At 44.5% G+C, this 288,358-nt stretch overlaps 1 long non-coding RNA gene across 1 annotated transcript; it reads right to left on the minus strand.

Annotated features, from left to right (window-relative positions):
* Positions 1-42,360: 42,360 nt before the first annotated feature.
* Positions 42,361-241,624, minus strand: LOC144731146 (uncharacterized). Its single transcript, XR_013587917.1, has 3 exons — positions 241,404-241,624; positions 145,560-145,660; positions 42,361-42,613 (listed from the first exon to the last, which is right to left on the minus strand). It is a non-coding gene; the product is annotated as an uncharacterized LOC144731146 (long non-coding RNA).
* Positions 241,625-288,358: the final 46,734 nt, after the last annotated feature.

The following is a 288,358-nucleotide window of genomic DNA, read 5'->3' on the forward strand; positions in this document are numbered from 1 at the left end:
AACCAGCAAGGCTAGTGTGCTGACATAATCACCCACAGCCCCAATTTCTGTCGGTACCTCTCCCGTGCTACTCATTGGCTACAAGGGGTTATTGCATATTGGGCCAAAACCTGTTGAAGTCATGAATTTGGCGCAAAGATTTGAGCAGAATCTCCACAGACGCATGACTCTAAATTGCACACAAATTGTATCCCAACGCATCGCAATCATATCATATGTATACACACAGGGAGGTCAAAATTGGTTAAATGTGTTTTCTATATTTTACAATTCTAACTCATATCCAAACCCCTTTGATCACATGCTCCATAACATACTACATGATAGTTTAATAATTTCACATGACCCAAAACAAAAAAATATTTTCTTATTTTGTCTCAAATGCACTCTTAAAGTGGTGCATTGTTTGTTATTCCCCGCTCAAGGAAGTGGACAAATCTCTGTTTGTGGGGAAACTTCCACATTCCCATGGGAGGACAACCACTTTTGATTTCCCACGAAAAAGTATTTTGTGCCATAACCTAAAATAAACACAAAATATGAAAGAAAACACATTTTGTCTACGAAAATTGAACACATTTTAATCTATCTTGGTTTTATTTGATGTTGCGCATAATTAGTCTGCATTATCGCCATTATCGTCCTTAATATTAATTCTATTATTTGAAATTCTGGGAGAGCAAAAAAGTCATTATTTTAAATGCTTTCATCAAAGGAATGTTTATGCGCTAGGTATAGTGTGCTGAATTAGTGTGATATTTTATCACTAAGAGTGCTTATTATTCAAGCAGTGATCTTCTCCAGATAGATTTCGTAAACCGTTAAAATCAATTCCTGCAGCGAATGTTCTTCCCTCGTCGTATTAGTAAGAAAAGGTTCCTGTGGAGTTTCTTAGATATCAGAAAACCACATCAAAGAATTGCTGATATGCAACAATGCATATGCGTTCATTTTTTCTTGCTGTTGTTGCAAGAGCTTGCAAAAAAAGTGTGAAGATCAAACCACAAGCCTTCCCCTTTATGGTCTTTAAGTTTTTGTCACACATTTGATGTTTTGTGTATTTAAAACAAAAATTCATGCTTACTGCTGCCTTGGACTTCGATTGATTTGCCGTCTCAGTATTACCACAACATTCAATGCCATCACACAAAGTCTCTACTAAGGAAAATGAGTATATCTATAACAAGCAACGCAAAACAATGTGGACGATATAGACCGGTTTTGACCCGGAAAGTCAAAACCAGTCCAGAGTTTGCTTGCTGTAAACAAACGCTGAAATAAAATATAGGGCTGGAAAGCCAACGAGCCAATGGATAAAACATTTATCATTGTATATACAGTATATATGTGGAGATGAAGAATGGCGTTCTGCTTATACTGTATATATATGTAGATATCATGGCCCATGATCAACCCATAATGAGTTTGCATACAAAGAGTATGTATGGAAACTCATTACGAATTTGTATAAACATCAAAATCGCATTTTGGTGTTGTTATATGGAGTGATCTTGCCAATAACATCAAGTAATCCAGTATAAAAAAACTGTAATTGAACCGGGAGTGTGTGTGTGTCGTACTATAAAACATGACTCTAAAAATGTCGTACAGTTTTAACAATATGTCACGTGTACTTATACACTTTTTTTTTACTATTCTGCAATCTTATACCAATAGTTCCAACTTATACCTATAATCAAATGTGCGCACCGTCGTTCGTTTCCCAGCGTTCTCATTGGCTGGAAGCTACGCACGCTCCGCCCACCGCGCATTTTCATTGGCTCCCTCCTCCTCGCTTTACGTCTGATGGGGTGCAGTGGGGGGGGGGGTGATTGTTGCTAAGCAACTGGTACCTCAGGTTGCTATTGACCCAAACAGCCTCAGAGCTACGCACTTGAAAGTTATTGGAAGGGTTACTGACGTTTACATTTAAAGCCGTGAGTTAGCCTTCTTGTAAAACACGGCGAGAGCACACCTTTGTAACAAAAATGACTCACGTGACATCAATATTGGGTAATGTCATCGGACAATTTATCACGTTGGCATGGAAAAAACAATGGGGTCGTACTTAGGGACCTTTAAAGTCAACTGCTTTGACATGGAACGTTCAGTTTAAAAGCTCCCTTTCTTAGATGTCTCTTAAGGGCGGAATGCTTAGCAACGCACACAGCACTTATGGCGAAACAATTACAAGAGGCTAGTTTTTTTTACTTTGGGGCCGTCCATAAATGACGTCACGCGATTTTAGACGATTTTTGCCCCCCCCCCCTTCGTCACACGGCATCACAAAAAGTCAGACCCCCCTCAAATATGACGTCACAAAGCTCCCCCCCACCCAAAAAAAAAACATGCTTCAAATCGCTTTAAACTATTGTCATTGTAGTGGGTATTTAATGTGGCGAGGATGTACATCTTACAAAGGGTCCCCTTGTCTAGTTTAAACCGTCTATGTGCAACCTTTACGTGAATTTTAAACGTGAAGTTGACAACACGCTTGTTATGCATTCGTTACATTATCTGAAACAGACTTAAATTGTTACGTTAGGAAAAAAAGGTAGGAGATTATTTCATTTGATGGTCATAGAGCACAGAGTCCATTTACTGTAAAATCAAAGTCTACTGATACTATGTAGATACTCGCATGCATTACAATTAATGATTATGTTCACAATACACACAACCAAATGATGGTCGTAATAATTGATTACATGTACATCATTGGACCTCCTTTGCCAGTACCAAAATAAGATGTTAAAACACCAAACTGCATAACAAGCGTGTTTCAGTTTGGTGTTTTAACATCTTAACACCTGCTTTGTTGCCAGAAAAAAAGGGGAAAACCTATTCTCATGATTACATGTATTTACAAGTTAATTCTTACGTGCACTTCAAGGAAAACAATACAACTAAAATCATGCATCCGCATGGATTTCATAGCGCTTCCCCACAATGTGTTTATCTTCAGAAGTATTAAATTTGTGACAATATTGTTGGTTTCAAGTAGCACGAGATTAATTCAGTGGGAGTATCGGGGGAGCAGCGTGTGTATGGCGTTTGATGCCATTGCCTTGGCCGAAAAGACATTCATTTATAAAGGGTCTTATTAGGCTTCTTGGTTCTTTTGGTAAAGTCACGTAGAATGGAAATAATAAAATTATAAATATAAAATTTAATAAAATAATTCTCACGACGTTTCGGCCACAACGCAAGCAGCCGTCCTCAGGTGAAGAACAGGTCTGTCGGGAAGACAGCGTCTGAATGAAACACCAGAGGCTTGGAGCGTATATTTAAGCTGGGTTGGAGGGGGAAGAGCGCCTTGACACAATAATTTGCATATCAAGAGGAATTTATCATATTTATGGGAAATGCAGATATGGGATTAGTCACTAATTGTGAAATGCGTAGGAGGTGGGCGTGGGGTTTCAAAGTCATATTATGCCCGTGCATTGTGCAGGATTAGCAGCATCAAAGGGAGGGGATAGGGGTAGCATTAATAAAGGGAAGGAATGTTAATAGTCTGTAGCTGCAGTAACTAAAGTATAAACAACATAGTATCATCCGTATACTAAATATACTCTTGTGACTTTACCGAAAGAACCAAGAAGATGAATCCCTGCAGTCACGAAAGCTTTAAATCGAAAATTGTCTCATTCGTGCAAGGCCGTAGCCATGGAGTCAACATTGAATGCGGAAAAACTGTTGTTTCTTAACTACAACATTCGTTTGTTTGGATTTAATTTCTAAGTAAGTAACACCTAAAGATTTGATATTTAGCGACTCTTATTGCAGGCTCTGAATGATTAGTTCTAGATTTATTTTTTATTAAAGTAGCATTGCATCATGACGTATTTCATAAATCTTGTGTTCGGTAACTTCGGTTATATACCTTTCTGTTTCGGTCTCGGTCGAAAGTGTAGTTAAACTTTCGGTTTCGGCTTCGGTTTTGGCCGAAAGTAAATTTTTAACTTTCGGTTTCGGCAAAACCAGAAATTCAGTTTTGATCGGCCTTTAGCCGGCTTACTAACAATGACCCAAGCTCTGCAATCGTCTATATATGAAGATGCTTCCAGCCAATTTTGTTGTTGTTTATACATGTGGGAAGAAACCGGAGAACATGGACAAAAATCCACACGTACAAGGGGGCACCACTTTATCCCATACGGAAAGAACCGAAGATATTAGCCTGCACTCTGCTGTATCATACGCCTTCTACTGGCGAACCAGTGTATGGAAACTTGATGCTCACAGGAAGTGAGTTTCACATCATTGGTGTGGTGATCCGCCAAACCTCATTGTTTTCAAAGTGCTGGATTACAAGCCACGTGCGTAGCCACCACTGCCGGGCTAAAGAGACATCATGATGACTTTTTTTTCGATTTAAAGCTTTCGTGACTGCAGGGATTCATCTTCTTGGTTCTTTCGGTAAGGTCACGTAGAATGGAAATAATAAAATAATAAAAATAACACATAATAAAATAATTATCGTGATGACTGTTAAGCCGAGTAATGTATGTATGTATGCATGTTGAACTTCTTTTGCACCGTACGTAGCCAACCATGCTAATCGGGCTTGGAAAGAACGTCCAAAGACAAGGAATGATGGTCGATTGATCAGTCAGGTGATGGAATGGCAGCCAAAAGAGGAAAATCACTTTCCGAGAGGATGATCGCCATGGAGACGGAGCAATGAAATTGGCTTGTGTACGGGCGCATGGATGGTTACATGGGAAGGTCCTTCATTCAATAGTGGTTAGATCACAGTTGATAATGATGGTATCAACACCGTTTAAAGTACATCTATTAAATTATGCACGTCAAAAACTACGTAAAATGCATCCGTAAATCATTTTTAGCGAGATTGATATTTGGATGTGCAGTAAACGCATGTAATATATGAAGCGACAAATGCGCTATTTCACAAATCACGGAGTGTTTTCGTGTGATTTGCGAGTATTACTGCTTCTAAGCTGATGGCTTCCTGTTAAAATGAGCACATTTACGCATATTGAACACACACATATCTGTGAGCCGCATGACTCTTCAAAAGCCGTTATACCTGGAAGAGCAAGAGAAGACCCATTGCACGTGTGATAAAGTAACTCTCTCTTACCCGATCATTTCTGAATTATTATCGCTGGAAGCCATACATTTCCCAGAACACCTGCGAAATTGCGCATAATTTGCAGCTACGTGGAATGTGACCGAGTAAGTCATCATAAACAGATGGGCAAATGTAATGAATGCAAAGAAAAAAAACCATTTTGACTTCATTCCACATAAATGGCTTGTAGATCAACACGCATTAGAACGGATGTACAAAAAAAACACACTCACACAAAGATATTTGGTAAGCACAGACGTAGGTCACGGTACTGTGAGAATGTGGCCTATGCTCATTACTCCAGGGTTCCCTTCAGAACGTATTGTCTTTCAGTAATTGTCCACAATGCTTTCAGAGAATTTCAATTACTTATTTTTCTGGCAGGTCGTGCTGCGGTTAGAGCTCACCTCCTACCAATTAAGTATTATATTTAATATTATTACCACAATTGTTTGCCCAGAAAAGCCTCACTGTATCTGGAGATTTCGATTTAAAGCTTTCGTGACTGCAGGGATTCATCTTATTGGTTCTTTCGGTAAAGTCACGTAGAATGGAATTTTTATTTAATTTTTAATTAATATTTTTATTCTTTTATTATTTCCATTCTACGTGACTTTACCGAAAGAACCAAGAAGATGTATCTGGAGACTCTTTTTTCAGGAGGGTCCTGCCCAGTTTTTGCAGTCAGGGGCGATGTTCCTCTGCCTTATCCAAATTGAGTAATTTCCAGGTATTATACTCAATATTGGGATGTTCTGCCATACCAGTTACATTGCTTTAGAACTTCTTGTTGTGTTTAGTTTGTTGTCCTTCCCGCACACCTCTAATGCCCATGAAATGACGGCCGGCAATTTGCGCTGACAACCTTCTGATTCTGAGTTGTCTACTCTAAACTGCAAATTGATCAGACCAGATGTGCATTTCATTCGTGTTCAAAAGCACATTACCTGGCGTCGAGACAACGGACGAGAGCGAATGCGTTTGCAAAATGATCCTCATGGAAATTTGCTCCATTATGGCAACGCTTCTGCATCTCCGCCCGTTTAGTTTCTAGCCACGCGTGTTATTTTAGTCAGAGGGGTTAGAGTGAGGCACATTTGACTTTGTAGAATCAAAAACCTCAGCGTTGCTCTCAAGCAAGAGGCAGGAAGATATTATTGACATCGGTGCCCTTTGCCAAAATCGCAATGCAGATCAATGGCCTGGAAAATGTCAGTGAATTCTCACAAACCAGGACTTTGTACTTAAACTGGGCCCTGGCATTATCTGGCAATCGATAGATGCAGCTGAGAAGATGCCTCTCATGGAAACAAGTTGAAAAGTAAAAATCTCAAAGAGTCACCTTAATTTACTTTTTTTTGGTTGACAATAAAACGAATATTATTCGTACAAATTCACGTGATTTCATATCAGTTAATTTCACCGATGGAAATATATTTTTTTAAACGAGGTTAAATGCAATTGAGGGTAGTAAAATGCACTCTGTATTTTACTGCGCAGGACAAAATTGATTCCGAGGCTGTACCTTTCAAACGATTGAATCCAGTAATTGAAAACATCTTTTCCAAATTCGCCAAATTCGCTTATGTGGTTTTCCAGGATAAAATGGGATTTATAATTATTATAATGCAATCATGCACATTTGTCTTGACATACAGTTGAAAAATGTAGTTATATCCAGCTGGGTATTCTGTGCTTTGGTGCTTGATTCACGATTGGAAGGGCATTAGTTTGAATTCCTGCCGGGGTTTAAACAAGGCTATCATCCTTTTGATGACATCAGGACCACCTCATAGGTATTTATGGATGCTGCCCTGGTGTAATAAGGTCCCAAGTTCTCAGACATTTCCTGGTGTGACATTTGAAACAACGGGCGAGTTTTTTTTGGCTTAATCCCTTACTCACCTCTTTTCATCTAGCAGTAGAAATGGCCACAACCAGTCATTCGACCTGCAGGTCACGTGTGGTGGACTAAAGTGTGGGTACTCTCATCTCGATGTCTGGCTAGCTGGAAAGAGGAGGCCCAACCCCACTCTATTGGAGGGGCTCTCTAAAGCTCCCTCTTGTGGAGGCCCCTCCCGACAACCGTGTGCGTGAGCAAGCAATCAACAGAGCTGCCTCTTTGCCTTTGTCCCATGGGTAATCAACAGCGGCGCTACGGAGTAAATGGGCCACTGTCATGGGAATGCGGGATGTCCAACACAAATGGAGACGGGGAGATCTGCCCCCCCCCCCGCCCCCCCCCCCCCCCCACTGCTTACTTGAGCAGGTAGACAATTCAACTGTAGTTAGTGACAGCTGGAGTCGCCACAGCGTATAATTGCGGCGACTTGGATACTCCCGAAGGCAAAGGACACGGGGCCTAAGCCCGGACCGCCCGTTGGACTCTGGGACGCCACCGGGCACGGGGTCGAGCAGCCAAGGGGCAAGGCCCACTATGCCCACCGTGATGAGGATCCCTGGAGCGAGAGTTGAGACGCAAGGGAGACGTCTCGTTAACAGGAGCTGCCCCGGTCCGCTGCACGGGGCTTGTGACGTGGCCGAGAGGCAGCACAGGTCTTCAGAGGTTCACGGTCCAGGAACAGCGGCTGTCCCCTTGAACCACCGTCGGGTTAAAATATAAAAGCTACTTGAAAATGTACTCTTTGTTTTTTGCTCACTATTATGTTTCAATAGGAGCCCGGTACAGCGTAGAAACCGCGATTCAGGGAGTGGGTTACAGAAACTCCGCAAATTCATTGGGTGGGAAAAATCACCTCCTACTTGTGATACCAATGCAGACTACACACGCCTGCGAAACAGAGCGTTTGTGTGGTAGTAGCCTCGTGCTATACGACTGGCACGAATAGGAAATGTACTCAATTGTTATCCATTAATATTATTAGACGATCAACAGAGTAGGGGATTTTACTGAAGGTAAAATTAATAAAAAAAATCCTACAGAATGTCGATTCAGTTTCCAAACTATCGCACTACTTTGGGTCATATGTGATCTGGAAATAACCGGGGGAAGCTCGAGGAATTATTTTAAAGCTTGGTTAGAACAGTGTAGATGTTTTGCTTATTGTAACAAAAAAAAATGCAATCCAAATTATATTCTAACTGTGTCTTTAGTGTCATCTGCATGCAACGAATACGCTTTTTCTTTTGGAAAGGAAAACTGATAAAATGTAATGTCACGTCAGATTAAACGATGCCACGCAACTGCCTGTGAACTGCTATCAACAAGCCTGTTATTCACTCTTGAAATGTGCACACTTATACACTCCTCCATGGGTGTTCGTCACGTGACAATAAAATGTGGCTCACTTCCGTGACTGCTTTCCCACTTGCACTGTGATTCTCTCTGCACCTTCGGAGTCATTCTCTCATTTGAGAGCAAGCGAATGCTGTATGGTGGCGCGTGATAAGTTCAAATTATTATCAGGATCACCACGTGGTATTCCCCTACACCCAAAAGGGGAGGTGTATTTTAAAATCACTTGAAAATGTTCTTTCTCTATTAAAACAAAAACATCCTCATCAGTTTGCACCTCTTGTCTCCCATGCGCTGGAGACTCCTTTCTGCGTGGGCTGTGACCTGATTATGGAGTCCAGCATGTGCGTGAACTCTATTTGCGAGTTTGTAAATTCAAAGAAACGGTGCCTCCTCGAAGAGCGCTAACAAATTGTCCACGGGAAGGCGACAGAGTGATTCGTTTGGATGTCACTCCTTGCAAAGGGAGGCACGGTGTGCAACAGCGTGTACCGCGAGTGTGTGAGCAGCCAATTTGCCAGCGGTTAATTATCACCCAAGAGCTCGCAGGCGTGCATGTGGGGAGTTGCTTTGAGAGATGCCCTTGAGGCTAATTGCACGTTGACGCACGATGCCACGATAGGGCAACTCTAGCACGCGTACAGTGCAAATACAGGAAATTACACATTTGAAAAAAAGCAGGCACGATAAATAATTGAATAAATAAACGGTGAAAAAAAATTTGCTTGTAAATTTTTCATCTTTTCATCACCATGAAACAAAAAACAAACGCGTTGTCTATGGTGGCGATAGCCACGTAGCATCGGTGGGGGCTCGAGGGGACCGACCCTGCCCCCCCCCCTCGGCGAAGGCTGCATTTTTAATTCGTATGAAAGGTAATTAATTGCTTCCTGCAATTGCTTACTCATGCCACTCCTCGCCCATGCGCCTCTACCGTCTCGAGCGAACTCGAGGGGGCAACTTTGGGCGACGTTTACACGTTGACCAGACTTGCTGGCAAGAGCTGGGCGTGCCCACGCTTGATCCCTCCACGTCACGTGACCTGCCTATCGGCGAACTCTGCTGCCCGCAGGTGCTGCCCGCAGGTGCTGCCCGCAGGTGCTGCCCGATGTCACAGTGGAGGTTTAAGATCTCGTGACCTTATTCGAAGAGTGGCCCATTGGTGTGCCGGCTCCGTGGGACAAATATGAAACAACTGCCTGCAAATTACACAACTGTAATTGTACGTAGCAGTTATCTCTGCCAACTGACGGAGATAATGTCCACTTGCAGGCCGTTGCCGAGTCACCTTGTGCCGCACAGTGGCACTTGCCACTGGTAGGTCCCCTTCGAATGTTTGAGATGGGATGGAATGTACGATGCTTAGAGAATTCAAGGCACCTAAACGCCCCTATAAATGATTATGATTCTTACCATACCTGCCGTGCCGGTGCCAGGCAAAGCCCGGTTCGGTGGCGAAAACGTCTTCCGCAAACATCGCGGGTCACGGTGGGAACGGTGATCGCCGCTAGTAAAACAATTCCCCAGTGTTAGTCAAGACATTGACACGACGGCGGACAACGTGAAATTACATCATTGGGATCTACTGCGTGATAGCGACGTGACGGGCACGCTCACTTGACCCAGCGCATTATCGCATGGGTTCAGCCTCTCTCTCTTTTAAACCGTCGGCTGTTACCCATCACTCGGCATAATCACGCCTCCCCCTCGTACAGAACGCCCCAGTCGTTGAAACAATGACTGCTTCCGCTGATGCGATTGAAGCGTACACTGCGCTTGATGTACAATGGGTCCCACGTGTGGCTCTGCTAAGAGTGCCTCCACCCCAGTGTCTACGAGGCAAGGTGCTCCACGTGTGTTCACGCGAAAGTAAGGCTGGGCCTGCACACGCTGCCCAAGGGCCTCTGCACTGATCTCGGTGCCGTCTCACTCGCCAATCGCCAGGGAACCACTCTGCATGTGGAGTTGACAAGGTTTGACTTTACAAATGGCAGGTGGCTAGAAGGAGGTTGCAATCATCAAACACTTGGGACGTGTCCAGAAATGGCTCCTCATTTTGCGACGTGCAATAATGGGGATTTCATTCAATTTGTTGGTATGTTTTGCATTTAACTTTTACAAATATCCGTTGTCTTTTCTCCCAGTGCTATTGTGAAAACAATGTGCTGTCTGTCGGTGGTTCAGTGTCCAGACAGAGCTTTGATTCAGACCTCTGGCAAAGCAGTGCAACGCTTTGTGCCAGTGCCGGCCCGAGCCTCTTGGGGGCCCTAAGCAGAATTTGATTTGGGGGCCCCCCTCCCACCATCATTTATTCATTCATTCATTAATTCATTTATATCACTTGTTTAAGTTATTTAATTGTAAAAAAAAAAAACGATTCGGGGGCCCCCTGGTGGCCAGGGGGCCCCAAGCAGCCGCTTAGTTCGCTTATGCCTCGGGCCGGCCCTGCTTTGTGCTCGCGAACAACGAGGGGAAGTATATTTCACAGAACTCTTTGCGAGATCTCCTTTAGTGATTTTTATGTGTGTGTGTCCACACTCGAGGTCAAGGAGACTGTCCTGCCACAAATATTCATCACATTACGGACGAAACGGTGTATCTATTAATCGATCTAGTTATTTATTCGGCTGAATTTCCCCTAGCTGGAATTAAGCTCGTGCGACACGACCCGTATTCGAACCCAAGACCTCCACAGTGCCGGCTCAGTTCGAGTTCTTCAGAGCCACAGAGCCACCTCTGCTGTATATTTACCTTGCAATGTGCTTCGTGCCTGCTCTTGGCACACGCAGAATCTGTCTGTAATGAAGTTTGGCAGCAGCTGATACAAGAGGATGTGGATTTAGGCTGAACGTCCTGTAATGTATTGTTGGTAATCTCCATCTAGAGACAAATTGTACAGCCAGAAACAGTTTTTTTGCCTTCGTCAGGTCAGGGCATGGACACGAATGAATGACTTTCCTTTGGACTCGCAGCAGGGATATCGTTGAAATGCACAAAGCTATAGAGTATGTGGCTAATGCTCCTTCCTGCATGGTGACTGAGCAAAATACTACAACATTTGACACACTCTGAAACAGAAGATCACCTTGGGTAAATTACAGGTTGTTATCTTGTCTGGATATGAGACGTGAGAGACGTGCAAAGCCTCGGGTGTATTGTGCAATCTATTTAAACGGTAAATGTGTACATCGGTGCATTTGTATTATTTGTCAAGCAATAATATAAATACTGCTAATATCTGACAATATCAGGCGCATTTAGGTTTATTTGGTAATAGGCAAAAAAGTAATTGGTACCATTCAAAGTGGCAATCTTCCAGTGGATAAAGTACCTGTTCCTGTAAAGAGCATAAGTGATGCAATTCGTGTTTGTCAACTGTTTAAAATGCCCCACGTTCAAAATGCATACACTCAGAAGTGAGTTTTAATACATGTATTTATACATTTTTATTTCGCCGCTCGTTTACCCAGGAACGCCTCAGTGAGTCTTAAGGCTCTTTTTTCACGAGGTTACTGCCACGCTTTCGCAAGAGGGGCTAATGTTCCTACGTGTAAGCCCAATTGAGTAATTTGCAGATAATGTTTCAGCATCGGGATAATTATACACTTTGGTAATGTGAGGATACTGGGAAACCTGGAGGAAACCCATACCGAACAGCGGGAGAACATACACACTCCACACGAAAGCTGCCCGAGTTGGGAATTGAACCCAGGACTTTTTGCTGTTAGGTACAAGTGTTACTACTTTGCCACGCTGCCATAAAAAAAAAATAACAATAATTCAAAATCACAACGAAGTTTAGTCGAATTTAGATTTAAAGCTTTCGTGACTGCAGTGATTCATCTTCTTGGTTCTTTCGGACGCTGTCTTCCCGACAGACCTGTTCTTCACCTGAGGACGGCTGCTTGCGTTGTGGCCGAAACGTCGTGAGAATTAATTAATTATGTTTTATTTTTATTATTTTATTATTTCCCTTCCACGTGACTTTACCGAAAGAACCAAGAAGATGAAGTTTAGTTGCTTTAGATCATACTGATCGATGAAATATACGGCCCGGACTCATGGAACTGCGTATGCATCTACGTCAGTTCAGAAATGTGCATTCTAAACAATCGATGTTCAGCCGTGGCTCAGAAGTCGGGGAGGGCATGCTGACACCACGGGCATACGAGGAGTGACATGGCTTCGATCTGCTGCCTCGCGGCTTAGCGGCGTGCGAGATGGCAGAACGATCCCCCCCCCCTCTCAAAGTAATTACAGCCAGAGACAGATTATGGGGTCTTGCCCAGACAGAATTCTATTACTCTCATACCACTTGCGAGCATGCCAGGATGACATGTGATGCATGCTGGTTACAGCATCGTCTGGTCACAGGTGTGCACAGAAGAAACCAGCGGAATCTATTTACGCACATTTTACACAAATGGACTGCCGCCGAAAAGCAAAATCGCCTGAAACACCGGGCATCGTAATGCGGAGCATACGGCGACACCTTCATGGGGAAGCCAACGGAATGAAGAGACTGGTCCTCGCTTTAGGAATGTGGAACTTCCTCCACTAAAATCAGGGCCACCAACGGAGGCGAGTCATTCCCTCGACGCACTGCAATTATATTCACTGTTGCAATGCTCAGCATCACGCTTAACAACCCCCATCTTGATAATTGTTTTTTTACCCTTCTATCTGGCAACAAAACTGACACCTTTTTTACAAGGAGTCATGTTTGCATAGACCGCAATACCTGCAGTCATAAATACAAACAAAAGACATAACTCTGATAATGTGCACTGTCCATGAAGTTGATTGGTCCACACCCGAGACAGCTTTCCTTAGAGCCTAGTCTCACATGGGTTGGACCAGATGACGCCAAAAGGCGCACAACTCAAAGACAAATGAGGTTCCCATAGTGTAGATGCTTGCCCCGAGCTCTCATACTCTGATGGTGCATTGTCTTTGAGTTGTGCGCCTTTTGGCGTCATCTGGTCCAACCCATGTGAGACTAGGCTCTAAGGAAAGCTGTCTCGGGTGTGGACCAATCAACTTCATGGACAGTGCACATTATCAGAGTTATGTCTTTTGTTTGTATTTATGACTGCAGGTATTGCGGTCTATGCAAACATGACTCCTTGTAAAAAAGGTGTCAGTTTTGTTGCCAGATAGAAGGGTAAAAAACCAATTATCATATTTTTACTGGCAAATGAGGTTCCCATAGTGTAGATGCTTACCCCGCGCTCTCATACTCTGATGGTGCATTGTCTTTGAGTTGTGCGCCTTTTGGCGTCATCTGGTCCAACCCATGTGAGACTAGGCTCTAAGGAAAGCTGTCTCGGGTGTGGACCAATCAACTTCATGGACAGTGCACATTATCAGAGTTATGTCTTTTGTTTGTATTTATGACTGCAGGTATTGCGGTCTATGCAAACATGACTCCTTGTAAAAAAGGTGTCAGTTTTGTTGCCAGATAGAAGGGTAAAAAACCAATTATCATATTTTTACTGGCAAATGAGGTTCCCATAGTGTAAACCCCCATCTTTTCGATTTAAAGCTTTCGTGACTGCAGGGATTCATCTTCTTGGTTCTTTCGGTAAAGTCACGTAGAAGGGAAATAATAAAGTAATAAAAATAAAACATAATAAAATAATTATCACGACGTTTCGGCTACAACGCAAGCAGCCGTCCTCAGGTGAAGAACAGGTCTGTCGGAAAGACAGTGTCGGAAAGACGCTTGCAACTGTGTATGCATCTACGTCAGTCTTTCCGACATACCTGTTCTTCACCTGAGGACGGCTGCTTGCGTTGTGGCCGAAACGTCGTGAGAATTATTTTATCATGCTTTATTTTTATTATTGTATTATTTTCCTTCTACGTGACTTTACCGAAAGAACCAAGAAGATGAACCCCCATCTTGTCTTGAAGTGCCACGCATCAAGGACTAAGAGTGTTGCCACGAGATGTGCACATAATGAACAATTGTCCAGCATATTAACACACATGCTCCCCACGAGAATTCTAAGAGTATTTTTTATTAGCCTTCAACGAGTTTTCAGTTCATAAAGTATGAATTTATATTTTTACCATAGCACAATGATTTAGAACATTACGTTTATAATTCACTGGGGCTGTTGTAAAAAAAAAATATTCGGATGTCATTCTATACTATGTACTTATTTATGGATGAATCAACCAAGAGAAAGGCCCAGGCCACATTTAGATACATTTACAACCAATTTTTGTCGACCGGGAATTCAATCCGGATGGCTAATGTCACAGCAGACATGTCATATACACGTACACAAAACTTGAAATTTCCATTGAGCCTCAATGCCTTATGGTGGACAGTGCTTTAAGTGGGTAAATTATTCAGCTGGCATGGTGCATAGTATCGAGGTTGCGTGACCAGCACCAGCGCTGGACAACATGGGCCGAGGTTGTTTTCAATCATATCGAAGTTGCTCTGCTTGAACTCGATGATGAAACGACTCCAACTTGGACCGCCCACTCAGCCGTTTTCTGAGGTTATCGGCATCGTGGATGACTAACAGCTGAGTCCAAGCATCATCATGGTGAACCCTGCGCCTTGCGTAGTGTGCCTACTGGGTCGACTGCCCCCGTTCTGGCTAAAGGTATGTGCAACAAAGACCACTATCCCCTGTATAGCTTTATAACAGACTGTTGGGACACGTGCTGTTAGCGAGCACCTATGAAAGGTCGCCACGGCACACGAGCGGGTGGGTGAGCTAACACTACATCTGGCTGCCTTCGTGTCATTTCGTGGCGATGTTTACACACCGCACCAGGTACTCGTTTGAGGCTGAGTCGACCTAGGGGAGGCCCAGGACCGGTTCAAATATCCGCCACTGTTATTAATCGTGAGCGGGAATCGAACTTGGGTCAACGGGTTTTGCAGGGCAGCACGTGGAAGAAAAAAATAACACAAAGGCCCTACCCGTATCGCCTGTTGCAGCCTGTTGGAGCAAGTACCGTTAGCGAGCACCTGTGAAGACTGGCACAGCACATGAGGTGGCCATCACCATGCCTGGCCACTTTTGACTCCCCAATGCGATTTTGTAGTCAGCGCACACCAGGCGCTCGGGTGGTGTGTTTAGTTTGTTGTCCTTCATAACCAACGTTTTTGGGTTTAGATCGCGTTATTTATAAATGTGTCGTAACCCTCCACCACCCGACACGGCCAATCAGTAAAAAAGTGTCACGTTGACAAAAGACAAATAGTTCACTGCTTTAGCCCACCGGTGTGTTGAAGCGTGAAACCACAACATTTACAATTTGAGTACGACGTTTCCCTGGTACACACCGGTGGGCTAAAGCAGTGAACTATTTGTCTTTTGTCAACGTGACACTTTTTTTACTGATTGGCCGTGTCGGGTGGTGGAGGGTTACGACACATTTATAAATAACGCGATCTAAACCCAAAAACGTTGATTATGAATAATATTGGTCGCGAAAGCCTACGTGTTAAATTGTTGTCCTTTCCCCGCACCTCCGATTAGCACGGTTGAGTACATACGTCGCAATGGAAGTTCAACATACTTACATACATACTCATTTAAGGCTGACAAGTGAGTCGATCTCGGCATTTGTTGAACGTGAGTGGCACCGCGTGCACACTCGATGGCTGGTGCCACTGGACCGAGTGAAAGGCAGGTAGGGCTCTGACAGCACTTGCCACTGCTATTAACTGTGCGCACACTGCTACACCCAAGACTGAGACACACACATACATACAAAGAGCATTGACATTTAACCAAGTATTATAAAACACGTGGACACACGTCACGCATATATACACACATAGAAAATGTGAGATTTGTATAAGTCAAAAACATCCGTGGAACAATTGAGCCACAGGTGAACAGTAGCAAAAGCCCAGATGGAATCGTATATGTTTTAAAAACGTGGATGGAATGTTTGATTTTTTTGCCCTCAAATCATTGCCTCACCGGAGATTTACAGAGAATTCTGGATAATCTGCTTCGAGCCCGATGCATGTTTTTTTCTTCATTCCTTGCAATCACTCAATTCTTTGTCTCTCTTATCCAGCCTAGCAGGGAAAAAATGTTTGTGCTCTCTCTGTCATCACTAATCCTCCCCTTTGTTTGGGACAGTTTCAGTCGCAATCCGCTCTTTACCAGCATATTGATTGTTTTCATGAGCTCAAAAGCTTTCCATTTCAAAATGGAGATTAGAAAGATCGCTCCGCGCTAAGTTCTCTAATACCACAGCAAACTTTCATTGTAAGGCCATGACATTCATACAATATCAAGATGAGACTCAGGACGCGGGGATACGTTACATTGGTTTGGATTCCCAGAACCCCAAGCAAATAAAATGTACCCCCCCCCCAACACAAACACAACAAAAACATTGTCCCCAAACCAAACCTTGTCAAAACTGCATTAAAAGTAACAAATGCAAAGTTAATCGTCCTCTCCTGTATTTCATGTTGATGGATTATATTTGCCATTTTGGTGTACCAGCCACAGTGGGCCATATCAGCCACGGGAATCCAACCACCCCTCTCCCCCCCCCCACATACACTTACAAACTGTCTCAAGTTTATTTGCCTAACCAGGTGAGAACTCGACGGAGCATGATGGGTCTCTTCTGCACGCGTGACCTGGGCCACTAAAATGACAAAATCAATAAAGTACAGCAAAGAGAAAATCGTAGCAAAAATACAACCTCGTGACACAGTGCTCCCCCCCACCCACCCAAATAAGATCGCCCCCTTTGCCTCAGTACACGAGAGGCAAAGCTGTTAGCGGTCCCGAGTTACAATCTGAGAAAACCTGGTTTCAATTCCGAGCCTACCGTCAGCGCTCGTACAACGCTGCCGCTATTTTCTCTCAAACCGTGCGGTGACCTGCGCTCGCATGCACCTGCTGGTGTGTGTGTAGGCTGGCTACAGGCCTGGTCATTCAAGAGATCAGCGGATCATTTTCGGCGAAGCGAAAGTGAAAATTGTTATGGAGAAAATTGGCAATTGTTTATTAACCCCTGAAAGAATAACCTTAATGTCACCATCGCAGGTTATCTCCATATATATAAAATGCAAATTTGTGATGTGTCTGTTAAAAATGCTTAGCGTACTTCCCGACATGCAACAGACTTGAAATTTGCCATGTGGGTACTTTCCAGAATGTACACCATGGACAATTTATAGAAATAAACTTTTTTCTTTTTTTTGGGGGGGGGGGGGGGGCTCAATAATGCAAGTGAGCTGTGACGTCAAATCTGTCATGTGACCCGCGCATGTGGAAGCGTAACGCATTGTAGTGTAGTGGTTAGCGCGCTGCGCTACGAACCCGGCCACCCGAGTTCGATTCCTGCTCACGGCCATCAACGGTGACGATTATTTTAACCGGTCCTGGGCCTCCCCTAGGTCGACTCAGCCTCAAACGAGTCACTGGTGTGGTGTGTGAACATCGCCACTGGGGAGACAAAGGCGGCCGGGCGTGGTGAATCCAAGTCCCGGGCGAAGATGGGTAGTAAAGCTAGTTATAATAGATAGATCGTTTATTGTCATTGTCACCAGTACAACGAAATTTAAAATGCTCACCAGTCAGGGCATCATTCATAAATTTAAATTAAATAAAACAAGAAAATAGTTGTATATAATCATATACAACTAACGTTTACTTGTTTCCTTTTAGGAGGGTTTCCTTTTTCATTATCATCTGTTATAAACTACTGTTTTCTTTTCAAATAATATTCGTTTACCTACGGGCAGATTGCAGAGAAGAAAAACGAGAAACACTATGCCGATCTTCTTGTTTTTTTCGGTAAAGTCACGTAGAAGGGAAATAATAAAATAATAAAAATAAAACATAATAAAATACACTTGAGATTCAGACGCTGTCTTTCCGACAGCCCTGTTCTTCACCTGAGGACGGCTGCTTGCGTCGTGGCTGAAACGTCGTGAGAAGTGTATTTTATTATGTTAGATTTTAATTATTTTATTATTTCCCTTCTACGTGACTTTACCGAATGAACCAAGAAGATGAATCCCTGCAGTCACGAAAGCTTTAAATCGAAACTATGCCGATCATTAGTTTGTGTTATGTGTTAGAGTTTTGCGTCGAGCTCGGACCAATTTCTTGTGGAGAGGGCCCTTGCCTCTAAACATCGGATAGTTCACCAGCATCGGTTCAAAACAACGTTGACTCTGCTTGTGATGAAACACTGTGGAGAAGACGCGCTCCCAGAATGCCATGCGGCTGATGAGTGTGTTTCACGTGGAGAGACAAATGTGGGAAGGCGTTATTTATTTCATCGTGATATAATACTGAGAGTGAAATGGGTTGACTGGATGAACAGGGGAGGTGCCATTATTATTTGTTCAATAATTATCTGCATGTTGTATGTATGTACGTTGAACTTCTTTTGCCCCGTACGTAGCCAACCTTGCTAATCAGAGGTGCGGGGAAAGGACTACAACCTAAACACACAAAGCAGTTATAAAGAAATTAGTTTTGAAACCCAGATTTAAAAGTGCATAGCTCCAGTGGCTTCCTAATATCGGAAGGAAGAGCGTTCCAGACGGCCGCAGAAGCGCATCTGAAAGCGCACGATGCAGGGACCGTCTGTGTTTGATGGCTAGTCACAAGCTGCTGCTGCTGCTGCGAGAATGACCGGAGCTTGCGTGATGGTGTATGCTCCTTGACAATGTTGGCATCGGATGAAGGAAGTGAATTGAATAATGAGATCAACAGAAGCCCTCACGTCACTAGCAGACCTCGACATTTAGCCACTGAACCATATTGCCATCGTACAGAAGAATGCAGACAGTGATAATATGACAAAAATCTGCTACGCTAATATTAACACGTAGGTTTCGCAGCGAATATGATGCTTAGTATATATTTTTGGATAAAGCCACACGTAACATTCTGGATAAAATAATGTCACAAGACGCTCCACCTCCCACGATAACCAAACAAATGTAATTGCCACGTGTGCCAACGTACTGCTATGAACATAATTACTGTAATTTACTGTCTACTCGAACTGTGGGGTATGCATGTTTGTTTTGAATTAGCGGGTGTAATCTCTCGATAACATTCACAATACCGCTGGGGACATACGAAATCACTGTTATGTCTCCCACAAGGCACTGCACCTTAATGGACTCCATCACCTTCCAATATGTTCACAAACAAAACGTAATTTTTACTTTGCTTATTCCATACCTATGATGATGATGATTTGGATTTTTGTAAACGAAGTTTTATTCACCCAATTTCATCTCTAACAACAAAGATAACAAATACAAACATCCCCCACATAGCCTTAACAGACTGTTGGGGCAAGTGCTGTTAGCAAGTAGCAACTATGAAGGCCGGCACGGCACACGAGGGGATGGGTGGCCAACACCACGCCCGGCCACATTTGTCTTCCCAGTGGCGATGTTTACACACGGCACAATGTACTCATTTGAGGCTGAGTCGACCCACGGCAGGCCCAGGACCAGTTCAAATATCCGCCACTATTATTAGTCGTGAGCGAGAATCGAACTCGGGTCGCCGGGTTTCGTGGAAGAAAAAACAAAGGACCTACCCGTATAGCCTGTTACAGCCTGGTTTGTCGTGCACTGCGATACGAATCTCACGCACACACACACACACGCACATATAGACAACATAAACAAACACATTATCTCACTTCATAGACTTCCCAGGCAAGTGGTGTTTGCGAACAACTATTAGTGCCGGCACAGCGCACAATGGGCTCTGTCGGGACATTACAAATTCAAAAGCCACTCTCCACTGATTTAAACCATGTCTGGGAATCCAACTCAGGTAGTGTCCGATCCACTTTGCCACCACTCCCTCGACACACAAACACATACACTCCATACCCACACACACACGCGCGCGCACACAATGTATGCAAGTTAGGTTATTAGGGGCAAACAGAACTAGCGTCCATTATTAATCCTGTCAAAAATTAATGAGGCTTAGACGATCGATATTTGTGTACGTGGTCTCGCGTTGGTGTGGCTGTGCATTTAATGCCCCGGGCAGGGAATCAACAAACTTCAAGGGCACAATCCTGCCTCTCCAGCCCCCTCCGCTTTGAAGGTCTGCAGCCGGCCCTGTGTTGAGCCCGACGTCCAAAATAAAGTCACTTTTGTAATAAATATTGGAGCCCTTGCCACGTCCCTTGAATCAACCCTCTGCTGCAGTATTTACACGAGCTTGTCAAGGCGAAGGGATGACAGGTCAGAGAGGGGTGGAGAGCGAGGGAGTGAGAGAGAGAGATGTGGTGAGATGTTAACTACCTCGCCTGGTATACAGGAGGTCGTGGGTTCGATCGACCCTGATGCCTGCATGTTTGGAGTTTTCAAGTTCTCCCATTGGTCGTTTTGATTTTTCTCCGGGTTCTCTGGTTTATGCCTTTACATGTATGTCTAGAATCAACATGCGTTTAGAGTATTTTTTGCTGCTATAGATTTCCACATGATAAGCCACTTCGTTAAGCTATCATTTGTGGCCAGGTCGCTTCTGAAAAGGAGCTACATCGCTCAGTTGTTCTTACATGGTAATTTTTTTTTTACTCTTTGGATCTTTCGGTAAAGTCACGTAGGTATAAAATAAAAAATCAATTAAATCACGACGTTTTGGAAGCAACACAAGCGTCCGTCATCAGGTGGGAAAGCCACAGCAAGAGATACATTGCTGTAGTGGGCAAAAGAGCTGCCCACGTACGTGGGCAGAACTAAAGAGTATGGATCATTGCAGTCACGAAAACTTCAGATCGAGATTTAAAAAAATAGTTTAGTATAATTTTAGTTTAGGTGGATAGTTAGCTTAGATTAGAGTGACCATCCACGTGTCAGCGACCAAGGGAAATACCGAAAGCAAGCAGGTGGCACGCCATGTGGGGCTAGCATGAGACAGAGTAGGGGAGGTGATATAGACAACATTGCATGTGATAACCTCTTAACCTTGACATAGGTAGGGGGGTGGATGGATAGACAGACATCCAGGCAGGCAGGTGGTACAATAAATAGATATTTCCATACTGTACTTCAACTCAAATTTATATTGCGTATTAGTGTTTGGAATTATCACTTGGCGTTATTAAGGTTTACTCTACGGCATATGGATTAACATTTGATTCAACATTTTAAGCAAAAATGTGACATTTTATTGCCGGCCCAGCGCTGTCCAAGGATGTCACTGCTCAACTAAAGAAAGGAGTGAAAATTCCACATTTGCATGACAGGGGCCAGCCTCTTAACATATGCCCACTGGTCCAGCCATTGAGGAACTGACTGTACCATGAGAATGGTACAGTGAAGTGTAGGACAAGTGGCAGGCCGCCCTCGGTGGGGTGAAGTGGAGGTACTCTCACTTGCTCCAAAATGTCTAGCCAGCATGTAAAAGTAGTCCTAAAATGCACGCTGGAGCAGGTACTTCTGTAAACAGTGGCATGAGCAAGTACTTTCATGGGTGCGCTTCAATGTTTCATCTTACAACTGTGTAAGATTTCAACCAATGTTTCAAACCAATAGAGATGATGTTAAGCACATTTCATGGTAAAAAAAGGATTTCACGGAAGATGCAATCCCCCCCCCCCCCCAAAAAGCAAGGCCTTAATGTAGAGACGTACCAAGGCTGTTAAATGCCCGCAGCTCTCCGACACGACGATTACGCTTTGCTCGTGAAGAAACTTGACTGTTAAAACACATTCCTGAGGAGGGAGCTGGTAGGAAAGTTGGGTTGCTCGGTCAATGGCCAGGGTCAATGCCGGCGTGGTGTATTCCGCAAATATGGCCGACTGTGAGGGCGGGCACAAGCCGGCGTGAGTAGGTTAAACGTTGCGTTTTATAAGGGCACCACGGGGTGACCAGCCCCTCCCCACCCAGCCCCACCCCTCCCACCCACCACCCAGCCCCACCATCCCCACCCAGCCCCTCCCCACCAGCCCCTCCCCACCCTCCCCACCCAGCCCCCCTCCCCTCTCCACCCAGCCCCACCCCTCCCATTTTTGGATGCACGACGGACGGACGGACACAATAATCCCCTGTGGGCTGGTGTAACCAGGAGGTATAACGGTCTGGCAGGCCACTACAGCATTCCTGTACTGTATCATCACCATGCCATTACCCCCATACCGTTATACTACATTGTCAAGGCAATGGCATCATTATACTGCAGATAACCTGTTTATTAGTTTCTCATTAACGAAACCTCACCATTATTTTGGACAAGCCAGAACACGGGGTCTCGGAACATATTTAGAACTTACAAGAGATGCGTTTTTTTCAGCATTTGTTCATCGGGGCTGACTCTGCCGGAGAGGCATTGACAGATGAAACCAGTCTGCGTATTGACACCTGGCAAAGGGTTAAGAAGAAGCAGCAGCCAAATATCCTCTAATCCCGTCGAGGGTCTCTCTCGAGCTCCCGGGAGTGGAGATCCTTCGACCAGCAGTTGACTCGAGTAATTGCAGGGCTGCACCTTTAACTTTTGATGAAAGTTAATCTGGTGGAAAACATTGACTCTGAAATCCTATAAATAAAATATTGTCAATTCCATGCACAGACTGGAGACTCAGTTCTTTTTTATATTTTGGGGGGGGGGGGGGGCAGGTTGAATCTTTCTCTATGGAGGCCAGGCAGGCTCAAGCCAGCAGCTGCAAAAATCTTCATTTCTATCAGGTCGCACTCATCACACACAACGTGCTCGCCACAAATGAACCACAATGCCTTGCTGATCTTGTCGATGAGCATAAACCATCACGCGAACTCCGGTCATCCTCGCCTCGGGAGCGGCTTTTGGCTGTCCATCCAACAGAAATGGTCACGTGCTGCATCGCGGGCGTTCAGATGCGCTTCTGCGGCCGTCTGGAGCGCTCTTCATTCCGGCATTAGGAATCCACTGTGGAGTTATGCCACTTTTAAATCATCGAGATTGAAAACTAATTATTTACAACTGATTTGTTGTGTTCAGTTTTGCTGTCCTTCCACCGCACCTCTGAATAACACGGTTGGCTACGTACGGGGCAAAATAAGTTCAACGTACAAACATGCACAAACGAGGAGTGGGTTCAACACGCAGGCTTTGATTAGCTTTAATTGTACTCAATTATAAATGTTGTGGATTTGCTCTCCAACTCACCGGTGTGCTGTACTAGTAACGCATTATCATATTCTATTTTACGTGACAAACCTTACTAATTGGCCGTGTCGGGTGGTGGCGGGTTTAACGACACATTTATATATTTACGCGATCTAACCTAGAAAAAAAACATTATTAAGAAGTAGTGTGGTGGTTTGAGGGTTTGGTGGTCTTGTGGGAGTCGGGGTGAGGAGAGAGCGAGCGAGAGAGCGAGCGAGCGAGCAAGAGAGAGAGAGAGCATTGCGTTGCGTGATATCCCAGCAGACGCGTTGGACTCACCACAGCACCAACCCACCCCACCCCCTTTGGCCGCAGTGGCTGACACGCGAACGCTCTGGCGCCAAGCGTTGAAACGCAACACCCAATCCGACGCACATACATCCCCCTGCTCGATAGAACGGTGACCGAAAAGCCGAGGGGGCTGAGCGAGGCCAACCTTGGCTCCAGACATCATTAATACGAGGTGTCTGCGAAGGAGCAAAGGTACAGCGACACGAATGGCGGAGGAGGTTCGCAGAGAGACGGGCAAATTCCTAGATGTCCAGGTGGCTGTAGGAGGTGGTGCAGCACATGGAGGTAGCTGGCCTATCAGTGGGAATGTTTGCTGGTTATCTTGTCAGGTGGGGCATATGTGTGTGTGTGTGTTTTTCTAACAGGCCACTGCAGCTTTAATTCCAGGTGTCAGGTGGATCGCTACATCGCAGAATGACGATGGCTCGGGTCGAAATTCATCCAGCGGTGGACTCATAATGACGACTCATGTTTTCTCCCACGCACAAAGATGCAATACGTGTTAAGGGAACGAGAAATATCACAGGCAGAATCCCTCGAAAATGAGCGGTGTTGCGAATATATATATCTGTAACCCTGCGCCAGTGGTGAAAAATCCACATTTCTATGGCAGACGCCAAAGAAAAACCACCATTAACTGCCGAACACGTGATATGGCACGCTCCTGACCCTAGACAGGTGATGGGCTGTCAACCCCCAAACAGGATTTGATCAAAAACATTCAAATTTTAGAGGCAAGCACCCTATAACAACACGATAAACCATCACCTGATGTAAATCAAGGCATTATTATCATCATCATCATCACCGTTATGTTTTCAGTCACGGTATCTGCGCTGCGGGCCGCCAAATGTGAACGACTCTGCTTATATTTATCAGAAAGTATTTACCCGCGCGACACAAAGGAGGCCATTATTGGCTTAATGTCGTGTTTGTTACTCGCCACGTCTCGGCGCTAAACTGCAAAGAGAAGGCGGCCCCGTTGGCGGAAACCGATCGTTAGTGGCGATCGATGGCCGCCTGAGCCTTTGTGCACAATCGGAGGTAGAGATCACCTCCCCCTCTGCCGTTAACACTTCTACCACTGGCGTCTCCTCCTCCCCCACCTCCCTCCTCCTCCTCTCTCCTTCCATCTGGCACCGTCGGAGGGGCAACTCCCCCCAACCCCCTCCATCAAACTCAACAGGCAAGAGGCAGAAAAATGTGGCTTTTTGGTTCAGGAAAGCAATGATACAGAAAGGTAATTATAACTCTGCGTCAGTTCCAACTTTTGCTTGAAAATTGAATGCTTTCCAACAAAGGCCGTTTGCGATGGGATGGAAGGGGAGCACTAACAGACCTCCAAACGATTGTACAATCTGAAGCATCACTCTAGATTTGAAGTTTTCGTGACTGCAAGGATCCATACTCTTTGGTTCTTTCGGTAAAGTCACCTATCAGGGACTTAGACTGAAAACTCATTTATCATTTCCAGTGCGTTGTCCTTCCCCGCCCCCCCGCACCTCCGATTAGCACGGTTGGCTACGTACGGCGCGAAAGAAGTTCAACAAGATACATACCCTCTTGAAAAGTGGGCAATTCAGTCAAAGGGTTGTTATCATCATTTCGTGTGCACGCAGATATTGCTGCGTATGCGTGCGTGTTCCCACGTGTGTACAAGTGCGCGCACGCACACCCGCACACGCTCGCGTGCGCCCTTGCGTGTTTCACGAATATTTAACACAGGAACTGCTGCAAAGTCGATGTGAGCCGTCCACATTTTGACTGCTCCGCTCATAATTGATTCATCGGAAGCATTTATATTTAATAATCTTTCAGACTCACCTTGTCCAAAGAGACATCGCTCAGTGTTGTTGAAAAATCATGCCACCGATATAACACTCAATTTACTAGCAATCATTTTATATACCGTTTTCTAAGTCGCTCAAACATGATCGTAACACTTTGTTCCATTGCCCAGCATGGTATATTTCAATCTTAAAAAGTTAACATTCCTCACTAAAATTTTTAACAGTCAACCTATTTAAATGTCAAAGAACGCCCACCCAGCATACACAAAATACATCTATCATACAGTTGCCACACAGCAATCACTTTAAAGAGACAGTTAAGGATTATTTTAAGTGTGCACCACTGCAATATATATTTTATAATGTATATCTATTCTAAGCCACTCTTCACATGTGAAATTGTGCTCGTAAATTCACCGCATTTTCAAATATTAAACGACCTGCCACATCTTGCACAGTTGACGAGGAGTGATGGATTGCACCGTTAAGTGACAGAATGAAACAATCCGATGTGAACATCTGCATGAAAGGGTTTTATTTCTAAAATCAACAAAACGTTAATGTATTGCTCAATCGAATGCCCTCCCAACGTTGCACGAAACTACGCTGGTCACTTGCATTCTCAGATGGCTTGGAGCCTTAGACAATACTTTTGAACTTGACCCAACACATTTTCTATCTGGACAATTCACAAGCGTCATTTGCACAAATTTCATCGAGGTTGTTGGTATTCTTTTGCTACGTAGAATCGCCGAAGGGCACAGCTGTGCTGTCTCAAGATGAACAGAATAAGGTGGAATCTATTCACGACTTCCCCTGCTTGACAACCATCGTCATCTGTTCACGACTTCTCCTGCCCGACAACCACCGTCATCTGTTCAGGGCTTTCCCTGCCTGTCACCACCGTCATCTGTTCACGACTTCCCCTGCCTGACACCACGTGGGGCTCCCCAACGTTCTCCTCCTTTGCCTAGCAACATGATGCTGGGTAATTCACTATGTAACACGATTTTTGTTCCTGGGTAGTAAGTGTTTTTTTCTAATTGCTTATGCCTCGAAAGTACAGAAAATGACTATTGTTCCCCACAAGCGTTGCTTTCGTGACCATGACTTTACGTGAAGGAATGACACAAACGCACACCACGTTTTCTCATTGAAAATAGGTACATTGCTAAATATCACTGTCCTGGTCACAAAGGAAAGTTTGTGGGGAATAATAGCAATATTCTGTACTTTTGAGGCATAAGCAATTAGGAAATAACACCTACTAGCCAGGAACAAAAAAAAAGTGTTACACACTTATCCTTGTCCAAGAATGCACCAAGCTAGTTGTTGCAGTCAACAAGGGGGAACAGCAACTAGGGCATCCTTACAATCCCGCAGAACTCTCCCAGAGGTCCAAGCGGTTACAACGATGTCATCATACAAGGCAGCCCTGCACAGAACCGTCACCCCATGCCTGAGACATTTGATTGGGTGATACTCCCTGCTCACGGCTTTACAACGGCCTCAGGCTCTGGATAGTTCTCTACACCTCATCCTCAGACGGCACATCACTCCGTCACTCACAGGGCATTGTGGCTACATCCTCAAGCCATCACAGGGTCAGGCCCCCCTTGTGTATCTGGGAGTCAGAGTCATTCGATGTTTTGTTTTGGGTGTAACAGGCATGTCCTTTGACTGACCAGTTAGAGAAACACTTCATACAAGCACAGTACACGTGGATATACATCTGAAACGGATTTAATGTGAGGCTGATCGATGCCCAGGTTAGGTTAAGGAATGGATCCCTACTGGTTAACCACGCTACGTAAGAAGATGGCATAGTATTTGCTGTTCACTCTGAGAAGGACTTGGAGATCGCTGCTGTACATCAGTAACATCATCATCATCATACACATCACTGTCAATATTATTTTATTCCTCATCACCACACGGATCAGCATTACCACTCGCTTCATTATAATAACCTTTTATTGTTTTTATTCGCTCTTCCTGCAATTTCTGCTAAAAATAGAGCAACAAAGAAAACTGTGTGACATTCTTTTTTTTCCAGCCAATTTGTATTTTTTTTTTTGCAAATGGGAGGTGAGAAGCACGCACGCGATAATTAGGACGGAATGCGCCACCCCTCCCTCTCAACGCTCTCAATACAAGCCACGCCTCCCAAGCGAGTCCACGTTTCAGCAGTGGGGTGGACACTTTTGTGATATCATTGGCTCCACCACGCCCTCCCAAGCGAGTCCACGTTTCTGCAGTGGGGTGGACACTTTTGTGCCATCATTGGCTCCACCACGCCCTCCTAAGCGAGTCCACGTTTCAGCAGTGGGGTGGACACTTTTGTGCCATCATTGGCTCCACCACGCCCTGCCAAGCGAGTCCACGTTTCAGCAGTGGGGTGGACACTTTTGTGCCATCATTGGCTCCACCACGCCCTGCCAAGCGAGTCCACGTTTCAGCAGTGGGGTGGACACTTTTGTGCCATCATTGGCTCCACCACGCCCTGCCAAGCGAGTCCACGTTTCTGCAGTGGGGTGGACACTTTTGTGCCATCATTGGCTCCACCACGCCCTCCTAAGCGAGTCCACGTTTCAGCAGTGGGGTGGACACTTTTGTGCCATCATTGGCTCCACCACGCCCTGCCAAGCGAGTCCACGTTTCAGCAGTGGGGTGGACACTTTTGTGCCATCATTGGCTCCACCACGCCCTGCCAAGCGAGTCCACGTTTCTGCAGTGGGGTGGACACTTTTGTGCCATCATTGGCTCCACCACGCCCTCCTAAGCGAGTCCACGTTTCAGCAGTGGGGTGGACACTTTTGTGCCATCATTGGCTCCACCACGCCCTGCCAAGCGAGTCCACGTTTCAGCAGTGGGGTGGACACTTTTGTGCCATCATTGGCTCCACCACGCCCTGCCAAGCGAGTCCACGTTTCTGCAGTGGGGTGGACACTTTTGTGCCATCATTGGCTCCACCACGCCCTCCTAAGCGAGTCCACGTTTCAGCAGTGGGGTGGACACTTTTGTGCCATCATTGGCTCCACCACGCCCTGCCAAGCGAGTCCACGTTTCTGCAGTGGGGTGGACACTTTTGTGCCATCATTGGCTCCACCACGCCCTCCCAAGCGAGTCCACGTTTCTGCAGTGGGGTGGACACTTTTGTGCCATCATTGGCTCCACCACGCCCTTCCAAGCGAGTCTACGTTTCTGCAGTGGGGTGGACACTTTTGTGCCATCATTGGCTCCACCACGCCCTTCCAAGCGAGTCCACGTTTCTGCAGTGGGGTGGACACTTTCGTGCTATCATTGGCTCCACCGCGCCCTTCCAAGCGAGTCCACGTTTCAGCAGTGGGGTGGACACTTTGTGCCATCATTGGCTCCACCACGCCCTTCCAAGCGAGTCCACGTTTCAGCAGTGGGGTGGACACTTTGTGCCATCATTGGCTCCACCACGCCTCCCAAGCGAGTCCACGTTTCTGCAGTGGGGTGGACACTTTTGTGCTTTCATTGGCTCCGCCATAAGCCAACTCTAACCGTGCACTACCGTGACCATTCTGCCTGCACGGAATGAATAGTGGAACGGTTTTCGTGCGAAATCGGCCGTTGCAAGAATCATAATCAACGATTTTTGGGTTTAGATCGCGTTATTTATAAATGTGTCGTAACCCTCCACCACCCGACACGGCCAATCAGTAAAAAAGTGTCACGTTGACAAAAGACAAATAGTTCACTGCTTTAGCCCACCGGTGTGTTGAAGCGTGAAACCACAACATTTACAGTTTGAGTACGACGTTTCGCTGGTAATTGCATCCAGCATCATCGGGCAATTCGCCAGAATGGTGAGGCTCTGCTGTGTCTCCCGTTCTTATATAAAGCAGCAGCAGGGTGACGTCATCATTAACTCATTAACTCATCAGGTGCAAAGATTTGAGGGGGGGGGGGGGGTTATTGTAATTATATACTTGATTAGTAATAAGGCTATTTATAAATAACGCGATCTAAACCCAAAAATCGTTGATTATGAACAATATTGGTCGCGAAAGCCTACGTTGTTAAACCGTTGCAGGAATGTCGGCATTGGGATGATTTTATAGCAAAACGTGGCCGAAGAATGACTAAGAAGAGGGACATGAATCCGGAACGTAATTTTCACGGAGTGTGGAATGGTCGCGCGTGGAAGTTGTAGGAGAAGGGGAAAAGAGAACACACGCAATTCAACAACAGAGCGCTTGCCTTCCATTAGGAATGAGAGAGAGACATGAAGGTGCATGACAGCTGCTGACACAAAATGACAGGGTAATGTCTGAGTCTGACGTTTCAATTTACGTTCCTGGGGCACAGTGAACATTTCTGTAAAGTGCTATGTTCTCGAGTTAAAGCACCGTGATGGCCCATGCCTCACCGTGTTTACAGTCAGGCCAATCATTTACTCTTGAAGCAAAGCCAAACAACCTAAACTTCGGTACGTTCTGAAGAACGGGCACGTGTGTGTGTGTGTATTTACGCTGTATGTAGTCATCGTTATTTCTGGCGCTACGATGCGAACGCCGTGTCATTCGGCACTTTCTCCGATATTCAGATCCATGTGCCGGGAGCTTCTTAAAAAAAAAACTGCCGCAAGTTTATCCGGCTTCAGGAACAAATTATATATTTTTTTAATCCTTGAAAGTATCAGTTCTGCACGGAAACTTTGGTTTCCTCCCACACGCAATAGAAGCCCGTGAATTTGTTTTGTCCAGAAGGCCCATTTGCCTGATGGACTTAACTGGTGAGGTTATTTTGTATGTGGTGGTGCAACGTCCGCTCTTGCGTATCTATTATTGCATTACCCACAATGCCTATGGGAAAAAAGTATGTTTGTTAGGAGTAAGTCGAAGAGATAGGTTACTAAATGAAGAAATAAGGAAAATACAGGGGGTCATTGCTTATGCTGTTGTTAAAGCAAAAGAGGTCAAGTGAAAATCGGCAGGACACGGCATGAAAACAAGTGATTAGCACCTGTGGTCTCCGTGGATTTTTATCCGGGTCCTCCGGTTTTTCCCTCCACATTTAAAATCGACGTGCATTTAGAGTATTTGGCTACAATACATTTCCCCACGATAAGCCACTTCATTAAGCTGTCATTTGTGGCCAGGTCAGGAAATGACCGCGCCAAAGTGATCGCAAAATCACCCATCCAGCAAGAGCTCGTGAAAAGACCGCAAACATTCGACTCGTGTTCCCTAAGCTGTTCTGCCAAAAGGCTGACGGCCCAGTGTCATCGGCTCAGGGTATTGAACGCTAAAGATAATTGCAGATACCTCTGGGATAACAACAGCAAGGTCCAGAATACGCGTCCGATGCCATAGTCCACCGCTGAACCACGTGGTGCCAACGTTCGCTGAAAACAACGGAGCGCGCGACTCAAACGACTCCGCACGGCCACGTGACGACAGATCCGGGGGGGCAGCACGTTCACAAGGGGAAAGCAAAAGGCAGCTCGGAATTGCACTGCGGGGAGAGACCCCGATCAAAACGTGGATCGCATTGTGAATCACTGCCAACATCGTGGACTCAGCAGCAGCAGCAGTAACAAATCACTGATGCTCACCTGAAGTCATCGCGTGGCTTTCAAACTTGAATGCGGAGCTTTATGGTGCCATTCAGTCAGCAATTCGCAGGGAGTGTCCGACCCACACATCGTTTTTTTTTTTTTACAAAAATATTGTTTCAAGCAGACCTATATCACGAAAGGATACGTGAATAAACTTTTCTGAACAAGTCAGTTATCATTTCATTACTGTATTTTGTATCGAAGCTAGGAGTTAACAGCAGATACAACCACGTGGTATGTTTATGTGCGTGCAAGCTTTTGAATGTTACAAGAAATGAAAAGCAAAAAAAAAATTAAATCGATAATTGGCATATTTTACCTCGCAAAACAACGGAATTGTTTCAGTCTTTAAACAACAACGAAACCCCTCACGAGTTAAGCACGTTTTTCAAAGCTATTTAGCCATTCTGTAGATTTTGATCTTTTCCTTTTAATGAAAGCGTAGCACTTTGAGTGCAAATAGCGAAAGTCAGATTGTGGGTCCGAGATAAAACATTAACCCTCTTTTAGTTGAAAAACAGAGAAGATTGAGGTTTAAACTTAACCCTGACCAAGCCAGGCACCGTATCACGTGGACGTAGCCAGACCAGTCGCACAATGTCAGAATCTAAAAATAAAATGAAAACACCATCAGGAAATCAGGTTACGATGTTTTCTGTGTGTGGGTGAATGTCAGGAAATCCACAGAATCCCTCCCTCTGTGTTCGATATGGTAAAAACAGAAGATTTCCCCTGTGACTTGGAGCCTTAGAAAACACTGCCCCCCTCTCCAAACGATTCCAATTTGCCGCACACTCGCGGGTCTTTGTGCATGTGTGCGTATCTGTGCAATTGCTTTTTCACAATAGTCAAATGTTGCGCCCGTGACAAGTTAAGCTGTGAACTCGAGACAATAATGTCGTTTTAACAATAGCGGTCTTTTTTTCTAGCCCATCATCACCACACGTAATTATAACTAAAAATGCCAATCCTTAACCTAAATGTACGCGTGCTGTTTGCCCATGTGTACCGGATAATTGTTCTGGGGATGTCGCCGTAGTGTGATGGGTATCACGCGGGACTTGGCAATCCAGAGGTCACCGGTTCGATCTCAAATAGCACGGCAGTTGAAATAACGGTGGAAGTTTCTTAAATCCCTCCGCCTCAGTCCACTCAGCAATATACAAGGGTAGAGCACAATTAGTCGATCGGCAGACCGCATGTCATGGGTTAAGGTGTGGGTACTCTCAACTCCTCCAAGATGTTTGGCCAGCATCGGAAGAGTAGGCCAAATACCCCTCTCGAAGAACTCCTTCGAGTTATGCGCAGTGAAGGACCTTCCGCCAGCAGTGACGTAAGCGAGGCATTTCATGACTTCACCTTTATCTTCAACAGTTAATAATAATAATAACAATAAAAATGCCAAGCCTGAAACCGATATATGGCTATGTTATATGACCATACATACTGCACGATTAACGGGGCCCTGTGTGAATTCACTCATGGATGAAGGCCTCCCTCGTATTCCTCAGTTGTGGGGGGTTGTTTGAGCATACTTCTCCATGCTCGTACGTGCGGGTGTGGACAATGGCGATGCACATTCATCACTCGGCTACTGGTGTTAGCTGCAGCCGAAAATATGACTATCACGTCGCCAGGTTCGTAGCGCACTGCGCTAACCATGACGCCTTAGCTACCCACCCACCCCCACACCGCCCGCTGTATATATATAATGAATATTCAATTGAAAAAGAACACTGCCATTCGTGAGATGATTACGTTTGGCAAGGTTATAGCGAACGGGGCTATATATCCGACGGGAGATGAAGGTTGTATAACAGCAACCACTCGGCACTCATCCCACCTATATTGTCATTGTTCTAACCGCGGTAATCTCACACTTTTCCGCTGCGTAGGAAATTAAAGCAGCCCCAGTGCATTACACGCAATTTTTTTTTTCCAAGCGTGCACGCTGAATTATTGTACCTCCTCGATGCATCACAAATTGTCGTCAGCCACGACCTCTCCGCTGCTGGATGAAGGCCTCCCCAAGCCTTGGCCACGTGGCACGGTCCGGCTAGTCCACACGTGTGGATGCCACCACTCCGTGAGAAAATGTAAACGTTGTGGAAAATATTGTTGCGTAAACGAATTCTTTTGTCAAGGCACTCTTCCCCCTCCAACCCAGCTTAAATATACGCTCCAAGCCTGGTGGTGTTTCATTCAGACGCTGTCTTTCCGACAGACCTGTTCTTCACCTGAGGACGGCTGCTTGCGTTGTGGCCGAAACGTCGTGAGAATTATTTTATGATGTTTTATTTTTATTATTTTATTATTTCCCTTCTACGTGACTTTACCGAAAGAACCAAGAAGATGAGTTCGGTTTAGTTGCAGACAAGCTAAGAAGCAATCTATTAAGGGAGCCTTTGTTTTCCGAGGGGATTTGACTGCACAAAGAAATGTTGCGCACAGAACATCAAGCAAACAACAACAACCGCCATTCGCCACTAAGTGGCGGTGACGTCACCACGACGCTTGTGCCAGGCCATGTGCACCTTGAGGCCACGTTAAGTGTCGAACGCCCGCTGGCAGGAGGTCACGGGGCAGACCCAGGTGCCACGGGTCGACTGACTGAGATGACCGAGATGACTGGATGATGCACCACCTGTGCCCCCTACTGTGCCAACTTGCTGTGCTTCAGCCACCCGGCGCTCCGCTCGTTGTTGTGAGCGTCGCTCCTCCGCCCTCAGTTGTTGCTGGAGGGCGACTGCCTCCAACTGCCCAGTAGCGTCCTTCACGAACCTCCTCCACAGAGGCCGATCTTGACACCGCTGGTACCAGTCATCGGAAAGCAGTGGCGGCTCCTGCAAAATCTCTCAGGGGGGGGAAATGTCTGGATGATTGATAAGGATAAGGTCCACCCATGCAATGGATAAATTAACAGCTTAAGCATGTAAAGGCAACTTCACTTCTTTAATATTAATGAAAAATAAGGTGACTCTTACAATACATCTTGTTTGTTTCTATACTCACTATTAATACAATCCACTCAAGTTTCTTTTATTAAAGATTCCACTAGGTGGCGACAAATTATATTGTTGGATGAAACGTGCTTACGTATGATGACGTAAGCACGTTAGTGCGAGCCCTCCCGGAAGCCATAGAGAATGCATTGCAGCGCCCGCCCTTCGAAAAAAAACATCTTTGAATGTAAGTCTATGGGACCACTCTGTGCGATTCTCAGCCGGAGTGAAATCGCCCAAAAAGAGGCGGTACTCCACAGAACGTGACATGACGCTGATTGGACGATATCCAGAGGCACAGTGACGGCTAGCGTGACTCTGTGGTTGAATGACATTGGTGGTGCGTCCCCCAATCGCCCTAATGAAGAAACCGCCCCTGTCGGAAAGTCCACTCAGCTCCACGTCCTCCTGTACCACATCACTTCATCTCTTCTCTAGCCCGAGATGGAGTGATGTGGTACAGGAGGACAAGCAAACGCTCACACACACACATTGACGCACATGTTAGGTACATATGCTGACACCGATCCAAATGCTGGAAATTAGTTTCTTCTATTTAAATCTTTCGTGACTGCAGGGATTCATCTTCTTGGTTCTTTCGGTAAAGTCACGTAGAAGGGAAGTAATAAAATAATAAAAATAAAACATAATAAAATAATTCTCACGACGTGTCGGCCACAACGCAAGCAGTTTTATTTGTATTATTGTATTACGTCCCTTCTACGTGACTTTACCGAAAGAACCAAGAAGATAGTTTCTTCTAATTTTTGTTCTCAATGCCGTTCCCCAATATTCCCCGAAACTCTACAGATTTGGCCATTGGTGTTGGCGAGCAATGTGGCAAGATTCGTAGCGATTGTTTTAGGGTGTCGGTACATTTTTGTGAAGGTAAGTGAAGTTGACTTAGACATAGGGACGGACGGCAGGACACTAATGTTTTACAGACACAGCAATAAGTAGTTTAGCATCTCCCTTCAAATAAATAATCCCGTTGGGTGACTTCAAACGCAAGATCAAGAGGTCATGATGATGACCATTGTGATTGATGCTACCACTCCTCGCAATCACTCCCCACTGCCATAGATTAACTCCTGTGTTTTGAAGCAAGGGCGTTATGTTTATTAGCCAGATGTATTGATCGTCAATATTTATGGGAAAAATTATAATTGATATTTATTTTCACGCAGCAGGAAACCAAACAAACCCCCAAGAATACGAAGGATTATCTCGTATAAATCTACACATGCTGATCAGAAATATACTTGATGTACTGCCATCTACTGGCTATTATATAGCCCAGAGGATATGGTGTCACATTATCTCTGGAGTTGCCACAATGCGGTGATAATTATATTTGTCATACAATATTCGTTTTAAGGTAACATCGTCCGTGATATTGCGATGATTGTTTCTCATTTATTTCTTGAAGATGTTTCACTTCGTGACGAAATATTTACAATAGAACAGAGATGAGAATTAAAGTTCCCAAAAAATGTATTTTGGCCATTTGAATGAGTGCTTTTCAAATGGGGGCCTTGAATGCAAGTACTGTACGGGTTCTAAAGTTGCATCGGTTGAAATGTTTATGGCAGACATACGCCGAGGCAAATTGAACTTTCAAGTAATCCTTTCTGTAAGTACAGCAAGCACATGGACAACCGACAACGATTAACACAATTAGAACGTTGTTGGAAACGGACATCACAATAAACACCACATGGTGAACATTTGCATCGTGTCGCGTAGAATGGTATCGTGGTAACCGTTATGATCTCGTTGCTATAACACCAACCCTGCCTCCACATGCTTGGATTGCAGACATTGATCCTACAAGGCGTCTGCCACCACCACACCTTGAGGTTGATGACGGTCACTTGCTCACCGGCGGTCAGTCGTCTTCTGTTCACTCTTCTATCGCTACTACCATGGTGTCGTTAACCCGCCGCCACCAGCCGACACAGCCAACCGGTAATGTTTGTCACGTAAACTAAACGGACCAATCAGTTACTACTTCAGCCCACCGATGTGTTGGAGAGTAAATCCACAACATTTACTATTTGAGTACTGCGACGTTTCGCTGCTAAATTTCGATTTAAAGCTTTCGTGACTGCAGGGATTCATCTTCTTGGCATTTTCGATAAAGTCACGTAGAAGGGAAATAATAAAATAATAAAAATAAAACATAATAAAATACAATTCTCACGACGTTTCGGCCACAACGCAAGCAGCGCAAGCAGCGTTGTGGCCGAAACGTCGTGAGAATTGTATTTTATTACGTTTTATTTTATTATTTTATTATTTCCCTTCTACGTGGCTTTACCGAAAGAACCAAGAAGAGGTTTCGCTGGTAATTGCACGAACCAGCGTCATTGGGCGATTTCGCCAGAATTATATTGGTCGCGAAAGCCTACGTGTTGACCCAGCACGGTTCCTGTTCGCGTGAACCTCGCTCATTGATTTCCTCCACCCGTGTTGAGAACTCGGTCGACCCAGACTTGACTGGTTCGTCTCATCCGCACCGCGTGCAACCACCATGGCACCGCAGGTCACAGCCACTCCTCTCTCTGCTGCTTCTCTCACCGACTGTTACCACTTTGGAATTCACTCCCCGTTGTCCGTTTCCCCGAGTTCTCACAACACATTTGCTCAATTCAAGAAACCAATTTGCTCTTCGTCTATGACAACTTTACACGTGCTGCTCGTTGCCGGCCGCTTGGCATTATGGGCATTGGAGGGGGGGGGCGTGATAATACAAACCATCTACGTGCATATTCTTTGGTTCTTTCGGTAAAGTCACGGAGATAGAAAATAATAAAACGGCAATTTCACAAACAGAAATTCGTACGCACGATGCTTTTAGTTTTTTTTCTTTCTGAAAACGCCTCACTGTGCAGGTTTGCGAAGCGTATCGTCATTTAGATGCCACTACAATGCAGTGCCTCGCATAAAGTTGATCGCTGCAAATTGTAGCGAACGCAGAAACGATCCCGCTCAATCGAGGCAACGTTCCTGGGAGGAGAGCCAAACTGAAGGCACATAATCTTCTTGCCTGTGGTCGAGTGCGACATGTTAATTAGGGCTTTGCGGTCTCTTGAGGTTAACCGGGGATAAATGTGGTTCAATCTGTAAAAACCCCTGGAAGTCAGATTATTGTCCCGAGGATGGAATTAATATGGGATTACAAGAAGACCCTTCTGCTCTCCCGTTTCCAAAGCACCCAGCTGAGAAGAGACAAGATGCCCCGCTACTGTGATGGATATTTGAAGTCTTAATCCACGCTAAGTGATTATCGTGCCAACGGAGATTGCATGGCTGTTTGAGCCCGGACGAAGTTGAGAACACAGGCCACGCTAAGCCAGCGGGTGGCATTACAGCATCACGGATAGCACGCCTTTTGACTTTTGTTTGCAGGGGTTGGTTGGAGAGTGCTCAGTAGAGAATGCATTTTCATCAAACGAAATTTGAAGTGATTTACTGCTGAAATTTGGAAATAAGTCGGTCCTCATCTCGTGCTTACAGACCTGCGCCAGAGGCAGGAGTCCCATATTCCAATTCCTAAGGCGGGGTCGCGTCCATGCACAGGACAACGATTGCTGATTGCCCCACAAAATAGTACTCGTTTTATCGGCCGTGGACGTACTGATGGGCTAGACCCCCCCCCCCCCCAACCAGGATTTGAACTGCGAGCAGCCGCTCAGTCTCCTGATCTTACTGATGGAGACAATTATTGCATCCATTTCCAATGCTTTATCAAGGCCGTGAACGTTTTTTTTTACGCAGACACCAACTCTGGTTTGGTGCAGGTGACAGATACCACTTTAATAAACTATTGCGCGGAGGAAAATTTCTTCACTTTGTTAACATTTTCACTCGAAACGCAAAAAAGCAGCACTTTCGCAGACTGTGCAGTGCTAAACAACAATAATAATTTCAATGTATGAAGCGCCCTTAAACAATAATTCTCAGGGTGCAAATCAAAGAGCAAAGCAATTGCGGAGGGAACACCACAGTGTAGGTCATGTTTGCTTCGACTATGATAATGATAATAATAAAACAATAATTGTTATTCGAGCACTGTGAGATTCCAGAGTTAATTGTCGCGCAATATTTCACTCTGCATCTTTTCTTCGCTGCCAAAAGATTGCCTGATGTGTATCGCAATGTCGCGATTATCATGCCAACTTCACTTCGCTGATAGTATTCATGATTAAACTACAAACCCAGCCGTTTAACACATTCCTGCGGAGGGAGCTGGTAGGAACGTTGGGTTGCTCGGTCAATAGCCAGGGTCAACGTCGGAGTGGTGTATTCCGCAAATATGTCCGACTGTGAGGGCGGGCACAAGCCGGCGTTAGTAGGTTAAACGTTGAGTTTTATAAGGGCACCACGGGGTGACCAGCCCGTCCCCACCCAGACCCACCGCTCCAACCCCCCACCCAGCCCCACCCTCCCCACCAGCCCCTCCCCACCCTCCCCTCCCAGCCCCTCCCCACCCTCCCCACCCAGCCCCTCTCCACCCTCCCTTCTCCACCCAGCCCCTCCCCACCCTCCCCACCCAGCCCCACCCTCTCCACCCAGCCCCACCCTCTCCACCCTCCCCACCCAGCCCCTCCTCACCCTCCCCTCTCCACCCAGCCCCACCCTCCCCACCCAGCCCCTCCCCACCCAGCCCCTCCCCACCCTCCCCTCTCCACCCAGCCCCTCCCATTTTCGGATGCACGACGGACGGACGGACACAATAATCCCCTCCTCCTCTCTCTCGTCCTCTCGTCTCACCTGCCTCTTCTCTCCCCAGTTATTTCTCCATCGTTTTTCTCCTTTACAAGCATGACCCTTTCGGACATATCAAATAACGGCGCCTTTATAATATAATTATCACTTCTTTATATCTAATGGCACAGTTATGATGCTAGCATTATTACGTGTTTTTGTTACCCAGGCCAGCCTCACTGAGTCTCAATACTCTTGATCAAGAAAGGTCCTGCCAAGCTTTTGCAGGAGGGGGGCAATGGTTGCTATGCTTATACCAAGAGAGTAATTTTGTGAGTGGGAGATGAGATTAATTAGGAGAGAATCCATGGATTCCAAGAGTAACTAGAAGGTGATTGAAAAGGAACATTATGGATGTTGATAGATTACATTTATCTTGATAATCACTGCGACAAGGGATGGCCAGACAGATCACACGTATTTAAAAATGTAGAATTGTGTATCACACTGTGGTTGGAGTGCTTGACTCACGTTTCAAAGATTTCAAGTCTAAATCCAATTAGAGATTGAATCGGGTAGTTAACTAATCTGTCTGCGATTGATAAAATAAGTCCCACTTTGTGGGAAGCAATAAAATCAGCTGGAGTGCAGGTTGCGAGGTTGTATCTACCTCGCCTGGTATACACGAGGTCGTGGGTTCAATCCCGACCCTGACGCCTGCTGCTGTATATTTGGAGTTTTTGTGTCTCTCTCTCTCATCATCACGGTGGCTAGGAGATGTTAACTACCTCGCCTGGTATGCAGGCGGTCGTGGGTTCAATCCCGACCCTGACGCCTGCTGCTGTATATTTGGAGTTTTTGTGTCTCTCTCTCTCATCATCACGGTGGCTAGGAGATGTTAACTACCTCGCCTGGTATACAGGAGGTCGTGGGTTCAATCCCGACCCTGACGCCTGCTGCTGTATATTTGGAGTTTTCGTGTCTCTCTCTCTCATCATCACGGTGGCTAGGAGATGTTAACTACCTCGCCTGGTATGCAGGAGGTCGTGGGTTCAATCCCAACCCTGACGCCTGCTGCTGTATATTTGGAGTTTGCGTGTCTCTCTCTCTCATCATCATCACGGTGGCTAGGAGATGTTAACTACCTCGCCTGGTATACAGGAGGTCGTAGGTTCAAATCCCGACCCTGACGCCTGCTGCTGTATATTTGGAGTTTTTGTGTCTCTCTCTCATCATCACGGTGGCTAGGAGATGTTAACTACCTCGCCTGGTATACAGGAGGTCGTGGGTTCAATCCCGACCCTGACGCCTGCTGCTGTATATTTGGAGTTTTTGTGTCTCTCTCTCATCATCACGGTGGCTAGGAGATGTTAACTACCTCGCCTGGTATACAGGAGGTCGTGGGTTCAATCCCGACCCTGACGCCTGCTGCTGTATATTTGGAGTTTTCGTGTCTCTCTCTCTCATCATCACGGTGGCTAGGAGATGTTAACTACCTCGCCTGGTATGCAGGAGGTCGTGGGTTCAATCCCAACCCTGACGCCTGCTGCTGTATATTTGGAGTTTGCGTGTCTCTCTCTCTCATCATCATCACGGTGGCTAGGAGATGTTAACTACCTCGCCTGGTATACAGGAGGTCGTAGGTTCAAATCCCGACCCTGACGCCTGCTGCTGTATATTTGGAGTTTTTGTGTCTCTCTCTCATCATCACGGTGGCTAGGAGATGTTAACTACCTCGCCTGGTATACAGGAGGTCGTGGGTTCAATCCCGACCCTGACGCCTGCTGCTGTATATTTGGAGTTTTTGTGTCTCTCTCTCATCATCACGGTGGCTAGGAGATGTTAACTACCTCGCCTGGTATACAGGAGGTCGTGGGTTCAATCCCAACCCTGACGCCTGCTGCTGTATATTTGGAGTTTGCGTGTCTCTCTCTCTCATCATCATCACGGTGGCTAGGAGATGTTAACTACCTCGCCTGGTATACAGGAGGTCGTGGGTTCAATCCCGACCCTGACGCCTGCTGCTGTATATTTGGAGTTTTCGTGTCTCTCTCTCTTTCATCATCACGGTGGCTAGGAGATGTTAACTACCTCGCCTGGTATACAGGAGGTCGTGGGTTCAATCCCGACCCTGACGCCTGCTGCTGTATATTTGGAGTTTGCGTGTCTCTCTCTCTCATCATCACGGTGGCTAGGAGATGTTAACTACCTCGCCTGGTATACAGGAGGTCGTAGGTTCAAATCCCGACCCTGACGCCTGCTGCTGTATATTTTGAGTTTTCGTGTCTCTCTCTCTCATCATCACGGTGGCTAGGAGATGTTAACTACCTCGCCTGGTATGCAGGAGGTCGTGGGTTTAATCCCGACCCTGACGCCTGCTGCTGTATATTTGGAGTTTGCGTGTCTCTCTCTCTCATCATCACGGTGGCTAGGAGATGTTAACTACCTCGCCTGGTATACAGGAGGTCGTAGGTTCAAATCCCGACCCTGACGCCTGCTGCTGTATATTTTGAGTTTTCGTGTCTCTCTCTCTCATCATCACGGTGGCTAGGAGATGTTAACTACCTCGCCTGGTATACAGGAGGTCGTGGGTTCAATCCCGACCCTGACGCCTGCTGCTGTATATTTGGAGTTTGCGTGTCTCTCTCTCTCATCATCACGGTGGCTAGGAGATGTTAACTACCTCGCCTGGTATGCAGGAGGTCGTGGGTTCAATCCAGACCCTGACTCCTGCTGCTGTATATTTGGAGTTTTCGTGTCTCTCTCTCTCATCATCACCACGGTGGCTAGGAGATGTTAACTACCTCGCCTGGTATGTAGGAGGTCGTGGGTTCAATCCCGACCCTGACGCCTGCTGCTGTATATTTGCAGGTTGCACGTTCTCTCCCCGTGGTCGCGTGGATTTTTCTCCGGGTCCTCCTGTTTTTCCCTCCACATTTAGAATGGACAAGCGTTCAGAGTATTTGGCTGCTATACATTTCCATATTACACGCTGCTTTCGTTGAGCTATCATTTGTGGCCAGCTCGATTTTTAAAAAGAATGACTAAGCTCAGTGGGCCTTACCTGGAAAAAAACACAAGAGTTTATAGTTTTTATCGATGGATAGTATGTATGTTGAACATCTTTCACACCGTACGTAGCCAACGGTGTATCAGAGATGGCGATGAGCTGGGGAGGCCTTCATCCAGCAGTAAAGAGAGCATGGCTTTTGCAACCAATTTTAGCCGTAATAAAGTTTTTTTTTTAAGATCATGGCTGTTGATGATGGTCAGGGTCGCCAATGTAGTTGAGTTCTACACTTTTTTTTACTTTGTTGACCTTTAATTAACGATGTCATATTCATGTCTCATGCCTAAATCATGTCGTATACTCCTAACTGAAAGCACACAAAGTCAACGCAGATTCGTCGCTCGCTTTCGCATGCAAAATAAATATTTTTTTTTATCGTGCATTGGAGACCGCACCACCTTATAAAAGAGAAGGTATTGTAAAAAAAAACAACAACCTGAAAATCGCAATGAGAAAGGAAAAGAAATCACGTGAAATATTTTGTAATGTTTATGCATGCATGCAAATTTCTAATGAAAAAATTGTTAATGTGATCACCGAAGCACTGGATCGTGTCTTCACAGTAATTCTTTGTGCCGTTTGTTTTATTCATGGCGTTGAATCCCATGAAAGTGCAAGCAGCTGCCACGTTTTTCCCTTGTTTGCCTCCAGCACCTGTTCCTGTTCAACACAAACTCACGCCATTAGCGAATTAATGAATATTGATATGCGTCTAAACCCTTATACTGGGCCCCGTGCAGATGACTGGGCAGATTTTTTGACATTTATTAATGCGCAATAAATCTGGCATTGCCCACTAAAAATTATGTATCGCATTAAATCCTTCATAACGTGCCCCACCGAGATGTTGTGTGCCCTTTGTAAAGAAGAAGGGCAGCAACAACAACAACAACAACGATGATTACGATTTGGAATAACAATAGCACATTTCATTGCTGGCACATTATTTTTAACGTGATTCCAAACCATATGAACTTTGAAAAAAAACTGATGATATAATTTAACATAGATAATTGTTTTTTTACCCTTTTATCTGGCAACAAAACTGACACCTTTTCTACAAGGAGTCATGTTTGCATTGACCACAATACCTGCAGTCGGAATGCAAACAAAAACACAACTCTGATAATGTATGCACTGTCCTTGAAATTGATTGATCTACACCCGAGACAGCTTTCTTTAGAGCCTAGTCTCACATGGTGTTGCACCAGATGACGCCAAAAGACGCACGATTTTTAACATCGTCCATTTGAACTATTACCATGTAAACTAGATTGTAGTCATCATAATCAATTAGCCATGATCAATCCACTGCTAGATATCGGCCTCCCCAAAGCCACATCACCTCACGGTGGGACTCTTGTGGCTGTTTAACTCGGACGGAATGCCGACGGCTTGAAAAATCAAGTTACTCTGGAAGGGAAAAATTGGTTTGCAAAACTTTTGGCAACGTTGGAGAATATGAGCATCGCACCAAGGGCATAAAGTACACCGTGCTACAATTTGCACTCGGAAATAATCAAGTTTGTCACTTCAAAAATAATGATATCGTACACGTCAATTGAATGGAGCCCCGTGTACTTTTATGAAGGATGTTATGCAAACTATAAAGAAAGTAGAGGAATGTGTGTGTTTGTTTGATTTATAGCTCTTTTTCAGAAATGACCTGGCCACAAATGATGGCCAAACGAAGTGGCTTATCACGTGGAAATTTATAGCAGCCAAATACTCTAAACGCATCTTTCTAAATGTAGAGAGAGAAACCAGACGACCTGGAGAATCATCCACGCGGCCACGGGGAGAACATGAAAACTCCAACTATGCAAACGTCAGGGTCCGGTCGAACTCACGGTCTCCTGTATACCAAGCAAGGTAGTTAATTTTTCGCCGGGTAAAAGCTGCATCCCTGCAATTGTGTTTTGGGCTTGCACTCAGCAACAGTGATAAATAGATCCTGAGCTGGCCAAAAACATTCACTGTCAGGTACAAAAAGCTAAGCAGGTTTGGACCAGATGAGCACTTGTCAGATACATTCAATGATTAGATTTTGTAACAATAGTGTAAGTTGGTATTCATCTTCTTGGTTATTTCGGTAAAGTGACGTAGAAAGGAAATAATAAAATAATAAAAATAAAACATAATAAAATACAATTCTCACGACGTTTCGGCCACAACGCAAGCAGCCGTCCTCAGGTGAAGAACAGGTCTGTCGGAAAGACAGCGTCTGAAGACAGACCTGTTCTTCATCTGAGGACAGCTGCTTGCGAATTGGCCGAATCGTCGTGAGAATTGTATTTTATTATGTTTTATTTTTTTATTAATTTATTATATCCCATCTACGTGACTTTACCGAAAGAACCAGGAAGATGAATCCCTGCAGTCACGAAAGCTTTAAATCGAAATGTAAGTTGGTATCTTTATCAGGTTCCTATTTGGTATAGGTCTCATAAGTACACGGGTGGTCGATACTGACTCTGGCCTATAGGTGGCTGGCAGGGCTCGTGAGTAACCTTTGAACCACACTGGCCACTTGGCAATATGCTCGGTTTGATGTAAATATCGTTGCGTTTTACAGCTATACAGAAGAAATGTTGTCAAAGTTCAAAGTTAATTTATTAGGTATAGCCCAGTGAGTCATTCGGCTCTTGAATCGGGTGCAACCGCAACAAACAAAAAAACATGAACAAGAAAACATCTTAAAGTGACGTCGATCTCGAGCCCCTCATCTTTACATTTCAAACGCGCATTGCTAATTTAGAAAGTAAACTTTGCTTTGGAGTGCATTGCACAAATACTCTCTTCCGATGGGGACGCATACAGCTATTGCCCTAGAACAGCACGTTTGGGTAGCAGGCCGTGCAGCCTGGGATGTTTTTCTTTGCAAACGGGATGTCCAATTAAAGGTCTGTTTACTTCTGAATATTAAACGAGAAGCAATTCCCTAAAACGTGCCACACAAAATCCCTTTTGAGGTTATAAAAAATGTATCAGTTCAAAATTATCGGCCTCCTCGTTAAAGGTAACAAAAAAAGAAAATTAACTGCTAGTTAATGCGGCAACTAAGCAGACACATACGAAAGGTTTGAATGTATTTCAGGAGGTTTTATTTTCTCCCACCCTCCCACCCCATCGTACATTTTTTCATAATAAAAAAAAGTGTATTGTTGAGTCTTGCCCAGGTGATATTATAATACATCGTGTGCTTGCCCTGGGCATGAATGCTGAGACCTTGAGACTGCCAGCACAAGCACATTTTATCGCAGCTAAACAATACCCGCAATGGACACACGCATTCGAGCGAGGTTAATTCTCTCAGAAACAAAAATATCCTTCTCCGAGTATGACCACAGCCACATTTTTGCATTCACTTATTTGCATACACAAGTGGTTCTCAATCTTGTTTTTGTTGTTGTGGCGGCCTCCACATCAACAACCCTGGTCCGTTGTATGGCCACCCCTCCCTTTCTCCAGCCCCCCAAAACACGACTAAGGTTTCCAAGGCCTCAAATACAGGGAGAGAGATAGATCACACGTTCCATGCCTCTAGGCAACACGGTGTTCGTAAGACATTTGTTTCACGTTGTGCATCAGAACGTGTTGTCACCACACCGTGCCACGCTGATGTTTCCCGCGTACGCGAGACATTTCTCCTGCACGGCATCCATGCCGCAGGCTCTGGATGCCTCCCCACCCTCCAAAAAACTTTCTTCCCCCCCCCTTCACCCCCAATGATGTTTGCGCCACTCGGGGTGAGAAAGGCTAACGTATACAGTACAGAGTACGGATGAGATTCTGCTTTTGGTCTAATCCCTCCCCCCCCCCACAAAAAAATCTGAATATTGGGCCTAGATACGAAGTTTAGAATGACCCGACAAAAAACAGTGTTTCGAACTTATTGGATATTTTGACGTCGCATGGCGTGAGGTGAAGTGTTGTCAGCACGAAGATACGTCACTTTTGATACATCGTGATAATGATCTGAAAATCCATAAGAAAAACATATGCCATCATCCTTTTAAAGTCCCACATTTTAGAATGCTTATTGGGCTGCTCTACGTTTCCACTTGATAAGCCACTTCGTTGCGCTATCGTTTGCGGTGAGGTCACGTCTGAAAAATAACCCTTACCTGGTAAAATAAAAATTGTTTAGTTTCAAGTTATTGAATTATTAATTTGACTGATTTGTTTACCTTTCCTATAATTTGTATTGTTTGTCGTTGTAACTTTCTCACCCACCCCTACTGGAGATCTGTGAAAAAGAGCTTCATAGCTCATCGGATTTCTCCAGTGTAAATAAAGATTCTGGTTCTGATCCGTGGTATGAAGCCCACGAGCGACAGTCGCAAGGAATATATCCCCGATAATTTCCATCGAGGAAATCAATTGATGATCAATTTGAATTAAAAAAAATTGCGTCGCTGGTTCGAAATGATAAGACGAGCCGCTCGGAGATTGTTGGCAATGAGATTTATTTGGAATATACATGCCTAAGCCACACTGAGCAGGCCTCCGTGATCCATGTGGCTAATGTGGAAACAAGGTTACTTACTCAAGAGCCGACACCAGCCGAACGTCCTGGCCAGAATCAATATTGACCGTCCGTGTACGTACTGTAGTGACACGTGCAGTAGCAAATAGGGGGGTATCATCATAAACAAACCCGACTCCATTGCTACTAACAGTAAACATTTGGAGGGTATCCATTTATATTGTGCCACTGCACATACATATTCTCAGGTTTTTTTCGGTAAAGTCACGTAGGTAAAACATTAAAAGTAATGAAAGTAAAATAAAACAAAACAAAAATAAAATTCACGACGTTTCGGAGGCAACACAAGTCTCCGTCATCAGGTGGGACCGTCACAGCCAGATTGGCTGCATCAAGTCCCACCTGATGACGGAGACTTGTGTTGCCTCCGAAACGTCGTGAATTTTATTTTTGTTTTGTTTTATTTTACTTTCATTACTTTTAATGTTTTACCTACGTGACTTTACCGAAAAAACCTGAGAATATGAATCATTGCAGTCACGAAAGCTTCAAATCTAGAATTACTGCACATACATTTATAATTTTCTGCCAAAACTTGTGTTTAGGAGAGAATATTTGCAAGTACCCTTCCAGAAATAGAGCTAACACTGTAAATTATTTTTCTTTGTTCTTTCGGTAAAGTGACGTAGAAAGAAAAAATAAATACAATTCTCACGACGTTTCGATTGCAACACAATCAACCGTCATCAGGTTCAAGCTCGGAGAGAGACATACAGAGAGAGAGACAAACACAGACACGGAGAGAGACACATACAGTGTTTCTCTCTCTCCCTCTCTCTGTTTCTCTCTCTGTAATTGTGTTTCTCTCCGAGCTTGCACCTGATGACGGTTGCTTGTGTTGCAATCGGAACGTCGTGATAATTTTTTAACGTGACTTTACCGAAAGAACCAAAGAGTAATTCCTGCAGTCACGAAAGCTTCAAATCAAGACTGTAAATTCTATTTTACCAATGCTGTTCCTACAGGTAATTAAACGTTATTTTAGGTTGGTTCTATCTTTAAGTGCACACTGCTTTTAGACGCTCTCCTCTCATCGAGGATCAGGGACCAATTATTTCTGCACAAACTTTTTGGCAGGTAAATGGATTACTTTAAGAAGCAACAAAAACAGACGATTTACATCTGCACCTACGTACCACATAGGTAAACAATAAACGTGCTCATGGCAAAATTAACAAGCGTTTTGCATTTTCCGTATTTTCGTTTAATCTGGGCCACCCTTTGTCCATATTAGCCTGCATTATTGAGAGTTGCCTATTTATCAGGGCATGAGTCTCGATTGTCATTTTTTCAGAGGGTCTCTCGCTTGGGTTTGTTGAGCACTTTCGTCTTGAACATTTATACACGCTGAACAAACCCCAGAGTGCAGAGAAAAAGGGATGCCACTTAATTTACGACGACGACGTTGGCAATTGCACTTGTTTTCCACACTGCACAACCGTGCCGCGGGGGCGATGCTGAACCAACCCAGCATTCGTCGAGAGGAACCAGGCAGTGCCGGATTATCCCAATAGCACATATGCTACGGGCCCCGCACTTTCAAGGGCCCCGTGCTAGTTCCAAGTTCCAAGTTTATTTTTTAGGTATAGCCCTGTGAGCCATTCGGCTCTTGAATCGGGTGCAACCGCAACAAACAAAAAACAAAAACATGAACAAGAAAACATCTTAAAGTGACTATGTGACTATGTGCAAACTGAACATCCTAAATGCTTTCAAGCTATAAATTCCGGTTCTGTGATTCTGCACTTGCTCTATTACTATTGCACTATACTGCCTTCAACTTTTATGAACAACCGCGTGTTTAAGGTCAGCGATTTGTCGTATTATCTGTCTGTATCGCAAATGAAAAAAACAATTACTTTACTATGCAAGTTAAAAAAAGTGTGTTTTAATATTTTTTTTTTATTTCAGGGCCCCTTTATAACACATGTTACAGGCCCCGCACTAGCTCAATCCGACACTGGAGGCCAGGCTGGTTATTTTTTTCTACCGCAGAAGCCGAGGCGTGCCGCTGACGTCACAAGCACAAAAAAAGTGAATCGAGACACGTGCTCGTCACGTGCTGACGAAGGCGTCCTCGCGGTGCAGCCGCGTCACGAGCTACGAAGGCGTTGATTGGTCCAGCCCCTGGGCACGCTTGCTGACGTGCCAGATTCAGCGCTGAGCACCACCATGCATGCTTGGCAAGTCCACTGGTTATGTTCAGGGCGCGCTGGGAACACTCCGATGTGCTTTTTGGCAGGCCACGATAACATAAGGCTCATAAGGATATTACTACACGTTGGTTCTTTGTCTGGTTCGTGATTAACCATGTTGCACATGCTGTATTAGCAAGACAAATCGTGCTATATTTAAACACCTAAACGAAATGTTTTCATGACTGCGTACTCTAACACAGTTAAGTGATAAGTGATACTTAACTGCGACATTTAATTTAATATCTTCACGCTGAATCTTAATGTGTGATATACTACTTCTGAAATAATACGAGAATATTCTTGTGTTGCATCATTAGAAACCAAATTATGCTAGATTGAAATATATATGTTGAACTTCTTTCGCACCGTACGTAGCCAACCATGCTAATTGGAAGTGTGAATTCATATAAATGCAGTGACAAGTTTATGAAAATGTAAAATTCTAATTTGTAATGCTAAAAGCAGCACAGGCTGGCTTCCTAGTTTTGAGATCACAAACTAAAAACCAAGCTGCAAATGGCTCAGACTCATGCTACCCTTTCATCATTACCACCATCACCGCCATCATCATCATCACCACCCAATTGCTTTGAGAATTGGTCAATTACTGATACGCCCACCCACCCACTGCATTCAAATCTATATTTGGGGCAATGCAAATTTACACGGTCCATGGTTTAGAGTTTCTCGCCATAGTTCCACAGGGTGAGCTTTTCGTTTTCCACGTGGGCGTTTGGCAAACGCATTGAAGAGAGCCACTTAGGCATGGGCAGGTGGTGGGAATTCAACACTCGCTGCCACCATGGCTTAGGACCATGGATAGAGATATGCAACCACCCAATGATCATTGGAGCTTCGAGGCTTCTTGACTTTTGGTAATAAGAACAGAGCCAACCAATGAATAGATACGTCATATATCAATGTCCATTATTGATATATCGATATTTATTATCGATCAATATCCATTATTAACATATTTCGCACACTCCGATTAGCGCGGGTGGCTATGTACGTTGCGACAGACGTTCAACATGCACGCATACATTAGCATGTGCGATGTTACCGGTGTGAACATACGCAATCTGTGATGAACATGATACTAATAAGCTCTATTTTATAAAGCGCCTTTCATATTGGCGTATTTCAAAGCGGTGTAGGAAAAATAAACAACACTCACACAATTATAGATACAATCTGAGCAATATAGACAGCTGATACAGTAATCACAAGATCAATGAGTACACTCTAAATTCCAATACAATGAAGAACAAACGATGATAAATGGGAATAATAAAGTTAATTACGGAGTGATCCAATCCGAAAACAAAATTGTGATGATAGTAATTTCGCACACTTGGAGGGGGCTGAGAACACATCTTTAAAGATGACTTTTGTCCGAATCCGAATCTTAGTTGATCCTGCAGGAATCCGATGAGAGCAATGAAAGTTTTTTTTTTCTCGCATGCATTCACCGAAAAAAAAAAAATGCACCCTGAAAATGATTGCCCTAAGCGGTGTGCTTTAGGTTCGTGCCTAAAGTGTCGATGGGCACGATGCCCGAAGTTTCACTTCACGCACTGGGGACCTTCTTTGTGAACTGAATCTGCGCTCAGAGTTCTGTTCCCGAAGGATCTCCCGACGCGGGGAGCGAAGACGTCAGGCATTGTGCCGAACAACACGTGGCACAACCCCAAAAAATATGCATTGGAAAGATGCACCTCCGATGAGCACGGGTTGGCTCCGGGAAGTGCGAAAGAGGTTCAACGTACGTACATAGAGCACAACCGCGGAAATCCACGCAGTCGTGTTACTTTGCAAATTAATGTATTCCAATGAGGTGCATCAGCTAAAAATTAATACGGGTCATCGAATATTCAATAGTCCGTCTGTGCTTATTGAAGTCAATGTGAGATGTTTGTTTAGCCTTGGTCGGCAAACAATTTCCAGTTATACCATAATAGAGGCTTTTTGGGTTAGATCGCGTAAATATAAATGTGTCGTTAAACCCTCCACCACCCGACACAGCCTCACCAGGTGACAGCCAGTTGGAATTACCGGTGAAAAGTCGCAGTACTCGCATTGCAAATGTTGTGAGTTTAATCTCCAACGCACCGGTGTGCTGTACAAGTAACTAATTGGCATGTTTTGTTTCCGTGACAAACCTCACTAATTGGCTGTGTCGGGTGGCTGGCGGGATTAACGACACATTTATATTCACGCGATCGAAGCCTTAAAAAATTAGCCCGTAAAAACAAAGTTTTTCACTATAAATCCTTTATATGCGTGGCGGCTAGAGTCATCTCGTCCTCTGGCTTGAGATGGCTGCCACCTATGGGTCAGATGATTGCCTGCCACCATTAAGCAATTGGTAATTAAATATAATATTTTTTTCCTAAAAAGTGTAAAATTTTGGAAAAAATTTTTCACGAAAATACATTGTCACGCACAACGAGTCTGTGTGCAAAATGTCAGCTCGATTGGATCACGGGAAGTGGGTTAAAAAACGACCAAAATATCTGCATGGTCGTAAGCGCGCAAGCAAGCAAGCAAGTGAACTTAATATAAAGGATTTAAAAAAAAACCCTCCATTATGGATAATATTGGTCGCGAAAGCCTACGTGTTTCCAATATAAATATCAGGTCAGGCTCCGATTTGCGTGCCATTCATCAGTGAGCGTGCCGAGGCCAATGAAACTCGCTCCACGTGAGAAGACAGCTTGGCACGGAGGGCAGCGTCCATTTGAACTCAGCATCTCAGAGGGGTTCTGGCTCACTGCTCTGACGTGAACCTTTATAAGTCGGTCAAACTCATATAGACACCTCCATACTGTCGTGTTGTAGATGACAAGGTGTTAAAAAAAATCTACTCCCGACACCAAATGGGCAAAAAAAAAATGTGTTTGAGTACATTATGCTTAATATTGCTCCGTTCAACAGAGCTTGCTTTAATAAAAAAAATGTTCTTCTTCTTCCAGAGCTGTGGGAAGTGGAGGCTAAATTTAGACAGTCATCTCAGAGGCTGAAGACATAAACTCGAGACAGGTCACGACGTGAGCCTCCTATTTCCTTACAGCTGGAAGTTATACATCCACACAGTGTATCAATTCCAGTGGGCCAGAAATGTTGAAATATAATAATAAATGTGAACATCACAATGCCACCGAAAGTACCTTAAAGCCATCCATGGAGCGTAATTGCCACAAAGTCGAAGAAATGCAATCATTTGAAGAAAGTTGACAATTTCAAACGTCTATTTCCCACGTAATTTTCGGGCAAATAGGCAATTTCCGCAAAGCAGCAATCGCCACTTTTTCAAGTGAGTTTCCACTTTCTCACATCCTACCGAATCGAGCTGCAGCGCTGCAAGTCAGGCAATCACATTCATCACGAGGCCACAGTGTCCACCCAACACAATCCACGAACCTCCCGCAAAGCCAGCAGCATTTCAGCCAACGCGAGCGCTCGCATGGCTGGCTTGAAGGCTGAAATATTCATAATCACCATCACCATCAATGATCAATCCACTGCTGGATGGACGCCTTTCCACGCTGCCACATTTCTTAAACTATTCCACGGGGTGATTACACTGGTCAACAAAAAAAACATTTTTTTCTGGCCTGGACTTTTGCAGCCGTTTTAGACTAATTTCAGGGTGCTGATTTCAAATCTGATCTCAGATTTGCTCTATCACATCTCATTTAATGCTACCGGTATACCCCATTTTCATTGATTTTACCCGAAATTAACTATGTCAATTATGATTGCAAGTTGTTGCGAGTCAGTGACTGCTTTAGTGTTAAAATACGGTGCTGTATTTTTAGGATAGTGTGTTTATAATATCATTTTATGTAGATATTCACATTTATTTAAAAAAAATATTCTGCAGTTTTATTGAAAATGCAATATTTGATATCTCAAAAACCTGATGTGATAGACAAAAACTGATGCCAGATTTGGAATCAGCACCCCAAAATTACCTTAAAACCGTTGGAATACCTTATGCCAGAAAAAAGTGTGCTGACCAGTGTAATCTGTCGACCACCTGGAAATTCGTGGATTTAATTTGCGCCATCGACGAGAGTCTAGATGGATACCCTCTGAAAACGTATTCCATTCCTTGGCTGCCACACTTGTTATTTTTGCGTCCCTCTAACAGATAAACTCAAATCGTTTAGGAAACATGTAACCAGAGTCTCACCAATATTTCTAAATATCATAAAGATATTTAGAAAAATTGTGTAGTTCACTTCGATAGGATATTATATTGTCTATGTTTTGGGAAAATCTGCAACGGATCATGGTTTATTAATTTCTTTCATGACGTTCAAAGTTATAACATCTCGTCCAGGAGCTTTCCCCATTTTCATACTGTTTAGGGTAAAGTGTCACATCTGGATTTTTCTCAGCTTCATCTGAGAGATGGTCTATACGCACGATTTGCTATAGAGATGCCTGTAAATTTCCCCTCTGCTAATGTTAAGATTATATCTCTATTGTGAGTTGTGGTTCCACCTTTCTCCTAGATAATGATTACACGATGTAACACGATTTTTGTTCCTGGGTAGTAAGTGTTGTTTTTTAATTGCTTATGCCAAAAAATTTAGAAAATGTCTATTATTCCCCACAAACTTTGCTTTTGTGACCAGGACTTTATGTGAAGGAATGACACAAATGCACACGTTTTCTCATTGAAAATAGGTACATTTCTAAATATGACTGTCCTGTGGCAAAATATAGTGATAGATTTTTACCCTTTTAACTGGTACAAAAACTGACACCTTTATACAAGGCATCATGTTTGCAATAACCACACTACAAGCAGTCAAAATGCAAACAAAAAGAAACAACTCTGATCATGATAATGATATGCACTGTCCTTGAAGTTGATTGGTCCACACCCGAGACAGCTTTTCTTTACTGGTAAAGGAGGTCTCATAGTGTAAATGCTTACCCCGAGCTCTCAATACTCTGATAGTGCGCTGTTTTTGAGTTGTACGCCTTTTGGCGTCATCTGGTCCAACACTAAGAAAAGCTTTTTCGGGTGTGGACCAATCAACTTCAAGGACAGTGCATATCATTATCATAGTCGTTTCTTTTTGTTTGCATTTTGACTGCTTGTGTTGTGGTTATTGCAAACATGATGCCTTGTATAAAAGTGTCAATTTTTGTACCAGTTCAAAGGGTAAAAACCTATCACTATGACTGTCCTGGTCACGTAAGAAAATGTGTGGGGAATAATAGCCATTTTCTGTACTTTTGAAGCATAACCAATTAGGAAATAACACTTACTACCCAGGAACACATTTTTTGTTTGTTACACAGTGTTATCGGAATTATATTTCTAAAGCACCTTTCATCAAGAATCCCAGCGCGTTGTAGGACAGACGCTTAGCACGACATTCACCCTTGGAAGTAAAAGGCAAGACACCACAAAATTATAAAATCTTAACCAAAAGCCAATTAAATACTAATAAGGTAAATATGGTGAACTGTCAATAATCAACCTATGTGCTGTTTCCATGCATCCGATGCTTACTCAACAAGAAGTGTGTTTGTTTTCAGTGATTTCTGCTCTCATTCATTTATAATTATGTTAGGGAATTCTACGTATTCATTCTTGAGATTCGCATTCAAGTTTTCTTGCTGTTGGAACAATTCGCTATCTGCTTTCTAACTTTGTCAGCCACTTTACATGCATCACCCATGACATTTCAAGTTACATTTAAAGTGGTGGTTTTAGCATCCACGCCGTGAGCATAATATTCACGAAAAACAATATTATTTGATTTCGATTTAAAGCTTTCCGACAGACCTGTTCTTCACCTGAGGACGGCTGCTTGCGTTGTGGCCGAAACGTCGTGAGAATTATTTTATTATGTTCTATTTTTATTTTTTTATTATTTCCCTTCTACGTGACTTTACCGAAAGAACCAAGAAGATGAATATTATTTGAGTCACTATCGTCCTGCCCGTGTTAAAGACATTTATTCCGTACGCTTTTGTGGTATAATTCAGTGCACATGGGGGGGGGGGGGGGTTAAGTGACAATGGTGAGGGGCTCGGTGCTCAAGGTCAATGGAAAAATTCAGCACACACGCAGCCCTCATTTCTGCTTCACGCCGCACGCTATCACAAGCCGCATGTGTGTACAATTTACGGCGCCACGGGCATCGCCAAGTGAAAAGAAAGGGCACGTATTAGATTAGCTCGACAAAGCACCTCACTGGGGTCAGTTGAAGATTCATTTCAGAGTCCATAGGCAAATTTTGACAGTATTTTTGGTCCCTTTTCCCTCAAATTGCTCTCTCTGCCTTCTTGCAAAAGGTAAAAAAAGTGTGTAATAGATGTAGGTTGTGGTTGATGAGGAAGTTGGTGTCAGTTTTGTTGCCAGATAGAAGGGTAAAGAACCAATTATCATATTTTTACTGGCAAATGAGGTTCCCATAGTGAGGAAGTTGTGCTTTATAGACACAGTGGTGTGTTAGTGCTTGCCAAAAGCCCGAAGAAAATTGATGTTGAATGTCTGCACACTACATAAAGAGTGTCATGGCTTCTCGTTAACATCTAGATTCTTGAAAAACCAAAGTTCTTGTTGTTATTGGTCATGAATGTTGCATGCATTATTTGTATTGCACATTTAAAGATTCAACTTTTTTCATGAGCAACTTATGAATCATAATTGTTTTTTTATTTTTATATCTGGCAACAAAAATGACACCTTTTTTTACAAGGAGTCATGTTTGCATTGACCACAATACCTGCAAACAAAAAAACACAACTCTGATAATGTATGCTCTGTCCTTGAAATTGATTGGTCCACACCTGAGACAGCTTTTTTTAGAGCCTAGTCTCACATGGTGTTGCACCAGATGACGCCAAAAGGCGCACAACTCAAAGACAATGCACCATCAGAGTATGAGAGCTCGGGGTTAAGAATTTACACCATTGGAACCTCATTTGCAAGTAGCAAAATATTATTATTGTTTTTTTACCCTTTTATCTGGCAACAAAACTGACACCTTTTTTACAAGGAGTCATGTTTGCATTGACCACAATACCAGTGGTCAGAATGCAAACATGACTCATTGTAAAAAAGGTGTCAGTTTTGTTGCCAGATAAAAGGGTAAAACAACAATTATCATATTTTGCTGCTGGCAAAGGAGGTTCCAATGGTGAACTTATCAATCGTTATGATTTTTGTACTTTACATTATTTACACCACAAGTAGACACTAACATTCCAGGTGATGTATTAATTATCATTGATTTATTTTGTATTTGTCATATTTTCTGTTTGTCATGTGACACACTTATTTTTCCATTGATTTATATTTATTTCGTATGTATTTACGTTGAACTTATAAAGAATTCAAGTTTCAATTTATATTGAAAAATTGCAAAGCTCCAGTGGCTTCCCAACATCGGAAGGAAGCGTGTTCCTTCCGATGCTTTCATTTCCGTCGCTGATTTGCTTTGATTTGTGTCACTTTTGAAAAAATAAAAATTAGACTCCTATCCTGGTCTCTCTGAGGCCTCGCCCTGGTTGAACAAATTAACCCTTTGAATTTTTAATTTGCAACCTTTCCTCACCCGTCAGCTCCACCTGGTCAAACGGCGGGGGGCATTTTCACACGCACAGTCCCTTTGCCAACCCACCACCGGATGGGGAACCTTCCCCGCATGGCGTGCAAGTTTGAGGGGGTCACTTGACTATACTTCACCATGTCGCTGGCATAGGGCCTCGTTGGAGGTTTGGGGGAGCGTCGAAGCAAACACAGTAGAACCCCCCTCCACTTAACCACGGCAAGTGTTTCCGCTTAACCTCTCGTTAAGTGATTTGGTCGTCAAGCGAGTATAGGAAATGCCCGTTGAAGGCTTAATTCGTTTAGATAGCATCGAAAGTAACCCCGTTTTCACCCAATAAACGTACTTGATCATATTTAAACCATGGGTATTAATACAGAAAGATATTAACATTATCAACACGAAATATTAAAATAAACACGGTTAATAAATTATATGATTAATATTTACTGCACCTATAACAGCCCATCGTTAACAGGGGAGTGGTCGGTAAGCGAACACATTGGGCTCTATAGAGGCACTACACTGCTATACACTACACTACTATACACTACTAAACACTATACTACTAAACATTACACTACTAAACACTACACTACTATACACTACACTACTCTACACTACTAAACACTACACTACTATACACTACACTGCTATACATTAAACTATCATACCTGTAAACCCCTTATCAGTGCCCACCTTATCACAGACCAATTCAGACCGTATTGGTGATCCCGTGCCATTATAAATCTCAACGTTCATCCTACAAAGTCACATGGCAAGGGAGAAACACAAACAAAAAGACAAAAACTACGATTTTTTTCCCCCGTATTGAAACGGCTGTACACCGTATGGACCTGAAAACTCAATTTCCCTGTACAAGAATACGGGTTAAACGTATGGGTCGACAGCTATGCATCTACACTACACTATACACTACATATTGGGCTCGATGGAGGTCCGTAGTTTAGCGATCAAGTCGTTAACAGGGGTGTTCGTTAAGAGGGGTTCTAATGTCTAACCCAACGGATATATCTTCACAGACTGTAGCCCCTGCAGCAGCCAATTGGCAACACTCCCGCAGCTCTGCGCGTCTGGGTCACCCAATATATATTCACATATTCACTTTAAGATGTTTTTTTGTTCATGTTTTTTTGTTGTTGCGGTTGCACCCGATTCAAGAGCCGAATGGCTCACAGGGCTATATCTAATAAATGAACTTGCACCTTGAACTTGAATTCAACGCTCTCGCCAGGCACACACCTGCCCACCGCCCGAAATTTGGCGACATCGGGACACATCCCAGGTGAGTTCGCGACAATATTAATTATGGATAACATTGGTCTCGAAAGCCTGATAGGTGTTAAACTCATGCAACATCTGTGAGTATTACCTCGGCGTACTTTTGAACCTGTGAGTCATGCTGCTTGTAAGCGGTGATGCCGAGTACCAGGATGGTTAAAGGATGCAACAATTGCACTCCACACGTGGTTTGGTCTAAATTATATACGGGAACACCTGGCCAACGTAAGCCCTCGGCCTCAAATGAGGCTTCCTAACTCAATAACTCATTGCTACCTCCTCGATTGCATTCCATTTCACGCAGATTGCGTTTTAATGGACAATGTTGAATGTCTTCAGAAACTTCCTGTCACGGTAACGACAGTCATCGCCAGCCGTCCCACCGAATGTGTTTTGGTTAAGTGAGTTACATTAGTGTGGGTGGTGGCTCTTAATGCATTGAGCTAAAGGAAGCTTTGGGAGGATGTCTTCGTTCAGCTGTGGTTTGATACTCGCTGCTCCTGGCAATGAATAGCTCGTCGAGTGTATACCATCAGTATTCTTGTTAATAGTATGTAGCTGCAGTTACTAAACCACCACGTAAAAAACTAAAGTATAAACTACATAGTATCATCAGTATACTAAATATACTCTCCAATAAGCTGAGCTACTAACAGTAAGTAAAACATAATAAGATAATATAAATAATAATAAACGCAACTAACTTTTTCGGCGCTTACCTATCTAGTGTGTCTTCAGCCCACTGCAGGGAAGGAATACAGATTGCAAAACCATCCAGTGATAATATGAATAATAGTGGCCAAAATGTGTAATATTGTACTATGTACATTTCCCAATGTTTTTCTCCAAAGTTTAAGAATGTGTTTGTATAACTATATATAAAGGACAACAGATCTCATGAGAGAGGGAGAGGTAAGAAATAAAAAAAACACGTCTAATTAAATTCGAACATGCAATTGGTTCAGGGTCCAAATGCAAAAGAGAAAGTCGTTCCGTTTCCAGATGCATTTTGCAAAGTGGGCTGTAATTAAATAATTCTCATTAGATTCATCTGCGAATGCCCCCGGCAGTCATTCGCACTTTGCGCGCCGCTACGTTGGATGCGCCAGCTTGCTTCAGTGAGCACAGCGAGACGCCGATTATGTTTTCATGAGCCGATGTTCCTTCGGCGGTAATGTGTAAACATGCTGTGCTACGGGGAGTCGAATCGCAACCACGGAAGGCACAATACTTTGCAATGTCTGGCGGATCCCTGCACGCCAAAACACGTCCATGGAAGAATTATTGTCCGAGAGATCTAATTAAATATCACAACGTATGCTGGGTTTTAACTCGTATCTATTTTCATTTCAGACAGTGCTCCGCTTACAAATACACGACACACGATTGAATTGTGAACTCAAATCCGGAGTTGTGGATTGACTGCCTATAATTTCCTCAGCGGTGAATAAAACGAGGAACATTGTGTGTACAGCCACTTTATTGGGAGTCTGTTACTCGTCATAGGAACGTGGAATTTTCACCGCAGCTGAGAACAGGGATGAATGTGCACGGAGGTATTTCGACCTGACGATTTCAACTTCTGTTCCAAGTGTGAGTCACAATCTTCTGCCTCCCATCTCTCCACTTTGAAGAAGGTGCTCCGCTGAAATGTTATCTTCGCGTACATTTTGTCAGCTGTAAAGCGGCGTTTTTTCCATGATTAATGTGAGGTCGTAACGTACGTGCAGCCTCTCCTACCACACCACTGCCAGCTGCTGGCAGAGTCCCTGACACTTTAAGTCGCCGGTTAAATTATAAAAGGCAAAGGTGCAGCAGTATGTGTGTATGTATGTTGAACTTCTTTCGCACCGTACGTAGCCAACCGTACCAAATCTGAGGTGCGGAGGAAATGACAACAAAACTGAGCACAAAAATCAGTTTTAAAGAAATGCGGGGACTCCGAATGAAGTTCAACGTATATACCAACCCTCGCGTAACCACACGACTCGCGACCATACAATGGGCGAACTGTGCTCCACCTATTCGTACCGATGGGTGGACAGCAGCGGTGAGCGAGGATTTAAGAAACTCGCAGCATCATCGCGACTGCCACGCGAACAGATGTAACCGAACCGGCGACCTCGGTATTGTAAATCCAAGCGATGTGCTTCGTGCTAACTAGGCCACCGTGGATGTATCCTTAAAAGCTATTCTGGTCATGAAAGTATATTGCCGGAAAAGAATAGCCGTCATAATGTTACACCGTGGGTAAATGATTTGCAAAGAAACGTACGTTTGAACTGGAGCAGAGTTTTCACAAATTGCATAGCTTTGTATGATGATCCATTTCCTATTCCGGAAAAGTGTCACATATCACGTTTAGCTTACAAGAGGTTTACACGATTTTTTTTTTATAACGCCGACAGAGAAATGAAACTGGTTATCTCTCCATGACATACTTGCAAAACTGCCACCTAATTTTCTTGTCAAACGAAAAGTCCTAAAGGAGCATTTGCAGCTTAGTAATGTAACTTATTTTGTCAAGGTCTTGGTTTTAGTGTCTTCTTCTGTGAACATTAATTGCTTTGCTGTGCCGTCCATACCTTGGCTGCAGAACTCAATTTTTGATCCACCCAACGTACATAATCAGAATATATACTTGTACGGGAGGAATCCGATGAGCTATAAAACTCATTTTTTTACATTTAACTGCCCGACCCAGTACATTAATTAGCCATGGATGACAACGTCTGAAAGTGGCTGATGATATCATCCAGCAACTGAGACAGACACTCATCGGATTTTTTAAAAATTTGACAATCAACACGGTGCTTGTCGGAAAAAAACCGAAACTTGCCCATGGACATATTTGTAATTAAAACTGTGGCCACGTTCACATATTTTTGAGGCTCATGGCACATCTGCGAAATCAGCCAACAGCTAAAATCTGTCTCTCATTCGAGGCTAAGACTGCACAACTAATTTAAAAGTTACTTTCGTGAGGTTGGCAAATTAATAAATCAGCCCCAAGTTAGGTCCTCTGACACAAACAAATCTTGTGTTTTCCTGAAACCTAATCGATGAGGCGAGCAGACCTTACATTGCATCACATCTTTAAAGATGCCTTGCGGTTTATTTTTGAGACTATGATGGAGAAATGTAAGAGGTTATTCTCATAAACCAACACTCCTTAAATCAATGCACGTACATGTGCTGCTATTATTTAAGAAAAAATGTAATCACAACTGCCTGTAAGGCTTGACTTGTGGGATTTCCACTATATATGCTTCATGTAGTGACTTCTACGTATTTTGAGAAAGTGTTGACTGCTGCTAGGCTGACACACCGTTTGTGGCATTGTATGTGATTCGACCATCTGTGCATTACCATACAGCTTTAGACCCATATTAGGGTTCATAAAACATATGAAAATTTGATGGTCCGTGACAAATGTAAACCAAGACCTTGACGAAAATAATAATAATAATGATAATACTGGTTCTGGATAAAAAAAACTATGTAATGACGAATGATCTATTAATATTATTCAAATGTTATTTCACTCTAAAAATAAATGTTAGCTTTACATTTTGAAGATATTTTAGGCCACTGGAATTTTTTTCCCCAAAACTAGATTATTTTTCAGAATTGCTTCATTTTAGTGCAGCTCTGCAAGCACACTCCACGGTCTCCTTTGATCTGCCTCTCTCTTGGTATCAAAAACAGCCTCCAAGAGCTTGGTCAGAGGCTTCATAGCACGCTCTCTCTCTGTTGTCTCCTTCTACACTCTTATCATATCGGCCTCAAGTCATGTGCCATGTCATGGGACATGATGTCATGGGACAAAGTATCAATTCAGACCTCGCAGTGCAGTGCAACCTTTCATGTTCGAGAATGGCCCTGCAAAAGTGGAGAACGCAGAGCTTCCTCTGAATTCACTTCAGGTGACCTCGGGACCACACAGCAGGAAGCAGCACTTTCACACCTGCTCCTGCCACGGGGAGTAATGTTTGTTGCATGACACTCAACCTTACATCCATTAAATTTCGATTTAAAGCTTTCGTCACTGCAGGGATTCATCTTCTTGGTTCTTTCGGTAAAGTCACGTAAACATAATAAAAGATGTTTTATTGTTATTATTTTATTATTTCCCTTCTACGTGACTTTACCTTATATCCATTGTGAAATAAGTGGGGGAACCTCATTACATATGGGCAAATTTACGCATAAGCAACGTTTTTAATCTGAATATTTATTGCAAGAGATACCGCCATCGTGTTAATGGTGACTACACTGCTTAGAGCTAGACTCCAGAGGTTGTCGGTTCAATACGATCTCCCACTCGTGATAGCCCAAGTTATCAGAGTCACGTATCTATAAATGTACGTATTTACTTACTTCACATATGCTCAGAGATAAGAGCACCAAGCTGCCACTGCCGATATCTTAGGTTAAAATCCAAAGCAAGCCACCCTGCAATCGAACCAAGCCCTCAAGTGCGGAAAGTTGATGGTCTCAGCCCAGTCACAACATTGATTGCAGAAAGCAATCCCGAACGATTTTGGTTCTGAACTTAATTTGGCTTGATTTAAAAGTCTGAGAATTAAAAACATCAGTTTGGCTTAGCGTGCACGTGGCTTGTCAAAACATCATTCGCACCTCCGATTGGCACGATTGGCATGAATGGCTACGCACGGTGCGAAAGAAGTTCAACGCACGTGCGCACGTGCGCAGGGCATTGTGGGAAAGTGACACCTCTTCATGTGGCGACGAGAGGTCACTTGAAGGGATCTCAGTGTAAGCTCTGCGAATAGAGAGATCCAAATGGATACTGAACTTCGTCTCATATGACGTGATGTCTAATAGCATAATCGGGCTAAAATTGTTTGGGGGGAAATGGGGAAAAATTAGAGAGAGAAAGGGCATTGGGACAGAACATTCATATCCATTGAATCCTAAGCATATCATAATTATGTCGCCTCAGATGTAGACACATGACCAATTCTATCCTGCAGAGCGGGGTGAAAGTGACCTTTGTGGGTTTTTTTCTCGTACAAAGTGATGACATTAAATTGATAGACGTGGCACATAAACAGCAAGTTTTCTGGATTATGAGCAACTGCAAGGTGGGCGAGATACATTCTGTGAAAGCAATATGAGTGTTGGCAAAGTCAACTTGACCAGAACGCTGAGGCAGTGTATCAAGACAAAAACGTCGGTGAAATGTATCCGTGACCACATGCGATTCCGAGTTACTCAGTTTGATCAAAGTCACAACTGTGGTGATATGAAGACATGATGTTGCCTTATGCCACGCATGCCATGGGATATCTGAAGCACTTTAATTTAAATATTTTTCTCTCGCTCGCACGCTCGCTGTCTCACACGCAGCAAATCTCACACTTAGCCTTGCACACTAGAGAGTGGAAAATGATGTTAGAGTGCATGCACAAAGACAAAGATCCCCCGTATAGCCTTAACGAACGTTCGGGCCAAGTGCTGTTAGCGAACACCAATGAAGGCATGCACGGCACACGAAGTGGTGGATGGCGAGCCCCACACCCGACCGCCTTTGTCTCTCCAGTGGTGATGTTTACACACCACACCAGGTACTCGTTTGAGGCCGAGTCGACCTAAGGGAGGCCCAGGACCAGTTCACATGATCGCCATTGGCGCGCGAATTGTTATACTACTGCTCTCCATAGAGCACACGTACACACACACGTACACACACGCGTACACACGCACGTATACACACACACACGTACACACACACACACGTACACACACGTATACACACACACACGTACACACACACGTACACACACGTATACACACACGTACACACACACACGTACACACACACGCGTACACACGCACGTATACACACACACACGTACACACACACACACGCGCACGTACACACACACGTACACACACACACGTACACACACAGGTACACACACACACGTACACACACACACGTACACACACGTACACACACACGTACACACACAGGTACACACTCACACACGTACACACACACACACGTACACACACGCGTACACACGCACGCGCGCACGAACATACGTTTCCCCCATTTGGCTATGCATTTACACCCTGCTGAAGTCGTTAGCGACCATGCATGAAAGGAGGGTCGACACACAAAGAGATAGTGTGGTCAGGGCCACGCATGGCCACCTTTGTCACCGGTGATCATATTTACACACTGTGTTCCGTGCATATATTTTGTGACCTCAGTCTACCTCGGTGATGCTGGGGACCACATTAAGATACTACGAAGTACTGATATCGCTCTCTCTCTCTCTCTCTCGTGTGTCTTCGGGCTGTGCCACCGCGTGTTGTTCGGCGCAATGTCCGGAGATTCGCTCCGCGTGCTCGGGAAGAGACTCCCGGAACGTGGAGCGGAATGTCGTTCATCACGCCGGACAATGCGCGGAGGCGAAATTCGACAGCGCATCGGAGAGATAAGCAGCGCAAACCGCGAAAAACGAACGCGGTCGTACTTAGCTAAACTGATTTTATTTTACAAGGTAAGGGCCAATGAGCTGCATGGCTTTTTTGAAGAAGCGACCTGTCCGCATATGATAGCTCGGCGAAGTGACTTATCGCGTGGAAAGTTACAGCAGCCAAATACTCCAAATGCACGTTGATTCTCAATGTGGAAGGGAAAGGCGGCGGAGCCAGAGGAAAATCCACATGACCATGGGAAGAACATGAAAACTCCAAATTTACAGGTGTCAGGGTCAGAATCATACCCGCGACCTCCTGCACACAGGCGAGAAAGTTGACATCTCACCTTCGCGGCAAATTATCAGGAATATAAGCTAGGCCACTGGGATTGCAACGCATTGCGCAAGCATACTATGCTACACACGCACACACAAGACGAACGTTAAAATGCACACGTGGACACACACACAAGCTGTTTTCCGACCCAGACTAAGCATTCAACAGCACCTTAAAATAATAACCCAAGCTAATGCATTGCTACATGGCACGTACAGTGAACCTGAACACACATAAATCCGTTTGTTGAATTAGTCTCTAGCCATAAAGTACCACATGCTGCTGCAAATGGGCCAATGGGTGTTATTCAATATGGGAATATTCGTTGTTTTTAAAATAACGTCTGCCTAGAAGACCGGGCCATGAACACAGAACAATAATGCTCTTACCTCCGCCCACGATAGAGTTGTCATGAGCCAGTGATCGTGTTTTACTGCAGTGTTATGAACACATATGAGCTGTAATGGTATTAGGGTTTGTGTTGTTTTATTGCTGAGCGAATGCATTTTCACGTCTCCACTCGACAACAAATCTCGTCCATGCCACGCATCGCGCAGAGCACCACACGTAACGTAGAGCGGGGAAAATGAGTTTCAGAATACCGCTCGCATGTAAGTTGATGGGATGATTGCGCGATGCTTTGGGGACTAACCTACTGACCACCTGAAGCTAGCATCGTGTACGTATCCACAGCAGAGTTGCAGAGATACTGTCGATACAGCGACATGTTGTACAAGTTTAGATTTAAAGCTTTCGTGACTGCAGGGATTCATATTCTTAGGTGTTTTCGGTAAAGTCACGTAGGTAAAAAATTAAAATTAATAAAAGTAAAATAAAAAATAAAATAAAAATCACGACGTTTTGGAGGCAACACAAGCTTCCGTCTTCAGGTGGAACCGTCACAGCACGATAGCTGTATCAAGTTATTTATTTATTTATTTTAATTTGACTTTTATTAATTTAAATGTTTTACCTACGTGACTTTACCAAAAAAACCTAAAAATATTCATATTCTTGGTTCTTTCGGTGAAGTCACGTAGAAGGGAAATGATAAAATAATAAAAATAAAACAATACAATTCTCACGACGTTTCGATTGCAACACAAGCGATCGTCATTAGGTGTGAAACCCACAGCAAGAAAATTTGATAAAGTGACGGTTTTTTTCTTCTTAGGTTTTTTCGGTAAAGTCACGTAGAAAGTAAAATAAAATAAAAACAAAAATCACGACGTTTCGGAGGCAACACAAGTCTCCGTCATCAGGTGGGACCGTCACAGCCGTCACAGCCAGATTAGCTGTATCAAGTGAGTCTGGCTGTGACGGTCCCACCTGATGACGGAGACTTGTGTTGCCTCCGAAACGTCGTGATTTTTGTTTTTATTTTATTTTACTTTCTACGTGACTTTACCGAAAAAACCTAAGAAGATGATTCCTTGCAGTCACGAAAGCTTCAAATCTAGAATTGACGGTTTTTTCTTAACGTCAGCACCACGGACAGCAACTGGCGGTTGTTCAGACGGACGAGTCCATCTATGCTCGGAACGGAGGAGGGGGGAGAGAAAGAGAATGGAATGCGGTCTGAAAGTCACCGTAAGCGTGAACACAATCAATTAAGACCCGAAATTGTTTATCAAATCCTTCCAATGATTGCTAAGCCAGAATCCATCTTCTCGGTTGAAATTGTCTCTGTGTTTGTATATGTGGATAGCCTTATACATTTTTGGATTCGGTCCCGTAACGATCGAGTCAAATGTATGCCTTATTTATCTCTTAAGATATAATGACATTAATACAGGTAGGAACCTCCTGGTTACACCAGCCCACAGGGGATTATTGTGTCCGTCGTGCAGGGAGGGGCTGGGTGGGGAGGGAGGGGCTGGATGGGGAGGGGCTGGGTGGGGAGGGTGGGGCTTGGTGGGGAGGGTGGGGAGGGGCTGGGTGGGGAGGGTGGGGAGGGGCTGGGTGGGGAGGGTGGGGAGGGGCTGGGTGGGGAGGGTGGGGAGGGGCTGGGTGGGGAGGGTGGGGAGGGGCTGGGTGGGGAGGGTGGGGCCGGGTGGGGGGTGGGAGGGGTGGAGCTGGGTGGGAAGGGGCTGGTCACCCCGTGGTGCCCTTATAAAACTCAACGTTTAACCTACTCACGCCGGCTTGTGCCCGCCCTCACAGTCGGGCATATTTGCGGAATACACCACGCCACCGTTGACCCTGGCCATTGACCGAGCAACCCAAAGTTCCTTCCAGCTCCCTCCGCAGGAATGTGTTTATGACTTCCTGGATTCCGCCTGAATGATGCCTGGCTCAGTTTCTATCTGGAGCTAATTGATACATTTTGGTTGTGAGAAAGGTTTGTCAACTCGCCGCTGAGTGAGCCGAAACAAAAATTATTGGCGCGTTATTAAACGAGCGACCATCGATTTCGTTCGGCTGTATTGGATGGTGGAGGGGTCTTTTCATGGAAATGTATCCAGATTATTACACGGGGACTAACCCAAGCATCTGCGATGAATCACATCACTTCATATTATAAGTAAATGTTGCGTTACTCATTACATTCATTCTTTGCAAAAGTTTTGTCATAGTGATTCATACTTTGAAGTTGAATGTGTTTCGTTTCTGTGTAACTGACATCAAATGTACATTATTGAATGATATCGATTGGACACTTTTTCCAGTATCAAGATATTGAACGACAACAGATCCTTTCTCATATAAATGCAGGTGTTCAGATGTTCCAACACCAACGAAAAACCTATCACAAGGCATCAAGTCTGCATTAGCTACACATATTAGTGGTATAAAACGGATGCACTGTCCATGAGACAATGCAAACTCCAAAACATGAATATAACTCAGGTTAAGCAGTTATATTCACATGTTGGTTTTTTCTGACTTTATGGGAACGAAAAGACACAAATTCGCCCGTTTCTCATTGAAAATAGGTACATTTCAAAATATCACTGTTCTGGTCACAAAAGCAAAGTTTGTGGGAATAATAGCCATTTCTGTTCTTTTGAGGCATAAGCAATTAAGAAATAACACTTGCTACCCAGGAACAAAAATAAAATAAGACATCAAGTCTGGATTAACCACACATACTTGTGTGTTATGGACTGTAATGGGGGGATGTAAATGATCATGGCCGCCGCATGTAGCATGCACTTCACTCAAACTGCACTCTTAAGTGATCTTTAGTCGTGCTGCAAGTACACCGAAGCACACACACAATGCAATACAAATGCAAATGACGATTGTTACGAGAAACAAATATCGCGATGGTCATCGGATCGAGAAAATGTATGTTGCGGTGTATCCTGAAAATGTACATTGTGGCAACCCTAATCCATGGGCATTCAGCACATGGCGCTGTAAATCCAGTTGTGTAGGCTTTGTAGACTGAGACAAATACTACTAATGGAATGAGCCAAGAATGTGTGTGTGTCCCGCGCGTGACGTCACTCCACGAGGCCCCACCTACCTCATTAATAATTATGAGCGGGTGACGTGACTCCACATGCCGCACCCCTCCCCAATTACCATGAGGGGGTGACGTCACTATGCCGCACCCCTCCCCAATAATCATTAGCGGGTGACGTCACTCCACATGGGGCAACCTCCCCCCCCGCTCATTAATAATCATTAGCTGAACATTTTTTCTATTTAATATTTCAGATTTACTGCAATCTACACCCGTCCTTGGACAGGCAAACAAGCTAGTCTTGAAATAAAAAGAGTATTTCTTTATTTTATCCAGCAAAGCCCCAGGGCCTACAGGAGGGGCCCATGCTTTTGACATGTTCCACTCGAGTATTTCTGGAGGAATGGGAGAGAATTGCAACGCCTGCAGAAAAAGCAGATGAATTTCGATTTAAAGCTTTCGTGACTGCAGGGATTCATCTTCTTGGTTCTTTCGGTAAAGTCACGTAGAAGGGAAATAATAAAATAATAAAAATAAAACATAATAAAATACAATTCTCACGACGTTTCGGCCACAACGCAAGCAGCCGTCCTCAGGTGAAGAACAGCGCTGTCGGAAAGACGCTGTCTGAAAGACACGCATTTGGTGGCAAATTCTACGAACGAAGACGATCAGGACAACGACGGCAAATGATGGTGACACCGACAATGATGAGGGTTGAGTTAAGCCCTGACTGAGATTTGAACTCGAAACCCCATAATTGGGAGCCCTGTCGCTCTATAAACTGATCTGTGTCCCAGCCCACATTAAAGCCTTCACCTCCCCTCTTATTGCTCATGGTTTGCTGACGTGGTATATTGGTGAGCACGCTGGACTTGCAAGCCAGAGGTCAACCGGTGCCATCTTCCAGTGTGGCAGTTGCAACAATGGATACCTAAATCCTTTGTCCGCTCAAGGACGTAATTAGTTACACCGCGGCAAGTCTTCTTGACCACTTATTCCAACAACAAAAAAGCATTTGTTGAGATAAAGACTGAACATGTATGGACCAACTCTGCCAAGGAGCGTAATGCCTCTTCTCTTTGAACACAAACTTCCTGTATAATGCGTCTCTTCTCCGAGCTAACTCGTGTTATCAATTGTATTGCTGTTTCCTCTTTGGTTCTTTCGGTAAAGTCACGTAGCTATAAAATAAAATAAATTAAATTGTTTCAATTGTTTTCTTCAATTATTTCTTGCTGTGGTTGTCCCACCTGATGACGGACGCTTGTGTTGCGCCCGAAACGTCGTGATGTAATTTATTTTATTTTATACCTACGTGACTTTACCGAAAGAACCAAAGAGTATGGATGCCTGCAGTCACGAAAACTTCAAATCTAGATTGTATTGATGTTGCCACTATCACCTGTGGCGCACACTATAATTCCCCAAGGTTCTTCTTGGAAGACGTTTGGCCAGCGTCGAAGAGAGTATGCCACCACATTTTCCAAGAAGCTGCTCTGGAGACTTTCCTCTAGCGGAGGCCCTTCCATCGGCAGCGGTGTGAGCAGGCAATTGCAGGGCTGCACCTTTACCTGTTTTTCCTTTTCCACCAACGTGCCAGAAAAGCTTGAAACACAGACCGGCTTGGGCAGTGGTGCCAGAGGCAATAACAAAGCCACTACTCGAATGAGGCTCAAGCCGTGGCCTAAATAACGAATCCTCCAATGTGCCGTACTGGGAAGACCGGCTGCATCATCAGAAGAATCAGGGTATGAAACGTGCACATCTATATTAGAGGCTTCTTTTTGAAGGCATGCAGCTAAACGCAGTCACGATCCTGAAATCCACTGGATGTGCCACTGGGTCACGCACGTGGCGCTGTGTATTGACCACGTAATGCAGGACTGTCTATGTAATAACCGTGGGAAATGACAGTATGCACCACAGGTGGTCGTGGAAACAGCAATACAATTGACAACACACACGGTGAACGAGTCAGCTCGGAGTGGAGAAGCATTATACAGGAAGTTTGTGTTTAAAGGGGAGAGGCGTTACGCGCTCCTTTGCAGAGTTGGACCATGAACGTTCAGTCTTTGTATTCAACAAATGCTTTTTTCCACAAGTCGTGGAAAACACTCTCATTGAGGTGCGAGTAGAGTAAAGTGTGCACAACGCTAAAGACGCACGTGCATCACTCAAATGTGGCGGGGAAGGATTTATTTTTATTTGGTAAAGTCACGTAGAATAAAAAAATAAGAAATATTAAAAAATATTAATAAAATAACCACGACGTTTCGATCGCGTGTGTTGCGATCGAAACGTCGTGTCAATTTTTTTTTCATATTTTTTATTCTACGTAACTTGACCTAAAGAACCAACGAATATTAATTCCTGCAGTCACGAAAGTTTTAAGTCAATGATTCATTCTTCGTAAATGGCAACAACAACAACAAGGATAAAGATCCCTCATTTCGCTGCGGTTAGACAATTCGTAGCAGCTGCTTCTATGCTTCTGACAACCCTGTCCAAGCCGTCTACAATATATATACAAGTAATTATCAGTTCAAACGCAATTCACTTGACATTTTTCAATTTGCTTGGTCGAGCGAATACATTTGTTGCGCGGACATCAACTCTTCGATTTGGTTTGTGTCTCAGGCTCGTGGGTATGCATACGCGTGATTGTACCGCAGAGGGAAGGCAACTGCATCGTTGATTGACTAAAATCGATTCTTGCGCTCCCGTTAGACGCGTCGAAACCGCGCGCGTACGCAAACGTCACTTTGGATGTTGTACAGCGTGTTCTTTCTTGATTTGAAGCTTTCGTGACTGCAGAAATCCATACTCTTTGGCTCTTTCAGCAGTTTTCTATTGCTGTGGCTGTCCCACCTGATAACGATTGTTTGTGTTGCGATCGAAACGTCGTCATCTATTATTTTTCTACCTACGTGACTTTACAGAAAGAACCAGCTTGTTAAATTTCTATTGAAAGCTTTCGTGACTGCATGGATTCATCTTCTTGGTTCTTTCGGTAAAGTCACGTAGAAAGGAAATAATAAAATAATAAAAAGAAAAGATAATAAAGTAATTCTCACGACGTTTCGGCCATAGTAGTGTCGTGTATAATGTAGTGTAGTGTATAGTAGTGTAGTGTATAATGTAGTGTAGTGTATAGTAGTGTAGTGTATAATGCAGTGTAGTGTATAGTAGTGTAGTGTATAACGCAGTGTAGTGTATAGTAGTGTAGTGCCTCCATAGAGCCGAATGTGTTCGCTTACCAACATTTCCCCCTGTTAACGAGGGGCTCTTGTAAGTACAGTAATTATGAATTGATTCACCATGTTTCTATTAATAGTATGCGTTTATAATGTTGTTAGTATCTTTATTCATTAATATCCATTGTTTAAATATCATAAAGTAATTTTTCTTGGGTGACAAACGCTAACTTTCGTTGCTATCGGAACGAATTCAGCCTTTAACGTGTATTTCCGATACTCGCCTAACGACCAAATCACTTAACGACCGGTTCCATGGAACCAATTTCCGTCGTTAAGAGGGGTTTCTACTTTAATCACCCGTCTTACGAACAGGCATCTCATTGATTTCACCATCGCTGCCTAAAACCAAGCATCCCCCCGAAAGCACGGCCACTGAGCAGATGGAGCCGTGACATCGGTGCGCATTGCAGGTGCCAGGTGGATTGTTGACTTTGCACAATCCACTGCCTTTGTGCGGCAGGGGATTGACCTCGGCTGCGCTTGACTTAGATTATGCGTTGTATATGCTGCTGCTGTTGTTGTATTAAAGCTTGCGAGCAAGTCACCTGCAGCATTTCACCCGCTTAGCGATTAAGCCGGGTGTTCAATGCGCACAAAAAAAGTTGTCATTGGGCTGTATGGTGGGCAACAGAGGGCAGTGCAGGATAAAGCATTGTTGTACTGTGCGTCTATGGCCCCACGTCCATGTCCATCGCTTTCAACGAACCCACCCTCACCAGCTAGTGAAGTATGGTCAAAATACTCTGTACATGTCCATACGTTGTACAACACATTCCTGCGGAGGGAGCTGGTAGGAACGTTGGGTTGCTCGGTCAATGGCCAGGGTCAACGGCGGCGTGGTGTATTCCGCAAATATGGCCGACTGTGAGGGCGGGCACAAGCCGGCGTGAGTAGGTTAAACGTTGAGTTTTATAAGGGCACCACGGGGTGACCAGCCCCTCCCCACCCAGTCCCCCCACCCCCCACCCAGCCCCACGCTCCCTACCCAGCCCCTCCCCACCCTGCCTACCTAGCCCCTCCCCACCCTCCCCACCCAGCCCCTCCCTGCACGACGGACGCAATACTCCTCTGTGGGCTGGTGTAACCTGGCAATTACTACCAGTATAATTCCTTCAGTTACCCCAGTAGCTATAAGCGGTGGAACCAAAAATTGGATCCCGATGGGAGTAATTAGTCGCTGCAGGTCACGTGTCAAATTGGTGTAAGCCCATGGTTGCGAGCGCATGATTTGCCACTATCCTTGTGTTTTAACACCAGGAAGCTATCTCTGATGAAACGTTCAGCGTCAGCTCTAAACATGTGTTTCCCATGGAATGTCTCAAGATCCCAATCACGGATCAACTCAGGCTGTCCACCACTCAGGCGTCAATACAAATCAGCATCACTTGGCAGGAAGTTGACAGTAGTCATTAAATTAATACGCTGGCCATTCTCAGGGAATGTGTCATTTTCCGACTACTGGCTCAGTACCGAAAAAATTAACCCGTAAAAACAAAGTTTTTCACTATCAATCCTTTATATGCGTGTTCAATGGGCCACAACCCAGCCCACATTGGTCTTTGAAACGGGCGGCTAGAGTCCTCTCGTCCTCTGGCTTGAGATGGCTGCCACCTATGGGTCAGATGATTGCATGGCACCATTAAGCAATTGGTAATTAAATATAATATTTTTGTCCTAAAAAGTGTAAAATTTTGGAAAAGATTTTCACGAACATTAATTGTCACGCACAACGAGTCTGTGTGGAAAATGTCAGCTCGATTGGATCACGGGAAGTGGGTTAAAAAACGACCGAAAGATTTGCACGGTCGTAAGCAAGCAAGCAAGCGCGCAAGTGAACTTACTATAAAGGATTAAAAAAATGGGGCAGAAGTGCTGCCCCCATTGTTTGCTTGGGCAGGAAGACTTGATTAAAATAAACACCAGCCTCACTCTTTGCAGACTGGTGTGCTGCATGGGGACAGCTGTGGGCTCCTTAGCTGAACTGGAGCACGGCGTTGGAATGATTGAGATGAGACGGAATGTACTTTGAGTTGCTTGGGATAATCAAAGCCAACTCCCTGCAAATGCAAAATCGTTATCCTGAGGTCTTAATATCTCATTATTTCTGGAACGCCGCGCATCGCCACGGTGGCGAGATGTTAACTACCTCGCCTGGTAAGCAGGAGGTCGTGGGTTCGATCCCGACCCTAATTATTGCTGTATATTTGGAGTTTGCGTGTCTCTCTCCCTGTGGTCGCGTGGGGTTTTCTCCAGGTCCTCCGGTTTTTCCCACCACATGTAGAATCAACACGCGTTTACAGTATTATGATGCGATACATTTCTACACGATGAGCTGCTTCGGTGACCTATCGTTTGTGGCCAGGTCGCTCGCTTCTGAAAAAAAGATATAGAGCTCAGTGCGCCTGACCTCGTTAAATTAAATTTATCTTTCTTTCTACATGACTTTACCGAAAGAACCAAAGAGTAATTCCAGCAGTCACGAAAGCTACAAATCAAGTTTGATTAATAGAATAGTTTAAAATGTTTTTATTTGGCTTAGGGTATGGATTATTGGCATCGGCGCTACCACTGGAGCACAAGGTGCACCTATCCATAATAACCATGGATTATTATTGCACTTTATAACACTATAACCCTATAAGAAGGTTTGTAAAGCATGATTTGTGGTACAACGTTCGGGACTGTTTTGGTTGAATTTACGCAACTGTACATCCTTATCCTTAACTGAGGTTTACATGAAGCCACAATGCATTCATGGAAGTGGTGAAATAAATAATGATATTTATGGAGAGTTATGCTACTTCATGCTGTGCATGACAAAACGTTACCTACTTTGTGTTGAATCACAAAGAGTAATTTCCCCTGTCTTTGTTAATCGTCACAAATCCCATTACATCTCAAAGAATAAATCTCACAGATTCTTGTACCGGAATAACATTCTTGGATTAGATTTAATCATAATTTGCATGTAATGAGATTCAGCCACATAACACACAACAACAACAACAACAAAGTTAATGTGCACATATTAATTTACAGAAATTATTGAAGCGAGATAATTAATCCTATTTACACCAGGGCATGAAACACATGGCAGTTTGGTTGTTCTTCACATTACCAAATGGCACTCAGTGTAATTATAGCAAACGAGTGGTGGAGTCTGGTGGGCAATGCGTATCCCAGTGGTATAGTTGCAACGCACGCAGACGATTTGGCCTCTGGCCGCATCTGCAGCACGAAAGCCATGCACTGCCTGCTGCACGCTTGCGATTCTACGCTTTTGTTTACCTTACACAAATCGGGCGGTTCCAACCTCTCTAGGCCGCGCCTCATTCCTCTGTACACCTCACCCACCCCCATTCCTCCATAGGCCGAAGCAATTTTTGATTTTGCTCCCATCTCTTCTCACTCTTCTTTAGGTTTCCACGCCTTTCCTTTTGAGGACCCACCCATGGACAACAACTTTATTAATTTACGTTCAGTAGTTAAAAATAATAAAAATAAAACATGATAAAATAATTCTCACGACGTCGACAGACCTGTTCTTCACCTGAGGACGGCTGCTTGCGTTGTGGCCGAAACGTCGTGATAATTATTTTATTATGTTTTATTTTTATTATTGTATTATTTCCCTTCTACGTGACTTTACCGAAAGAACCAAGAAGATGAATCCCTGCAGTCACGAAAGCTTTAAATCGAAAAAAAAAATCAATGTATTAAGCATATGCACCCGCGATTCCCAATGTGAGGTGACAAAGCGAACCCCTCCCCCCCCCAAATATAGAAGTCAAACTCCGCCTATGGACCCGCCCCTTCTTCCTGGACATCTGTGAAAAAGAGCTTGAAAGCTCATCGGATTCCTCTCCATGGATAAATACAGCTTCTGATTCCTCTTCTCGAGGTCCTCTGCCTAACAACCGTGACAACCACTGCCTCCCGCTTTTGATCGTTCAGAAATTCTTATTTTTAAATCCTTTATATTAAGTTCGCTTGTTTGCTTGCTTGCTTGCGTGCTTGCGTGCTTGCGTGCTTGCTTGCTTGCTTACGACCGTGCAAATCTTTCGGTCGTTTTTTAACCCACTTCTCGTGATCCAGTCGAGCTGACATTTTCCACACAGACTCGTTGTGCGTGACAATTACTTTTCGTGAAAAATTTTTTCCAAAATTTTACACTGTTTAGGGAATTTTTTAAAAATATTTAATTACCAATTGCTTAATGCTGGCAGACAATCATCTGACCCATAGGTGGCAGCCATCTCAAGCCAGAGGACGAGAGGACTCTAGCCGCCACGCATATAAAGGATTTAGAGTGAAAAACTTAGTTTTTACGGGTTAATTTTTTAGATGTCCACTCAGGCTACTCCCGAAGTTTTCCACCGGTTCAGATCACAGCCTCGACACGAAAGCGTAAACATTTGCCGATAGACTCCACCACCGAAAACAAAGGAGCAGACCGCATTATATCCTACAGCGTCAATATCTCACATAAGCCCACAGTGCATGTTAATAAGCCTTGGTGATGAAGGCGGCGGCGTGAAACCAGTCGACTTATTCAAGTAGAAGACTGGCACGTGTCCAACATCAAGTGTTTTGAGGCCACGGCAATTTGAAACACCGTATGCATTTTTTTTGACCGTACAAACGCACGTCCTTGTAATCCTCGGTCAAGTTGAAAAAGGGCTTTTGTAAAAGTGCAGTTAGTGAGAACCCTTTATAGTCAACACAGCACATGACAGAATGGTCTTGTCAGCATATTTGTTTCTCTAGTGCTGGAGCTGACTGCAGAGTGCACGTGTTGAGTCCCTGGATGAGGGCATCCCCACGCTGTGGATTTTGGGGGTTGTTTCGCTGGTCAATGCAGGTAGAAGGCGGGCAGCATAGAAGTACAGTACAACAATGCCTTTTGCTGCACTGCCCTATGCTGCCCACCACGTAGCCCCATGTACAAATAGCCCCGCACAATGCCTAGTACTCCTGTTACGTTGAGGCCAACCGATGGTCCCACCTATTCCAAGATGTCCCGCCAGCGTGGAAAAGTAGGCAACATTACTATTCAGAGGGGTTTTCTAGAGCTCCCTCCAGTGGAGGACCTTCCAACAAGCAGTGATGTGAGCAAGCAATGGCAGGGCTGCAACTTTATCTTTTACCTACCATTTGGAGACTAACAACAGGTTCAGATACCTCGTTTCCTTTGGGCCTATTCATCGTGCTAAGGAATTAACACTCAAGTTTTTTTGTTGTTGTTGTTGTAACGATAGCACGTGACGATAACTGTGCCTCCCACGCATTCACAAACACATCTTCTATGCAGAAATGTGGAATTTCCTACAGCAACAGATGCAAAGGTGCACAGGCTGACGGATATAAACAGTCCAGGGCACCATTCCAAAACACACACCTCGACTCAAGTGCCAGGTTTTCCGATCCAATTCCAACACAAAATTAACCGACTCCGCTTTCAGTAATAAACATTATGCTTCGACGGGCACGCATTAGGAGCGTTTTCCCTCCAAGCAAATTAAACACATCTAAAAAAATCGCATTACTGCACCATGATTTAGTGTCAATCTGGACCATCGCCAGCAGTGCAAGATTAACCCCCCCCCCCTTTGCCCATCCGCTGTAGAGAGAAGACGATAAACCCCCACACCTATCCCCACCCCTCCACCCACCCACCCACCCTCCCACCACCCCTCCACCCACCCTGCCAACTGTGAGGGGGTGGGGGGAAACTGCTGCCCATCGGAGTGCAAAACAAGGGCTTAATGGTTGCCTGTTGTTTTCTATGCTAAACGAGGCGTGCACCAAGCCACAGATGGGCACTAAATCGGGCATTCACTTCAGCGATTTCCCCGTGAAACGGTGAGCGCCGTAATGACGGTCCTAAACATCCTGAAACTTTTTGACGCGCAGCGCTGCCGTAGTTTTTTTTTTAAACAAATGCATCAACGCTCGTGAACGAATTACATTAATAATAATTTGAACATTTCGGTGATTCGCGCCATTCTTACAACACAACGGCGATTCGCAAAGGGGGCAACGTTTCACCGAGGGATGTAGATCGCCAGCAAGGGTTGATGTTGCTATGTGCGATTACCCAATTGCCTAACTTAACGTCATAATTTTTCAAACTTGGAACATTTGGAACGCGCCGTCGCACATGGTCTCTTGTTTCGTTGTTTTCATACCCGTGGTCCACTGTGAGACGGACAAAGTGTAAACACGGTTCATACACCTGTGCAATATTAACCAGGGTGGCCACTGGGCCCCAACCACGAACCTCTGCCATAAGCGCCAAAGACGCGCTCCCGCTCAGTCACACGTTCGCCGATGTGCGCATGCTTACAATGCGGAGACTTTGAACATTTGCAAAGGGACCAAAAAAGGTTACGGCTTTAATATCCTTTGCGTGGTTATAGATGGTGCTCGTACAGTTCACCAAGGTTATGGATTCATTGTAGCGGGGTGTAAATCATCAGTACCAGCCAGGTGGCTCAGTGGTAGCGCGAGCTGCAGTCTAACACATTCCTGCGGAGGGAGCTCGTAGGAACGTTGGGTTGCTCGGTCAATGGCCAGGGTCAACGGCGGCGTAGTGTATTCTGCAAATATGGCCGACTGTGAGGGTGGGCACAAGCCGGCATGAGTAGGTTAAACGTTGAGTTTTATAAGGGCACCACGGGGTGACCAGCCCCTCCCCACCCAGCCCCACCCCTCCCACCCCCCACCCAGCCCCACCTTCCCCACCCAGCCCCTCCCCACTCTCCCTACCCAGCCCCTCTCCACCTTCCCCTCTCCACCCAGCCCCTCCCCACCCCACCCCTCTCCAATAAGATTGGATAACGGATAATAAAATGTCCCCTCCCCTCCTACACCATCACGGATAGGAGGAGTGCTGCTGTATATTTTCACGGCGCTAAATTTTGTGCTAAGGGGTGCATCGCATCGTATCGTATCGGATGACAGCTCCAAAATATGATGTCACAGACACCGCTTCTGAAATCCCTCGCCCGAACTGAGCGATCAGAGAACGTGGCGAGATGGAAGGGGCCTTCATCCCGCGGTGGTTTGAACATTGCTGATGCCAGTGATGGATTTATCGGAAAAGCGACAGTTCTATGCCTCCCACCTCGCAGCAATGCTCGAAAATAATTGCACATTCCGCGCGGTGAAAATCTCTAAGAAACTTCAGAGAGCCTTTATTAGACGTTGTAGATGGATTATCCTTTTTTTTTTAAGATTGTTAACTCAGGAAAGTCTTACCGAGACTCAAGGCTTCAGTAGGGTCCTGCCAATTTTTCTCAGGCGGGGCAATGTTGCTGCTGTGTACTTCCGATGTAATAATTATTTGCGTGTCATTCTTCAGCATTGGGATATTTTTGGGCCAACACCAGTCACATTAATTTTATGGGTATTTTTGTTGTTCTAGATTTGAAGCTTTCGTGATTGCAAGGATTCAGTAAAGTCACGTACAGTTTACTGATAGACAGCCAGTTTTGTTTAATCATATTTAGCTTCTTTTTTCACACACTGGTTTCCTGCTTTAAGTTTTACCCACCCAGCAACACAGCAAAGGGCTGTTTCATCTACATAACAAAGGCTCAGTCCCATTTACAGCAGCCGCACCTTAACAACTCTGGCACCTCCCAGTTCAACCAGTCTACACAACAAAGGCTCATTCCTAACAGCAGCCTCAGCCGCACCAACCTCACAATAATAATAATACAAAACTCCGATCCAGGTGCCTACCTTGGCTTCTCACCCCCTCAACCAGTATATATACAAAGACGGGTCTCTTAGAATTTCTTTTACTTGATACCGCAATCGTGCTGTGACGGTTCCACCTGAAGACGGAAGCTTGTGTTGCCTCTGAAACGTCGTGATTTTATTTTACTTTTATTAATTTTATTTTTTTACCTACGTGACTTTACCGAAAAAACTTAAGAGTATTTGTTTTTGCTTGCTATTGGAGGAAGCCAGGGGACCCGGAGGAATCCCATGCAGAAAGGCACCCAAGTTGGGAATCAAACCCAGGCCCCTTCTTACTGCGAGACACGAGTGTTGACGCTGCACCACCCTACCAGCCGAGATCACAAGCCAACAATTGCATTCACTCTGCATAATACTTACGTTGACGATGAAACACACACTTGACTGTTTTAATGGAAATCGAGCCACTTTGGAGAAAAAATATGTACTTTTTTTATTGCTGTATTCTGCTCCACTGAGGCATGGCAAATATGTTGCAGATTTGCTGTAAGCTATTAAACAACCATTTTTGTTTTACTTAGCAAGCCCAATAAGATAAAACAAATTCCAAAAGAGACAAGTAAAACTGCCTTTTAAATAGATACAAATGCTCCTAATTGTTGAACATGTCTTCGATGCTACTTAAGTAAGTAAAAGTGTGCAACACAATACTGCGCATGAAAATTGGGGAATATAGCGATAGGGAAGGCAAAATATGACAAGTGTGTATTCCGATGTACTTAAAAAGAAGATACTGTGCAAGTGTGGCTCCTGCAATTGCACGCTCTCACACCACTGCCGCCTTCCACTCGAGCGAACTTTAGGCTGTATTTTAGCCTAACTCTTGCCACTTTGATCACACGTGTGCTGGAAGAAGGTGGGGGCGCGCCTACGCCTCGGCCCAACCTCCTCCTCCTCCTTGCACGCGACCTGCCGATCGACTGTGGCGTTCCCATTTACACTGCTGGGCGAACAGCGGTGGGATTTAACAAAGTTGCACCCCATCTTTTCAACTTCCATGCCGGAAGGTCGAATGATAGATCTGGTGTGTTAAGGTGGCGCTCATCACACACCAAGTGCTCGCCACAAATGAACGCAATACCTCGCTGATCTCGTCAAGGAGCATAAACCACCATCACGCAAACTCCGGTCATCCTCGCACTAGCCGCGTTTGGCTAACCGTCGAACAAATGCGGTGTCCGTATCGCGCGCTTTTAGATGCGCTCCTGCGGAAGTCTGGAACACTTCTTCTTCCGATGTTAGGTAGCCAATTGGACTATGCACTTTTACATCTAGATTTAACATTTATTTTTTTAGAACTGGTTTTTGTGTTTAGCTTGTTGTCTTTCCCCAGCACCTACAATTAGCACGGTTGGCTACGTACGGTGCAAAGGAAGTTCAACATACAATGTGCTAACCATTTTCCCACGGCAGCTTCTCAATGCGCACTACGAATGTGCAATGTTGGTTTCATATATCGCTTGTAAAGTATGCATAACGCTTCTTTAGTGATTGCACGACCTTGTATATCAAACCAATTGCAATTACATTCATCGTCCAGGTTAACAGTGCTGCCGGAATGCACAGCATTGTGGGCACGTTGTTTGTATATTTACCGACTTGATCTATTTACAGAATTACATAAAAAAAGACGAATGTACGAATGACCTCAACAGGCAGAGCAGACGTTCGAATACAAAGTGAAGAGTTAAAACACGAGTGTGTGTTTTGTAATGGTGATGTGTTTATGTATATAAATACACACATAAAAGATATTCCACTTCAGGGTGTCTCATTGCTTTAACTCATTTCACCAATCAGACAAAACCCTCTCCCGTTGGTGTAATTCCGAGGCAACATTAAAGAGAAGCTATTTTCAACAACCATTTCCATGAAGAAGTTTAACTCGCTTCTACAAAGTAGCACGACGTTGAAATTGCCTTGAGAAACGAATATGTTTACAGTGCATGGCTTTTATTTATAATTAAACCCATAAAACGCACACGCACCTGCTAGTTAAAGAAAAAAAATAACAAGATAGAGGTTAATTTCCTTCAGTTGCGATGGAATATGACAACAGTAAGAATTTTTTTTTTCCTGTCAATTTTAATATTATGATCATTCAGTGAATGATTAAAACATACTCTAAGATTGTCTGGAACCAACAGCAAGAGCCAGAAGAGGGAGATTGCGTGAATAATAATCCAGTGTGATCATTATATACGCTGGCGATACGAACATAGCTTGCCATTTTTAATCCAACGTGCAAAAGCTTTGCCCGTCTTAGAAGATCCTTCGTGGTGTCACCTTCACACCTTTGATCCATCACTGACGCCCTTTGCTGACCTCCCGTGACATCCTTGCACTAGGAGGTGCCTCGCATTTGTCACGTGGCTCCCAAAGTTTCGTTGTTATCCAGTCCATCTCTTGACGTCTTTATTTTGTGATGACGAACTCCAGTTGATTTAATGGCCACAGCTAGTTGGCGAACTTCACGTTTAGAATCTGGCACGCCGCCCTGGTAAATACTGCAGGTGCGTTGACCTAAAAATATGCGCCTTCAGCTTCGCGGTTGGCATTCATTTGATTACGGAAAGCCCGTTGTGTACGTATGGCTGTATGTTGAAATTATTACGTGCTAATCAGAGGTGCTGGCGTCATGATTAAAATTTGGTCAATTTGAAAAATTATTCTGAAATTACGTAGTTGCACGCGGTGAGGTAAAGTGTGTGCACCCCCGCCTCCCCCCCCAAAGACGTCAGGCGAGCGTGGAAGAGTAGGCCAACATTACCCTTCAAATTAACCTCTATAGTGCGCTGCTCGTGGAGGCTCTTCTGCCAGCAGAAGCAGATTTACGTGGCTTGACCTTTATCTTTACTCATAATCATCATCTGGTGTTTATTTTGAAGGGAGGGATTGTCATTGTAGAGTTCACAGGTGTCAGATGCTCTAACGTTTTGCAGCAGGGTTTAGAAGCCTTTGCCAGTGGTTTAAGTTTTTGAATGGCACACGGGCACGTCAAAATAAATGTATGGGTCACATCTAACTCTATCAACAGTGAATGGGAAGATACCAATGAAAAAAACAATAAGCCATAACATAAATTGTTAAGAATCTAATAGAGCTGAAGAAGCAATATTAAGACTTGGATGGATGAGGGTAAGTGTATGGGGAACCAATTAAAGCTTGCCACGAGATGGAACCTGGGAGGAGGCAGATTAGTGGCTAGGAGATGTTAACTACCTCGCCTGGTATACAGGCGGCGTTGGGTTCGATCCCGACACATGGCGACACCTGCTGCTGTATATTTGGAGTCTGCGTCTCTCTCATCGTCATCACGGTGGCTAGGAGATGTTAACTACCTCGCCTGGTATACAGGCGGCATTGGGTTCGATCCCGACACATGGCGACACCTGCTGCTGTATATTTGGAGTTTGCGTCTCTATCCCATCACCATCACGGTGGCTAGGAGATGTTAACTACCACGTCTGGTATACAGGAGGTCGTGGGTTCTCTCCCGACCCTGACACCTGTGTATTTTGAGTTTACGTGTTCTCCCCATGGTAATTTGGATTTTTCTCCGAGTCCTCCGGTTTTTCCCTCCACATTCATAATCAACGTGCGTTTAGAGTATATTGGCTGCGATACATTTCCACGTGATAAGCCACTTCGTTGGGCTATTATTTGTGACGAAATCGCTTCTGAAAATCAGCTAAATAGCTCAGTGGGCCTTACCTGGTCAAGTTAAAAATAGTTTAGTTTAGTGTCAGAGCACTGAGTTGGCACCAATGAGATTCTGGGGTTAAGTCCAGACTTCAGCCACCCACAACTAAAACATGTTCTCAAAAGTAGCAAGCTTATCGCCTCAGCACAGACACCAGACATATGCAAAAACATCGTTTGATTGCCATGACACAAACACTTTTCGAACGGCAAATAAAATACATATCATCTGTGGCCAGGTCGCTTCTGAAATAGAGCTCTGCAAGTGCAGTGGGTCTTACATGATAAAAAAAAGTTTAGTTTTATCTTCTTGGTTCTTTCGGTAAAGTTACGTAGAAGGGAAATAATAAAATAATAAAAATAAAACATAATGAAATAAAATTCTCACGACGTTTCGGCCACAACGCAAGCAGCCGTCCTCAGGTGAAGAACAGGTCTGTCGGAAAGACAGCGTCTTTCAGTGTCTTTCTGACAGACCTGATCTTCACCTGAGGACGGCTGCTTGCGTTGTGGCCGAAACGTCGTAAGAATTATTTTATCATGTTTTATTATTTTTATTATTTCCCTTCTACGTGACTTTACCGAAAGAACCAGGAAGATGAATCCCTGCAGTCACGAAAGCTTTAAATCGAAGTTGAGTTTTAGTTTAGGAGAGTGCATACTTCACGGGAATCACAATGACCTGCCCCTACTAAACAGCTGTTGAAAAGAGCTTCATAGCTGATCGGATTCCTCCAGTTAAAAAAAAAATATTCTCACTATGACATCATGGGGGGGGGGGGGGCTGTGGGGTGGGGGTTGCTCTTAATTGTGTTCCAGTTAGTCTATAAGTCTACAAATAGCCATCTGCCAGCCAGTATGTTCATGCGCATTCACGTGAATCGAGAGCCACTTTAGTAAGACCGTGGAAACTTCACACTACCAGTGCTGCTGCCCTCTTGCCAGTTAAAAAAAATACATGGTACGACTTGGCAGAATTGGATCGCGGTGGCGAAAATGAATGTCATCTCCCCTCTATCCACAAAGCTATTTCGCAAGAGTTAAATGGAGCGTCGCGTTAGCGTTCCCGAAATCGTATTACGGGGCCGCACAGAGCATGTCGGTTTTTTTTTTGTTTGGTTGTGAATCATTCATCGTGAAAAAAGGTATACGTTTAATAATAGATATAATTTAACATGCATATTTTATATTCAAGAGTGTGCAGTAGCATGCAAATGGCATATTAAGTACATATATAAAACACACACGCCGTCTAAATATTTGATAAAAATATTTAAATTGCATGTGCCTGCCGCCATTCAGCAATTTCGAGGCAGGATTGGTGGATCGTACGAAGATGATCGTGATCCCCAGGATGTAGAACCCCTCCTAGGCAGTTGGGTGGCCAGGAGATGGCATTAAGCAAGATGATGTCCTGACGAATCCGTGCAGTTTTAGGTTGTATCGCTTCACACCAGAGGTCGCAACCGGGTACCCGATACCCGTACCCCGTTTGCGACCCTGGTGCGGCCGGGTACAGGTACGGGTAGCCCGTGAGTCACTAGTGAGTAACTGTTTGTCACTCATTTCCCAAAGTCTTGTCTCTTCTCACAATTCAAGTTCCTAGAATCAACCCACCCGCGCCTGCAACATGGTTTCATCCCAGAGGTCGCAATCAGGTACCCGATACCCGTACCCTACCCGCCGTACCCGGCCGGGTACGGGTAGGGTACGGCCGGGTACGGGTACCCGTTTGCGACCCTGGTGCGGCCGGGTACAGGAATCAAAACCCGTTTGCGACCTCTGATCGCTTCACACCCATGGGCTTTCTCTGCCTACTCTGGCTTCCTATCGAATGCAAAATAGAAGCATTCTGATTACGGGACAAAAAACGTTCTCGGGTTTTGCTCGTCGAATAAAACGCGTCTTTTTCTTTTTTTCTCACGTATAAATAAATTGTCCTCTATTGGATATCTGGAAGTGTTCTTTGAAATTGTCGTAAAAATACAGAGATGATTAAGGACCGACGCTCGCAGTAAGAGTATGTAGTATTGCAAATACATATTCAACACGTATTTTATATTAAATATATGTATTGCTTGTATATTACTGCCTGCCATAACCTCCGATTATCATAAACGCCCCTGCAGTCCAAAGAATGAAGGCATATGCTTTTAGAGAACACACTTTCTACAATATTTCTCAGCGGAGTATGCAGGAATAACATTACACTTCTAACAGTCCACGCAGGATGATTCCTGCATAAACATCAATTCTCCCAACGTTATGATCTCCATACATTTTAAATCGGGTTCGAACAGAGAAATAGGGCATGCAAGGTTTGTGCAACGAAATGGAATTCTATTGCGATCATAATGTGAGCTGAGCTTGATTCAGCTATGGCTATGCTTCGCATAGCAAAACCTCACAAATTCCAGATGGCCATAGTAGCAATTACAGCGAATTCAAAGCTGCCCGAATCAATATTGAAATGCATTTTCAATTGCTATCGTGCGGAATTGCCCTGATTCCATCCCGATCATGGTATGGTATGGCATTCAGGCAAACAACGTTGGCCCTGTGTGGCCTGGTGTTATCTCCCTCGCTCGGTATGCAAGAGGTCGTGAGTTCAATCCCAGTCACAACCCCTCTATGCCTGTATGTTTGGAGTTTGGATGTTCTCCCCGTGGATTTTTTTTCCCGGCTCCTCCACATTTAGAATCAAAGTGCGTTTCGAGTAGTTGGCCGCTATAAATGTCCACATGATAAGCCACTTCATTGAGCTATCATTTGTGACTAGGTTGCTTCCGAAATAGAGCTATATGATTAATTGGGTATTTACCTGGTATATAAAAAAAAGTTTAGTTAAAAATGTCCTGGTCGAAGGCAGGCCTGGGTATGCCCCTCGCTCGTGTACACTCGTGGGTGAGAATTCTGCTGGTTTATTCTAAAGCGAACGTTCACATGGTTTTCCGATGATTAAGAACAGTGGCATTTTTCCCCACCATGTGAGGCAAACCCTTCTTAAACGAAGGCCTCGAGATTCAATGTAAATTTTATGGACACAAATCATGCATGGACGCCTATTATTGATTATGTTGTAGTGCTGTCAGATCCCTTCATTAAAATGTAATTTCTGTAAAAAAAAGGAGAGACGTCGTTTGGAAATTGCTCTGTTGGAATTAGCAGCACAATTAGAATACATTTAATCTGCTGGTAATTGCGAAGCGTAATGCCGTACGCTGCTCTGCGGAGAATGTAAGGCGAAAAAAGTATAGGATCTTGCCGAGGTGCTCCATACCACTGTAAGGAGTCCTTTTCATTCCAAAATAAGTCAATGTACTCATTGTGTACGCCACCACACACCGCACGCGCCCCACGTGTGAAAAACTGAGAAAAGACAAGCGGAGTGTAATTCATTTGACACTTTGGAAATTGCTTTCGTAATAAGCGTTTTGTAAGATGGAAAGATTCTGATAATACCATTCCCCTTTTAATGGGGAGCAGATTTTTATCCGAGATGATTTTAAGGCATGGATATCAGAAGATGTGCACACTCGCACTCCACGTTGCCTCTAACAAGACAAAGGTCTCCTGTACAGCCTTAACAGACTGTTAGGGCAAGTGCTGTTAGTAAGTACTTTCGTCAGCCAGCACAGCACACGAGGGGGTAGGTGGCCACCACCAAACCCTCTGTCTCCCCAGTGGTCGATGTTTACATGCCAGACCAGGCACTTATTTGAGGCTGAGTCGACCAGGACCGGTTCAGATAGTTGTCACTGGCGTTGGCCATGAGCGGGAATTGAACTCAAGAACATGCACACTCGCTCAAGTACACTATACAAGATTGTGCGGTAGTTCAAAGTCACAGTTTTGGCAATGTATTACATGAATAATGCAATGCGAGTGACGATTTTTATTTTTACAATGTTGACAACGCCACGGCAATATTGAGGAGTGAGCTCTCACGTGATTTTCCACTGCAAAAGACACAATGATGGATTACCCCAACATCCAAAACAGGGCCACTTTCTGAGACTCTTTTTTGTGGTAAAGGACAATATATAATACAAACACTTTTGATATGATGGAATATATTTGGAATTTACATTGAGGGACAAAATGCACATATGCATGTTAATGACTATATTTCAACCCGGTAATAAGGCAGGTTTAAATGTGTGTGTTTTTTTAAATTTAAAGGTGCAAAGCTCCTGACAACATTGCTGTTGGGATTAATATAAGTGGCTGTACCCACACCCCGCCACACGCGGCCTACCGATCACCAGAGGTCGCAAATGGGTTTTGATTCCTTACCCGTACCCGGCTGCACCAGGGTACCCGTACCTGTACCCTACCCGAAATTAGTGACAAACGGTTACTCACCAGTGACTCACGGCCTACCCGTACCTGTACCCGGCCGCACCAGGGTCGCAAATGGGTACCCGTACCCGGCCAGGTACGGGTAGCCGGGTATCGGGTAGGGTACGGGTACCCGGTTGCGACCTCTGCCGATCACTGAACTGTGGCGGACTTATCCACGCTGGGTGGACAGAGCCAGTCTGGGGGGGGGGGGGGGGGAGTTTCAGAAACTTCCATCGTTGTTTTCAGTGCCGCACCAGGGGATAGAATTGGCGAACTCTGCATTTGCGTTTCTAGTGGTCTAACACTACGGCAGTCTCTCATAGAACGATTCAACTGAAAACGAAATCTTGACTGAAAGCTTTCGTGCTGCAGGAATTCATATTTTTCTGTGAACCTATCTACGTGACTTTACCGAAAGACCCAAAAACCTGAAAACTAAACTTTTTATTTTATTTTATCAGTTCCACTGGAGCTATGCATTTGCTTTCAGAAGCGACCTGGCCACAAATGAAAGCTCAACAAAGTGGCTTATCACGTGGAAATTGATAGCAACCAAATACTCTATGCACGTTTCTAAATGTGGAGGGAAAAATCAGAGGACCTGGAGAAAAATTAATGCGACCACGGGTAAACATGCAAACTTCAAATATACAGGCATCAAGGTCGGAATCTAACCCACGACCCCCTGTAACCCAGGCGAAATAGTTAACATCTCGTCACCGTGGCGTCCCATTATCACTCGTCATACAAATTGTTGAAGTAAGTAAATTACCATCATAAAACGAGATAACGACACTTGGCATAAAATTTGCAGTTATTAAGCCCACTTCATGGGATGCATTTATGCACATCAGCACACAGCGGGAGCTTAATAAAAAGACCATGTCCAATGGCCCATATTAGGCCAGAGAATAATCATGTAATTATCCATCCAGAGAGAAAATGCACGGACTGCATTTGTGAACACACGTTCTCAGACCACAGCGGTCCGTGCCCATGCTGTGGAACTTGCTGTGTGTGATTGTTGGCGATTAAAATCAGCAAACATCCCATGGAGGGCATATGAAGGAACGGTAATGTGTGTTCTACGTCCGGATGACATTTAACCAACTGTTAGCAGGACCTAATTTTAACTAAACTTTTTTTTTGTCATAGAGTCAAACATAATCGTTTTTTTTTTAATCACTAAAATGTATTTTCTTGACCTACGAAGGAGACTGAAAGCGCAACACTTGACGGCAGTATAGATGTATTACTTTACACATTTGAACATATTGGCCGTACAATGGTGCATGGTAACACATTCCTGCGGAGGGAGCTGGTAGGAACGTCGGGTTGCTCGGTCAATGGCCAGGGTCAACGGCGGCGTGGTGTATTCCGCAAATATGGCCGACTATGAGGGCGGGCACAGGCCGACGTGAGTAGGTTAAACGTTGAGTTTTATAAGGGCACCACGGAGTGACCAGCCCCTCCCTACCCAGCCCCACCCCTCCCACCCCCCACCCAGCCCCACCCTCCCCGCCCAGCCCCTCCCCACCCTCCCCTCCCCTCCCCACCCAGCCCCTCCCCACCCTCCCTACCCAGCCCCTCCCCACCCTCCCCTCTCCACCCAGCCCCACCCCTCCCATTTTTGGATGCACGACGGACGGACACAATAATCCCGTGGGCTGGTGGAACCAGGTGGCTCCTACTAGTATAAATAAACTCGTTAAAAAAGGTGTTTTTAAAACAACGGTTTTATATTAAAGTGCACTAAAAAGTAAAGAACTCGATTGGACAACGGGCAGTGGAAGACATCGTGACCACAAGAGACACGTGGCACCTGCCTCTTGGGCGAGGCGATTCCAGAGTTTAGGGACCGCGGCGTTTTTGACCTCCCCACATAAATATATAATTAATAAGCCGTACATACAGAATGTCAATTGCTTTAAAAAAGCCAATTAATTGATGAATTGATGCCGATTTTGATACAGGCATGCATTGTCACCGAATCTGAGTACGTGTGCACAATTTGGAATTTATTGGGCAACAGAACAGTAGGCTCTTTTGTTCTGTCGGTAAAGTCACGTAGGTATACAATAAAATGAATCACGACGTTTCGATCGCAACACAAGCGGTCGTCCTCAGGCATAAAAAAACATAATCCAGCCGTGGAATTTCTGAACCAGCGAGAGAGCTGTTACAACACGATGTTATATATGTGGCGATGGGCAAGCAAGCGGGGTCTGAGCGGTAAAAGAAGTAGACTAAATTTCGATAACAAGATTTAACCACGACAAACATAGGAGTCTGGTTAAGTAAAACCGTTGAAAAATTTGCAAAATTTTCTTCATTATTGTTTCATTTTCCCGAGATTCGCAACCCCGGGCGGAAAATCTTGTGGTGGTGCTGCGACAAAATCAGATCTCGCGATGTCGAAGCAGTCGGAAAGTGAATGTTACGAGCAGCTGAACATGAAGAAGCTTCACGGTCTGTTGCCGTAGAGCAGCACCCCCAGCCTGATGATGATTGGCTGGTTTCGTGTTCCAGAGGCAAGATTTGACCCCTCGTGACCGAGACTTGTTCGGACGGTTCCTCGATTCAACGGACCCAAGTCAACGGCCAATATTGACCTTTTAAAAAAAAATCAAGTCTCAGAAGACTAAATAAACATTCGAATCGCATCAAACTTGTCGATGACAGGGTCATTAAAAAATGTAACCCCCAACAAATAAAAAAAATAACAAAAAATATTCCTGATTCAGCAGTCCGCCTGTTGTGTTTTTTCACCTGAAGACGATTGCTTGTGTTGCGATTGAAACGTGATTTTTTTTTATCATTATTTGTATTCTTCTACCTACGTGACTTTACCGAAAGACCCAAAGAGTATGAATTCCTGCAGTCACGAAAGCTTTAAGCCACATTTTATTTTATTTTGGGCTGTTGTATGCGGACCGGTGTGTTATGCTCAACCGGCGGACCGCCAATACGTCCATATATACCAGATGTCATGGCAAGCCAGTGGTGTGATGATACACAGCAAGAGATTTACATTTCGAGTATGCACACTCATTTTCAAGCGTAGCATGAATTACAGACTGTACTTCTCCCCCCCCCGCCCCGCCCCCCAGTGGAAGAGGTTGCGTCAATTTGTAACAAAGAAATGCATTCGCCATGGGAGACTTGAACCTGCGTTTATTGCCGCTGAGTGACCGTGCCAGAGCGTGAATCACGGAATTATCTCGCGGGTCCCCGTTACATTGCGGCTGCATAACAACGGGGTTATGAAATACTACATTTTGTTCCCGTGACACCTCGCGCATACATCAGACGCACTAAACCGTTCGACCCTGAATTATTCATATCATTTCGTAGACACATTTATGCCAGTTAAAATCGAATGCAATGCTCGTGTGTAATGTTTTAGGACTGCCTGGCCCACCCGCCCACTGCACTGAGTAAGCCTTTAATTGTAGAAGTAAAGAGAAGTCACACGGGGAACGCATTCTGGCCATGAGGTTGGCTTGGGCCGGTGTTGCAAACAACTTAAAAGCAGAAAGTCACCAAACAAACCACAACAGAAATTCGCCCGATGCCATTAGGTAGTAGACCTTCTGAAGTCATTAAAATAAATTCACACGGACACTTTCGCCCAAGCGGTTGACGCACAGATTCCTCGAATCGCTCCGAAGCGTGCATCATTTCGTCTTACAGTGAGAGTCTCGAGATTGTGTCGTCAATCGCCTTGACAGCATTTTTGCCACGAGGGTGACCCACCCCCCCAAAAAAAACAGTTGGTGGAATGCCCTCCCGCCCAAGGTGAGCGCTCGAGAGCTCTTGCAGAGGGCATCGTGGCCAACTCTTCCATGCCGGCGAGGTGTATTCCAAGAAGGGGTACTCACACTTTACCCCACCACACGTGACCTTCAGATCGGGTGAACTGTTGGTAGTGCACTGGACAAAGGCGGGCACCCAACGCCCTCGTGTGCTGTGCTGGCAGTCATAGGTGCTCGCTAACGTCACTTGCCCTAACAATTCTAAATTTGAAGTTTTCGTAACTGCAATGATTCATATTCTTAGGTTTTTTCGGTAAAGTCACGTAGGTAAAAAAATTCTAATTAATAATAGTTAAATAAAAATAAAATAAAAATCACGACGTTTCGGAGGCAACACAAGCTTCCGTCTTCAGGTGGAACCGTCACAGCACGATAGCTGTATCAAGTGATTACTTGATACAAGTGATTACTTGATACAGCTATTATTAATTTTAATTTGTTTACCTATGTGACTTTACCGAAACAACCTAAGAATATGCCCTAACAATATTTGAAGGCTCTATAGGCGATCTTTGTCTTTGTCCTGTGTGCAAGTGTTGCACAACTGCCATGCCAGGATATGGAACCAGCGATATCTGGATTGCAATGAGAGTGTGCTAACGATTACGCAATAGCAGCCTGCAATCACATTCCCATGACAATAGCATAATCTCCATTGACTTTCCATAAAGTGTAATCACTTGATTTACCCCAGAAAGGTTGATGGCCTTAGTCGTTCTTTAACGCGAACTTTAACTTCTAAACTGCCCAATGTAAGCTGAACCATACAGCATAAATATAATAATGAACTATTTCCAACATATTTACACACATATTCTTGGTTCTTTCGGTAAATTCACGTAGAAGGGAAATAATAAAATAATACAAATATAAAACAATAAAAATTCTCACGACGTTTCGACTGCAACACAAGCAATCGTCATCAGGTGTGATGATGATTGCTTGTGTTGCAGTGTTTTTTTATTATTTCCCTTCTACGTGACTTTACCTAAAGAACCAAGAACATGAATCCCTGCAGTCACGAAAACTTTAAATCAAACTATTTACACACGTTTACGAATGCCTACATGCAACACGTAACAGCAACAACAACAAATCCATGGGGTGATATTGATAAAATATATATTATATATTAAATTTCGATTTAAAGCTTTCGTGACTGCAGGGATTCATCTTCTTGGTTCTTTCGGTAAAGTCACGTAAGAACCAAGAAGAAAATATATATTAATTAAGTGCTTGCGCATACAAATTGCCGAAACATCACATCGAAATACAACAAGCGCACGTTTCTTTTAAAGTCTGTGCCCGTGAGCGCACGTGACAAATGTTCACCGATTGTTTTTCTTATGCCAAAAAAGAAAGTGGTGTCTCGGGTGTTTTAAGCAAAGGCAGCCTCCCCTTGCTTTGATCTCCTGAATTCAAGGTCGCCGAACCTGGATGTTCACAACTCTTTCAATCGAATCCAATTGAGCGCAGTGAAAGTTAACGGATAAGCGTTTTTTTTCATTTTTCCCGCATACAGCCCGCCCCCCCCTCCATATGTGGTAGGAAACTCACTGAGTCCCGCGGCCAAGGTTCTTGATGTCCCACACGATATGTTTTGGGAATGCTGCGAGGCTGGGTTTGGGAGCAGAGACTATCTGCGTAAGGCACTAACTACCGTTTAGAGGACAAGGTACGCCTTACCCATAATCAGTGCCTGTTTCCGAAATAATCCTGCTATATAATTGTGCCCTATATTTCGGAAATAATCCTCCTGTATAATTGTGCCCTCTATTTCTTAAATAATCCTGCTGTATAAATGTGCCCTCTATTTCTGAAATTATCCTCCTGCATAATAGTGCCCTATATTTCATAAATAATCCTGCTGTATAATTGTGCCCTATATTTCTGAAATCGTGCGCTAAAAGCGAACGTGTTATTTCAACAGCAGCAGATTACATCAGACACTAAAGTAATCAACAATTATGAACACAAAGCACACAAGTAGCGGTAAACACTGCCCTGCATGTTTAACTAAGTTCAATCCCAATCCCATGATGTTATATTCATGTTATTTCTGAATGTGAGGTTTTATTTTTTGTCTTTTTAGCAAAAAAGTCAAGTTACCGTGACTCGGACTCAAATGAGCATCATCAGAGTTATTTGGGTCTTGCGGTAAAGTCACGTAGATAGGTTGAAAGAAAATAACAAAAAATAATAACAAAAAACTACGACGTTTCGATCACAACACAAGCGATCGAATCCCTGCAGTCACGAAAGCTTTAAGTTCATATCATCAGAGTGTTGGCGCATCTTTGCGGGTAATCCTGAAAAGTCGCGAAAACGTCACGTTCAAAACACCTTGACAATTTCGATGACGATGCTTCGTGACGATGAGAATTTGGTACTCCGTATTGCCAACGCCGGAGGGTGGTAGTCATGGAGTTATTTCTGGTGCCAATTTCATGATGCACGTTGAATCACGCATCTAAACATTGCCAGGTATTTAGAAACGCGTGTGCAAACAGAACTGCAGCGTACTGGGATTCGGCAAGTAGGGGGAATTGTTTGCCTAGATTCTCGCGAAGAGAGAGAGAGAGAGGCATGTAATTACTGCTCATTTTCTGGTTCATTTGGGGATGTTATTGCCACAGATGGCACAGCTGCGAAAACGGGCTGTGTCTCCCACTGCGCGGAAAACGGGAATTTAAAGCAGGAGTGCCGCGTGTGTTTTCTCTTTGTAGTTTGGCGGTTCTGCGGCGAGCTAAGCAAGGGGCGCGTGTGTCACAAGCGGCACGTCAGCCATTTAGTGCAAGAGCAAAACAAAAAGTAAATATGTTTTATTTAACAAACTTAAAAAAAAAAATTTAATCATCAATAGAACAAAAGTGGATCAAAACCCGCATCTAAAAATGTATTCAGTTTTTGAACTGAGCAGTAACAATATATCTCATCTTCGAAATGTAAAAGACGCTGATAATTAATTCATGCACAGTACCCCAATGTATTACTGTATACTGTGTATTGGCACGATGGCTAACAGAGACTGGGAGAAGCCATCTAAAACTGGGAAAAAGTCGGTGAATAAAATTGTATGAGAATCGGTGATACAGCAATATCTTTTAATCATTTAGGTTTTGTATTACTTAAAACAACATCTTTAAATAAGCTTTAGAAGTCAAGTAAAAAAAAAATGGCAGCCCTTTTTAAATCCTTTATATTAAGTTCACTTGCTTGCTTGCTTGCGCGCTTACGACCGTGCAAATCTTTCGGTCGTTTTTTAACCCACTTCCCGTGATCCAATCGAGCTGACATTTTGCACACAGACTCGTTGTGCGTGACAATGTATTTTCGTGAAATTTTTTGTTCCAAAATTTTACACTTTTTAGGAAAAATATATATATATTTAATTACCAATTGCTTAATGGTGGCAGGCAATCATCTGACCCATAGGTGGCAGCCATCTCAAGCCAGATGACGAGAGGACTCTAGCCGCCACGCATATACAGGATTTATAGTGAAAAACTTTGTTTTTACGGGTTAATTTTTTTCAATCCCGTGCAAGATGAAAGCCTCTTGCCGCCCCACGTCGGTTATGGGGGTGGAGTGACCATACTTCACCACAATGGTCACTGTGTGGTTAGTCTTCATAAAATCTGCACGATGATGTTTCGTGAATCTGTTTTTGCTATGTGTGGTGCACATGGAATGGGAGGCTTCTCCCATTCCATCTCCCCAAGGCCTCTCCCGCAAGAGAGAAGTGTTATACTGAACGCGTTCTCATCTCATCTTAAATGAAAGCATTTCAAGGCTGTATTGATCGACACGGGACAGGAATGTACCCGTTTGCCCGTTGAGGTTCATTGTTAAGTGATAAAAAATGTATACATTATTCCACGTTTATATTTTTTGTACTCCCAATTATAGAACCTGTCGTGTAATGTTCTACAATTTTCCGTTCATTTTCACTAACAATAATATTTTATTTCAACGCATTACTGTATGTAAAACAAATGTTTCATATTACATAATCGGTGTCCAATTGGCCGTCTGAAATTTTTTGAGGATTTTACGTGGAACTATCATTTGAATATTGTCTGGTGCCTTTGGAAATGAGATGCGACTCCTAGTGAAATAAATTATATTACAAGTTAAAGGTGCAGCCCTGCAATTGCTTGTTCAATGCCACTGCTGGTGAAAGGACCTCCTCTGGAGGGAGCTCTATAGAGAGATCCTCTCGAGGGAATTTTGGCCTACTCTTCCACGCCGACTAGACATCTCAGAAGAGGTGGTCAGTACCCACATTTTACCCCACCACACGCTACCCACCAATCGACTAACTGTGGTACACCAGTTTAAATGTCCGAGTGTACAGAGGGTTTGTTTCAACTGCCAGGCCAGGAGTTTGCACCAGTGACCTCTGGACTAAGTCTACTGTGCTGACAATTACTCGACTAAAACATCTCACGTTATTTTTATTAAAACACGATAGCAGCATATTTCAAATTACGTCAAAGTCAAAGTGTCATTGGCGGCAGGCAGTTTCCCCAGACGACATCTCCTGGTCACTTCACACAAAGCGGTACTTATTTTACTGAACACAGGAGGGTTAATGGCTTGCGATGGCCATAGACAGGGAGTCAAACTCACGATGTTCTGACTTGTGAGTGGAGTCCCGTGACCACAGCGCCAGCCTGCCAAACGACCGTACACTTACGGCTCTTTTGTCAATCCACTGCTGGATGAGGGCCTCCTAACGCCGTGCAGAGACATTGGGGGTTATGTGACAACACTTCACTATGCTGGGATGTGAGTGGGTCGGTGAAAGCGGGGAGCATAGACCTGGGATCATAGAAGAATAGCACAACATTGGGCTTTTCTGCCGTGCGCCTCTGCTGCTGCCCACAACATAGCTCCACAGCCTGTTATGCCCGCTTACGCAAGGTCGTCTCCCCCAATGCAAGCCCGATCCAGATGCGCTTCTGCGGCCGTCTGGAATGCCCTTCCTTTCAGTGTTAGGAATCCACTGGAGCTATGCACTTTTCAATCTCGAGTGAAACCGCACTTCTCTGGAACCGCTTTTTGCGTTTAGTTTTTTTTGTCCTTCCCCCGCAACCTCCGATGCGCACGTTTGGCTACGTACGGTGCGAAAGAAATTCAACATACAAACATGCCCGTGAGCGTTCCCCCCCAAAAAGACCAGTCGTAATATTGCACAGAGGTAAAACCGGGATGGCGTGTTCTCCTGTGTGGGTTTACAAGATACGAAAAAATAATGATTCCCCGAGCTACTGTTATTGAGACTGAGGGAGAGACACCGCAGAGAGCATTGGCACTCTCGGGCAAGCTTTGTTGAAATTGATTATGAGGATGCTATCGGGGAAAGTGGCTATAAAAGTGAATCCATCAGCAAAAAAAAAAACCCAGCTACTATCAGGACTCAATTTGAACGCAGAGCTTGGCCTCAGCAGCGTTTGTGAAGGCTGCAGTGACGCTCTTGGACGAATCCGACAAGGATGTGACGGTTGTGAGCGCGGTGCAGTGTTCGCGTGATGAAAGTCTGCAATTGCAGTATTTGATGAAGGAGGAAATTATAATTAGTATGAAGGTAAAAGTAACGTTGATTATGAGTATCAAATGGTAGTAAGGATGAAGTATATGCAGTGACAGTGAGAATCATGCTGATGATAATGTTGGTGATGGAGATAGTTACAATTATTGTTACAAGAATTTAAATTATAATGACGAGACCAATAGTGCCGTTGACAATGATGAGATGCTGTGGTACATGATAACGATGTAATACACATGATTCAATGATGACAATCGTGTCAAATTAAGAGAATCACCCATCCAGATGGCTGTATAATAATACTCTTTTTTTAATTAACGATTTTAACTTGCAATGCACCGCACAGAATTCGCTCACTCTCGACCAGAGAGAACAACTCAGAGGGGCGTGGAACCACAGACGATGGACAGGTGCCAACAATCGCCCAAGCTCTGAAATCCTCTATGTATTAAGGTCTTATCGGCCAATGTACGTGCTTACATGTGGGAAGAAACTGGAGCACCCGGAGACAACTCACGCATGCGAGGAGGCAACACTTGATCCCAAACAGACGGGACAGATCAATATTGGTCCACTTTTTTTCCGTACACGCCAGGGTATGGCACCACCTCGACTCAACATTGGCATGAGCCACAAACCCTCCTTGCCTTCACGAAGCGTAGCCACCACTGCCCGAGTCTCAAGCCTTGTTCACGAGGTCCTGCATTGGGATGTTTGGCCAATCTCATAAATGTGCGTTTGGCTTCAGGTGGGAGAAAACACAGAGTAGCTGGAGTAAACCCACTGATACGAGGGGATAAACACTCAATGCTTTACACTGTTAAATTCAATCTGCTGCTGTAATGACACCTTCTGGTCTGATATTCCCAGGCGGACTCCAATCCACACATGACCAAGGCTCAACACAGCTTAACCTTTCAACATCTGACAAGATTGAATGCATTCTGGGAGTTTGGTTGGAGGCAAAGTGTTATATGACCTTTTTTTTAATATAAATATCACAATTATTTACATGCTTTGCCCGATGAATGCCTCCCAACTCCATTTGGGTTTCTTGATCATACTTCACCACGCTGGTCATTGCGTAGATCTGTACACCACGGGGAAGCATTGCCATCACGGTGCAACTGTGTGTTACTAACTAGACTTTCCTGCGAGACCCAATTAAACCGGCCGTGTATCACTCATCACGCTAAAACTCTTGGCTGAAACGAGCGATCTAAACGCAAGCCCTTCTGGCTCTAGAGTCACCCCTTGCAGTGAGTGGCTTAAGAGTGCTGCTTGCGAATGCCAAATAACTTCGGATCAAAGTCAACTTGCGCACTTTAACGTCCGTGCAGAGGGAGAACAAATCAGAACCTGCCTGCCCGCTTAATGGTGATGGTACGGCACAGATCGTCAATCCTTTTGTATTTAATATACCGCAGTCATCAAGAAAGATTGCCACTTGTTTCTCATCGTAACGAAAAAAACAGACCGTCCCATCGTGACCGGGCGAGTGGTGAATTGATCACGTGAAGGAAGAGGCAGGGGAAGATCTAGCAACTTCTCGAGTTGGGGGGGGGGGGAAGAGTCCCAACATCTCTAGTTTTTTTTTTTACAAATCTCTACGTTATAATAATAATAATGAAGAAACAACATCATTCACCGTATTTTCTCTGGTAAATATCAATTAAACAAAAATGTCCAGGGTCTCTAGGAGTGTGGGAAGGGATGGGGCAATTTCTTCCTCCATGTGAATAAAAAAAACTACATTTCATAAGGCGCCTTTCAAATTGGTAATCTTCATCACCACTACCCCGCCCCCACTCCCATCATCCGCCGCTACAGGGAAAACGTCGGATGGAGAGGAATGGCGACGAAGGAAGCCATGAAATCAGAAGATGTATGTTTAACTTATTTCGCACCCTATGTAGCCAACCGTGATAATTGGGTGTGGGGGAAGGACAACAATCTAAACCCCAACATCAGTTCTAAAGAGATGAGTTTTCAATCTAGATTTTAAAGGGTATAGCTCCAGTGGCTTCCTAATATCGGAAAAAAAAGCATTCCAGACGGCCACAGAAGCGCACTCATAGACCAGATTTTGTTCAAAGTTATAAATTGGTTTACATGTGGCCGGAACGCATATATGATTCCCATCATCAGTGAACCAAATAGCGTGCTTCCCATGACATTTGACGGTAATGGTGTGAGAAAGCATGTAATGCCCTCTTCAAGTTACGAGTATTCAAATACAGCATGCAGAATGACTTGATTAAAACTATGACTAAACTATTTTAATTGTACCAGGTAAGACCCGCTGAGCTCTACAGCTCTTTTTTTAGAAGCGACCTGGCCACAAATGTTGGCACAACCAAGCGGCTTATCGCGTGGAAATGTTTTGCAGCCAAATACTCTGAACGCGTGACGTTGATTACACTGGTCAACAAAAAAAAAACATTTTTTTCTGGCCTGGACTTTTGCAGCTGTTTTAGACTAATTTCAGGGTGCTGATTCCAAATCTGATCTCAGATTTGCTCTATCACATCTCATTTTATGCTATCGGCATACCCCATTTTCATTGATTTTACCCGAAATTAACTCCGTCACTTATGATTTCAAGTTGTTGCGAGTCAGTGACTGCTTTAGTGTTAAAATATGGTGCTGTATTTTTAGGAGAGTGTGTTTATAATATCATGTTATGTAGATATCCATATTTATTTAATATTTTTCTTCTGCAGTTTTTATTGAAAATGCAATATTTGATATCTCAAAAACCTGATGTGATAGACAAAAACTGATGCCAGATTTGGAATCAGCACCCCAAAATTACCTTAAAACCGTTGGAATACCTTATGCCAGAAAAAGTGTGTTGACCTGTGTTATAAATGTGAAGGGGAAAACCGGAGGACCCGGAGAAAAATCCACGCGACCACAGGGAGAACACGCAAACTCAAAATAAACAGCCGTCATGATCGGGATTGAACCCACTAACCATCCTGTATACCAGGCAAGGTAGTTAACATCTTGCCACAGTGGTGCCCCTATTATAGTGAGATTGTTTGGCTGGATTGCACTGTGATTAACAAGTATGCAGTGATTAACGCCCTTTAATCCCAGCGGAGTCAATTAAATGGGCACAGCACTGAGGGATTTCAACGGTGGCTGTTCTATTGAATGCCAGACATGGGGGTTCCCTGCCATAAGAATGTGGATCTTCCAATATTGGGTCAATGCCAATAGGGGAAGATCAGTACCGTGCCTGATCTTCACTTGCGCATGGGAGAGGCCTTCAAAGATCCGTGGCTTGATTTAGATATATATATATTTTTAAAAATAACAAATAATGCTGTTCAAGTGTCCTCGAGACTAATTTTGCTCCATTTCACGCGGTAGATTTACCGCGGCTCAAAGGCGTTTTCTGGCTCACGGATTTAGCGAGAATATTTTTTGCGCATCGTCACTTTTCCTGGAAATGTTGTGTCCGGGGGAAAAGGGGAAGAAGAAAAAAAATGTGTGTGCATATAAATAAATTAATGGTTCATTTATTTCACGGCAAACACATTGTCATCTCGACGGGCGCGCTGTAATGACCACTACTGCAAGATGTCACTTCCCACCGTGGCACTCAATGCCAGGACGACGGTGGACGGAAGATTAATGTCGCGCATTCAACAACCAGCAATCACCAGAGCACTCCGCACACAGCAATTTGGCGGAGATTTTCATCCGAGCAAAATATATCTTTTGAGAAAATGCATTTTACCAAATGGCCATACTACATTTCCCTTAATAATGCAGAACAAAATAACTACGTGTCCGATAGTAATTTGTTTTGCGCAATGAAAATGCTTTGTGCTGTTACAATGATAACTGACGATGGTGAATGTTGTGACGGAGGATAAATATCGTGAAAATGATGATGATGATGATGATCATAATGACTAATTATGATGATGCAAATACGTTTCATAATCGTGTAAATGGATGACAATTACGCAATTGATCATTGTAATAGTGGCGATTGAATTAATATTTCACGCGTAGGCTTTACCGACCAATATCATCCATAATAGAGGATTGTTGGGTTAGATCGCGTAAATATATAAATGTGTCGTTAAAACCCGCCACCACCCGACACAGCCAATTAGTAAGGTTTGTCCCTTTAACAGAACGTGCCAATTCGTCACTAGTACAGCACACCGGTGTGTTGGAGAGTCAAGCCACAACATTTGCAATCTGAGTACGACGTTTCGCCAGTAGCTTGGCTCTCCAACACACAAATAAAATGACAACGATAAAAAATGACAATTTTATAAAATGCAAAACACGAGTATTAATACACTACCCTAAGGAAAGTTAGCCGATCGATAAGTTGCGTGCTGTGGGTTAAAAGTGTGGGTATGTCCACCTCTTCCAACATGTCTCGTCAATGCGGAAGCATAGACACAAGCATACACTTAATGATCACTCTCGTGATGGCGCTTCCGCCAGCAGTGGTGTTCACAAGCAATTTCAGGGCTGCTCCTTTATCCAATAATCGAGCATCCTGGATACACCACGCAGATTTCCAATGCATCATTCCGATGGTTTCCTCATTGACGTGCTTTCTACTCACACCAACCTCATCGGCACACGCTGCAGTTTCAAGGCAAGAACAGACTTTCATTAATTTCATACTGTTTACATGCTACACAGCCCGTGAGTTTAATGAAGGCTCCCGCTGTGAAGGAGTCAATTTAGCGCTAATCAGAGGACCGCGCCTCCATCCCGTGCACGGGGATGAATTGCCAGATGGCGCCCGTATTTCACACAACTCGAAAGTCGAGTGTGGTACATAATTCAATAGCTTCCTGCCACCGCACCCTTCGATAAGGGAAACGTTCCTTTGGGGGGGGGCGGGGGGGGTGAAGGTATTAATTTATATTCTGGGAGAACTTCACAAGTTTGCGGGGGCTATACTTGACAGCTGTGAAATTTGTCACGCATTCGAAGCACGCAGGAGCTCGCCACTGCTCGTCAGTAAACCGGCGCTTAATGCGCGCAGATTTTTGTTGTTGTTGATCACCAATTATTTTCAAATTCAAGGATGCGAGTGTTGATCGGCAGGTCCTGTGCAGTGGGTTAAAGCGTGGGTACACCCACTTCCTTTAATATGCCTGGTCAACGTGGAAGAGTTAGGCCACGTGTATTCTAGAAGGGATCTCTGGGGGCTCAATATAGCGGGAGGCCGCCTTTACACCAGCAGTGTGCTCACGGCTGGCTGACTCTTGCTTGGCAGTGTATATAAACGCCGAATTCGACAAGTGTTTTGGCATCATTTATTTACATAGTTTTAACAAGCTTGGGGTGACCGAGAGGAGATATTGGGCAGATGTGGCTGTACCGCCTTGCCTCTGATGGATAGAGGCAAGGCAAGGGGGGGGGGGTTAAGAAAGTTGCACAAATGAGAAAGTTAAGAAATTTTGATTTAAAGCTTTCGTGACTGCAGGGATTCATATTATTGGTTCTTTCGGTAAAGTCACGTAGAAGGGAAATAATAAAATAATAGAAATATAAAACAACTATTGTTTTGTTTTATATTTGTATTTTTTACCGAAAGAACCAAGAATATAAAGTTAAGAAAGTTGCACCATTGTTTCAACTTCCGTGTTGGGAGATCAAACCGGCAACCTCTGCATTGCAAATCGCTCCGAAGTGGAACAAAATCAGTTGCGTGCAATTACGTTACGCGATTTTCCAGCGAGCACCTATTAAGACTGCCGTGCCAATGGAAGGGGGGATTTGGCCAGAAGTTTCCAACGGCCGCGTTCTTCTATCGAGTGTTGACGCTCCACACTGCACTCGGTGCTCAACAACTGACGGGGTTGGTCGAACTGAAGACCAGAGTCACAGGCATCGCTCTCAACGCAGGTTGTGCATGGCCAGGAATCGAACCCAGGTTTCTAGGGGTCATGGCGTGGTGAGCTAACCACTCCGCCATCACTCTCCACGAAAAAAACAAGACAAAAAATCCCCTGTATGACCGAAACAGACGTTTGGATCAATTGCTGTGTGCGAGCAACCTATGACGCAGGTTGGCTACGTACGGAGCGAAAGAAGTTCAACACACACGCAAGGCCAGCACAGTTGCACGAGGGGGTGGATGGTCAGCACCACGCCATACCTATTATACACACACACACACATGCTCAATGGATATAGATAATGACTGCTTGAATAAAAATATTCGATATACGACGACCAGATGTATTGCTGCCGCCAATGCCGCTGCTGTTTGTTTAGCACATCAAAGTGCGATTAGGGCTTCCCATGATGCCGTGTCAGTGCCTGGGGGGGCTGCTGGCACGGTGCTGAGAAGCAGCGAGGGGACTCGATGGCTTGGAACACATGTCAGCATTTAACCCTCGATCCCGTGTGCTCACTCACGCGTGCTCAACGAGCATCACTCATCACGCGATGGCATTGCTTATCTGCTTTAGCACCATCGTTTCGTGCAAGTGCCTCAATTGTTTTCATTCAATATCCTCTGGCTCAAGTGGTGCTCTTTGCAGAGAGGTCGACTGGCACTTGGACATTTGCACCTTAAAAATCACAGTTGTTGGGCTCAACTTGGCTCATTATCCCTACAGCATTATTAGAGTCGTCAATATTGGAAATTCACTTTTTTGTATTGACCTCCTCGCCATGGAAAACGGAGAATGACCACACCGCTGGCTTGGAGCCATCGATGAAGATGACCAATGCCCAATTGCTCGGTAGAACACGGGGAGAGTCTTAACCAAAAGATGTGCGATGGATTTCAGCCGGATAAATCCACGATCAATCAGCAACAACGTCGGAAATCTTGATTCAGACAATCAAGACTACGCTGAAAATGACGCTGTGTGGGACCCATGAGATATAGAAATGGCTGTGAGGCATTTATCCAGCAGTGGATTTATTTTACCTGATGATGCATACTACTGAATACCTTAATTTATAGTGTGATTTTAACTCTAAAACCCATCATCTCTCTGGGATTGCCAACTCAACGGTGGCTATCCCATGGAGTAACTTCCTTCCACAATGGAATTGGTTGAGGGTGGGAGGAGCCAAGGTAGGCCCCCTTTATATTATTATGGTAAGGTTGGTGCGGCTGAAACTATGACTAGTCTACTTTTAGTAATTTTAATTTTTTTACCTACGTGACTTTACCGAAAAAACACAAGAATATGAATACCCTTCTGTGTCCTCTTAAACGAAAATGAACACACACACAGACACACACCGCAATCCTTAGAAATCCATCTGCCTGCATTCGACCAAAATTTTGGGTGCAAATTAAAGTGACAACATTCCGTTGGAATCGCTTTTTTACGCAACCATTAATATGCAATGCGCAGCGATGAACTTCCGACATTAGTGCACAGTGTGACCCATTCTTTGGCAATAAACTTACCGAAATAAAATCAAGGCAGCTGCGCTAGTCGGTTTGGGACGTTTCTCTTGCTACTCTTGGGAGTTTCAACGAGTCGCTGTGGCTTGGCTAGTCAACCCTTACTAGTTGGCTGTGTCGGGTGGTGGCGGATTTTAACGACACATTTACATATTTACGCGATCTAACCCAAAACAACCTCTATTATGGAGTCGCTTGAGTTTAAGCGGACGGCAGCATGGCACGGCGGTGACACTTGTGCCTCGCAGAAATACGAGCCTGGATCTATATCCCGACGTTTTGTGTGGCACCTTTTTTCGTGTTCAATTTGTTTGTACTCTCCCTCGTCTGCATGGGTTTTCTCCGGGATTTTACAGCTCCTCCAACAGCTGAAACTACTCCCCCTCCCCCATGAAATTTCACCGTTGGCCAAAAACATCGCAAGCTGGACGCTTCTGGCGAAAAAAACACACGTTTTGCACACTTTTTGTATACTCGAGAAAATTTGAGTAGCAGGAGAAAACACACACAAGAGAGGGGGGGGGGGGTGCACAGGCAAACTCCAATGAACAACATCACGGGCCTACTCGCTGTACTCAGAGCTTCCCAGAGGCTCCCAAGAGGCCCGTAGCGGAATGTCGCGAGTGATCTCCGTTCATTCATTAGCGGGGAGTAGAAGAAGAGAGTGAGTGTGAGAGAAAAACACAAAAAAAGACGGGCCCAACGCGAGGCCCTCTTTGCGCGAGGCCCCGGGCATAATGCCCTCCCCCCTCCCCCCTCCTCTGCTCTTCCTGCTGGGTGAGCACTGACTGCCGAGAGCACGCGTGGAAAAATCTCGCGATCCCATCACGGCTCCGTGCGTGCGCTATGCACGAAGCCGGCCCCGTTAAGTGGCCGGCTCACGCGAGCGTTGCAACGCCAACCGAGTCCCCGCGTTAATGCGCACCAATGCGCAGCCGCCTCGATAAAGATCTGCGGAATGCGCTGCGAGAGAAAAGCGCAAAGGACAAAAAAAAAACCCCGCCGCCTAAGTGCTTCACGTCCGTAAGGGGGCATTCAGATGTAATTAAATTGATCCCCTCAGTGAGGCTGGCTCGATGCCATCCATTTTCTCAAAGTGCTCGGCTTCCCATTTAAAAGCTCCGCACGCGATTCCCCGTGCCACGGAGAGGATTTTTCACTTAACGGTTTTAATATTGCAATCACGCGCACATTTATTGAGACGATGGCTTTTAATCAGCCGCACAGAAAGAGAAAAGTGCATTCGCCGCCATCGCGACGATTCCAACTGCAAGAAGGTAATGCGCATCGCTCTGGAAACCATGTGTAACCGCACATTTTAATGGACTTTAATCAAACCTCCACTCCCTACGGCGCTGTCTAATTTATGACGGGTGGGAGGGGGAGGGTTGAATGTCCAGAGGGAGTGTGGATGGTTAGGACCGCGGGGCATTGCTGCATTAAGCGGGGGATGAGGCACGTGGCACCTGATCTCTGAATAGTCGTGGCCCTAACAGCTCATGCCCAAAGGCCTCTCGTGACGTGAATAAACCCGCTAGCCGCCTAACCAAGGATAATAGCTATGCAACGATAATGATAATAATAATAATAACAACATAATTGAATAATAACAAACGTACAATGAAGACTGTAAACAGACAGACACAAAAATACACGCGCAATAAAGTAAGTATTTACGGAAAGGAAATGAGAGACTGAAAACATCTCCGGTTGGCACGGGTGGCTAGGTACGGTGCAAAACGATTTTACCTTTCCTGCCCATTAAACACGTGCTTAAGGCTGTAAAGAAAGCTGTCTCTGGTGTGGACCAACCAGTTTCAAAGACGATGCATATATTACCAGAGCATGTGTTGTTTGCATGTTCATCACAAGCAGTGTGTGTGGTTAATGCAGACTTGATTCCTTGCAAAAGTTTCCTGTTTGGTGTTTGAACATCTTAACACCTGTTTTATTTTGATTTAAAGCTTGCGTGACTGCAGGGATTCATATTCTTTGTTCTTTCGGTAAAGTCACGTAGAAGGGAAACAATAAAATAGAAAAATACAAAATAAAAACAATTAAATTGTATTGTTTTATGTATTTATTATTTAAAAAAAAATTATTGTTTCATATTTTTATCATTTTATTGTTTCCCTACTACGTGACTTTACCGAAAGAACCAAAAATATAGCTGTTTTATTGCCAGAATGGGGTAACACCTATCCTTATACATACATGACAACCGACACCGGCAGACGTCTTGATGTGCACAAGGCCGTGTCTTGGTCACCATTAACACGCCAAGCACGCGTCGCCGTGGCGAGGTCTAGCGGAGCCAAAAGGTTCGCACCCTCATTTGAGCCTAAAGGCTTCCCGACAAACCGGATAGCTTCAGCAAGATGACAGCTGCAAAGGAGGTGCTGCATTAGATGGCTGCCTGCGAACCACGGCAGTGGCGTCAAGCAGAGTTTGGTTTCTCCTGCATCGAGACAGAGGCTCACTTACGTGGTCGCAGGCCATTCACAAAGCAAATATACAAAGTGCTCTGCTATTATCATCATCATCATCATCACCATCATCTTTATTACCACCGTCACCAATAGACAGCATGTAGCAAGCGTGCACTCTTCGACGAGTCCCTCCTGGCACTTTACCCCAAATGAAGTTTGCATCTCAATCGTAGACGTCAAGGGCAGCTGTCCATTCAATGCAGAAAGGAGTGTCTGCCACGCGTGCCCTAGGCCTCCGACACCCACCAGATGTCCGAGCGGAGAGAAGCTGGCAGCCCAGGGTCAACCACGAGCGAACACGCATGCCCTAAACACCGGAGCGTTTTAGCCACCTGACACTCTGTTCGTTGCTGCAATGCTTCTCTGTCACGTGATTTGGTGGAGGGTGGCTATTGCCAGCTGCCCCATAGCATCGTTCACAAAGTTGTTTTTTTCCACATCCGCTGATCCCGCAGTAATTGGACACTTTTGGCCAGTGCCAACTGTCTTCAAATCCACTTTGCTCCATGTCTCCTTGTGCCGAATGCACAATGCTCTTGTCCCGACAATGGCAGTTTTCCAGTCGTGCATCACGAGTGATTAAACTCAAAGCCCAACTTAGAAACTCGCGTATCAAAAGCCATTACTCGTCACATCTCATTCAAGTCAACCATCTCATCATCGGCCGCGATCAATCCACTGCCGATTGAAAGCATTCCCCAAGCGGTCACCATCACTCGTAATCCTGCGATGTAGCGATCCACCAATCACCTGCATATGAGCCAATTTCATCGCTCCATCTCTGAAGAGGACGTACTCTCAATCGCGTTTCTTCCGTCAAACACCGGCCATTACCCCTTCTTCACGATGCTGCTCCCTGCACAACCACACTATTTTATTTACTGCTGAGATGAGTCTATGACCAGCGCATGCTATCCAATTCCAACGTCCCTCTTTCTGTCTCAATGTATTCCACGCACGCACCTATTGTATGCACGTCCGTTAAACGTATCACGTAGCCAACCGTGCCACATAGGAGGTGCGGGGGGAAGGACAACAAACTAGACACAAACAAACAGTTCTAAAGAAATGAGTTTTCGATCAAGATTTAAAAGTGCATAGCTCCAATAGCTTCCTAATATCGGAGGGAAGAGAGCATGCCAGACGGCCGCAGAAGGGACACTTTAAATCGTGCGATCCAGTGGCCAGCTTTATTCGCTTGCTCGTGTATGCTCTTTGACGAGATCAACAAGGTATTGTGTGGTTCATTCGGGGCAAGCACTCTGTGTGTGTGCAATGAGAGTGACCTTACAACGTTCCTCGCCGTGTCAATGCAACACATCGTTGCTCTTCCTCGACTTTGTTTGTCCTCAATGCGCTCCTCCGAGATTCGTTCCACTCTAGACCACGTGTCCAAACCAACCCCGTTGGTTTGGACACGTGGTCTGGAATGTGGTCTAGAATGTGTCTCTTCGATCTTCTCGATCAGTGTCTCAATGTCACCTCTTGTCCCCCCCCTACCCCCGGCCATTCTCTTATTGCTCAACTTCTTCACTTCCTGTAGCCCGGAAAATCTCTGCTCGAATTTGTCTCGAGTCTAGACACTCTTGCGATTCTATTCAGCCAGCTAATTTCTGCAGTTGCTATTTATTGTTTTTTCTCTCAGGATTTTTCTCGAGTTCCAGCATTTGGAGTCATGCATCAGTATCGGCACAAGACCAAACACAGTTCCCCTTGGGCTTAATCTTCCACCAAGCTCACGGTCCAACCTAAAGCGCATCAGCACAAACCAGGACAGATGCGGATACCTGATGCACAAATGGGAAATTAAAAACTCTCCCGTGTGCGACTGTGGTAATGCAGAACAGACTGCACAACAGAAAGAGGCGATGCCCTATACACAAATACAAAGGAGACGTCACAGCGATACGCTCCGCTAGATTTGAAGCTTTCGTGACTGCAAGGATTCATATTCTTAGGTTTTTTCGGTAAAGTCACGTAGGTAAAACATTAAAATTAATAAAAGTAAAACAAAATAAAAATCACGACGTTTCGGAGGCAACACAAGCTTCCGTCTTCAGGTGGAACCGTCACAGCCACGACAGCTGTATCAAGTAAATGACTTGATACAGCTGTCGTATGACGACGTTTCGGAGGCAACACAAGCTTCCGTCTTCAGGTGGAACCGTCACAACCACGACAGCTGTATCAAGTAAATGACTTGATACAGCTGTCGTATGACGACGTTTCGGAGGCAACACAAGCTTCCGTCTTCAGGTGGAACCGTCACAGCCACGACAGCTGTATCAAAACGTCGTGATTTTTATTTTATTTTACTTTTATTATTAATGTTTTACCTACGTGACTTTACCGAAAAAACCTAAGAATATACGCTCCGCTGTTCCTGATGCAGTTATCTGGCTTGATCGCCTGAAATGTGAAATTGTAGTCGTTGCTCTGAATCTACATCAGCCGTGCGAAACAAGAAAATGCCACAACTGAAGTTTCATACGGCTTGATTCGAGTTTAGTCGTAAATACCTCGAGTTGACCATATCTATTTGAGATACCTCGGCAGAAGCACACAACACAGCAGGTAATACACAATGATTGAACGCTCTCCTCTTTAAGCACATTGATCCTCAATCTGCCTTCAATAACTCTCCAGGATATGCATATTGGGAAACAATGAAAACCCATGTACAGAAAAGATCATCCATTCTCAGACTGCGTGATTACATTTCCAACGTAAATATGAAAAGGGCCGTCGCATTATTGACAGCGATGTTGAAAGATTTGTTTTCTCTCTAAACAATTGATTTCATCATCAAGTGCGTTAATATATTTGCAGGGGGAAATCATCCATCGCAGAATTGCTAATGGCACAGCGATCATAACATCCAATGGGGACATTCTGTTACGAATGTGCGATAAAGGGCCGTTGCCCAAAACGTCACCTCTTACATGTGTTTTTAAGCCACAGTGTTATTATGTGTATGCATGTTTAACTTCTTTCGCACCGCACCGTAGCCAACCGTGATAAGTGGAATGTGTGCGTACGCGTCGAGTTCTCTTGCGGATCAGACTATTGTGGTCTATTGGCTTCTCAACCTGGTTAAAACCACAAAAAACAACTCCAGGGAAAAGATTGGAGAAAGGCAAATAAAAAAATTAACCCGTAAAAACAAAGTTTTTCACTATAAATCTTTTATATGCGTGGCATCGGTTTTATTTTATTATTCATTTCTGTTTTTCTTGAGCAAGAGTTTCATTTTTATCACATTGGTATTTTAAATTAAATATGAAAAATTTTTTTCCTAAAAAGTGGAAAATTTTGGTAAAATGTTTTCACGAAAATAAATTGTCACGCACAACGAGTCTGTGTGCAAAATGTCAGCTCGATTGGATCACGGGAAGTGGGTTAAAAAACGACCGAAAGATTTGCACGGTCGTAAGCGCGCAAGCAAGCAAGCAAGTGAACTTAATATAAAGGATTTAAAAAGACGGCAAAAGTTATAGGCCGAGGATCAATGCGAGAAAAACAAAATGCCGTGTACAGAAAATCCTCTCGCGCTAAACAATTGAAGACCTCTGCCATAGGGGACGCAACGAACCCCACTCATCAGTGCAGAGTCTCACACTGGACAAGTTAACAAATGTCCACGTGCGCATGTACGTTGAACTTCTTTCGCACCGCACGTAGCAGACCGTGCTAATCGGAGGCGAGAAGAAGAAAAAAAATCGAGCGACAAATTAAATAAATGTATCGTCTTTCGGTGGCACTGTAGTAGTAGCAGTGATCAATGGCAAAGGAGACCGATACTTATACGTGTGGAGTCAATGATTCAAAGGTAGGAAGCAGCAGAATATTAAAATATAAATCAAGGTGACATGAAAGGCAAGAAGATGCACTTCAAAGTCGCGCCAATGTTACGTACACACATTACAACGAACAGGTTCCATCTCTCTGTGTACGCCTATTCAAGTTTCACACACACACACACACAGCTGCTTAATTGCCTGGGTTACATGCGATATTCAGGATGAATTATTCATCCTGCGCAAATAATTGGTAAGAAGTACAGTATAACTAATTCATGTGCAATATGAGTCATTTAAATTTGCCAAATTATTCAAGTTTTAGACATTAAGTGTCTTCTTCCTCAAGCGAGCAATGCGCTGGAACTCTCATTCATCATGCCAGCAGTGGAAATGACACATTATCATGGCAGGAGCCAGTATGATGATCATAATCACATTATCACTTCCGACATTCTGCTACTTATGTTATTGTGCCTCAACAGGGATGATGTGCTTAAATCAACTCCCCTGGCGAAATTCGTTTTAATTGGCTGCTGAACAACTGCAAACTACAAACTACGGCACTGCTGCTGCTGCTGCTGTGTTTTTTGAAAAGCTAACGTTGCCCAACGTCAGGAAGAAAAAAAAACAGAGTTGCGTCTGTTTCTTCCCGTTTATTTGTTACCGCCTCTTCTCCTTCGTCTCCGGGGATGTATTGAGCGGCAACTTTTTGATGAGAAAAAAAAAAGCAAAGCCCAACTGTTTTGTAGGCTGTGGATTTAGTTGATATTAACCGCCGGGTCTTCTGATTGACAAGATGCCCCTCACACCGATGACTTTTGTCAATATACAAATCTGGTCACACACACAATCACACCTATCGAATTGGAAGATGTTGCACGCCTCCACCCCCCCCCCCCTAGCCCGCTTCCTCAATTTCTCTTGAGGGAGGGAAAAGTGTTACGTTGTAATCCAGTAGAGAATACGGTTCCGTGTACTGAGAGGCGAGTGTTGAACTCATGCAAAAAAATGTTTTAACCCTGGGTTAAAGTTTACATTTATTTTATCTTTATACGTGACCGAAAGAACCAAAGAATAATTCCTGCAGTCACGAAAGCTCCAAAATTGATATTGAAACAAAGACCTGTCAAGGTGGAACCCTCCGAAGAAACACAACAACAAAAACAACAATGGAAAAAAACCCAAATCAATTGGCGAGTTTGCCCGCGTGACAACTTGATTTTCTCGGGTGGTGGAGAGTTATTTAGCTCGAATTGGCATTATTATACCGACATTATGTATCCCGCAATATATCGATTGTGAATTAGGATGAGACCACATCTGTTCAAGATTTAATCAGGATGGTAACCTGCTGCAGAATTACGCAAACCCATGTCACTACTCCTCTTGCAGCAGCAACAGAAACGTACATGGAAAAAAAAAAAAAAATTATCATCAAAAGTTAACTTTCAACTGCCAAGGTAATAACTTTTCATTTATCTACGAGGATGTGCACAGCAAATGCATCTCCTAGCAGCAGCAGTAGTTTTTTTTTTCTCTTTTTTTATTATTTCGAATTGTTTTGATATTCATTATATTTGAAAAATTCTGCTCAAAATCGAGCCTGTTGCGCAATCAATAAAAATGCCTTGTTCTCTGCATCACAAGTCCAATGGTGCGAATTTCCCAAGAGGATGTCAGATCAATCCTGCACGTTAACCCGCGCTGCGGGTCACGCTCCCACTGTTCTACAAGCATTATCAGATGTGCTGCAATTTTTTTAGAGTGCACGTCACCACTTTCATATACACAGACACGACAAACCGCAGAGAAACTCTTTATCCATCACGATATGGGGGGGGCCAATATCGCAGATCCTATTATCTGTGGGGGGTTTTCGCGAATGTACTCCACTTATCCCCGTGGGGAAAAATAATCACGGTTGATTGGACGCCGTTCCCCATTGACTTTTGGGTAATGCAGAAAATAACGCTGGATAATTGAAACTAATAATACATTGGGGCCACGGCTAATGGGAGTTTTCGTGGACCCTACAGCTCCCCAGGATAATTGGAATTGTGGGTAATAGGGTCGCCAATAATATGAGTTATCCTATATTAAGCACACATCAGCAGAAACTAAATTCTGTCTCGACAAATAAATAATCATGGGTTTCAGTCCATCATCAGCCCATTGGCTTTCCAGAGAAATGTTATCGCGCAAGCATTCGCTTTGGTCAGAAAACTCTGAGCCGGTTTTAATCTCCTGTGTCTCATCATGCTCATTATCGCATGCTGAGCGGGGTATTACAAGTAGATCGTCAATGGTAAGCATTTGAAAAATGAAAACCCTTTTAGAGGCAAGCAGGCAATTGAGAGGTGTCATGTTTCTTTTATCAACCTACATATATTGATCATCATCATCATAAGCCATGGTTAATTCACTGCTGGAGGAAGGCTTTCTTCCCCCAGCCGCTGTTATCTCCCACAATCCCGGAAGGTAACTATTCCATCAGCACCTGCGCACGGGCTTATTTCCATCACGCCATCTGCTCAGTGGCTGTTCCTGGCAGATGCCACTCTATCACGAATCTTCACCGTAGGCCATTATCTCTTTCAGCCACGTGGTCCTGCCCCAAGTTGACTTTCTTCACACATCGTTTGGTGATGCCGCGTTTGCAAGCGGTGGTGCACAAGCACAAATAACAAAAGCCTCAAGCACATCCATCCATAAGCCTACCTGAAAAGGGCACATATATAGCACTGTATTTGGCGATGGTTCATGGCCCTTTATCTTTATAGCACGGAAATATTTACGTCACTTTAAAAAAAATATATTTTCTATAAAGCAGTGTCATTGAGTTTGTTTTATTATTATTTCAATTCTGAGTAAAAAAAAATATGTATTTAACATGTGCACACTCGAAATATTGAAACGTTAAACTCAATCGTCATATGAAATGGCTCGTCTTGACGAGAGACCTATTGTGACCACGTGATACCAATAGACGAACAGACGGAGCTAAAGCGTGAACGCTGCCACCCTCGGTTGGAGAAAAAAACGAAAACAAAATTGTTACGTCAGCATTTTATCGGGCAGATGTTTCATTCTCTTGGCTTACAGTATATAGCCTGAAGATACGTTTAATAATGTTGAAAAAGTTTAAAAGAACCAATTCCCCCCAGACGATAATGTATCCCGCGCAGCACGTCACAGCGATGAAACACACAATGCCAGCCTTCAATTTAGAGCCACTCCGAGTATCTCAGGGGTCAATAAGGAGATATGTCCTATCAAAAGCTGTATGTACTCTCACACGGCAAGGAATGATTGTCAGTGTGCAAGGCAATTCCACGCTCTTTCCTGCTATTCAAAGTGATCGTTGCATGAACGCCGCTGGAATGCGTGCACTTTCAAATGCAGCGTGCGTGCGATTGCTTCATTTGATACTGCCCACTCTGAGTGCACGCTCAGTAATAATAATTGTAACTACATATTCGTTTTCGCGATCATTGGCCGGAAGATCTGGAGAAATTGTATTAGCCCAAGACTTTGCTCAAAATGCGCCTCTTCGAAATTCCATCAAATCCGTATAATGTAGCCGGCTCCTCTCGAATCCAGATTTATTTATATTTGTGTCGATCCTCTTTGCACCCGAACTTTTAAACGTCCTCACACAGCCGGCCACAAGGTTGTGTCAGCGTGTGTGCGTGCTTTTCTTTCCTTTCCCCACGATGTTTGTCATCTGCAATGATTTCCATTAAAAGCACCACGCGTTCCTCATTGCTTCTCAGCGTTGCCTGCAGGACATCGCGATTGCCAGCGGCGTTTAAGGTGACAAATTGACCCGGCCTCTTCCCCTAAATCATTGCCCAAATGTATAATGGGTAAAGGTGCGGCCCTGCAATGGCTTGCTTACGCCACTGCCGGCAGAAGGGCCTCCACTAGAGGGAGCTTTGGAGACACTCGCTCTCTCGAGGCGACTTTTGGCCTACTCTTCCACGCTGGTCATGCGTCTTGGGAGTGGTAGGAGTACCCACACTTTACCCCACCACGCGAACCGACGTGTGCCCGTTCACGATGCTGGCTCAACAGGGGGGGGGGGGGAGAATTGAAGAAACTCTCTCGATTGTCGCACTGCGGTGGCTAGGAGATGTTAACTACCTCGCTAGGTATACAGGAGGTCGTTGGTTTCGATCGCTAACCCTGATGCCTCTATATTTGGAGTTTGCCAGTTCTCCCCATGGTCGTGTGGATTATTCTCCGGTCTTTCCGTCCAACATTTAGAGTCAACATCACCGCGTTCAGAGTATTTGGCTGCTATAAATGTCCACACGATCAGCCACTTCGTTGAGCTGTCACTTGTGATGGTCAGGTCGCTTCTGAAAAAAGAGCTACATAGCTCAGTGGGAATCATTTGGAAAAAAAAATTGTAATAAAAAACTGTAAAGTGCCACGATGGAAGATTTAACTTATTATAAACTGTATACAGTATATATAGATTGTAGAGCATAGCCTTGTAGCGTGACTTTGTTTAAATAGAGAGGGGGGTGGGCACAACACAGGCAGCATGAACAAACTGTGAAAGATACGTGTCGCCAATATAAAACAATAATTTTATATTTTTATTATTTTATTGTTTCCCTTCTACGTGACTTTACCGAAAGAATATGATTCCCTGCAGTCACGAAAGCTCTAAATCAAAATGTTAACAGTTTAAATTTCGATTTAAAGCTTTCGTGACTGCAGGGATTCATCTTCTTGGTTCTTTCGGTAAAGTCACGTAGAATGGAAATAATTAAAGAATAAAAATAAAACATTATAAAATAATTATCACGACGTTTCGGCCACAACACAAGCAGCCGTCCTCAGGTGAAGACAGACCTGTTCCACAACGCAAGCAGCCGTGCTCAGGTGATAACAGATCTGTTCTTCACCTGAGGACGGCTGCTTGCGTTGTGGCCGAAACGTCGTGAGAATTATTTAATTATGTTTTATGTTTTCTATTTCCATTCTACGTAACTTTACCGAAAGAACCAAGAAGATGTTAACAGTTCATCAATTTTGTTACAATATTTCCCCTCCCCCCCTGATATTTTTATGAACCCCCCCGCGGGGGGCGCGGGGGGCGCGGGGGGGGGGGGGTCAGCATCCTGCAGTCCCACGTGCATCACCGCACCGAGGATATTCCTGTCGTACATGCACATTGCAGCGCAGGCGAGTTTCAACTTCGTTCCTTTTTTTCGTCTTCCCCATATCGAGTGCCCTTATTGAGCCGCAGTGGCAAGGCGTCGCAAAGCAATCTCGCACACTTTAGCCCGCCTCTGCAGATAGCGGCTTTTATTTGAACGGCGGAGGGTAAGTTTAGCCTTGCAATTTCCCAGCCTATATGTGCGCATTTGACAAAAGCACGACAAATGCGCCCCCTATTTAGCCTTAGAGATTTTAGCGTTTCAAAGGTTTCAGGATCACAAGACGCACTCGTTTCTATTTGAATGGAAACGTTTGGCTTGTCACTTTATCTTCCAGAGCGTCTTATAATTCAGAGCGTGTTGAATTAGCCTCACGTCACGTGACGGGTCGTTTGGCCAGCCGCCTTTGTCTCTCCAGTGTCAATGTTCGCACAGTGCACCGGGCGATTATTTAAGGCTGAGCCAACCTACGTGAGGCTGATTTCGTCCGACACGGTTGATGGTCCATAATAGAGGTTGTTTTGGGTTAGATCGCGGAAATATATAAATGTGTCGTTAAAACCCGCCACCACCCGACACAGCCAACTGGTAAGGGTTTGTCACATACAGAACGTGGCCAATTCGGTTGATGTTATCTCGTAGGGCGGCTGTGGCTGCTTTCTATTGACTCTATCCTGACCCTCAACAGGTAGTACATAACACGGAGACACACAGACAGACACACACGCAGATAGAGACAGCACAGAGAAACGGTCTCACAATGGGAATTCCTGATTGACACAATTGACCGCATTGAGAGACAATATCATTACAATTTTTTTTTTTTCCGGATAAAAAAATCCACTCATGACTGTATTCGTATCGTGCTGAAATAATTCGTGCGAAATAACTTCTTTATAATGTAACTCCAAGATCGTTGTCCCCAGCACCAGAATAGAAGGCAACTCCACGTATATTTTTATTGTATAAATGCACCCCGGCTTAGCAACTCAGTGGGGAACCACAGTGGCATTCACCACTTTAAATGTGCCAATTAATGCAAAGCTCAAATGTAAATATGCATAACAAAGACCCACTGGGGAACTTCTAACCTTCATAATATTCTTCTATGTCTTTGAATGAGTAAAAGTCAGCAGGATTTTTGTTTTTTTTAAACCATTTACACAAATTTAAGTTTCGTGCATCTTTGTTGCTCAAAAGACTCAGTTGCCAATCCTGGACCTGGAAGCACAACGCAGAGTAATGTTGACTTAAAGCTTTCGTGACTGCAGGAATTAATATTCTTTGAGTCTTTCGGTAAAGTCACGCGGAAGTATTTTTTTTACAAAAAATCTACGACGTTTCAATCGCAACACAAGCAATGAATGACCCAAAGAAGACGAGTAATTTTTTTTCAAATTTTCTTGCTGTCGATTTCACACCTGATGACGATTGCTTTTGTTGCAGTCGAAACGTCGTGATAATTTGTATTGTTTTATATTTTTATTCTTTTATTTTTATTTGAAATTTTCTTTCTGTGGATTTCACACCTGATGATGATTGCTTGTGTTGCAGTCGAAACGTCGTGATAATTTTTATTGTTTAATATTTTTATTATTTGATTATTTCCCTTCTACGTGACTTTACCGAAAGAACCAAGAATACGATGAGTAATGTTATATAAAACCGTAAAATTTCGATTCATATAAATGGCATATAAATACGAATACATCTACTTTCATCAACCCAGAATGACTGATGGAATGAGTCAACTCCCAAGCAGGAGTTGAACTCACGCCCTTGTGATTGTGGGCCACTCATGCTCCCACTGGAGCCACCGCTGCATAAATAAATAATGAAAAATATAAATGCATGCTAAACATTAGTATTCATATACATCATTCATGTATGTATGTATGTGCACATACACATGATCGACATTATATATATAATTTTAAATATGTATTGTATAAAAAGATCCCCCGTATAGCCTTAACAGACTGTAGGGGCAAGTGCTGTTAGCGAGCACCTATGAAGGCCAGAAGGGTACACGAGGGGGTGGGTGGCCAGCACCACGCCCGACCGCCTTTGTCTCCCCAGTGGCAATGTTTTACACACCGCACCAGGTACTCATTTCAGGCTGAGTCGACCTAGGGGAGGCTCAGGACCGGTTCAGATAATCGTCACTGGTGTTGGCCGTGTGCGGGAATCGAACCCGGGTCTCCAGGTTCATAGCGCAGCGCGCTAACCGCTACACTACAATATGTATACAATAGATATTGTATTGTATAATACACATGCATACGCACATATACACACGGTACGAAAGCATAATGGGAGAAAGACCGACAACGATAACGCAATAAGTGGCGACTGGCTCCGTGGTGTCGGAGGGTATGGTTAAAAGAGGGGAAAGATAAGGGCATTGAAATAATTCATCAGGACAACAGGTCCATCTGCGGACAATTTTCCACACGGGAGAAAGCTACAGCAGGTGGCTGTGAGCCTGACACGGCAGGGGGCAGGCAGACACTGCAGTACAAGGGAAACATGCCAAACCAGGTGTCCGAACACATTAACCGCACACTGCCCACACCACACTATACATAGATTTAAATTAGCTCATTTTTCAGCGATGTTTGGTAGAGTGACGCTCAAACTCGGAACTATTCATGGCAGTTACACACTCTCTGTCTCTCTCTCTCTCACAGCCATTCTGTCGCTTCCGTGTCACCCTGTTACTGCTACCACCACGGTCTTTATTTGCGCAATTAATTTGTGTTTTGATATGGCTGTTGCTTTGCCCCTGTTGCTAACCGTACGGATAAACTTCTTTTGCACCGTTACGTAGCCGTCCGCGCTAACCGGAGGTGCGGCTTAATAATGTATGAACAAAAATAACAAACGTCAATGCATCAACATTCATACGCAATGATACATTTTTTTTTTATATCAGTGCTATTATATAATCACCTTTCAATTCAATTTAAGATATGATAATTGTGCACGTTACAGCCTCTTGCTAGTCCACTGCTGGATGAAGGGCCTTCTCACACCCACTGGGCCATGGGGGCTTATTTTACCATCCTGCACCACGTTTCGAGATGCAGGTTGATGAGTGTGGGGGTCATAGAGGTACAGTTCAAGGAATATTTCTGCACCGTCCTCAAGGTATCGCTGCAGACCACAATGCCTCTATTATCAGAGCATGTTTGATTGCATGTTCACCACAAGTACGTGTGGTTATGATAATTAGTTTTTTACCTTTCTATCTGGCAACAAAACTGATACCTTTTTTACAAGGAGTCATGTTGCATTGAACTTCAAGGACAGTGCATATATTATCAGAGTTATGTTTTTTGTTTGCATTATGGCTGCAGGTATTATGGTCTATGCAAACATGACTCCTTGTCAGTTTTGTTGCCAGATAGAAGGGTAAAAAACCAATTATCATATTTTTTACTGGCAAATGAGGTACCAATGGTACGTGTGGTTAATGCAGATTTGATTCCTCGCAATAGGTTTCTGTTTGGTGTTTGAACATCTTAACTCCTATTGTATTGCCAGAAAGGGTAAAACCTATTCTTATTTTTCATACCTTGATACCGGCAAACAGGTCCCATGATACACAATGCCTTGTTATGTATGGTGGAAGGCCATCCAAGCACTCTCCAGGCTCGCTACCTGCTTAGCTTCCGAGATCTTGGCGAGATCATACCCATTCCGGACGATTTGGTCATAGGTCGACGCATGTGGGAAAAAGAAAGCAACATTTAATCAAAATTCAGCTCGTGTGCTCTCAGTGTGTGTGTGTATATCTATCTCAGAACATCTTGTCATAAATTCTGTGCTGAGAGATAAGTTAATGCAGCCCATTTTGTCCAAGGCCATTATCAGCAAAACATCCCCCCTTATCTCCATCCAAAATTCACGAGCCCCAATTGCGCGAAGGTTCAAGGGGATGTGTGTTGAGACACTTTTCAATTTCTGCACGACCCTCGTGTAGGTTTGACCTCGACACGGTAAATATTTCAAGTAAATTCTCATTTTGGTAATTAATACTTCATGAAAACGCAGCTATGGATCGCTCCCCTAAAGATAGCGATGATCGTGAACACAGTTTGGAATTTCACACCCCCCACTGCCACTGAGCCAGTGGTGGAAATTCAACACTTTTTTGGTGGTGGACATTCAGTGTGAATGTCTACCACCAACCGGGTTTGGCTTTCCACAATGCTAAAAAAATTGAGGATCTAAATTCATGGGGTGATTTAATCAATCAGCAACTCAAAGAGAGCTTGACATCACATCTCGTCTGAACTATGCCAATGCCCAGGTGCAGCTGTCCCTGTGCAAGACAAGGTTGATGCAGCACTGGCCTGCAAGTGGGTATTGGTCTGCCAGTAGGCGAGGCAATGTTGCTATGTGACTTTTCCCAAGTGAGTAATTTACAAGTGAACTTATCAAATTTGGCGAATTTGTACCATGACGCTGGCACACGCGGCCTACCTATTATTTTGCGAATAACATCGCGGGATCTGTATCGTCCAGTGAAAAAGCAAACCGAATTGTATTCATGGTTAATACACGTTTAGTATCAACGAGAGTGGCCACTAGGCCCTCCAGCACCATCCAACAAGACTGGAGGACCTATGCAACGCCACCCCACAATGTGGTACGCCTATTTTACCGACCCAGGAGAGACATAGTTGAGTTGAAGTGTACCGCTCAACTAGAATTTGAACTCTCAACTTTGCAATTGCAAGCCACAACAACAACTGCCGCCATTCACCACTAAGTGGCATGACTTCACCATGGCGTCTGTGCCAAGCCATATGTACATTAAGGCCACGTGAAGTGTCGAACACCCGCTAGCAGGAGGTCACGGAACAGACCCGTGTGCTATGGGTCGACTGACTGAGATGACTGGCCGAAGCACCACCTGTGTCCCCTCCTGTGCCTACATGCTGTGTTTTAGCCACCCGGCGCCCTGCTCGTTGTTGTGAGCGTCGCTCCTCTGCCCGTTGTTGTTGCTTGAGGGCGACTGCCTCCAACCGCCCAGTAGGATCCTTCACGAGACTCCGCCTTCATTCGTCAACTGTGTTTGTATCATCGACACGGCCTCAATGCTTTGCGGAAAGGGGATTTGACCTTTGGTTAAAGGAAGGTCATATTTGCCAACACTCCCATGGCGAGAGGTTACGTACTGGTTGGTTATTGCGAGAGAATCTTTGTGACCATTGTGAGGGACCCGGTCACCCAATTTGGCCACCCAATTTTACCTCTTGACAGCAATTGGCTATTAAACACAAATACATTTTCCTGGCCTGCCTCTGACCACTGATTGATTGCCATCTGGTCTGTAGGTTGTTCGTTGAGCTGATTCCCAGATAATGACTCAGGGCTGCGAGCGTTGAGTGTAATAATGTTGTGAGTGTTTTTTTTCTTTTTGATATCCGTGCTTGCCCACTTGAACTGGCAGGTTGTGTCTTGGCAGTTTGTCGGCAGGTTTAATATATATTTGGCGGTCATATGCTAAATTTTTATTTCTGCACTGAAACGGTTAGAATTTTAATTGCGATTCTATTTTTTCCAGCTCATGTTTTATATCGATATTTTGTTAAGATCCTTTAACCTGTATCACCTTTGATTGTTTTTTTTGGAGACGCGACGCGTCGTGAGATGGCGGTCTGCATGTAGACGCTATGCAACTTGACAGTGCACTGTATTTGTACCGTAATTTTCAACAGATGGAAAATAATGTATTTGTTGAATTTTTTATACCAAATGTTTATTTAAATAGCATGTGCAAAAATCAGTTTCCTCGAGAAATGCAACCCGTGCTAGCACTAATGTGTCTTCTATAAGCAAGCCCTCAAAACCACAACTCAATAATAATTACTTTAAAAAAGTAAGATGTATTGGATTTTATTTGATTGCGGTAGCCATTTAACATTATGGTGCGATAGCATTGGCTTTTAACATTATCTCTATATGTATTTACACAGATATGTTGAATCATTTATTTACCTAATTAGCTCCTTCATTTACTCGCCTGTTTATTATATATATATTTTTTACACATAATGGGAAATTTAACGAGAGCTAAAAACAGAATTTGTCTCCACGTCGTTAAGCACTGCCCAAAATGAGAATAGATTTTCGTGTCAAAACGAAAAAAAAAGCAAATAAATACTTAAATATACACACGTGCGCACGTGCTTTGCGCACAATGCACAAAGACTCCTCCATGTCGCAATTAATTGTACAGACAGGTGGGGCGAGTGCTGTTAGCGAGCACCATTGAAGGCAGACACTCTCGCACGCGGTGGGGGGGGGGGCAACACCAAGCCAGAGCCCCCTTTGTCTCCCCCGTGATTATGTTTACACACCTACAGGAGGCGTGGTTCCGTTAACATATTCGCCACTGTTATTGGTTGTGAGCGAGAATCGAACTCGGGCCACCGGGTTCACACCCATTTTATTGACCCACAAGTATGATGGGTTAAGGTCATCCCCAATTGGGATTTTGACTCACACGTTCAACCAAAACTATGAAAACAAATATTTTTAACCAGGTAAGGTTCACTGAGGCCATATAGCTCTTTTTAGAAGCGACCCGGCCAAAAATGACAGCCCAACGAAGTGGCTTAGCATCATATGGACATTTATAGTAGCCAAATACTCGAAATGCGTGTCGATTCTAAATATGGAGGGGAAACTCGGAGGACGCAGAGAAAAAAATCCACGCGATCACGGGGATAATATGCAAACTCCAAATATACAGGCGTCAAGGTCGGGATTAAAACCACGACCTCCTGTATACCAGGCGAGGTGGTTAACATCTCGCCACTCTGACACCACATGCTCCTCTCCATAACCACAGTAGAAACTAGAAATATATATTTTATTATTTAAAATGGTTCGGTGACAAAATTGTGAGACTCAGATGATGAAATTAATAAAAAAAAATCCTCTTTAATTGTGAAATAAACCAAATGTGGGAAATATTTAAAATATTCACAAATATTATAATTGGATGAGTAAATGTTCCATTTTAGTTCATAAGTATGCTGGCTATTAATACTGCTGTCATTTATAAATCATTCACTCCAACTAAATCCTATAATTAACCTTGCACATTTTTGCTTTTTTCCCCCAAAGGGGAGCATGTTACACGTTTCACACAAATCCACGGGAGTTTTTCCACTCAAAAGAACATCGGGCAGTACTCACACAGCCCGATTCTAAATTCCGCATTCATGTGGCAGGGGCAAGTGAGTTCATCGGTCGTTCACTCGACTTCACACACACACTTGTACTCATGTTATATTGTGTAATGCGCAATGCCAGTTGCATTTGAAGCACAAGGGTTGGTATTGAAAGTGTTGCTGTAAATATCTCGTGTGCATCTTCACCCCAAAATAAGTGTCTGAATCACCATTGGAACCTCATTTGCCAGTAAAAAATATGATAATTGTTTTTTTACCCTTTTATCTGGCAACAAAACTGGCACTTTTTTTTTACAAGGAGTCATATTTGCATAGACCACAATACCTGCAGTCATAAAGCCTTTTGGCGTCATCTGGTCCAACACCATGTGAGACTAGGCTCTAAGGAAAGCTGTCTCTCGGGTGTGGACCAATCAACTTCAAGGACTGTGCATACATTATCAGAGTTATGTTTTTGTTTGCATTATGACTGCAGGTATTGTGGTCTATGCAAACATGACTCCTTGTAAAAAAAGGTGTCAGTTTTGTTGCCAGATAAAAGGGTAAAAAAACAATTATCAAGTGTCTGAATGTCAGAGTGTCGAGCTTGCCGTGTCGCTACAATGCAAAGGCGATAATGAAAAAGGTAAAGGTGTGGCCCTGAAATGTCTCGCTCATGCCACTGCTGGCAGAAGGGGCTTTCACGACAGCGAACTATAGACGCCCTCCCACAAGTGGTGAGACAAGCGAGCTCACTAGCCCAGTTGAGGTATTCTCTAAAGACGCACACACCTGTTACATCTTAAGTCCTACACTCCCCACGTATGACCAGTGAACTCTGAACTTTTTTAAACGTTGTATTTATATCCCTTAACTTCGTGCATGGCGCATTGATATCCCTGGATGAATTGCACCGTATTAATGTACATTATTAGTATTACTCTTACACGTTGACCAGCCGTGCTGGAAGAGGGGGCCGTACCCACGATTTACCCCACCACACACACGCGTGACCTGCACATCAACAAACTGCGGTGTACAATATATTGTTGGTTCTTTCGATAAAGTCACGTAGAAGGGAAATAATTGAATAATAAAAATAAACAATACAATTATCACGACGTTTCGATTGCAACACAAGCAATCATCATCAGGTGTGAAAACCACGGCAATATTTTTTTTTTGCGGTATACAACTTTATATCGCAGGGCGGACAGAGTTTGGGGGATTTGAGAAACTTGGACCATTGCTTCGACTTCCGCGCAAGGAGATTGAACCAGCGACCATCTGATTTGCAAGTCCCAGTGTGCTACGCGTTACATCACATCGTCCCCAAACGCTGGTACGTGTCTACCAGTGGTTCTTAAACCTGAGTCGCACGCACCCCCTGGGGCTGCGAGATGCTCTTCATGGGGGTAGGAGACATGGCCAGATTTGTTTATTAGGTAAATCACGGGCAAACCCCTCTATGCATTTATTGACATGCATTTTTTTCAACAACTGAGACCCAAAGGAATGCAAGTCTGCAGTAAATGTTAAAAACCACCAGTGTATACTGTACAGTATATATATTTTAAAAATAACGTGCGTCTGGATGCAGTGACCAGCAGCTCACACTAGAGAGCACCAAACAACCATTCAACTAACTATCATCGACAGGGATACAAACGCAAAGCTGCCAACGACCGACACGCAGTGTCCGCTTGGGCAGCTTCAGCACGTTTCATCAACGGATGAAGCTTTTACGGCAGTGAGAAGCTGGCAGTTAAATTCGTTATGAATATGGCTGCGTGTATGTACTCCGGCGACAGACTTTGTCAATCATTTTAACACGTAGGCTTTCGCGTCCAATGTTATCTATATATATAAAAGGGAAATGTGTGAATGTGTCTGTTCAAAACGTTTAGCATACTTCCCAACTTACGACAAACTTGAAATTTGGCATGTGGGTAGCTTACAAACTGCACACAGTCTGTAAGCTAAGTAGTCTAACACCATTTGAGACTAGGCTCCAAAGAAAGCTGTCTCTGGTGTGGACCAATCAGTTTCAAAGACAAAGCATATACTGTCAGAGTATGTTTTTTGTTCGTATTTTCACCACAAGTATTGTGGTTAATGCAGACATGATTCCTTGCAAAAGGTTTCAGTTTGGTGTTTTAACATCTTAACACCTGTTTGTTGCCAGAAACAAGGGGAAAACGTATTCTAATATTCCCACAACTTGTTCAGTGCCACCTACAGAAATGAGCTGGACCCCATTGGGCCAGCACCCATTTCACACGCTTTCGTGTATTTTGTATCCGATCTCATCAAAATCTCGTAAGCTAAGCCGACGTGAGCCTGGATATTTATTTTTCCATATGGAAGACCGCCATGCGTAACAGGTCGTTATAGTCTGTGGGGCTACGTAATGGGCAGCAGAGAGGCAGTGTAGCAAAACACATTGTTGTTCTGTACTTCTATGCTTCCTACATTCACCAACCTGCACAGACCAGCGTGGTGGAGTACGGTCCAACGATCTGCATGACCTGCACGACGTAGGAAGGTCACAGTCCGTCAGTAGATTGACAACGTGTCGTGCGTATACGTGTCGTTATTTCCGTTATCCGTGCGTGCATCGCCGTGGCGCGTTGTACTTTTAATTAAAATAACAGGGCAATGAGGTACAGCCAAGGGCTCAAAGATGCGATGTCAATAATGCAGTTGAGTAAATTCCCGCTGATGGCTTCAAGAGGGCCTGGAGACAGAGAGAGAGAGAGCCTGGGACAAGCTCTGTAGAGAGGGACGATATGGAGGTGACGGCTCTGGGTGCGACAGGAGGATGTTGAATAGGAGAGATGCGACTTAAAAAATTACATTCCACGCAACAGGCCGCGCCATATGAAACATGCGTGTGCTGATACAGGACGAAATATGTGCGTCCATTTCCAGTAAAAAAATAGTTTTACAGAATAGGTAAAGCGACATTCAAGTTGTTGATTCTCGCTGCAACCGGATGGGTGGGTGCTGCGGTTCAAGTGCCTGACGCATAATTGGGGAACTGGGAGTTCAAATCCTAGCCTATTGCGTCGAGATGTTAACTACCGTACTTGGTATACATGAGGTCGTGGGTTCGATCCCGACGCCTGTATATTTGGAGGTTGTATGCTCTCCCCGTGGTCACGTGGATTTTTCTCCGGGTCCTCTGGTTTTCCCCGCCACATTTAGAATCGCCGTAAGTTGAGAGCAGTTGGCTGCTCTACATGTCCACGTGGTAAGCCACTTCGTCGAGCTATCATTTGTGACCAGAATGCTTCTGAAAAAGGGCTACACAGCTCAGTGGGCTTCACCTGGTAAAATTAAATTCAGTTTTAAATAGTTGAGTTGATGTAACTTCTTTCATACAGTACGTAGCCAACTGTGCTAATCGGAGGCCAGACATTCCATTCTTGCATAGGATCAGACGCTCGTATTTTGTCCCCTCCGTACGCTGCTACTCTGCGCCTCTTCTCTAATCACATTTACCGCCCCCGTATCCCGTTCCATCGCATCCTCCTCCAAACATCGCCCTCGGTCTCCCACCACTCCTTCAGTCCAGCACCAGGTGGTATCTTCCCAGCCCCTCTAATTGCATCTTCCTTTATCTCTGCGAGGTCAAATAAAGGGACACATCTTTGCAGCAAGCGAAAACAGCTGTCATTCTGTGGACACTGTGGTCTCTGGCGTGGGGAATATGGAATTTCCACAGCCGGTCAGGGGCTTCCAGCTCCATTGTTTCAGACAGGTGATCGCTTTTTGTTTGTGCATTCGGATATTTCGTTTGACATTTACGTGCAGCGTTCCTGACATAGAAAGCGAGTGCGTGGTGCGTCTAGCAGCATTCAACAAGGCAGGTGTACCCCGGAAGAATTGCCACCTGTGCACCGAAGTCAATCTTGTGGAACCGTCAAATAGAGCCCCGTTGCCGAATGTCAGAGCCTTCCCCAATGCTTCTTTTGTGCCGGTAAAAAAAAATCATTTTATCGCTTGACTGTGGAATTTTCCGAGCCATTACCGTCCAAAGCTGTTTCCGCATAGTCCCACCTGGCACGTGTTAAATATATATATATAAATAAAGATAAATAAGAAAGTAAAGTGGGAAAAAATGAAATGACGAAATGTGCAGTTGTACACCTCCAGGCTATCTGCCCATGGATCATGATGATGATGATGAAAATGGAAAATGCCAAAATAAGGTACGAGGTAAATAACTAGGGGTCACGCAACCTGACGATGCATCATAGAGCGCTGTCCACTCGCTGTTACGCGGTGCTCACTCCGAGCAAATAAAATATAAATACTTTGCATTCTTAAATCGCATGGCGATTAAATGTTTGCTGATTCTGTCACCCATTTACCTCGGGCGCATTAAATATTCAGGGGCGGTGATACAGGCTGACAAACTACAAGAAAGAGACAAGGGCTCGATAAATAATTCAGTGGCATTCACATGGTTTCACGAGGCACACTTTCACCAGTTAATATTTACACAATGAGGCATATGCAAATACACGCGGTTGACATAATGCACAAACCCACAGGGATACGGGTCTAGCAATGTATTAAATGTGCAACGCGGCTTGAGACTTCAAGGGGTGTGTTTTCTCAGCAGAAAGTAGAGGTGCTTGAGGAAAAGATTTCTTCTTATGGCTCTTTTTGTTATTGCGACGTGAGTGACGAGGTACACTTTTCATTGCTGGGCTCTCAGTTGTGAGCTAATCGGCTGCGCCAAAGGAGCCTCAAAGTTGTCGTGACGTCTTCTTCTTGGTTCTTTCGGTAAAGTCATCACGTAGAAGGGAAATAATAAAATAATAAAAATAAAACATAATAAAATAATTCTCACGACGTTTCGGCCACAACGCAAGCAGCCGTCCTTAGGTGAAGACCAGGTCTGTCGGAAAGACAGTGTCGTGACTTGTCCACACGCTCTGTTCTATAGGCAAAAAAAAAATATCAGGGTGCACGGCTCGGATATGATGGCACCCTATCGTGGCCCGAACACGATTGCCTAGCAACAAAATGTGATATATCCACCGCTGGATGAAGGCCTCCCCCCCCAAAGCCACTGCGATCTGTCAAGATCCTGACAATGTCACGAGCCAATAAACATCTGCACACACGCTGATTTCCACTATTCTGTTGCTGCTACCATGGTCACTGTCGCCGTGAAACTTTTCTCAATGATTCCTCCACCCACGTGACGGGGCTCGGCCTATCAGACTGACTGTCTTGTCTCATCCACCGAGTTCAACCGCATCCACACTGCAGGCTACGACGTTCCCTCGTTCTGAATTCTTCCCTCGTGTTAACCTACTCAGGAATTCCTTCCAATCGTATTTTTCTCTCTCCGAAGCTCGCAGACCTCTTGCTGATTTCAAGGAATGCCTTGATTCTTATCCATTGCAATTTTGGCCGTGCTGTTTGTTGCTGGCTGCTTGACATTTTGGGGGCCCTTGGGTCTTGTGCTGAGCAGCTCTGATAAAAATTAATGAATAAATCCCAAGCAGGACCCACCTGAAATTGAGTCTTGAGACTCAATGAGGCTTTCTCTACGGTGATCAAGGAACACAAGTATTTATTTAATGAATAACACACGTGTTACCCTTCATAAACACAAGCGTGATTTTTGTAATTTAGTTCACCGCGTGCGAATTCTCTCCTCCATTATGGCGTGCAATATGTATGAAACAACCCAGCTGGGTGTTGTTGTTGAAAACAAGTCTAATTAATAAAAGAAATGCATTGACGTCTGGTTCATTACCCAGCTCGTGGAAAAAGGTACAAACAAATTGCTTTAAAAAATGCAACGCTGACCCCGTTTAAAATATTCCCAGCAGTTCATGACTCAGTAATGATTTAGAAAAAAAAAATTCAGTTACATTCCAGTTAAATTATTCTATCTAAAAAAAAAATCGAACAAACTTTTCAACGTTTGAACACAGTTATACAATCTTCCTTTATATTTTCTTCACAAAACAACATTACGTTTTGTAAAGAGTCTATTAATTATACACACTATGAAAACTACTTATATACCAAACACCCGCTGGAATTTTGACTGAAACAATCATGCGTTACGTGCAGATGCATTTATATAAGTTATTATTTACTGCTTTCGTGAGGCATTGGACCAGGTGCTGCTTTGGCAGAATATTCAATTGAAGAAAATTCAAATCCTGGTTGGAGGTTAACACAACCCATCATTATTCCACGGTCTTTAAAATAATTACCACTTTTTGGAAGTCATCGGGAGGTATCATATAAAAAGATTGGACTTCTCTGAGAGAAATGTGGAATTTCCACCAATGATTGAAAAGGTTTGGCAAAAAATATGAACACTAATCGATGATTAACACATTAGGCTTTCATGACCAATATCCATAAGAGGTTTTTTGGGGTTAATTCTGGCTGTCGCCTTATGAGGCTGGTTGTAATTACCAGATAAACGTCGTACTCTCATTGTAAATGTCGTGGGTTTTACTCTCCAACACACCAGTTTGCTGAACTAATAACTAATCGGCATGTTTTGACAAACCTTACTAATTGGCTGTGTTCGGTGGCGGCGGGTTTAACGACACATTCATATTTACGTGATCTAACCCAAAAAAACCTCCTATATTATGGATAAGCTATGATTATCCATTGTTGTGGATCATGGAATTAGGATTGGTAGTCTGTTCAAATATGAGACCACCATGCCCACCTTACACTACTAATAGACGTGAGGGTTATTTCACCACACTTCGCCACTTTGGTGAGCGTGGGTTGGTGAAGGCAGACATCATCGACGTTGGAGGCATAGGCCTGGGGATGCTTTCATACAGCGGCGGTGGTTGTGCACGCCCGTAAAGCAGCACTGTGGAAGCAGGGAGTGTTGGTGGGTCACTGCACACAAGCGTTATGAAACTCCCTCCCCGAGGGCATCGAGGTGCCATACCCCGGCTTGCCAAGAGAAGGCGGTACAGCACACGTGGACCTCATCTGTTCCGTCTCTATCGGACAGAGTGTTGGCCGCTGAAATGTGCGGGTTTTCTCCGGGTGCTCCCATTTCCTCCCACTCATTAATTGGCCGATCACACCTGGATATGTAGAGGACTGCAGAGCTCGGGCAATGGTTGGCACCAGCTCATCACGTGGCTGCTGCCTTCCCCTTGCTTGTCTGCGCCTCCTCGTGCCTGCCGAGTCACTCCCGGTCTTCGAGAGCGCGCGAATACTGTGCTGCGTGACAATTCGAAATTATTGTTGTTTTTATTCGTCGATTGACGATGAACATGTCCAACTAGCAGAGGTGTGGACTCGAGTCATGTGACTTGGACTCGAGTCAGACTCGAGTCATGAATCTGATGACTTGCGACTCGACTTGGACTTGCATAACAATGACTTTGTCCCACCTATGAGATGTGGACTCGAGTCATGTGACTTGGACTCGAGTCAGACTCGAGTCATGAATTTGATGACTTGCGACTCGACTTGGACTTGCATAACAATGACTTTGTCCCACCTCTGAGATGTGGACTCGAGTCATGTGACTTGGACTCGAGTCAGACTCGAGTCATGAATTTGATGACTTGCGACTCGACTTGGACTTGCATAACAATGACTTTGTCCCACCTCTGAGATGTGGACTCGAGTCATGAATTTGATGACTTGCGACTCGACTTGGACTTGCATAACAATGACTTTGTCCCACCTCTGCCAACTAGACACTGAATTACTATGAACAGGTCTTCTGGGCATCTTTGAAGGTGTTTGTAAGGTCCGAATTTGTCCGAACTAGTTCAAGTTCCTGTACAAACAAACATATCTGTTGTCGCTTCATTTTTAACGAGGTAGGTTTCGATCGTAAGCCTCAAGTGCCAGAGGGTTCCGTTCGCACCTGATTAATGTAATGGCATGTAGGACATTGAGAAGACTTGCAAGTCAGCTTGGAAAATGAACACAGCCTTCACACCAACGTATCACTTACACACACACACACAGTTGTGCACGGAATGTGGAAATCCATACGCCCACTACTGGATGAGGGCCTCTCCATGGAGCTGCCGGTCACGGGGGTTAATCGACCATACCTCACCATGCTGGCCAATGTGGGCTGGTGATGATGGGGAGCCACATATTATTAGGTTTTTTCGGTAAAGTCACGTAGGTAAAACATAAAAATTAATAAAAGTAAAATAGAATAAAAATCACGACGTTTCGGAGGCAACACAAGCTTCCGTCTTCAGGTGGAACCGTCACAGCCACGACAGCTGTATCAAGTAAATGAGAGATTGCAGGAGCTACCACTCCGTATATATAATGGTTGGAGAGGGGAGAAGGGCCAAGTACGGCACACTTTTTATGAATATGGTAAAGTGAGGCTTAAGAGGCTGAGCCTTTGTTATGTTGCCTCCGAAACGTCGTGATTTTTATTTTATTTTACTTGTATTAATTTTAATGTTTTACCTACGTGACATTACCGAAAAAACCTAATAATATGAATCATTGCAGTCACGAAAGCTTCAACTCTAGAATGGGGAGCCACAGATTTCAGGGCAGGCAGCATCGCCATTGCTGCGCCGCTCTCCACTGGCAAAGGTAGCCCCAAAGCTGCCCATAGAGCCCCTTTAATGCAAGTCCGTTACCCAACCACGAAATATGCAGTCAGTACTCATTATCCAACTATGGAACAGAGTTGCCATTGAAGCCAATTTCCAAAACTAAACTTGTTCCAATTCATTTTTGGCTTCACTACAGCTGGCTCGTAAACTTGAAAATAAATGTTCCCAATTAAAATAAAATGTGAGCTTAAGAAAGTGCATATTCTGTAGCAGCCACATACTTTAATGTTTTGTCTGTGGAGTGCATTAAACAATAAAAAATAATTATTTAACTTAAGAGCCGTATTTTTCATGCCTGTAATTAAAAGTACTCTATATACCCTCACACGTACAAGGACACAAGATAAAGCATCGTGTATTAACTCGTACATCTCATCACCTGAGAGTATGTTTGCAATGGTATATCCAGGGCAGAATGTAAATGTATGTAACCAGTGATGTGCCATGGTTAGCACGGGCACCACTGCAAATTAATTGAAACGGGGCCCCATCAAATGTCCTCATTGACATATATACGTGTATTCAATTATTTAATTGTCTATTTTTTTGGTGCATCTGCTGCTCTAACCACGCCAAAGTCGCGTGAAAAAAACATTTGCTGAAATAACATCTATACCCTTAGTTCTATCGGTAAAGTCACGTAGGTAAAAAAATGAAATTAAAATTAATAAAAAATAAAATAATAAGATCACGACGTTTTGGAGGCAACACAAGTCTCCATCATCAGGTGGACGGAGACTTGTGTTGCCTCCGAAACATCATGATCTTATTGTTTTATTTTTTATTAATTTTAATTTCATTTTTTTACCTACGTGACTTTACCGAAAGAACTAAGAGTATGAATCATTGCAGTCACGAAAGCTTCAAATCTAGAAATAACATCTAATTTCCTCTCTTCTTTGTGGCCCACCTGGACATCTGTGAAAGAGCTTCATAGCTTATCGGATTCCTCGAGCGTAAATACATATTCTAATTCTGCACGGCCCATCTGGCTTGTGGGCCCCGGGGGCAGTTACACCGCCTGCTCACTCGATAGCTCCGCCACTGCGTTCAACTGCGCTTATACGGTACCAACGGTGACAACGATTCGATGTAGTTTGACACAGGCCTTGATAGCACAAATATGTGCGCTTGTGCATTTGAAGTGAATTGCTTTCTAATGTCAAAGAGACCCTCAATGTATGAGTAGAGTACATGCTGTTAAGGGAAAGTACTGTTAGAGAGTCCTTATTATGGTCAGTGCATCATACAAGGCGGGTGGTGTAACCGGCATCATGCTCAGCACTCTCAGTCTCTTCACTTCGCATATATCTCCAGCTCGATTAACCTAATGGGGCTACATTGTCAGCATAGGACAGGCAGTGAAGAAAACAATCCATTGCTCTACTGTACTACGTTCCAACGTCTGCTCTCCCAGCCTTCACCAAACCCATACTGACCAGCGTGGTGATGTACGGTCAAATGACCCCAACGACCCTCATGGCGTTAGCAGGCGCTAGTCCAGCAATGGATGGACAAAGGGCTGTACGTATGTGTAGTGGTGGTATTGACGTGCGCCGACTGTGACAGTGATGGATCACGGGGCGGCGCGGGGTGCGGGGTTGGGCACGCGTTGTGGGCGTGGTGTGGACGCGCGCGCCGGGAGTGACAGATGACGGGGCGGCGCGGCGTGGGTGGTGAGGCACGATGAGATGTGGGAAAAGAGGATCGTAGCCAGCGCCCAGCGATTGGTCGAATAAGTGGGTGCTCGCAGCGACGTCCGCAGGTGGGGTATAAAGGGGGACGCGCGAGAGCACTCGGGGAGAGTTACCCAGTTGAAGACCCGAAGACGGAGCTGAAGACCTAGTGCCCCGAGACCCCTAGTCCCGCCGTCCTTGTGGGGACCGGGGCCCTGTGTGGCTCGGAGGCGAGGCTGTGGGACCCGGGGTCCGACGCCCCCGTGGGTCGGGCTGGGGACCCACAGTCGAGACGGATACCCCGGGCAGGGAGTGTCCCGAGTAGCTCAGTGGCGTTAGTCGCCGAGTAGCTAAGTGGATGTTGGTCATCCGAGTAGCTCAGTGGCGTTAGTCGCCGAGTAGCTAAGTGGATGTTGGTCATCCGAGTAGCTCAGTGGGCGTTAGTCGCCAAGTAGCTAAGTGGGTGTTTGTCACCCGAGATACTAAGTGGGTGTTTGTCACCCGAGATACTAAGTGGGTGTTTGTCACCCGAGATACAAAGTAGGTGTTAGTCACCTGTGAACGAGTTGGAGATACAAAGTAGGTGTTAGTCACCTGTGAACGAGTTTGATAAAATAAAGAGTGTGTTACCCGTGAAGTCGTCTCCCGCCGAGTTACTACACTACAACTGGCGTCAGAAGTAAACCTGTCTTCAAAAAGTATGGACACAAGGAAGACTACCCGTACCCACGAGCGAGGTCGGGACGACGACGGCGTACCGGGGACACCAACCTCGGGAGGAGAGGACGAGGAGTTGCCGCCGATGCAGCACTTCGCGGTGATGGCCGACGCTCCGCTTGCCTCCGACACCAGCCTCCAAGACGCGCACTCCCGGTTGGCGGAGTTGCTACTCGCCGCCGCCGCTGTCTTGGCCGACATCTCCGTTCCGGCGAGCGGAAAAACGGCTGCGGGGTTGGTGGAGGAAGCGACGTTGGAGGAATCCCGCCAAAAGGCGCTTCGCGCCAAAAGTCTGGAAGTTGCCGCCGTTTTTGGGGGGCCGCCACCGATTGGCGGGAAAGACGGACGCCACGTGGCCGGACACCTCCGCTCAGCGCAGCCCACGTCATCAGCGCGCGCCGGAGCTCTCCATTTTGCGCCTGACAACCGAGCCGACATTTTACACAACTACAGCGGAGCGCGGGAAAATCTCTCCGACGTCGACGACGATCGGGTCCTCCAGCAAAGATTGCCCGTGCTGTCGGCGTTCAAGGCGGATGGGGGCGACTGGGGAGCCTTCCAACGAAGGTTCCTCGCTCATCAGGAGATGTCGGGGTGGTCCGACACCACTGCCCTGCGTTCGTTGCCAGCGATGCTTGACGACGACGCGCTTGCAGCCTTCACATCTGCTGCAAGGTCGTCCCGCTCTACGCTCCAGGCCGCACTACACCTGATGGCGAAGGTGTTCGGGCCGCCCTCCACGTGTCGCCACCAGTTCTACGATCGGCGGAAGGTGGCTGGAGAAACGACGCTCGCCTATCGCACGGCACTACTCGCCTTGGCGGACGCAGCTTTTCCCCGCATGGATAAGGAGGGGAAGGACGCCATGGTGACGGAGCAGCTGCTGGCGTTGGCCCACGAGTTGGGGGTCCCCATCAATGTGGCGGACGAGATGGATATCTGCTCCCTGGCGATCGCCACGAGCATTCACGCGTACGAGGTCCTCAAACGCAAGCCGGGGGTCGTCTGCAAATGGGCGGGGAACGCGGCACTGGCCGCCACGATCGCCGAACCTCAGCCAGCTGCGGATCAGGAGCAGGCCTTCGCTGCATCGCGTCCGGGGGAGTGGAGAACGGGAGGTCGTTCGCCCACACGTTCACCCCGCAAGCTGGAGCAACCGAAACCTACGACGTCCGTCGTCTGCTACAACTGCGGCCTTCGGGGTCACGTCGCAGCCGGGTGCCGGGCCCCGCGTCAGCGCGCCACAGGACCACGTCGGGACGACGACCAGGGCCACAAGTCATCCCAACAAAACCCGGCAAGTCGCGGCACCTCACACGTTCGGTCCACAAACACGGCACATTCGGGTCGCCGCTTGGCGGTGGGGGGTTCGCGGCTGGGTGCCGGGGGTTCATTTCGGCGAGGGGGGTCCGTACGCGGCCCGCAAGCAGTCGAGTGGTCCGAATTGGCCCACAGGATCGTGGCTGCGTCGGCCGGGTCGTCCGTGGTAACGGGGTTCATTGACGGGGTTGAGGTCCGGGTGCTTGTTGACACGGGTGCGTCGGCCACCATCATCTCGGACCTTATTTATAACATTCTTCCCGTCCAAAGTAGACCCCTTCTGCCAGTAGACGTGCCATTTTATGCGGCGAATGGGGGATCCCTGGGGATCATCGGCCAGATTCGGGCGACTATTTGCATTGGTGACATCAAATTGGCGGGCCCTATTTTTGTATCATCATCGCTGGCCGTTCCCTGTTTGCTAGGTACGGACTTTTTGTCCAAAATGCCCATCAAAATTCTTATAGATCAGGCCTGCATAGAGCTTCCGTCGGGTCGGCGGGTTGCGTTCTTGACGGGCCCTACAAAAATGCGCACGGTTTGTGCGACGGTGCAGGCGCTGGCAACTCACACTGTACGGGTGCCCCCGGGATCGCAAATGTTAGTACCCCTTCGGTTCAGGAAGCCACTCGAGGTGGGTGCGGAGGCACAGGGGGTGCTGTTGGGGCCGTCTAACAGGGCCAGAAGGGGCTTCGACTTAGCGGTTGCTCAAACCATGGTGAGAGGGGACAGTGAGCCGTTCGTAATGGTCCTGAATACGGGGTCGCGGCCGGCCGTAATTGCGCAGGGAACGGTGCTGGCTCACGCCGCGCCGCTACCCGTTGAGGAACGGCTCGTGGCTCAAGCAGATTTCACTGTCAAGTCGCATCCTCCAAGTGATGAGGGGACTGAGTGGTTGGACTCGTTGTGTGCCGGTTCTGCTAACTTGTCCGAGGTGCAATTGGGAGCATTGAGGGCTTTGCTACTCGAGTTTGCTGATGTGTTCAGCAAACATAAGTACGATATCGGCTGCACTGACCTGTTGCGCCACCACATAGCTACAGGGGACGCGGCCCCTATTCGTCAGAATCCCTTCCGGCTCAGCCCAGCCGAGAAGGAACATGTGCAATCGGCGGTTAATATGTTGGCGGCCGATATCATTTCGCCCTCTTCTAGTCCGTGGGGTGCTCCTATTGTTCTAGTAAAGAAACAGGACGGGTCCTTGCGGTTTTGTGTCGATTTCCGCCGCTTAAACAAAATCTCGATGGCGGATGCGTATCCGCTCCCCAGGATGGATGAGTCGCTGGATGCCTTGGCGGGAGCACAGTTTTTTTCCACACTCGATCTGCTTTCTGGATTTTGGCAATTGCCACTCGATAACGAGTCTAAACCTAAAACTGCTTTCCGGACACCTGGTGGCCTATTTGAATTCAACCGTTTGCCCATGGGCTTACATTCCGCTCCCGCCACGTTCCAGAGACTCATGGAATTGGTTTTGTCGGGCCTCCAATGGGATACCTGTTTGATTTATCTCGACGATATCATCGTCTTTAGTCGGACTTTCGAGGAGCACCTCCAGCGACTGAGAGTGGTGTTCCTCAGGATGCGTTCCGCTAAGCTTAAATTTAAACCGACTAAATGTTTTCTGCTTCGGGAATCGGTCAGGTATTTGGGCCATATCGTGAGTCGTTCAGGGATCTCGACGGACCCTGCTAAGACGCATTGCGTCAGCTCATGGCCAACGCCAACCTCGGTCACGGAGGTTCGCAGTTTCATTGGTTTCGCCTCCTATTACCGTCGTTTTGTCAAGCAATTTGCCACCATAGCCAGGCCCCTGCACGCTTTGACGGCTAAGGGTGTGAGGTTTCACTGGGGGGCAGAAGAGGAGGCTGCGTTCTGCTCCCTTCGTGACGCCTTGGTGCAGGCTCCCCCCTTGTGTTACCCCGATTTCACACAACCGTTTTTGCTTGACACAGACGCCAGCAACACGGGTATCGGGGGGGTGCTCTCACAGGTGGTCGGGGGGGTTGAACGGGTGGTCGCCTACGGTAGTAGAGTTCTTTCCCCCGCCGAACAACGCTATTGCGTAACTCGTCGTGAATTGTTAGCGATTGTGTTTTTTACACAGCAATTCAGGCCGTATCTTTACGGCCGTCATTTTACGGTCCGTACGGACCATGCGGCTCTACAATACGCTATGCGCGTGGCACAGCCATCGGGCCAATTGTCCCGATGGCTGGAAGTCCTTCAGGACTACCAATTCACGACGATTTACCGCAAGGGATTGCGACACTCAAATGCGGACGCCTTGTCGCGGTTGCCTCCGTGCATGGACTGCACATGTTTGTTGGGATCGGCGCGGTGCAAACCCCCGGTCGCCGGCACCCCGGGAGTTGCGCTCGCCGCCTCTGACACCCCGGGAGAGGACGCCCCCACGGGGAGGGATTCGCTGTTGTCGTTGCCCCTCGTTGAGTGGGGCCGTCTCCAGATGTCCGACAGCTCCCTACTTACGCTACGTCGGAAAGTTGGCGCTCCCGAGCTAGGGGAGGCGCGGGTCGGTTCCTGGGTGTGCAGACAGGGCCTTTTGATGAAGTGGGACAACATGTCCCGGCGTCACGTGCTCGTTGTGCCTGTTGCTATGCGGGGTAGGGTTGTTCTGGCAGCTCATGAACGGCTCATGCATCTGGGTTTTCACAAAACGCTCGCCCTAATCCAGCGAGACTATTATTGGCCGGGGATGGGTAACGACGTGGCGAATATTCTTAAGGGATGCGTAGGGTGCGCCAAAAGGAAACCGCCACCATTGGCAGCTAATCCACCGCTGCAATCCATTCAGGTTTCGCGTATAAACGAATTGGTAGCGTTGGACATCTTGGGGCCCTTTCCGGCTACACCAAGGGGAAATAGGTTCCTGCTGGTTGGCGTGGAATACTTCACCCGATGGCCTATGGCATGGCCGCTCGCCAACCAGTCGGCTGCGGCGGTGGCGGACGCCTTTGTCCAGGGTTATGTTTTGGACAAGGGCGCCCCCGAACGCTTGCTGACGGATCAAGGAAAGAATTTTTCGAGCGTTTTGTTGCGCGAGGTGTGCGACCTGTTGGGTACAAAGAAAGTGCGTACTTCCCCCTACCACCCGCAGACTGACGGGATGGTTGAGCGTCTGAACAAGACGATTACGTCTATGTTGTGCCAACAGGTCTGCGACGATCAGGTTGATTGGGACTTACAGGTGCCGGGGGTACTCGCGGCCTATCGAATGGCCCCTCATGCGGCGACGGGGTTTTCCCCATTTTTTCTTATGTATGGGCGGGAGGCCGATCCGGCCATGGACGTCCAACTGGGGATTTCCCAGCCACGTGCAAAATCTAAATTGGCAGACCACATCAAATTTAATATCGCCAAATTGACTGAAGCGCGGGAGGCGGCGAGGTTGAATTCGCGGTCGCGGCAAATTGCGAACGAGAGATTGCATGAGCGGAGGGTGCATACGCATGATTGGAAACCGGGCGATAAGGCCTGGCTGCATTGTCCACATGCACCGTTGGCTACGTCCCCCAAGTTGTTGAGACCTTGGAGGGGACCGGTGGAAATTGTGCGGGTTGCACGACCCCAGAGTATACAGATTAAATGGGGGAAACGCCGTTGGTATGTGCACCCCTCCCGACTGAAGCCCTATGCGGCACCGTGTGACCCCGTTCTGTGCCGTGACGACCGGGCGTGTGATGTGACCGTCGACTCGGGGAGGGAGGTGTCGCAGGCTGATCCTCACGTGTCTCCACCTGACCCACCCCCAGGTGCCTCGGGCTTGACGGCTGCTGACCGTCGGGAGCCTGAACCCCGGGGCACGCACGGGTCCTCGATGCCTGGCCGATGTCTTCCTGAACCGCCGGCACCACCGGACGTTCAACCGCGTCTGGTGCCGTACGACGGACCGGCAAGGCGGACTCGGGCTAGGGCTCAACAATTTTCATGAAGACGTTTTTTTCTCTACACCGAGCTCGCCCGGTGTTCCCCTCTGCCGGGGTATTGTCCCGTTGTAGGGACGCTCGGAAAGAAGGTGACACCGCACGAGTCGAAAGAAAAAAAACAAATTTTTGTCCATTTATTTTCCTTTCTGCATACACATTGCTATTGTCACTCGCCGGTTTGTATATTTTTATAGCAGCCGGGTCGGCTGCGAGCTATGTGGTAGGGGGTGATGTAGTGGTGGTATTGACGTGCGCCGACTGTGACAGTGATGGATCACGGGGCGGCGCGGGGTGCGGGGTTGGGCACGCGTTGTGGGCGTGGTGTGGACGCGCGCGCCGGGAGTGACAGATGACGGGGCGGCGCGGCGTGGGTGGTGAGGCACGATGAGATGTGGGAAAAGAGGATCGTAGCCAGCGCCCAGCGATTGGTCGAATAAGTGGGTGCTCGCAGCGACGTCCGCAGGTGGGGTATAAAGGGGGACGCGCGAGAGCACTCGGGGAGAGTTACCCAGTTGAAGACCCGAAGACGGAGCTGAAGACCTAGTGCCCCGAGACCCCTAGTCCCGCCGTCCTTGTGGAGACCGGGGCCCTGTGTGGCTCGGAGGCGAGGCTGTGGGACCCGGGGTCCGACGCCCCCGTGGGTCGGGCTGGGGACCCACAGTCGAGACGGATACCCCGGGCAGGGAGTGTCCCGAGTAGCTCAGTGGCGTTAGTCGCCGAGTAGCTAAGTGGATGTTGGTCATCCGAGTAGCTCAGTGGCGTTAGTCGCCGAGTAGCTAAGTGGATGTTGGTCATCCGAGTAGCTCAGTGGGCGTTAGTCGCCAAGTAGCTAAGTGGGTGTTTGTCACCCGAGATACTAAGTGGGTGTTTGTCACCCGAGATACTAAGTGGGTGTTTGTCACCCGAGATACAAAGTAGGTGTTAGTCACCTGTGAACGAGTTGGAGATACAAAGTAGGTGTTAGTCACCTGTGAACGAGTTTGATAAAATAAAGAGTGTGTTACCCGTGAAGTCGTCTCCCGCCGAGTTACTACACTACATATGCATTACATGCCCTAAAGCAGCGGCCCCCCAACCTTTTTGACACCAGGGACCGGTTTTGTGGAAGACAATTTTTTCACTGACCGAGGGGGGGGGGGTCATCATTGGGTCTTTCCCCCTTTTCAAAGAAGCTCTCCAGCCACGTTTGTTTTTTTACTCATTTTGGCTACTAGGGGTTAGCAGCTCGTGGGCTTACCAAAACCGTGACGAGTGCGCAGTGCGGGAAAGAGGCGCGGACAGAAGTGGTAAATAATAAAATAATGGGGGCGGGTTCCACGCGCGGACTCACCGCTCACCACTATGCGGTGTGTAGAGTGTGTACACACACGGACTCACCGCTCACCACTATGCGGTGTGTAGAGTGTGTACACACACGGACTCACCGCTCACCACTATGCGGTGTGTAGAGTGTGTACACACACGGACTCACCGCTCACCACGATGCGGTGTGTAGAGTGTGTACACACACGGACTCACCGCTCACCACTATGCGGTGTGTAGAGTGTGTACACACACGGACTCACCGCTCACCACTATGCGGTGTGTAGAGTGTGTACACACACGGACTCACCGCTCACCACTATGCGGTGTGTAGAGTGTGTACACACACGGACTCACCGCTCTCACCTCCTGCTGCTGTGCGGCCCGGGTCCTAACAGGCCACGGACCGGTACTGGTCCGTGGCCCGGGGGTTGGGGACCGCTGCCCGAAAGTAATACCAAGATACATTCAGATACCGCTTGACAATGATGTCACCTGTGATCGGGAAGTAAACCAAAGTTGCAGGGATTGAAGCACATTATGTGCCATGGCTACCTGCACACACAAAGATGAAGATCCCCCGTATAACCTGCAAAGACTGATGGGGCAAGTGCTATTAGCAAGCACCTTTAAAGGCCATGTATTGCCTGGCACAGCACACACGATAGTAGTGTGGCCAGCACCGTGCCGAGCTACGTTTGTCTCCCCAGTGGTGCGATGTTTATCCACCGCACCAGGTACTCACTTAAGGCTGAGTTGACCTAGGCAAGGCCTAGGACCAGATCAGATATTCATCAGCGAATCCTCTCCCTGAGCGGGAATCAAACTCGGGTCGCCGGTTTCACAATCCAGTGCGCCAACACCCACACTGCCCCCCTCCACCAGAGGTCGCAACCGGGTACCCGATACCCGTACCCTACCCGATACCCGGCTACCCGTACCCGGCGGGGTACGGGTACGGGTAGCCGTTTGCGACCCTGGTGCGGCCGGATACGGGTACGGGTAGGCCGTGAGTCACTGGTGAGTAACCGTTGGTCACTCATTTCGGGTAGGGTACGGGTAGGGAACGGGTAACCGTACCCGGGTACGGGTACCCATTTGCGACCCTGGTGCAGCCGGGTACGGGTACGGGTAAGGAATCAAAACCCGTTTGCGACCTCTGCCCTCCACACACACGCACGCACGATGCTACTTCTGCGCCAAACTGTTTCTCGAAACTACTCGCGACTTGAAGCGCTTGCCCTTGCCGCACCTCGTTACGAGTTAATCATGAAAAGCATAGCGCATCATCTACAATTCCTTTTCATCTGTGCACAGCCTCTCTCCCGAACGGCCTCCCGACAACTGCTTTCATTTAGGGAAATGATGCTGGATTTAAGCCGGCGGAGCCATAATGAGTTGCTTTAGTACATTATGATGGGGCTTTGTCACTCACACAGGATCTGCAGTTATGCCTTTCAAATTAAGGGGCTTGTAAATCACAGCTAAATTGCAAGCACCGCGAGCCGGCCTAACGTGCATTCACAACATCGCGAATGAGTAATGATCGTACGGTTGCACGTGTGTTGTGATACAATTCGTGACTTCATATGCAGTGACTCAGGCTCCGCGATTATTGTATAACGTCACATATCCGACCGTCACGCATCCGTCTTGACCAATTAATTGCCCGCACCTTGTGCAGTAATTGTGCATGGGTGTAACTGTCAATATCTATTGATGGTGGATGTGTTTTAAACGAAACTATAGACCAAATAATATATTTTTTTATTTTACCAGGTAAGGCCCACTGAGCTATGCAGATCTTTTTCAAAAGCGACCTGGCCACAAATGATAGCCCAATGAAGTGGCTTATCATGTGCAAATGTATCGCAGCCCAATACTCTAAATGTGGACGAAAAAACCGGAGGACCCGGGAGAAAAATCTACACCACCACGGGGAGAGAACGCAAACTCCAGATACACTCAAGGAAACTGACACGTCTACTGGCAACAATGAAAGGTCTCGTGAATGGCTGTCCAAATGTCCGGAGATCAAACTACGGTTGGAAAGGCTTCTTCTTGATGAGATCTTTCATTTCCAATCATTGTTTGGACATTCATTATAAATCCCAAACGCCACAACAATTCAGTTTTTTTTTTTGGTAATGAGCCACTTTGCACTGCGCTCATTGGCAACTTCGAAGGTGCTTGGCAGATGGTAATTTAACTCACTTCCAGTACAATACCTTCGTTATGCCAAAAAATTGAAGACTTTTACGAGCTCCAAACACAAAATATCCGTTAACATATCCAATAATTGAACATTTCCAGCCCTTTGTGTGAATACACTGGCGGACGAGTGCCTCCGCACATCGCGGTGATTACTCCACCGTACTTCACCACGCTGGTTCAGTGCGGATTGCCGAGGCTTGTTTTGTAAAAAAAAACAGACGCTCCAGCAAGCGGGCACAGTCTGCACGCCCGTGGCACACAAATGAGATTCGGGAGGCTCGCTCGCTCGCTCGCCGTGTTATCCAGGGGGGACACAGGGCCACTTCAGGCCAAGTCGCTGTCAGCGGCCGGCCCTTTGCGCCCTGGTCATCTGCGAGCGCGGTTGCTCCCGATCTCCACTTAATAAGGCCGGAGACGGCGCGCACGCTCTCCCACGTGATTGTACCATTGATCGCCGGGGCCTTGATCCCGCTAATCCAGTCATTATGCGAGCGTTTGTGTTGCCCCCCCCCCCACCAGCCCTGACATTTGCGTGTTGTTAGCGGTGCCCAGAAGGTATAAAAGGTTAATCCAATTGGCATTACCAACCAGCACTTCATTAGCACACACACACACAAAAAAAGGATACAAAATGGAAAATTGAAACATGTATTATTTTTGTTCCCTTAACAAACATTTTTTCTGGAAAAATAAATAATTGTAAACATGTAATGCAATTGCTTTTGGATTGAATATGTATGTGCATGCCTTGTCATTTGTCGAAACGATATATGTATGCTGTTTGTGGAAATGCATGACTGTAATCCTCTTGACTTGGAGTGTGTAGTTGGTGGAGCACAACGAGATGGACCGATGGTGATGTGTAGGAGAGATACCCATCTGTAGGGCACTTAAGGCAGCAAGGCAGCAAGGTAGCCAACGTCTTTGTCGGGGGTTCAGTGTAATCCCATCATTTGCATGGGTTTTCTCCAGAAACGACATTATTTATACGGTATAAAAAAAAAACTCACGAAGGGCAAATGTTTTAAGACAGGAACCTCCTGCAAAGAAAAAAGTCTCAAGACTCCCCAATGATATCATGTGTTAACAATGCTTGATAATGATCACTGCTTGCCTTGCGTTTTATTTAGAATGACCATATTTCTGAAGCCTATGTTCATACCGGGTTGTTGTGTGCACCGATAAGATAACAAAAACATATTCTGCAGGCACATTTCTTGAAAGGTGCGCACAGAGAAGCGTTGGCAGATGCTCACTTGAAAATTCAGAAGTGACAGGGGAACAACACGGATTAGATAATAAATAAACAAAGTAAGTGAGCTTGGGCCGGATGCATCGTTTGAAGGGACGATGATAATGGCCGATGGACCACAATATGTATATACATATGTTGCACTTTTTTCGCACCGTACGTAGTCAACCGTGCTAATTGGAGGTGTGGTGGTGAGGGTGGAGGCAACAAACTAACACACAAAAAGCAGTTTCAAAGAAATGCGTTTTCAATCGAGATTTAAAAGTGCATAGCTCTAGTGGCTTAGCATAAATGAGTGACAGCCAAGGAATGGTTTCTGTCCAAGAGGATGTCCAGTGGGAAGATAAAGCAAACGTTTGATTTATTTATTATCTCCGTGACTTTACCGAAAGACCCAAAGAATATGAATTCCTGCAGTCACGAAAACTTTAGTTCAAGATTCAATAAAATGAGTTGATGTGCAAGGTGCTAGGTGGATTATTACATTGCAAGGATTGTGAATGGTGGCAGTGTCTTAGGGAGGCCTTCATCCAGCAGTGAATCGATCATGGTTGATGCTGACGATGCTGATGACCGACTGTCGAGAACAATGACAGAGTAGCAGCCAAGGAGCACGACCGCCATGGGAGATGGAGCGATGACATCGGCGGCAGTGGGTGCTACGTGGATCATTGCATCGCAGGGCAGCGAGAGATGGCGGTGGTTTGGGGACGACTCATCCAGCAGTGGACTGAACACGTCGCGTGATGATTGTTACTGGATAGAGATGAAGGGTTGTAAGGACGAGTTTTAGAAATCAGACATTCAGCAAGTCACACGAACCCGGCCAGAGCACAATCGAGAAACGTTCGATGGATTTGCAACGTCAGTAGTTCTCGGTTCGTTTTACTTTTTGTTTTGAAAATGTCTCGACTGTTTTGGAGATATAGTGAGTATATATTTGAATATATACTGTAGGAGCTTCTTGGGATGCAGTTGCATTTAGATGGTCCACAAACCACCAACTTGTAAGTGTACAATGTACTTGCTCTTAAGGAGCATTTTGTCTTTGATCAAAAGTCTATTCAGTGCTATTAAAAGTTCCCATCGAGATTGAACACGATGCCATGCAAGCTTTTCTGCCATTCGCGATAACGCTCATATCACGGTCGTATCACAGTCCTGAAAGTTCCTGACAAGTCCTTTCATTTGCATTAAAAGGCATCAAGGAGACAGACGGAGGAAAAGACAGAATATCTAATTGCATATCATTTCCTTGCACATATAGCAGAATATTATTTCTCACGGGTCGTTGGGAGGGGGGGGGGCTAGGGGTGGTGGGTGATGGGGGGGGGGTCGAACTTTATTTTTCTCTCTTCAACATGTTATCAGCTGAAATCTATACCGTTCGTTCAAACTAAATGGCATTCAAACGTCGGCCATCAAGCACCGGCACCGCTGTTCAAAACATATTCGGCGTTGGCTTTCGATAAAGATATTTCCTTCGTGTCCAGGAATTGGCCGTCAAGTAAATTGCTTGCGGGATTGCACCGAGACGTTGCTTTTTTCAACGGTTTTATTTTAATTGACTCTTAAAAGCCACTGCTGTGTGATGACTCACAGCCCAGTTAACTTAGCAGCGGGGCGAGCAAGATGAGGCTTTGGTTGCCATTTAAGAGAGGGAGGGGGTGGGGGGTGAATGCACAGTGGGGTAAGCCAGGGCGGAGGAGGAGGGATTAAATTAACTTGTCTCTGAGATAGATCACTCTGCAAACTCGACATGTCAGCTCATAGATGCTAAGTGGGGTTGTGCCTGGTCAACAGTTGTGTGTGCGCCACTGAACACCACGACTATAACTACGACTATTTTTTGTTTTACCAGGTAAGGTCCACTGAGCTATACAACTATTTTATCAGAAGCTATCACAAACGATAGCTCAACGAAGAGGCTTACCACGTGGAAATGTATAGCAGCCAAATACTCTGAACGCACGTCGATTCTAAACGTTCAAGGAATAGACCGGAGGACCCGGAGAAAAATCCACGCGACCACGCGTCGAGAGAGACATCCACGCAAACTCCAAATATACAACATGCGTCAGGGTCGGGATCGAACCCACGACCTACTGTATACCAGGCGAGGTAGTTAACATCTCTCCACCGTGGCGCCCCCCAACACAGTGGAGGTGTCGTGAAGAAAATAGCGTTCTCGTCAGTGGCAGCTCTCTCTTACCATCATCCGGCGTGTCGAGGAGGGAGCTGGAAGGTGCACGGTCCCGTAGGAGTTGCCTTCTTTTCGAGAGATTCGCATCCACACACCGAGATCCAGGCGATCTGCAGACGTTAAAAGGCAAAGGAGCAGCACTGCAATTGCCTCCTCAGGCAACTGCTGGTGGAAGAGCTCTCACTACTTGGAGTTCTAAAGAGCCCGCCCCTCGTCCAAGGCCGGTCATCTTCGCAGTGGGTGGCAGTGCCACACTTAACCCCACCATCCCACTGGGATTTTTGCACACAGTGTTGGTGTACGGTGTTTTTTTCTGCAATATTTTGCTGTCTTTTCTTTGATTTTCTGTTTGCACTCAGTCACATATTCACTTTAAGATGTTTTTTTGTTCATGTTTTTGTTTTTTGTTTGTTGCAGTTGCACCCGATTCAAGAGCCGAATGGCTCACATGGCCATACCTAATAAATGAACTTGAACTTGAACTACCACGTGTAACTTGCTAATCGACCATTGCTCTGGAGCACCTATTCATATTCCAGGGTGGACAGAGGCTGGGCGGGTGGGGCGGGGGCATTTAATGAACTTGCACCGTAGTTTCAGCTGCCCCATCGGGAGATCGAATCAAACCCCGTAACCCCTGAATCGCAAGTCAAGTGCACTGACCATCAACACCAGGGCATCGCCGGTACTGATGCTCAGCACCGGAAATTTTATCACATTTTCTCGAGTTCTTCCAAAGAGGGCAGTATTCCCAATGTCTCATGCTCTACTCATGGACGCATAATGAACATGTTGGGGGGCGGGGGACTGGGAAACGTATCTCTTCTGATATAAAACATATGTGTGTAATGGTAACGTTATTACTTTCAGCTTGGATGGGCTATTATTGGGGACATTGTCTGTTCGTGATTATATCTCGTAAGGTTGGCACGGGATGTGAGGGGGTGGTAGGGCCAACAATATGCATGCCTGGTCGCCTTTATCTCTCGTGATTATGTGGACATGAGGGATACTTTCATATTTTTTTTTATCAATGCTTGCTAGGGAATAATTTCACTGCAATGTATTTATCAGGCGTGGAGTGCCACGGCAGAATAAGAGAGTAAAGGCAACGCAACCTATGGGGATGCCTTGTCGACATCAGATACCAATAATCGCTGGCGTGCATAGCCCGGGATTTTCAAGCAAATTCAAGTGGCACCTCGGCCACTCGGATTTTGCAACAAAACAAAAGATACAATAGATACAATACAATACACGCAAATACACTGTAAATTCGCAAAATGTATTTGCCGCAAAAACATACACGTTCTGGTAACTTGAACGTGAATTCTAGATTTGAAGCTTTCGTGACTGCAAGGATTCATATCCTTAGGTTTTTTCGCTAAAGTCACGTAGGTAAAAAATGAAAATGAATAAAAGTAAAATAAAAATGAAATAAAAATCACGACGTTTCGGAGGCAACACAAGCTTCCGTCTTCAGGTGGATCCGTCACAGCACGACTGCTGTATCAAGTAAGATTACTTTTATTAATTTTAATGTTTTACCTACGTGACTTTACCGAAAAAACCTAAGAATATGAACGTAAATCATTCGCCATTGCGTTGGCCACGCGCCATGTCCTCAACGAGTGGACGGCTAGATGCATGAGCACGATGTCAAAGGTCACAGAGCGCCTTCGTCCGAAGCGGTTACTTTCCCACATCGCTGCGATGGGCGGATTCCTCCCGTTGCAGTCGGAGTATCGGAAGTTCCACGGAACTGAGACGGCTTTACTGAAGGTCACCGATGACGTCGACAAGATCATGGATGACCTCGATGTTTCAGCCGCCTTCAGCACCGTCGACCATGAGCTATACTCATCGGGTGGCTACGGTCAAGGTTCGGTGCATCGAGTACAGCACTGGGTTGGATTGAGTCATACCTACATGGCCGATCACAGTTTGTCAAGATGTGTGATGAACAGCCGTTGCCTATGCGATGCATAGTTGGCGTACCATAAGAGTCCTTCCTCGGGGCCTTCCTATTTTCAACATACAGTAAAACCTTGGATTGCGAGTAACTTGGTCTGCGAGTGTTTTGCAAGACGAGCAATTTTTTTAAATAAATGTTAATTTGATAAACGAGCGAGGTCTTGCAATACGAGTGGTACGTGTATACGCTTTGTCTGCCGGGCGTCACGTGATCACAACTGATGTACGAGTGCTTTGAAATACGAGTGCTTTGGATTACAAACACGTTTCCGGAACGAATTATGCTCGCAATCCAAGGTTTGACTTATATTTCTCGCCGATCGCCGATCCTATCTCATCACGTGACCTCAAGTTCCATCGATATACCGATGATAGACAATTGTACACCACCGTGAAGTCAAAGTTAGATACGGAGAGCCTCGATAACCTTGAAGATTGCACGCGGGCGGCGCACGTGCGGTTTGAACGAAACGAAATGCTGCTTTAATTCAGAAAAATCGGCGGTTCTGCTGTTCAGGCGCAAACATTTGTGGGAGGATAAGGTGTGGTGGTCGCAGACTTCCTAGATTCCATACTTTGTTTTTTCGGTAAAGTCACGTATGTAAAAAAGAAAATATAACTAAATTAAATCACGACCTTTCGGAGGCAACACAAGCTTCCGTCTTCAGGTGGCACCGTCAGCAAAATTACCGTATCAAGTGGTACAGTTACGTCGTGATTTAATTTATTTTAATTTTATGTTTTACCTACGTGACTTTACAGAAAAAAACAAAGAGTATGGACCCCTTGCAGTCACGAAAACTTCAAATCTAGAATTCCTAGATTCCGTTTTATCGTCATCTAAAGAGCCTCGACACCATACTCGACCAGAAGATGTCGTTTGATCACCACGTGCAAAATCTAGTCAGGTCTTACAATTTTCATATCAGGGCTCTATGACGCAATCGCTCATTATTGAGTCGTGACATAGCCAACACGATGGGGTGTCGCATCGTATCGACAAGGCTCTTTAATTGCGACTCAATACTCTACGGGACGTCTGGCAAAACATTACCAAGCTGCAGCGTGTGCAACATTCTTTGGTACGTGTCATGAGAGATACCGCACGATCAGAGCATGTCCATCCCATGGTCGTTGAGCTGCATTGGCTTCCGGTTGCCAAACGGATACATTCTTGTTGTAGTACAGAGTTAGACTGATGGCCTTAATCTAAGTTGTCTTGTGGTTGTTGTTGTTTGACTTGCATCCCACTGGGATATTTGCACAGGGTTGGTGTACGGTGATTTGTTCTGCAATATTTTGCTGTCTTTTCTTGGATTTTCTGTTTGCACATAGTCACTTTAAGATGTTGTCTTGTTCATGTTTTTGGTTTTTGTTTGTTGCGGTTGCACCCGATTCAAGAGCCGAATGGCTCACAGGGCTATACCTAATAAATTAACTTTTAACTTCTACGTTCGCACTCATTACGCACAAAATACTGGACACGAATGAACCCCAATACCGCACCAATGTCCTCAAGGAGAATAAACTATCATGAAAACTCCGGTAATTCTCACAGCGGCTTTTGGCTGGCAATCGAACAAAGACGGTCACTGCATTCGCGCTTTCAGATGCGCTTTCTTCCGATGAGGAAGCCACTGGAGATGCACACCGTTATATCTAGATTGCAAATTAATTTCTTTCACAACTGCTTTTTGTGTTTAGTTTGCCGTCCTTTACCCTGCACCTCCGATTAGCACGACTGGTCACGTGCGGTGCAAAGGAAGTTCAACATACACACAACGCTGTGACTTTCAGATATAAGTATATTTATGAAACAATGTTCAGTGCATTGGCTCATGTTCATTGGTCAGAAATATAAGCTGGAGCCTTGAACATATATGCGCACTCCTTGGTTCTTTCGGTAAAGTCACGTAGGTGAAAAATAAAAATACAAGATAATAACATTAAAATAACTCAATTAATTTAGTTATTTTCATTTTATTATTTCTTCCTATTTTTTTTCATCTACGTGACTTTACCGAAAGAACCAAAGAGTATAGATCCTTGCAGTCACGAAAACTTCAAAATATAGAATATATGCACACATTAGATGAACGCACACTGACGCCGGTACACGGTGCACAGTTAAAACCTTTTGAAAAAAAACAACTTCAAACAAAGTTTTTATTTACATATTTTGCAAAAAAAACACAATGCACACCTGCGAATAGTATTTCTGGGAAAGCTGTGCAAAACGCTTGGCAGCGATTGATTTCGAATTTTTGCAAATTTTCTGAAAATATGCGTGAAATGCAGGTGATTTAGGTGAATCATTACATCACGTGATTATGGGAGGTGGCGAGAGCTTGGGAACTCTTCCATCCAGCAGTGGATTGATGCTTAGCAATAACGCGGCTTCCCTTGCCAAACCGAAGTGCCTCCTTGCTCAAAAAAAAGTATTGGTGGCCCAGGGCCAATGGCCAATATCCTACCGTTATTTATCACAGGGTGGGGAAATTTGATTTTGTTCAGGGCAACCATCTGATTGGCCACCTCATTTTACTGACCTTGGAGAGAAGATGATGACGATGGCAATGCGATTATGACAGTAATGATGATAGCGATGATGGCGATGATGATCGAAATGATCACGATGACAGTAGTGATTATACTTGGTCAATGCAGATTATACATTGAACTCGCGATCTAATGATTGGTAACCCAGCAATTACTAACCCAGCAATCAGCGCGGCTATACCTCGGCTCTGTGAACAGTTCACGTTCTACAACTTTATTATTCAACGTCACCACTAGAGGGTGAGACAGCCCCTTAGAATAAGAAAGCTACTTTGATCTTGTAGCCCCCCTTAGACGTGTGGCATATATGACTGGTGCCATGGTACACGCTGAAGCAGAAATAAAACACAGCAACTGAAACACACCGAGGCAGCGTCCTACCATTTCAGACACCCGTGCATCCATGCATCCATCCAAATGCGCCGACGATTGCACACTTGGCCGCGCGACTAATGCCACGTCACCTGGCATTCGTTCCAAATCGCTCCCCGTTTTCGGTGCGGGACAAGGGCACGCGTAAAACTAGCGTGCTCAAAGAAAATAATAACACACAAGCCACAGTAAATAGAGCAGAGGCTACCACGGAGTGCACGACTTTGCTGCACGAATAGGCTCGGGCACACTGACGATCCCCCCCCCTCCCCAACCTTTTCTAAGTCGCCGTGGCGAAACACTGCGAATCGTGAAACACCTAAACCTCCATGCGCAATAATTCAAGCGGCTGCACCGTTCCAGTGATCATCCTCAGGTGATACCATAACACAGATGAGTTTTCTAAAATGGGCCATAAAACTCCTTTTGACACGTTCCATTACTTTAAAGAGCAAAAACCTCCGCCGTTAAGGCGAGACATTGGTTACGTGGCTTTTATCAGCCGGGATTTAATGCGTAGCCCGCATGAGGCATTCACTTTGTCCGTGCTGGAATTTGGGCCGGGAAGGTCTATTAAATTATAACAAATTAATTGCACTACATTTTATTCGCCGATACTTTATACGTATTAAACTACAGAAGCAATGTCTACACATTTGCACACCTTTTTAACTTGTCCATTTACACTATAATATATACTGCATACATATAATGGATTTCATCACCAAGTACTGTATATTCTAGGTGAGTTTCACGTAATTTTTTTCTGATATTGGAATTTTTGATTTTTTTATGTCCACATTTTTTATTGTATTTTCTGTGTTTCAATGTATTGAATCGTAGTAATTAGTATTGTTTATGCACTAAATGTAATGTATTACATTTTTGTAAATGTCAATAAAACAATTCATTTTTACATACAAGTAACACATTCATTTGAATGTCGGCATTTATATCGTCGAATAAAAATGTAAAAGGCGCACGGAGCTGACGCCATGGAGTTGTTATCACTTCCCATGCCATCACAATATTTGTTTACTCTGAAATGTTTTTTTCTTTGTTTCTGATCACCTGAAATGTTACATCTCTGCCTGCATTCGGGGATCCATTAGATCGATCCATACACTGGCAATGCATCTCACGTTTATTCTGACTGTGTGCTATTGGTGGCATACAATGAGGCGAATAAATATCCTGTCATTCTCAAAAGTCTGCGGATTATCTCGCCACGACAGATAAGAGGGCACCCCCCCCCCCCCCAGAGCATGGCAATACTACTTACAGTATTTTGAAATCACTCCGATATATCCGATTTAATTCACACGAGACATTGGTCCTTCGTGCTTTTTTTAAATAAACAGAATTACCGCACTAAGAACAGTTTAGTATTGACAATTTACAGACAATATCATGCAACGGTTGCCTTTTTCAGGAGAAGCGGTGGTGCAGGGGTCATCATGCTGGCACGTGATGACTGTGCTGACGATGAGCGAGGAGACTTTCAACCAGCAGTGGATTGTCAAAGGGCTCTACGTTAAACTATTGAAATGAAACTAATATTTATATAAATCGTTTTTGTTTCACGGTTACATTTTTTTCCCGCGTGCCAAGAGTCGTGCAAGGACGATCATTGCAGCATTTTGTGGAAACTGCACGAACAAATTTAACGGTGCGATTGGGTGGGTCCCGGAATTTAAATACAGATCCAAACCAATAATTATCAGCAGTCATAAATCGACCACTGCTGAATGAAAACCTCACCAGGTGGTTTCCATTCCCCAGGATTCTACGATGTCCTAATCCACCTGGCACCTGCACAAGAGCTGGTTTCATAACTCGTTGCTTTCATCACTCAGTTTCCTTGAGCGGATGTACAATAAAGAAGTTTTGCCCACTGTCCAGGTCTGAATAAATGCTTTAAGGACTGAATAAAGAAAGGCTTGAAAGTTGGGCGCAAGCGATATGAGTCACGTTCACTTCATGAATTGATGATACCTGAAGGCGAAGCAACAACTTCCACACGGATAGGAGAATTGATTCCTAGAGCGATTTCATCGAAGGCAGACGGTGGGTTTTGGAAAAACTGAAATTAATGAAACAACGCCTCAATGTGTCTTTCAGAGGAATGTTTTTTCAACGGAATATATTAACTGCCGTGAAACACGCACAGGAGATGTGAATCTTAACAAAGGCAATTCAGAACGAAGGTTGACAGGCAGGAAAAAATGCGTAGAAGGTCCGAATGCTGGAGAATGAAGGTGGTGAGAGGCAGGGGAAGGGAGGGGGGATCCCAGAACATACACAAGTTAGAGACGTCATATCGATTAAGGGGAAGTGGGCTTAGACAGGAACACGTCACTCTAAGGAATGATGGCCAATCGACAAGAGTGACAAGGGAGTGACGGAACCAAATGAGGGGACACGACCCTAGAGGATGGACCCTTGAACCTGAAGAGATGAAGCGACATGATCGTCTCACCGGCAGGTGCTCGATGGATAGTGGGCATCAAGGTGCCACGTGGAATGGCGATGGGGAGGGAAGGCTTTCGAACAGCAGTGGATAGAGCACGGATGACGGTTTATTGATTGTATTTGTTTGCTGGAGAGAAGCAATATAAAAAAAAAGAATCGTTGCTGTACTAATAGGGGTTTTCCCCTTTTTTCTGGCAACAAAACTGACACCTTTTGCAAGGAATCATGCTTACACATTAACCACAATACTTGCAGTCAAATTCAAACAAAAAACAATACTCTGATAATGTATGCATTGACTTTGAAACTGATTGGTCCACACCAGAGACAGCTTTCTTTAGAGCCTAGTCTCATATGGTGTTCGACCAGATGACGCCAAAAAATTGTTGCTGTACTTTGATCGTATAGTTAGATGAGAGGATACCTTTTGGCGTCCTCTGGTCTAACACCTTTTGAGACGAGGCTCAAAAGAAAGCTGTCTCTGGTGTGGACCAATCAGTTTAAAAGGCAATGCATATATTACCAGAGTGTGTTTTTTGTTTGCATTCTGACCACAAGTATTGTGGTTAAAGCAGACATGATTCATCGTAAAAGGTTTTAGTTTGGTGTTTTACCATCTTAACACAGATGTTTTGTTGCCAGAAAAAAGGTGAAAACCTATTCTCACACTGTTACGTATTCATTTAAATAATTGTTTTATCATCATCATCATCATCATCTTCTTGGTTCTTTCGGTAAAGTCACGTAGAAGGGAAATAATACAATAATAAAAATAAAACATAATAAAATACAATTCTCACGACGTTTCGGCCACAACGCAAGCAGCCGTCCTCATCATCATTATCATCACGATCAGCGTGATCATCAATCATGACCGACGTTTGTGTTTGCCCATAATTCTGTTTTGAGCTTCAGAAGGAAGAATGAGTCCTCATGAAGGCAGCAGCCCTGCGTCCTTGCTGCACGTGGCAATGGTGGCGGACCGCCTCAGCTGGTGTGTGAACGTGTACACGTACTGTACGGCCATTTAGTCAATCCGCCGCTTTAGATTGCATCGCAAATTCTGATGTCGGGTCCACACGAGCGCCTTAGAAGACTAATGTCGTGGCATTTGTGCCAGCCGGACCTGGTAATAATTGCATTTGATTCTTAGTTTGTTTTTGAAGTCCCTCGTTGTGCAAAGACAATTGATTTAGTGTTGAGTTCAATAACAAATGTAAGTAATTTCATTCACTCCAAAAGGTGATATGGGTTCGAGAAGTGTAAATGGTTAAATGAAAAAAAATACATGGACTGGTTGAAAGATAACATTTTATTGTCTGCCTATTAATTTTTATTTAAAAATCAAAGCTTCTGATGCTGGAATCGAACATTTACAGTAAATGTTTTGCGGACTATTAAACCATTGTAGGCTTTTCTTTTGTAAAAATCAAAGTTCCATCTCTTTGTAAGAGATTCATTTTAAAACACGAAGCACTCACCACATATGAGATGTGGTAATGCAGTATCGTGTCGCTTCAATAATGACGGTACGTTAAAATACATTTGAATGCATGTCCTTCGGTGCATTTAAATACCTTTCTTTATTTCCTCGAGGTATTTAAAGTGCTGCCTAATGGTCAAATCTCTTAGCAGAAATCGCTGGACATTTTGTGCAGATGACACTGCGAAGGTCAAACTAAATAGGCAAAGTCATTGTGATAGAAACCTCGACGAAGCCAATTGACGTATGCATGTTAATCTTCTTTCTCACCGTATGGAGCCAACCGGAGATGCGGGGGAAGGGCACCTATCTAAACACAAAATGCATTTCTAAAGAAATTAGTTTCCAATCTAAAATTAAAAGTGCGTAGCTCCAGTAGCTTCCTAATATCGGGAGGAAGAGCATTCCAGACGGCCGCAGAATCGCATCTTAAAGCACGTGATGCAGTGGCCATTTTTTTTAATGATGTTTAGCCAAAAGCCGCTGCTGCGAGCATGACCGGAATGTACATGCTGCTTCTGCGGCTATTTGTAAAATGCTCTTGCAGCTTAGTAGCCAGCATCAAGGGTATCGTAGAAATCCGTGGACCTGACAGTCACTCGCGCCTTGCGTAAATCATGATACGCCGACTGACCGAAAAAGTGAGAGCGCACGCAAATGTTTTGTCGAGCACACGAAGAGACAGGGCAGGAGGCAGCTGGATCGCAATTGCACGCCATCAGCGGCAATGATGACAACGCAAGAAAGCCTTCCTGCGTATAAATAACTACTTATAAAGCAGAGCGAACGATAAGGGGTGTTTTTCCCTTGAATAAACTAAAAATGACAGGCAAAAACGTGCGCGCACTAAGGTGTCTTAAACGCTTAGACTTTTCTCACGTCGTGTTCCCAGTGTGGATGCACAGGTAGATTGCAGTACAACGAATGGGTCACCGGGGTATTTGTACGGATGTCCAAACGTTATACCATGGAAATGTCGACGTTCCCTTAAGGCATCGCTACCTCTTCCCACATGCAAACGAATCAAGTCGGGATTTGGCCCAAATATCCATCTGTCCCAAGAACTTGATTACGTTAATGGTTTCCAATGTACGTGTTGAACGTATTTACCATCGCCACCACCGTCACCACCAGCCATGTGGTTACTGCACTGCTGGATGAAGGCTATCCACGCCTCTGTAATCTCCTGTGATCCAGAGATGTAACACTCCCGTCTTGATTTGTGGTACTAATGACAGCACGGTTGGCTATGTATGGTGGAAAATAAGTGAATACATAATTGTACTGTAAATACCACTCACATGCAATGCATTAGTTTGGTACGACTATCCTTGAAAATTACGAGTAACATTTCACCCTGTCCTGCACATATTTTTTTCATTTCATAGATTGTGAAAATTTTCACTGCGAGCTCAAAGTTACCAGTGGAGCCAAGCAGTGCCCAGTGGAGATGAACGCTGGCCGGATTGGTGAAGGACGTTCAAATCCCATCATCTCTCAAGGCCCACAAGGCATATAGAGGCCCTCATCCAGCAGTGGATTGACAAAAACTGCCTGCACATGTCTATGCCCAACGTTTAATGGGCCAGGGTTGAGTGTTAAAACAAAAATGACCATCTGCTGACACAACTTCTATTGGTGCGTGTATGTGTTGACACTCATTGCACAGTGCCTGTCGTTACATTACGCTTTCCATCATATCAGGTTTTAAACCTATTTGTGTTCGCGTGCGTGTTCCAGACACGGAGGGTGTCGGTGTGGACACACGGGAATGAATTGCAACACACACACACCACGCGCGCATATTTGTCAGCTGTAAATGAGTTGTGGAGGTCAGTGCCATCAATTTATCCCCACGCGCCTTTGTTGTGTGGCCACTCGGAGGAAATAAGCGCGCGTACATTGTAAATGCAGTGGCGTTCATAGACGATTTTGCGAGCGGTAAGAACACAGCAACATTCGCAATGTACTTGCAACTGGAGACGAGGAACTGCCGGTTTTCAATGTACAAAATGTTTGTTTAACACGTAGGCTTTCGCGACCAATATTGTTCATAATCAACGATTTTTGGGTTTAGATCGCGTTATTTATAAATGTGTCGTAACCCTCCACCACCCGACACGGCCAATCAGTAAAAAAAGTGTCACGTTGACAAAAGACAAATAGTTCACTGCTTTAGCCCACCGGTGTGTTGAAGCGTGGAACCACAACATTTACAATTTGAGTACGACGTTTCGCTGGTAATTGCATCCAGCATCATCGGGCAATTCGCCAGAATGGTGAGGCTCTGCTGTGTCTCCCGTTCTTATATAGAGCAGCAGCAGGGTGACGTCATCATTAACTCATTAACTCATCAGGTGCAAAGATTTGAGGGGGGGGTTATTGTAATTATATACTTGATTAGTAATAAGGCTATTGTTACGATGCGAGTTGTAGATTAGTAATCATTTGGAATGTGTTCTATTGTGATTGTGCTACATTAATAATCAGTTAGTGCTTGTCTCCCTTATAAGGAATTGTAATGCATCTTATTTAATAATAAGACAGCTACAGGCTTAGTGCGGCCTGGAAGCGTATTATTAAATAAGATGCAGTACAATTCCTTATAAGGGAGACAAGCACTAACTGATTATTAATGTAGCACAATCACAATAGAACACATTCCAAATGATTACTAATCTACAACTCGCATCGTAACAATAGCCTTATTACTAATCAAGTATATAATTACAATAACCCCCCCCTCAAATCTTTGCACCTGATGAGTTAATGATGACGTCACCCTGCTGCTGCTCTATATAAGAACGGGAGACACAGCAGAGCCTCACCATTCTGGCGAATTGCCCGATGATGCTGGATGCAATTACCAGCGAAACGTCGTACTCAAATTGTAAATGTTGTGGTTCCACGCTTCAACACACCGGTGGGCTAAAGCAGTGAACTACTTGTCTTTTGTCAACGTGACACTTTTTTTACTGATTGGCCGTGTCGGGTGGTGGAGGGTTACGACACATTTATAAATAACGCGATCTAAACCCAAAAATCGTTGATTATGTACAAAATGTTTATTAATACTTCTACCAAAATGACAATTTATAATTTAATATTTACTGCGCAAAATCTCGGCCGATCGACATGGCACAGCGGTAGCGCCTTCACCGCTTGATGCAGAGTTTCATGGTTCCTATCCAGATTATTACTGTCAGTGCAATATCCATGATCATAATAATAATGATAACACGTGCGGTATGCTTTACAGCAGGGGTAGGCCATTATATACCGGCGACACTTAATCCAAATTTGGCAAATTCGAAAATTACTCCGGTTTGGATTATGCAGAGCGATCACCGCCCCGTACTGGCCGATGGAAAATCAACAACAAAAAAATCGCCAAACAACGACTGCGGTGAAGCCCAAACCACGAAACGTTTCACCGACGAGTGCGCCGTCCACGCCGCACGCGCTGGCGGTTACGGCTGCAATCGACACAGCGTCTTCTGCCGCATTGGATCGCTTGGCGGACCATATCATTCAACTGTGACATCGATACAAACTGTTGCCACCTCCCCACCCCCCCCCCCGCCGCCCGCACCCCATACCGTACGAAAGAAGAAGACCTGGCAGATTGATGTCGATTTGCATGCCCGGTGCCAAGTCACCTTGTGCCCACAGGGACAGCTGCCCCTGGGGGTGCCCTTTCGAATGCGTTGAGATGAGACGCGGCGTGAAGTGCTCCGAGACGTCCCGCAATGCAGGGCGCGAAATCAAAAGCACATTCTTATCATTATTGTTAAACCATGTTACTTTAAAACATTACCATTTTAGTGTCAGATACTAGAATTTATGGCGTATTTATTTGTCATCCTATTGTATGTTTCCAAGTGTAATACTTATATATATACAAATTATACTCTGAGTTTTTTTTTCCGGTAAAGTCACGTAGGTAAAAAAATACAAAATTACTGAAAGTAATAATAGAAATAAAATAATAAATCACAACGTTTCGGAGGCAACACAAGTCTCCGTCATCAGGTGGGACTGTCACAGCTAAATCTAGAATATACAAATTACCAAAGTAACAGAAAAATCTTCCCCTTAACATGTACAAATGCTGTTAGCAATCAACTATTTAAACCACAAATACAGACAATACGCTGCTGTGGACAGTGCTACACACAAGTACAATACTCTTAGGTTTTTTCGGTAAAGTGACGTAGGTAAAACATTTTAAATTAATAAAAGTAAAATAAAACAAATTAAAAAATTCACGACGTTTCGGAAGCAACACAAGCCTCCGTCTTCAGGTGGAACCGTCACATCCACGACAGCTGTATCAAGTAAATGGGAGATCACAAGAAATACTACCCCGTATATATAATGGTTGAGGGGGGAAGGGCCAGGAACGGCACACTTGTTTATTAATATGGTAAGGTGAGGCTTAAGACCAAGAGTAGACTGCATAACAAAGGACTGCGCCTTTGTTATGGAGAGGTGCGGTTTGTAACTAACACATGGCAAACATAACAAAAGTATGAAAAATAAAAGCAAGTAAAAACTAAAACTGGTAAAACAACAAACTGGCTGTCTATCAATAACCTGTAATAGTTGTCTGTCAAATAAGATGGTCCAAATAAGTGTAGTTACATCTTTTTTTTGCATGGTTAATCACATCTTTCCAATGATTACTCAGTTTGTAACCCTCATCACGGTTGAAATTATGTCTGTGTTTGTATATTTGTATGGCTTCGTGTACACAAGTACAACCCACTGGCGTCGTGTTCCCAGTGTTACCGTTGATACACTGCCGTTCAAATCCCAATCACAGGACCCGAAGCTCCGCTCACGAATCACCGCTTGGAATAAAGTTTTACGCCTCCAATTTTTTTTTATTTCTCTCCGAAAAGAGTTACGTTTATGTCAATACAGACTCCTGTGATGGCCGCCGGCGAGACTTTTTTTTTTACTCGACACACACAAAAAAACCGATAAAGAAAACCCGAGATGATGATTGTAGCCCGAGGGCATTTTGAACTCAAAGAAGAATCCCTAATTGAGAACGTGACAAGTACAGCGGAATATTAAAGTTTGAAAAAAAATAATGAATATTTTAGGTCAAGACCAGTTTGACCTTACAAAGCAGATTTTTAAAAAAAATCTCAGTTTGAAGTGCAGAGGGATTAAGGGGCCTTAAACTTGGGGCAAATTTCAAAGCAGTGTCAAATACAACTTTGCTTTATTCTGATTTTGCTGCCAAGAATACACTTCTGTGAGACGTACGTACTGAACAAACAAGTCTGAGCTGATGATGCTTCAGTTAGGAATAAACATCTGGTGTCAAGCATATAAGTGAACAGTAAAAACATTAAAAATAAATGTTTACCTTTTTATTTGTCAGCACAATTCACAATTCCAACATATTTATTTATTTTGTATTGGCTGCCGCGGATTTACTTTTGGTTTTGGTTAGAACGATGATTTAACATTTAATATAACACTTATTTTTGTTACGATATTGCATTTCACCAGAGATTGCCTAGAATGTTCATAAGTATTACAATGGCCATTCTCAACGCATTGCTTCAGCGCTGCTGGGATCTGGGTTCACATTCATACAGCCAACCATAATTAAAATAGTTTCCCAAATCGATTACGTTTCAAGCTCGGTCGCCAATGATCTCTCTTCATAGTTAATTTCCATTATATTGACAATAGTAACTTAATCTAGCATATCCAGATCTCAGGACAAAACTGTATGAATATATTATACGGCTGACACATGGTTGAATGTTCTCTCAAGGGCAGAAGAGGAAAGCCATTTAATCTTGGGTAAGAGAGGCCAGTTCTGTAGTCACCTTTTCTGGGCCATCCAGTAACATAACCACACGTGGCTATGCTGACTTACGGAGTTCTCAGAGGAAACGCCTTCACATCCTAACATGACCGAAATCAAACACAGGACCGCTTCAGATAATCGTCCCTTGTGTTGGCAACGAGAGCGGGAACAAAACTCGGGTTTCAGAGTTCATCGCGCTGTGCGGTAACCGCTACTCAACCGCTCCCACGTGTCCGTGTGTGCATGCACACGCGTGTACACGTGTGTGCATGCACACGCGTGTACACGTGTGTTTGTGCGCGAAAGGTGACACAGTGGTTGGCACGCTGCACTCTGAGCCTGGACACCTGAATTAGATTCCCACTCACGACAAACAGCAGTGGTAAATATATGAACCGGCTATGGGCCTCCCCCCAAGGTCGACTCATCCTTAAATGAACGCCTGGTGAGGTGTGTAAAACCATCACCACTGGGGAGATAAAGGCGGCCGGGCGTGGTGTTGGCCACCCACTCCCTCGTGTTCCGCGCCGGCCTTCATAGGTGCTCACTAACAGCACTTGCCCCAACAGCCTGTCAAAGGATATACCGGACATCTTTGCCTTTGTGTGAGATGGATCGAGCTTGATTGGTCGAATTTGTCCGTCGGCAGGGTGAGCTTGCTGGCATGAGCACGCACAACCCCGATTTTTTTGCCACTTTCCAGGCCGCTGATTGGCTGCGAGGTTTATTTGTGGAATGGGGCCCCTCCAGTTCCACCCGGCGAATGGAGCCAAACACTGTCACGTGAAATTGGTGAAATCTACGATGACAGAATTTCCAGCCAATGCTGCTATTCCACAAACGCACGAGACCAAAGTCCTCACGAATAGGGCATTTAGTGTCTCCTTGTTCCTTGATTAAAGAAGCACGACGCAATGCACTTGTGCTGGTAATTCCACATTAGCATGGCAAGAGCCAGTTTTTATACACGGGGTGACGACTGTTCACTTCCTATCAAGTGATACTCATTTATCAACCCTAAGGATGTGCTGTCACGGTGTAACGATTAACGTACTGGATTTGCAATCTATAGGTCACCGGTTTGATCTCCTGCAGTGGCAGTTTAACTAATGGTGCAAGTTTATTAAACCCTGCCGCCTCTGTCCACCCACCAATAGGAGCGAAATTGGTATGCCACAGTCAGTCGATGATCAGGTCCTGTATGGTGTGTGTAAAGCGTGGGGACTCCCACCTCTTTGCAGGCGTTTGGCCAGAGTGGAGCAGTAGGCTAACATGTGCTCATATTCTTAGGGTTTTTTTCGGTAAAGTCACGTAGGTAAAAACATTAAAAAGTAAAATAAAATAAAAAAATAAAAATCACGACGTTTCGGAGGCAACACAAGCTTCCGTCTTCAGGTGGTACCGTCACAGCCACGACAGCTGTATCAAGTAACCACCTGAAGACGGAAGCTTGTGTTGCCTCCGAAACGTCGTGATTTTTATTTTTTTTTATTTTACTTTTTAATGTTTTTACCTACGTGACTTTACCGAAAAAAAACCTAAGAATATGAATAATTGCAGTCACGAAAGCTTCAAATCTAGAATTAACATGTGCTCGTCAGGGGTTCGCCAGAACTCTCTTCTCGTGGAGAGGCACGTCCACAAGCAGTGCCACGAGTAAGCGATTGCAGGGCTGCACCTTTGGTCGTGCAATGATCAAGTCCAACCGGAATCTGAACTGACAACCGTCACATTGCAAGCCAAGCGCGCCAGCCTCAGCACCGTACCGCTGCCCTGGGTATGAGTCACCTGACCTCTTAGGCACTCATTGTGAGCTCGGACATTGAGTTCCATATTTCGAGACAATGTCTGGCGAAGTAGCAGGTTAATTACAAACAAAAGCAAGGGAACTGGGGAATTCAGATACAAACTTTTCTGTGAAATGGGTTTTTCACTCGGTGTGCCTCAGACTCTCGGGATGAGAGTACTGAATTTTGTATAACTTGCCTCGGGCAGGGGAAAGAAATTACATAACTTTGACCCAAAAGAGTAAGATACAAAATACAAAGCTACTTCCTCACTCCCACTGTCGTCAATGCTGGTTGAAAACTGAGATATTTCAAAGTCTTCGACTTTAAATAATTACAGACACGGCACGCTAACCGCGATTGAATCTATAATGCCGTGAGGTCGGTTTGCCGATGAAATTAAACATGAAAAGAAACAAATACTTCTACAGCGCAAAAAACGCAAACGCGCGATGCATTTGTGTAACACCAACACAATTTGCAATCTTTATTTAGACTGCAGTAGGAATCCGATGAGCTGTGAAGCTCTTTCCCAGACGTCCAGTCGGGGCTGGTCAGCAGAGTTACAACAGCAAACGATACAACTCAGGATTAGAGTGCACAATAGAGAGAGAGAAAGGTAAGCAAGCCACTAAATATGAATACATGAATTTATTAATTGCAAAAGCCTGATGCTTGACGCTTGGGCAAGGCAGCAAACATAACAAAGAAAAGTCCCAGACCACACTGAGATAACACGACACAACAGTAGCCCATCAATACAATGCCACATTAACATTGAACTATCGATATACTACACGGGTGAACATCAAAGTTACAAATCACATTTGCAAATGTGACTGTATCCAGCACTACTCTTTTCCTGCCGGATCTTTTTTTAAAGATGATTTGCGACATTAAGGAAAGGAAACAAGGTTGGAGGTGCACTGTAATTGTATAACACCCTAGCGAACAAACTTAATCCAACACTCGATGCATTCATTCAAATTGTGCTCCCAGAATCATTTGCTTTGCGCAATTATCATTATGAACCGCTATTAATTAATTGCCAGATGAACGAATATCACATTGAATAAACTTGTCCCAATTACCGGCAATAATCAATTATTAAATTCATGTATAAATGTGTTCCATTGTGCCGCGTTGCTTGTCTGGAATGATGTCTGTACTGCACGTGCTGGGAACTTTGTCAGGAACTGAATTATATGCACTGCAAACAATTCTCGGAATTACATTAAACAACAACAACAAAAACAACTGAAATATATAATAAGCGCACAATCATATTAGGGAAGTCGACGCAGGACATGTGGCCATGCAAGTCAAGTGTTATTGTCTGTATTGCCAAACAAGGACATATTATGTTTTCATTAAATCTACAAAACCAATCGCTCGAAAACTTTACCAATAAAATCGGCAAGAACAAGACGGAGCGAGCAATTCACAGATACCCCCAATACACTAAGAGGGACGAATTATCAACAAAATAACTTTTAAAAAAATGTCAAAGCCCCCTAACCACCTCTCCCACCGATCGTAATACGCGCATCAAATATTTTATCACTTTCATCAGTAACACGGGGAAGCGATCGAGTTCCCAATATTCAATCGGCCGTTGAGATGAAAGCGAAGAGGGTCGTTAAATATCGGTTCAGCATTGGCTCATCCGACATCGTTCATTGGGGGAAATTCACGACGATGTATTCGACAAAGCGATGTTGCCCCCTGTACACCTGTGTGATGAGAGTGGTTTGCCTCACGTGTGTGTGTGTGTGTGCGTGCCATTATTTCTGCTAATTTGCCAGTACATTTCTTCACGCAGTCGAAATTCCTCACAAAACAGGGCTCTCCCTGTATGCACTGGCCTAGCAGCCTACGTTTTTAATGTTTTTTGTTACCATAATATCTAACTCATTATTTTATCATCGCCATTGAACCAATGAATGTATTTTTATTCTTTAATCAGTATTCATTATCTGTTGGGACATTGGATGAGATGTATGAATGAAAAAAATATAACAACAACTGAAACCTTTTCAAATAAGTTGTCCGGGTCCAACACCATGTAACGATCCCCATTAAAACCGTCAAGAGAAGCGTAAAGTTTAGATAAAAAAAATAATCTGCATCTAATTGCTGTAGCAGAGCGCAGATACGTAAAGCTGTCTGGGCAACGACTTTATCGTGTTGTTGGCGTTGTAATGTACTGTCTTCTTACATACGTTTAAAATTACATTGCCTCGGATACGCAGTGATTTGTTGACATTTTAAACTCGATATAATACATTTGATGTATTTAATCGTGGAGCATTCGTGCGAATTTAATTTGATGCAAGGCGCTCTGAGACGCATTTCATTGACGTACACGGATCGATTGCCGATTGATCGGAGAGACGCACTCCTTGAATTGCATCGAGACGGATTAAAAATAAAAGTGCTCGTGAATTAGAGAACACATGGTACGTTAAGTAACGGCGATTTTGACTGTTTGGAAAACCATGTGGGCTTGGGCACGAACCTTTGCAAGGAACAACACGACGGCCGATGATCGAGAAAAATTACGGAGTTGCAGCCAAGGCATTAGATTTCATCCGAAAAGACACCCACCGATGAGGTGGAGCAATGGAATCAGCTCCTATGCGGGCGCTGGATGGATTGTCACATTTGCAGGATCGTGAGAGATGGCGACGGCTTAGAGAGGCCTTTATATCCGGCAGTGGATTGATCATGGCGTGCTTTCAGATGCGCCTCAGTGGCCGTCTGGAATTCTCTTCCCTCCGATATTCGGAAGCAACTGGGAGCGATGCACTTTTAAATGTAGACTGGAAACTAACTTCTTTAGAACTGCTTTTGGTGTTTAGGTTGTTGTCCTTCCCCCGAACATACGATTCGCACGGTTGGTTACGTACGGTGCGAACGAAGTTCGACAAACGTACATTACGATACCCAAGTGATTCTGCAAACTTTAATCCAAAATGTACAGAGCCATGCGTTTTTTGCTTGGATTCTCAGCTTTGGGATAATTCCCACGACCAGTGGCCCAGACCGTGTTTCGTGATGCGTTTTCCGTGGTTGACAATATGCATTGATTTAGGTCTACCGTCTGCAGACACAACACCATTTTTCAATCTTGGATTCATCGACACGCCTAATGTAAGTCGATTTGCAAAATTATTTAGCAAAGTCACAGGTAATCAATGGGGGAGGGCAGGGGGGAAGTAAAATAAAATTAAGTACGGTCAATTACTTTACATCTAAAACAAACCCCTCAATATAGTGTTTTTAAGTAAAACAATATATGTAAATAATACTATTTATATTATAAGGTGACAAAAAATTACTTGTGGAAATAATGTTAGTGGCTCTCTATCTCTCTAGCCTCTCTGTGTGCTGTGAAGAAGGGCCATTGCTCAAAACGTCGGCTATTATATACCTTTTCATTTTATGGCAGTGATACTGACGAATGCATTGATTTTTTTTAATTACAAACCTCAGCATCTCAAGTTACCTTACATCTCATCTCAACCATTCGCCCTGAGAGCTCACTACGTATATGCGGACATGACAACGGTTGAAATGTGAACTGACCTTTGCATGTACGTTGAGAACAATTAAGAGACACATCTCTGATTGTTTTCTTCGCTCTCTAGTTGAGACCCTTCCACCGGCAGTGGCACGATTAAGCTATTTCAGGGCTGCACCTTTACCCAACTCGGAGAGACCGGGACAGGTTTCCATCGCTGTACAGCGAACTTGGTTCGTGCGATTTTGCGTAACGTAAAGGGTGCTTCAAAAAAAAATGTTGACACTTCTGAGAATTTACAACAACATCACAAGAAATGTGCCCCGGGCTCTGGAGACCACCTGGAGAAGATTCCAGGCACGTGCTGACAATGATGGCGAACAAGTGGAGACTCTTTGAAGCTATTAACATACATTTGTTATCATGTTACAGTGTATTATCCGTTCCTTTTCCATTTAAAACGATAGTCCCATGTAAGTGTTAACATTTTTTTAAGCACCCTGTATATGAGTTCAACCGATTTCTACCCACAATTCTCCGTACTCTGGGGTTTTTATTCACTCAGACGCGGCTGTGTGCTCGGACGTGGGGCAACATTGTCTGCGCTACTCGGCAGGCCCGCAGTCTCTCGTGCAGTTTCGCTTTGTGTGCCAACTTGTTCGGAATGCATCTACTTCCCGCAGAAGGCGAGGGAAACCTGTGCCCATGTTCAAATCCAGGTGCCTTGCTGCTGTGCGCGTGACGAGGAATGGAACTTGGCTCTCCAGGGACTGTCGTGCAGTGAACTAATCACTATCCCACCACTCCCAGTCACGTGTGATTGGAGGCATCTTATTCAGGGACTGTGAGTTTTCTTGGCGTGGTCTGGGACTGTTTTGTAGTTGTTTTTGCTGCCTTTTCCAAGCTTGATAAATGGGACTTCATGACTTATGTGATACATTTATTATTTAGATTTAATTACCATTTTTCTCGACTTTGTAATCCTATCGTTTTTTATCATTATTTTCTGTTGTAACTTGCTGACCCGCCCATAACGGACACCTGTGAAAAAGAGGCTTCATTAGCTCATCGGATTCCTCCTGCAGCCTAAATAAAGATTCTGATTCTGAAATAATGTTGTGGTAACTGGTAGTGTGGGCTCACCTGCTTTCCATTGGCTCCAGTCACACTAAATGGCATGAGACTGACCTGGTTGACTGGTGATTGGGACTGGTATATATATTAATTTTACACAAGGGCACTTAATGTGACTTAGAGCTTCAGGCTGACTCTGCTCGATGAATGGGGTAAAATTTTGGGTACTCTGACCACTTCCACATCCACACTGTAATCTTCGTAGCACCAAATGACTTTATTAAATTCTTTATATTAAGTTCACTTGCTTGCTTGCGCGCTTACGACCCTGCAAATCTTTCGGTCGTTTTTTAACCCACTTCCCTTGATCCAATCGAGCTGACATTTTGCACACAGACTCGTTGTGCGTGACAATTTATTTTCGTGAAAAAATTTTCCCAAAATTTTACAATTTTTAGGAAAAAAGAAATTATATTTAATTATCAATTGCTTAATGGTGGCAGGCAATCATCTGACCCATAGGTGTCAGCCATCTCAAGCCAGAGGACGAGAAGACTCTAGCCGCCACGCATATAAAGGATTTATAGTGAAAAACTTTGTTTTTACGGGTTAATTTATTTTTTATTTGTTTTTTATGTTTCTACTTATTAAAAATAAACGTTATTATACCGTATTCGTGGCGAATTTCGGCTATCACTTTCACATCATGAACATTTACATTGGTCAGTCTAAAGCAATAGTAAATTGTGTATGCGCGGCGTCCGTATCATTGGCTACAGCGCGTAAGCGCGCGCGCGCGAGCACACACGCACAGGAACGCGCAGGCGCGAACGGTTTGATTTCGACGGCACTAAAAGCGACACAAAGACAGGCCCATCAAGAAGAATAGCACATCAGGTATTGAAGTAAGCGTCTCCTGTGGCTTATTAACGCCCCCAAGTGAAGCCGATGCCCGTGAAACAATCCACCGCTGGCCCTGGACGATTGTGTGGGGTTTTATTGGCTCAACTTGAAGCGTTTGCGCACTTTGACAAGTTCCATGGAGCTAGTTTAAACGGGCGCCACGGTGGCGAGATGTTAAACTACCTCGCTTGGTGTACAGAAGATCGCGGGCTTGATCCTGACCCTGACACCCATATACTTGAAGTTTGGATGTTCTCTCTCCAGCCGTGGCCGCGTGGATTTTTCTCCGGGTCCTCCGGTTTTCCCCTCCGCATTCACGAATCAACGTGAACGCGTTCAGAGTAAAGTCACGTAGAATCGAGGAGACAGAGTTCAGACTCTGTCTCCTCGACAGACCTGTTCTCCACCTGAGGACGGCTACTTGCGTTGTGGCCGAAACGTCGTGAGAATTATTTTTAATAATGTTTTATTTTTATAATTTTATTATTTCCATTCTACGTGACTTTACCGAAAGAACCAAGAAGATGAATCCCTGCAGTCACGAAAGCTTTAAATCGAAATTTAGCGTTAAGAGTACTCGGCTGCTATAAATTTCCATGCGATGATGCTTTTAGCTCTCATTTTTGGATACCGAGGTGGCTTCTGAAAAAGAACCATATAAATTATAATAAATTGTTTCGTTGGTTCGCAAAGCCCTCGCTTCGCGTCTGCTGGACGTGCGGACGTACGTACGCCCGTGCAAACCTCCGGGAACCGTTGATGCAATCCTATTCGTACGCGTTTGTTTCCCCCCCAAAACGTCAGCGTAGACTCCAACATTCTAACTGGATGCCAAAGTAATGTACGAATGTGATGAATACGCTGTGTAAGGTGCTGATGTTAATTTTTTTCAGGTGTGGAGTGGTGGTGGAAGCGGTTAGCGGACTCGCACTACGAAACCCAGCGGCCCGCGTTTCACTCCCAGCTGCGGCTAACATCAGCGGCGAGCGAAATCTGAACTAGTCTTGTCCCCCCCTGACCCTGATCGCCTTCACTCTCCCCAACCCGCATTAACCAGCGTGGTGAAGTATGGTCAAAAAAATATCTCCATCCGGGACATGGTGCAGGGAGGCCTTAGACCAGTGGTGGACGTAATAATAATACTTTCATTTTATACAGCGTCGTTCATGCTAATAGAATCCCATAACACTGCATGTTTATTATATATAAGGACCACATCCCATATATAGCCACTATCAAGCAAATGAAAACCCTACGACTACCAAGCACAATAAAAACAATTAATAAGCAAATTTAGAAATGTCACGAAAACAGAAAGCACAGGCAACAAACAAGTTATGACAACACAGAAATGGGTCCATTAAGGTCTACACATGTCAGGTTACAATCCCAACCAAGGCGCTCTTCCTCCTCCCTCCCAGCTTAAATAGACGCTCCAAGCCCAGGACGTGTCATTCAGACGCTGTCTTATCGACAGACCTGTTCTTCACCTGAGGACGGCTGCTTGCGTAGTGGCCGAAACGTCGTGATAATTTTTTTATTATGTTTTATTTTTATTATTTTATTATTTCCATTCTACGTGACTTTACCGAAAGAACCAAGAAGATGAATCCCTGCAGTCACGAAAGCTTTAAATCGAAAAATCACAACCAAGTCAGGGAAAGCTCACAGGGGGGTGGCGGTGGAGTGCCAAAATTTTACGACTAATTTATATCAATCGGTCAAATGTCCAAAAAGCAGTACCCTTGTTACGAACATCTTTGCCTTTATTACACTATTATTTCGATTACAATATGAGACCTCCTTTACCAGTGGCAAAACATAGTGATAGGTTTTTACCCTTTCAACTGATACAAAAACTGACACCTTTATACCAGGCATCATGTTTGCAATAACCACAACACACGCAGTCAAAATGCAAACAAAAAGAAACAACTCTGATAATGATAATGATATGCACTCTCCTTGAAGTTGATTGGTCCACACCCGAGACAGCTTTTCTTAACTTTCTTAACTTCAAGGACAGTGCATATCATTATCATTATCAGAGTTGTTTCTTTTTGTTTGCATTTTGACTGCTTGTGTTGTGGTTATTGCAAACATGATGCCTTGTATAAAGGTGTCAGTTTTTGTACCAGTTGAAAGGGTAAAAACCTATCACTATTATTCCGATTGTTTTATCAAATTGAGTGTCAATTTGGAAAGTGTTGCAACAGCATAGTGCGTCGCCTCACGCTATGGAACGGCGTGCTGAAGGCGACATCACGGCTACACACTTCTCAAATCCCTCGCCATTGTTTACTTATTGACGCTTGGAGTGTTACAATTTCCCACGTGTCCTGCTGCGAAGAGAACCTTCGCGAGACAGACGTCGACTTTTTTTTTTCATCCAAAGTGCATGAAAATGGGGCAAAGGACCTGGCAGTTGAAGTGGCATCAGGAGCTGCCCCACTGCCTGTGAATTGCTGCTGCCAAGTCACGCAGACCAAACAGCTTGACAGCAACGTCGGTGGGACTATTTAGCAACTTAAATATCGATTCAAAGCTTTCGTGACTGCAGGGATTCATCTTCTTGGTTCTTTCGGTAAAGTCACGTAGAATGGAAATAATAAATAAATAAAAAATTTACATAATAAAGTAATTCTCACGACGTTTCGGCCACAACGCAAGCAGCCGTCCTCGGGTGAAGAACAGGTCTGTCGGGAAGACAGAGTCTGAATGAAACACCCCAGGCTTGGAGCGTATATTTAAGCTGGGTTGGAGGGGGACGAGCGCCTTGACAAAATAATTTGCATATCAAGAGGAATTTAGCATATTTATGGGAAATGCAGATATGGGATTAGTACTACTTGTGAAATGCGTAGGAGGTGGGCGGGGGGTTTATTTAGCAACTCCCACATCGGCGGACGTGACCAACTAAATAAAAGTCGTCGTCTTAGTAGAATTTAATGCCTCGTTTCGATCGGGACTTCGACAACCAATCAGAGGCTTCATATATCATGGGTTTAAGATCCGTATTAAACAATTCATCAATTAATCATTGCATCGTTCCTCCATGAGGATAAATGTAATGATGCTGTTAATGGTGATGAAGATGAGACTAAAAGAACCACGCAAAGGCAACCTATTATGAAGAAACCTTTTCCACTGGCACATCCGAGCCATTCCAGCACGGAGACCTTAAGGTACGGGTGATTTTCCACCAATTATTTGCTGCGCCGAGGCCAGAACCAAACCGCGATACGCTGACCTCGCAAGATGTTTGAATTTGGCACGAGGCCACATCTGACCAGAAGCAGTTGCAATGATGCACTCGATGTGTCCGACATCACTCGGTACATTTTTACGGCCACAGCGTCACCTGCACGCGACTCGACTCTTTAAATGCACACGATATGAGCGGCACAAGGCGGCGTTTGCAGTAGTGGGGAAGAGAAAAAAAAACTATCTGGAGCATCCTTAGCTGCGCTGGCACGATGCCGGTTCCGTCTTGGTTTTATGGTTGAGAGGGGGAGTTCTAATTCCAAGGGTAGTTTGGGAGAAACCATCCCGGGGTGCCCTACACGCCTGCCCTGTCTTTATGCTACATTGCAACGTGCGGAACGGGCTTGTGATGGGGAAACAATCGCTTATTCTTAACAGCAGCAGCAGCAGTGGCGGTAACTCGGCGCTGGGCAGCAAACAAAGTGGAACGGTGACACGTGGCACGGCACGGCTCGAGACAGAAAGAGCTTAAATTTCGATTTAAAGCTTTCGTGACTGCAGGGATTCATCTTCTTGGTTCTTTCGGTAAAGTCACGTAGAAGGGAAATAATAATATTATATTATTTTGTAATGTTTTATTTTTATTTTTTTATTATTTCCCTTATTTCCCTTCTACGTGACTTTACCGAAAGAACGAAGAAGACAGAAAGAGCTTCTTAAGATTGATTTGACAAAGCCAAGTTTGTTGCCAGCACGCAACGGCAGGCCACACACGTTTCTGATGCTTCAGGAATGGGTGCGATTAAGACGTAGGCTTTTGAACTGGCCGCTGTAGAGACCACACTTAACTGATGATGACACTGTTGGAAGTGGAGGCCATCAATTGATAAAGAGAGGGCATCTGTAAATCTATCACTTCATTTTGTTTGCATTGTCTCCTACTTAATGTTTCAATAGAGCGACCTGCGTTGTGTCATAAAATCAAGGGCATTTGTATTCCGAACCGTTTGCATTACCTTTCACCAGCGAATGACCTTTGAAAGATGACATCACATAACTGCATGATATGGTCACAGTAGCAACATGCTCTGAATGGAAATTTAATTTAACCTTTTATTTTCAGATTTGGTTTATGCAATATTAAGCGAAAAACCAAATGAATATGATGGGTTTTTTTTGTGTAGGCATACGTCTCTGGGCTGCTTCCTTAATCAGTTGTCTATAACATGGATTTGAACCCAGTTTCTCAGCAGTGCTGACCTGGTTACACCCCCCACCATATTTGCCCCATATCTCCTTTGCAAAAACGTAATGGTCTGCGTCTTGGCAGGAGTATACGAGCACATATTAGAAACATCTAACAACCACGACAATTAATTCCTATGAATAAAAAAATAAAGCCAAATATCCCCAGTATAGCCTTAAATAGACTGTTGGGGCAAGTGCTGTTAGCGAGCACCTATGAAGGCCGGCACGGCACACGATGGGGTGGGTGGCCAACACCACGGCTGGCCGCCTTTGTCTCCCTAGTGGCACATAATGCACCAGGTTATCATTTGAGGTTGAGTCGAGCTAGGGGAGGCCCAGGACCTGTTTTGATAATCGTCATTGGTGTTGGCCATGAGCGGGAATCGAACTTGGGTGGGCAGGTTTGTAGCACAGGGCGCTAACTGCTATACTACCACATTATAAAAAAGGTAACTTATAATAATAATTTGAATGATAGTGGGGCAAAATATTACGCCATGCTGTGCCCGATAAAGACTGGGTAATTTGGAGAGAGTTTATATACGAACAATATATTGGCAGAAATTGTTAGCAAGTAAAAACCCAGCATTAGTTAAAAAAAAAAATATGTGGAATACAAAATCAAAACGCAGCAGTTCTGTACACCCTGCTCATACAAAGCCATGGGAGACACGTGTCTTTGATAGCTCCTGTCAAGTACAAGTTAAACATTTCCATGGCAGAGGCTGGGGGTCTCTCTGTAGGATGACGACCACTGCTATCTCCCCCCTAAAAAGTGGCACTGCACTCGTTTGTATTGGCAGTCGAACAGCAACGGCTGGAAAAGGCTCGCAAATTAAACGTTTGCTCATCCGACTGCGAGTCACACATTCTGACAAGGTGCCACCTTGCCAATTCAGGATGTAGACCCGTAGAGGAGTACAGTTTCCATCCACCGTGTGGAATCACTTTGACTTGTGCCAACGCCAAATTGGCACGATCGGAGGTCTCTGGAAAACACTCATTGAGTTGATCTGACGGCGGAGTTGTAGTTTTATTAATGAAGCAGATAAGCAGACAGTGTTCAAATCGTTGCACCTAATGAGTTAAATGATGACGCCACCCTGCTGCTGCCGGGAGCAAGAGCAGAGCCTCACCATTCTGGCGAATTGCCCGATGATGCTGGATGCAATTACCAGCGAAACGTCGTACTAATTTTTTTTTGTAAATGTTGTAGTTTCACTCTTCAACACACCGGTGGGCTAAAGTAGTGAACTATTTGTCTTTTGTCAACGTGACACTTTTTTGCTGATTGGCCGTGTCGGGTGGTGGAGGGTTACGACATATTTATAAATAACGCGATCTAACCCAAAAACGTTTATTATGAAGACAGTGTTCCCTTCACATATTTGTCTCACCACGTAAAAAGGATTTCTTTCACAACCCATCGGCCCAATGGCCTTCTGGGAGTGCATATTTTCAGCAGCATCGATTCCTTATATCTGGAAACTCTGGACTGGTTTCGACCATCTCCGCAGCCGAGTCAGACAGTGTGTGTCATAGGGAGTCGAATGAATGCTGTGTAAACTGCTCGATGCCTTAGGCACGGACCCTCATTCAAATAAGGGTCCCATTTTGACATGAAATGTTATGATAGTTCACACAAAGTAACAATTAGCATCATTGTGAATAATATAAATTTCCCAATAGACAATCAGAAGATCCCCCCCCCCCCCCCCACATATATCCGTCATTTATATGTAGTTATTTTAGTCGGGCAACTTTAATATTACGCGGTATTTCATATTTCATGAACATGTTAAAAGCACACCGAGTCATAGTTGAGAACACGATTGACGCATGTTTCGTTGTGTGTGGCTACCATTGTCATTTTTTTTGCCTTTGTATGCGCTTGAGTGAACGCGAAAGAGAGACCGTTTCAATAAATCGACAACCCTTTTGAATTCCAGCTGCAACATTTTCAAGGCGAAGCTCTTGGAATAAAAAAAAGGTCAATGCTACATGTATTATAAGGGCAGGGCTGTAAACTCTAAAACGTGTGCAAATTGTGTGACGTTAAATGTTAATCCCATGCATTTGAAACCTTAAACGCATCGTAATGTGCAGTTTTTGCTGCATATTGCCAAAGCAGGGAATTGAAGTAACGCATAAGAAACATTTTACAAAGCAACGGACACTGGTTTTGTACTCTCAATGATGTTACGAATTAAACCACTTAAATGTAGTTCTCTCATTTCAGTGGGGGAAGGCCTAAATGCAAATGAATGTAAATGTCTTATGTATTTAATTAAAATGCTTAGGTTCCTGCTGAATTCTGATTTGACATCACCGTGACATGAAGTTGAGGTGAGCAATAAATCCTAGTGTTTAGAATTTCTCGGGATTATTAATCAAATTAAGGTCACCAATTTATCACACATTGTTTACATCCCTAGTATTATATGCAAGGTGTATATTACATCAATATTTACAAACAGCATGTAAACAAACATTTCACCTTGCCAGTGCCTATTATTAACACGCTGGGTGGAATTGCATTTTGCCAAGATTATATTTATTTCTTAGTGCTTTCAGACAAAAGCAGGGTGGATTTCAATGTGTGCACAATTTTAATTGAAATTTCCTACCAGAGACCGGACGCAATGGACAAACGCGTCTGTCCCGCTGTTTGCTCTCCCTCACTCTGTTCTCAAGTTATTTACACGCGTGCCCTTCAGCGCGTTCCAATTTCATCCCAGTTCGTTTTGCAATTTGAGTTTTAAATGTAGTGGGAGGCTAGGTACTCTTGGTAGAGTAGGAACCGCTTCTCCGCGTTTCATACCCAACTTGGACGACACATATACGACTACAGGCTGACCGAAAGCTGCTCTCGCCATTCTACTTATATGTTGAGTGCAAAAGTGAGGAAACTCACCCCGAGTCTTGGATCTAACAACACACACAGAAAAAGTGCCATTCACAAACAGGAGTGTGGCACGACTCCCATCATGCATTGCATCCTTTGCATGTGCCGTACACTGCTGCCAGCCTTGACTCAATCTTTTTGTTTCCTGCCTTGCGTGCATTTCCCTGTTGTGATGGGTTTTCGCATAATTTGTATAAAAAAAAACGTCAGGTTTGAAACACAAATTGTCAGAAACAAACAATCCTCTCTCGAAAATGCACGTTGGCAAATGAAGAGGACGTTACTTGAGCTGGAGAGTGGGCAAAACATGTTACACTGTAATTCAATTATTGGTTAGTTGTGATGGCTCATGAGAACAACCATTTGACGGAGAGCTCAATTCCAGCATTGCCTCGCTATTCACGAACTTGCCATCCGCGATGTTGACTATCCTCGAATCGCATCCGGGACTCGATGTCTTTGTCGCAGCAGTAACGACATCACGACGATCATCATCGCCATCGTCATCACCATCATCGTTACTGCATCCTTCTACTTGCGCAACATTATTATAATTTAAGGTAAGTTAATTGATACACTATTTCTTATTACGTTATTTTTTATGTTCATTATAACAATTTTTATTTTTGTTGTGTTATTATGATACTATTCATGTACTTAATGGCTTATGTATGTATTTATTGAAGGTAATTCATTTAAAAGATGGGTTTTCGTAAGGGCAATATCATTATCCGCGAAATTTGCTATTCACAAGCATTTCCGGAATATGTCACTCACGAATAACGAGGGAACAATGTGCAATATTTTCAAATCTTCATAAAACTACAATAATGGACACGCATGTTTCATCATCAACTTTTGACCACTGTGATATATTAAGATGTGTGTTTATTTGTCGACATCACTTTAACTCGAGAGCCTAAAGTCGTCTAGGAATAAGCCCCTGTGGGCGTGGTGGAGGGCCAGATTACAATTCAAGAAGGTTGCATTTTCGACTCGCTGGGAACTACGGAATAGGCGGATAACATCTTGATTTGAAGCTTTCGTGACTGCAGGAATCCATACTCATTGGTTCTTTCGGTAAAGTCACGTGACTTTACCGAAAGAACCAAACAGTATAGGCGAATATGTTAAACTATCAGATATAATAATTTGAATTTGTGACCCACACAGTTTCCGCTCACTCTCGTTTAGACAGATAATGACTGAGAGGTGCGAGGAACCACAGACAAGCAGGATGGCAGCCACGCAATAAGCTGGTGCCGACAATTGATCAACCACTGCAGTCCTCTATATTAAGGTTGTATCGGTCATTTAAGGAGAGTTTACATGTGGGAGGAAACCAGAGCACCCGGAGAAAACATACACATGCGAGGGGGAAACACTCGATCCCATACAGATGGAACAGATGGGAGTCAAATTTTTTTACCGTAATGCCTTCTCCTGGAAAGACAGGGTGCGGACACACCTGGGCCACCCACGGGAGTGGAGTTTTTCAACATCTGCGCGACCCACAAGCCCTCGGGGCTCAACGGTGCTGAATTCCCAGGCACGGGTCAGCATCGCCCGCCTCTACGTGAACATCGATAGAAAACGACAGTGACACCGCCATGGACAAGCACACTGCACTTGGTGCGGCCGGTAATTGGTCGGGGCGGATATGTGACGGTCGGATGCGCGACGTTGTGCTGGGTTTTTCAAAGGCGGCGAAATTGCACCGAAAGTGGCGTCGAAGATACGGGCTACCTAATGACGGACTTCATTGCTATTTTGCAAAGAAACTGTTTGTACTTCAAGTTTTTATTTTTACCCGTGATGCAACTCAGCAACGTTGAGCCGCGAGTATATTGCGCGGAGTTTCTAAAGAGGGTCACGTGTTTTATATGCATGGCGGCATCGATGTTTAAGGATTGTTCACGGTGCTGTAAAGCCGCTTTTGTGGTAGGTTTTCGGCAGATTTGTGGCTTGTGCCGTTAAAAAAGGCCAGCGACAATTCCAAGGGCAAGATGCCAATAAAAGAAAAGAGGGGGAGAAAAAAAATAGAGAAGACAGGAAACGCGGTGGTAAATTTCTCACAAAATCAACAGCGGTCTATTGCTAGAGTCACTTTTACAATGGACACATCTTAAAAAAAAACCTGGCAGAAATGTAGCAGTCATTATCAGCGCCGAGGCCCCCGTGTTCAAACATGCCGTCTCACCAAGCCAGACATTTGCAGGACTCCCAGCAGTGGGTTTATAAGAGCTAGTATATAAAATACTGCCTTGCCCATGAACACAGCAGATGCAAGACATCAGTGGCCACCATAAAATCCTACAGAAGGTAGCCATGCGATTACACTATTGTCCTCGAAATACTGAACCAATTCAGCAGTTGGGTCTTGGTATATATCCACGCAATTAACTATAGCCTGTTATTTCCATGAATAATACAAATACCACGCTAACCGAATTTGCATTTGCGCTCAACAAATCACACTGTATTGAAAGTTATATAATACGAAGTTATGAAGCGACTTAACAAAAGGGGAAAAATAATATGAGAACTTTGGAAAGTGCCACCACCTACTCTGCGGGCCAGCGGTCACTTGAAGTGATCTCAGATGTAGCTCTGTCACATCCATTTCCGTGGGCCGTTCGAGAACACGAAGGGGTTGCAAATCTCTTCGAGAGATCTAGATGGGTACTTTGTCCTACGGCATTGACACGGGTGGCACAATAGCCCGTAGTTCTATAAATAAAGATTTTTTTTTTAAACTAACCCTAATCCACAGTTCAATCCCAGCCTGTAGCTGGTACCATACATCCAATCAACACGAGCCCTCAACGTGTGATGGTGGCCAATACGTCGATCGTAGATGCGCTGCTTCAGCCATCTGGAACGCTCTCCGTTCCGATATTAGGAAGCCACTTCAGTCATGAACTGTTAAATAATCTGGATTGAAAACTCATTCATTTAGGACCGCTTTGCGTATTTAGTTTGCTGCCCGCCCCCCGCACCTCCGATTAGCACGGTTGGTTACGTACGGTGCGAAAGAAGTTCAACATACATATGCGCAACTGGGATCAGAAAAAAATGGGGGAGAAAGTTCATTTTTGTCGAGGACGCGGACAGCAGGAGATGGAAACTCGGCCTTTGGCGAAGTAGTCGCACACACTTTAGAGCTCTTCGATGTACGCCGTGCTGACGCAGCTCTTGATCTCGCCGAGGGCACGCGTAGGTCATCACCAGATTAAAGGCAAACAGCTGCATATTACAGAGCGCCAGGCACTAACCGTGATAAGTACACACCTCCCAATTACGCCTTCAATGTAGGGAGAGGCGGGGGGGAATTAAGAGGTAATGAGGGGAAACTGCCACGCACGGGCAGAATGAGTTACTTTTATCATGGTCTACATTTACAGTGCGTGGCTCTTTCTTTGCCAGCGCGCTGTTACAATGACTTGGGTCGAAAACGCAATTTAAAAAAAGGACGCATTTTGATCAGGGTTTAGGTGGTGTTTATTGTGCGGATAAACATGCCAATGTTTTTATTATGGTGTCTCTCCCCCCCTCTCCTGCACAAACAAGTGGTGGGTACCTCTTGTGTTCGCAGCCCTGAGGATTGCGGTGAGTGAAAACATTTTCATTCCCAAGACAGGCGCTAGTCTCCGTAGACTTCTCATAAACGCTAGGTATTTTAAAAAAACCCTTAGAGCTGTGATTTCCATTTGGTTGTCATAATGGAGATGTCATCAGAGAAATCCGAGGTGGTTAATATTTAATGCGTCTATATATGAATTACTTTTTTTTCCAGCAAGTCTTCTAATGTCACTGTGAATAACCATGGCGATCGCGTGTAACCTTGTCTGACTCCCCTTGCGAATATGGAGCTTGTTTAGCTTCTTCTTGGTTCTTTCGGTAAAGTCACGTAGAAGGGAAACAATAAAATAATAAAAATAAAACATCATAAATAATTCTCTAATTGTGAGAATTATTTTATTATGTTTTATTTTTATTATTTTATTGGTTACCTTCTACGTGACTTTACCGAAAGAACCAAGAAGATGAATCCCTGCAGTCACGAAAGCTTTAAATCGAAACTTGTTTACCTTATTCATGTTGCCGTTCATATGTCATTTATATCAATTATTTTTGAAATAAGTGAAATGACCAAATAACCTAATAAGGAGTTAAGAGATATCATGAACAAGGTTTGCTAAATAACTGAAGATATCCGATTGGAGGGACGCAATACAGATGAGTGTGTATCCCAGGGGCATTTAAAGGCAGACCCTGTGAGAAGCGTGGGTCACGTGGGACACGTGAAACCCGTGGGATCAAAATGATGAAATAAAGCGGCTGACGAGAGGAGGCTGCGGTGCTTTGAAAAAAACTGAGCTTAAAAGCAACGTACCGATGTGCCTAAGAGAAGAATGATTTTAAACAGACCTTAAACATGCTATGATCCAAACACAACCGTTGAAAAAAATAAAAGTGACAAAAGCTGTGTACCAGCACAAGCTCGTTGATTTGTGGCAGTTCAGAACCACAGTTTTCATCCAGCAATCAATTATAAATGTTTTGTATTGCAGGGAATCGTAGCAACTCTAGTGGCTGCATGGGGTGACATAAACCAATTCCGAACAAAAAATACGATTAAAAAACACACACACGCACGTGCGACCCAACGTTTGCATCACGCACTTAAGACTCAATATTAAATCGACAACGACTCGGCGCTGCTGTTCCCCTCCTAATGGAAATGCACGATTTCCGCCACTGGCCCTCGGCCAGCAATGGACAGGGGGGGGGGGGGAGAGCTGCCTCGTTGCTCACGAGAGCTTCGCAGGACACTTTGGGAGTGATTATTATTAGAGTCCACAGAACACGCGAGGCAGCGGCGTCACTGGCTCAGCGCTAAGTTCGCGAGTTGGCACTCTCAGCGGCTAATTGCGGGGAGCTGACGGTGATTTATGAGCACAGGTGCACACTCGCACAGGGAGTCTCATGCGAGAATCTCGGATGTGGCCTCCAAATGTACTCCCATCAACGCCCCGCGTAAAAAAAACTTAAGTACTATTGATCAGTGCGGATGAAAATATCCGTGTCCCCGTGTCAAACCACTCTCATCCGCCCCCTTTCCTCCTCTGACTTATTGCAAAGTCGGCAGTTCTTCGCTAGACCTCACCTGATGGTAAAGCAAACAAAAATCATCGCCCTCTTTAACCCCTGCAGGCTTTTGGAACACAAGTCACTTTTGTAGCACCGAGCTTGGTTTCAGAGAGCGTTTTATTATATTGTCTTTATGTACTTTTGTAGCACCGAGCTTGGTTTCAGAGAGCGTTTTATTATATTGTCTTTATGTACGTGAGTTCGTATACTCTTTGGTTCTTTCGGTAAAGTCACGCAGGTATAAAATAAAAATAAATCACGACGTTTCGGGCGCAACACAAGCGTCCGTCATCAGGTGTGAAAGCGTGGTCTGCTGCCGAGGCAGACTGTTTTGAAAATGTTTGAAATGGGTGTAAGCACAAGGGTCATAAAGAAGTGGCCGGGGCTAGTGCTGTTAATGTGATAAATTAGCATATAACTGCAGCAAAGGAGGAGATCGGCCTCCTCGACGAGGGAGTGCATGCGTATGTATGTTGAAACTCGTTTGCACTATACGTAGCCAACCGCGATAACACTGGTCAACACACTTTTTCTGGCATAAGGTATTCCAACGGTTTTATGGGAATTTTGTGGTGCTTATTCCAAATCTGGCATCAGTTTTTGTCTATCACATCAGGTTTTTGAGATGTAAAATATTGCATTTTCAATCAAAACTGCCGAAGAAAAATATTAAATAAATGTGGATATCTACATAAAATGATATTATAAGCAAACTATCCTAAAAATGCAGAACCATATTTTAACACTAAAGCAGTCACTGACTCGCAACAACTTGCAATCATAAGTGACAGAGTTAATTTCTGGTAAAATCAATGAGATGCGATAGAGCAAATCTGAGATCAGATTTGGAATTAGCACCCTGAAATTAGTCTAAAACAGCTGCAAAAGTCCAGGCCAAAAAAAAACTTTTTTGTTGACCAATGTTGTAATCGGAGATGCGTAGGAAGGACACCGAACCATCGCAACGGCACTTCAGGGCGCAGTTAATGGTGCCAATGTGGAGCCAGCGCAGATGACAGTGACGCTGGGCTGAGCTCCACTAGGTTAACTCAGCCTAAAAAAATGCCGTGCTTAATGCGAGCACTGAAGGGGTTGGGTGAGCGGAAGGACAGTTGAGTTTGAAAAATGCTATCATCGTCATTGTTGTCTGCCATGATCTATTCACTTGTGGACGACGGCCTTCGAAAACACGTCACCATCTCTCAGTACAGGGACTCCTCCTCTACTTACGAACAAGAGGTCTGTTCGTAAGTCGATTTGTTTGCAAGTCCAACTTTACTCCCGTCGATTCCAAACATGTTGTACGGCATCTACACTAAACACGGCGAATGGCTTTCAAAGTTGTATAATCTCCTGTAGATGTAGATGCCACCGGTTCATCACGTTCTGCGGATATAGATTCCACCACCGACATCTATTGCGCGGCAGTTGAACTTACGACCCGCGGTCCGAACAGGCAACTAGAGATAGGGACAGGTTTGTTCCCATCTCCGAAAGTTCGGTGTCATCATCACTCCACAAGCTGGCCTCATTGTGACGCAAAACACGCACGCAAGTGAAAAAGGCCTCTTAAATTATTGTACATTTGTTTTAGAAAGGAAATAAAGTTGAGATGCATTTTCAGTTCGTACGGAGTCATTTTTATACTCTTCAGTCTCCCGAGACCTGGCTCTTTATATAATAAAATGCTTCCATAAAGCGCCTGTATATTAACCGCCCACTCACAATCCACCAAGTTTGTAGTGCATGAGAAGCCTGCATTATATGTAATAACAAAACAAATATATGGCTACGGTGTGCCCATGCTAATCCAAGCCACACTCCACCGCAAGCAGACCAGAATGTATGCATTCATTCTATCCACAATCAACGCACGGATTTTAACCATCAACGTGCTTGCTCAAAAACTATATTTAACAACCCACGTGTCTGTAATCCTTTTTGGAAGTGGAGTTGGTGGTTCATGGAAATATCACTGAGAGTGAGATGCACATCTGCAGAGGCTGTTGACGCATCCCTGCGATTTCTTGGTATTCCTTTGTATGTGCAAATAATATCAAGACTCAATAAGGAACGGGCCAAACATCTCATTGCAAGACCATCCTGAAAGAGGATCTGCCTTGAATGTACAAAAGACTATTATATTGCAGACACTTAAGAATCATCAAGTGTCACAGCGGAGAATGTAGCTAAACAAATAAATAAGCCGGCAATACGCCTCCCTTTCCATATTTGTCTCTCCGCATAAAACATTGAAGTATTGTTGACACATTCCATCGGCTCCACAGGCTGGTGGGAGTGCATCAAGACATGTTTTTATCAGCCGCATTTGGTTTCATAAAAGCAAACTCTGGACCAGCCTTGACATTCAATGTCTCATCAGCAAAGTCAGGCTTGCTTAATTAATCCAATATTGGTGAACTGCCTGATGTTTATAGGCAAAGACTCTTCCTCGGAGTTATTATAATGTTCATGATGATGCAATTGATTGTATGTAAATATATTCAAGGGATCACATTTTTACGTGATTTGCAAATAAAAGATTGAAAAAAAATTAACTCTACAATCACAACAATTTATTATCGGTTTCCCGAATGCAAAGTTTAAGAAAAAAATTAATAGTGGTCACACTAAAAAACAAATACAGCAAGATCAGGACAAATTACAAGGTTAAATGCCTAATAAATGACTGCAATATTACCACGTGAAAATATGCGCATTTTTATCAGCACGTGCTTTGGGTGATTTAATGTTTTCAAATGCATTCATTATCTGCGATGCAGAGGTGTGAATAGTGAATTGCTCAATTGACCCAACTTAATCATCTCACAAAGCAAAAAAAGGGGGTATGTATTGCAAAAACTCACGGGAAGAGGCTAAAACGCAGACTCTTGGGCTAAAGGACATAATCGCTAATTGCCAAAGCTTAACGGAGCATGGCACACGATGATTAACAATTATTAAGAATGAGTGCAGCAATCACTGAAGGCGGAATTTTCTGCCTTTTATTACTTTTCAGATTTTGAATAATCAGTTGCGTATAATCGCAAGCGCGTATTTGACGAGATATGTCTATACACATTTTCTTTCACCTTTTGCCAAACCTCTGGGAATGTGCTCCAATCTCACCAGATGTTGGAAGCTAAGCAATGCTTGAGCCTGGAAAGTACTTAGGTAGATGGGTGAAGTGTATTAAAACCTAGTTTAACGCTTCCGCTTATTAAACTTTTAGTTCATTTAGTAAATGGATTTTTTTTTTATGTATTTATAATTTTATCATTATTTTATGCCGAGCGTCTGCTGCTACTGTGTCCTGTACAGCGCTTTGAGATCCTTGATCAAAAGTGATAGATTAATGGAATTATTACTCCACAACAGGCAAGATAAGTGGAGGAGGAGGAGATGTATGTATGTGTGTATGTGTGCGTGTATGTATGTGTGTATGTATGTGTGTGTATGTATCTTCGCCGGTTGGAAACATTTAGGCTGGCCTGCCTACGATCCATCCTGGGTTTAACCAGGCTGGATTGTGTGAGGAGCTCACACATCCTTTTGATCTTTGATCTTTGAGCTTCTTTTGCACCGTACATAGCCAACCATGCTAATCGAAGGTGCGGAGGGAAGGACAACTCAACAAAAAAAGCAGTTCTAATGAAGTGAGTTTTAAATCTAGTTTGAAAAGTGCATAGCTCCAGTTGCTTCCTAATATCGGAAGGGAGAGCGTTCCAGACGGCCACAGAAGCGCATTTGAAAGCGCCACGCGATGGACAGCCAAAAGCCGCTGCGCGATGTGTTATGCTCCTTTGACGAGATCGGCAAAAGTCTTCTGCGTGAAAGCTTGACCAACCCTCACCGATCAGCATGAAGGTACGCTTCAAATGTCACGTTCAAATCCCGCGTATCAATTATGCAACACCGTTTAGGTTTTCCCAGGATTTCGAACTCGGGTCGCCCAGGTTCGTAGTGCAGGTCGCGCACAGCTCCGCTACCGCTCCCCTACACACACACACACTGTAATATAGCCTGCAGTGATCTGCAGTGATTTGCACAATGCTAAATCAAAGCCTTTGGCCCCCACTGCACCGTCAAGGTCAGGCCAATTCGTGCCTGCTCGAAGCTAATAAGGCAGCGATGTGCACGGCTCCGGGGACACAAGGACTTCGAGTTGATTTGCATAGGAAATGAATCATTGCTCAGCCTCTCCACCAGGGAGTGCTACTTAATCTGAATAGCATCGCTCTCCACGCTCCGTCCCATTTGCATTGTTCCTTGCGCTACCGTGGGCGAACGCTTTAAACTAGGCACGGCATGATTTGCATGTTGTTACGTGCGCTCAATGAATGAATACAGCTCGGTCCGTGAAATTGAACTCTTGTAGAATCGTACCCGCATATCGCAACAGTCAGGGATTGTTTTTTTAAACATAGATGACGATTGCAGACTTGTACACGCGCTGTATATTGCAGTTGTTTTGTGAGTGTTAATCCTAGATTCGCGTGCTCAACGACTGTTTAAATCTCATCAGAATTGTTTTCATATTCAATCCCATGCTCGTATCTCAGAATGCATGTCGTAAGCAAAAAATACATGTTGACTATAATTGATGTAAACTGTTATTGCTTACTATACAGTATTGAGTTTGTTTAAAGCAGTGACGCATCTGAAAATCAGTGGGTTTGTCCGTCGGAATTAAAACACATTTAATGAATAATTTGGCCTCGACATCAATTTCCTAGTTTCCTTGATTTTTGGAAAATGTGTTCTTTTCTAATTAGTTCATTTGGGTTATTCCATATAAAGACAATCACATCCCACGTCCAACTCCAACGCCAAACTCCTCTCTGTCCCTCTTACCGTTGTTTGCAATAACGACTCCCGTCATCATGCAGTAATGATTTGTCTCTTTTCCCCGACATAACGTGGTGATGCTTATTTATAACTTAATCTCTTCATACATATGGTCTACTTCTTTAACGACATGGCTTGTTTTTAGAGCATGTATTTTTTATGCTTAAGTTATAGCGGCTAGAGAGCCTCACTGTTATCTGGGAAACTCTTTCGCTGATAAGCCCTAATTATGATGGAACAGACCCACATTTATCTTTCAATGCTGTTTTGAGTTGGTCACGTTTGCTTTGATTTATTTTGACGGTTTTCTAAGCCAAAAGAACCAGAATGCACTTCTGCGGGAAATGCTATTGAGTTTTTTGCATGTGCACAAATATTGGTGTACTTTTTACACATGCATGCGTCTTGTTTGAAACAAACCCCTTTATCGAAGACGAAAATCTTCATTTAATTTATGGAGAACCGAAGAATTCCACACCTCTGTAACACAACTCTCCCCCCTCCTAGGTGTGAAAGGTTGAAAAATGTTCAGTCCGTAGTATGGAGTGCTCTCCTCTTCATATCGCCTCGCTGAGGCCAACTCTGTCCACATTTATTTTTCTCAATTCCATCTCCAGATCTCCACAAAGAGCCCGCCACCAAGCTGGAAAGCACAATGAACTTCCCCTCCTACTCCACCGTCCCCACCACTCTCATGTGTTTGACGAAATCACGGTTACGAGTGATTGAGGCCTGTTGTTCAGGCTCTACTATTACCATTAGTGTGGAAAAACCCCCATAATATGCTTCACCACGCTGGTCAGTGGGTGTTAGTGAAGATACTCATCTGACATGGGCAATGTTACTCGTGCCCAGTTGATCCCCACTTTCTCCCAACCTCTTAGGGGTTAATCACCCGTGCCTTCACCAAAGTGCAACCATGCCACGTTCCATCAGGTTAACCTGTTGAAAGTCAGTCTGAACACTATGTATAACACATCCATGAGACTATATTAGTCAAAGCGATATCCTGCTCAGGTGAGCAATGGGACGATATTCAATCTCCTGTTTACAGCCGTGAGCCAGTGATGGCAATTCCACATTCGGATGGTCGTGATTAGTCTATCCATATGACAACCATTGTTGGCTTCCCCAAAGTGGTACTCATGTTAATATATCATTATATGTACGTGACCAAATCGTACAGAACGTGCCAGATTTGTGTCAGATCTCAGACACACTCCGAGATGGGTGACCGCCATTGCACGTGCAGGCTGTCATGGTGCTACAGGCCTACGTGGTTTGGCAGCGAAGGGCAGTTCAGCAAAAAATGAACCCACAGTTGTCCTGCACTTCTCCTCTCCCACACCCACGCTGCCCGCCTTCACCAATCCCCGCCGACGATCGTTGACAAGTAGTTAAGTAGCCTTCACACCCAGCAGTGTATTCACAACAGATAGCACTGCACAGAAACATACAAAACAAGGTGCAGCCCTGCCATTGATTACTCATATCGATCGATCGCTGGTTGGTGTAAGGGCCCTCCCATTGGAGGGAGCGCTAGAGAACCCATCTCGACGATAATTGACCGACTCTTCCTGCTGTTCTGACATCTCGGAAGACGTGGGAGTTTCCACACGCTGCGCTACCACATGGAAATTGCCGATCCACCAAGTGTGGCGATACCAATTTACACCGGAGCTGGGTAGACAGAGCCGGAAGGATGTAAGAAACGGGCGCAATGTGTCAACCACCGCACCAGGCAAATGAACCGAACACCTCTGAATTGAAAGTCTAGCATGCTTGCCGTTACACCACGACAACATTGTTTTTAAATATACTTAAGATTAATTTGCAAGATTAATGACTGATTTGCAAAGGTAAAATTTTCATGTTCAAGAGACCCCTAACCAACATGATTACTGTCACCTAGTAATAAGCCAACTTGTGATACATTCTCCAGGACAATTTATCATATAGTACACACCCCTAAAAAAAACCCTCCAGATCACTAATGGTTATGCTCTGCTTGAGCCACATTCTGAGCATTATGAATGATGCACCGCGTCATTAACGATGCTCACACAGCACCGCTTTAATATTCGACGGTCTTTTGACTGTGTTAAGTAGAGCATCAAACCTCACTGCTCCGTGCCTTTATGGTAAATAGGGGGCTCATACAGAGATTAACGAACACTGGCGAAATGTGAGGAGCGACCGGCTGTTTAATAAAACAAACCAAGTGCCTTCCCATAAGCACTTAACTTTGGACAATGGATCGCAAACGCTGCGCCGCACCACGACGATTTTCATGCGCAGCCCGACCCGTCCGATGGCGCTTTAAGTAAACACGTGAATAATTACACGGACGTGTACACGCATTTGTTCTTGACGGGGAAGATGACAAAATTCGTGCGCAAACTGCAAAACAACCACGATGCTAGCGACACGCAAGAGTGATGGGTTTAATTAAGAATCATTGCAAGCGATTCCTCCGAACTTTTGACCTGGTAGAAAAAGACACATTCCAACAGGGAATGCTATTGATTTGTGCGATCCGTGATATATTTTACCCAGAATTGGCAAGGAGTGGAATAGATGTTTTTTTGCCAGATGCACACCGATAGTGAATAGAATGCTACATTGGGTGAGTCTATAAAAAAAATCGACTATGCTGATCATTGACTACTGAATGACTGCAGAGCACAGTATTGAAATGGATTTAATAAATCCAGTCCCTTATGAAAAACCAGAAAATCTATTTAAACGCAATATTCATGTTGCTCGCGGGACCTTTCAAAAATATAAACACAATGCTGTACCTCAATACTTATAACCCCAAGTCTATCTAAAATGTAATTACTCGCAATATTTGTATTTAACATAATGCATACTGGTTAATAATATAATGTCAAAGAAATATCGAAACAATAAGCTAATAAGACTTATTTTAGGCCACAATATCATAAGATGCGCATGAAGACAGTAAGCCAATAACAAAACACACCTTGATTCATAACAACGTTTTGTGGGAAAGTTCGTGTAAATGTGTTTCAAAACCCACCCTCCACCTGACACAGCCAATTAGTACTGTTGTCACGTGAACAAAACGCGCTAATTAGTTTCTACTTCAGCACAATGGTGTGCTAGAGATCAAACCCACAAGATTTACAATTTGACTACGACCTTTCCCGCTATTGATTACAACCAGTTACATCAGGTTATTGCCAGACTTGGTGTTATGGGTATCGAGATACGGCATTACCAGAAGTCTGGCAATCGCCTGATGATGCTGACGGAGCTCTGAGCAGTCTGTTGAGGAAGGACATGACCCACACTTACCGCTAGAGAGAGCGCCCTCCTGATTGAAATCCGTCCAAGGCGGCTGACCTAGGCAAATTTCCGCACGCCGTTTAAAACGGCCACGTGGAAGGAGCTCACAGACTGGTTGGCACAGGCTACACCAGACAGCGCTTGCACACGAGTTGGATAATAATAATAATATTAACAAATGACATTTATAAAGCACATTTTTTTACCGGGTGCTCAAGCCACCGTGTCTCAAATATAGCAAATACATTCATAAATGCCACAATGGGAGGAAAAACGAAGAAGCAAAGAAGCGAGTTTTAGAGAAACAAAACGTACAACCATGTCTCGTAATTTTTCGATTTAAAGCTTTCGTGACTGCAGGGAATCATATGCCTGGTTATTTCGGTAAAGTCACGTAGAAGGGAAATAATAAAATATTGAAAATAAAACACAATAAAATAAACGTCGTGAGAATTTTCTGTTATTATGTTTTTTTCATTATTTTAATACTTCCCTTCTACGTGACTTTACCGAAATAACCAAGAACATGTCCCGTAATATCAGACGAAGTGAGGAGCTCGCACGTCAACTGGGCACCTGAATTCTCCCGTTGGCTTCACGCCCGACTGCTTCACATGGGTGGTCACCCAATCAGCCACCGTGGCCTCGACACCAACGGAAGCTTCAGACTTATCTGATGTGGACGAATTCTCTGCCAAACGAGACCCTGTGGCATCCTCAACGCCACCGCACGACAAACGAATCGCCTTTGGAGGGAGATACGAACGCCATGAGCGGTATCATGGGACCTTTTTGCCCGTATCAAAGTATGAAAAGTAAGAAGAGGTTTCACCCTTTCTGGCAATTAAACAGCAGGTGTGAAGATGTTCAAATCGGTGTAGGCCAATCCGTTTCAATGACAATGCATGTATTACCAGGGCATGTTTGTTTGCATGGTCACCGCAAAGTTCTGTGTGTGGTTAATGCAGACTTGATGCCTTGCAAAATGTTTCTATTTGGTGTCTGAACATTTTAACACCTGTTTTATTGGTATAAAGTGTACAAATATTTTTATACTGGTAGGAACCTCCTGGTTACACCAGCCCACAGGGGATTATTGTGTCCGTCCGTCGTGCATCAAAAAATGGGAGGGGTGGGGCTGGGTGGGGAGGGGCGGGGCTGGGTGGGGAGGGGCTGGTCACCCCGTGGTGCCCTTATAAAACTCAACGTTTAACCTACTCACGCCGGCTTGTGCCCGCCCTCACAGTCGGCCATATTTGCGGAATACACCATGCCGCCGTTGACCCTGGCCATTGACCGAGCAACCCAACGTTCCTACCAGCTCCCTCCGCAGGAATGTGCTTTTTCATGCCATGAGCGGTGCCACGAGGGATAGTGTAAAGAACATCGTGGGTCCGCATGGTTCTAGCACAACCAATGACAACATTGAAAATCTTCCGAGACGTTTTCAGGCGACTACTACTACTGCTGCTGCTCGACTTGAGATATTTGGACGTTCATTATTAAGTTTTTGCATACGCAAGTACCTATATTATCCAGTATATAATTAACTCTTACAATCGAGACGCAAATAACATGATACAGCGATTACAACGCTGTAGTCGTGGTTCATAAATCACGGTTGAGTTCCCGGTCACGGCACTTAAAAAAAATAGATCAGGTTCCTTCAAGCGCAACGTGTCTACTCAGCGCTAACGTTTCAACCTTCTGTGTGGTACCTTTGCGAAGAGAATACTTGCACACCCAAAGCATGGCAAGTCGGAGTGATCGGTGGAAGCACTATACACCGTTATTAATTCTGGCTCGGACCATTAAAGGCTCATTTTGTCTTTTATGGCTATCGTCGCATCATTCGCATCTGTTCTGTAATGTCACCGGGAACAGATCTAATTAATTTGCTGCACCATCTATTTTTAACGGCATTAAGAACCACCATGGTTTGTAAGCCAATGGCGAAGGAAACACGGTATTTCAAAGCCCGGGTATTTTATGATACCACTTAAAAATAACCCAGGTAGACACATATCAACAAACTAGCAAGATATTATTTCCATTCTACTCCTTTTCCATATACAGATATTTCAAGTTTGCATGTCAGCATCGTATATGTTTAGTACAGCAACGATATGAATAAATGTATATGTTACGCGAAGCCAACCGCTGACGTTGGATATTGAATAAAAATCTGAGTTGAGCATTTTTTTTGCCATACCAGAGAGACTTTACATTTTGTCCAAGTGGAAATATTTCTTGGCCAATTTTTTTTAATTTGCTATGTTCAGATTTTCTTATATATACGACAATGTTCAAAACCATACTCTATATTCACGTAAGATTATAGTGTACAGTTATTTCACGTTATTTACTGTGCGTAATGCGTACTATATATTCATGCACGCGCATATACAATGCCGGAAGAAAATAAATGTAATAACATCAACATAATTTTATTTATGAATGTCACTTTTCGGATATTTTTTTTCTCCCCCCCCCCTCCCCAAAAACACCAACACATCTGTGTGGTAAGCAAAGGATGGCACGTGCCTTTCATTCCGGGCATTTTTGAAAAGCCAATTAAATGTAACTGAAGAGACACAATTGGCAGTGACATCCAGCACCTTCAGAATGAGTGCCTTCTCTGTGGGCCCCCTTCGACCTAAATCACTTTTATAGCCGTCGCGTCTGCCTGTTGCAGTGCGCCTGTGGCTTTATTTACGATTCCCAGGCTGCTTGAGGATGTGATATAATGCTCAGGTTATGGTCAGGCCTCATACTCCCATCAGGCCTCTCTCATTCTCCCATCAGTGCAAAATACATTACCTTTGCCGTGAAAATACTAAGTAAATAACGAAATAAATATTCATAAACGAGTTTATGGAGTTGCTCAAATAAATGGTTTCCATTTTTATTTTATTTACGCATCTACAAATTCAAACCATTTGTTATTTCCATTATTCAGTCACCGACTCGGTAATTTGTCACATTTCTGTAGGATGGTCAGTCCCCAATAAAGATGTCACGATGAAGTGCGTAGACTGAGCACGCATTATGGGAGAATGGGTGAGAGCCCTGGGCTTGGAACCGTTGATGTCATGAATCTGCATTTCAGCCATCCATCGGCAATCATATTGGTAATAATGTCCTTCTATGCAGAAGAATCCTATATTGGGATATTTGAGCAATTCCATTAACAAGTGTTTGACCTGTGGGAGGAAATTGGAGAAAACCCAAGCTCTCTACAGATAGCTTTAATAATCAATTGTTTTCTTTGGCCACCTCGCAGGTCAAGCCAATAACACCTGGTAATTGCAGGCAGTCTCCCATCCAAGTATTAGCCAGACTAGCGCGATTGTACACATTCAGGGAGATTGACTTGTTCTTCCAGAAACAATGGCTTAACGAATAAAGCACCGTATGAACTTTATTTTTCACCTAATTTGATGTTGAATAGCCCTGAGACCTGCATTCTATAAATATACAGCACGGCTGACATGTGAAACACTTTTTTCAAGATCATAATGCTTCCTGTTTTGCACGTGCACGTTTTCACTCATCATTAGTTTCCTCTCATGGAAAAAAAATACTCTCCAAATATTATAAAACAGGACTCGTCCTGAAAAGGTCTTAAAACTCCCGGAATAGTGAATGCTATTATTAAATAAGATTGGATTATAAACGCCATAACGTTGTTATTTATCGCCAGAGTCACCTTGCCAAAAAATATAAGAAGGTTGTGTTTTGACTTAAAACTTTCGAGACTGCAGGAATTCATATGCTTTGGTTCTTTCGGTAAAGTCACATAGACAGAAAAAACAACATAAAGTGAATACTAATTTTTTTTTTATTCCATCTACGTGACTTTACCGAAATAACAAAAAGGTTATGCTCATTCGGTGACAGCGCTCAGCCAGTGGTAGACAAACGTCACCTTCCATGGACAGGGGCAAGTCTCCCCGTTAGATAATCAACGATGACATTCCGCAATTTGTTGCAAATTTTCTCATCTACGAAGGGTCGATGGACTGAGTTGCCCGATAACCGAAAGGTACCTCAACACGCAGTGCTTGCGATTGGAGGTCTGCCCATGGCTTCACGTCAGCCAGATGTTTATTTATTAGGAGACTCAACTTAAAGGGGAACTCGAGATGAATTGTAAACAGGCGTTATACTGACGGAGCCTGCATGATGCTCAACTGTAAATGTAAACCTATCAATAATGTCCCGCCAAAGCCAGGGGCAATGTCAAATGGTTGGTACATGTACGAGTCGATGTGCGTGCACAACACAAGTGGACGAACGTACTGTACAATGAACGACGGATGATACCTCCTCCACGTTCATCAATGCTACGAGAAGAGTTTTGTTTGTTAAGGTCAATAACAATGACACGTGACAATGCCCCGAATGTTAACACGAACGAGCTGCTTTTGAAGTACGAAAAATAACAATCATTTTATTTTTTTACGTTACACGTTTCCAATTTGGGACTAGCTTATGGACGGTGCATCGGAACTACATTCGTAAATTTCTTTTCATCACAACGGCCGCACGAGGCATTCATAATCTGTGACAAAGGCTCCGTAAATGGGGGATATATCGGTTGCACGGAGATAAGAAATGTAACTGTGGTGTGTGCCTAATCTGGCTGGATTTCTATCACCCAGGCTTGTTAAACTGTGTGCTACCTTAACTTATATCGAGGCCTCAATGGAACCGTGACGTTTGATGGCGAGACTGGCTTTTTATCATCGCTGGCAAACTGCGCACTGTTTGGCTTTACGTGCCTATCTCTCGGGGGAGTTAAACATTTTAAAGTGTGCTTAAATATTAGACGCACAGCACGTGGGGGCAGCGAGCAAATTAGAGTGTGCACACATTCACCTCGCATTTCCCCCACACTCGCTGCATTTGTAGCGCGGCGTTTAAAATCTGCATTGGTCACATATTGGGGGGGGGGGGGAGGGTGGTGGTGAGCGATTCCTCACCACAAATTGCTTGACTTGTCACGAGAACGGCGCGCGCACCCGCTGTATTTTACACATAACGGGGCATGGTCAATGGGTTACCGCCTGCCAGCTGGCCGCCCAAGTGATCCGTCCAGCTGTCCGGCAAGGCCAACAGGCGTCAGGTGACGGAGGCTGGGTGATACAAACGCGTCGAACAAAGGAGGAACGATTAACAAACAAACACAAAATGTAGGGCGAGTTTGGGTCCGAAACATAGTTCAGTTGCACAGCCACGCGAGCTTAGCTTGACACTGAATTGAAGTTATCACAGTGCCCGCGTGTCTGCAGCGCGCTGCAAAACGAACCATGCGACCCGAGTTCGATTCCCGCTTACAGACAACACCACTGACGGTCATCTGAACTGGTCCTGGGCCTCTGCAAGGTCGCCTTTGCCTAATTTGAGTACTCGATTCGATGTGTAAACATCGCCACTGGGGAGACAAAAGGTGGCCGGGCGTGGTGCTGGCCACCCAACCGCGTGCGTGCCGTTCCGGCCTGCTCGTGTCCTCGCAAACAGCACTTGCCCCAACAGTCTGTTCAGGCTAAAGTGGGGGATATCTTAGTCTTTGTTTGCTGCTGTGACCCCGAGCCAGGCGTGTATATTACACATTGCGATGGTGGCGGATCGCTATGTCCACAGGACAAGCCACTATTGACTTTCCCACAATGCAGCACTGCATTCATTTCACACCAGGGAGAAGACGATGGGCCGAGCTGATCCCTGACCGGGATTTAAACTTACAATCTTCAATTTCGATTTAAAGCTTTCGTGACTGCAGGGATTCATCTTCTTGGTTATTTCGGTAAAGTCACGTAGAATGGAAATAATAAAATAATAAAAATTAAACATAATAAAATATCATTCTCACAGAATTCTCACATAATTTTTTTATTATGTTTTATTTATTTTATTTTATTATTTCCATTCTACGTGACTTTACCGAAAGAACCAAGAAGAATCTACCATTTGTGAGCCAAATGTTAGAACTACCACCCAGCCGGTGGTATAATCTATATGCATAAGAACACAAAGTGTTTCTTAATTTTGCAGCACCCTTCCCGTGCCGCGTTGTTCATGGAGGTTGTTTGACCATACTTCACCACTGTAGTTAATGCGGGTTGGTGAAGAATGAAATGGGCGTGGCGGATTGTGGGGGTCGGGTGGAGGTGAGGCAGAGGGGTGGGGTGCGCAGGATGGATTCAGATATCACTTACTTCTGATGATTGACCATGACTGGAAATCTAACTCGGGGTCAACGGGTTCATAGCGCAGTGTGCTAATCACCGCACCACCGCTAAAATCTTGCACAGTCTGTGTGCGAGCTATGTTAATTCGAACCTCGCATTTAGCCTTTCACACTGTCTGGGCAAGTGGTGTTCGTGAGCACCAATTAAGAACAGCACAACGAGCAGCGTGCTGCGGGCAGCACCATGGGATCATGGTGCTGCCCGCAGCACCATGGGAGCATGGCCACCGTTCTCTTCTCGGTGCTGCGATTGTCCCCCGAGCAACAGGAACTCAGTTGCGGCCGAGTCAACTTGGAGAGGGCAGCAACACCTGGAAGTGATTTCAATATCCACTGGTGTCGTGACTAAGCAGGAGCTTAACCCGGGGTGTGTAGATCAAGGCCGTAGCCATGGAGTCAACATTGGGGGGGACCAAATCTTCCAGGGTGTCTGGGGGTCCCAACCCAGAATAAATATCTAAATTTGAAAACTAATTTCCTGCCTAAAATATTAAAAAAATTCACTAACACATGGCATGGATTTTTTTAAAACCAAAATGTCGAATAGTGTATTGTATTACATTGCTCTGTTTTAACTTTTTTTTTTACCATTTCTTGTTTCATTGTTTGTAATGGCAGAGATTAGGGATTAATAAAGTACAACCATTACCACAATTATGTAAACATATGATTGTGGTTATGGTTGATTTATATGAAGACAAGTCCAGATATTGTGGCCAAGGTTTAGCAAATTATTATTTTATTTCTATAGCATAGCATTTTTTTTTTATATATAGCAATATATTGGGGGGGGGGGGGGCATTTTGAGCATATTTGAATATTGGGGGGGGGGGGATGTGGCCACCCATCAACGAAACTCCCCCCATTCGTGATTAGATCTAAAACACTTTTCCTTCCACCTTTAATTCCCAACCTCAACAGTTGCTCACCCTGCCCTCTATCCTGCACATGTGTCTGTCCCACCCACCGTAACCTCTTTGTCCTGACTTGCTCACACACTTTTTCTTGTCATAGTCCATGCTGGATGACTTGAAGAAGGCGATACACAAACCAAGCCTAAATCAGCAGCGGTTCGAAATCCATTGCAGCAGCGGTTGTAAACCCATTGCTCTCCCCACCCTCTCCCACAAAACAGCCTCTCGAAGGGGGGCACACTGGCTGTGGCACGGATACCGTGCAGGATAAATGTAGAATGTGCACGGGGGAATGTCAGAGCAACGTTGCTGCAAAAAAAAACGCGACTAAAATACACCAAACGGACGCATACACACGAGCACCATGTTGACGAGAGGTGTTGATGCGTTGGAGAGGGCTCGTCGAGCCAGCGGTGGTGATTGGCGCGGCGTTGAGATCCACAGCTTTACAGCGGCGTGTTCGAAAAATCGTCGCGCCAATTCACGGCGATTTTATTTTTTTCGTTTTTCGGCGAGAATACGAAAGAAAAAAAAAACACGTCGAGGAAAAGGGACGGCTTGCTGTGCTGTGCATGTATAATTTACAAATTATCACATTACTCCATGCTTCAGTGCACACACACCTGATGTGCGGTCACAACCCGTGTTGTACAACCAACGTGCCCGTCCCTCCGTGCGTCCCCCGTGCATTTAAATCACGCGCCAAGCTCATGCGTGAATTGTTCATCCAAAGCAACCCAGGGTCACACTTATCGCGGGCTGGCAAATACACAGCACAGGATAGCTCGCGAACAATAGCAACGCTTATTTGAGTACATCGGGCACCCACGTAACCTTGATCACTTTTGAAATGTACTAATGTGCTCTAAATGACACGGTCTTATTTTCTTTTTGAAAGAAAATAAAGACAACAGGATGAAGCTAGTCATTCATGCCAGTGGTGTACACAGACAATGGAACGGTGTGCGTTAACGTTGTCATTAACACTGCCATATAACGCAGAGGTATTACTGGTAGGAACCTCCTGGTTACACCAGCCCACAGGGGATTATTGTGTGCGTCCGTCAGTCCATCGTGCATCCAAAAATGGGAGGGGTGGGGCTGGGTGGAGAGGGGAGGGTGGGGAGGGTGGGGAGGGTGGGGCTGGGTGGGGAGGGGCTGGGTGGGGAGGGGCTGGTCACCCCGTGGTGCCCTTATAAAACTCAACGTTTAACCTACTCACGCCGGTTTGTGCCCGCCCTCACACTCGGCCATATTTGCGGAATACACCACGCCGCAGTTGACCCTGGCCATTGACCGAGCAACCCAACGTTCCTACCAGCTCCCTCCTCAGGAATGTGTAACGTAGGCTAACATTTTGCGGCACGGTTCACGTTCACAACAGACACAGAAGAGCGATTGACTGGCAGTGTTTAACCACGGCGTATTTACAATGACTTGACACGACTCATTTTTCCTTTGGCAGACACATTTGTTTTCTCTACGTATCGTGCGAAGCAAAACGAATTCGAAGGTAAGAAGAGGCTTGAGAAAATACCACTTGAAGCCAAGGTAATGCAGAACAATATACCGCAGCTGTGAAGTCGAAAGGCAATCGAAAATTTCTCCGCTTGGAATTTATTCAATTGTCTCTGGAGTAATTTCACGAATGTCATGTTTACAATTGACACAATTATACCGAACTATGCAACATGCATGCACGAATGCGCATCTGCATGCTTTCGTAAACATGCACCCACGCGCAAAGACAAGATCCCCCCCCCCCCCCATAGCCTAAACAGACTGTTGGGGCAAGTGTTGTTAGCAAGCACCTATGAAGACCGGCACGGCACATGACGAGATGGGTGACCAGCACCACGCCCGGCCGCCTTTGTCTCCCCAGTAGCGATGTTTATATACACCGCACCAGGTACCCGGGGGAGTGGGGGGCCCAGAACATATTCAAATAATCGTCAATGGTGTTGAGTCTTCTTGGTTCTTTCGGTAAAGTCACGTAGAAGGGAAATAATAAAATTATTAAAATAAAACATAATAAAATGATTCTCAAGACGTTTCGACCACAACGCAAGCAGCCGTCCTCAGATGAAGAACAGGTCTGTCGGGAAGACAGCGCCGTTTCTTTTTTTACCTACGTGATTTTACCGAAAGAACCAAGAAGATGAATCCCTGCAGTCACGAAAGCTTCAAATCGAAATTTAATGGTGTTGAGCATGAGCGGGAATCGAACTCGGGTCGCCGGGTTCTGAGCGCAGCGCGCTAACCGCGGCACTGCCGCTCCCCGCTACATGCATGGATACACACGCGCACACACAAACAGGGCTTCTTGATTTGAAGCTTTCGTGACTGCAAGGATTCATATTCTTAGGTTTTTTCGGTAAAGTCACGTAGGTAAAAAACATTGCCTCCGAAACGTCGTGATTTTTATTTCATTTTATTTTACTTTTTAATGTTTTTAACCTATGTGACTTTACCGAAAAAACCTAAGAATACAAACAGGGCTGACATTGCCTACATTCGGGGGAGGAATTACGTGCTTTTTCAACACGACGGAGAATTTATAATCAAAGAAGTTTGGGGTCAAAATGTAAAAACAAAATCAATGCTGTCCTCCGGTTCAACCGGTTGTGCTCATAGTTTATACAGCATACTACTTGACTGGCTGACAGCAAAAAAAAACTCTACCTCTGTCGCGATCAAGGCCACTGCGGGGTAAGCCGACACATCATATCTGGTTTGTGACACGTTACGGTTAAAGAACAATGCCGTGTCATGGTCAGCTGAGCAGATGCTGTCTATCTCTTGGTGTCAAATCAATTTATAGGCATTTAAAGGAATGCATCACTCGCTCGACAGTGGCTGAAAACACACATATACACGCGCGCGCGTCCGCGCATGCACACACGCGCGTGCACATATAAGTCCCCCACAGTCAACCTTTGCTCTTGCTCCTCTGCTGCGCCCATTGTCTGGAATTCCCTTCCCCATGACATCAGTGATGTCGACTGCCTGCCCCACCCGCCCACCTAGCAGTCACCCCCCCCCCTACCCCCATTAAATCACACCCTGGCTCTAACAGCATGTATGTATCTTCTTGGTTTTTTTCGGTAAAGTCACGTAGAAGGGAAGTAATAAAATAATAAAAATAAAACATTATAAAATAATAATATAATATAATAAAATAATATAACTTTCCTTCTACGTGACTTTACCGAAAAAAAACCAAGAAGATGAATTCCTGCAGTCACGAAAGCGTTACATCGAAAAAAAAGCATGTATGTATGTTGAACTCGTTTCGCTCCCTACGTAGCCCACCGTGCTAATTGGAGTAGTGTCGTTATGTGGCTAACACCACTGTTCTGTTTAAGTCCTCAGAGCTGGACGATATACAATTAATTGAAGCAAACATTTCACGTGAAGTTTTTTGTTTTGCTGTTTTTCGTGACCGGGCTGAGACCCTCCAACTCACTCTGCGTGAGACCTTGGCTGGCGGGGGTGGGCGCTGCGGCGGTGGGTGCTCGGGTGGGCGCCACTCCCCCAACCCAGGTTCACGCTCCTTAGCGGTCCATGATAATCATAATTTTTATTAAAAATGGAGGAATCCGATGAGCTATGAAGCTCTTTTTCACAGATGTCAAGTATGGGCATGGGGTCAGCAAGTTACAACAGGCAGACAATACAACAACACGATCGGAATGCAAAATAGAGAAAATGGTGAGCAAGTCACTACATTTCGATTTAAAGCTTTCGTGACTGCAGGGATTCATCTCCTTGGTTCTTTCGGTAAAGTCACGTAGAAGGGAAATAATAAAATAATAAAAATACAACATCATAAAATAATTCTCACGACGTTTCGGCCACAACGCAAGCAGCCGTCCTCAGGTGAAGAACAGGTCTGTCGGAAAGACAGCTGCTTGCGTTGTGGCCGAAACGTCGTGATAATTATTTTATTATGTTTTATTTTTATTATTTTATTATTTCCCTTCTACGTGACTTTACCGAAAGAACCAAGAAGAAGTCACTACATATGAATAAAAAATAAAGGCTTTGTTTTGAACAAAGGAGCTGATCGACTCCAGGTCATGGTAGTGACAACGCACTGTAGCATCCTCCGGATTCTTCGGTAGGTTAAAGGGTTACCAGTTTTAAACGATTAGCATGTGTACCACCTGGAGTCACCGCTGGTGTCGAATTTGCGTGTTTTATTTAGCTGCCTGCAAGAGGGCCCCACTAATAGGAATGTGCTTAACTCTGTTCCAGTATATGTGAGCAACTCACGCAATGAAAAATTGGGTAAACCCAGCATGTATTTGTCGGCAGGTCGGCGTGAATATTTCCAGCTCTCATGAGTTTCTGTAAGATATCCATCTCCCTTATGCAGACAAATGCAGAGAAACACGCACACACACAGAGGTCTCCAAATCAGAGTCATGGATAAAGCCAGCGAGGGAGAGAAGTATGGGCAAATAAGCCCAATGGCTTGCATGAGGTGGAAAAGTCCTCACTCAGCAGTGGACTGACAAATGCCTGTACATGTACCCACATCAAGCTTGCAAATGAGACTATCCTGATCTCTTAACTTCTCACCTGGTTAAAGCACAAAAAAAATCTTGTCCACGAAAGCCAAAAAGACAAATCATGTTGGAATTATATTTACACTCATCTTCATCTATTCGAAGTCAGTTTTATACACGTGTAGAGACATATAATGGGTCACTATGGCGCGTAGCGCTGGTTACTGGTAGAGAGCAGGATCGTGGGTGTATTAGCCGTCTACCAGCAGGGCATTTGAAGTGTGCCACTGGGGCGCGTAGGGCTGGTTACTGGCAGTGAAGGGCATTTGAGGACACAGCGGCCGGTCTGCCAGTAGGGCACGTGACAGAAGGGACACGTGAGGCAGAGCCCAGAACCTTCTGGTAGGTTCCAGAAGGGGGCGTGGCCAAGGGCGGAGCCAGGCCACGCTGGGGAGGATAAAAGAGAGGCCCCGACGCTGGGTCGGGGCTGCTGCGGTTTGGGAATGGAGCCGTCATCTACGAAGTCATCGTCCTCCTCGTCAGTGTTGGGTCAGGCAGTGAGCCGGCTGTCCTGACCCGTATATAGTTATCCCCCATACTGTGGAAAGTGGATAATACACGTGTATGCCTCCTACTATGTGTCTCCGATGTGACTCACTCCACACGTATTTTTAAAAATCCGAGTATTTGCGCCAGGCTCGGTGGCACCATCATGCCACGTGTAATCGCAAAAAGGCTCACTGGCGGTGGTCGAATTACAGACTCAGGTATTACGGAGTAAGAGAGATCAGGGTGATTGGCATATAAACCACCTGCACCTCCCCCCCTCCCCACCGTGCCAACTTTTTGTATGTTATCCGCCCCGGTCATCCTGTGTGCTAGCACACACACGGACACACAACACTGCTATAGAAATGATAATGCTATTTTCTATAACGCTTTGGGACTCCGCCATAGTAGCCACATAAAAAAGGTTTCCTCATATTTCGCTATATATATATAAAATGTTACATCAATTTTCAAAGTCAGGGCACCGACACGGATCGATATTATTTCCGCAGCCACGTCCCGCAAATCCTAGAAGGCATTTTGTCCAGGGATAGGCTCATTCGTTAAGTGTGGCACGTATAGAGGCAGACGTGTTTGTGTGCGCGCCTATGGGGGAGCGGTAGCATAGTGGCATGTTACTCTACAAACCCGAGTTCAATTCCCGCTCACGGCCAACACCAGTCAGTACTGTGCCTCCCCTAGGTCGACTCGGCCTCAATTGAAACATCGCCACTCAGGAGACAAAGGCGGCCCGTGCATAGTGCTGGCCACCCACCCAACTCGTGTGTCGTGCCGGCCTTCATAGGTTGTTCACTAACAGCATCTGCCTTGACATCCTGTTAAATCCACCCGCATCTCAATTGCCACCAACTGTCCGCCTTTGTGCAACACAAGCACGTAAATCTTTCCGTTGCTAATGAATGCACTCAATGTGAAGTGATAACCAAGAGCATTACACAAAGCATCGTAGCAGCTATACTTTATCGCTCAAAAAACTATTAAGGAGGAATTGTCACTCTGTGATGTTGCAGTCTCGTTAAACAACCCTCCCCACCTCACCCTACTAAACATCTCGAAGTGGTTTTCTTCCACCCCGCTCCTCCCTCTCCTCGCTCCAAATTGCATCGTACGACATTGAGTTTTGATTACGCTGCGCACGCTTGCAAGAGGGGTTGAGAAAATTGTCCATTTGTATCAAGCGGACCCAGCAGTGGCGATGTCCCCCTTGAGGATTTTTCCGAGAGTCAAAGTGTCTCCTTGCTCAAGTGAGCGTGGCGAGAGGTGCTCGTCTGTTGGTGGAACCGGGCCAGCGGTAAAATTTCACAACCGCAAAAAAAAACACCACCGCGTAGTCTCTTATTATCTTTGTCGTATATGTAGGATGGTCAACAACAACAACAATAAAGGGGACATTTTTTTGTGTTTTGTCCGGAAAGAGGAAATTCTAGATTTGAAGTTTTCGTGACTGCAAGGGTCCATACTCTGTTTTTTTTTCGGTAAAGTCACGTAGGTAAAAATAAAAAAAATGTACCTAAAACATTTTTTACCTAAAAAAAAACATCATTTTTTTTTTTACCTACGTGACTTTACCAAAAAAAAACAAAGAGTAAAGAGAGGAAGACCTAACAGAGGATGGCTTGACGATGTCCTCATGAGATTGGTCCCAGAAAGATGTGAGCACTACCTGACCATATTGGCACATGACAGAAGAAAGTGGAAACAAATGACTGAAATGCGTAGTGGATACCTACGGGGCCATCTTCCCATCGATCATGATGATGATGATGATTCGGACGCGTTAAGTTCTGATCCTACAGAAAAGTTTGACGAATGGATGCCGTCTTAAAAAGGCGCAGCCCTGCAATTGCTCGCTCACGCCACTGTTGGCGGAATGGCCTCCCACTGGAAGGAGCTCTCGAGGTGTATTTTGGCCAATTCGCCCACACTGGCCACACGGCTTAGATGTTGTGCGAGTACCCACACTTTGCACCCCACCACACGCGGCCTACCGATGGACTACCCGTGGTGTACACATTTATATTGTTTCGTGGACAGAGGCTAGGGTGGGTTGGGGTGGGGTAAGAACCTTCCATATTGATAATTGTTGTTATACCCTTCTATCTGGCAACAAAACTGACACCTTTTTTACAAGGTAGTCATGTTTGCATAGACCATAATACCTGCAGTCATAATGCAAACAAAAAACATAACTCTGATAATGTATGCATTGTCCTTGAAGTTGATTGGTCTACACCCGAGACAGCTTTCCTTAGAGCCTAGTCTCACATGGGTTGGACCAGATGACGCCAAAAGGCGCACAACTCAAAGACAATGCACCATCAGAGTATGAGAGCTCAGGGTAAGCATTTGCACCATTTACACCTTCCATATTGTGTCAACTTCTTCATCGGAAGCCTGAACCGGCAAAGTCTTGAGATCGAGCCCAAGTCTGCTGGCCAATACACGGCGTGTGGCACCCCGATGTTTATCATCTGAATTCAATGTTTGAATTCACGTTTCTAGTCTCGCATCTGCGGCGTCCTTTCACGATTGTTCGCGACGGCTGTTGTGTCACCTCTGAGTGTTGTTTATGGGGTGAAGAGGATACGTGTTTACAGGCCACGGAGGGTAAAGTCAGTACTTTATTGTTGTTGTTGTTGTTGTTGTTTTTTTGCTTCAGAGATTTAAGGGCACATTTTATTTTATTTTCACTCCAAGGGAGCTGCTTCCCAAGGGAACACATTTACGTATTTTAATGTTCCTTTTAACAGTTTAACAGGGGGCAATCAACAGGACATTGTCTACTCGTGTCAAACGCTAATTTCCCAATCCAGCTTATTATTCCACAACATATGATGATCTCACTTCCCACTTAATTGGCCTTGATGGAATTCCGCAGTGTAAGATATACTGTGGTGAAAATATGACCTTTCTTTTTACACGTAAAGTATGAGAAACATCCCATTTTACACATTGCGAGCAGTGGAAATAGGTTGCGGCAATTGCCATTGGTGCGACTCCACCATGCTCCCACTTCTAAAACTCCCACCTTCACCAACCCACGCCGACTAGCTGACCAGCGTAAGGCCAAATAATCCTCACGAGCCGAACGGCGCTGGGAGGCTGTCATCCAGCAGTGGAGTGGCAGGAGGGCTTGTGCATGCACACACATTACATTGGCACCCATCGCATTCACGACAACGGCACTCTTGACAATCCACCGTCTCTCCGGGTGTGGCGGTGCCACACCTCGAAGCCATCACTTTAGAGTTGTCGTGGGTGGGCCGTGCGGGAATGCTCACTTGTAGGGTTACGAGATGACCTGAGGCAGTACAGCAAGTAGGCGTTTGACCTGTCAAATTTAAACTTGGCGTGTTATTCCCCAATATGCATGCGATTTATGGAGGCGAACCTGTGATATGTCGTTTGATATGAAGTCCACGATAAATAGTATTTGTGGCAGAGGCCAGTTTATACACAGAGGAACTACTTGTTGACGAGTTGACAACACGTAACAATTAATCAGTAAAACAAACTATTCTAAAACTATTATATTTAACATGCATTGAATCATGTTTGTGAGACTCAGTTAACTACAATTTATCAAAACTATTTCCAGCTAATATCACATTTTGGCTAAGAGAGCAAGAAGCAGCAACCTACAAAGTGCACGGGAAAATATTTACAAATGAGACCGAAACATTAGATAACAAAAAAGTTTGTTGTATCAAATAATTTGACCAAACTGTTAGAATTCATCAAATCGTTGAGGAAGGCTGGTGGGAGGTGGGTTGGTGAAGAGATTACAGGTCGATTGTATAATTCCGACGAAGCAGTCGTCGTTTATTGACACAGGAGCGTTGATGACGATGAGCTGAAATCGACCCCGGGCTAAGCTTTGAACTATCAACCTTGCAATTGTTAGTTGAGCTCCGTGGCTCTGCACCACTTTCGTCGTAAATAACCACCGTCTAAGGCCGCAATAGGCAACGTCGGAGCTCTCGGGGGCACCTTGCGTCGAACGGGAGAAGTTTTCCAAGCGGATACAAAGAAAGCTCGCGGCTGCGCGCTGGTTGTGGCGAGGAAAACGGAAAGCATTTATCTCAAACCCTAAGCCAGAGCCTCGAGAGAAATGCCCTTTCAATTAGTCGCACTGGTTGTTCTGCAGTGGGCCCGGCCGTGCGTTTGTTTGGCTACCAGCCAGCCAAACGCCAATCGCAACGACGCCCTCCTGTCCACAACAAACGCACGCGCATTTAGCGTCAGGCTCGACCCGTCTTGCCGACAAAATATTGTTAGGTTTTTTCGGTAAAGTCACGTAGGTAAAAAAATTAAATTAATAGAAGTACAATAAAAATCACGACGTTTCGGAGGCAACACAAGCTTCCGTCTTCAGGTGGAACCGTCACAGAACGATAGCAAGTAAGAGAAATTCCAAGAAAACAGTCCTTGAGGGTGGGAGGAGCCATTGTGAGGTTCGGTGCGGCTGAAGCACGCTGCAATGAATGAGCCTTTGTTGTGTAGACTGGTTGAAATGGGAGGTTCCAAGAGTTGTTAAGGGTGCGGCTGATGTAAAGGTGCGGATGCTGTAAATGGGACACTCTAGCGAAGGCCCTTCTGCAGCGGTGGCATGAGCAAGTGACTGGACGGCTGCCCTTGCATCTTTGTCTTTGCTGTACACAAAACATTATAAAAGCATTCGTGGATGTAATCTTAGAGCAGCTTAATGGTGCAGAGCACCTTTTTTTTTATCAAATATCAGGTGCACGGCATTACTGCAGGCAGTGACATTCTGGCTACAGGTCACAGTGGCCTAGTTTTGCACAGTGCCTGGTGGAATGATGACGATGATTGCGATGATCAACATGCCCACACACACACAAGCGGCGGGAAACAGAACGTGCTGTCCAAATTAGGCCGATGTTTGCAATGCGTCGCAAACTGCACAAACATCCAGACCGGGGGATTCGTTTTTTTTTCTTCCAATAATCGCACAAGTTGGAAACTTCATGGTGAATGCCATGCTGCTAAAGCGATAGCTGCTTGCTCGCTCTCTCCATGAAGCGGTGCCCCAGAGACAATCGCAGATGGGAAGGAGTCGGACGTCCACTGACATATACCACTTACAGATTTTGACCTCCAACTCAACCGGATGTGCCCTTGTCACGAGGTCGATATGGTGAGCCTCAATGATGAATAACTCCACACTTGGGCACATCGGTTTGCTGTAATTACCATTTACAACAAATAAATATTACAATTTTCATCGGATAGCCACCGTTTAAACCAAGCAAGCGCTCACCGTGACGTTAACTTGTTTTTGCAAGGCCATTTTGTGGGGTAATTTTAGGAATTAAAGAAAAGCTTACCCGCACGGTGATTTTGAAAGTTGGGTACCGATCCTGCAAAAAAAAAATCCACTTTCGTATGGCAGGGACCAGTCTCTCCATGAGGACACCCACCGCAGATTTCCATTTGGAACTTATTTAAACCCCCAGGGGGGATTTGAACGTATAGCTTTCTTCTTGTGAGTCAAGCGCTCTTAACCACAGGAACAATGGGCAGCCAGACTCAATAACATAATAATAATAATAATGTGAGAAATTTAATGCAAACTGTGCAATATTCAGTGTCTCAAAGTGTTTATCGATTTTAATCATATTGCAGCGTGCGCGAGCGTTTGGAGTCTCCGCAAGCGTCTCACAGATAATTGTGTTTTCTGCTTTTTGATCATTAAACACAGCTCCGGTTTTATGTCGGCCAATAGAATCTAAACGCATTTGCACAGACGTTTTGGACGTTTACTGTATTAGCGTAGAGATCCGTCCATATGAAAATGCCGTGCGGCAAGGTTAATTGTTTTAAATGGTTCCACCGAGTCAATTTTAAAATTCATAACGCACCTGCAAAGAAATGCTATAAAAATCAATAGGCAATTATCTTACGAATTTGATTCTTATTACATTAGATAAATGCTGTCCATTAAAAGATGATGATTTAGGGGAGAGCACTCCTGAGTTTTATTGCATTCTAACGTATTAACCTTTTACTTTTGGTATATTGCAATAAATATGCAGTCTGTGGCATACCATATATGTAAAGGTGTGCACGGATGAACCATGACAGATATACAGAGCGCGTAACTTTTCACATGACATTGGTCAAACGGTAATGTTCCGTGCTGTGTGTCGTGGATTTTACACGGACACACAATCGGCGTCCAGTCGCGTTTCACTAAATTGCACACATCATCTCAATAACAATAATACTCATCATCAACGTACTCACAGCAATGTGCAATACAAACACCAAGACAACAACAGTCGGATTGAGAAAACTTCCAGGGGTGGTGGGGGGGGCAGTCTGAGAAATGTCAAGTTTGTTAAAGAGGGCCCTGCATTCATTCAATGAAAATATGCAACGCTTCTCTTTGATAATTATCAATACAATACCTATACTTGGGGTCTCAAAGGAGGGGGAGCAATTACCACAATTGCACCCCCATCCCACCACGCTTTGGATCCACCACCAGACACAGGCCACCTTACTTAGCATTGCGTGACGGTCAGAGGCCCAGCAGAGCAGTTGGTGGTGGTTATGTCAGTGCCATGCAAGCTTGGGCCGCCATTGTCTCCCCAACTCCAGTTGCTCATTCAAAAACTTGAGTCAACTTCAGGGAAAAGGGGGGGGGGGGGTTGCACAGGCTCAGGTTGCACACAGACACGCACAGAATGTTGCGGAAAGTGGCGTTCCTGGGCACCGCCTGTGAAGGCCACGGTGGTGTGGCCAACACGACGCTGAGTCCACCTCAAGGAGGAGGCTCCTTCCCCGCACACACACACACACACAGACACCACCCCCCTTCCCCACAGCACACATTCAGATACCACTTTTGCTACCGATCGTTACCCAGGGCCGGGTACACAAGCCACTGCACCATTTGCTCGCACCACGCACAGGGAGAGATGCAGCACCCGAAAGCATAATCTTGACGCAGAATGTAAAAAAATAAATGCTGGAATACTTAAGTGGTGAATAGTGTTTACTTATATAATTAATTAACCTATTATGAATAAAATAAGAATGCTAAAGCAACATCAAGTTAAATCGGATACAGTTAATACTTATATCAGACCTCTGCATCATGACGAATGTCAAACATTGTTTCCAATTGGCATAAATTGCCAACGCTTAGCAATTAGTGTTTGTCGCAGGAACATTTGCACTCAAGTGCCCAGAGACGTTTGACAATTTAACAACACATCAGCAGGCCCCCATGCTCGTGTGTGGTGTATCGGGAGCGTGATTTGTCAACAATGGCTTCCTCAAAGTTATCTTGATTCAGGGGGCATTATGAAACCCATTAAAGAGTGACTCTAGGTTTTTTTCTTTGGCAAATTCGTTAGACATTTGAAAGATACATGTTAGTTTGCGATGATAATCTTTTGGGAGACAAGTGTGCGTGATATAATGCGTGCTTGTTTGCATGTTTAGTATGATGGTAAACATAGCATCTTGCTTTTACGAAAAAAACGTAAAAACATTTATTACAGTATTTAAACACCACCAAACGTGAAAATATACTGTTTTAATTTTACTCCAGTGAATAGGGATATTATAGTAATGTGTTCATATATTTGTGTGCAATTGTTTTCATTTTACAGCCTATGTGTCCAGTTAAAATATGGACATGCAACTCAAACCATAGACCACGTGTCGAAAAAGGCTGTGGTTATGTGCAGAGGTGTGGACTCGAGTCATGTGACTTGGACTCGAGTCAGACTCGAGTCATGAATTTGATGACTTGCGACTCGACTTGGACTTGCATAACAATGACTTTGTCCCACCTCTGGTTATGTGCCCCTTCAAAGGAGGAGGAAGAGAAAAGCTACAAAAAAACTCGTTACCAAACTCTTTGGTTCTTTCGGTAAAGTCACGGAGGTATAAAAATAAAATAAATCAAGACGTTTCGGGCGCAACACAAGCGTCCGTCATCAGGTGGGAAAGCATGACCTGCTGCTGACACAGACTGTTTGAAAGGTTTTACCTCTCGTCGCTAGCAGACATCAACATTGGCATTTAGCCGCCGCACATGTTGCTGCCATACGAGAAAAATATCGAATAGCATTTTTTGCTGATCTTTTTTTTTTATCAAGAAACATATTTGACATGTCTAGAACATTGGCGATGCTAAATGGCTTAAAAGTGGCTTAATAAATAAATTGACTGCACACGCGCAATACCAAGCAAGTGGCTGCGAGTTCACATCCTGGTTGGGGGGTTGACTCAACCCATCATCCCTCCGAGGTCGATAAAATATCTACCACTTTACACTATGGGAACCTCATTTGCCAGTAAAAATATGATAATTGGTTCTTTACCCTTTTATCTGGCAACAAAACTGACACCTTTTTACAAGGAGTCATGTTTGCATAGACCGCAATACCTGCAGTCATAATACAAACAAAAGAACATAACTCTGATAATGTGCACTGTCCTTGAAGTTGATTGGTCCACACCCGAGACAGCTTTCCTTAGAGCCTAGTCTCACATGGGTTGGACCAGATGACGCCAAAAGGCGCACAACTCAATGACAATGCACCATCAGAGTATGAGAGCTCGGGGCAAGCATCTACACTATGGGAACCTCATTTGCCAGTAAAAATATGATAATTGGTTCTTTACCCTTCTATCTGGCAACAAAACTGACACCTTTTTAGAAGGAGTCATGTTTGAATAGACCTGCAGGTATTGCGGTCTATTCAAACATGACTCCTTGTAAAAAGGTGTCAGTTTTGTTGCCAGATAGAAGGGTAAAGAACCAATTATCATCTACCACTTTGTGGGTAAGTCAACAGTGAATGGTCCCATGGCTAGACTCAGGCCTACCATTGAACCGCTACCACTGGTTCTGGGCTGTAAACGGGAGGTAAGCACTTAAATGCCTGAATTCTCCTTTGAGCAGCAGGAAACCATTTTCACTTTTTTTATTCCATGCGATTTAAAGTATGGTTGTTGTTTTTGTTGTTGCGTTGTTTTGAGAAAGGCTGGATAACTTGTTAACGATAATTAGTATCAATCTTCATTTGAAGCTTTCGTGACTGCAGGAATCCATACTCTGGTTCTTTCGGTAAAGTCACGTAGGTAGAAAAAAAGAAAAATCATTTTTTTTACCTAAAAAAAATCACAACACAAAAAGGCGCACAACACAAGCGGCCGTCTTCAGGTGAGAAAAAATATCAGCTGTTCTTGCTTTATATAGGCACGGGAGGGGGGAGGAGGAGTTTGGCTGTAGGAGTTCACATGGGAGAGCGGGGAGGGTTTGTGGCGTGCATGGACGGGTGGGGCTGGAGAAATTAGCAAGTAAATGGACAACAATACACACGGGTGGGTGAGTGAAAATCATAGCAGTTAAAACTTAACGTGGTTTATCACATCCTTCCAATGATTGCTCAATCTGAATCCATCTTCTGGATTAAAGTTGTGTCTGTGTTTGTAAATTCTCACCTGAAGACGGCCGCTTGTGTTGCGACCGAAACGTCGTGTTTTATTTTATTATTTTTTCTATCCACGTGACTCTACCGAAAGAATCAGAGAGTATGATAATTAGTATGTCTAGCGACATGCTAAATGTTCTTGGTATTTAACCATCTTCTTGGTTCTTTCGGTAAAGTCACGTAGAAGGGAAGTAATACAATAATAAAAATAAAACATAATAAAATAATACTTCCCTTCTACGTGACTTTACCGAAAGAACCAAGAAGATGAATCCCTGCAGTCACGAAAGCTTTAAATCGAAAGTATTTAACCACTTGTAAATTCAAAGAAAATTAAATTAAAGTACGTAAAGCGCTCCTAAGATGTGTGCCTACCGATGGCTATCATTATCTAAACTCAACTGTATATTTAATTTTACCAGGTAAGGCTCATGGAGCTATATTGCCGTTTTTAAGAAGCGACCTGACCACAAATGATAACACAACGAAGTGGCTTATCACGTGGCAATTTATAGCAACCAAATACTCAAAACGCACGTTGATTCTAAGTGTAGAGGGCAAACCCGGAGGACCCGGAGAAAAATCCACGTGATCACGAGGAGAATATGTGATCTTCAAATAGACAGGGCGTTGGGGTCGGGATCGAACCTACGAGCTCCCGTATACCAGGCGAGAGAGAGTTAACATCTCACTGCCGTGAGAAATGGAAAAAAGAGACGGCTATTATTTTCATACTCCTTGCACAATCATGTCCTTAGAGCACTCAATGGAATCTGCGTTTTCACATCGTGTAACGCCAAGATCATATCTATTGTGATGCTTTTTTTTGCATGTTCTCATGGATTCAAAGAATATTCTGGCAATATAATTACATGAATAGGAGCACAAATTGAAAATCTAGAACGATTTTTAAATGAAGCATGATCAGTCTACGATTCAGAACAGCAATTTTAAAACCAAAAATTATTTTGCACAATCAGTCAAGAGGTGATTACGGCCGATGCTATTTTGTGCCACAAACGTTATCACTTCTTGCCTTTTACCAGATCTCCAAAACTATACAATGCAATTGCAATAAATGTTGTATTTACAAAGCATCAAACTGTAACCACATCTAAATATGCTGCAGAGAAAGAGTGGGAATATTTATGTAATGGAGAGAGTCGGTCAGTCATAGGCAGAGCAAAAGTGAAAAACAAAGGAAGGCCTTGACCCTGGACTTGAACAGGGGCAGGAAGCCGACAGCACGGACGGCTGGGGGAAGGCAGTGTCAGTGATTGGGGCAGCAAAGAAGAATAGGCAACCTTTCGCTGAGCTAATGTTGACCGCCAGTTTAGACAAAAAAAAAACCGTCTTGGGTGCCGGGAGAAGAGAGTGCATGGAGGGGAGCAGAGTCAGATGAAAGGGGAGAGGTGGGCAAGGGGAAAGTCCATTAAGGCTCTTGAAGACGATGAGAGTGACCTTTGAAATTGATCCGTGGTTTGGATTGGGAGCTGGCGGAGTGAGTGGGGCCTTGGAGCGACGTCGTCTCATGCACGGGTATGAAGTCTGGCACAGGCGTCGTGGAGAATCTGAATGTGGAGCCTGCAGAGGAGAAGAGTTACAGGAGTCGAGTCGGGAAGCAACCAAGTCATGGATTATGAGAGTCTCGTCAGAAGCTGGGGATGGACGGGGAGGGGGAGAGGTCAGGAATTGACGGGTGAGGGAGATGTTTCGCAGACGGAGGAACGACGTTCTGCTGAGTTGAGACATGTGGGAAAATAACAAGAGTTCAGGATCAATGACAACTCCAATGCATCATACACTATTTGCCAGTATGATTTGAGAGTTAACAATACTCCAATCTTTGGGTTTACGTACCTTTTTGGTATACCACTCCATTTATTAGTAATGCTTTTAACAAATGGTTCACATCTAGTGCAATGATCCGATCTTTAAATGTGATGTTTTTTTGTTTTTGTTTGGGAACACATTAGCTGCATGAGGAACATCAAAGAGCTCAATCTGAACACAAGGTCAGAGTCATAAAATTCTGTGTTTGAGAAATGTTGCAATGGTGGATGCAACATTTATAAATATATAAAAAAAACACACAACATGAAAGTACTAAAGAATAAAAAAATATTCCCACATGTAACATGGCAATGTTTTGAAATCAGTTCAAATTAGCCACAAACACAAGCAATGTGCAGTTGCGCATACCAAAACCAATTCATTCTGTCTTATTAGGCCCCGACCTTAGATTTAAAATGTACATCTTGGGCAATTTCAATTAATCTTTAAAATTCTAAAAGGGAGAGAAACCTTATGGGATACGATATTCTAAGGGTGCCTTGGCAAGCTTTGAGCCCACAGTCAAGATCCACAAAGGACCCAAGAACTCATTTATACCCCCAATTACTTCGTCCAAGGCAAATAAAAGGCACGCGTGTTGTGGAACCGCATGCGGACCCTCTCTGGGTAATGACTTCTCATGCCCGAGCAGCTGACAAGGGATTGCTTTCATTTGTGCGGTGATACATTATTAGTTAATTATTTCAGCATCAGCTAATGTATTATTTACATCGACCTTTAGCTTCTTGTGTTTAAAAGCTCGTGTGTGTACACACGTCAACGTGTGCATTCATCAGTGGCATTACCGCGATTTTGTTTAGTTTCACCAATCGCGCGCCGTTGCAGCTCCACGTGCAACGCCGTAATATTAATGCACATTCTGGAAAGTGCCTTTTGATATATACCGGTTAACTATGAGAGTTTGGCGTCGTTGTTCTTGGCTATTATCATTCATTAAAATACGATTTTAATTTGGGTTCTCACCATTCGTGGAGGCTGCTGGAGTTTAATGTCTAGCACACTCGTAGCTCGATCTCCCGGTGTCCCTGTGTTTGGCAGACGGGAAAAAAATTGGGGCAGGATTCTTGAATATCTCCCGCTGCTTCTCTGTCTACACGGCAACGTGGACGAGTTCACCACATCTTCTTGGTTCTTTCGGTAAAGTCACAGTGACATCGTTCGGCAGATCTTGTGTGGTGGGGATTAAGTGTAGGTACTCCCCTAGGCCAAATACTCCCGTGAGAAGGGCTCCAGTGGAGTTCCCCTTCTGGTCAAAGTGGCACAAGCAAAGAAATTGCAGGGCTTGCGCCTTAACCTTTAAATGTGTTTTTAAAATACCATCGTGGAGGTCTTCTAATAGCAAAAGAGGCTGATTGAAAACACACACAAAAAACTACATTAAATCTAATTATGGTAAGGACAACGCCTAATTACGAGCAATATCCCGTACTTCTATCACAATGGGCTATAAAAAAAATGACAACAAGCAAGATTTAGGTTTTTTTTAATATAATTGCTTTGACAGAGACCTGCCATTGTAATTGTGGAGAATGTAGGTGGGGGGGTGGTCTTCACTAAATGTGCCGATTGTGTATGCATCAAGAGCCTGGAGGGTTATGATTAATTACCGTCATCCACCCACAACGTAATATGAAAAGGGACCTGAATTGATGTGCAAGACACCTGCAAAAATAAAGATAAGGAGCTCTCCGCCCCGAGAACGCGTCCTGCATTATTTACAATCGCAGCTCTTCTGTGCGTGAGGAGGTGGGTGGCTGGCTGGCTGGCGGGCGAACTCGCAACAACAACAACAACATACTGGGGTAGCATTTAACCCAGAGGTACACAGATCAACAACAACAGCAACGCATACACGGCCAGCGCCAACTGCAGGTCGACGACATTTAAATACAGCCCAACAGTTGCCCCTTTTAGTTGACTCGGAAAATATGTGGGTGTGGGTTGGGGGGGGGGGTTAGATTGGAGGGTGGTTGCCAAGTTTCAACAAGAAATGCTGATAAAGGAAAACACTAATTTAGTATGAAACCTGATATTTCTTGCTTAGCGATGAAGAGGGGAATACGCATCGCGTTTTTTGTTTTTATAGCGACAGTGATCGGTTTTCTTGCCGGCACGTTTGCGGGTACAAAGTGCGTGGGGTCACACGGACCCTCGGCAAACGAGGAGCAACAACGAATAATGCAATAATGGACCGAGCGAACGTGGCCTAAAAAAAAGTGTTTAATTTTTCACGAGCACAGCCAATCTGCAACCCGGGTTATCCGTCAGAACATAATCGAGAGTTAATTGCAAGGCATTATCGTCACGGTCGTGTCATTTATTTCGGGTATGACAGCTGTAGGGAACAGATATAGTGCAGTTGTCAATCTCCACACACGCTGACAATGTTGATCTTCACTAGACAATGAAGGGAGACGAGAAGGACTGATGCATTTTTTTTTCCATGGGAAATTGGCCCAATCCATATTTTTGCAGACAGCGCCGCTGATTTTTTGCCGTGGGATTTTGCGCGAATCGGCCAACAAAACTTGCACAGTCATTTGGAGCAATTCATTGCCTTGGCAGAATTTCTACTTAGCGGGCAGAATGGTCCGCAAAACACGCCAAAGCAAATCCAATACGAATATAACCCACATATTTAACAATAAGTACAGCTCTTATTTTAGTGCGTGCCTGAAAAAACACATTAACGCCGATTTTACAATACGAATGCAGGACGTGATGTTCTTGGTACCCCCCCCTCCCTCAACACCACTTGTGCGGGGGGTGGGGGGGGGTAGGCTTCGACTCATTCCTATCCGAGGCCCACTCCACATTCCTCTAGCCACCCTCACACCTTGGTGCTTCCACGTCTATCGAATTTCTCTTGTTGCCGTGGGATTCCTCTCTTTTCCAGGCATACACGGAGCCAATCTGAGCCGACTTGCTTCCCTTTCATTTTACTTCAGATGTTGTACCCCAACACCAACCTTGCCCTCTTTCCACGTCGCTACACTTTTCACCCTTCCCAGTCTTGTGATCATCATCATCATCATTTTCGCGATCTATTGGGCAGGTAACCTCGTAGGCGGCCCCTGCACATTCCATAGGTGTCCACTGGACATGTCCGTACTGTGATGCACAAGATAAATGGATGCACAACATGAGTAATTGCCTACACGGTCATAAGAGCAATAAAAAAACACGCGTCATATAATCTTTCAAACGTGCACAAAACCGTGAGCAAAGGTTCAAATCGGCCAACACTGAAAAGGTTGGGGCATGCATCAAAACAGCAGGTTAAATAGGGGGAGGGAGGCGGAGCGAGACCATATTTGTTGCAGATGCTTAATTTATTCACTATCCTTAAGATAATTCCGAAATTTTGGGATGTCTGGCAGCACCCACATAGCCTCAAGCGTTTGCTAAGACTTAGCGTTAATATCATGTTTTTTTCTACTCTCTCTTCTATCAACCCATTTGATGGGTATAACACCGGTACACGTAGAGCAGCAACGGAAAGTGTACTTAAGCCAGGGTAGGACCCCCCCCCCCCCCACAATTTGTTTTAGCATAGGTACATCCCCCACACTCTGATTGTAGAATATATAATGCCTCTGCGGTACCACTGTTAGCGACAGAGGAGAGAGTACAATTACCATGGACTTCATATTGTACGTTGGAATATAAACCTCATTGTGGTAACCCTCACCGTCACTCATTTCTATTGCATAGGTCTGGATTTGAAAAAAATCTAAAAATCCACAAAATGGGCTCTATTTAAAAGGCCAATGCTTTGTCGAAGCAAATGCCAAAATATTCGTTAAAGTGCGGCCCTGAAATGTCTTGCTCACGCCACTGCTCGCAGAAGCACCCCCACGAGAGGGAGTGCGAGAGAGAGACACCCTCTGGAGATAATCTTTGCCCACCACTAACAAGCTGGCCCCAAGTCGTGGAAAGAGATCCGATGACTCGCATTTTACTACGCCAACACATTCCTGCGGAGGGAGCTGGTAGGAACGTTCGGTTGCTCGGTCAATGGCCAGGTTCAACGGCGGCGTGGTGTATTCCGCAAATATGCCCGACTGTGAGGGCGGGCACAAGCCGGCGTGAGTAGGTTAAACGTTGAGTTTTATAAGGGCACCACGGGGTAACCAGCACCTCCCCACCCAGATCCACCGCTCCAACCCCCCACCCAGCCCCACCCTCCCCACCCAGCCCCACCCTCCCCACCCAGCTCCTCCCCACCCTCCCTCCCCACCCTCCCCACCCAGCCCCACCCCTCCCATTTTTGGATGCACGACGGACGGACAGACAGACACAATAATCCCCTGTGGGCTGGTGTAACCAGGAGGTTCCTACCAGTATAACCAACCTGCCTGCTTATCGACTATTCATTCACACTGCTGGCTGTGACTGGATTGCAAGTCCAGTTTAAAACCATTACACACACGGCAGCGTCCGATTTGCTTACGTGCTCATTATCATTTCGAAGGTACCAAACGTGTATTCTTGATTACTACATTATTCCGGTATTTGTTTATTCACAACAAGTACTTATTTCATGACAAGTTATACCTTGCCCATCAAGTCACCACGAGTCCCGAGTCTGCTGGCTTTCCTTGAGCCAGTGGTGGACCTCGTTCCTCTTGTTGAGGACGAGTGACATCATCATACACAAACGAGTCTGATCAATCGGCCGCACGGTGGTTTTAGGTTATTTTTCTTGCCCTTAGGGGCCGTCCATAAATGACGTCACGCGATTTTGGACGATTTTGGACGATTTTTGACCACCCCCCCCCCCCCCATCGTCACACGGCGTCACAAAACGTCAGACCCCCCCCTCAAATATGACGTCACAAAGCTCTGCCACCCCCCCCCCCCAAATAAAACATGCTTCAAATCGCTTTAAACTATTGTCATTGTAGTGCGTATTTAATATGGCGCTGCACTCTGATGTTGTCGGAGAAAACATTTATTTAAAAGTCTATTTAATTAAGTAGAACGTGTTGTCTATTCTAGATTTGAAGCTTTCGTGACTGCAATGATTCATACTCTTAGGTTTTTTCGGTAAAGTCATGTAAGTAAAATATAATAATAATAATAAAATAAAATTATAATAAAATATCTAAATTAAATCACGACGTTCAGAAGCAACACAAGCCTCCGTCACACGCTACAATAATTTCACTGGAGCAGTTACACCTGATGACAGAGGCTTGTGTTGCTTCCGAAATGTCGTGATTTAATTTAGTTATTTTCGTTCATTATTATTTTATTTTATTATTATTATTATTTTACCTACGTGTTGGCTTTGTTTATTTAAAGTTGCGCATTTTAATGCGACGTCACATTTCTCAAACGCACCCCCTCCTCGTCACACATCGTCACAAATGTCTGACCCCCCCCGCCCCCCCTAGGTGCGTGACGTCATTTATGGACGACCCCTTAGCACTCCACACCACCCGACAAGATGGCCACTCTAACAACGTCGTTAATATTTGTTTGTCATCAATGTAGCTCACCTCACCGGTGGGTTAAGATTTTTCACGAGCGAAATCACAATCAACGTTTGTTTGACGACGTTTTTTTCTCAATCTGCTTCGAGCTTCGTTAAGTAAGCAAGCTCGAAAACCCAGCGCTCCACCTACGGGGTTCTAAGTAGTCAAAGTAAAATCCACACGTTGGCAAAAAAAAAGCAAAAGTTGCACTGAGATTGAATGAATAATGTACGAAAGAAGGGGAGTCAGACCGGGAGAGACACGCTTTTTTCCAAAGTTATTTGCAAGCGAAATGGAAATTTTTCCCCACAATATTGGATGGGAGAAAGAGAAACTTCACGACATATGGGGACAACACGAGCGGTCTCAAGATTTTCTGAGGACGCTGTAAGTATTGCCTCGACAACTTGGTACTTCGTATTGAGTCGACGCACCCAAAAGGGGATTTGAACTGGCAACCTTCCGATCGCAAGCAGTATACAAAACTCAATAAATTGATGGTTCTTAAATAAAACCCAGCGGCATGATTACGCAAACCTAATTAGCACATGCTCTGTCACAAATTGATTTGTGTGAAGACACTTTTCAGAGGTGCTGAACGTATACTGAGAGTACTTAAAAATAGTGACAAATTATGTCTTATGGTGACCCTGTGTTGATTGACACACCTTTCATTTTTCACCAATGATGTTAGTTAGTTTTTTAGCTAGCCATTGAATAAAGATTGTTAATGCACCGTGTGCTTTCAGATGCACCTTTTGCAGCCGTCTGGACTGCTCTTCCTTCCAATATTAGGAAGCTACTGGAGCTATGTGCATCACAAACAAGTATAACCCGTAAAAACTAAGTTTTTCACTATAAATCCTTTATATGCGTGGCGGCTAGAGTCCTCTCGTCCTCTGGCTTGAGATGGCTGCCACCTATGGGTCAGATGATTGCATTGCACCATTAAGCAATTGGTAATTAAATATATTTTTGTCCTATGAAGTGTAAAATTTTTGAAAACATTTTTCACAACCATTAATTGTCACGCACAACGAGTCTGTGCGGAAAATGTCAGCTCGATTGGATCACGGGAAGTGGGTTAAAAAACGACCGAAAGATTTGCACGGTCGTAAGCAAGCAAGCGAACTTAATATAAAGGATTTAAAAAAGGAATGAATTTACCTTGACCCGATGTGAACCCTGCTATTTGCCGTGACTTATCAGGGTACCCTACCTGGTATGTTTAACTTCTTTCGCACCATACGTAACCAACCGTAATAATTATCAGGTGTAGGGGAAGGACAACAAACTAAACACAAAAAGCAGTTCTAAAGAAATTAGTTTTCAACCTCGATTCAAAAGCCCATCGCTCCAGTGGCTTCCTAATATCGGAAGGAAGAGCGTTCCAGACGGCTGCAGAAGTGCATCTGAAAGCGTGCGGTGCATTGACCATCTTTATTCAATGGCTAGTAAAAAAAACTAACTAACATCATCGGTGAAAACTGAAAGGTGTGCAAGGAAGCATGCTTGCAATTATACTGAGAGGGGAAGAAGAACACGTGGATTAGAGAACACACGTACTGTAGAATAAGGATGGAATTCAATATGTTGATGAAAGTAAGTGAGCATGGGCCAAATGTGTCGTTAGAAGGGATGATGATGGCCGATGGAACAGAATATTAATGGCGTGACAGCCAAGGAACGGGTTCCTGTCCGAGAGGATGTCCAGTGGGAAGATGAAACAATTAAATCAGTTTATATGCAGGTGCTAGGTGGATTGTTGTATCACACGATTCTGAATGGCGGTGGCGGTTTAGGGAAGCCTTCATCCAGCAGCAGATTGACCATGATCGATAATGATGATGATCCCGATGAATGGCCGGGATTATAACAGTAATGGATGTTGTGAGAAACTGGGAAATTTATATTGTGACGATGTTCGATCGTCAAAGTTTATATCGCATCGCAAAACAATTTATTTCCTGTTATGTTACCTATTCATGTTGGATGGTGTCTCAAGCCAAATTTAACATATCATTTAGAAATGTTATATATATATAAAATTGTTAAATTATTATAATTTTGCTTCAACTAACTGGAGAGTTGCTGCAATAATAATAATAATCGCCGTGTCGTGAAACGCTTCAGCAAGTGACAATTTTATTCGTTAGAACGTGTCGAGTGGTGGAGGGATTCACGACAAAAAAAATGTGTTCAGATCGCTAAATTGACCTAAAAAAACCTTCCCACTGCCACATGAATGTAGAATTTCCACCAGTGGTTCAAGGCCACCAAATGTAGGCGATCACCACCCCGTAGGATGATTGAGCAGGGAGAGACACCCTCACCGATTTTGACTTTGCGCCATTCAAAACGATGAAGCATTCACACACGCACGTTTTTTTTTGCATACACATCTGCGGCCACAGATGGGAATATTTTCCTGCAACACGTGTGTGAATTCTGTAAATATATGCCATGGTGCCTTTTAGAATTGCATGCGGCAAAAAAAAAAGATTTACCCTTTCGTATTGGCTGTCAAGTTATCTCCCGAGAAAATAAAAATGCATTAAAAAGGTGGCCTTAATTTAACGGCACTGCGTCTCCTTCTTCCGTTTTGATGGCTGACATCGGCTCCGGCACCGCGAAGCATCCTCCTGGCAAGAAGTCTCATCCTCTCCTGAGCCCAGAGCGCACAGCTTTGCCCTGCCTCGGGCAAGAAAATGCCCACGAATATTTACTTCCACACACGCCTGGCTCGTTCTAGTTGGCAAACAGATTGGAACGCACATAAGGTGGGATGAATTACTCATAGCTTTCCAAAAAAAAAAATGTGCGTTCGTGCGCGCGCGAGCTGCTGTGTAGTTGTTGGCTCACTACGCCGAGAACCCGACAAGCGACTCACAACCAACATCGCTGACGAACATCTGAACCGATCAAGTTCAAGTTCATTTATTAGGCATAGCCCTGTGAGCCATTCGGCTCTTGAATCGGGTGCAACCGCAACAAACAAAAAAACAAAAACATGAACAAAAAACAACTTAAAGTGAATATGTGACCTGGGCCTTTCCTCGGTCAACTCGGACTTAAATGAGTACCTGCTGTGGTGTGTAAACATCGTTATGGGGGGGGGGGGGGAGACAAATACGGCCTGGCATTGTGCTTGGCGCAGGCACCCACTCCCTCGTGTACCGTGCCAGCATTAATCGGTGCTCGTTACCAGCACTTGCCCCGAAAGTTTGTTAAAGGCTATACCGGTGATCTTTGTCTTTGAGTGTGCGCATGTGCGGGTGCCTGTCTATGCGTGCGGTCATTCATGTGTGTGTAAATATACGTATTATTTTTGAGTCGGTGAACGTGTGTATCTGTGCATTCCTGTTTGCCTTTAAGCACGCGTGTACACATGTGAGTGTGTGTAAGTTGTATGTGCATGCCTTCGTGTGTGTGTGTGTGCGTGTCCTTGTGTGTGCATATGTCCTGGGCCTCCCCTAGGTCGACTCAGCCTCAAATGAGTACCTGGTGCAGTGTGTAAACATCGCCACTAGGGAGACAAAGGCGGTCGGGCGTGGTGCTGGCCACCCACCCCCTTGTGTACTTTTCTGGCCTTCATAAGTGCTCGCTAACAGCACTTGCCCCTACAGTCTGTTAAGGCTATATGGGGGATCTTTGTGTTTATCTTCGTGTGCATATGTATACCTTGCTGTGAGCAAGGGTGTGCGTACGTGTAGTTTTTGGGTGTAAGAGGCAGGTGTGTGTGTGTGTACCTGTGCATGCAAGACTGTGTGTCTGTATATGTGGCGTGTGCACGTTTGCGTCAGTGTTTTGAGTTTTCCCGGAAATGCGTGGGCCGGTAGGCCAGCATTTGACTTGCAATGCTTGAGATTGACACCACGATATTTCTTATGCAGCGTTGAAAAATGCTGGCGATGTTTATTTATTTATTTTATTTCAAAAGAAGGGATGGAAGAGTGGGGGGAGAGTCGGGGAACGGTGGGTGGGTTCGGGGACCAGGTGGCTCTCAGCATTTGTGAAAGTGAGAAATCTCTGTGGCACTGACTTATAGGTGGCAGATGGGCCAAGCTTACCCTCACATTTATTCCTACAGTTAAAAAAATATGTTAATGACTACGGTGGGAAAGCTATTGCCGCCTGTAAATAAGCCTGTAATGGTAAACTATATAGATGCACATAACGGCTCAAAAACATATATATATATACAATGCTCGGACTGTGCTTTATAAAATACCTTATTTTGTAATCTGTCTGGCTGTGCTTTGTATTACTGTAATCTGAAATGTATTGTTATATATATATCATTATCACCGTTTAAATTCCAATTAGTTATTTTTTGTATAATTTCTTAAAACGCACCCCCACCAGTATTCCCTCGTTATTCATGAACCTGCTATCTGGGAATCGCATCTAGAAATCTCCACAACTGGATCATGATAAAGTGAAGAGAGATACAGTGACGAGAGATACAGTGACGAGAGATAAAGTGACGAAAGATAAAGTGATGAGAGATAAAGTGATGAGAGCTAAAGTAACGAGAGATAAAGCAACGAGAGATCAAGTCATGCAGTGATTCTCCTGCGCACCATCATCATAACCCCAAAAAAAATCTGTACTATGGATCATAATTTAAGGAAAGTACATTGATAAACTATGATTTAATAAATACATTGACATGCTAATCTCTTACATTGACATGCTAATCTCTCACAATACAATGGCCACCGCCACAGCTTCGTTTCTGAGTCACATTCACTAACATAGCCACCGTTAGCTGTGTTAGTGAATGGCAGAGGTGGGACAAAGTCATTGTTATGCAAGTCACAAGTAAGTCTCAAGTCTTTGCTCTCGAGTCCCGAGTCAAGTCGAGTCAAAGATGAGGCAAGTCCAAGTCGAGTCTGAAGTCATCAAAATCATGACTCGAGTCTGACTCGAGTCCAAGTCGCATGACTCGAGTCCACACCTCTGGTAAATGGCGGCTTGCCATCCGTTTCCACCTCAATGTGGCGATGGCATCGTCCTAGCTATCTCCGAGCTTACATTTACAAGTACAGTAAAACCTTGGATTGCGAGCATAATTCGTTCCAGAAACGTGTTCATAATCCAAAGCACTCGTATATCAAAGCACTCGTACATCAGTTGTGATCACGTGACGCTCGGCAGATAAAGCATATACACGCACTCCTCGTATTGCAAGACCTCGCTCGTTTATCAAATTAATATTTAGCTAAAATGTTTGCTCGTCTTGCAAAAGACTCGCAGACCAAGTTACTCGCAATCCAAGGTTTTATTGTATCTCTACATCTTTGTAAACAGCTCTTTGATTGGTGTAGACCTACTGCAGGTTACGGAGACCTCTCCCACATTAACATTAGCTGCCTCGCCCATCTCTAAACCTTTATAAACAGCCTGCCTCAGCAGCTTTCCCCCTCTTTTTAAATCCTTTATATTAAGTTCACTTGCTTGCTTGCGTGCTTACGACCGTGCAAATCTTTCAGTCGTTTTTTAACCCACTTCCCGTGATCCAATCGAGCTGACATTTTGCACACAGACTCGTTGTGCGTGACAATTAATTTTCATGACATTTTTTTTCAAAATTGTTACACTTTTTAGGAATTTTTTAAAATATTTAATTACCAATTGCTTAATGGTGGCAGGCAATCATCTGAACCATAGGTGGCAGCCATCTCAAGCCAGAGGACGAGAGAACTCTAGCTGCCACGCACATAAAGGATTTATAGTGAAAAACTTAGTTTTTACGGGTTAATTTTTTCACCTGATGACGATTGCTTGTGTTGCAATCGAAACGTCGTGATATTGTTATTATTTTTTATTTTTCATTATTTTTTCTATCTACGTGGTTTTACCGAGAGACTCAAAGAACACGCATTTACATTTATGCGATCTAACCCAAAAAACCTCTTTTGGATCGCAAATTTACTTCTGGCATTACCTCAATCGGCCTCATACATGATACTTGTCCTTTCAGGATGGCAGGGTGGTGCAGTGGTAACACTTGTGTCAACATGTACGTATGTGGAACTTATTTCGCACCGTACGTAGCCATACATAGCTAACAGCACTAATTGGAGAAAGTGGGATAAGGTCTTGGATTCGATTACTGACTGAGGGACCTTTTTGCGTGGGGTTTGTATGTTCCCTTCCTGTTCTATGTGGGTTTCTTCTGGATTTTCCAGGTTCTCAAAGAGCTAAGAAACCTTACACAATGTAAGTGGAATTGGCCAAACATCCCAAAGATGAAAATAAATCCTGAGCATTATGCAATTTGTAATACCCAGCAGCAACATCACCACGAACTACTGTGAGAAACCTTTGCAGGACCCTTCCTGAAATAGAGTTGAGACTGAGGTTTTCCTGTGCAAATAAAACACAATGAGAACAAATTTCGATTTAAAGCGTTCGTGACTGCATGGATTCATATTATTGGTTCTTTTGGTAAAGTCACGTATAAGGAAAATAATAAAGTAAAGTAAATACAAATAAAACGAAATTATTGTATTATTTCCCTTATACGTGACTTTACCGAAAGAACCAAGAATACAATGAGAAAAAGAACAATAATAATAAAATAATTTTTACATAATATATCGCAGCATGTCAGTCACCTCATGTGTTTAGACATTTGTCCCCAGAGCTGTATAAATGCTAAATTAATTGAAACCATACTTTCGAAAGATGATGGGTAGTCCTTTGTGACCAGGCCGAGAACAACCTATTACATTTGAGAACCTGTTTAAATATCAGACGTATTAAACTCGTAATCAAACTAAGGACTTCAGAAAACATGGCTCAGTTGTTTTGAGATGGCATAACCCCCATCCTGACCTAACTATGCCTGGCCATCTTCATAATTTTGTAATACTGCATTGGCAGTGGTGCACATTTCTAGATTTGAATCTTTCGTGACTGCAAGGATTCATACTCTTAAGTTTTTTCGCTAAAGTCACGTAGGTAAAAAAAGAATAATAATAAAATAATAATTAATGAAAATAACTAAATTAAATCACGACGTTTCGGAGGCAACACAAGTCTCCGTCTTCAGGTGGGGCAGTCACAGCCAAATTTACACACGTGCACACGTAACAAAAAAATCACATTCGTCAAAAACACTGCCTTAAAAAGGAAAACAATAATTGAACAGGTGACATTCGGGCAAATGGGCATTGTTCGAATTTAATAAAAAAGAGCGGCCAGAAAGTGGAGAATAGTTGGAGGCTGGTGCCGTACACAACGGGCGCCTTGACAATAATTACGTTAAAAAAAATGTGTCCAAACGAGCATCATTGAACTGACCTTGTGAATGCGAATGGTTACCCATGGGTCCGACGTCTCGCTTTCCATGTGCACCTGGCCACATCTCTCCCCCAGCCCTACACTGTGCACCTCCATTGGCTCAACTTTCCATGTGCACCTGGCCACATCTCTCCCCAGCCCTACACTGTGCTCCTCCATTGGCTCAACTTTCCATGTGCACCTGGCCACATCTCTCCCCAGCCCTACACTGTGCTCCTCCATTGGCTCAACTTTCCATGTGCACCTGGACACATCTCTCCCCAGCCCTACACTGTGCTCTTCCATTGGCTCAACTTTCCATGTGCACCTCGCCACATCTCTCCCCCAGCCCTACACTGTGCTCCTCCATTGGCTCAACTTTCCATGTGCACCTGGCCACATCTCTCCCCCAGCCCTACACTGTGCTCCTCCATTGGCTCAACTTTCCATGTGCACCTGGCCACATCTCTCCCCCAGCTCTACACTGTGCTCTTCCATTGGCTCAACTTTCCATGTGCACCTCGCCACATCTCTCTCCAGCCCTACACTGTGCACCTCCATTGGCTCAACTTTCCATGTGCACCTGCCAACATCTCTCCCCAGCCCTACACTGTGCTCTTCCATTAGCTCAACTTTCCATGTGCACCTCGCCACATCTCTCTCCAGCCCTACACTGTGCACCTCCATTGGCTCAACTTTCCATGTGCACCTGCCAACATCTCTCTCCAGCCCTACACTGTGCTCCTCCATTGGCTCAACTTTCCATGTGCACCTGCCAACATCTCTCTCCAGCCCTACACTGTGCTCTTCCATTGGCTCAACTTTCCATGTGCACCTCGCCACATCTCTCTCCAGCCCTACACTGTGCACCTCCATTGGCTCAACTTTCCATGTGCACCTGCCAACATCTCTCTCCAGCCCTACACTGTGCTCTTCCATTGGCTCAACTTTCCATGTGCACCTCGCCACATCTCTCTCCAGCCCTACACTGTGCACCTCCATTGGCTCAACTTTCCATGTGCACCTGCCAACATCTCTCTCCAGCCCTACACTGTGCTCTTCCATTGGCTCAACTTTCCATGTGCACCTCGCCACATCTCTCTCCAGCCCTACACTGTGCACCTCCATTGGCTCAACTTTCCATGTGCACCTGCCAACATCTCTCTCCAGCCCTACACTGTGCTCCTCCATTGGCTCAACTTTCCATGTGCACCTGGCCACATCCCTCCCCAGCCCTACACTGTGCTCTTCCATTGGCTCAACTTTCCGGCCACCACACCTCTGCTCCTACCAGCCTCCACCTACCTATCCTCATCCATGCCCATTTTACCACTTCCCTGACGTGCCCCATACTCCACTGACTCTCATTCCACGTTGCACCCATCAGACACCCTCACTCACCATCACACTCCACCTTATTCTGCCTTACCTAACCCAGCAACATCAGCTCCATTACCCCCCATCCATGCCATCACCTTCCTCACTAAAGACCATCAGATTGCATCTTAAAGTACCCTGGAAATGGCGCTGTATAATTCCGAAATAGAATAGAATAGAATCTGTTTATCGCGAAACCCCTTTTAAAATGTTATTCTAACGAGGGCTGCACGGTGCAAAGTGTAGTCTCTAATTATTGTACACTATTTCCATGGCCTCCCTATGTGCTGTGAAGAATGGCCACTGCTCGAAATGGCACCTATCATACAAACTCTTTCGTCTCCCACAAGGCAGTTGTATTTATTAATGTAGAGTTGTTTTTTGTTTAAGCCTAGACAGTTCCAATTAAAACCCTGGTGGGAGATTTGCTAATTATTCAGGGAAACTTAGTGAGATTGTTTTCAATGTGGGCCGCCACAACTTCAAATGCATCCAAATATTGCTTCTTTCTGAAGGTTAAGTTCTACCATATGCTGTCTGATGGGATTTTAATTTAACGGTTATGCTTTGCTCTAAATCAACCACACAGATGGCTCTATGGCCAGACAGCATGTAGTACTGGTATGTCTGGATGTAAAAAAAAATGAACCCGTGTGTCCAATTAAACAATTGGGATGCCATGGTACTATTTACTATGATTCGAATGGTAAAAATTAGAACGCAATTTTGTAATGAACGCGTGAACATCATACATCTTAAGCTTGTCGTCTGAATTGTACACGATGCGGAACTTCCCTTACGTGTGATAACGTGTTGTGGGGGGGGATGCACAAATTGTACTTCACTTGTCCGTGGGATAACACATTCCTGCGGAGGGAGCTGGTAGAAACGTTGGATTGCTCGGTCAATGGCCAGGGTCAACGGCGGCGTGGTGTATTCCGCAAATATGCCCGACTGTGAGGGCGGACACAAGCCGGCGTGAGTAGGTTAAACGTTGAGTTTTATAAGGGCACCACGGGGTGACCAGCCCCTCCTCACCCAGCCCAACCCCTCCCACCTCCGACCCAGCCCCTCCCAGCCCCTCCCTCTCCACCCAGCCCCTCCCCACCCTCACCTCTCCACCCAGACCCACCCCTCCCATTTTTGGATGCACGACCGACGGACGGACACAATAATCCCCTGTGGGCTGGTGTAACAAAGAGGTTCCTACCAGTATAATTTACGGATGAATTGTTGATGATTGGAGTCATTTGCCGTGCGACTCACCTCACCCGTTAAACACGTGCACATAATTGGAAGTTGCTCCGCGATGAACTCTGGGAAATTCTGCGAATGGTAGCAGACGAGTGGAAGATTGGGTCCGCTGACAGGCAACAGGAGTTTCCCGACGGCGACCGTGGATAATGAAAGTCGCCGATAATAGGGTGACAGACAGATGCGACGATGAAAAACAAGAATAGGCTTACTCTTTGGTTCTTTCGGTAAAGTCACGTATAAATTATATAATAGCTATTATATTATTATTTATTTTATCTGTATACGTGACTTCACCGAAAGAACCAAAGAGTAATTCCTGCAGTCACGAAAGCTCCAAATTAAGAATAGGCAATACATCAGGAGGTGTTAAAATGTTCAAACACCAAACAGGTGCCACCAATGTAAGGCATCGAGTCTGAATTAACCACACATACTTGTGGCAATGCATGCAAACATACTCAGCTAAGATATGCATTGTCTTTGAAACCGATTGGCCTACACAAAAGATATCCTTCTTCGTGGCCTCGTCTCACCAGTGCCAGACCAGTGAAGGCCAAAAGGCGAACACAGTGGAAAGGCAATGCAAGTTTCAAAGTATTTACTAGCTCGTGTTCAGCAGTTCTGTCTGTGGCAAAAATGTCCCATTGATACGAGCAGTTCTCCGGCATACATTGAAAATGCACCTGAAGTTACATTCTTGAAGCGAAGAGGCGAGTTGTCACACGGTACAGGTACCAGTGAATGTTAGTGGAATTTTCCAATCCATAATTGCACTCGTCTCCTCACCGTCACAAATTAGCATTTTCGCTGAAGCTGTCACTTTGCAAAGGAACGTAGTCAATAAAGCTTCCATAAACATGCAATTAAAAATGGCTAAGAAATTGAAACTAATGTAAACAAATCCCACTGGAACCTAATCGCAGGCGCTGTCATTGTATCACGCATTTTTTTTTTGCTACGTTGCAGTCAACCGCTTTTGAATTGTCATGTTGCTCGGAGGGAAGGATGTGTGAATTTTCAAAATCCTGGGTAAAAAAATGTTTTACCCCAAGTACTCACCCTTACACTTTACACTTGTCAACACTCAACAATACTTTAACTTTCAAAGTCCTATTCACGTTATTGGTTGCCAATGAGTCACGTGACCCTCAGCCCCGTGTATCTGTTGAATGGCATAGCATTGAATGCAGAACACGAAGAATAATACTGGTAGGAACCTCCTGGTTACACCAGCCCACAGGGGTTTATTGTGTCCGTCCGTCCGTCGTGCAGGGAGGGGCTAGGTGGGCAGGGAGGGGCTGGGTGGGGAGGGGCTGGGTGGGGAGGGGCTGGGTGGGGAGTGGGAGGGGTGGGGCTGGGTGGGGAGGGGCTGGTCACCCCGTGGTGCCCTTATAAAACTCAACGTTTAACCTACTCACGCCGGCTTGTGCCCACCCTCACAGTCGGGCATATTTGCGGAATACACCACGCCGCCGTTGACCCTGGCCATTGACCGAGCAACCCAACGTTCCTAACAGCTCCCTCCGCAGGAATGTGTTAATGAAGATATAGCCAGGCTTTCAGAGTTGAATAAGAAGACAACTGTGCTTCAATGAAATGCAGGTAAATGTAAAAATATTGGCCCCAAAAGATGCACGAGGCGAAATTATTACTTGTATCACGTACGCATGATGCATCTCTTTCGTGGAATAATAGTTTATATTTGTGCTACATTTAATATCTACTGTTGATGAAATTTCATTTCACAGATTGAATCAATATTTAGAAGTTATTATTGTAAATGTTACCTACCGAATAGACACGCAAGATAAATAGATTTATCAATCAAGAATCGATCCTCGTGCTCATGATACGTGCACCGAATCACGAGCGTGAGAATCAAACCACTCATTTTTGTCTTTGATCTCAATCGCAAAACCGGTGTCAAGACAAAAAAATAATCCTTTTGGAACTCTTTCAGGTTCAGTGGAACCCTTCACGTTTCAATAACGGCCTGTGGAGAGAGATAATCAGAAGTTACTTTTTTATTGATCTTAGCAGGTAAGGCACACTGAGTTATATAGCTATTTTTCTGATGCGACCTGGCCACAAATGATAGCTCAATGAAAAGGCTTATCATGTATAAATGTATAGCAGTCAAATACTCTTGAAGCATGTTGATTATAAATGTGAAGACAAAACCCGGAGGACCCGAAAAAAAATCCACGCGACCACGGAGAGAACACGGAGAGAACACACAAACTCCCAATATACATGATGGCAGGGTTGGAATCGAACCTTCTGCATACCAGGCGAGGTAGAGTTAACATCTCACCACCTTGGCAAGTGACCTATTATCTACACAGTAACGGGCAGCACTTACCCAATGCCCTGCAATAGAGTAAGTATTGTCACATGACAGGAATTCTCAGAGCGAAATTTTGACCAATTAAGTTAAAAAAACTAATAAACATGCTGGTTTGTTGCTGTATTCTGGTGTGACCATCTACTCGCTACACTTGAGAACCCAGTTTAAAATCACAAATGTCTTCCCAGATGTGAATCCATGATCTCAGCAGTGCCAGCTCACGCTCAGACTTCTGAGCCAACGGGCCCACCTGCTGGCATTATTATTTGCCAATGATGATTAAGGTTTTTGGGTTAAATCGCGCAAGCATAAATGTGTCGTAACCCTCCACCACCCGACACAACCGGTCAGGTTTGTCACGTAAACAAAACGTGCCAATTAGATACTACTTCAGCCCACGGGTGTGTTGGAGAGTAAATCCACGACATTTACAATTTGAGTAGTACGACGTTTCGCTGGTAAGGACATCAACCAGCATCATCTGGCAATTTTCCAGAATGGTGAGGCAATCCACCTTGCTTCTCGTCTTAAACAGAGCAAGAGGACGTCATCACCGTGACCCAAACATGTGCGGAGAGCAGAGGAGAGAGGAGGGGTTATGGTAATTATAACACAATAGATTGTTCACCACAGTTGATTAGCATGTGATGCCTTTACAAGGAACACAATTGTAACGTGTATTAACAATACGCTTCCAGGCCGCACTGAGCCTGTACTTCTCTCAATTTCAATAGATTATCGAATTAATATTGCGGACAACAGTACGTGCTTTGGATGTAAAGCAGCGAATGAGATTTAAAAGGAAAAAAAAAACAAGAATAAAGATCGTAAAATGTCAAAAGTCAAAAACATTGAGTCGAATCATCACCTCCGATTCGCGACAGCTCATTACATTGTTGATGGGAGTGAATTCTTATTGCCCTCTCGCCAGCATGCATATCTATCTACCTGCATACAGACATTTGGGGCAAGGGCAAGTGCTGATAACGAGCACCTATGAATGCCGGCATGGCACACGGGGATGGGGGCAGCACCACGCCTGACCGCCTTTGTCTCCCCGTACTCGGCCGCACCAGGGTCGCAATCGGGTACCCGTACCCGATACCCGGCTACCCGTACCCGGCCGGGTATCGGGTAGGGTACGGGTACCCGATTGCGACCTCTGGGATGAAGCCATGTTGCAGGCGCGGGTGGGTTGATTCTAGGAACTTGAATTGTGAGAAGAGACAAGACGTTGGGAAATGAGTGACAAACGTTGACTCACCAGTGACTCATGGCCTACCCGTACCCGGACCCGGCCGCACCAGGGTTGCAAACGGGTACCCGTACCCGGCTGGGTACGGGTAGCCGAATATCGGGTAGGGTACGGGTATCGGGTACCCGGTTGCGACCTCTGCTCCCTGGTGGTGGTGTCTCCACACAGCACCAGGTACTCGATTGAGGCCGAGTCGGCGTACGGTAGGGGCACGGGACCGGTTCAAATAATCTCCACTTGCGTTGGCCGTGAGTGGGAATTGAACTCGTGTCTCCGAGGTTAGCAGTGCAGCGCTAACCCACGACCACATCTATGTCCCTACCTAACAACCTACCCAACGCACCCATGAAGTGCACGTGTAGTGCTTTGTCCCAAAATCCCAGATAATACGCTCGCTTTCCTTCCAGATTGTCCTTCCCCTGTGCTGGTGTGGCTCGAGGTATCAGTGAAGCGCCGTGCTGCTGCATCGCATTGGACGTGTGATGCAAAGAAGCAATGTGCCCTTGTGCATTGCTCTAATGGCAACAGACGGTGATTTTGCTACGATGAAATACGTGCGTGCGCTCTTTCCCACACACACCCCTCGCTGCTAAAGTTGTTTTTACCCACAGCTGGCTTTTTTATTTGCAGTTGAACACTTCACGGGGAGCGCTTGATTTGATTCCAGCTACGTTAGAGCACGGGAGCGGATAAAAAGAAAACAATTGTTAAAATAACATTTACAACAACAATGTCATACATGCAAAGACATGGAGCTCACTTTTTTGTTTGCATGATGGGTATAATAAAAAAAAAACTTCAAATAATCACATTCGATGTTAGCAGCAAAGCCAGATTGCACACGTGAATTGTTATGGGGCGATGCATTTGCTCATTCATGCGAATCACATTCATTTCCCTGTACAGAGAAATGGCAGTGTGTCGTCTTTTCCCCCCACTGGATAGGGAGTTGCTCATTGCGGTCACGAGGACGTGTGTGTGTGCGCGTGTGTGGGGAGCGATAGTTCAGCGGTTAGTGTGTTGCTCTACATATGCATGTATGTAGGAAGTCGGGTGTGGTGCTAGCCACCCACCCCCTGAGTGTGCCGTTCCAGCCGAGGTGGCCGCGAACGGGTGCTCCGCTAATAGCATTTGTCCCAAAAGTCTACTAAGGCTATACGGGGAATCTTTGTCTTTGTGTGCATATGTGGTCCAGTACGTCTGTGCATGGCTCACACCGCACTGCGCAACAAACTCAGCCTACTGCTAGGTGAAATCCTTGGGCACGCATAACACACTCGTGGCAATTTGAATCCAACTGCGGCAAGCGACTCCTCTGAGGTCAACTCGTCCTGCAATGAGTCGCTGGCAAATTGTCGTCGTCATCATCAACAACAACAACACTGGGGAGGTAAAGACGCAGCATCAACGAAATCATTTCACCGAAAGCGCCTCCGATTAGCACGCATGGCTGTGTACGGCGCGAAAGAAGTTCAACATACGTACTTACAAAATATTTTTTTACCGTTTCAGTGTGTTTGTATTAAACCACGTGGCTGATGGGAGATGTAAAAAAACATAATGCTGACGGATATGCAAGGGATGGAGAGATATTGTTAGATTGTTTTTATTTTGTCACATACTGCATTCTCCATATAGACGCTAATTATTATTTTGTGTTATGCATCACTGCCACGCGTGCTTCGCCAGTTTTAATAAGTGCTCAATAACAGCCATAGTCTTAGCAGTCAACAAATGCTTTGCAATTTTTGTCAAATCAACTAATTTATTTTAAAACTGCCTTTTGTGTTCCGTTCATTGTCCTACACCCCCGCACCTCCGAGCTGCATGGTTGGGCTACGTACGGTGCGAAAGAACTTCAACGCACATACGTGCCCTGCTCAAACATGCCCTGCTCAAACATGCAACTGAGGAGGTTGGGCATCGGAGTGGTATCTCTTGTAATCTCTCATTTACTTGATACAGCTGTCGGGCTTTGACGGTTCCACCTGAAGACGGAAGCTTGTGTTGCATCCGAAACGTCGTGATTTTTTTTATTTTACTTTTATTAATTTTAATTTTTTACCTACGTGACTTTACCGAAAAAACCTAAGAATATGGGCATCGCCTCTTTACAGCCCTGAGCCAGTGGTGAAAATGTCCACATTCCTGTGGCGAGGATAAGTCTACCCATAGGAGGCAACCGTTGTGGACTTGAAACGTGGTGAATGCAACATTTTGAACGTCGAAATCCATTCCTCCATCCGCGTGTCTGTCCACGTGTCCCAGCGAGCAGTGATTGGCTAAGAAGCACGACGATTGTCTACCTCAGCCAATGGGTTCATTCGATGAGCGAAGCGATCTGTGCCGTGCTCCCAGAGCCACGCTTGCACGGCTCTACGGATGACGCAGGCGAACACAGACGAAGCTTCCCCTCCATGTACATTTTGATTTAAAACTTTCGTGACTGCAGGAATTCATATTCTTGGTTCTTTCGGTAAAGTCACGTTGATAGAAAATAAAAATAAAAATGATAAAATTAAATCTAAAATAATAAATTGATAATAAAAGCAAAACACCCACGACCTTTCGATCGCAACACAAACGGTCTTCATCAGACCGCTTGTGTTGCGATCGAAACGTCGTGGGTTTTTTTCTTTTATTATTTTCAATGTATTGTTAATTTTATTTTACTGTAAAAAAATGTATTTTCATCGTGTTTCTTTTTTTGCTTTTATCATTTTAAATTTCTAATTTTCAATTTATTATTTTTATTTTACTTTTTTTTTTTCTACGTGACTTTACCGAAAGAACCAAGAATATGACTTGCCCATATAGCCTACGTAGATTGTTGGTTGCAGAGCTAAGAGCAGTTGAGCTGCTGCCATGTGGTGCCATTTTAGTTTTCTATCCAAACGTGAGGTCTCGTCTCTGAGAAATGCAAATTAACTTTAACATGTAAGCCTCCACGGATAGTTTAATTATTATTAATCATTTTTTGTTAAGGCCATGTAAATAATCAACTTACCGCTGAGATGAAACAATAATAAATGACACGCTAAACACTTGCAATCGTGAATATTTAGTTTACGTGCTTGCTTGAATCAGTGTAAAAGTACTACTATGAAATAATATAACGAAAAATAATTAAAAGTATGTTAATTAAACTAAAGAATGGCACCAGATCGAGGTGTGTAAATATGCAGGGAAAGGAAGGATGATTGGTAAATTTGGCATTGATAGAGGAATGAGAGGGGAGGATGTAAATTAAATTTCTCAGCAAGCAGGAGGGCATGCAGAATATGACACCTTTCTCAAATAGAGGGTCCAGAAAAAATTGAGGGAACCAAAATTGAGAAATTATAAATGTAATTGACTTAACGAAAACCTCGGATTGCCAGAGATGCCTCTGCCATCAGCAAATTCACCACTGGAATGGATCCGCAGGACGGTGCGATGCGAGTTACATCGCCGAGGAGAGAACTAACTCAAATAATCGCAGGCAAGAAAATTAGAAAGAAACATAAACATGCAAAAATCGTAACAAAAAAAATATCTGGAAGAGTTTTAAAAAGTTTAGACCGGTTCCAAGCAAAAGATGCAGGTCCCGCTCGCTATAGTTGAATACGTATGTATGCACACACGTTGCACTTCTTTTGCACCGTACGCAGCCAACCGTGCGAATCGGAGGTGCGGGGGAAAGACAGCCAGAATACGCGGAGTAGCATCGGCCAGTGCCGGTCAGCCGTCTTCGACTTTACGAGGTCTCACCGGCAGTCGTCGATCCGTGCCAGTCATAGTGATAGGTTTTTACCCTTTGAACTGGTACAAAAACTGACACCTTTATACAAGGCATCATGTTTGCAATAACCACAACACAAGCAGTCAAAATGCAAACAAAAAGAAACGACTCTGATGATGATAATGATATGCACTGTCCTTGAAGTTGATTGGTCCACACCCGAGACAGCTTTTCTTAGAGCCTAGTCTCACATGGTCTTGGACCAGATGACGCCGTCATCTAGGCTCTAAGAAAAGCTGTCTCGGGTGTGGACCAATCAACTTCAAGGACAGTGCATATCATTATCATCATCAGAGTTGTTTCTTTTTGTTTGCATTTTGACTGCTTGTGTTGTGGTTATTGCAAACATGATGCCTTGTATAAAGGTGTCAGTTTTTGTACCAGTTGAAAGGGTAAAAACCTATTACTATATTTTGCCACTGGTAAAGGAGGTCTCATAGTGTAAATCCGTACCAGTCAGTTGTAGTTTGCAAGGGGGACCCCCCCCTCCCATCCCCAACCGGCACACGCGCCTGCCTTTGCTCATTTATTTGTTTGTGGGTTTATTTATCCGCATTGCTCGGGCGCGTGACGGGTGCGGTGATTGACGCTCGATGGCAACCGCGCCGCTCCGCCAGAAGCCAACGGGGCCTCGTTTGCGGAGAGTGGCGCACGCGACCATTGAAGAGGACGTGGTGGTGGTGGTGGTGGGGGAGGCGAAATAAAATATCAGAGAGGAAATAAAAAGAAGAGAAAATACGAGGCATATGAACAATGGCGATAATCCTCGCCATTGCGTCTTGAAAGATAAGCGGGTGTGTGTCCCTCTGTGCGGGAAGAATTAAAGGAAAAATAATAATACTAATTTTAATTTGTCGCTACTGCGATGGTTAGAAGTTGAAATGAAAAACAGATGGAGGGGAGACCCTTGAGACTTGAGCCTTGGAAGTAACATCAGCAGCAAGGGGCAGGGTTGGTGGGGGCAGATCGAGTCACTGTCTGCGTTGAGATGCTGAGAGCAGGTCCTTACTAGAGGGCTCCCCTGCCTCAACAGCTGTTGCCCACACACAAAGCGCTTCCTTCTGTTCCACGTGTGAACCACAGCGTGACCTCTGCACGAGCAAAAGGATATCACGGAGTTCACCGTCTCTGGGATTTGTGATTGATGTCCAATATTTCTGCACACTACTTTTTTTTCTCACCTCTTCCCCCCCCCCCCCCCCCCGATGTTGAGAACCAAAGGGTTCCCTTGCTCAATACGAGCCTGCGGGCATTACTCATCCCAGCGGGAAGGCTCGGGCCAGTGCTGGAAGATCCACATTCATATTGCAGAAGCTCGTACTGGTATTGTCCTTAAGGTGGCCACTGTTTACTACAACATGATGCACATTTCAGTGTGCATTACATTTTCAGCAAAATATCCAATTGAGGGTTGACCGCAAGAACGCATCGACTCTTTCCATCTTCACGTCTGTAACATGAGGTCGCTATAGCACTTGAAAGATTTGATGCAATGTCAATAATATTTTAGTTTTTAAGTTGCGTTGCTGTTAGGGACTTTGCCCAATCGAAAACCGGCCAAATGTATCCCACGGGTTTCCCAAAACCTACAGACGGAAACCAAAAGGCGTTCTACCCTGACAGCGACGTATCGGCTCCTGTACTGCGACTATATATTTCCAAGGACAAACGTGCTTTGATCATCGTTACGGAATCCACGCCGATGCTTGATTTTCTCCCCTTTTTATATACAACAATCAACGCGACTTTTGATGCGCATCTGTAAGCTGGGTGCTGAGATGATCCTCAAGCGTGCGAGACGCACACCTGCAGGGAAAGGTTCCACGTTTTCAAGTGTAACTTGTTTAACCAGGTAGGAACTCAAGAGACCAGGATGAGTCTCATTTGCAAGAGTTACCTGCGTCGCCGAAAAAGACAAAACCAAATTAAATGAGACTACAGCGTTTTCTTGGTTCTTTCGGTAAAGTCACGTAGAATGCAAATAATAAAATAATAAAAATAAAACATAATAAAATAATTCTCACGACGTTTCGGCCACAACGCAAGCAGCCGTCCTCAGGTGAAGAACAGGTCTGTCGAGAAGACAGCGTCTGTCGAGAAGACAGAGAAGACAGAGTCTGTCTTCTCAAACTGTGTCTTCTCGACAGTCCTCAGGTGAAGAACAGGTCTGTCGAGAAGACAGACTCTGTTCACTGTCTTCTCGACAGACCTGGTCTTCACCTGAGGACGGCTGCTTGCGTTGTGGCGGAAACGTCATGAGAATTATTTTATTATGTTTTAATTGTATTATTTTATTATTTCCCTTCTACGTGACTTTACCGAAATAACAAAGAAGATGAATCCCTGCAGTCACGAAGGCTTTAAATCGAGACCACAGCGATGAAGACAATTTTAATCTGGGCAACAACTAAACTCACTGAATAAATATAATATATTGAATGAACATAAATCGTTGCTACGCAATAAAATCCCCGGAATATGAGTTTTTTTCGGGAAGATTACGTTGTAGACTAATCATAATACACTCACAACATTGGGTTACAGAAACTTAAACATATATATATAGGGTTACCATCATACTATTATGTAATACGTTGGTCTTTAAAACAGGTAGCCAACCAAACTGTGGAGATTTACTTTTAAGATTGTATCCCCTTCGATATAATATATATATTTAAAAATGTAATTAGCAAAACAAAACCAATCTGGAACGGAATAAAAACTAAACATTTTACGACTTAAGTTATAACCTTTCTGGTCAAATAATTATTATGATTAACATTGATATTGCAAGCTATATTTTCACTCTTTGCTTCTTACTCAATTTGGGTGTTTTTTACTTTGGTCCCATTTTTTTTTTTATACCTTGCTTGGTAGGAGGATTTTAATTTGCTTGGTAGTGGCTGTATATGGGATTTGGTCCTAATATACAATTCATGTACATGGTTGTGGGATTCTATTAGCATGAATGACGCTCTATAAAATGAAAGTATTATTATTTTGTATTAATTTCATTTTCTTTCTTTTGGCTGCACAGGGGCTCGAGTGTTTTTTCACAGGAGCTCAGGCACCATCTGTGTAAAAAGTTTCTCTCTTCTCCTTTGGACCTCCCCTCTCCTTTACTTCAATCGCCATCTGTTTTCAAATCTGCAAACAGCTCAACAGGCGGCCATGGCTTAGCTGGGGGCAACTACATTTTTTTTATCTTACTTTTTTAACTGTTGTTTTTATTCTGCCAAAATCCCTTTGAGAGCATATATCTATCATTTGCACTGCTGGCACTTGTGGATTTATTCACGTAAGTACTAATGACGTGACTTGGGCTGGATTGCAGTTGAGAAATCAAAGATGTATGCAACAACAGGTGTGCACTCTGGGGAATTCATGTTCTCCCAGTGATCCAAGAAAGCTTCAGCCGAGTCTCAAACCATATTTTTAGGGAGGTTCTGTTTGAGATCTTCAACCGGCGTTGTATTTGCCTTTTGAAGGAAGCTGTAGTTCCCAGAGAAAGCCCTTTAAAACGAGGGGCTAACATACACTTGGCACAGATAGCACAGCTAGTTCTTCTACTAGATTGCTTTCTACAGGTCACACATTGTGGCTCTCTGTGGGATATCCTGACCCCACTTCCAAAGCTGTGGATTGCAAACATGTGCAACCATCACACGGCGAACGAGTCCCGTGCGCTGGGATATTGGGGAAGAGGTGCCGACATATTGAGTCACTCTCAATGTGGTCCTTCGACCGTTCAATTTACTTGTTTACCCAGGAAAGACAGACACCCCTTCTCTGCTTGCATTCTCCCATCATTTATTTACCCTTCTCTCTCTTCCCACGTGAACCTCATCAGGTTTCCTATCATTTTGTTCGATGACAACTGGGGAACAGTGGATTATGCGCCCATGTTTGCCGATCTCTCACTGTCTGTCCACGTCGGTCCTGCACTGCGCTTGAAGAGCATACACATTTTATTCATTTTTAAAAAAATAGACCGAGGTCACTTCCCAAATGTGGAACACTTTCAATTGACCTTGGCTCGTCTGATAAACCTTGAATTCTCAGGTGGATAACTTGTTTTTTTTAGGAAAATTACCCATCGAGGCCGTGTCGGGTTTTAGGCTTGTATCATCAATTAGACAATTGTTCACAAAATATCTCTTTACGCATTCGCATACTATAAAAGCATACTTTGCACAATAACAGAGACGAAAGCGTCTGAATTGGAAACCACAAAAACCCCTGAACTCAAGGGGCCCAAATCGTGCTGCTATTTTGACCATCATCGCACCACTGTTTTGGACAAAAACATGGTTGTTTTCATAGACAGTCGGAACCATTCCACATGTAAGTTCACACGTGGCCAGTTCACCACAGAAAAACACCCATTCTCCCGCTACTCATTGCACAATTGTGGTAGGGCCCATATTGGGTGGGGGTTAGGACAGGATGTCAATGGAGAGCCGCCGATGACATAAAAACTTGCTGCAAATATTTGGAAACACTCCGCCTTCAAGCAAGATTGCATCAATTGTGACTTTGGCTTGTGCACTGAGAATGTTTTGTTGGCCCATTCCCCATAGGCTCTCACACATGCACGTTTGGTGCCTCCATTTTTCGTTTCTCTGTAATATTTAGAGCAACTTTTTACTGCTCTAAATTTTCCCGCGAGCTCACACGGACAAGACGATGGGGGCAATTGATCAAAATGGAGAAGACAAAGATGAGGGTAATGATGATGGCAACAACGACTTTGATGATTGTGACAATTATTTTATAATATCTGCCGATAATCATGATGTAACAGAGGTAGTGCTCCCAGGAAAGCCTCACTCCACTGATTCCTAAGACGTTTTTTTAAGTGGCCAGTGGGGGGAAACTGGATTACCCAGAGAAAATCCACAGCTGTGTGGAATAAAATTACAGCTTTTTTCAAAACTGTTTTACTTGTACGTTAAATATACTTTCCAATCCACCCTCAAAGTGAAATATTACATTGGGGCAAAATACAGTGTAGTGAAAATGTTTCCAGAATATTACATGTATTCTTTTTTCATATACAAGACATCGTCACTTTTTGCAGTTTTTAAAAGTCTAGGAAATTATTACACATGTACAATGTGTATACCACGAAATCAAATTATAAATGTATTCTCTTTACACCATGAACACTGGAATTCACATGGCCCAGTAAACATGCAACTCACGCGAAATTATTTAGCTCCTGAAAATGCGGTTACAATATACCTGATGACGATTGCTTGTGTTGCAATCGAAACGTCGTATTCTATTATTTAACTGATTTTCTTTCTACGTGACTTTACCGAAAGAACCAAAGAGAATTAAAATGTAATTTGATGATGCTCTGCTGCCAACGGTGCACAAGCACAAAGAACAAACTTAACACATTTGTCAGTAACACTGCTTCAAAAAGAAAATGTATAAAAAAGCAACATTCTGGGACAAGTGTCGTTTTTTCACAGCACAGCAAGGGCAGATGCATATTAATCTCATAGTTTACATACATCAACCACACACGTACAATGATCTTAATACTTTATAACATGTAAACACAAGAACATATTTTTGTATTTCCATTGTGTAGAAAATGTAATATGGTTAGATGGAAAAGGACTTATAAATGTAAGATTAAGTATATATATTAACTACGTGTGTGTCTCGCCGTTGTGTCTATGCAAATATGCGTTGCACTGGGAGGCGATCAAGGGAGGTGTTTTAATGCCCATACATTAGCATTGGAGTGGAGATTTGAAAGAGTGGGGTTTCTTTTGTTTTTACCATGAATGGCAACTGCTTTCTTCATGGGTGAAGCTTCCTTCTTGACTCTTAAAGATTTATGATTCAGGAATACATGTGTGAAATGTGTACCTTTATCCACTTTAGCTTGAGAGTGTTCAGACCCGACGCTCAACGTTAGATCAGCGGTCTTACAATTGTGATTATACATCACAAACACGACACATTTGTCAAAAACATCACTTCCGGAAAAGAAAACAACACGTAGATAATAGGCGACGCTATGGACTATGGCTCTCCTTGTTAAAATGTGTTTGGTTCTTAGCAAAATGCAAGTGTAAAAAAAAGTGTGGTTTTGGCGATAATTGGTTTCCAAAGAAAACTTGCACATATGCTCCAATGTTTAGTTGAGTGAAGTGTTACAAAGTAACTACGTGTTACTGTACTACATAGTCCTGAGTGCTCAGGCAAGTTGCCAATGTCAATTGACTAGTAATTCTGTTAATATCCGTACAGACGTTTTTGTTTAATACGATAAAAAAACTATGTATACATAAGTTTTTTTTAGGTTAGATCGCGTAATAATTTGTCGTTAAACTCACCACCACGCAACACAGCCAACTAGTAAGGTTTGTCACGTAAACAGAACGTGCCAATTCGTCACTAGTACAGCACTAGTGTGTAGTGTATAGTAGTGTAGTGTATAGTGTAGTGTATAATATAGTGTAGTGTATAGTGTAGTGTATAATATAGTGTAGTGTATAGTGTAGTGTATAATATAGTGTAGTGTAGTATAGAGTGTAGTGTATAGTGTAGTGTATAGTGGTGTAGTATATAGTGTAGTATACTAATACAGCACACCGGTGTGTTGGAGAGCCAAGCCACGACATTTACAATCCGAGTACGACGTTTCGCCAGTAATTACAACTAGCTTCACCAGGCGACTGACAGATGTGGGTTTTTTGTTTGAATTTGACTACAAGTATTGTGGTTAATGCAGACATGAATCCTTGTAAAAAAAGGTTTCACTTTTGTTGCCAGAAAAAAAGGGTATAAACCCTATTATTATAACATGAGATTTACCTTATGAGCTTCAACAGATGCGGAGTGAGTGGAATACATTTTTGAGGTGAATGTTGATGGTTAAGACGGCATATTGTCAATATCATAATTTTCTTGTACGTTTGCCACTTTTCTCCCTCCTTCTGAACAACAACAACAACAAAAAACATGTTTTTCTCCATCAATAAGATTTGAAATGAATAGTCCAATTATGTCCGTGAATAGGGCAGCCTCCACTGCCACCCCACACAAGTCACGTGGCAAATAGTAATTGTCACGATTCTGGCAAAGACGAAACATTGCCACTGCCACTCGGCACAGCATAAACTCTGCCCTAACCCCACCAATGTTGAGCCATTCCACCTGTGTGGAATGAGTAGTGGTGGAACCAGCTCTTTGAAAGTGTCGAATCAACCCATACATCATTGGATCAACGGTGGCCAAATTGGTTAATTGGTTGAGGCGTTAAGTCTTCGCCTCTTCGAACCACTAATTTACTGTCACGAGAAAAGTGTTTTTTTCCCCATTATTAATTTTTAACTGTTGAACAGGTGGAAGGCACTTTGACCCAAGTGTGATGAGTACGGGTGGGGCGATGTGGGGGTTATTCACAATTTTGTTTTCAACTTCAGCCATTTTTCTCCATTTCACATGCCACATGATTGTTCAACACCGGCACATATTGGCTTTCAAAAACGTGTTGCACAAACTCACTTAAAAAATTCACCGTTTTTTTGCAATAGCATCACTCATTTGTCAGGCAAATTATGTTTGTATTACTACTTGTAACTTTGTATGTCTTTATTGATTTACTGTATGCAGTTCACTGCATATACAATACAAATATGTTTCTTAAGTGAATGAAGAAGTGCAGCTTCAATCCCCTTAGTACAGTGCATGCCAACTCTATGCGAAATTTCGTCTCATCTGTCAGAAATACACTTTTTTTCCGAAATGACTCGCGATGCAGTTTTTATTTGCTTGCATCTAAGAGGAGAACTTTCAGTGCTTCTGGAGATGATGTCTGTCATTCAGTTATTCCTATATTGAAGAACCGCTTAAAAAAACGGCAAAAGTGACAGCAGGAAGCTGACCTTTGGGTATAAATGTATAATACTTTGTCTGTGCCTTGCCTTCGAATGCGTTTTCAAATACCCATGAATTATAGGGCATGGGGAAATTCATTTCTTCAAGACCTGTGTTTCATTTTTAAAGTCACATTCAGGAAGATGCGATTTATGGTTATATGACAGAGTGGTACAATGTAATAAGTGAGTAACTAAATGCATGGACAGGGAAATCAATACTTCAGTGCACAATATTGTGACTTTGCGTTCAAATCAAAAGTCAGCACCTTCGTGTTCTCATGGTGGCATTATACAAATGTTATGAATTCGAAATTCCTCTGGCCGGGGTTAGTAAATCCAAAGTAACGCAGGACTTCGCACAGATGAGCATACACACACTCGACATATGCAAAGCTTAATAACTTTCGATTTAAAGTTTTCGTGACTGCAGGGATTCATCTTCTTGGTTCTTTCGATAAAGTCACGTAGAATGGAAATAATAAAATAATAATAATAAGACAATTCTCACGACGTTTCGGCCACACGCTGTCTTTCTGACAGACCTGTTCTTCCCCTGAGGACGGCTGCTTGCGTTGTGGCTGAAACGTCGTGAGAATTTTTTATATTTTTTTTATTATTTTATTATTTCCATTCTACGTGACTTTACCGAAAGAACCAAGAAGCTTAATAACTCTTTTAGGAATGTATTTAGTGAGACAGTACGGCACACAGATCTGTTGTGTGACAGCACTCTGTACACCATTTGGTTTCCCAGTGCTGATGTTTGCGTGCAGCACAAGTATATTACAGTCTTGATTTAAAGCTTTCGTGACTGCAGGGATTCATATTCTTGGTTCTTTCAGTAAAGTCACGTAGGTAAAATAATAATAATAAAAGAATAATAATAAATGAAAAGGGAAATAAAAAAATAATACAACTTTTATTTTATTTTATTATTTCCCTTCTACGTGACTTTACCGAAAGAACCAAGAATATATATTACAGTCGTCATTTTATGCAAACTTAACTTAGGGAAGGCTCCTGATAGGTCCATATAAAACTTGCCACTGACGTTGTACATGTCCAGGAATTAAACGCAGGTTGCTTGAATCATAGCGCAGAGATTAAGCGAGTTGCCCACTTTTTTCCACACTACAGGATGGTCTAGATGTCTTGTAACCCCCAATGAATTGACTCCGGACATTTTCCCCCCCCTTGCATATTCATTTATGTTTTAAATAAACCTTACTTAAAACAAATATTAAGTTTCAGTGAATTAAATGGGGGTCACAAGACATCCGGAAGACTCTGTACATATACAGCACATTATACACATAATCAACTCCCGACTATACTGGGCTAACTGTCGATTAAGGATTTTGAGCAATGCACATCTACTCGTGTGCAGGCGCTGGGTGGAAGATGGCATCACAGGACAGCGAGAGATGGTAGCAGCTTTGGGAGACTATCATCTAGCAGTGGATTGACCATGGCCGATGATGACGATGACAATTTAACACATTCTGTTTAGACTCACAGGTACATGCATGCATGTATGTATGTTGAGCTTCTTTCGCAACATATGTAGCCAACCGTGCTAATCGGAGGTGCGGAGGAATGACACAAATCTAAACTAAAAAAAGCAGTTGTCAAGAAAAAAAATTTCAATCTAGATTTAGAAGTGCATTGCTTACTAATATCAGAAGGCAGAGTGTTCCCTAGGGCCGCAGAGGCGCATCCTAAAGGAAAACGATGCACTGACCATGTTTTGTTCGATGGCCAGCCAAAAGCCGCTGCAAGGAGGAGGAGGACCATACCGATATATAAGGGGCCGTCCATAAATGACGTCACGCACCTAGGGAGGGGGGGAAGTCAGACATTTGTGACGATGTGTGACGAGGGGGTGGGGGGGGGTTGAGAAATGTGACGTCACATCAGAATGCGCAACTTTAAATATATTTGAAGAATGTTTTTTTTTTTTTGGGGGGGGGGGGCAGAGCTTTGTGACGTCATATTTGAGGGGGGGGTCTGAATTTTTGTGACGCCGTGTGAGGAGGTGGGGGTCAAAAATCGTCCAAAATCGCGTGACGTCATTTATGGACGGCCCCTAAGATCATGCTAACAAATTTGGAAATGTGGATTTTCATGTTTTTCTATGACGACGTGGGTGCAGCAGTGGCTTGACTTTGTTGACTGCCTCCAACTGTAGCCTATTGCAAACAATCCTAATGTCATCACACCTTTGGGGAGGACGGCGAGGTGCTCTGAGATGCACAACAGCACCCAATGCAGAGGGACCAGCTGATATCCACAGCATGTGCGCATTATGCAAAAGATCTTAAACTTCAGAGGAATAAAAAAAACACCCTGAGCACAACACGTCTTGCTTTATGAGCGTGGCGTACCAACACGAGCATTAAAATTTCATTTTCTGTTGTGCGTAATAACAAGCAGCGGTGTTTGCTGTGCAATTACTTGGTAATTGCCGGAAAACAATGTGCAATTATACAATTAGAAGGTAATTGCACAACAACGGTGAACCAATTATCCGGTAACAATCCAGCAAACGTACAAGCGGGGAGCTACCTGGTGCGTTACAAAAACAAGCGATAATGTGTAATTTCGTGAATATTTACCAGTAACCAGCCGTAATCACCATTGAATCAAATTATAATTCAAATATTGGTGTTTGAGCTGACGTTGTAGACTGTGGCTTAGTTCAAAAGATTCTAGCCGTTATTGCCACTTTAACCTCCTCTTGATCTGAAGCCACCCAAAAGTGTCAGCCACCCGTTTAATGCCCCCACTTTGAATATTGTGCGATGGCAAAACTTCTTAAACATATGTACGTTAAGGTTAGGTTGAATTGCCGCGCAAAGGTACGTCTCAAAAATTACTGGGCCTATCAAACGCCAACATTTGAATCCCTACTGGGCAATAAGGTAATGGCAAAAAAAATGTAACACAGCAAAGAGGTTTTGGCAGACTCTGCATGTGGCATTTTAATGTAAAATTAAGTCGATGAAATAAAATAAAATACAACATTGTATTTTCAAGTATAAAAAACATCTGAAGAAATTGATGAAACATCCCAAGCAGGGCCCTTCTGAAAATATTATATAAATCCCATTGCTGGTGCTTTTCTGGACAAATGTTTACATTTGATAACCTCTCTAAGTTGCATGACGCGCAAGCGAGATGTTAACTCCCTCGCCTGATATGCATGAGATTGTGGGTTTAATCCTGACCCTGACGCCTGTATGTCTGGAGTTTGCATGTTCTCCCCGTGGTCGCGTGGATTTTGGCTGCGATAGTCCACTTGCTTGAGCTAACAATTCTTCTGAAAATGATCTATATAGCTCAGTGAGCCTTACCTGTTAAAATAAAAATAAAATAGTTTAGGACGTGTCTTGCCAAGTTTACTCATGATCATAATTAAGTAATTTGTGGGTAACTGATCAAGTTTGAACTGTGACGCCGGTACACTCTTTGACATACTCTACAAAGCAGATGGCAAGTATGTAAAAAAAGAAAATACACCCACGGCCGCTGCATTTAAACCGTGAACCTTTGCAACAAGTGGCGAATGTTCTACCGCCATGTCATGTCACCGCCCAGAGCCACCTTTGAAGGGATCTCTGAGGAAGTTCTATGATATCCACTACCGGGGGCCATTCTCTTAACATGAAGTGTTGCACTGCTCGGCATAACGCTGATGGCACAATCGGGATTAAATTGCGGAGAATTATTCCCAACAAATATAAGAGTCCATCATAGAGGTTGTTTTGGGTTAGATTGCGTAAATATATAAATGTGTCGTTAAAACCCACCACCACCCGACACAGCCAACTAGTAAGGGTTGTCACGTAAACAGAACGTGGCCAATTCGTCACTAGTACAGGACTAGTGTGTAGTGTAGTGTATAGTGTAGTGTATAGTAGTGTAGTGTAGTGTATAGTGTAGTGTATAGTAGTATATTGTATAGTTTAGTGTATAGTAGTATATTGTTTAGTGTAGTGTATAGTAGTGTAGTGTATAGTGTAGTGTATAGTAGTGTAGTGTATAGTGTAGTGTATAGTAGTGTAGTATATAGTGTAGTGTATAGTGTAGTGTATAGTAGTATATTATATAGTGTAGTGTATAGTGTAGTGTATAGTAGTGTAGTATAGAGTGTAGCATACTAGTACAGCACACCGGTGTGTTGGAGAGCCAAGCCACAACATTTACAATCTGAGTACGACGTTTCGCCAGTAATTACAACCAGCTTCATCAGGCGACTGCCAGATGAAGGCTGTTTCGTTGTAACATATACCGCTTTCTCAGGCCAGCCATTGTGTGTTCGCAGCGGTGAGATTCGTACAGAGCAGGTGTTGCATTGTGTTGTGATATTCGTATTATCCTGACGGGTCGATCGGCTGTGTATGTTGAGCGGGGCGTAGAGGAGGATCGGAAGGAACGGCTCGAACGCTTTATTTATCTAACCGCTGTTCACGCGTGTGAATCTCGCGAACAACAACGCGGGCGTGAGTCCGTGAAATGCAATGGCATGCGGCAGGCAGCCAGCCAACCGTACGTGGCGATTACAGCAAAGCGTGGCTAAATACCCGCGCAGAAAAAGGCTCGTGAACTCTAAACATGCTACTTGGCTCAGGGCAGATACTAGATAATCTGTAATGTCATTATAGATAATAATCTCAGTATGTAATCCCGCTTTAATATTGATCCCCCACCTTCTCTCTGAAACCAAAATTTCCAACAGAGAGGCATTCTTCCATGACTGTGCCTATTAAGCCACGGGGGGAAGAAAAAAATCCTCAACATATTTTTTTAACAATGTTAAAGCGCAGCGTGTAACATCAAGAAATGTGCACAGCAAGTTAATTCATCAATTTCATGATGTTGAGATGTTTAAGTTGCTGTGATGTAATTAATCACTGGCCAAAGGGCTTTGTAGCACATTTTACACCAATTACCGCCATTAATTACATGAAATAGACTCTCATAAACACATTCCATTTCATTGCATAGTACATCAATATGCTTATTAGCGGTGATACTACAGCGACATGGCTTGTCAACATGACGAGTTAGGTTTCTAGCCCATTTAGGAAAGCAATTCAGGGTACATCAAGCATAATGCAGGCTGGGATATCACTTGAATGCAGCGACCAATGTACCCTTGGGTTATAAAAACATGTTTACTCTCGCTCACAGTCACAGATCCAGACATATGGCACCATGGCTGCAAAGCTTGAACTGTGATTGATTGACAACGGGAAAGCATCTGGGCTATATTCAGCTTATCGTCCCTCTATGGTTGATAAATTGAGCATCAATTTACGGAATGTTAATTGTGGCCATCCCATGTGACCTGAATATGAATGCCCTTTCAATTAGCCACGCTGCTTGTGTTGCAATGGGCCATGCGTTTGTTTGACGCAATCCAAACGCCACTCACACAGATGTCCTCCTGTCCACAACAAATGCACACGCCCAGCGCCAGGCGACAGCTGACAAAAGCCCACCGCACAGCGTCTGCCGATGACGGGCCAACAAGCATCGCCCTACGAAATCGATTTGCGGATGTTTGGACAATAGTAAACAATAATAAGCAATAAAGATTTTGCCATTGCGTAATGGCTTTGCTATACAGAGGTTGTCCATTCAATCTCCTGGTGTGGATGTTGAAATAATTGTGCAATATTATAAAATGTCCCTGGCCTCTGTCCACACCGCAGGATAAATGGGTACACCACTGTCATGTGATCGGTAGGCATGCATTGGGGTAATAGTCTCAATGCGGACATGGGGAACTTGAATTCCAGATGTAAAAAAAAAAATTCTCACCAAGTTGACCCTAATGTTTAATATGAATGTATTCATGGATACTTGCTACATTTGTTTCTCCACATCACAATTTTTATAATTAGTATGTTTTACACAACCCATAAACCGCATGGCCTTCTGGGGTTGCACGTCATTATCCATGTAAGCATCGATGGGAAATAAGCAAACTCTGGGCCGTTTTCAACATTCACTGAATGTGCAAAATTTCATAATGTTTTTGTATGCGGATATGCATTGCTTATTGCTTTGGTTATTGACATTCTCCACAACGAAGGCTTTGCGATTGTTTTGCGTTACTGTTCCAATTGCAATCGATGAGACACAAAAATTCGAGCCGCAATATTTAGTCAAAATGCGAATTAAAACAATGCATAACATGCAGACATATCAGGAGAGCATTATTATTATTCCGTGATCTAAACAGATTCAAGTAATATCAAAAACTCTGAGAACCATTGTGTGACCCAGATTGCACTGCATTCCCAAAGTGTGTTCTCTTTTTAACATTTTATTGAGGCTCAATATTGGTTTCATACATTTTTTAAAAGGTATCCACGAGTTCATAACCTGAATTTTATTGCGGGATGCCACTTAAAAGGAAAACATTTCCATAATAATGTATACAGTACATATATAGAAAAAACACGTCCGTGTGTGAAGCATTATTTAGATCTAGCCTAGCAGGCTCAGCGGAGGAGTGAGTCGTTCGCAATTGGAAGATTGCACGCACAAATCCTGGTTGTGGGGTTGACTTTGCCCATCATTAAAACATGCAACACGTTGTGCGCAAGTCAACAGTAGTCCAACTATTATTGCACTTCCAGACTGTTGAGTTAGCGTTCAGTCTGGTGGCTGCACACCTATTTTTATTAATATTTACATCTTCAATGCCCTTGTGTGGTACAAAGAAAGCAACTGCGTTGGCCCGCGGTGATTTCAACAGAATGGGGAGCTTCATTTGCACCACCGATGAGTTTCCACCACCGACGCGGCGCTGTGAATATGAAACGGGCATCGCCAACACATTCCTGCGGAGGGAGCTTGTAGGAACGTTGGGTTGCTCGGTCAATGGCCAGGGTCAACGGCGGCGTGGTGTATTCCACAAATATGCTCGACTGTGAGGGCGGGCACAAGCCGGCGTGAGTAGGTTAAACGTTGAGTTTTATAAGGGCACCACGGGGTGACCAGCCCCTCCCCACCCAGCCTCACCCCTCCCACCCCCCACCCAGCCCCTCCCCACCCTCCCCTCCCCACCCAGCCCCACCCTCCCCATCCAGCCCCTCCCCACCCTCCCCTCCCCACCCAGTCCCTCCCTCCCTACCCAGCCCCTTCCTGCACGACGGACGGACACAATAATCCCCTGTTGGCTGGTGTAACCAGGAGGTTCCTACCAGTATAATGCTCATTTGAGCGGGAAATCACTTTGACTTAAGTTTTTTTTCAAAAATGAAATAATAAACACATTTGATTGCCAGAGCGTTGCAAACCTGTTGAAATAAATAACTTTAAGAACCCGTTGAAATGTGAACGGACACAGGAGTAGGGCACCTCACGCTAATTTGAGCAGGTAAACTCACTTGACGTCACGTTGGCTGGGGGTCGGGCTAACGTCAATGAATCCGTTATCTGGCATTCAATTATCGGTGATCGTCCCACACGGTGAAGGCATCCTTGTAAAAAATAAAACACTCAATTTGACACCCGCTCCTAATCGAGATGGAGGCAAGAGCGGACAATGGCGGGCGGTGTAACCTCAAGGTAAACACAAGTTCAGCTTGATTTGAAGCTTTCGTGACTGCAGGAATCCATACTCTTTGGTTCTTTCGGTAAAGTCACGTAGGTATAAAATCAAATAAAATAAATCACGACGTTTCGATCGCAACACAAACTGCTGAACTAGTTAGTTAGTTCAGTATTTCCACTGCTGCATTACATTTTTTCCGTCCGAGGACAACAGCTCGTGTTGCGATCGAAACGTCGTGATTTATTTTATTTTATAACTGCGTGACTTTACCGAAAGAACCAAAGTGCATGTATGCACGTTTAGCTTTTCAATGAGTTTGTATTGCATTGGGTTTTACCGACAACTCTTCCCAGTGAATGTCACTCGGCTTTTCCAACGCAGAAACTTTCTGTGGAAGATGTTTTTTTTTCCGTTCCAACGTGCAACCATTGTTTGTTGCCTAATTTTGTTTGGGGCAAACACGATATGAAACGTACTAAGATGCACACTTCTCAAACAACGGAAGGCAAAGGCAATATTCGTGAAGATTGTAGTTTTGGTATCAAAATGAAATATGTATAACTCATCTCGATTCAATGAGATGAGAGTAGGAGAGAGGCACGCTATCATTTTTGTGTGTGTTTGTGAAGAAGGAGAAATTTTATTTTTTATTTTTTCATGAATAAAGAATGAATGCAATTATGTATCGGCCAGTGCGAGGGGGCGCGAAATAGGCGTTGAGTTTTTAAGTTCAAATGGAGAAATGTTTTGACGACGCGAAGAGCGTTTTTCCAATATACCGCTGTCGATGTTGGCCTCACACAGCCATCGTCAGCGCTCGGGCACAGACGCAGCGCAACGGAGTCCTGCCAGCACGTGGTGGACAGCGATGAGGGTGGAGAAGTCTGTTGGATGGTTGATTAAATAGCGCTTTCAATGTGGACTTTTTTTTTTACTCAGCAAGCCGTTTTTCGCATTCAATGTTACGATTCGTCACTTTTTTTTGGAGTTGGGCCTCGTCATGATTTCACTAGGTTTGTGTCGTTAAGGCCCTCCACCAGCCAACGCGCGTTCAATGTGGACTTTTCCTTTTTTTACTCAGCAAGCCGTTTTTCGCATTCAATGTTACGATTCGTCACTTATTTTTGGAGTTGGGCCTCGTCATGATTTCACTAGGTTTGTGTCGTTAAGGCCCTCCACCAGCCAACGCGCTTTCAATGTGGACTTTTCTTTTTTTTACTCTGCAAGCCGTTTTTCGCATTCAATGTTACGATTCGTCACCTAATTTTTGGAGTTGGGCCTAGTCATGATTTCACTAGGTTTGTGTCGTTAAGGCCCTCCACCAGCCAACGCGCTTTCAATGTGGACTTTTCTTTTTTTTACTCTGCAAGCCGTTTTTCGCATTCAATGTTACGATTCGTCACCTAATTTTTGGAGTTGGGCCTAGTCATGATTTCACTAGGTTTGTGTCGAACAAATGAAATAGTCACGCGGTGCACGAGCTTTGAAGGACACGCCGATTGATATCGTTTCAACGGTGAGTTGAAGAGCAATTCTCAACACCGCGTGACGAAATTTTGCCATTAGGTACAGAATATAATGCGTACCTTTGCTTGTGGAACGGTAATAATGTCTGCACGTCGTTACGTCGCTTGCGCACGTGACAATTCATTTGTTTGGACGTGGAGGATGGTGGCCTAAACCAAAAAGAAACTACACATCTTAATGTTGGCTGTAAGGACCGACATAAACCGTTAGACCATTTTATTGCCATTTTATTGAGGGACTTTGTGTTGTCTTGGTGCGCTCTGGGACTATTGTTGTTGTTGTTGTTTTTGTTGCCTTGCCCAAGCTTGATAAATCGGACAAATACAAACAATATATTTATTTACATTTAGTGACTTGCCTACCTTGTTCTCTATTTTGCACTCCTATCGTTTTTTTGTATTGTTTGCTCATACTGGAAATGTGTGAAAAGGATCTTCATTGCTTATCGGATTCCTCCAGTCTAAATAAAGATTCCGATTCCGATAGACCTCCTGAGTTCCGCGAGTGGGACAAACGAGTGTGAACTCCGCAAAACTCTTTCACTTTTGTGCTGAAAGCCCGTGCGTGAATTCACGAAATTCGATGTTTTACCAAAACGTTCCGCTATTGTGCAGCCAATCTTCCTCGTGACACTTAAATAGATGAAGATTTATTAATTGCCCCGGAGCCAGTGCGATCGCAGAGTGAGATTCATTCCCGTGCGTTCCGAAGAGTGACCGGGATATTTTCTGTTGTTATTTCCTCCACGAGATAATTAGTCCCCGGCCAGCAGTGAGCGCTAACAAGATCGGGGGGAGCCTTGAGGGAAACAAATAAAGTTACGATCGCTATCAGCACCTCGTATTTATTTATTTACGTGTAAAGAGGCAATTTTTAGATTTGCTGCTTTCTAGTCATTCAATTGATGGCTAATATTAGTATGTGATAGCTGTGGACCGCAGTGACATTGATCGTAATGAAGATGATAATGATAATGGAGTATGCGTGCTGGATGGTGCTATAATGGGAGCGCATAACTCACAACTAGGATGTCATAGTTCAGATCCCAGTCGAGGTAGTCATATTTTATTGAAGGGGCAAGCACTATTAGCTAGTCAATTATTGAGGATGCCATGTCACATGAACGGGTGGTGTGGCTAACACAATGCCCTTTCACCTTTCGCTCCCCATTGGCAGATGTTCCCAATGCACCGGGCACTCGTATGAGGCTAAATAACTTAGAGGAAATCCCAGGACAGACCCGGTGCACATGCAGTGCATGGGCCGAGAATCGAACCCAGGCCACCTTGGTTATACCGCAACGCACAACCCACCGAGACGTTTCTCGCGAATGAACGCGACCGCCAAATGCGAGGACGCACACGAAGGGCAGGTGCGTTAGAAAGTAAATACACAAGGCTTTTCGGAGGGGAGGGCGATGGGGAGTGGGCTCTGAGCTAATGTGCCTGAAACCAATGCACAAATTACCCTCCCGAGCAATGCCACGAGTCTCAATCGCTCACGGGAGGCTGCCGAGCCCTAGGCTTCCGTGCGCGTAATGAAGAGAGCGCAGGAAATGGGTATCACAAAGAGAATGGGCGATGAAACCTGCGTGTCCGTGAAAATCTTACAGAGCCAGGCCCTGAATTATTCACCATCATATGTGACACCGTGGCACGCGTCCCTGTTTCTGCGGTGTAACCTTGGCTTGTGTTGATTTGCTTTAGGGAGTGAGGGTCTGTTGACTTCTTATCACCACATAACAAGGTTATACAGAGAGTGGCTGTCTCTGTGGAGTGCTACCACATTGTCCAACCTTTGGAATCACAGGTCATACGTTGACTGAAACCAACAAATGTTAGCACAGGCCATGACAGACAATGTTTTAGGTTCTAGATTTGAAGCTTTCGTGACTGCAAGGATTCATACTCGTTTTTTTTCCGGTAAAGTCACGTAGGTAAAAAATAAAATAAATGAAAACAACTAAATTCAATCACGACGTTTCGGGCGCAACACAAGCGTCCTTCTTCAGGTGGGGACAACGTAGCGAAAGCACAACCGAAACATCGTGATTTAATTTGTTTGTGTTCATTTTTTTTATTTTATTTTTTACCTACGTGACTTTACCGAAAAAAAAAACCAAAGAGAATGTTTTAGGTCTTTGTCCCGTTGAATATTACTGGTCGTCCACTCTCTCTTGATGGGAAACGGATAAGTCCAAATCTGGTCCAGTGTTTGCTGTGTTTAAAACGCGAAAACATTTGCTGGAAAACGTTGCTTCAGGAGGCCAATTGATTGACGGAATTCAAGTTTGGATTTTTTTTTTGAGATGGCCATTTTTCATGTTATTTTTTTATCACCTGGATGCGCAATGATTTCATGGTGTGCTGGTAATTATTTAATTCAGTACTTTGCATGACCTGTTAAATTGGTTTTGTCTGTGAGCAGTTCATCATTTTGCAAAAACAACACTACTTATCTAATGCCATGGAGGCATATTGTATTTTTTTCTTGAGAAGATAAAATTAATTATAATATCAACCATAGCATGAATACGGACGTTTTGTTCAGCTTTTTACGATGTTTTATTTACATATTCTTCTTTTTGTGATCTTAATTCAACGTTCAAATTTCATTTGAAAATGTTGCAAAAAATACGGCATATCTTACATTTGCTAATTTTTAATAATCAAGTTTACATTAATAAAATAATATTTTACAAAAGCTTAAGCATTAAGTGATTAGGTCGGTTGGAAGACTGCTGATGATGACCGCTTGTGTTGCGATGGAAACGTCGTGATTTGTTTCATTTGATTTTATTTCTACCTACGTGACTTTACCGAAAGAACCAAAGAATATGGATTCATGCAGTCACGAAAGCTTCAAATCAAGATTGTGTAACCCCTATTTAGTAATTTACAGGTACTTCTTCAGCTTTGGGACGTTTGGCTAATACCAGTTGCATATTGTATGTTTTGTTGTTGTTAGCTAAGTGAGAAAACTGGAGAGCACAGAAGAACCCCATCTCGAAACAAGGGGGAGATCTCGCAATCGAACTCAGGCCCTATTTGCTGCGAGACGCGAGTGTCAGCACCACACCACCAGCTGCAACATAAGGTCTTGCCTACCGCACTTTACCCCACCACACAGAGGTCGCAAACGGGTTTTGATTCCTTACCCGTACCCGGCTGTACCAGGGTCGCAAACGGGTACCCGTACCTGGCTGTACCCGTACCCTACCCGTACCCGGCCGGGTACGGGTAGGGTACGGGTATCGGGTACCTGATTGCGACCTCTGGGATGAAGCCATGTTGCAGGCGTGGGAGGGTTGATTCTAGGAACTTGAATTGTGAGAAGAGACAAGACGTTGGGAAATGAGTGACAAACAGTTATTAACCAGTGACTCACGGTCTACCCGTACCCGGCCGCACCAGGGTCGCAAACGGGTACCTGTACCCGGCCGGGTACGGGTAGCCGGGTATCGGGTAGGGTACGGGTATCGGGTACCCGGTTGCGACCTCTGCCCACCACACACGACCTGCTGATCCACTGACTGTGGTGTGCCCATAATTACCGGTAGGATAGAGGTGAGGTGGGTGGGGGTTAAGAAGCCGGCACCACTTTAACTGCCGCACCGAGAGATTGAGTTTAAGCGGCGACCTCTGCATTGCAATTTCTGCGGTGCTACCCATGACACCGCTGTGGCAGACTGCTCGTCTTAATGACACGTGCGCAACGTATTGCGTGCTCAATTGGCGATGCAGACTTGTTTTGGTTTAATGCGCAGCACAACAAGCCACAACAACGGACGTGATAATTCAGGTTGTTTTTTATTTTATTTCTACCAAAGATGTGACTCGAACTTATTTTGACGAATGGATAGCATGCTGGTGATGCCTGTGTATTTTTTTTTTTAATAAAGCAGTGGATTAGTAGGAGGGCTTCACCGAGAACCAGTTGGAGGTGTGCTCCTGACACGACCCGCGAAAACACAAGGGGACATCGCTGCCTCGAATTTCTTTAATTGTCCAATCCTATTATGCGGTCAGAGAGCAATCCTCGCCGATTCAATGGCAACGCTTCTCAAGAAGAAATGGATTCTGTCGTGTGTGATACCTATCATTCCGCGCACATCAAAATTCGCCGCACAAAAAAAAACATTATTTGGTCGCATACAGTACCGTCGGATATCAAAGGAGAGAAAAGGGGGGCCAGGGGTGGAGGGGGGGCAAAAAAAAGCTCGTTACGCTGTACTGAGCCGCATTCTGTCCTCATTCTAAAAGGAAAAAAAAAAACCTAATCTCCTCTGCCATTTAAACGGCTGGCTCTTCCACCCAAAGCACATCTCCTCAACATGCAAATGAGTCTCCTCTCTGCCAGGGATTTAAAAGCCACTGCTTGAATATGAACTCAAGATTACACGTTGAAGGTTCTCAAAATGGTGGAGACCCAACTTACCACGCTTTTCTTCCATGCGGCATAATAGCCAGATAATAGCTTACTTTTTTTTTCTTCACTGTGGGCAATTCCCACGAATTTGACATTTCAACGTGTTATATAATGCAGTGTACATATCGCCTATGCATATACAAACGTGTGTTGCGGTGTTTAAAACGTTTCGCACTTTCCATGAAAATTGCGTGTTTCCATTTAAAAAGTGCATTCAGTCATTGCGCTGTTAATATATTTGGGTCAGAGAGACAGACTGACGGGCAGAGAATCAGACAGGCAGACAGGCCAGGCACACACAGATCGCCGTAATCCAGAACACTGAAAGGTTCGTCATCGATTCATTTAATTATCGCTGTTTCTCATGCAGAGTAAACATTCAGCTGGTCGTGGGATTCTTCGTCAACGAACGTTTAAATTGGAGGACTCAGTGATCTTACTAATGATGAACGGTAAATAATGAAGAGGTGCAGTCCCTGCAATTTATTTCTCATGCCACTCCTGGCCAAAGGGCCTCCACTCTAAGGGAGTTCCAGACAGCCCCTCCAGAGGGCATTTGGCCTCCTCTTCCACCCTGGCAAGACATCTTGCAAGAGATGACCTGCCCATCGACTTTTGTATGCATGCTGAACTTCTTTCGCACCATATGTGGCCAACCGTGCTAACCGAAGGTGCGGACTGACTGTGATGTACCCATAAATACCGGTAGGGCAGAGGCGAGGTGTGGGGCGGAGGGTCAAGAAGCGTACACTGTTTGAACTGCCGCACCGAGAGAGCGAATCGAACCGGTGACCTCTGCATTGCAATTCTCAGGGCGCTATCCGTTACACCGCTGTGGCAGTTTGCTCGTCTTAATCACAATTGCACAGCGTTTTGCGTGCACAATTTGCGAAGTAGAGTTTGTGGGTTTAAAGTGCCGCATGACAAACCAGAACGGCTGAAATGAGAGATAGTGGTTTTTTCTGCATGTGTTTTACTCACTGAAGTGAATAGTATTATGCAGGACGCTCCTTCTCTCTCTCGCCGCCCCTCACGCTCACAAACACCAAGATACACACACACACGCGCGGTTTCTCATAACAGAGAAATCGGGTTAAACCAATAATGAATGGCGGTCACGGATATGTGTTGTATGACACCACAAGAAACCTATAACATCGCAATTTCGGAGAACCGAGGGGAAGAGAGAAAAAAAATGGGCAACCCATAACACAAATAATTAATTTACTGAAGCTGTGACGCCCTTTATGAAGGAAATGAGAAATTATGTTCCAGTGGTTTCAAGAAGACCAAAAGTGCAAGCATTTATATCAACTGAGGGCCTTTGTGTGACAGCAGCAGCAATAAGAATCCCTAGCAAACTGCTCTCTCTCTCTCACCAGCCGTGCTCCTGGTTCCCCTGCGTTTGACACGGCGCTGATGAAAATTGATGCAGCAAGAGGGCTTTGCATTTGGAAAGATCTGGCTTTTAACTGCATTCCAGCCAGTCAACCCCAAAAACGATTCATCGCGTTCAACAAATTGTGCTTTCACACTGGGTTCACCAGTGGCGCATACGCACAAACAAGCACGAATACAAAAATCCCACTCAACATATTAATCATTAACACTGCCCTAAAATGAAAACAATATATATAATAGGTGATATTTTGGGTCATGGTGGTTCTTCATAGCACCATAGCATTGGATCCATCGTTATATATAGTCTCACGTGACCCCGATTTAAATAGGCATTTTACATACAGTATTGGCTTCTTTGAGTAATTAAAACCACGTGTGTGTGTGTGCTATTTGATTTTACGTCAATAAATCCGGAGTGAATTTTACGCAACTTGGTGTATTTTAAGGGGAACGATTTTGGCAGGAAATCACTGCGAACGTCAACGCCCCACACGCGCTCAAACGACACCGGCTAGTTGCTTAAAAGGCACGACTTCGCAGCACCATGACACATATCTTCCTGCGCGAAAAAAGCACTCAGCCTTTGAAATTATTTGTAAGGTTAAAAGTGAAAGGCGCAGCCCTTCAATTACCCCGCCTCACGCCACTGGTGGCGGAAAGGGCACCCCTCAAGGGGCCTCCAGAGAGGCTCTCTAGAGGCTAGTTTGGCCTGGCCTTGCATGCCTGCCAGACAAATCTGAGAGCATTGTACACGCAATGTAAGCTATACACTAAAACTATATATATATATTTTTCTTACCAGGTAAGGCGCACTGAGCTATATAGCTCTTTGTCAGAAGCGACCTGGCCACAATAATAGCGCAACGAAGTTGTTTATGCGTAAATGTATAGTAGCCAAATACTGAAAACGTATGTTGAGGGAAAACCCGGATGACCCAGAGAAACATCTACGCGACCATGGGGAGAACATGTAAACTGACAATATACAGCAGGCGTCGGGGTCGAGATCGAACCCACGACCTCCTGTACACCAGGCCAGTTAGTTAACATCTCGCTCCTGCAGTGTAGTGGTCCTATGACATGTGTGCACGGCATTATGGGAGCTATGCCTTTGTGACGTTGTGCGAGCAACACACCTTTTCCTATTGCTATGTGTACTCGCCAGATAGCACTGCAGCAGTTGGGAGCACCCAGCCTTTATCCCAAGCACACGCGACCTGTCGATGGAGAGGCTTCTTTTTTTTGCGTGTGTGACCCATTTGTACGCTGCTGTGGTGTGCATGTACCCAACGGGAAGAAGAAAAAAAAACACGACGGGTACGGTGCGAGTGGGGAAACACAAGAACACTCGCTTTCGATGCCGCTCACGTAACGAGCTGTTAATAGGCTCGGAAGGAGAGAGAGAGGCAGGTAATGATGGGACACAAATCACACGTGACGCTCTCTAGTTAAGGGGGGGCTCCGTTGGCCGCAATCTCAGCGAGGAGGTGGAACAGCGCTCCAACACGGGTATAATTCCATAAAACCCCACCAGCTGCAATTTAACGGAACATGCGGATTTCACATTTAACCGCTGGCTACGTGGAACTCTGCATTTTCACGGCCTGTGGGAAGGAAATGGATTCACGATCTACTCACGTGGAGAAGAGCGCCTAAAATAATAATTGCAGAAACAAAGTTTAGCTGGTTTGATTTATTTTTATTTCCCCATAACTCAAATGTTCTAAAGTGCTAAGTTATTGGCAGTGGTTCTAATTATCACTTTAAGGTGGCAGATGTTGGGATAATTAATGTTGCATGCAAATTGTCAAATACATGCATCGGCAATTACATCGTAAAAAAGTGGCTTATAAGATGGCAATGATATATTTTAAAAATATGATCTATACATTACAATAAGAGCATTCTGTTTGCTTGTTGTAGAGCTGGGCTATATGATATTTGAGTAATTGATTACTAGACTGATTATCGGTTCAATTACTCAAGTAATTGGGTAACATAGAAAATGTAGCTGCTGTAAATGACTACATATGATGATATAAGTCACTTTGATGAGCTATCATGTAGGGCCAGGTCATCCCTGAAAAAAAGCTAATTGCTCAGTGGGCTTTACCTGGTAAGATAAAATAGTTTTTGTGTAAACCTCTGCATCATTTTTCATGCCTCTCCACAGGCTACCCACTGCTGATATCCCATGAATTGGTTTCAATTGTATAAACCAAGAAGAGATAATTACCCGAATCAACTCCCTACTAGGATTTTTAATGCTCCAACCACAGCAGGTGCCAACTAAAATTATAAATCTGATTACATAACCTAATGATACTACTATAATAACGGTAGAGCCCTTTGTTCAGGGAAGCCTCTCTGAGTCTCAGGCTTTACATTCAGAAGGATTTCTGGGGATGCCTTGTCCAATTCTACGAATGAGCAATCAACATTTGATTTTAAATCAGATTACTTGGAGTTAAAAAACGCACACACAAAGGGAGGAGACTCAAATTTCTGGACAGATAGATTCAAGCATCTGTTGCAAAACTGCCATCTCCTGGTTGCATTCCAGCCCAAGCCTAGAACACTCGATATTCCCACCAAAGTGCTGCCCAGGCTAAGACCTGCTTAGCTTCTGAGATGCAAGAAGATGGAGCACATTTATGCTCTATTTAATATGTTGTCGCCGTTGGTGACGGTTTGTGGAACAAACAAGCAGTTTTGCTAGGTCACACAGACTTTATGTTTTAATTGGTATGAGCAGATGGCACCGTGGGTGACTTTACTACGGCACAAAAAAAGCCTCAGTAAGTGCATTTGATGCTGCGTAGTAGGAAACAACTCAAATGAAGGTATTTCGAAAATGGTCATTGAAATAGCTTAACAATTTCAGAATAAGCAGTTATATCATCTGTAGGATAATTGTTTTTTTACCCTTTTATCTTGCAATAAAACTGACAACTTTTTTACAAGGAGTCATGTTTGCATAGACCACAATACTTGCAGTCATAATACAAACAAAAAACATATAACTGATAATGTATGATAATGTATGCACTGTCCTTTTGGCGTCATCTGGTCCAACACCATGTGAGACTAGGCTCTAAGGAAATCTGTCTCGGGTGTGGACCAATCAACTTCAAGGACAGTGCACACATTATCAGTTATGTTTATTGTTTGCGGGTATTCATTTGAGGCCGAGTCGACCTAGGGGAGGCCCAGGACCGGTTGAGATAATCGTCACCAGTGTTGGCCGTGAGCAGGAATCGAACCCGGGTCGCCAGGTTCATAGCGCAGCGCGCTAACCGCTACACCACCGCTCCCCACGTATACACGCATACGTATACACGCATACGTATACACGCATACGTGTACACGCATACGTGTACACGCATACGTGTACACGCATACGTGTACACGCATACGTGTACACGCATACGTGTACACGCATACGTGTACACGCATACGTGTACACGCATACGTGTACACGCATACGTGTACACGCATACATATGCACGCATACATATGCACGCATACATATGCACGCATACATATGCACGCATACATATACACGCATACATATACACGCATACATATACACGCATACATATACACGCATACATATACACGCATACATATACACGCGAGCACAATTCACACGAGGTGCCTCCGTCGTGTAGCGAGACAATTGAATAATGTATAACGACTGTCACGCGTGCCAGACCAAAAAAAAAATATGAGCACGTGTAGCAAGCCCCTTGCATTGCGGGCAGGGCACGGCTGTTTAATTATACACACGCATCGCTCCTGTGTGCTGTCGAGTAGCCAGTTTAACTTGGCCACCTTTCTTGACGAGCCACGCCGAAAACAACAACAACAACAACACACTTCGGCGAGAACTGAAATCAAATGCCCTCGCGGCTTCGAGCGAGAGGTGAGCGACCTCCGTGTTTCGGCGAGAGGGGGAAAACATTTGAATGACGGCGCCGTTTGAAATGCAAATGCGGGAGGCGACGGGGTCAAATTTCGCCTCGGGGCGGGTTGTGTGGCGAAGCAATTGCTAAAAGGATCCTCGCAACAATTCTAAAGGGACCACGGCTCTGCGCAATGGGAGAAGAACAACAGCTTGTGTTCCCTCTTCCTCCTCCTCCTCCGTACGTGGTGGTGTGGAGCAAGGGGCTCGCGATCTGTGGACGACACCTCGAGTCGCGCCTGGTACGGTGGAGGTGGAGGGCGGGGGCTGCGGCTTTGGGGAGGAGAGACATTTTCACAGCACTAGCAGTAAATTACTTGGAGGTGTGCATCGTTCACAAAATCAAATTTTCAACCATTGGGTAAGTGTCTCTCCCACTGCCCCCCGCCCCCCCCCCCCCTGGATCTAGTGGTAGAAGATGAAGATGATGAAGGAGTATAAGAACTGAGCGGAGCAGGCCGTCTCGTTCTTTAGAAGGCGGGATGCTTCGTCAAGTAAAATGTGATTATCTATTTGCCGCTGTAATGTGTTTTCAGCTTTGAGTGTACGAAGAAGATGTCCCAGTCTCCCGACAGCGGAAGGGATGTGTCAGTGTTCGGTGTCGAGGGAGGGCTGTGTTAGTGTTAGGGGTAGATGGGGGTAGAGCATTGTTAGTTTTAGTGGTTGAGGTCGTACTGTGTTGGTGTTATGAGTAGAGAGAGGGCTGCGTTAGTGGTAGGGGTAGAGTTAAGTTCTGTATCCTAGCCTCTGTTCTGCCCATTGACATGCAATTTTAAAACGCTGGCATATAGGTGGTATTGTTGTCAGGCAGTAACAGTAATTACTTTTCTGATCTGCCTATTTATAATTTTAGCATCCTTCCCTTGTGTGTGTAGGTGGGGGGAGGGGTATTTTTCAGGCATCCTGGTTTTCTCCCAAATGCAAAACTAAATTGGGAATACAAGCAGGGCTATCCTCGCCATGAGCCTTGAGGCTGTTCATCGTAAATGAAGGATTTGTTATAATATATTTTTTGATATCAGTCAGCAGGAAAACTCAGCCCATCATCGCAAAGGGGACCAATAAAAAGCACCACTTTTTTTGGAATTCAACAGTCGATATTCTGTAGAAAAACGGAACCCTGCCACACGAATGTGGAATTGTCCACCACTGGATCGAGTCTGCGAATGTAAATGAGCAGATATAACGCTTCGCGTTTTTTAAAAGCATTCAACATTTTTTAAATGCTGCTCGTGTAGAAAACCTCGTGGGAAATGAACAGTTATTATCACGAGCCATGTCAATCTACTGCTGGATGAAGGTTTCCCCAAAGCTGCCGCCACCTCTCACGATCCTGCGATGTGACAATCCACCAGGGCACCTGCACACGAACTGATTTCGCCGGTGGATGCACTCTCGCTTGGCCGAGGCCTTGCGTGTTGCTGCTTTGTTTTTATTAATATTATTGTCATTGCTGACCACCAAACGACAAAGCGTGACACAGCGTGACACAGCGTGTCGTTCTGTGTTGTTTTTGTTTCAGATGAAGCCTACGCGTTGGACCTTGATGAGGCTAATGGCAAGACGAACACTGTATCGGGAGACAAAAAATAAATGCTTGATAATGGTCATTATTTCTAGGCTAGGCTGTGCAGGTAAACAGCAGAGGGTTTTATTCCCTGTGGGACCCATCAAGACAGCACTACATCCCGACCACACAGCGGACCCCCCATTGGGAATAACAGCTGTAGCACCAGCGATGTGTATGCAGATATTCACTTGAGAGGACCTGTATAATGCACTCTGAGAATGAGATTTTAATAAAGATGTTCAGGGTTATTGTATGCAAACGCCGTTGTTATTATTAACTATATTTGCATTCATCAGCGGAGAGAAGTCGATCACATTGGCTCAAATTTATTTTGATGGTTCCCTCGGACAAGCGCGGCCACAATGTCATTCTGCAGGAACTGCTGATGGTTTTTATTTATTGCATAACGCAACAGAAGCATTGCTCTTGTTTTAAAATCCTTTATATTAAGTTCACTTGCTTGCTTGCACGCTTACGACCGTGCAAATATTTCGGTCGTTTATTAACCCACTTCCCGTGATCCAATCGAGCTGACATTTTGCACACAGACTCGTTGTGCGTGACAATGTATTTTCTTGAAAAAAATATTTCCAAAATTTTACACTGTTTAGGGGGAAAAAAATTATATTCAATTACCAATTGCTTAATGGTGGTAGGCAATCATCTGACCCATATGTGGCAGCCATCTCAAGCCAGAGGACGAGAGGACTCTAGCCGCCACGCATATAAAGGATTTATAGCTGCCACCTATGGGTCAGATGATTGTCTGGCAGCATTAAACAATTGGTAATTAAATATTTTTAAAAAATTCCTTAAACAGTGTAAAATTTTTGAATTTTTTTCTCACGAAAATGCATTGTCACGCATAACAAGTCTGTGTGCAAAATGTCAGCTCGATTGGATCACGGGAAGTGGGTTAAAAAACGACCGAAAGATTTGCACGGTCCTAAGCAAGCAAGCGAACTTAATATAAATGATTTAAAAACCACCGCACGGAGATGGCAGTGAAGGCGACATGAGTCAAGCCGCAACTGTTAAAAAGGCGAAGGGGACTGGGAGAAAAAGAAACGAATACATTGAGACTTAAATAACAGCGGAAAAGGTGTGTCAAACCATTCTGTTGCTCTTGTTCAAGTACTACAAATTCACGAGCCTCAGCCAAGAAAGCCTCAGTAAGCCTCAAGGATATGTTCAAGAGGGGCGTGCTAATCATTGAGCGTTTGACGTCCTGCGGGAGAGGAAACCGCAGAGCTTGGAGAAATCCCACGACTCGTACGGAGGGGGGAGGGGTAACACTCAGCACTGCCACCTCACAACCCCCCACACCGACAACACCATGCAAGCCCTGGTGCTGTTTCATGCAAGTCCCCCCAATGCTTATTGCCGCAAACCTTCTGAGAACAGAACTGGCAAGGTTGGTACATCTTCTTGGTTCTTTCGGTAAAGTCACGTAGAAAGGAAATAATAAAATAATAAAAATAAAACATTATAAAATTATTATCACGACGATTCAGACGCTGTCTTTCCGACAGACCTGTTCTTCACCTGAGGACTGCTGCTTGCGTTGTGGCCGAAACGTCGTGAGAATTATTTTATTATGTTTTATTTTTATTGTTATTTTATTATTTCCTTTCTACGTGACTTTACCGAAAGAACCAAGAAGATGAATCCCTGCAGTCACGAAAGCTTCAAATCGAAAAGATTGGTACATTTACGGTAAGGTGGTTGCTCAGTGTGATTTCCTCGTAAATTTCATCCCTTACATAAAAAAAACGTTCCTTAAAATGTTACGAACTCTTTAATTTAAAAACTCCATGTAATGTGCATTGAAGCGGTGTGTAAATCCACACATCACGCTTCATGGTGATGTACAACATCATATGCTGCCTCAAAGTGGGTCGCGGAGCTGAACATAACCGCTAGAATAAATGACCTCATAGGTGCACGCAGAGGATGCTGATAATTAATTGGCAGGATAGAAAATGCAAGTTGTACATTTGGATTGTAACATGGCAATGGAAAGTGTGGTAGATGTCGTCAGGAAGAGGAAGTTGTGGTGGGTAGGAGACGTATGCAGGGTGGAGGAGAGCATGGCACACTGGTTCATAGACTGCTGCACTTTGAGTCCAGTGAACGGAGCTTGATTTCCAGCCACGACTAATATCAGTGGTGAGTGATATCTGAAACGGTCCTGGACCACCCATTCACCAATATGCACACTGACCAGCGTGGTGAAAATGGCGAATCTGCATCGTGGGGATTGAATTGACGCCCAGAGGTCTGTGGCAATGATGGGAGGCAGATCCTCGTTGTTGGGTGTCCATGTGCAACAGCGAATGAGTATAACAGAGGGAAGGAAGCAATGGCGATGTGTAGTTGTCTTACGGTAAAGTCACGTAGAAGGGAAGTAATAAAATAATAGAAATAAAACATAATAAAATAAAATAATGCTCACGATGTTTCGGCTACAACGCAAGCAGCCGTCTTCACCTGAAGACGGCTGCTTGCGTTGTAGCCGAAACGTCGTGAGAATTGTATTTTATTATGTTTTATTTTTATTATTTTATTACTTCCCTTCTACGTGACTTTACCGAAAGAACCAAGAAGATGAATCCCTGCAGTCACGAAAGCTTTAAATCGAAATGATGTGTAGTTGCACAAACAGCATTGACCATGGTGACCTCCGGAACTTCACATCGGATGGTTATGGGCAATAAAATAAACGAAGAAGCAGGTGAGAGGGTATCTAATTTACGTAAATCAAATAACGTTGAATAATTCTCGACCAATGTGTTTGGGGTTTGTCTTGCTGATTAAGTTCAAACCAGTCTCGAAATTTGTCTTCTTATATTTTTGGCGTAAAATATATATATACTAGGTGTTGTAAAAAGATGGACCCAATTTCAAAGCATTATACATTGAAATTGGGTCCATCTTTTTAAAACACACTGTAGACAAATTCTGCAATACATAACTTTGAAAAACTAAACTATTGAGGCTTAAACATCAAATTCATACATATCTTCTTTGATTTTTCAATTTAGGGACAATTAGCAACCTGGGTGGACCCATCCAGTAAGTGACCCTCCATTTATATTCACCAAGTCTATATGATAATTATATGTGAGGTGACAATGATCCGTTCATTATTAACATTTCTTATTAAGTTGTCTCAATATTTATTTCAATTAACCAAATATTGTTTTTAATATTCTGTGTATACTTTAATAAGTCATGAGTTGAAGTGGCTAAAGTGATTTTTTTGTCATTGCAAATTAGGAGTGCGTTAATCCATACCCTGCTTATCCTGGCTGAAGCTTAATTTAAACTTAATCTGAAAGCAGATAATAGCTATGCGTCACTGCGACCCCCCCCCCCCCCCAAAATCGTATTTCACGATTACACAACACAGCCCTCTATATAGATACTCAAGTGGTAATGTTGCTAAATGGAGTGAAAATTTACACAAATAATTATCAGTCTATGAAGCTGTTAAGACGGCGGCAGCGTTGTTCATTGTTCCACTCCGAACAAAGCCCAACTCCTTCTTCTTTTGTACCAATAATATCGAGCATCAATTGGTGGTTGGTTGGCCACTCGCTGAATTGTGTCATCCCGCGGATTGTTTCATGCTGGGCGGAGCGAGTCGCCAATGTGTACCATTGTCTGGTCTGGGTTCGTGACCACATTCGCAAACAGGATGATCCTTGATTTCCCATCTGGGCACGCGGTGTCCACATCTTCCATGGCCTCACCGCTTCACCGCGCTAGCACGGTCCGTCGCCTCCATGGGAGGCTGAAACCGATTGATTTTAATTGATTGTAATCAGAACACAATTCCAGATTCAATGAAGAATGGAGCAAGTCTCGCACAAACACAAGAGGCCTGCGTAGCCTTATGGACATTTTGTTGTTGTTGCAATTTCAGTTAGCGAGCAAACTATTCAGGCCGGAATTGCACACAGGGGGAGTGGTGTAGCCAGAACCAAGGCCAGCTACCTGTCCGAATTGGCAATGTTTACAAACGACACCAGGTACTAATTTCAGGGATCATTTGGCCACATAAAGAGCCAGGATGGGTTTATTTACCAGGTGCCCGTATGATGTCCATAGCTAGGGATCTAACCCAGGTGACCACGATCGCAGCACAGTGTGCCAGACGCTGTCTGAAAGCTCTCAAATACACACACATACACATCTACCAAATGGGCATTCATGCGTTATGCAGTGCCTTGCAGAAGAGTGCTTAAAAATCATATCGTCAAGACTGTTGACCTGGGTTCACGCCTCTAGATAGACACGTTGAAATTCTATTTTTTGCCCTACTCACCGAGGAATTGAGTGCAGATAATGAGACAGGAGGTTTTGTTCTTTTAGGATAATTAATGTCGATATCTCATTTGCAGTTTGATACTCGCTCACAGCCACCCTCTTATGCCATCGATCCACTTAAAATTACGATGCTTTATTCGCCCCCGGCCAGGTGTTAAACTCATGACTTTAAGGTTGTCGACCAAGTGCTCTGCTATCGTGCTACATAGCTGGATCGATTGCACTCGAAGTACAACTGGACAGGCGTTAGGGTCGATATCGAGACCCACGACCTCCTGCATACCAGGCGAGGCAGAGAACATCTCGTCGCAGGCGCACTGGTGTCTTGTACAATATGTCGAGGGCAACGTCGCATATCCGACTCACAACGAACACAGCTTCAAACGCGTGCACACTGTTTCCGTACCATCTCTTTAGTAGTCGTAATACAGTTTATATTCTTGGTTCTTTCGGTAAAGTCACGTAGAAGGGACATTGTATTTTATATAAATTTTTATTTAATTTTTATTTTAATTTCATTTCAGTATTATTTTTTTACTTATTTTATTATATAAATTATTATTATTATTATTTTATTATTTACCTTCTCCGTGACTTTACCGAAAGAACCAAGAATATGAATCCCTGCAGTCACGAAAGCTTTTAATTCGAAGCTTAATACAGTTGTAAAGTTCACAAATTTCGCCAAACGGACGAATCGCCGTTCTCTCGCGAAACTCGGAGGCGCCGAGTGCGGCCTCATCGCTCCCCGAGAGTCACTCTGGACGAGCGAGTCGCCTCCAGCTGGTTCCTGAAGTTTGAACCCTTCGCACGCTGGGCGAGGGAGTACCAGGTGATCGGAGTAGCCACGGAGAAAGGCAGCTCGATGTTTCCATGCGGCTCTTGACTCGGGTGCAACCGCAACAAAACAAAAACATGAACAAGAAACATCTTAAAGTGACTACACGCAACAGAAAATTTTTGAAAAAAACAGCAAAGACTTCCAGAAAAAAACACCGCATTTCAACGATGTATTAATGCGTATGGTATTTTTTGTCTTACCTGTACCATGTTTTTTTTCATGTACCGTCGTTCATACATTATTGCATCTTTGTATCATCTTGTCGGTATTGTACGCTGTCTGTCTGTCTGCCCGTGCTGCGGAGAGAGGACGTGGGAGGGTGTGTGGGCATGGGCTGGGGTGCTTTGCTGGGGATCGGCCACTGAACGGCACGGTGGGGAGAGTTTGCCCGGTTTCCAGCTCGCGAACAGGGGTGACGTTTCTCTCCTTTGCTACCGTTCCGAAATTACAGTGGCGAGCTCGGCACGTCACCGTGTCGCGGGGGCACTGCTTGCGAAGCACTTGGCGTGAGGGGCAGAGATGTCCTCGCAAATGATACCCAGGGCGTCAGGGCAGTGGCATGCCGAGGTGGCACTTGAGGGGATTGAGTTATTCTCCCTTAAAATACCCACCGAACATGCTTCCCTTTTTACGGAAACCCAGGAATAAAATAGCTGGGTGCGTTTTGTTGATTTCCGCAGTGTGATAAAACATTACATTTTAATCAAACGCCATCGTGATGTTGAATTATAGTTTTCAAAGCTTAATTTACTGGCGTGTTTACTCTTATAAATATGACATCAATGGAAAATCAAAGATCTAAAGTTGGATACAAAATAATAATAATTATAATAAGTTTAAACAAAAACGAGCACAATTAGAGAAGCGATCCCGCCTGGTAAATAATTTGAATATTTATAGAATTGCATCGTTCATAAAATAATGAACCGAAATAAATTATATGGAAATTATCCAGACTTGTGTGGGAGACACACACACGCACGAGAAATGCAATTGGGTTGCAAGCTTAATATATATCATGGAGGTTCTTCCACCGGCAATGGTGCGAGCAAGCAGTTACAGGGATGCACATTTACCATTAGCGCAAACAAATGTAAAGCGTGCAAAAATGAATATCTGTTACATACCTTGGAGGTTGTCAGATGCGCAACTCTTTCAAACGAAGGAACCTCACGCAGCAACAGACTGTAGTCACAAACACACACTTAGCGAGCCATTATTCAATGCGATGTAGCACGTGCGATCGGGTGGTGCTAGCCACCATTGTGCATTGCCAGCCACGTTTGTTCCCAACACGCGGATTCGGAGATGCTGCTGCATCGTTTACGAACGCAAGGGCCGAGTCGACCTAGGGGAAGTCCACAGCAGTCTCAGGTGTTGCGCATCACAACCAGGAATCGAACCTCGGTCACAAGAATTCTATTAATCGGACTAAGAAAACGCCGCTCTTCACTCACTTAATGCGGAAAGGCAATGCAAAAATGTGGTGGAGGCGAGGTGGGGGGATAACCCCCCCACATTTGTGAAAGAATGAAAGAACTGAGCTTCTGGCCATCAGGCCTTGATGGTCAATATTTCCCATTCCGTATCAAGTGGTAGCTTGACCGCAGGGGTTCGGTTTTGACTTTGCACTTGACAAGATAATCCTCCTTGCACTCTCTCACTTGCCTCACAACTTCATCACTTGTACCGAGTGCCGGGCTCCACGAGAGCAGGCCCGGGCCCACGAGGCTGGCTCGGGGGATATCGTCTGGGTTCTTCAACCTTGACCTTGACTCCCGCGCCATGACCTTGTTCCCAGCACTTGGTTTAGCGACACACTGGCCCTGACGCTGGCCTTAGCCTATGGGATCTGGCCTTGACTGACCTTGACACTGTTTTCAGCCTTGGAGATCTGGCATTGACTGGCCCTGACCTCAGCCTAGATGATCTGGCCTTGACTGGCCTTGACACTGACCTCAGCCTAAGGGATCGGGACTTGACTGACCCTGGCACTGACCTCAGTCAAGAGGATCAGGCCTTGACTGGCCCTGACACTGACCTCAGCCTAGGGGATCTGGCCTTGACTGGCCCTGACACTGACCTCAGACTAGGGGATCTGCCCTTGACTTGCCTTGACACTGTGTTCAGCTTTGGAGATCTGGCATTGACTGGCCTTGACACTGACCTCAGCCTATGGGATCTGGGATTGACTGGCCCTGACACTGACCTCAGCCTATGGGATCTGGCATTGACTGGCCCTGACACTGACCTCAGACTAGGGGATCTGGGATTGACTGGCCCTGACACTGACCTCAGCCTATGGGATCTGGCATTGACTGGCCCTGACACTGACCTCAGACTAGGGGATCTGGGCTTGACTGGCCCTGACACTGACCTCAGCCTATGGGATCTGGCATTGACTCGCTCTGACACTGACCTCAGCCTATGGGATCTGGGATTGACTGGCTCTGACACTGACCTCAGCCTATGGGATCTGGCATTGACTGGCACTGACACTGACCTCAGCCTATGGGATCTGGGATTGACTGGCACTGACACTGACCTCAGCCTATGGGATCTGGCATTGACTGGCACTGACACTGACCTCAGCCTCGGGGATCTGGGCTTGACAAGCCTTGGCACTGGCCTCGACTTGAGAGAGCTCCTGGCCTTGGCCACACCTTGATGTTGTGGGTAGGTGGCCACCCGCCCTCGTTTCCCCAGGGTCATCCTCTTTTTGAGACAGTCATCCAGGGAAATGTGAAAAATTTTCTCTGGATATGAAGAAAATTCCCGTTTTTTGTTAGTTTTAAAATGTCGCTTCACTCAAGAAAAATTATTAAAATGTCGTTCTCCCCTCTTCTGGCATTGTGACACAATCGTCTTCATCCCGTGATAGTATTGGGCTTCTCGTTGCACCTGAGAGACTTGATTCACGTATATTTCCACATCCTCCCTTACTACACACGCACCTTCTGCTTGCCTCTCCCTCCTGCAGCAATATCGATCGGTCTGTGTCTTCATTAGCAAATAAGCCAAAAAGTCAAAGTGACCCGCTGATAAAATGACGCACGGGATCACGCTCATCTCTCCATTGGCTTCCTCGAGCCAGTGGTGGAAATGTAAATGCCGAGTGTGAGTTTCACGATCGCTCATTTCATCATGAGTGCCGAGCCGCAGGGATACAATTTTTCATGATACAATACGATATAAAATGTACGCCTATGCCAATTATCGTGATATCCCTTTCCTATAACTTTCGTCATCGTATTTCACATGTCTATTGAATTGTTTGCGTGATTTTGGTTTTGCACTTCCATTCCAAATACTGATGACAAATAAGTGATACTGATGTTCAATAAACATATGCAGGAATAAAGTATTTCAAATCGTTCTAACTTATAACGTTTGTAATGCACATGCTGTCAGTTACACCACATACATAAATTAATTAGTTGTATAAGGGCACCACGGGGTGACTAGCCCCTCCCCACCAAGCCCCACCCAGCCCCACCCTCCCTGCCCAGCCCTTCCCCACCCTCCCCTCCCCTCCCCACCCAGCCCCTCCCCACCCTCCCCACCCAGCCCCTCCCCACCCTCCCCTCTCCACCCAGCCCCACCCCTCCCATTTTTGGATGCACGACGGACGGACGGACGGATACAATAATCCCCTGTGGGCTGGTGTAACCAAGAGGTTCCTACCAGTAATATTTTTTTAAATTAAATTTGCATGCAAATAAGCGTCAGTTAATCGATTAAAATATGTCTTCGGCTCACGGCACAAGCATCCCATCATTTGCGTGAGAATGAATCTGTTTTTATCAAGAGTGTTATTTGACTATACTTCACCATGCTGGTCAGTGTAGGTTGCTGGAAGGTGGTACAATAATGGATACATTCTCAAAATGTGCACATTAGTTTAGGTCAGTGGTTCTTAACCTTCAATGCAGCCTGCACCAGTTCAGTTCTCATTCGTTAAATGTTTTTTATAATGTGAATAAATACAAAGGGTTTGATGAAACAGAGTAGTTGTACTTACATGCCCGTGCATAATTTGTGTTTCGATTATTTACCTCCTAAAGAAACATCTGGCATGTCTGGCACCCCCAGAAAGTGCATCTGGCACCTTCAGGGGTGCGTACACCCCAGGTTAAGAACCACTGGTTTAGGATAATCAAGTGAATATGTAAATAAATACATAAATAACGACATCTATTGATTATTGAATTGTAACCTCATAAAAAAATGTGAGCATGTTGTGAATTTCTAGGGTGAATCATTACATGGCTTTAATTGTGTATATAGACGACAAACATATCACTGCTTTAACTTTAACAAGCTGTTAGGGGCAAGTGCTGTTAGCGAGCGCCTATGGAGGCCAGAACAGCGCACAACAGCACCACGCCTGGCCGTCTTTGTCTCCTGGATGCTGTAGTTTACACGCAGCACCATTTACTCATTCTTAAGGCTGCGTCGACCTAGAGGAGGCCCAGGACTGGTTTAGATATTCGCCACCGATGTTGGCCGTGAGCGGGATTTCGAAATCGGGTTGCACGATGCAATAACACGACCGCTCCCCACTAATTAGAATATATGTTATGTACACAGACACACCTAAACATATACAATAATATAAATGCAATAACTACCGTTGTTAAGTGTTGCAGTTTCTGTTATAACAAATCTGCAAATGTCTAAAGGTAAAAGCGGAAATAACCGTTCGTCTTTTACCACCATTAAGTACGGATTCCAGCTGTCAATCTCACTCGAGCATTCAATTTCACATTTACCAAGAAGCCATACTTACCATGAAACTGAAGGACCTTATCACTTGTCAGAGATGACATTCGCATATATACCTGATAATGGAAAATGAGAGTGACATGGCTGTTGTACAATTTATATCATTTTCAGGGCGTACCTTTCTATTGGGTATATGTTAAGAAGTGCCTACAATCTGGAGGGAAATGTATTTATCTCCGTCGATGGCAGAAGAGTTGGCCTAAGTGCCGATACACACGGTGTAAATCCGTCACTTAAAATATCGAGACAGATGCTATTCTATTCTGTATGTATAAAGCGCCTTTCACCTAGGCGCGTATGACTATATCTTCTGGCAGATCAAATACCAAGGTGGCAAATTTGATCATCATCAACAATGTCATAGTCACCATCATCACCATCATAAATCATCAAACCTGCTTGTTTGTCAGTTTTCACATTCTCTTTCTTCTCCCTGGTGTTTCTCCCACTCACGTGGGCTCTGCCTTCCTGGACCTCTTTCTCTCTCCACTCATCCCTCTCACGGGCCATCATCTCCACGTCTGCTCTACCGAAATTCACGTCCCCGCTCACCACTTAACGCCACCTCTGTCTGGGCCCGCCTCTCTGCATCCTCCCTGGCGCTTCCCCGGTGGGTTTCCTCCCGTCTTGTGACGATTCTAGCCAACTGAGCCGACTTTCAACTTTTTGCCATCAAGGAGCATGAACTGTCACGCGAACTCTGGTCATCCTCGCAGTGGCTTTTGGCTAAGCCATCGAACAAAGAGGGTCACCGCATCGAGCGCTTTCGGAAGCCCTTCTGCGGCCGTCTGGAACGCTCTTCCTTCCGATATTAGGAAGCCATCGGAGCTATGCACTTTTAAATATAGATCGAAAACTAATTTCGTTAGAACTGCTTGTTTGTGTTTAGTTTGTTTTCCTTCCTTTGCACATCCGATTAGCAGGGTTGGCTATGTACGGTGTGAAAGAAGTTCAACATACATAATATGTTTACCGGGCTGCTGCATGTGATTAAAATGTGTTCTCAAGTTTCACAAGTTGATGGTCTCAGCCTGGTCACAAATGACGGCAGATGAATGTTTCTTCTGCATTTCGTTTAGATACATTCCATCTCACTGCGAATCCCCACGAAGAATATCCCATTCACCATCACGCAACAAACGTTACTGTCATTTGCAGAGCGTGGTCACGAAATCACTTGAAGGCATCTCAGAGCGAACTCTTGTGATATCCGCTTCTGTGGGATTCTCTCGAACGCAAAGGGGTTGGACTGCACAAAGTGAGAGAGATCTGAATGGATCCTTTATCTCGCTGCAACGATGCTGACAAGACAATTGGGATAAATTCAGGGTGGGGGAAAGGTACAATCCCCCCCCCCCCACCCCGAAAAGATGATGGCTAAGCCTCGTTGCTATATCTTCTTGGTTCTTTCGGTAAAGTCACGTAGAAGGGAAGTAATAAAATAATAAAAATAAAAATTTTATTTTTTTATTTTTTTATTATTTTTTTATTATTTTATTACTTCCCTTCTACGTGACTTTACCGAAAGAACCAAGAAGATGAATCCCTGCAGTCACGAAAGCTTTAAATCGAAATTTAACTCGTTGCTATAGTTTAGGTGAGCGCGTTACACAATCTGCACGTAGCTTAATGAAAGCGTTGTCCAAGGGCGTTTGTGGACCAGAGCCAGGTAGAGCAATTGGGGGGGGGGCAGGTGTGATCCCTAAGCTCGATTCAATTTGTGAGAAGTGCAGCTCGGCCAAAAGAATGACCGAGCAAACGCGCCGTGACTGATTGGACTAACGCGCTCAGCTCAGAGCACAAACAGTGGGCAGCGAAGCGAACAGATCAGGTCTCACATTATCATTAAGTGCCGGGATCTTGTTTTGATTGTGAGCTTTAAAAGGGAGGCTTCGTGGCCGCTAATGCATCACACGTTCTAACATCGGCCGACCGTAGCGGATAGCCTCCAAAACACGAGCGGGCTTCCAGTCCACGCAGAGCAGACCCATTGCGCTTGATTCAAATGCGAGATAGACTGACTTTAACATCAATGGGATACTTTCTTGTTTTTATATGTTGTATTGATTGTATTGCTATTAAAGCAGTTCTCAGAATGTGCACTATGAATGCACAGTTCTATGCCCATTAACGAGGTGCAGTTAGACTATTTAAGAAAATGTTTATTTTATTTAACGGATTCACCATTAACCCTTGCTCACTGCTTCAGTGTTCTTGTTTAATACGTTATAAAACATTAAGACCCCTCTGTGCGCTTCTACCTCGACGTAAACAGCGCATTAAAGTTAACCACATTCACCGCTCGCTCGCTCTCTCTTTACGATGGCGAGCAGTCAAAAGTCACTGAGTTTCCCATCACTCGCGCGGGCCACTTTACACGAACGAACGCCGCCCTCCTCGCAAATGCTGTCGATATGCGCACGCGAAATGGATAAGGGGCCGTCCATAAATGACGTCACGCACCTGGGGGGGGGGGGGGTCAGACATTTGTGACGATGGGGGTGGGGGTTTGAGAAATGTCACGTAAAATGCGCAACTTTAAATAAATATTGACAACACGTTCTACTTAATTAAATAGACTCTTTAATAAATGTTTTCTCCTACAACATCAGAGTGCAGCGCCACATTAAATAGGCACTACAATGACAATAGTTTAAAGTGATTTGAAGCATGTTTTATATTTTTGGGGGGGCAGAGACGAAGTGGGGGGGGGGGGGTCAAAAATCGTAAAAAATCGCTTGACGTCATTTATGGACGGCCCCTAATCGGCGTAATTCAACACTTGCAGGTTTGTTATAAACGACTCTATTGGAAATGCACACAGTCGCCTTCTACTGCAACAACACACAAGTTGCCAGCACCCTTCTGAGAGGCACAATGAGGCATCCCCGGATGTACACGCATACTAATTAACAATAATTAAAATTAATAATTCACTGCACACATTTTCTCCCCATCTTAGAGTAATCGACAACAGCACTTTACAAACACAGACAATACTCCGTGAATGTAAACATGTCCCTGGCAATTCGTTTAATTTTCCTCCAAAATAATTTAGTTGTTGACCAAACGATTCAGGTACGCACAGAGGGCATATTCTTGGTTTTTTCGGTAAAGTCACATATTTCCCTTCTACGTGACTTTACCGAAAGAACCAAGAATATGAATCCCTGCAGCCACGAAAGCTTTAAATCGAAACACAGAGGGCATGTTTTGGGAATTGACGCCAGTCTAGACAACAATGCAAAGTACAATGATTACCATGGTATTTGTTTTCTTTATGATAAGTGGCTGTTAGTGGGCAACGTTTTTCGTGGGGTGACGCTGGAAAAGGGACATGTTTCCATGCTTCTTTGCACACTTTTCAACCTTTGCTGTCCGTGTCCTCGCTTCTTATCCATGCACATGGTGAGTTATCGCACAGAATTAAAACGTCCTTCTGTAGGTAAATCCGGTATACTGCTTTTCATTTTCGAATTCAGTTTTTCTCCATCCTCTAGTTCACCTGTTTATTTCATAATTTTTTATTCCTCCCTACCTTCAATAACTGTCCCAAATAATTTTAGATTTTAAGCTTTCGTGACTGCAATGATTCATACTCTTAGGTTTTTTCGGTAAAGTCACGTAGGTAAAAAATAAAAAAAATAGAAATAAAATAATAAATCACGACGTTTCGGAGGCAACACAAGTATCCGTCATCAGGTGGAGACAGTAAATCTAGCTGTGACGGTCCCACCTGATGACGGAGACTTGTGTTGCCTCCGAAACGTCGTGATTTAGTCTTTTATTTCTATTATTATTTATATTATCATTTATTTTTTACCTTCGTGACTTTACCGAAAAAACCTAAGAGTATGTCCCAGAAAAATGTGTTCTGCTGTGTCTTATAGGAGCATCCATTCGATAATAATATTCTTTTTCGTTTAGCAAAATTGTTGGACGTGAATTGAGTTTAATTCATGTTTATCTTGAGCCAAACTTAGCGGTCTTCTTTATTTTTGTTTTCACAATACAATTCTAGAGTTCATTCGCATTGGCTGTTATAATGACCATGTTGTGAGAAACAGCGAGGTGGTCAATAATTTATTTTCCCTCCGTTTTACGTACAACATTAGTTTTCCAAAGAAAGCAACCGAGACACACGTCGGACGATGAGTCGGGCAAGGATACAACGCTCTCACCAAGGGATATTCACGGCAACATTTCGAAGGCATTTAAAACAAAAATTGCCCACTTTCCAAAGTCTCCAATTTTAACACAGCTCATTATATGGGGGTTATATCTTCAACACGAGGAACCTGTGCAATGACGCTCGTAATACATGTGAAACAAATATAACGAATTCTAGATTTGAAGCTTTCGTGACTGCAAGGATTCATATTCTTAGGTTTTTTCGGTAAAGTCACGTAGGTAAAACATTAAAATTAATAAAAGTAAAATAAAAATAAAATAAAAATCACGACGTTTCGGAGGCAACACAAGCTTCCGTCTTCAGGTGGAACCGTCACAGCCACGACAGCTGTATCAAATAAATGAGAGATTGCAAGAGCTACCACTCCGTATATATAATGGTTGGAGAGGGGGGGGAGGGCCAAGTACGGCACACTTTTTATTAATATGGTAAGGTGAGGCTTAAGAGGGTGAGCCTTTGTTATGGAGAGGTACGGTTTGTGACTGAGCCTGGCCTACATAACAATAGTGTGAAAAAAGAAACAACTAAACATGGTAAAGCAAGCCTGGCTGTCCATCAATAACCTGTAATAGTTGCCTGTCAAATAAGATGGTCCAAATAAGTGTAGTTAAATCTAAACCTAAAAATATAACGAAGTCCATTCTGAAAGAAAAACAAGACGGTTTGAAACCGCAATTCCTTGTTTTCATCAATCAGTCCACGACGCTCATTATGCAGAATATTCACTTCGAAACCGCCTTAAATCACATTGCAGCCACCACCACCACCGAAAATCAAGCAACGAGCACCTCCACTCATTTGTCCTCGTTAAAATTCGCTTGGCTGTCATTTATTATTTATTTTTAAACATTCATATGAACGTGTGTCCTCGTGCAGGCAAGTCAACGGACGTGAAAGGCAAAAACTCCGGTCGAGGTTTTTTATTTTTTTGTAGAGTGACACATCAATCGAACACGGAGCTCAAGACAAGCGGAGAGAGAGAGAGAAAGCGAGACTTAAGCTTTAATGAAGCGGTATTCGATATGTAAGCAGTGTCGTTAGCATGCAGTGTTTGTCTTGTGGTTAAAGATCGCTAATGAGTATTGGCAGCATTCTTGTGCCTTTCAATTGATGATCATATTTCAGCTGGTATATTTTCCACCCCTCTCTTTTTTCTCATTAGGAACTTGAATTATAGAGCTCTCAAACTCGTCATCTCTCATTGTGACCACGCTATTGAATTAGCATAAAAAGACTAGCACTTTCTCCGGTTAATTAGACCCAAGATTTCTTTTTAGCTAATCTAAGAGAGGGAATAATGAATATGGGTATCAATTCTCGTGTTGGGAATATTACAAGTCCCCGAGTTAATATGCGTGATATTTTCATAAAATATTGGCTCATTTGCTAATAAGTTTATGAGCATGGAAATGACTGGGGATGGAACATTAGTAGATGCAAGCAATTATACATTCTTGTAAAGTTTGATGAAAATGTTTATATTAGTTTACATGCATAGTTGTGTTATAGTAATATATATATATATGTGTGTGTTGTTGATCATGTTGTGCCAGGTAATAAGCTAAACTGGTATGAGTAGAAGTATGTTCTTCTCTCCCTGGATATAAACATATTTGTTGTATATTTTTATTGTCATGATTATCACGACTGCATTTGCTCGTGAATGATTCCTTTATTATTGTTGAACAAAATCCGTCCGATTTCATGCATATACAACCGACTTATGAATACTGAAAAAAAACACAGGTTCACGTGAATCGGTCGTTGCTTACTGAGGGACAGTTCACAGAATCTTACTACTTGTTTTCTTGAGGGTTATATGGCTTTGCAGCTATATTTTTTCTATTTTAATTAAGTGGTTTTCACGCGTTAATTATTTGAAAAATAACGCACCAATATATTGGGCAAATAAAAACACACACCAATTTCATTCCCAGGAGCGCGGTGTGTTGCCACGAACTTAACATCCGTAGATCAGCGGTTCAATTCGATGTCCCAGCACGACGGTTTAAATAAGGGTGCCACGGTGGCGAGATGTTAACTACCTCGCCTGGTATGCAGGAGGTCGTGTATTCGATCCCGATCCTGACGACGCCTGTATATTTGCAGTTTGCAAGTCTCTCTCCCTGTGGCCGCGTGGTTTATTTTTTATTTTTCTCCGGGTCCTCCGATTTTCCCCTCCACACTTAGAATCAACATAGGGGTTCGAGTATGTCGCTGCTGTACGTTTGCACGTGACAAACTGCTTCGTGGAGCTATCATTTGTGGCTTCCAGGTTGCTTCTGAAAAAAAAGCTGTGCAACTCAGTGGGCCTTGCATGGTAGGTCAGCGGTTCAATTCGATCTCCCAACACAACGGTTGAAACAATGGGACAATTTAGATCTTACGTTTTCGTGACTGCAATGTTCCATACTCTTTAGTTCTTTCGGTAAAGTCACGAAGGAATAAAATAAAATAAAAATCAATAAAATAAAAATATTTTTAGGGATAATTTGTATTTTATTTTATAACTACGTGACTTTACCGAAAGAACGAAAGCGTATGGAACAATGGGACAAGTTTCTTAAATCCCTGCTATCTTCTATAGCAGTCTTCACGTAGACATCCGGCAGCATAAGTGCACAGCACAGTTCGTCCTTTGGCAAACAGCACACGGAGCTCACTGCACCGCAAGCCGTTGAGTTTGACGACTTCAAATCGTATATCCCAATAGTCCACGGCAGGTGCATTCGTCGTTTAAACGAATGGAGAATAATATAAATCCTGCAAAGTGACGGCGACTCATCGCAACCAACGGTGGAACACATCATACGCTTTGTACACAGAGAGCCTGTGGGTCTCTAAGAGTCTGTTTAATACGTAGGCTTTCGCGAGCAATAGTATTAATAATAAAGGTTTTTTTGGGTTAGATCGCGCAAGTATAAATGTGTATACGAGTCTGTGGGTCTCTGTGCGTGAGTAGTGTAGCGGTGAGCGCGCTGTCATATGAACCCCGGTGACCTGAGGTCGATTCCCGCTCACGATCAACACCGTTGACGATTATATAAACCAGTCCTGGGCCTCCCCTCGGTCGACTCAGCCTCAAATGAGTACCTAATGTGACGTTGATACATTGTAATGCGAGAGACAAAGGCAGCCAGGCGTGGTTCTGGCTACCCTTCACCCTCGTGTGCCGTGCTAGCCTTCATAGGTACTTGCTAAGATCACATTCCCCAAAAATCTGTTAAGGCTGCACGGGGGGTGTTTGTCTTTGTTGTGCGAGTCTCTGGGGTCTCCGTGTGAGCCTGTGGGTCTCTGTGCGAGTCTATGGGTCGCTGTTTGAACTGGCATCCACTGAGAGCATTCTCCGAGGGCACGAGTGGGAATTCACTGTCGTCCCTGGAAGCCGCAGCTGTATTTATGACCTAGACACGGATTTATAGTTGCTGCTCAATTCATGCCCACACAAAATAAGAAATCCGTAGGCAGGTAGCGTGCGAGGCATCTTGCCAGTGTGAAATAATAGGAAAAATACCCTATAGTGGGGCATCTTAGAGCGACCTACAGTGAAAGTTATTCTGCTTGCAGTGGTGTGAGTAAGCGTATTGCAGGGCTGCACCTTTATTTTTAGATTACATGGCATGCTCACATTGCGATGTTATCCTCTAGCACACGTACAGACCTGAGCGAAAATAAATGGTACGGTGACACTGGTTAAACATTTCGAGGAGGAACGCACGAAAAAAAAACGAAGGATTTTCACACACCATCTATTAATTTAAATCATTCCGCTTTGATGATTAACGAGGGGCCATCTGCATGGTTGCAAACCCTGGAGGGCTTCCAAGGGGTATTTACATCAGAGCCCCGAGACATGTGCAGCGAGAGAGAGAGGCGTGAGTTGCCAGAGACCTGTCAATTGTGACATGGGACACGGGGCCTTGAGAATTTGTTACGGATCAAACAAAAGCCAGGAATTCTGCCTTAACCATTAATTCTAGCAAGAATCTTACAGCCTGAGTGTGTTTCCGAGGTGTGAGATATTAGATCACCTCCCCCCCCCTGCCCAATAGAGGCTGAGAAATTCCATGTGGGGAAAATTGAGGTAAAATGCATAGGAATGCACACTGTGTATATATGCAAATGCATTGTAAACATCGCGTGTAAATGTGCATATAAACGAATGGGATGGGGGAATTGTAGATAACATGGCTCAATAATTAGTTTGTCTGCAGGAATAAGATATTTTGTGGCATTGTAGGGCTATGCGGGATGGTGACAGTATGGGGAGTTCTTCATCCAGTAGTGCATAGACCACGGCTAATGATTAAACATCTTCAAAATGAGTGTGGGTTGATGCTCACCTGTTTACAGCTTTGAGCCAGCGGTGAACATTACACACTCATATGGTGAGAGTGAGTAATTTTCTACAGGACAGCCACTGTTAATGTTCCACAAAGTGGTACTCGATTAAATGACCGCTGAGGAATGAAAGGCTGAACCTTTCCCTGATCGGGATTTCAAGGTTACGCAACATAAACACATCACCACCCAATGGGATGAGTGAAAACTAAACAATTATGTCAATTGCACTTTAAGAGTAAAAATGAATACCGCAGATCGGAGCCGGTGTATCTGATTATATAATGAACTGATTACTGTTCCAATTATAGGTTCAATTTCTCAACTAATTTGATAACACGGAGATGATGGGCGGGGCTTGGCGACGTCATCATCATCATCAGCCGCATCCTGCTGGGCGTGGCTTGCGAGGGGTTTCCCGCTTTCGCGAAAATCCTCAAGAAACGCAGTTCCTTACCTTTTTTTAGTCAATTGACCAACTTAATTGACTAATTGTCCCAGCTCTGCGGTAGATACAATCTCAGCGAATTTTATCAAGAGCGGCCTTAATCATGGTCATACGTTTCACTTTCCATACGGGAGGAAACCAGAACACCTGGAGATAGTTCACACGGGCACTCAGGGTGTACGTACACACACACAGGGTAAATACACGACCACCTCCCACATGCATACACACCCCTATGCGTAATCTTGCAGCCACGTGTCAATCCACTGCCGGGACAAGGGCAATCCCCCCTTTGCTGCACGGCTTATTGGGGCTATTTGACCATACTTCACTACGCCGGTCGGTGACGGTAGGAGGATGGACGCACAGATGCTCCGATGCCTCCTGTTGCGCGTCCACTAAGCTCCGTAGCAGCCTATAACAACCTGCTGTGCATGCTGATCGCCCGTCCGAGCGCTCGATATGTAGCAGGCTCAAAGTACTTGCTTAGCTTTCGAGGTCTGAAGAGACCAGGTGCATTCCAGGTCATTTGGTTACAAGCGTGCGCGCGCGCACACACACACACACAGTTGCATGCACACACAAACACACGTGGAAAAAAAAAGGATTTTCAAGACGATTTAAAAAATGTACCCGAGGGAGCGGGTTATATAAGTCAAGTATGCATGTTCTACAGCCCCAGGCGCTGATGTAAATGTTCCTTCGTTAATGCCAAAATACGGTGGTGCCATCTCTGTTTTTTTTTCTTACCCTCAGCATTAACTCGGTGTGAACCGAAAACGCTGTGTGTATATGAAATCACACAAAAAAAACCTAATTCCTTGCCGATAGCCGTGCGGTGCCATAGGTGCTGGTTCGTGAGCGCCTATTAAGGACAGCGCGCGGCGCGAGAGGGAGGTATTGCCGCACACCGTGTGTCCCTGCCGTCTTTGTCTCACCCAGTGCGGATGTTTATACACCGACTCGGGTTCCGCTTTCAGGCTGAGTCAAGCTAGGAGCGGTGCAAGGCAAGTTGTGATACCGCCTGCCACTGTGTTGTTGTCTTTCATAATAGAGGTTTTTTGGGTTAGATCGTGTAAATATAGCACTTGCCCCAACAGTCTGTTAAGGCTATACGGGGGATCTTTGTCTTTGTACGTCTACCTACGTACGTTGAACTTCTTTAGCCCCGTACGTGGACAACATTGCCCAACCGGAGCTGCGGCGTATTGCAGTGCAACTGGTAAAACCCGGCACTTTAAATTGTCCTCGCAGGACTGACACATTTCCCCCAGGACACTGAACTAAAACTAAAAAGAGGACGATCCTGGGAAAACCGGGACAGGTGGCAACCCTAGCCGATGCTGGAATTTCTCGGTTGTGTCCCTGCCGTCTGTGTGTGTGTGCGTGCCGTGTCGCTGTTTTATCTCTGCACTAGTCCGTGTACCCCCCCCCAACTCACTTCCCCCCTCCATTTGGCCCTCACGCCGTGCTATTCCCATGCTTTTGTGAAGCGCTTTCAAGATGCCGAGGCCCTTCATGTGTTAAACAGATGCAAATCCTTACGTGGTTTTTTCATCTTTCCGGCTGGGAATCAAACCTCAGGTCACTGGGCTCGGAGCGCCGTCCGTGACCCATTACGCCCCCGTCTTCCTTCGCCCGCCCCCCCCCCCACTGCCCCCCCACCCACTGCCCCCCACGAATGTAGACCCAGCGTTCGTGCACAAACTCCGCACCCGACACCCGCAGGTGCTGCTGCGCGCAAGGCATCGTACACGGATGACGCGCGGCGATGGTTGACAGAAGGCTGTTGATTTAACAAACTCGGGAATGCTGAGAGCAGATATATTCAGCTGGGAATCGGTAAATGTTGAGATCCGGCTCTCCCATGCGTTCATCACACCAGGCTCGGCGAGGGGGGAGTCAATCTCGATATTGAGTCGCTGCGAGCGATGCTCGCTAATGAATGCAATTTACTTTTTTGCGGTAATGAAACAAATTGAGAAATGCATTTGCACACGCACATCTAATATTGTCAGCAATTCGGCAATGAGTGTTGAGACGTTATGATGATTAAAATCAGCCTTCACTTACCCAGATCGTCCTCGCTGAGTCTCATGACTCGTACTCAGGAGGGTCGTGATTTTTACTTTTTCATGATTGAGTATGTTTTTTTGTATAGCAGGGATCTGAAAGTGCCACACATACAAGAGTATAACGTCAACAACCTGTATAAATTAGCCTTGCGACCTACTTGCTGCACTGCCATGTGATCCTCCAACGCTGCCTCCATTGCTCTGGATTGAAGGCATGCAAGAAAACCTTCACCTGCACACTTATTTATCCACTCGGGTTACAATTCATCTTTGTCTTCGTGTGAAACTACTAAAGGGACCCCGCACTCTGTCACATGTTAGGGGCTTATGAGTGTTACTTAATTAGCTTGCGTTGAGGGTCGACTGACCGTTGACTCCTGAAGCTCAAAAAACCTAATCCTGACTGCCGTCATTGCACAACGACTGCTTTCGTTTTGTAGCTCAGACAGCTTGGAGGCGTTGTGATTCATTATCATCAACAGCCCTTGCCCAAGGGGATTGCCATTGACCCGTACGGCCTCAACTATTTAACGCTCGTGGCGATAGCTTACCAACTCGCATCGCTGGGCCAGCGGAGGACTGCCCAATCGTGTATTTACTCGGCCTCATTTTCACCATCGTGGGCAGCAATCCCGATGGCGATGGGCAGCTTCGCGGCGTCGGGAGAAAAAAAAAATTGGGGCGAGAGTTTGGAATTCCCGTGGAGCAGTTGCACAACGGCGCCGTGGATCGAGATGCAGCGTCTCAGAATGACTGACTTCTGACAACCAAAGAGACCTTTTTTTTTAATTTACACTCGGGCACATCACTGCCCCACTCGCCCTGCTACAGAGATAAATGTTCATCAAATGACAGTCAAAGCAATGCGTTTCAAATCTCAGTGCTGGAGTATAAGACATTTTAACGTGGTGTTTTGCATTGCAGCCGTTGGAAACTGGGCTGAAATCGTCATCTCGTCACGCTTGAGAAAAAGGGTCAACCACGGGCCCCCTGCCTGGAGATTCAGACCCAGCATCTCAGATGTGCCAACTCACAGCTCCGACCTCTGAAACACCAGGCTACCTTCTAAAGTGGTGAACATGTGTTGACCCCCATGACCTGAGACAACCTGCATTTAGTATTTAAATTCACAACTTCACGATTATAAGTCAAGCACGGTGACTTCGGTGCCTACATAGCAGTAAATAATAATAATAATGCTAGAATACAGAGCTTGTCGCTAAATAACACCTGACCAAATTAAATGTTGAAACGCACGGCAAGAACAAATTGCAACCCAAACAAACATGGCCAGCGAGCTGTTGATACACATTAGCGCAGCGTCGTGCCTCCCAGCTGTAACAAATAGCTTTACCATGGCCAACAAAAATAGACGTTTGGCTCGAGAAAATCCACCGTGGCGATCGTGTTATAAATTACGCTGGATCGCAGCCTGCCCGCAAACACCGTACCATTCCAAAACAATGCATTAATTACTGCCCGCGATACAAACGCGAGATTCAGAACCAATGGGTGGGATACGTTTCACATTCATATATTGGTCAACGTGGTTAAACGCTTACATCTAACCGCACAATATATGCATGCAAAAATGATGTACAACTTGGCAAAATAAATAAGTACATGTTCCTAGGGCTATTGTAATATTGTAGACGTTTATATTGCAACAACGTTGGGGGAGAAATGAGTTAAGATAGGAATTATGGTGTTTGGCTGCCTAAAGGGTTCATTGTTCCTTATGCTGACCTGCTAATATTCAGATAAAAAGTTTCAAACTCACATGTAAGCCAAATTGGTTTGCAAAAATTACAAGCCGTTTTTTTTTATTTTTGAGCGGTGAGGTGGGCGGCATTTTAAATGAAGAACCAAACAGGAATGTTTGTTTAATGTGCATGGCATATTGGTGTCTGTGCGACTTGGGAAGCCTCAATGAAATGTGATAGGGCTGGTCCACCCTCAACAGCTTCAGGACTAGTCAGGACCCATGCCTCGCAAACCTCCACCTACGGGGCATAAGAGCAAAGCCCCCCTTATATGCCTGTGGGGTAGAGCAAACCACGTACCACATCCTAGAAGTCTGCCCAATCCACAAACTCAGCGGAGGCCTACTCGCCCTCAACACAGCAGGACCGGAAGCAGCCGCGTGGCTTAGGGACTTTGCATTCGCTAAGTAATCAAAGGACCGCTATGATCGTGGGTTCAGCACGTGTGGAGAGATGTTTTTAGCCGAAACAAATTCTCGCCCCTTAGCAAATATGGCATCGTCTCAACCAGAAAATTGTCATTTGGTTGTACGCTTAATCTGGGTCTTGGACCCCCAGCTTTGGGAAGCTGAAAATGCAGTCGATTCCGAGACAAATGCTGAGTTAATAATGCTGCTTTTCTCTCTGTTCTGTAAAAAAAAGGGGAAAATTTTAAAGAGATAGCAGAAGTGAATCTGTGCCGGACTGGAAATAATCATAATAATATGTAGGGGGAATGAAGTCTGAAATAATACTATGCGAGTACTTTCTGTTTTTTTATGCACTACGAGTACAAACATCAACTTTTCAGAACGATAGTTCATAGCTGTAATTGCCATCATCATCAATCATCAGCTGTGGTCAATCCACTAACAGATGAAGGCCTCCCTCCAAGTGCCGGATTATCCTAGTAGCAAAAGTAGCATATGCTACAGCCCCGCACTTTCAAGGCCCAGCGCTAAATGCTTTCAAGCTATCAATTCAGGTTCAGTATTCTGCACTTGCTCTACTACTATAGTACTATACCGCCTTCAACTTTTATGAACGACTGGGTGTTTAAGGTTCGCAATTTGTCTTATTATCAGGCTGTATAGCAAATTAAAACATACAATTACTTTACTATGCAAGTAAAAAATGTGTGTTTTAATATTTACTTGTTTTTTTTTATTTAGGGCTCCTTTATAAACACATGCTACAGGCCCCGCACTAGCTTCGTCCGGCACTGCTCTCTCCAAGTATGCCGCTGCCACTTCTCACGATCCTGCGATTTAATAATAATAATCTACCCGGCGCATAATTTCAATTTCATTGCTCCATCTCTTTGGTGCGCAACCTCTCTGACCCTTCCCATGCTTTGGCCGAGACACTCCGTCATTTATTCTTGAACATCGGCCATCACTCGCTTCCTCGCCACGGTGTGTCTATCCCAAGCAACCCCCCCCCCCCCCCCCCCCCCATTTGCTTGTCTCAACAGTTCGAACGTTGCTGTAGGTATTAGTGAGCACTCATCAGGGCTTTGTCTGGCCAGCAACTTACACCTGGCTACCATTTCAGAATCTTTATTTTACTGGAGGAATCCGGTCAGCTATAAAGGCTCAGAGATGCCCAGTAAGGTTACACACACGCGTCTAGTAAGTTTGTCCCAGGTGACGATGAGCACGTAACTCACCAGGCACTCGCTAGACGGTGAGCCGACCTAGGGGGGTGGCCCAAGCAGGTTCAGAGGCTGCTGATAGTTCTACACGTTTGGGAATCGAATTCAGGACACCACCATTGTATCACCGTACTCATAAACAACGACTTTGCAAAAAGCACTTTTGTCGCCCCCTATTGTATTCCAAACACGACCTCGCTGTCAATTTAAGAGATGGCGTTTTCCTTCGGTAATCTCGCAACGAGAAGTGTCCCACACTGCGTCAGAGAAACACCTCGGGATGAATACAACACAGAACTAGTTCTTGTTAAATTGGCCTGGGTATCCAAACTACAGGCACACCGTTTTCATGCCCTGCAAAGAGTGTTTGTCTCATTTGGAAGAAGCCAAAGTCAGCAACAACAAAAAACTCGAATATAATGTATTTGTTACTCAGTCAGTCGTGACTGGGCTGAGACCTATAAATCACAACACTTGAGTGTCCAGTTTAATCACAAACTGCTAAAATTTGGATTCGAACCCAGGATTTCAACGGTGCCAGCTTGGGCTTCGGACTCACGAGCCAAAAATGTATATTTACACAGAGACAAACATCTCCTGTATCTCATTTGTACCCTTACACACTGCCAGGGGAAAGCACTGTTAGTGAGCACCTATTAATAGGTTCACCGAGGCACATGCGCTCCTGCGGATTTTGTACGCTCCTGAGTAACTGCCACTTGCTTTATTTTACGCATTTAGTGGCAACACCGATGTATTTTTTATGTGCTGGGGACTGAACAATGCATCCCAGCCTTGCAAGGCTCTTGGGCGCATATCGGGGGGCCCGCAATGTCACCGCAGCCCTTAGCGGCGACACTCACACAAGATGTGATTTAGGATAACGAGACGCAGGCATGGCCCAACTAGCAGCTAGTGGGGATTTGAACACCAATTTCTGGAACCCAATTTAAAGCAAGACTCAACTTCTACCCATGGAACATTCGGTCTACAGCTGCCGCTTTTCAGGCACAGTCCA

This window comes from Lampetra planeri, chromosome 38 (assembly GCF_965212315.1).
Source record: "Lampetra planeri chromosome 38, kcLamPlan1.2.h2, whole genome shotgun sequence".
In the NCBI taxonomy this organism is placed as follows: domain Eukaryota; kingdom Metazoa; phylum Chordata; class Hyperoartia; order Petromyzontiformes; family Petromyzontidae; genus Lampetra; species Lampetra planeri.